The 206,335-nt window shown below is 42.4% G+C and overlaps 5 protein-coding genes across 10 annotated transcripts in view; 4 read left to right on the top strand and 1 right to left on the bottom strand.

Annotated features, from left to right (window-relative positions):
• Positions 1-7,421: 7,421 nt before the first annotated feature.
• Positions 7,422-92,230, top strand: cpt1a2b (carnitine palmitoyltransferase 1A2b). The gene is made up of 19 exons (XM_033644705.2): positions 7,422-7,576; positions 20,932-21,074; positions 24,611-24,750; positions 33,929-34,106; positions 34,386-34,487; positions 34,631-34,768; positions 37,719-37,796; positions 37,921-38,028; positions 39,231-39,318; positions 39,484-39,679; positions 52,353-52,541; positions 56,464-56,569; positions 60,097-60,213; positions 77,928-78,092; positions 78,640-78,768; positions 78,948-79,103; positions 79,204-79,317; positions 82,027-82,119; positions 86,771-92,230. Exons 2-19 carry the CDS (start codon positions 20,934-20,936, stop codon positions 86,897-86,899), a joined length of 2,367 nt encoding a protein of 788 aa, XP_033500596.1. The 5' UTR covers positions 7,422-7,576; positions 20,932-20,933; the 3' UTR covers positions 86,900-92,230.
• Positions 92,231-94,582: 2,352 nt separating this feature from the next.
• LOC117268863 (uncharacterized) lies at positions 94,583-126,936 on the top strand. 3 transcript variants are annotated; one of them, XM_078161197.1, is made up of 15 exons: positions 94,591-94,749; positions 105,683-105,746; positions 105,879-105,944; positions 107,797-107,847; positions 107,939-108,022; positions 108,138-108,255; positions 109,563-109,577; positions 109,770-109,808; positions 111,445-111,699; positions 113,545-113,574; positions 115,945-115,965; positions 116,467-116,576; positions 116,718-116,777; positions 119,805-119,861; positions 121,256-126,936. In XM_078161197.1, the coding sequence occupies exons 2-15, from the start codon at positions 105,711-105,713 to the stop codon at positions 121,337-121,339; spliced, it is 1,026 nt and encodes a 341-aa protein (XP_078017323.1). In that variant the 5' UTR covers positions 94,591-94,749; positions 105,683-105,710; the 3' UTR covers positions 121,340-126,936. The 3 variants fall into 3 exon arrangements, with proteins under 3 accessions (XP_078017324.1, XP_078017323.1, XP_033501489.1); XM_033645598.2 differs by having other exon boundaries at positions 94,598-94,749; positions 108,141-108,255; XM_078161198.1 differs by lacking the exon at positions 111,445-111,699 and having other exon boundaries at positions 94,583-94,749.
• Positions 126,937-148,476: 21,540 nt separating this feature from the next.
• Positions 148,477-161,928, top strand: pih1d1 (PIH1 domain containing 1). The gene is made up of 11 exons (XM_033643970.2): positions 148,477-148,558; positions 150,942-151,024; positions 152,714-152,771; positions 152,898-153,086; positions 158,242-158,303; positions 159,996-160,077; positions 160,187-160,283; positions 160,489-160,515; positions 160,647-160,725; positions 161,108-161,251; positions 161,816-161,928. Exons 2-11 carry the CDS (start codon positions 150,944-150,946, stop codon positions 161,849-161,851), a joined length of 855 nt encoding a protein of 284 aa, XP_033499861.1. The 5' UTR covers positions 148,477-148,558; positions 150,942-150,943; the 3' UTR covers positions 161,852-161,928.
• A 17,239-nt stretch (positions 161,929-179,167) lies between these two features.
• Positions 179,168-194,083, top strand: tnnt1 (troponin T type 1 (skeletal, slow)). 3 transcript variants are annotated; one of them, XM_033643703.2, is made up of 11 exons: positions 179,168-179,199; positions 180,725-180,742; positions 184,953-184,974; positions 185,102-185,162; positions 186,382-186,498; positions 186,825-186,902; positions 188,106-188,219; positions 188,325-188,434; positions 190,227-190,317; positions 193,699-193,739; positions 193,860-194,083. In XM_033643703.2, the coding sequence occupies exons 5-11, from the start codon at positions 186,400-186,402 to the stop codon at positions 193,903-193,905; spliced, it is 579 nt and encodes a 192-aa protein (XP_033499594.2). In that variant the 5' UTR covers positions 179,168-179,199; positions 180,725-180,742; positions 184,953-184,974; positions 185,102-185,162; positions 186,382-186,399; the 3' UTR covers positions 193,906-194,083. The 3 variants fall into 3 exon arrangements, with proteins under 3 accessions (XP_033499594.2, XP_078017327.1, XP_078017326.1); XM_078161201.1 differs by lacking the exon at positions 179,168-179,199 and adding an exon at positions 183,360-183,380 and having other exon boundaries at positions 180,732-180,742; XM_078161200.1 differs by lacking the exons at positions 179,168-179,199; positions 180,725-180,742 and adding exons at positions 183,366-183,380; positions 184,598-184,618.
• A 1,617-nt stretch (positions 194,084-195,700) lies between these two features.
• The window catches only part of syt5a (synaptotagmin Va), a 20,117-nt gene continuing 9,482 nt past the window's right edge, over positions 195,701-206,335 (bottom strand). The window contains exons 2-10 of one of the 2 annotated variants that reach the window (XM_033643977.2): positions 204,797-204,960; positions 202,729-202,743; positions 202,164-202,345; positions 201,272-201,358; positions 200,923-201,090; positions 200,624-200,791; positions 200,396-200,513; positions 198,278-198,411; positions 195,701-198,185 (exon numbers count right to left, since the gene is read on the bottom strand). In XM_033643977.2, the coding sequence (XP_033499868.1) occupies positions 197,976-198,185; positions 198,278-198,411; positions 200,396-200,513; positions 200,624-200,791; positions 200,923-201,090; positions 201,272-201,358; positions 202,164-202,345; positions 202,729-202,743; positions 204,797-204,953 (1,239 nt within the window). In that variant the 5' untranslated portion in view covers positions 204,954-204,960 and the 3' untranslated portion in view covers positions 195,701-197,975. The remainder of the gene's footprint in view (positions 198,186-198,277; positions 198,412-200,395; positions 200,514-200,623; positions 200,792-200,922; positions 201,091-201,271; positions 201,359-202,163; positions 202,346-202,728; positions 202,744-204,796; positions 204,961-206,335) is intronic. The other variant, XM_033643978.2, reaches the window with a different exon arrangement.

Genomic DNA, 206,335 nt, shown 5'->3' with positions numbered 1-206,335 from the left:
TTTATTTTTCCATACCTTCGTTTTTTTTCTACACCGCTCCCGTCTGTCTGTCTGTCTGTCTGTCTGTTTCTTTATGTTCGCCACCAGCAGGGTCGCGGGCGGCGCCACCAATGTGAATGTCAGAAACTCTTTTGAAATTATTGCAAGAGTGTAAACATATTTTTGTTCCATATATTTATTGCAGATGTAATTATTTATTTATTTATTTATTTGCCATGTATTTGTTGAGAGTGTGATTTTTTATTTTCACGAATGGGAAAGCAGGCGATGGGTGAAGACGGGGAAATGTTACTTTCAAGATGTCTGACACGTCAGAGCAAACCAGCTGAACTCCTCTCCTCTCTCTTTTCTGAAAAACCTCCCAGCTCTACATCGTGTTTTTAACCCGGTTAGTTTGGTTTATTTAGCACCGCCGGCGACCACGGCTGTTCACATGTTTAGCTTCATGTGGAGGACTGTTGTGCGTTACCAGAGGGTGTTTATCAGCGCTGAGGTATTCGCTCCTTCAGGCGGTTGTTCGGTTTGTTTTGTTTAATGTTTTTATCGTCACCTGAGGCAAAAAGTGAGCAGGACGCTAAGCTGCTGAGTCTGTTACGTGACAGATCAAACACACAAACCAGGACATTTTGGCTACCAGGGTGAAACCCATGCACAAACTGACTTCCAATAGTCTCCTCACACTCTGCACCCTGAACTGAAACTGCTCAACACAAACGGAAACAAACGTTCACTTGCAGGTTTAACGGACAGTTTTTTTCCGTCTTTACTGGAAAACTGGAAAATGTGGTTAGTGATTGATTGATGACTCCGACATCCAATAATCTGTTTACACACATTAACATGAGGTTTGGGAATCATTCTTTGGGGAAACTTTTGCCTCAGTGGACGTAATCAAGACAGATTTTCAGTCTGTGCTGCTTTAACAGAAGATTTAAGTGTTGTTGTTTTTTCCCCTCTTGTGTAAGCAGAGGTTTCATGTCCCATCCATGTGCTCACAGTCGGGCCCCTTAGGAGGACCCAGCAGTGAGGCCCCACACGCATCGGACAGGTCAGAGGTCAGGGCGGTTTAAAGTTACACACGTACATGAAGGAGTGTTATGTCACTGGCTTTTTTTAAACACAGGGTCAGAGTCAAGCTCACGACGTGTAGGAGGAGCGAGGCGAGTTAAGGAACGGGAGGAGGACAGAAAGGTTTCGCTCTGCTCTGAGCATCCAGATCCATTCAAAGACACAACGGGACCCTCGGCACATTTACAGCCGCTCCCAAAACTCTCCTATTGAAAGAAGTCTCACCCCTCCCTCCCTCCCTCCCTCATTCCTCCATCCACCCATTCACTGCACATTTTCTACACCTCCCCCCATTCCTCCTCTTTGTATCCCAATTCACGCCCGTCCTCGTCCCCACCGCACATATCTCACCCCCCATATAACCACCACCCCCTCCCCGTATACATTTTCTACACTGTATCCTTCACAGCAGAAGCTGTATACGTCTGTATACACTGTATGCCTGTCTCTGTCTCCATTGTATGCCATCCATATCTATGTAGCGTTCACTATCTTTTATCGACACTGTAGTCACCGTACCGCTCTTCCTCTCACCATTATTGCTCATTCTTCTTCTGCAGTTAGAATTGTACCACTATAATCTCTTGTCTCCCGCCCCGCCCCGCCCGGGCCCGCCGCACCCCACCCACCCGTATGACCGCCACCCCCCGAATCTTGTGAACCTCCGCTCCACATGGTAGGAGGAGGAATTCGTGACGTCAGAACATTAAAAAAAAAAAAAACAACTGGAGGGAGGAGGAGGTGTGTGGGGGAGGGTGGGTCGAGAAAAACATGATTAATGATGATGATGACGACAACGACGAAGAGAAATGTCTGTAGTATAATTACAAAAAAGGAAAAGTGCACTATTATGACAATGATTATTATTGCCTGTGAGAAATACCGACCAATAAACAACAACGGAAATATGTGTGTCTGTTTGTCGTCTGTCTCACTCATGAGATGTTTCCTGGCATGAACACAAAGTTACTGTCATAGTTCTCCTGGTTCATATAAAAACCTCGACTGCAGAGCCGGAGCGACTGCTGAGGACACTTCTGGACACACTGGATCAAACCGGGAGCAACACATCTCCACTTCCAACACTGCACAAAAATGAAGCCAAAATATCCCTGACATCTTGTGCTGGTGACATCATTTGGAGCCAGAGCTTGGGCAGTAGCCATCTCTGCAACATCAAGTGTCCGCCCACACACCCATCCAACCAATCGCAAACAGCGCCACTGAACGTGAGTGCTGATTGGCTCACAGCTGTCAATCATGTCGTCAGATCCTCTTTTTATAGCATCAACTAACTGATTGAAACCAAACTTATCTGAAGAACGAACACTTGAACAAACGTCAGGGATCAGCTGCACAAAACACCTTAAGTTTTCTTCTTAAAGGGATAGTGCACCCAAAAATGAAAATTCAGCCATTATCTACTCACCCATATGCCGAGGGAGGCTCAGGTGAAGTTTTAGAGTCCTCACATCACTTGCAGAGATCCAAGGGGAGAGGAGGTAGCAACACAACTCCACCTAATGGAGGCTGACGGCGCCCCAGATTCAAACGTCCAAAAACACATCATTGAAACCACAAAATATCTCCATACTGCTCGTCCGTAGTGATCCAAGTGTCCTGAAGCCCCGACATAAAAAGTTGTTTGGAAAAACCTCATTTGAACTCTGTTTTTAGCCTCATTGTAGCCTGTAGCTCTGACTGCCTCTCTGGGCACCACGCTCACGTGTGCACGCTTGAAGCACTTGAATTAAATCACTACGGACGAGCAGTATGGAGATATTTTGTGGTTTCAATGATGTGTTTTTGGACGTTTGAATCTGGGGCGCCGTCAGCCTCCATTAGGTGGAGTTGTGTTGCTACCTCCTCTCCCCTTGGATCTCTGCAAGTGATGTGAGGACTCTAAAACTTCACCTGAGCCTCCCTCGGCATATGGGTGAGTAGATAATGGCTGAGTTTACATTTTTGGGTGCACTATGCCTTTAAGTCTGACACTTAAGGCTTAATTTCTTCTTAGCTGAGGGATGTATGCAGTTGCATAGAATCCCTTTAAACAATGGTTTCCAGCTGGTGGGTCGTGGTCCAAAAGTTGGTCGTGGGCCCATTCGGAGGGGAACACAAGTGACTCACATATGTGTCAAGTTTGTAAAAAAAAAAAAAAAACACTTAATTTTTAAGTACAGTAAGTTTCAAGCACAGAGCTTTTATTTTGAAGTGCCGTCTTCTGCTGTAGAGTGAGTGACTAACAGACAGCTACTTGACAGAGACAGGCCAAATGCAAGTGTGACACTGAATATGTTAAACTGTGTGGACCTCAAACTGATGACTAAGGAGAAATCTGGACCAGTTGGGAACCACTGCCTTAAAACGATTCCTTAGTTAAGGAAAAACACTAACTCATTTACTGTGTTGATTTTACAGCGGGAAAAGTTTCCATGGAGATTGTTTGTTTGCTTGGACTCACACTGTGACGCCTGTTATCATCTCACAAAGAAAAGAAGAAAAGAAAACCAGACAGAGGAATACAATCAGAGAAAGAACAAACTACGAAGTAAACACTGTAGGAAGAAGCAACGGAAATGAATTCAGTCAAATCTAAAGTTTAAAATCAAAATCATCAGGTTGTCCTGGTCACAGAACACTCTTCTCAGGGTGTGTGGGGTCATGTTGCAGTTAAGATAAAGTCCCAGGTACCTTAAGTGTTTTGTTTTTTTATCTTCCTTTGGTTACCAAGGTGTTTTGTGCAACAGTTGAGGGATTCCTTAAGTCTAAGAGCAAGACAAGGAGAACACTATAAATACTTAAGTTAAGATTTTAAGGCAAAACCTTGTGGAGAAGGAGAATTTTATTTTGAGGAAACCTTAACTAGGACCTTAAGGAAAATACTAACTTAAGGTGTTTTGTGCAACAGTTGAGGGATTCCTTAAGTCTAAGAGCAAGACAAGGAGAACACTATAAATAATTAAGTGAAGATTTTAAGGCAAAACCTTGTGGAGAAGGAGAATTTTATTTTGAGGAAACCTTAACTAGGACCTTAAGGGAAATCTTAAGGTGTTTTGTGCAACAGTTGAGGGATTCCTTAAGTATGAGAACAAGACAAGGAGAACACTATAAATACTTAAGTGAAGATTGTAAGGCAAAACCTTAAGGAGAATTTTATTTTGAGGAAACCTTAACTAGGACCTTAAGGAAAATCTTAACTTAAGGTTTTTTGTACAACCAGCCTCTGGGTGATAAAAACGACCTAAAACGACAGTAACCATCATCGGGAAAAATGTATGTGACGTGCACTTTGAGTTTTCAGTCTGGCCCATGTCCCATCAGCCCACTCTCTCTCTCTCTCTCTCTCTCTCTATGGGCCCCTCACCTCGGCCCCTGTGCGACCGCCCTGCCTGCACTGTCCATATTTACGCCCCTGTCTTTAACATAGCATGGCTTCCTCTCTCCTTAGGTAACCTTTCCCTCTCTGTTGACTGACTCGTCCTCTGTCATGAAATCTGTTCAAACATGCCAACGACCAGAATTTAACTTGCAAGCAGGTCGGCTGACTTCATTCCCCAGCTTCCTGTTTTCACTTTGAGCTTCTGCTGAGCGTCAAAAATATTCAGACGTTCATTATTCTGATATCAGAGTGACACATGAGCTGCTGAGAGACATCGAGGCGTCGGATCTAGATCATCATGTATGAAGAGAAAATGTTCAGAATGAATAATGTTGAAGAAGTAAATGAAATGTATAAACTTAACGGTGTGTGGTCAAAAACCTTGTTAAGGGAGTTCAGGTCACGCTGGTTACGCCTGACTTCAGTTCACCACTCTAAAATCCATCCTAAGAGATCAAGTGCAGCTATCGTCATCATGACTATTCTCTGACAGACTTATTTCAGTGTTCTGGGAGGTTCCTCTCGTTTGGAAAACACGTAGGTGAAGGGATAAGAGCAGATGAAACATGCTGAGGCCTGTAATGACTTCCTGTTGTGTTCTGTGTCTGTTATAAATAAATCTTTATGTTTATTAAACATTATTTTCTGAGACCTGATCAGACCCTGAACCCTGAGGCCTCATGAGGTCAGAGCAGGACAGCTTCATATCCTCCATGTGTTGGGAGGCGGGTTTCCATGGTTGTAGTTTCCTGCAGAGAGAATAAAAAATGAAGAGGTCTCACTCTGACTCTAAAAGTGTGTCCTTACATAAGCTGTTTCATACAGTGAGAGGTGTTGATGGAAACTCAGTGGGACAAACTGAATTTTTTACCAGACAAAATGTAGCGCCGATGAATTTAACCTACAGTGAAGTTGTTGTAAAAAAAATAAATTTATATACTATATATTTATATATATATATATATATATATAGGTGTATATATATATATATATATGTGTATATATATATATATATATATATGGGCTGTCAATCGACTGAAATATTTAGTTTGCGATAAATCACAGATTAATCACACATTTTTATTTGTTCTATATGAACCTTAAAGGGATATTTTTTAAAAGTTTTAATACTCTTATCAACTTCACATTTGTAAAGGTTAACTTAAGTCACCACTGGAGCACATCGAGCTGCTTAAAGAAACAGGTGATGTTAATTCACATCGACAGTAAATGCAAATAACTTTGGTCTTGTTGGGAGCCATGCAGCCGAGCTTTGAAGCTGAGCCTTCATTTCTGCTCACTGAGGTTTGTTCCTGCCATCCACTTCCTGATTTCCCAAACTACAGGGTGGGCCGAGGGTCATAATTACAGAATGTACTTAAAAATAGTGGTGTTTAAGGGAATTTGTGTGAACTTGTTGTTAATACGACTGACCGTAGCCACTCTGTGTGTGCACGTGCCGCACTTGATGTGACATTCAGTAAAGCAGATTTCTACTTTAATCTCTCGTCTGTTTGTTTTTTTCTGTCAGTTTTGGTTTTACAAGCAGGTTAAACTTTGCACATGTGCCATTATTTGCACCTATATATTCACACAGCGACAGTTCAGCCCCCTGTCTTTGAAATCTAAAGTTATATGGAACAAATCTGGAAAGAATTGACTGCTTTCAGTTTCTGGGAGTGAACTTTGACCCCAGACTGAAGCCCTTTTTAAACAGGAGCTGTGCAAATTTGCAGGAAAGTCCAATCAGTGTTTTTTCAGCATTGGCAGTATAAAAACAAAATCAGGGAGTGCAGCAAAATGCCGCCTACCTACTTTTGTTTATACAGAATGTGCCTTTTTCGGGGCAATGGGGGGCGTGAGCAAGTAACAAAACGTGTAGCTCAGCGTGTGACGTAAACAGTGACGTGGGAGGGAAGCCGCGGCTGGTCAGTCCTTCGGCGATTCTCTCGTAAGTCGGCCCGTTCTTCACCGTCCCCGTCATCTGACGGTTAATGGCCTCTTCGTTTGCGAGGACAAGGAGGGCGCGCAATTCCTTGTCTCCCCAGTTGCTCATCTTTACAGTGTCTGTCAGGTTTGTGTTTCCCTCTTGCTACTAGCTGCTCGCTAATTCCTGCTATCAGCTGTTTCCTGTTTATCCACCGCCAGTGGCTCGCACGTGCAGCGTCATCAACAGCCCCTCCCACAAGTCATCAACAGCCCCTCCTGTTGCAGAAGGCCGCCTCAGTCTGTTTAAACTAAAAGGGTTCCTCCAATATGTCTACCCTACGAGGCGGAAAATTGCGCACCTTGGATCAACTCGCCAGTCCAGCTCTGTGTGTCTAAACGCTCGCAAAACGGCCCAACATTCGTGGAAAATCTGGCAGTGTAAAAGGGGCCCCAAACTCCCAGGCCTCTGGTGGAGGACCCCAGCCTGAGGGTGACACAGACTCCACCCTGAGAGGGTGAGAGGGTGACTTATATTCTTTAATGTCTTGCTTTTCCTGTCACTTTTGTTTTTACAAGCAGGGACAACAAACTGAAATCATTAAGAGGTGTTTTAGTGGCCCCCCTGCTGTAACTCTGGGGGCCCCTATAGGGGTCGCAGACCTCCTGTTGAGGACCCAGGATTTACATTGTTTTCTGTTAATGTTCTTTTTATGTGCTGTTAAATAATGTTGTGTAATAATGCCGTCAACACAATCAAATATCTAAAAAGAATATGATAATATTGTTTTGGTGTATTTTTGTTTAAAAATCCTTTGTTTGTTTTCTGCTGTTGAATATCAAACTCGTTGTGTTTGTTCCTCGTGTCAATAAAAGAAAAACTCGATTCTGAATGGCGGTTAGGTTTCCAAGCTGGTAACCACTGCGCATGCGTCGTCACTTTTACTTTTGCCGCCTACATTTACACAGCCACAGCTCAGCCCCCTGTGTTTCTCCCCTCAGAGTGAGTCCTCCTCTCAGACAGAGACGATCTGTGTCCGCTGGCGGCAGTGATTGCTGTGAGTGAGTGTGTTTGTGTGTGTGAGCTCAGCTCGGTGCAGCAGCAGCAGCAGAAGAAGAAGAAGAAGAAGAAGAAGGGAGGGGTGCACAGTCTGCACACAGACGTTTCTGGATCAACCGAGAAGCTTCAAACATCTTGAGGTACATTTATAATCTGATGAAATCTGATCTCATCGAGCCGCTGCACAACTTTACCTCTTTATACGTCACGGTAATGTGTGTGTGTGTGTGTGTGTGTGTGTGTGTTCGCTTTGTGCATGGTGGGGTCGGGAGATGTTGCCGAGCATGAATGGACCACTGTGTGTGTGTGTGTGTGTGTGTGTGTGTGTGTGTGTTACAGTAGGCTGTGTGCAGAGATGCTAACACACACTGGAGTTTCACACTGTGTGAGTGTGTGTTTGTTGTGTGTTTCCACCCACCCACACACACACACACACACACACACACTGAAACATGGTGATGATGATGATGATGATGATGATGATGAAGAGCTCTGAAACTATTTCCTCAATGGAAACTGGTGAACTGGTTTGAGCTCCACGTGACTGGTGAAGGCACTTGTTGAGGGACTGTTGGTTATTAATGAGGAGGAGGAGGGTGTGTTTATAAGTTACTGTCCCTGAGTCTCCACCCAAATGTCTTAGGTTTTAAAGACTCACTCTGTGATGTTGATTTTGTGCCAGCGCTTTATTTTGAGCCACATTTTAAACAAGATGAAAATTAAAGTGATTTTAATGAAGCATCTCTGTTTTAAACTCAGATTAGTTTCTGTCTCACATGATGTGTCCACGGACTGTAGGAAATCCAACAGTTTCTGGCTGTGATAAGTGTAGAAAAACAAAACATGCGGCAGATTTGGAAGTCGTGTTTTCCTAGAAAATCTGCAAAAATCTTTTTAAATCAATTATGTCACAGATTAATATTTAATATTTGGTATTAACAACAGTGAATGTACGTACTTTTTTTACTTTGATAAAAATGGTAAATCTATTATCTTAGCATAGCTTCCTTTACCATAAAAGGACAAACAACCATAAGAGAGCAAAAAATATACTTGCAATATTATGTCAGTATATATATTTATATATATATAGATATATATAACTTTAATTAAATTAAATCCAACATATACAGAACAGGCCAAAAGTTTGGACACACCTTCTCATTCAATGCGTTTTCTTTATTTTAATGACTATTTACATTGTAGATTCTCACTGAAGGCATCAAAACTATGAATGAACACATGTGGAGTTATGTACTTAACAAAAAAAGGTGAAATAACTGAAAACATGTTTTATATTCTAGTTTCTTCAAAATAGCCACCCTTTGCTCTGATTACTGCTTTGCACACTCTTGGCATTCTCTCCATGAGCTTCAAGAGGTAGTCACCTGAAATGGTTTCCACTTCACAGGTGTGCCTTATCAGGGTTAATTAGTGGAATTTCTTGCTTTATCAATGGGGTTGGGACCATCAGTTGTGTTGTGCAGAAGTCAGGTTAATACACAGCCGACAGCCCTATTGGACAACTGTTAAAATTCATATTATGGCAAGAACCAATCAGCTAACTAAAGAAAAACGAGTGGCCATCATTACTTTAAGAAATGAAGGTCAGTCAGTCCGGAAAATTGCAAAAACTTTAAATGTGTCCCCAAGTGGAGTCGCAAAAACCATCAAGCGCTACAACCAAACTGGCACACATGAGGACCGACCCAGGAAAGGAAGACCAAGAGTCACCTCTGCTTCTGAGGATAAGTTCATCCGAGTCACCAGCCTCAGAAATGGCAAGTTAACAGCAGCTCAGATCAGAGACCAGATGAATGCCACACAGAGTTCTAGCAGCAGACCCATCTCTAGAACAACTGTTAAGAGGAGACTGCGCCAATCAGGCCTTCATGGTCAAATAGCTGCTAGGAAACCACTGCTAAGGAGAGGCAACAAGCAGAAGAGATTTGTTTGGGCCAAGAAACACAAGGAATGGACATTAGACCAGTGGAAATCTGTGCTTTGGTCTGATGAGTCCAAATTTGAGATCTTTGGTTCCAACCGCCGTGTCTTTGTGAGACGCAGAAAAGGTGAACGGATGGATTCCACATGCCTGGTTCCCACTGTGAAGCATGGAGGAGGAGGTGTGATGGTGTGGGGGTGTTTTGCTGGTGACACTGTTGGGGATTTATTCAAAATTGAAGGCACACTGAACCAGCATGGCTACCACAGCATCCTGCAGCGACATGCCATCCCATCCGGTTTGCGTTTAGTTGGACGATCATTTATTTTTCAACAGGACAATGACCCCAAACACACCTCCAGGCTGTGTAAGGGCTATTTGACCAAGAAGGAGAGTGATGGAGTGCTGCGGCAGATGACCTGGCCTCCACAGTCACCGGACCTGAACCCAATCCAGATGGTTTGGGGTGAGCTGGACCGCAGAGTGAAGGCAAAGGGGCCAACAAGTGCTAAACACCTCTGGGAACTCCTTCAAGACTGTTGGAAAACCATTTCAGGTGACTACCTCTTGAAGCTCATGGAGAGAATGCCAAGAGTGTGCAAAGCAGTAATCAGAGCAAAGGGTGGCTATTTTGAAGAAACTAGAATATAAAACATGTTTTCAGTTATTTCACCTTTTTTTGTTAAGTACATAACTCCACATGTGTTCATTCATAGTTTTGATGCCTTCAGTGAGAATCTACAATGTAAATAGTCATGAAAATAAAGAAAACGCATTGAATGAGAAGGTGTGTCCAAACTTTTGGCCTGTACTGTATATATATATATATATGTTGGATTTAATTTAATTAAAGTTGCAGCAGTTTACCAGATTCACGATGGAGTTCTCAACAGGCCTAAAACATTACAACCTGAACTGAACTGACCCCTGTGAGTCAAAACTAAAGGTCCTGACACACCAAGCCGACGGTCAGTCGTCGACCAAAGTCGGGCCGTCTGTGAGCGTCTGTCGGCCTAGTTTTTGCGGTGTGTCTCGCACCGTCGGCACTTTGGCGTCTGCGGCTTTTCAGCCGATCGAGCATGTTGAATCGGCGGCGGAGCTTGTCGGTGAGAGAGATCACTCTGATTGGCTGTTCAGGTTTTATTTCCTCGCCCCTGTAGCGAGTGAATCTGCCTGTAGTGAAACCGGGGCTAACCGGTGCTTCCTCCTCAGGCTCCACTTCACTCAGCTGCCCCACAGACCCGCTGCTTCTTCATACTTTGACCTGAATAACAAACCGGAGCTAGCTGGGAGCGGCTAGCGGAGCGTTAGCCGCAGCATGACCGGAGGGAAGCACAGCCAGTTAGCCTCCGCTAGTCTCTGAGCTAGCCCCGGCTCTCCGTTTGGATCCAACCGGAGCACCGAGCCCTGGTTTGTTATTCAGGTTAAAGTGGGAAGAAGCAGCGGGTTTATCGGGCAGCTGAGTGAAGTGGAGCCTGCGGAGGAAACACCGGGACCGTCTGGATGTAATAGTCCGTGGAGGTGCTGCGGTGCTCGGCTGCACAGATAGGAAACCCCTCGGCTGACAGGATGTACCACTCTGTCACTCCGCTCTCTCTCACGCAGGCGCAGAACGTACGTGCTACTTGGCCGTCGGATGTAGTCCGTGTAGTGTGTTCAAATGCAACTGACACAGGGTGACGTGAGGCGACGTAGACGACGCAACGGTTGGCTTTCGTTGCCGCAAGTTCTTTGATGTTGGTTTGGTGTGTCCGCTCCTGTAAACCCGGTCCATCTGAGATCACAGCATAAAATACTGAACCTGAGACCGACCAAACAAACATGGTTCCAAGTTTCAATTATAGTAGAAAAACTTTTGTTTTCATTCCTTTTAAGGATCGTTCTGACTCGTGCTAATAATAATTCTGTAATACCGTGAAACTGTGATAAATCTACTGTAAAATAAATACAAAACACAACCATTTAAATTTGTACACCCCTCCCCGAAACCAAAATACAAACACACAAGTCTCTACCCAATCCTCAAAAAAATAAAACAATAAATAAATTTAAAACAGTTTTCTTTTGTTTGTTGCTGACGTAAGCGTTTGTCACATATGATGTGTATAAAGAAATTTTTAAAATCCAACAAAAATGTCTGTTTTTACAGTTTCTGTCTGTGAAAAATAGTTTAATTTTGGTGAATTTTAAAGAAAACATGTTTGCTTATCTTCAGTATGTAAACAAAATACAACTGGACAAAGAATCTCAACTTTATTTTAGTCATTTTTAAACCAAAAGAAAAGGCTTTAAACACAAACTTCCAATAAAGATGGTTCCAAGTTTCCATTATAGTAACAAAACTTTTATTTAATCTTCTGTTTTTGTTCCTTTAATGGTCACTCTGACTGATGTTAATAATAATTCTGTAATGATGTGAAACTGCCATAAATCTGCGGTAAAATAAATCCAACCATTTAAATGTGTGTGTCCCTCCCCTGAACCAAAATAAAAAACCTCAGTCCCTACCCAGTGCTCAAAACATTATTTAACATGCCTCCCTCTTTTTGCACCACCTCCTCCACCCTCACAAATAACCAACAGTCCCTAACGTCACTCTGTGTGTTGTTACTTACAGTTAAAGCTCAGTAACTCACTGAAGGAGAGACGTCAACGTATATATTCATGTCAGAGCATTTTCTAATAACGGCTCTACACGCTGAAATAGAAATATAATGCTGGTGAGACAGAGTTTAAGAAAGCAAACAAACAAAGTGGTGAAGGAGCCAAAATGATTTCAGTTTAACCTCGACTAAAAACTCTACAGGCAGTTTATTCTTCATCACACTGAGCTTTAGTTAAACTTTAATATGTGAATATGTTGTGTGTACAAGTCCATGCACTTTGTTTCTTCCTGCCACCATCGTGTCCTCGTGCTGAAGCTGTCTGAGTGAATGAGTGAGTGAGTGAGTGAGTGAGTGAGTGAGTGAGTGAGTGAGTGAGTTCATACCTGCTGTTCCACTCCTGCAGGAAAAACCAGTTTGACAACACGTCCTGCCAGTTTATTATCAAACACTAATTTGTAGCTTCACTAGATTCAACTAAATGACTTTTGTTAGCTTTATATGTAGCTGGGTTAATGACCTGTTTATGTCGTGAATTGAATTACTGCTGCATTTGTTCACGTTTATCAGCTCAGTCTTTATGTGTTCTGGCTGCTTACTCGCACAGTGATTAAAATCCAGAGCACATGTTTCAGCAGAACGAGATCTAGTGGCGTCTAGCAGTGAGGATTGCAGATTGTAACCAGCTGAAACTGTGAATTCCCTCAGTGTTCATTGTTCAGGAGGTTTTAACCTGGAGCCGAATTATCCTCAGAGGTCTCCTCCTCTGCAGAGCAAACAGAGCCGCTGATTTAAACCAGTAAAAACGCTGAATAAAGCAGTTCATGTTATAAATCAGTGTTTCTGTAATGATGTTTGGCTTGTCAGAGACGGGCTGTTCTCCCGGCACCTGCTGACATGTGCTCACCTTTTCCTCTGATACCTTAAAGGGACAGTTCAGATTTTTTGAAGTGAGGTTTTATGGGGAACTTATTCGTAGTCAGAGTGTCACATATGGTCGATGTCAGTCGGCACACCATCAGGAGTCTGATGTGGAGGCTCAGCAACAAAACTGATGTCAGCCACTTAGTAATCAGTATCAGTTTAAGTGTGCACTACAGTAAGAGTATTCCCCCCCGCTTTACATTTCCGTCACACGGCCTGCTCCTTTAAATGCTTCACTTCAGTTTTTTGCTTTTTGAGGGACATTTCTCACCAAGTTGCTCAGTGCCTTCTCCCCATGTCTTCAAAAGATTACACCAATTTGCTCAAAGGTTTAAATACTTGCCAAACATGCCGGTGTTTCGTGGCGAACTCTGCAGACACAGACAAGGACCCACTCCCTGTGTGGGTATAAACTAAAGCCTGACTATCCTATATTGATATGTTAGCCAATATGTACGTATGTTATGCAGTTATCCCTCAAATACGATTATCAGACACCCGTGACAAAGATGTGTGATGTAAGCAGAATATTTAACTTTATTATCAAAGATGACACCAGCGCACTGAAACCGTGAATAAACTACTGCTGCATTATGTTCTGTTAAAAATAAACTTTTCATATCAGTGCTCATTGGACAGCATATGCACTGTTACCAATGTATCTGTGATTGGACAATATTGATAAGATATCTGAAAAAATGTTGATAAAATGTTAAAAAAAAAAATTATTCAAATGTCGAAAATATCAATTAAATGTCAGATAAATATTAATAAAATGTCTGAAAAACATAATTAAAATTTTTGAAAAAAAATGTTAATTAAATGTCCGAAAAAAGTTAAGAAAATGTAAAAAAATATATATATATATATATTAAATTAAATTTTTGAAAAAATGTTAATGAAATGTTACTAAAACGTCTGAAAAATGTTATCAAAATTTCAGAAAATATTAATAAAATGTCAGATAAATATTAATAAAATGTCTGAAAAACATAATTAAAATGTCCGAAAAATATTATTCAAATGTTGGAAAAAATGTTAATTAAATGTCCAAAAAAAGGTTAAGAAAATGTAAAAAAAAACAAAACATAAATAAATAAAAATTTTTGAAAAAATATTACTAAAATGTCTAAAAACGTTATTAAAATGTCAGAAAAATATTAATAAAATGTTACAAAATATTAATAAAATGTCAGATAAATATTATTAAAATGTCCGAAAAAATATCATTAAAACGTCTGAGAAAAAATTAAAGTTTAGAAAATGAAAAAAAAAAATTATTAAAATTTCCAGAAAAACTAATGAAATGAAATGTCTGAAAAATGTTGATAAAATATACAAAAAATATTATTAAAACATCTGAAAAATATTATTAAAATGTGTGAAAAGAAATTATTAAAATGTCTGTAAAAAAGTTGGTAAAATATGAAATATATTGGTTGAGCTGTAACATAAATGGCTCATTCTAAGGTAAGGAAAACACAACAATTCGTATTTTCTGGTGATTATACAGGATAGAAAACAGAGTTATTATATCATATGATATTTCATATCCCCCTTAAATCCAACACACTGGACCTTTAAGCGAACATATCAGTATTGTTTTTCCATAGTAAAGAGTTAAAGTAGAAATAATCAAGTGATTCTTTTTCAGTGATGTTAAATCACTGCTGGTTGTGTTTCTATCTGTTCTATAGGAGACACTGCTGTTGGGTTGTTTATCAGCTTCTCCTTGGAGACACAATATTTGCAGCCTAAATAATGAGCCTGTTACCACAGCAACAGTTGGATTTAGATTAGACACTCCTCCTGTGTCACCGACACATTTCAGTCACAGAACGAATCAAACATGTAACGTAGAGGCTGCAGGAATCAGTCAGCTGCATTAACAGTCGACTCAGCTGAAGCTCTCTGAGAGATAACGTTACAAACACTCAGTCTGTCATCAGTCTGTTAATAAATGTTTTGGGTCAGACATGATCTCACTTTATTTATCCTCCTAACAAACATTAAACAAACCTGACATGAGTCAGAAAACACCAACATACACACCTGTATCTGTTCATACCTGCTGCTGCTCTGCAGTCAGCTGCAGCTTCTGCAGAAACTCTTCTAATCATCTGGATGGAAACAGTTTGTCTGCTGCAGGATAACACACTTGTCGTGACTCTTTTTCTTACTCCAAACAAAGATGGTGGCCGAAAATGACTTGTATTCTCGCTCACTTTGTGCACCATGAACCAAAATGGCCGATTTTATCATGTTACATATTGATGCTGTTTTTCCACCAGTTTATTTTTTTCACACCAAATAATGTCTTAATATTTGGTGTGCACAAAAAACAGATGTCATTTCTGGCCACCTGAGTCAGAAATCCAGCCATGACTTCAGAAACTATTTATAAATGGCGTGCAGTGGACTGTAGATCTTTAAAAGTGTCTTTGAGGCTGTGTTGAATTCGTGGATGAAAATGACCTTTTTTCCATGACAAAAACGAGACGATGACGAGCTATAAATAGATCTCGATAATAAAAACTGAGATGAAATCTGTTTCATTTTCGTTGAAAAGATGAAAATGTTAGATGGACTATCAGACATTGAAAACCACGAACAGCCGTGTTTGTAATTATCTTTAAATGCTGGATGAGCGACAGGCTGGTAAACTCCAGTAAATAGTCTGCACCAGGATGTTTGGGTTGGTGCGAGTTGTGAGCTGTAATTCAGCAGTAAATAATCAGCTGTGTGTGTCTGACTGGATGGTGGAGATGCTGAATGGATCTGTGGAGTTTGTTAGTTGCAGCGGTGGCTGTTAGCAGCTAGCTCCACTTGTTAGCTGCTGGTGTTGCTGCAAACTAAACTTTCATCTCTGTCAGAGAAAACTGATCTGAGTTCAGACTGTTTACTTACAGCACAGCTACACTCACAGATAACTGAGCCTCCTACCTGCCTGTCAAACACCATCAACCCACAAACCTTCTCCAGTCCGGACTGAGTGGAGTCCTGCAGGGTGAAGCTGTGAAGGCTGCGAGCGGAGCTAGCTGCTAACAGCCACCGCTGCAGCTAACAAACTCCACAAATCCATTCAGCATCTCCACCATCCAGTCAGACACACACGGCTGATTATTTACTGCTGAGTTACAGCTCACAACTTGCACCAACCCAAACATCCTGGTGCAGACTATTTACTGGAGTTTACCAGCCTGTCGCTCATCAGGCATCTGAAGATCATTACAAGCACAACTGTTCTCGGTTTTTGACGTCTTTTGAGTCAGCCTCACTGTATCAGTTTAAAGATTAAAAACATGTAGAAAACATAATGACGGAAAGTCGGCTAAAACGTTTCGTATTTGTCGACTGCGAAGGATAAAACTGACTAAAATGCAACTTAAACATTTTTGTCACAAGTCTGAGACTAAAACCAAAATAGCTGTCACAGTTCACACTGCTGTGAGGATTCTGGAAACACCTTGAGAGCAATAGAAAGTGTTGTAAATGACATCTGGGGTTTAAAAATATCTCCAGGTGTATATTTTTAGGAGAAGCAGACACTCAGCTGTGTGACTGACTGGTATGTGATGGCCATGATGAAGATGAGAGACACAAACTGGAGCTACATTCTGACGAGATGTGTCATGATATTTAGTGACAGTTGCAGTGAGCAGGCAAAGCACCAGGCTGAAACTTGACTGGTGGCGGAGGCATACAGCTGTGGGGCGGCGATTGTAGCTCTGAGTGTGACTGTAAATCATCCAGAGATCCTCCTGAACGCACGAACGTTTCGTCCATCTCAGCATCATCAGCTGCACGAGTGTGAGCTAGTTAGCATGCCCACACTCTTCCTCCCACTTTCACTCTCTTTTCTGTCTCTGTCTTTTTCAGTCGTCTCTCTGTCTGTCCTTCATTCACTAACACACACACACACACACACACACGCTACCAGCTGTATGAAATATCTGTGGGAAGTGCAGATATGCAGCAGTCCGTTAGTTGGCCTGTCGGAGAGAAGGGGGAGAGATGACGGAGGTCTGCACACACACACACACACACAACCTCACACTGAGCTTACATGCTGACCTACTTTCTACTTGGCTGTAACTGTATAGATGTCATGTCATCGTCTGCCGTGTGCCACTGCCAGGCCTCGTTTATATGTTCACATACGACAGCTGTGCGTTTGTGTGTCTGTTAACAGAGCGGGACGTCTCAGCTCTCAGATCTTTTTCCTGACACGTTTGTTTCTGCCCAGTCGTCATTTGTCTGTTTGTCTAGTAAAAGTCAGCGGCGCAGCGGTGACGAAAAGTTTGTTTTAGCTGGCAGCCCGGTGTCTACGCCCTGAATCAGTAACGCAGGAAGTAAAGGAGCAAAGGAATTCAAAAACAAACCAAGGCCTGTCACATCACTGTCCAATCAGTGACTGATTGGTGAGGCTACATCCTGTCTGTCTGTCTGTCTGCTGCTGAAGGCTGAATGATAAATGCTACTGCACAAATTTCCTCAAGCAAAATTAGACATTTAAGGTTTCAGAAGGCTGCAGGAAATATCATGAGTGTTCAGGACGTGTGATAACATCGACATGCCTGTTAAGTGATGTTACGGCAGCGATCTGAGTAAAATATGACCGTCTGGAAAAAACCTTCAGTCACTCCAAGTATGAAAACACCCGAAGATAAAGACGAAGACTCAGCTTAATAGTTCTGCAAAGAGAAATACACACCTGTCTGAAAAATCTTAGATTTTATTCTAGAGATAAATATGGTATGTGGTTTGCTCTATGCAGTAGCTTGATCTAAAATATTTTTAACCCAGAATCATGTTAATGTCATGCAGCAGTGTGAGGCTGTTGTGTCAGTTGACTGTGCTGCAGGAGGCTGTTTGATCCTGTTTGATTCGTGATTTGATTTCCGTGTTCTTGTTAACACGATATCTCAAGAACACATTGACGGATTAGCTTCAAATTTGGCACAAACGTCCACTTGGACTCAATGATGAACGGATTGGAGTTAGGTGGTCAAAGGTCACTGTGACCTTGAGTTTGTCTCATTCTTATGCAGTGGTGGGCAGCAGCGTCACTATGAGTAAGAGGACAGTATGAAGGACGAGAGGAGACAGAGACATACTAGTCGCGTTTCCATCACAGTTTTGCGCAAAATAAATGCGTTATTTCTAAAGTTTCAACAAAGTACAATTGCAACTTGCAGGTGTTTCCATTAAAAGGTGTTTTGCGTATGAGTCGTAGTTCTCGTAAAATCTCGTCCCGCGAGACTCCACTTTGTTTGCGGAAGTAAGATGGATATTTCAAATCTCTTGCGAGCTGGAACAATCATCTCGGTTGCTTAAGTTGTACCAATACCAGTATCGGAAATGCCTCTGATACTGCCTAAAATGTGGTATCGGTATCAGCGAGTACAGCCTATGACTAATCTGATATCACGTAATGCCTCACGTCATTACGCATACGCACGCTACAGGCAAACGAAACGGAAACAGAGCGGAGTTTAAAAAACATTCTACTGTAGCCTTTAAAATGTCTTTTTTACCAAATTGTGTGGCTGCACTTTAACCTGTGTCTTGATCTGTGTCAACACTGGATAACAATAATTAAAAAAGTTTTACGGCATTCATTCTACTATTATGTATTTATTTCTTAATATTTTACACACAGTTTTAGGAGTTGAGACATACAACAATTCATATCCCATCCATTTTTTATTTTACGCGCTGGTATCGGAATCGGTACTCAGTTTCGGCAGATACCAAAGGTTCAGGAATCGGAATCGGTATTGGGAAGGAAAAAGTGGTATCGATACATCTCTATCGGTTGCCACTGCTGCCGTTGCAGTAGTCTACAACTGAAGACGAAAAGAGCGAGTGGTATTCCAAAGGCAAAGTCCTTATGTGTGGCAGCGACCACGGATAAAGGATTTCTGGGAGAGGATCATGAACCAGGAATTCACAGAGGAATTGAATGTCCGGTGACGTATATTTGCGAAAAAGTGTTTCCATTACACTTTTGCGATATACTTCTATATCGACACGTCTGAAAAACCACCTCATGAGAGCGTAAAAACTTTTTCTCGATATTTGAGAGTTTTTTCGAAATGTAGGTGTTTCCATCACCAGTTTTTTATTGCGATATTTAAGTTTTGCGCATTTCTCGGGTTAATGGAAATGCACTTATGTGTGATGTCACGTGTTATCTGCAGGACATGTTCATGTTTACCCAAAAAAGAAAACTTTTCCTTTAGTTCTGTTATTTTTATTGTTTATATTACTGTCTTTTATTTGCAGTGTTTTTTGTTTTTTTTTAGCAATGATTTTTATTTTAGAATTCTGTTTTTGAGTCAGTGACGGAGCCAGAGAGCCGACTGAAAGAGGCCGAGACAGAGACATGTGTTAAAGAGAAAGAGGAGAGAGAAAGAGAGGCAGCAACAGGCCGACTAATGATGTCACGTTATTGGAGGATACGATCAAATGTCACAAAGTCTTCAAAACAAAAAAAAAAGACTAAAGTATGAGTTATTGAGTTACTTTAGCCATTTTCTCGTAGCTTAACTCACTACATTTTCCAAGTAGCTGTTCTTGTGAATGCATTATCTTGAAAAAATCTTGATGGATTTTCTTCAAATGTGGCACAAACGTCACTTGGACCCAACAATGAACTGATTAGATTTTGGTGGTTGGGCAGTAGTGGCAGTCTAACTGATGAAATACTTTCTCAGTAGCGTGGTGGTGATGTCACTACTTTCTGAGTCAGAGAGCTTTTCAGTAGTGAAGTTGATTTATTGACAGTCGTGGTGTAGCGTCCACAGAAGCTCTTTTTCCCAGAAAAAGCTCTGAAGTGCAGCGGACTGTTTTTCTGCGAAGGTCAGGATAATAAAACTGAGGATTTTGGTCACTGTGACCTTGTGTCCGTCTCATTCTGCCTCTCAAGAAGGCCTTCAAGGAATTTACTGAAATTCAGCACAAACGTTGACTTGAATTTGATGGTCATAGGTCACTGTGACCTCACAGTCTTCCCAGTTAGTTCACTGAATCCACTCGTTAGTGACACACATTCTCTCCATGCTGTTTAGCTGCAGGTATGAAGCCAGAGCTCGTTGCTCATAAGTGATAAATAATTCATCATGTCAGACTGACGCTGATGGTTGCTCAACAACTGACTGTCCTCAGGCAAATACTCTTTACTGACTGCACGCAGCTCTGAGTTTCCTGAAATGAACCCACAAAGCCACAAAGAGGAACCACTTTCCATCAGTGTCATCATTACCTCTGCACAGTGCGCTCGCCTCGCTGCTCTAACAGTCAGTCAGTCACAGATACAGAGCAGGAATCTGTCCTGATAACCTCTGTCAACCAGCTGACAGTCAGCAGTGTGAAGACATGTTCATATTCACTCTGTAAGGTGCACCTGATACTTCCTGGATACACGCTAAATGAATGATTTTTGGACAGAAGCAGATTTAAAACGACCAAAAAATAAAGTTGTAAGTCTTCTGATTAAACCTTCTGTGTAACACGTTGCAGCGTGAGCAGCTCTCACTCAGTATTCTGGGTGCTGCAGCTCGATCCAGTGACACAACAACATTCCTCTGACACATTAAATTACTCAAGTATTGTCACACAGAGCGTTCATACAAGAGAGACACAGCAAACACACTGCGCTGCCTGCAGCCTCAGAAACTCACTCTTCCACACTGTTTGTGCCACAAAACAAATTCTATACAGGTTAATAAATCCTGTTTGTAATCAGACGTACTCTCTGCCACAGTCCCAGTGAAGTGAGGAATATTTTAAAGCTGTACGTTTGTAGGACTCAACTATCAGCTGTCTTTCTCCAGAGTTACGCACTGTCCCTTTAAGTCATGAAACACACACACATTAAAAAGGAAAAATATTCTGGTACATTCCGCAGCGATGAGTCGTATGTAGACGTTACTGTCTTAAGTCTAATAAATTATTTATAATTGATTAATATAAGGTGTGATGTTGGTGTTTACATTTTTGGTCACTTGTGTTTCCATAGCGATGGCGGAGGCCCATCAGGCGGTGGCGTTCCAGTTCACCATAACTCCAGAGGGGATCGACCTGCAGCTGTCCTATCAGGCCCTGAACCAGATCTACCTGTCCGGAGTCCGATCCTGGAAGAAGCGAGTCAGCCGCATGAGGGTGAGGAGACGACTGTGTGTGTCTGTGTGTGTGTGTGCATCTGTATATTTAGGCCCAATCCCAATACCCCCCCTTGTCCACTACCTCTTAGCCCTTGGCCCTACCCCTTAAGCCTGATTTATGGTCCTGCGTTAAATCAACGACGTCGCTACGTCGTAGGGTACGTGGCTACGCAGAAGGCTCGCCGTAGCCCCCGGCGTAGCCTGACGTGCACCTCCCCAAAAATGTAACTACACGTCGAGGCGACACAGACCCAGCGCAGACCGAGAGGGCTGTGATTGGTTTGCTTGGTAGCAACGCATTTCCGGTTCCGTATTTCCAGATTGCGCCATCTCCGCCATCTTTAAACATCTTCTGTTGCGATGTAGATGTTGCAGTATTAAGGCCCATTTATGCTCAATGTTCAATACGGATACGGACGGAGCCGTCTGTCCGTGCTCCGTGTTCATTTCTCTGTGACCGGAAAAGTCGGAAGCTAAACAAAGAATCAACTAGAGACGACGATAACCATTCAGGAAAGGAACGCAGCCTCCTACCGCTCTGGCGGTGAATTGCACCGCGACGAAATGGAGTGATGGAGAATTTCGAAGGGTTCACGACGGCGTCACGGCAACGACGTAGGTACGTCGTAGGTACACCGCAGGACAATAAATCAGGCTTTAGCCCTTGTCCACTACCTCTTAGCCCTTGGCCCTACCTCTTAGCCCTTGGCCCTACCTCTTAGTCCTTGGCCCTACCTCTTAGCCCTTGGCCCTACCTCTTAGTCCTTGGCCCTACCTCTTAGCCCTTGGCCTTAGTCCTTGGCCCTACCTCTTAGCCCTTGGCCTTAGTCCTTGGCCCTACCTCTTAGCCCTTGGCCCTACCTCTTAGTCCTTGGCCCTACCTCTTAGCCCTTGGCCCTACCTCTTAGTCCTTGGCCCTACCTCTTAGTCCTTGGCCCTACCTCTTAGCCCTTGGCCCTACCTCTTAGTCCTTGGCCCTACCTCTTAGCCCTTGGCCCTACCTCTTAGTCCTTGGCCCTACCTCTTAGTCCTTGGCCACTACCCCTTGGCCCTGAAAATGAAGCAACGAGGGGTGGGGGTAGAAATCTTTCCCTAGGAATTGGGACACCACTCACTACGTCATCGTGTCAGTTACGTTCACGCATACGTAACCATTTTAAACAGGAAGCTGCGAGCCATCGACAATTCCAACCGGCATCTACAATGGAGTCTCAACGTTAGCTATGTATGAACTTTTTTCCCCGTCTCTTGCTCAGTGGTAGCCATGGCGATGTCTACCCCTCTCTGGCAAGTCAGCATCTGAAATCCCTCGCTCTGAAGGGCTAGTTTCATCGTTATGCCCCCTACCCCTGCACGCAAAAAGGAACTGGGACACCACTACCCCTCGCAGGAATGCGCAAATGTAGGGGTAGGGCTAAGGGGGGGTATTGGGACGGGCCCTTAACATGTATGCTGTCACCACTGAGGTAATGTTTTTACCGTAACAGTTTCATTTATCATAAGAAGTCTCTATGTTTAGGATTTCCTTAATTGGACCACTCTATAGTGTCAATCAATCAATCATCAGATTTTATTTATGCATTAACCAGATGTGAGGTCTGATAATTGGGTTTGAGCTGATGCAGTCAGAGCAGTGAGAGGAGGTGTGGGTTATGCTGAGTCATGGTTCCCAGACATGATTATTAGCTTGTGCATATGGTGTTGAAATAATCAAAAAAATGAGTTCCTGACAAGGAAAATTCACTTCAACACCTTCTCAAATCAGAACAGCAACTCGGAAAGTTGGCAAGAATTTTGGTACGACTTGCCATCTTTGACGTCATACATGCAGAAACGTGGGGGATAAAAGTAAATGTTTGGTTGATGGAAAGAAATTCATGTATTACATATAAATTTCTTGCTCACATGTAATTTATAAGCTCTGTGAGTCTGCTGGCCTGTTCAGGATGTTCTCTGCCTTCTGCCTAGTGTCAGCTGGGAAAGGCTTCAGCCCCCCTGTGACTCTGCACCAGCAGAGGCGGTTCCAGATAATGAGTAGATTAATGAATGAATGTAAGGATGCAGGATTTTTTGCTGATATCTGATACGCTAAGTGCCCAGAAGCCAGGAAGCTGGCCGTGGAGTTCTGCGGGCGGCAGTTTGCGGTGCTTCTGCCCACTTTCTGAGCTCCGTTGTCTCCACCCACAGAGCTCCATGGTTGGCTTCTGACTTCAGGGTGCTTTGCAGTGCTTCCTACTCCTGTCCCAAAATGTGGCACTGATTTAACATCGAATTACATCGGTACTCTGCAGCACTGATGTAATTCTGTTGGTACCCGACCCTGCCCTCACGCCACCTGACTGAACTCCTGAGCTTCAGCCTGATTGGTACTGCACATGTGTGACTCTCAACAGAGATGAGGAAGAGGCAAAATACTCACTTCTCTACTTCATCATCAGCTGCAGGAAAAAATAATGTGTTTGTTTATTTATTTTTTTACCATATGCCCAGTTTGGCAAGCGAGTTGCAGGATGTACTGGCCTCGGGCGATCCTTATTGTTGAGCCCTTCATCTTCTTTGCAGCGTTCATGTTGTTTCCATATTACAACTTAAAATATTATGAACAAACCGAAGTCGGAAGAACGATTTCCCAACTCAGGAAATAGGGCTATTCGAGGTGCACTTGAACGCAGCATAAATGACAGGATAGATTCATCTTAAAACACTTTTGCAAAGTTGAAAAAACAAACAGCTGTCTGTGGTGCAAACATATAGATATTTTTTACCAGCTTAGACATTTTACAAATGTTTGGTAATTCCTGCCCCTCTTCAAGTCCCAGATTTATCACAGAGGATTTTACAACCTGTACAACATGTAACCTGTGCTCTGCTTCCACCTGAGGAGGAGGTGAGTCAGGATGTTATTTGTGTGCGGCCTCATCACCGGCTGTAAATTCCCCTCAGTATAGGTTAGGAGTGAAGAGCCTCCTCTGATATGCACTGACTTGAATCTCTGGCCCTGCTGGGTGACAGAGACTCAGCTGGTCATACGTGCAGTGAGTGTCTTAGAAACAAGTTTCCTTCTTCACTTGTCCAGGTAGACTGTGCAGGTGAGTGCTGTGATGACAGGCGACGCTCAGACTCACAGAAATGTTTGTTTTCTTGAGTAAAGATCTGAAGGTTTACAGAGATAATAATGTAGCATATTTACCTTTTGGGGAATGTTCTGTATGTGAGGACAGCTGTTTAAACATGTTGGGTTTGAACAATGACCTCACTGTACACACACACACACACACACACACACACACACACAAACACATGCACTGTAACTTTTATAACTGTAACTAGTGGATAAGAATATGTATGTGATGCACTCACACACATTTTGGAAAGACACTTAAATATATGTGGGATTAAATGTAAAGGAAGTGTCAGTGATTTAAATGTTTGCTGTGAACCTAAATAACCTCTCAGCTGTGTTTCCTCGGTGTTAAAGAGCAGAACATGTTCCACTGATCCTGGTGCCTTTTGTTTCTTCTTCTGTGGTAACAGAACAGCGTGATTAAAGGAGTGTACCCAGCCAGCCCTTCCTCCTGGCTCTTTGTCGTCATAGCGATCCTGGCCACCATGTACATGCGCTCGGATCCCAGCATGGGGCTCATCACCAAGATACAGCAGCACCTGCCACTAAGGTACACACACACACACACACACACACACACACACAAACATGCTTCCTCTCTTTACCTTCTCAAAGGGACAGGTTATGTTTTACTGATCCACAGTCAGTGTGTGACCTACAGTAGGTGGGGTTCAGCTCGCCGGAGAAGTTTGGAGAAGCACACACAGAAACTAAGCATATACACTCACCAGCCACTTTATTAGGTACACCTGTTCAACTGCTTGTTAACGGAAAAAGCTAATCAGCCAATCAGGTGTCAGCAGCTCATTAACATTTAGTCATGTAGACATGGTGAAGACGAGCTGCTGAAGTTCAAACGGAGCATCAGAGTGATGAAGAAAGGTGATTTAAGTGACTTTGAACGTGGCATGGTTGTTGGTGCCAGACGGGCTGGTCTGAGTATTTACTGGGATTTTCAGCACAACCATCTCTAGGGTTTACAGAGGATGGTCCCAAAAAGAGCAAATATCCAGTGAGCCAAAATGCCTTGTTGATGCCAGAGGTCAGAGGAGAATGGCCAGACTGGTTCAAGATGATAGAAAGGCAACAGGAAGTCAAATAAGCACTGGTTCCAACCAAGGTGTGCAGAAGAGCATCTCTGAAGCAACAACACCTTGTCCAACCTTGAAGCAGATGGGCTACAGCAGCAGAAGACCACACCAGGTGCCACTCCTGTCAGCTAACAACAGGAAACTGAGGCTACAATTCACCAAAACTGGACAATAGAAGATTGGAAAAACCACATTCAGATGGAAGCATGGATCCATCCTGCCTTGTATCAACGCTTCAGGCTGCTGCTGGTGGTGTAATGGTGTGGGGGAGATTTTCTTAGTACCAACTGAGCATGGTTTAAACACCACAGCCTACCTGAGTATTGTTGCTGAGCGTGTCCATCCCTTTATGACCACAGTGTACCCATCTTCTGATGGCTACTTCCAGCAGGATAACGCACCATGTCACAAAGCTCACATCATCTCAAACATGACAATGAGTTCACTGTACTCCAATGGCCTCCACAGTCACCAGATCTCAGTCCAATAGAGCACCTTTGGGATGTGCTGGAACGGGAGATTCTCATCATGGATCAACTGTGTGAGTTCATCATGTGTCAGATGTTATTTCTAACTGTGCAAACAGACCTGAGTTTGTTTAAAATGGAAAACACCCTCGGGTTCTTTGGTTAGCTCATTGTATAAATTCAAACTTTATAAACTGGCTGATAATTTTGACATTTTGTGAAGTTCACATTCTCAAAAGTTTTCACAGCGATGACGCCATCTGCCTCTGTGACATTCAAACGTCATGACGCTGTGATGGTGCAGATGAGATGTGAGAAACATTAACGTTCACTCTTTACATCTATTCAAGTCAAGCCAAACTTTATTTGTAGAGCACATTTGTAAACAACTGCAGTTGACTTAAGTGCTGAACAACCAAAAAATAGCCAAACAGATAAATACAAGAGCAAACAGTTAGAGGCGCGAGACTGGAGAACTAGCACCGCCACTAACCATCAGCTAGTCGTGCGCAAGTTGCTATGTAAACACAGCACGCCTGCAGGCTAACTGACCACAGTGAGAAATGATGCTATAAAAGTGGAGTAAAATACGTCTTTTCAAGTCAGTTTTGCATGTTGCAGCTTCAGGGCACTTGGATTACGACAGACGAGCCGTTTTTGAAATGCATTAGTGGAGTTTTATTACATTGTCAAAATGTGGGTTCCGTGTAGAGATGTACCGATACCACTTTTTCCTTCCCGATACCGATTCCGATACCAGCGTGTAAAATAAAAAAGGATGGGATATGAATTGTTGTATGTCTCAACTCATAAAACTCTGTGTAAAATATTAAGAAATAAATACATAATAGTAGAATGAATGCCATAAAACTTTTATTATTATTATTATTACTATTATCCAGTGTTGACACAGATCAAGACACAGCTTAAAGTGCAGCCAGAAAATTTGGTAAAAAGACATTTTAAAGGCTACAGTAGAATGCTTTTTAAATGCTCCGTTTCCGTTTCGTTTGCCTGTAGCGTGCGTATGCGTAATGACGTGAGGCATTACGTGATATCGGATTGGTCGTAGGCTGTACTCGCTGATACCGATACCACATTTTGGGCAGTATCGGAGGCATTTCTGATACTGGTATCGGTATCAGTACAACTCTAGTTCCATGCATTCCAGCTACACTTCCAGCACAAGTGTAGCTGTTATTCCAGCTAGCTGTTATCCTCTGATCCCCCGAATGAGTTTTGTGGATTAAAAAACTACACTGGACTTCTTGTCGGCATGAGGGTCAGTAAGTACTATCTGTATTTTCACTCTAAGGTGGCCATTTCCTTTACCTCCACAAAGTGGTCGCTATTCTTCCTTGGGTCCACTCAGAAACCATTAAAAATACATCAATTTAAAATCACGCAGCATCAGTGAGACGATAACACTGAATATCAGTCCAAAATGAAGACAAAAAGAAGGAGTAAAAAACAAACTGTACCAAATAAAGTAGAGCTGCCAAAACAAACTGCACATGTGATTTAACAATTTTAGTTTTAGTGACTTCTTGAAGGAATATCTATTATTAATCTGTATAATGCTGGCAGGGAGCACATTCCAGGCTGAGACTCCTCTATAAAGAACAGTTCTCATCATAAAATTTGAAATCTTGGCGTGCTACATCTGCATACCAAATAAGTGCGTCCCTATGTGAAAGTTAAAGGTGGGGGCTTTTAGGGGGCGCTACTAAGCCAATTTGTCACACCCAAACTTAAAACCAGTGTCAGATATCTATTTTCAGCACTCCTGACAAGTGTGCAAAGTTTCATGGGTGTTCGAGGATCCCAAGTGTCCCAAAAATGCGCTCAGAGACGTCAAATAAAAATCATGCTAATAATTCCTTCAATTCCAGTAGGACCCTTGTGACCACCTGCAGTCGCTGCTCAGATGACTCTCAGCTGGTAAATCATCAGATTTTTTAAACTTCCACATCAGAAATCCAGTACTGGTTGATGTAATGTTGAGACGCTGCCAGCTGAAAGTGAGCACGCCAGTTTAAAGTTGAGAAACGAGAAGTGAACAATCTCAACAAACGGCACTTCTTCTTCCTGTCAGCACATCACACTGAGTCATCCTGTAGTAGAGAGGGTGTGGTGCCAAATCATGACCTCTGCCCTACTTCACTGACTGCAGTTTAATATACACACACAACACTGCTGAGTCACTGTCTGCCTCACACAGACACGCACCTACCTGTCACATTCCAGCCTGGTGTCATCCATCCTGAGATGAGTGGGTGTAAATGTGAAAACGATAAGAAACAAACAGGATGATGGAGACTGTAAACACTGACATGCCCTGCTGGAGGTGCAGCTCCAGGTCAAAGGTCACAACTAGTCATGTGACTTTCCTCAAGATGCATCGATGGTGAAATTCAGGGCCAATACAGATGTTTGAAATCACATTTTTGTTCTGGTTTTGTTGTCATTTCCTCCCCTCTTGTTCCCGGGAAACAAAGAAATCGTCATAATGAGACAATAACTGAACTGTTTTAAAATCATTCAGTCCTTCATTACACTGCCTCTGAATGAGCACAGATTCAATAATACACATGAAACGACCTCTATATAACCTTCTGTCACATGAAACAAATATCTTTAAAAATAGCTGCTTCACATAAAAATCCTTTCTTCAGACATGATCGTAACATATGTACATCAGTGTGAGGGTACTGAAAGAAACCAACATGGGGGCTTCTCTTGATGGATATTTGGACGTCTCAGCACATCATACAGCACTTGGGATTCACCAGAGGACCCATGATACCATATTATTGTGATACTTAGAACTCGGAAAGCTCTTATTGTCAATGTACAAGTACATCGAAACCTGGTCAGTGCGATTAATGCAAGTAAAAAGACAAATGAAGACAGACAACAAGCTCTTCTTCACAGTTATGAAACTAAAATAGATACTATAAAATGATGTCCATGCACAATGGGATAGATTTTGCTCTTAAAAGACATGTATTGCTCTTTATGATAATGATAAACTTTATTTATATATCACCTTTCATACATGAAATGCAGCACAAAGGTCTTTACAATGAGGGCAGTATAAACACAGTGCTTCACATGGAAACAGACAGACTGGACATGAAATAAAGCAATTCAATATAAAAGGACATTTAAAACCGTTTAAAACATGGATGAACTGATTCATAAAATCATAGCGTTGTAAAACGATAAATCATAAAAAAAAGTTAGATTTTAAAAGAGTTTCAGACCTGTGTGAGGACAACACAGTCTCATCTGACCTCAGAAAAAAGAACAGCGTCAGTGTTTGTTGGACCCATCCACCATCCCTCCCGCCCACCCTACTTGGATTTTCGCCACTTTAACATTCGTTCTTGTCCCGCCGCGTTTCCCCCTGATGCCACAGAGCACAGTTAAACTATAAAGGCGACCGGCTGTGTATCACAGCAACGTTAAAGGACGGCTTTTAATGTCGGTGTCTGATGCTGCGAGTCACTGCCCGAGGGCCAGATTTTGACGGCATCAGAGTGAGACCGGGTTGATCAGGAAAGTCAGAGCGAGTTATCAGCCCTTTTTAAACAGGAGTTGTGCAAATTTGCAGGAAAGTCCAATCAGTGTTTTTTCAGCATTGGCAGTATAAAAACAAAATCGGGGAGTGCAGCAAAATGCCGCCTACCTACTTTTGTTTATACAGAATGTGCCTTTTTCGGGGCAATGGGGGGCGTGAGCAAGTAACAAAACGTGTAGCTCAGCGTGTGACGTAAACAGTGACGTGGGAGGGAAGCCACGGCTGGTCAGTCCCTCAGTGATTCTCTCATAAGTCGGCCCGTTCTTCACCGTCCCCGTCATCTGACGGTTAATGGCCTCTTCGTTTGCGAGGACAAGGAGGGCGCGCAATTCCTTGTCTCCCCAGTTGCTCATCTTTACAGTGTCTGTCAGGTTTGTGTTTCCCTCTTGCTACTAGCTGCTCGCTAATTCCTGCTATCAGCTGTTTCCTGTTTATCCACCGCCAGTGGCTCGCACGTGCAGCGTCATCAACAGCTCCTCCCACAAGTCATCAACAGCTCCTCCCACAAGTCATCAACAGCCCCTCCTGTTGCGGAAGGCCGCCTCGGTCTGTTTAAACTAAAAGGGTTCCACCAATATGTCTACACTACGAGGCGGAAAATTGGGCACCTCGGATCAACTGACCAATCCGGCTCTGTGTGTCTAAACGCTCGCAGCTTGCCGACAAAACGGCCCAACATTCGCTGAATATCTGGCAGTGTGAAAGGGGCCAAAGTCTAAAGTGAACAGATGCGTTTTTAGCTTTCTTTTAAAAATATTTAGTGAGCAGCTTCTCTGATATCTATAGGTAGTGTGTAACTTTGGGGCGTCACTGACGACGGCTGCATCCCTGATCATCTTCCAGTAAACCAGCCCATGTAGGGCTTTGTATACAAGGAGGAGGAGCTTAACATCAATTCTGCATGTAACAGGAAGTCAGTGCAGAGCAGCTCAGACTGGTCTGATGTGGTTCATAGCCGAGCTGCAGAGTTTTGAATGAGTCTGTCAGTGGTGTTTTTGGGAGGCCGGTAAAAACTGCATTACAGTTGTCGGGTTGGCTTGAAATAAAGGCATGAATCATTTTCTTTGCACCTTAATATAAAGTATAGGATGTTGCATTTAGATGTTGAGAGTTAAAGGTTAAAGTGCTCAGCAGATGCTGGTAAAAAAAACTGTTCTTGAGCCTGTTTGTCCGGCTGTTGATGCACCTGCAGCGCCACGCAGAGGGCAGCAGGTTGAACAGGTGGTGTCCAGGGTGAGAATGGTCTCTGATGGTTTTCCTGGCTCTGCAGAGGCACCATGAGCCTGAGATGTCTTCCAGGGAGGGCAGAGGGCAGGGTTGTTGTGACCCTCTGCAGAGCTCTCCTGTCAGCCGCTGAGCAGCCGGCGCCATACACCCACACACTCAGTGGTCACAAGGTCACCTGCAGCTTCTCCTCCAGTCTGCTCTTACAGAGGACTCTTAAAGTGCAGGCGCTGCTGGACCTTCCTCATCACTGCTGATGTGTCGGCAGACCAGGAGAGGTCCTCTGAGGTGTGTGTTCCCACGAGTTTACAGGTGGAAACCCTCAGTACACAGTCACCGCTCATGTAGAGAGGAGCAGGGTCGTCTCTGTGCCTTCTGAAGTCCATAACTATCTCCTTGGTTCCGCTCGTGTTGAGTGCCAGGTTATTTTTGGAGCACCACTCAGACAACTTCTGGACGTTGTCTCTGTGGGTCGACTCGTCTGCTGTGGTTGTGTCTCCATCACAGTGATGTTATCTGCAGATAATATATGTGTAGGAGTGGATGGGAGCGCAGTCGTAGGTGTAACAGGCATGAAATATATGCAATAATATATATTGTGATTTATTACCTTTTTCCAGCTGCAGATTATTTCACCAAAGGAAAACTGAGTCGACATCAGTTTTGCCTCCTGAGATAAAGTTTTCAGCCTGTTCATCAACTTTAATCATTTGTATTGCAGCACTGTGACACAGAGCAGACAGACTGACTAATACCGTCATAACACCTGCCACAGTTTGCTGCAGACACCTGACAGACTGTACTGTGGACACATTTAACACACCATGACTTCATACCACATGTTATTTTTATACTACATGTGTGTTTCCTTTTCCTGCCTGGTGTGACTCTGAAAAGTTCTCAGTGTGACCAGCAGGTGGTGCTGTTGCACTTTCATACTACTTCCTTGTGTTTCCTCACATGAGTGAGATGTAACAGGAGGATTTTGACACCCACATACATTTGATCCAGTTTTACTAACTGTTAACAGACGACTGCAGCTGCGTGTGTAGCTGGTTCTGATCTCCTCACTGTGTTCAGTGTGAATGATCTGCCCTCTGCTGGCGGTGCAGGTGCACACACACTGACAGATGACAGTAGCATCTGTGGGATGTGTTTGACAGCACACGCAGAGGTGCATGAATGTTTTATAGAGTATCATAAACTAATAAAACATGTGACATATTGCTGTTTTTATTGTTGGAGTTTTTGTTACCACACTCAGACCTCCTGTGCCTCAACACGTAGTTATACTTCAGGTCTTTATTTATAACCACCAGTTTCTCCTTTTCACATGTTCTTTAAGGACCTTCAGTCAGAAATAATTTGGTTTTCAAATGTTTTTGTTTGTTGTTTTGCTCCTGCAGCTCCAGCTGATATTAAACACGTCTGCAGAGGTGCTGAAGTTTAAAAACTGACGGATGAACTGTTGTTATGATGCAATTTCTTCAAATTTGGCACAAACATCCACCTGGACCGAAGAATAAACCGATGAGAATTTTGTGGTCACTGTGACCTCACAAAACATGTGTTTGGCCATAACTCAAGAATTCATCCACTAATTTTGACAAAACATGACCCAAATATCTAACAGGATGAAATAATGAAGGTCAAAAGGTCAAAGGTCAGCTTGACTGTGACATCATCACATTTTAACGTCATATCTCAGGAACAGAAGGGGAGACATTTGCTCAGATACTGAATTGGTGACTTTAATTTTGAAACTGTGCTGATTGTATAGATCTTCATGGATGGAAACCTCAGTGTTGTATCATAGATATCAGGACTTGCTTGAGTTTCTTGAAGACGTTTCATGTTTCATCCAAGAGGCTTCTTCAGTTTTCTTTCTTCTTCTAATTGACTGGTGCGGAGTCGAACACTTTAAACTCTGTGTGGGTGTGAGCCCTTACAGTAGGCCTGTTTCCACCACAGGAACTTCGGGGTAATTTTACGGGGACGTTGGTGCGTGTCTCCACTGCAGGAACCACCCCCGAAGGACAGAGTTCCATAACTTTTACAGGGGCTAAACAAGTCCCTGCCTCGGAGTAGGTACTCAGAACGGCCCCGAAAAACTCCTGGCTGGGGCTTGGGGTTTACTTGGTGCTGATTGGATATACTCAAGGCGGGATGTGACGTCAACAGAAAGCAACAAAATAGCCGGCATTTTTAAAACTCAGCAGACAAGGAGTTGCATTTTTAAAAGGAGCCGTAAGAAGAAAAGTAAGAAATGGAAGACAAATCGTACGACAAATGGACCGGCGCCCGGTCAAAAAATGGTCATGCAACGATTACGTCACATCCAGAGCCCGGTAACTTTACAGGAACCTTCCTCCTACTCCGCCCTCTCAGTGGAGACACGGCGGTTGAGAGGGCCGAGCGAGAGGACGTTCTGTAGTAGTTCCTGCCCCCCCAAATAGTACCAGGAACTTCTTCAGTGGAAACAGGCCTAGTGTCGTTGAGGTCACATGTGGATCGATGACCCACCGGGCCATCATGTGTGTCGTTAGGGTCAGATGGGTCGAGGTGTGAATGGGTGTGGAGTTGTCTGAGGAGGGATCCTGAGACTGCATTGTAGGTGGGTGAAAAGTGGTGTCGTAGGCCACCTCCTCTGTTTAACGATGGTGTGAAAGAAGCGTGAAAGACGAAGCCATCTACGCCACACTGGAACAGCGTCTTTCACACCATCTGTCTTCTCTGGCCAAGACGTGTACATTGAGAAAACTGTCAGAGAAACTTGACTGGTGCGAGGAGGCATACAACCATGGGGCAGTGATTTGTTCCCATTGAGGAGAGAGTGTGTGCTGCCACTGACACAAGAAGCACCGCCCCCAGCGTCTTCTTTCAGGGCACTTCGCCTTTTTTGTGCGGCAGCTCCGAGCACTTCTAGTTGAAAATCTCTGAACTTTTCAGAGAGGTGCTGATGATGTCACTGCCGCTCCTTTAGCTACTATCTGACTGTAGCTGTATGTCAGTCAGAAACTGAGTGTTTTTGCTGTTTTGCTTTTATCATCAGCCTGTTATTAACTGTGTACTCAAACCTCTGTTAATGTATTGTTACATTAGCCACCTCGCTAACAGTGTTAAGATATTGTTGTCATAGAAACAAAACACACGTGTAGGGCCCTGCTGCAGCTTTTCTTTCCCACAGTAACTCAAAGACAAAGAAACAGATGATTAATATCAAACGACTTGCCTGTGTAACCCTACAGTGTGTTCACATTAGCAATGTAAGGTTAAAAGCAATTAAACAAATTCTAAATCAAACCAACTGTGTGATGTGAATCGTTGAGGTGTAGTTGACCACGGTTCTGTTTCTCTCCGCAGCCTCCAGGGTCCGCTCAGCGCCCAGGGTCAGACCATGCTGTCAGCGCTGGTCTTCAGCACTCTGCTGTGGCTCTCGCTCATCCTCGCTCTGCGCTTCTGCCTCAAACTGCTCCTCTCTTACCACCAGTGGATGTTCGAGCAGCACGGCCGCATCTCCAACACCACGAAAGTCTGGGTGGTAAGTTTCCTCTCTGTGTCACAGCTCCACCTGGTGGACGCTCTGCAGAGGCTGTTTGGAGTCATGGAGACAAAATTAAACATGGAGTTCAGCGGCAGCTGTAACAGCAGGGTCTCTGACACCGTCACAGGACGCTTTAAAAATGTCTCTAAAGATGTCTCTGTGTGTCTCATGTCTGTGTGTGTCTCATGTCTCTGTGTGTCTCATGTCTGTGTGTGTCTCATGTCTGTGTGTGTCTCATGTCTGTGTGTGTCTCATGTCTCTGTGTGTCTGTCTCAGAGTCTGGTGAGGTTATTATCCAGCAGGAAGCCTCTCCTGTACAGCTATCAGACGTCTCTGCCTCACCTGCCTGTTCCCGCCATCAAGGACACGCTGAGCAGGGTGAGCACACACACACACACACACACACACACACACACACCTGTACACACCTGTCCTGAACACATGCTCAGACATACAGAACAGCTGTTGGTGCACTCTTGTGCATGTTTAACCTTTAACCTGACGTTCTGTTCGTGTCTCAGTACCTGCTGTCGGTGCGCCCCCTGCTGAAGGATCCAGACTTTAAACGAATGACTGAACTGGCCAATCAGTTTGAGTCGAACCTGGGAAACCGGCTGCAGCGCTACCTGAAGCTCAAAGCTCTGTGGGCCACCAACTACGTAAGTGTTCGCTGTTTGAGCTGCGGTGCCACACACAGCCGAGCTGAAACAATCAGTCCAGTGAGGAGTTAGTTGATCGACACGAAATTAATCTGCAATAATTATGACAGTCGATTAATGGTTTGGTCCCCAGAGTTTAGGCTGACGTGTCTCTGCCCTGGAATGTTAAAAAAAAGTATTGACCATATCGATATCAGGCTGCGAGGAAAGACACACCCTGGGTTCATCTCAGCACCTGATCTTGCACCCATGTTTCCCCTCACTTGCGTCTCTTCCTCACGTCTTGGCTCCGCCCTCATAAGAAACGGCAGAGAGATGCAAGGACAGAAGAAATGAGGAAATATACCTTTAGAGAAATTAGACGTCTTTTCCTCTGAAGCGTCACGTGAAGCACCGTCTGTCTCTGATGAGATGATTGAGACGTCCTACAAGGTGGCTCGGTTGATTCCAGGTCAGGTGACTGAGGACAGAGGAGTTGAGGAGGGATATTGGGATGAACTCCCAGTCACTCCGTCATGCTGCCTCCTGCAGCCGTTAACCCACAAAAAATAAGACAAACAAGCAGTGTCTTAATGCTCCTGTGCTGTTTGCAGGTATTTATTGAAGGGTTTCTATCTAAATGAATCTGCCTGCAAAAACAGCGCAGCTCACAGACATCAACACAAACAGCCACATGTAGTTACAGTGAAATTATTAGTGTCTTCAGAGAGTTGGTGGGAGCTGAAGCACACTGACAGACTGAGATATTAAATCCCAGTGGTGGTCCTAGCACATTTGGTGCCCCAGGCGAGCGCCGCCCCCTCTCTCACATGAAAATCAACTTTAAAAAAATCCCAAAAAGTCTTTTTACGATCTAAGAATCATGCATTTTACAGTAAACAACGACACATTAACTTCTTCAAACAGCTGATTTAATTCAAGTTTATCACCAAAAGCTACATTTTACAAGATTACCTTGAACACATCATGAGAACGATAGAATTTACTGCTTAGTGTTAACGATAACTAGCTGCTAACAGCTAACAGCTAACTTAACAAGCTCTCCTGCTGCTGATGTCATGTTCTTCCTCCCCACATCCACTCCTCTCAGTGGTGTCGTGGCTGTTGAGTCGCTGTGACATGATAGTGATACAGCGTGTTCACAGGTGTTGATGATGGCGCCCTTGGCGTTCACCTGTGCTGCCTCTGCTGCTGGCCGGCACTGTTACATCCTGAATATGGTTTCCTTCTGTGATGCAGATTTTTTTTTCATCTTTTCTTATCAGAAATACAAACATGTACAATAAAGAATAAAGATATCGGCAGGTCATAAACAAGGGTCTAAAAAAATATAAAATAAACATACAAAAAAAGAAATTTGAGAAACTTAAAAAAAAAAATCAAAATACAGCATCGAGAAAAATTAAGTAAGAAATTAGAAGTTTAGAGCTGAGATATCATCATCGACACTACACAGTGTGGTCTGATCTACAAATTCTGTCAGACAAATATTCTTTGTCTACAACAGTTAATAGTTTTAAATAAGCACTGAATAGATTTCTAGTTAAAGTCCATACATCAACTTTTTTTGCATTCATACAAAGCAGAGCTCCTGGACAGTTAATAATAATAATAATAATAATAATAATAATGATAATAATACATTTTATTTATAGAGCGCTTTTCAAAAACTCAAAGACACTTTACAGGCATAAAAAAATGCAGGGAAATTCAATCAAGAGTTCAAAACAGCAGACAAAAGAGGAAAAAAAATTACTGGTTGTAGACAAATAAGGGTGCTGACATTACAAAGTTAGGCGGATACAAGGGAAGAGCAAGAAGGAAGTAGGATGGATTAAATTTGTAAGTTAAATGCAGAACAGAACAGGTATGTTTTGAGTTGAGTTTTGAAGGAGGTGAAGTCTGTGCAGCCGCAGATGTGTTGTGGGAGGGAGTTCCAGAGGGTGGGGGCAGCAACAGAGAAAGCTCCCCTCAGGTGCGGCGCTTGGTCCTAGGTACGGTGAGGAGGTTGGCGTCAGAGGAGCGGAGGGTGCAGGAAGGGGTTATGTGGTCACAGGAGCGGGTGTGGGTGAGGAGGCGGGCAGCAGAGTTCTGGATATACTGAAGTTTATTGAGGAGATTGGAGGTTGTGCCGTAGAGGAAACTGTTGCAGTTGTCGATACGAGATGTAATAAAAGCATGAATGAGGGTTTCAGCTGCAGGGAAGGAGAGAGAGGGGCGGAGGTGGCGATGTTTTTGAGATGGTGGAATGCTGATTTGGTGACTTGCTTGATGTGCTGGTTGAAGGAGAGATTGCTGTCAAAGACGACTCCAAGGTTGCAGCAGTGGGGGGAGGGGGAGAGGGTGGAGTTGTCGATAGAGAGATGGAAGTCTTTGGCTGCCAGGCTGAGGGACTTTGGACCAATTATGAGTAAGTCTGATTTGTCGTAGTTGAGTTTGAGGAGATTTGTTTGCATCCAGTGTCTGATATCAGAGAGACAGTTTGAGAGGGTGGAGTAGGTCTGAGAGGTGATGGATTTGGTGGAGATGTAGAGCTGGATGTCGTCAGCGTAACAGTGGAAACGGAGGCCGTGATGACGGATGATCTGACCGAGGGGGAGGAGGTAGAGGATGAAGAGGAGAGGACCAGGTTAAAGAGCATGACTTGCAAAGACGAGATTATTTTTCTCTCATGTGCCAAATAGAAACTACAGGACCAGCTCTGCTTGCTATTGAAAGTTTTGCTGCAAAAAAAAAAAAAAAGACTCTCTGAATGTTTAATTTTTAATTAAAAAACTTTGGAACAGCACAGAACAAATGTTCCAGGGTCAAGTGAAGGTTGCAGAATTCATGCTGCTGTCAGCGTCACAAAATACATAAAAGAAATCCTTCAGTGTTCAGGAAGTGAATTGTTTTGTTTCGTCCAGTTTATTAGAGTGAAGACGTTTGATTTCCTCTTCCTGTGTTCTAGGTGAGCGACTGGTGGGAGGAGTACATCTACCTGAGGAGCCGAGGTCCCATCATGGTCAACAGTAACTACTACGGCATGGTAACTGATGTCTTCACTACAGCTGAGAAACCCTCTGACCTACATCTTGTTGTGTTGTTATAACCCTACATCTGCACGAGATGTGTTTGTTTTAGTCCTGATGTCTTGTGTGTGTGTATTCCAGGACTTCCTGTATGTGACTCCAACTCCAGTGCAGGCTGCCAGAGCAGGAAACACCATCACCGCTCTGCTGCTGTACCGCCGCAAGGTCAACCGGGAGGAACTGAAACCGGTAAGATCAAGTGGAATTGTTGAACTGTGCTCAGGTTTGGTTATTTATGTATTGTATTGTGGGAAGGATGGCGACTCTGCCAGAGGTCTGGAACAAGACAGTGTGTCTGTAATGTCTCCAACATCGAGCTGACTTCAACTCAGTGCAGAATAGTGCCTCACGACATCTCAGCTTTTTACCCATCGTCCAATGAGATGATCTGAGAGGCGGGGCTTCTGTGGTGGTCACAACAAGTTTACAGTTGGTGAACAATGGAGGAGAAACTGGTGGTAGTGGTTGCTGGATACCCAGAGCTATATGGCCTGATGATAAACAGCAGGTTGTCAAACTGCCCCTGAGTCATCCTAAAATCTGCCTGTAAATGTCCATGATGGAGGAGAAGCTCCTGGACCAACTGGTGGTACTCCCCATGATCCAGCCTCTTTTTTAGGGTCTCATGTACCCACACAGATCTCTGTTTATCTGCTGACAGCCTCTCACCCTCAACCAGAGCTACAGACAGCACCCTCTGCCTCAACATGGCAGCAGCTACACACTGATTACTGCAGGATACATAAACTGCAGATTGACTACATGGGAAGGTTAGGGTGAGGAGGTGATGGAGTGGTTGCCTAGTAACGATAAAAAGGCGCAGCAAGCGTTTTCTTACTAGTGGCATTCAGTTAAAGAAAAAAGAAGGCCGTTCAGTGCACCTCGCGTTTTGCAACGGGATTCTTTCACCCTGAGTTTTGTGACAACACAGAACGACATTCTTAGAGAACATTAGAGTGCAGCGCACTTTTGGTAAATTCAGCGTCCATCTCCTCACAGTCTGCAGCTGTCTGTTCTGTGTGTGCGCTGAAAAACAATCCGGTGTTCATACACAGTCCTGTCTGTGAGTGAGAAACAAACAAACTCAGACAGAGACAAACAACACTCTGCCGGATGCTCTCTGTCCTCCACGTCCTCGCCTGTGAGAAACAGAGCCGCACCATGATAACAAAACATGGGAGATGAATTCTGTCGTGCCATAATTCATTTCTATATGAATTTAGAATCATATTAAAAATTATACCGGTAAACCAGATGATATGGCACACGCTGATGTCCCGCTGTCATGTATGTGTTTAACTGTCGTCTCTTCTAGTCCAGAAAAATAACTGTGAATGTTAAAATAAAAAATAAATGTGAATAACAGATGTGTGTGTGTCTGTGTGTGTCAGAGTCGTGTCCCAGGCACCGTCATCCCTCTGTGTGCCGCTCAGTGTGAGAGGATGTTCAACACAACACGCACACCAGGAGCTGAGACAGGTAACACACACACACACACACACACACATATACAGCTGCACACACTTTACCGCTACAGATGAGTTTCAGTCGTATGAACTGCAGGTGGGATCCTGCAGATGTATCACCGCAGTAAAATGTATGATCAGAGCAGACGTCAGATAATGATCCTCCTCCGGTCCACAGATGTGCTCCAGCACTGGCAGGACAGTGAGTTTGTGGCGGTGTATCACAAAGGTCGTTATTTCCGCCTGTGGGTGTACCGGGCCGGCCGCCTGCTGTCTCCCAGAGAGATCGAGCACCAGATCCAGAAGATCCTGGACGACCCTTCACCCCCGCAGCCCGGGGAGGAGAAACTGGGAGCTCTGACTGCTGGAGACAGGTAGGAACAAAAGCAGCAGCCTTCCCTCTCTGTGGAACAGCCTCGTCCTGCTTTAGAAATGCGCTCAGTGAAAACAACCACGAAGTGATACAACAATGGCCGAGAGTCAGGGAGAAGGAGGCACTGAATTAGTCGTAAAGAAACCAGTCACTGTGTTCAGTTGTTCTGTACTGTATTTTAATGCATTTAATATAATATTAAATATCCATCACACGTGTCACTCAGTCAGGACTCGTCAGTTTCTCAGTGATAGAAAAAGGGTTGCTTAAGGAAAAAGGTTGGGGACTACTGATGTGTTCAAATATTTTTGCTTCAAATTTTGCCTCTATTTTACGTTTTATTCAACGTACAGTGGTTATAAAATGTCTCCACACCTCTGTTAAAATGCCAGGTTTTCGTGATTTAAAAAAGAAAAATCATTTCAAAACTTTTGTCACCTTTAATGTGACTCAGAACCTGAACAGTGCAGCTGAGAAACAAACAAACCTTTGAGGGGTGGAACATTGCGGTGGCGTGGACGTGGAAGAGTCTGATTAATAATTCCACTAACACAAACAAAATGATGCTCGGATAACAAATCAAAAATTTTGCGCGCGCGCTACAGAGAGCAGAGGTCGGGGAAACACTGACCTTGTAGCTGGATGGACCGCGCTCTGTTTTGGTAGATTTGCTGAAACATTCAACTTTGTTCATTTGCAGAATGAGAGAATTGAGGAGAGTGAAGCTCTTCTGGTGCAACAGATGCAAGTGCAGCTGGAAATGGTCTTGACTTAACCTTGACGTTACAGTTGAGGTCCAGGCAGCCGCACACACTTTTAAAATTTCAGATTTTTTTAAGAAGATCAATAAGCCAGGTTATGCCAAATGCACTCTTTGGCAGAAAGACACTAACTACGCCACTAGAGGGTGCATGCCCCGCCTCTTAAGCCTAGTTCACATTACACGATTTTCACCGCGATTTTGATGTCGCAGAGGATCTTGAGAGCCACCTTGGGTCGGAGGTGAGTCGGCAGATAGTCTGCCACGACTGACAAAGAGCATCAGCCAATGAGAGGCGGGATACATCCCACGTCAGCACGCAGGCGGACGGAAGACATGTGAGGAGGACAAGCCGCAGGGTTGCCAGGTCTGCTTATTAGCTGCGACTAAAGTGGAGTTGCTTATTCGGGCTTGCTCTCTAAACGTCATCTTCCTCTATATATATCCGTCTATTAAGTTATTTAAACACATGATAGTCGCTTCTTTTGGGCTTGTTTCCAGAGCCCTGGTTGCTTGTTTCTCTCCCAAGATCTGGCAACACTGACAAACCAGCAAGCAACAGCAACAATGGCGGCGTCCACAGGATCACGGGGAGCGCGTTGTGTTTGGACCCAGGATAATAAAGAATATCCATGCCTTTACCATGTGTCGTCTCCAAGTTTGGTGACGTCACCGCGTTATCTGGGGCTCTGTCGGCGAGGGCTCGGTGGAGAAATCTTGTGGTGTGCACACACAGGTCGTAACGCAGTTGGCGAGACTCCTGCTGACAGAAACACACGTCGCCAGGTATGAACACTCAAAAGATTACGATAGTCTCCACGACGCGAAATCAGGGTGAAAATGGTGTAATGTGAACTAGGCTTTAGTTTGAAACTGACATGTTATTTGTAGTGGGCCAGTCTACCTGCTTTGTTCAGTGTAAGGAGCATGAAGAAACGTGTAAAGATTTGGACCTCGTGCAACACGGTCATGATGGCTCAATGGAAGAAGATTAAAGTTTTGGAACGGCCCAGCCAGAGTCCAGACCTGAGACAACCAGTAAAAACATGCTTCAACCAAGTGTTAGTTTGACATTTTCCCCCTCAAAGACTTGTTTGTTTTTCAGCTGCATCGTTCAGGTTCTGAGTCACATTACAGGTGACAAAAGTTTTGACATGATCGATCTTGGTTTCATTTTTTACATCACAAAAAAACAGTTATTTTAAGGGCTTTAATTTTTCGGGGTTCTGCCGTACAACAGAATCGACCAGAACAAATAGGATCGACCTCGTCAACAGCAAATAGACCAAGTGTTTACCACAGAGCAACACTTGAACTGTGTGTGTGGTGACTGGATGAGTCATAATGATGTCATGGAGCCTGCACATGACTCCGATGATCACTGGGTGGCAGAAGAGTACACACACACACACACACACACACACACACAGTTTATCACAGTTTATTACACAGTTGATAATCCGTGGCAGCATACTTTATCTAATCCCTGCAGCAAACAAAAGTCAAGTGTTACAGTAAAGAGGCAGGAAGTTCAGATCATCACAGGAAGCACTCGGAGGTCTATTCAGTATTTGTCTCTGACACAATCTGTGTGTTTTTGATCCTGATGTGACACATACCCAGCATTCATACGTACACACACGTCTATGAAAATGCATCAATTATAAAAGAAAGGAAAGAGAAAAGACATAAGAACTGAAATCAATGAACCACAGCAGGAAAATTCTATAAAGAAGAACAGATTAAAGGCAGGTGATCTTACGTTATTAAGATATTTAGTGTTGTTCACCCTTTAAGTGAATATCAGGCTTGATGATATGAAGCAGGTGTCAGGGGACAGATTCCTACAGTAGGAAATAAGGTGCAGCCAGTGACTGTGAGAGCTTACTCTTCTCCAGGTCTGTTTCCAAAGAAGAAGCATTCTCCTGCGAGCTGTCATTTGAATGAAATGAAATTGAAATTTCATTTGCTTGTTCCAGCGAGACGATCTCAAAGAAGTGATTCCATATTTCAGCCATTTTTGGGCATGAGCAGGGCATGTATGAGATTACAGAGCATCTTTTATAGGAATCAGATCTCTCAGGGTTTATCCTTGACTGTGTGGATCTCTTGTAATACACCCTGTGCCAAATGTTGAATTGCATAAGCTGGAGTTTTGCCAAGGATTTTTTTTTCCTTTCAGTGCCTGTTCCCATGCTGTGTCTGAAAAAGACACTCCTAAGGCCCGGACCACGCAGGAAGCTTTGCAGCTGGAGGTGGCTGTTTGTAATAGTTAATGATGAGCATGAAGCTTTTTGCTCGCTGTTTTAAGTTGTGAGGCGCCTCCTGTTTCTGTGCTTTAAGTGCCTGGTGTTCTTGATAGATGCTCTGAACTCCTGGAGTTTAACCCTAATGCACTTTAGCACTTAAAGGGATAGTGTATCCAAAAATGAAAATTCTAGGGCTGTACCCAAACATTCGGATATTCGAATATTCGTTTCTGTGGGTAGGTATTTGTTATGAAAATTTGGTATTCGATATTCGTTTTTTTATTTACTTTTTTTCTTTCACATATTTTTTTGGTGCTAAATGTAGTCTTTATGTTGTTGGTAAATGTAGGTTATCAATAAAAATCAAAACTTTTAAATTGCATTGTTAAAAATGTGAAAATATAGTATCGCCTACCAACTGAGCTTGTGCGTACGGCACGCTTGAGCGCATCCGTCTGAGGCTGTGGATCAATGCCAAGTTTTACCACTTTATCACTATTCCCTCTAAATTGAAGCTGTTTTTTCGTTATCTTTTGAATTTAATATGAATTATGGAAACGTTTTTATCAACGTCTGTTTCCCCCATTTTGTACAATAAATTATTGTTTAAAGTTTCAACAAGTTTCTTTTGGAGTGCGTGACACAAGTGTGTTTTGAAAACGACCGCGGACTGTCACCTGCTCAACACATCAGTACCTTCGGATGCCATGACAGTAGGGGTGTAACGGTACACAAAAATCACGGTTCGGTACGTACCTCGGTACACAAGTCACGGTTCGTTTTTTTTTTTTCGGTACAGTAATGAAAAAAAATAGACAACTATTAAATATCTTTTACTTATTGGTAACCTTATTAAAACATACCACCACAGCAGTTAACTCTTTTTACACAATTTTTGAATGAAACAAATATATATATAAAATCCTGCTTTTTCACATTGTTTGAATGAAAATAGAAATATAAAAGTGAAAAATAAAATCCTGCTGTTTTTTTAACACAAATTTTTGAATGAAAAATATAAATATACATTTCTGCTTAAACAGTTTTACTCAATTAAAATAAAAAGTATAGTGCAGCTGGTCAGCTTTAAAGCCTGCTCAGATTCAGTTTTACTAGGAACTTACTTAGCTTTCCCACTTTGTTAAAGTGCAGTAAACAAAACATGCTTATATCTAAAGTACAGCTTAAACAATTTTACTCAACTCCAATGGCGTTGGTTATTTCTTTAGCGGAATGGTCAGGGAAACGCTCTTTCTTTTTAAACGACGACGATATCGTAGTTTGCACCAGATTGCTTTTTCTAGTCGTGCTGGTTAACGTTCAAACTCGGGTGGTGTCGCTTTAGATGCGTTAGCATGTTAGACGTGTTTCCAAGTACATACCCGACCGCTGTTCTGCAGTGTCGGCACACTGCTTTTGTCTTGTCAACTTGTTTATTTCCATCTTCGTATTTTACCCTGAAACCAAAGTGTTCCCAAACGGAGGACTTAAGGTTTGCGGGTGGGTCTTCAGGTTCGTCAGGCTCACTTGCCATGTTGTCAAAATGCGAGAATGCGCTGCACAAAGTGAAAGCGGAGATTTACGGTCGGACTCAGTCCGTCACTCAATTATGTCCGTCGGGGAACTAGATATTTTAAATGGTTCGGCTCGCAAAAACGGAATTAAAATAAAACAAAATAAAATAAAATAATATCCTGCGCCCAGTAATTCGGTACAGGGTCGTGCCGAACCGAAAGTCGCGTACCGAACGGTTCGACACAAATACATGTACCGTTACGGCCCTACATGACAGTAATAGCCAATAATGTCAAAATATCATTTATAGACCGATTTAACAGACGATCACTGCTGCCCGACCCGCAGGTCCATTTGCGGGTCCCGCGGGTTACGGGTTGACCCGCACATCACTACTCAGTCTATAAGGCTGTACACAACAGTAAGGCTATAGACATTATATTCTATTCAGTCCGGCAGAACCAGCAGCGCATCGGCTCTACAGTGCACGGCACTGCTGATTAACCATTTTATTGCAGCACAGAGTGTCTGCCAGCAACCAATTACTTGCAGAGGCTTCCTACAACTTGTTTCAGCGGTTCCGATTTAATCAGAAGACAAATTAAACAGGATGACTAGCCAATGTGAAAATCAAAAGAAAGCATAGAATAATGTACTGAAGGAGACTGTTGTGCCATCACATCTTTTTGTGGTTTGAGAGCAAAGATCCGTCGCTGCTGTGCAAAACCGAATGTTAAAAAATGGTATTCAGGACAGCCCTAGAAAATTCAGCCATTATCTACTCACCCATATGCCGAGGGAGGCTCAGGTGAAGTTTTAGAGTCCTCACATCACTTGCAGAGATCCAAGGGGAGAGGAGGTAGCAACACAACTCCACCTAATGGAGGCTGACGGCGCCCCAGATTCAAACGTCCAAAAACACATCATTGAAACCACAAAATATCTCCATACTGCTCGTCCGTAGTGATCCAAGTGTCCTGAAGCCCCGACATAAAAAGTTGTTTGGAAAAACCTCATTTGAACTCTGTTTTTAGCCTCATTGTAGCCTGTAGCTCTGACTGCCTCTCTGGGCACCGCGTCATGTGTGTGTGCTTGCATGCGAGACCAGCGAAAGCACGCGTGAGCGCGGTGTACAGAGAGGCAGTTAGAGCTACAGGCTATCCCCTCTCTGATTGGATCTCCGCAAGTGATGTGAGGACTCTAAAACTTCACTTGAGCCTCCCTCGGCATATGGGTGACTAGATAATGGCTGCATTTTCATTTTTGGGTGCACTATCCCTTTAATAATCCAAATTCCGATGGTCACTTAATTTCTGGTTTGTTATGAGTAACATGGTTTATTGTTTGTTAGTCTGCAGGGTTTCCCTGCCTGTCTAAGACAAAGGCGGGCCGCCTGGGTGATTTTGGCCGCCGCCTTGGTCAAAGCGTGTGTGAGTGTGTGTGTGTGCATGGGGGGCGTTCAGATGTAGCGTCTTTTGCGCGCACAAGCCCATTACTTTCAATGTAGACGCGCGTCACGCACGCTCACAACTTAAAGTGACGCTGTAGTGACGCGCATTTGGTGCGACGCGCTTGTTTTTCCGTCCGGCGCACAGCTCCACAGACCTGCTTCTCCCTCCAGTGTTGTGTCAGATCCCGGTTCCTCCTCGGGCTGTGTCTCTCCTACTGTTTCCCACGGAGCTCTGCCCCATTTGAAAGGCGAAGGAAGCCTGAATGTGGAAAGACGTCGCCTCCGAGATGTAGAATTTGTATTATAGAAGAGAAACACACATTTCAGGACCGCTGACTTGTATCATCAGAACAGACATGTCCTGTGATTTTCAGCCTCCTTTCATATTTAACAGAGGGGGGACAATACCTCACAGTAATATTCTCAGCTGTCAGGAATGAGCCACTGGCTATAATCCTGCATATTTACATGAAAGTGTGTATTAATATGTTCTGTCCCTGATTATTTCAAAAATAAATAAATCTACAAGTTGAAAAAACTTTAACTCACAGCGGAAAAGCGTCCCACAGCATCTCTTCTTTTATCATAATTTTTCCCATTGGTGGTACTCCCCATGATCCAGCCTCTTTTTTAGGGTCTCATGTACCCACACAGATCTCTGTTTATCTGCTGACAGCCTCTCACCCTCAACCAGAGCTACACACAGCACCCTCTGCCTCAACATGGCAGCAGCTACACACTGATTACTGCAGGATACATTAACAGTAGATTGATTACACGCGGCTTGAACAAGGGACTTCGTAGCGGCTCTGTAGCGCCATGTTTGTGTCAAACTCAACTCAACTGAACCAAACTTTATTTATAAAGCGCCTTTTATACAAACATGCAGCTCAAAGTGCTTCACATGACAAAACTGGAATGACACAGGCACAAGACAATAAAATATTAACAAAGCAAACCAACCAAAACAGAACAAACTAACTAAAAAAATGATTAAAACTCTGCAGAATAAAAAAAATATCTTTTTAATACACGTTTAAACAATAACCTTTGAAGTGTTAACATTTGTGCTTCTTCTATGTTATAAATAAAGGTTTTGAATGAAGGTAAAATCAGGTGGAAGCTTGTGACTGGGTGACAGCCCGGCGTTGAAGTTTCTCAGGAACATCTTTGAAAAGAGGAAAGAATATTTTGCTTCCAGTCTGATAGATTAACTGTCATAGTAATATTTAAGTCTCTGCCAGCTGCTCTTCACACGTTTAATGTTCATTATGCTGTGAAACACCTGATGAGTCAGAGGAAAAGAACAGAAACATGAGCAGAGAAATCAGGAAGAAACTGTTAACGGATGGAAAAGAAACTTCCCTCATAGAAATAGAAGCAGTGATTTGCTTGCAGGACTAAGACAACAAGTCAGTGTGTGGGTGTGTGTGGGTGTGCGCGGGTGTGCGCGGGTGTGTGTGGGTGTGTGTGGGTGTGTGTGGGTGTGTGTTTTCTGAGCCTGTGTTTGTGTGCTGATAGTCAGGGGAGATAAGGAAGCAGTTTCATTGTTTGGCAGATGAAAAGCAGTCGCACAGTGACGGACCACTTCCAGCTGATTTCAAGTTCTGATGTGATGATATAAAATTCACCTGATCAGTGACGCAGATCTTCAGAGCTGCCAGCCCGACATCTGTCACAGACAAAATAGAAACAAAAGCCAACAGGAAGTGATAAACCCAAGAATATGTAGCGACACGAAGAAAACACAAGCAGAGACCTTTAAAAACCAGAAATGTATGTACTTAAATCACAAGCTACAGAGCCGATATTAAGTCCCTTCTTCCTGCCTCCTTTGCTTTTTACACAGAACCAAACGACAGAGCTCCGGTGTGTGATTTAAGGCCCCGTTTATACGACAACGATTTCAACTGAAAACAGTAAACTTTAGTTGCGTTTTGGCCGGTCGTTTACACAACAGCAGCGCTTTGGGCGTCTGAAAACGCAACGTTTTGAGAACGGGTTCCAGAGTGCAAGTTTTTGGAAACGGCAGCGTCTCCATTGTCATGTAAACTTGCAATATGCAGTTCCTCTGAAAATGGAGACTTTTCGCACATGTGCATTACGGTTCCAGTCACTAGTCACGCCGACCGTCACAACAACAATGCCGAGCTCTGTTTGTGCTGCTCACCCTGTTGATTTGAAGTGAAGTGAAGATCTGTTACTGTAGCAACTCCACCTCGTCGTCCATCCAGACAAAGTTATCTGTGCATGCTTTCGCCATTGTGTCTTCTTTGTTTTGGTTTGTAATCACCGCGTTGTAGAGGAAGGCGCTTCAGCGCAGGCGCATGGCGTCACGCCGTGGTGTTGCTTTGCTTTGTTATTCAGGTTAAAGTGGGAAGAAGCAGCGGGTTTATTGGGCAGCTGAGTGAAGTGGAGCCTGCGGAGGAAACACCGGGACCGTCTGGATGTAATAGTCCGTGGAGGTGCTGCGGTGCTCGGCTGCACAGATAGGAAACCCCTCGGCTGACAGGATGTACCACTCTCTCACTCCGCTCTCTCTCACGCAGGCGCAGAACGTACGTGCTACTTGGCCGTCGGATGTAGTCCGTGTAGTGTGTTCAAATGCAACTGACACAGGGCGACGTAGACGACGTAGACGACGTAGACGACGCAACAGTTGGCTTTCGTTGCTGCTAGTTCTTTGATGTCGGTTTGATGTTTCTGCACCTTAACAGAACAGCGTTGGCCTCTAGTGTGACGTATAACATGAGCATCAGCAGCCCTCTGTAAACACTAACAATAGTATAACACGGCAACAACAATCATTTAGCGTCTCTGTTATATGGCGGCAGATTGTCCTCTGCTCGGAGAGTAAGGAGCTCCTGGACCTCATTGTTTTCACTGTTACATTTTTGGCTACTGTTTTTCCTTTTCGAGTTAGCTGCTAACTGCTGCTAGCTTCTTTGTAAATCTTACGTGTTGGGTCACGCACATGTTTTGTCCATGGTCCTGTGGCAGCTTAAAGGTGAGACAACTCTGTCCCCCCATTCTGCGATTGTACCTCAGAGCACTGCGAGGCGGCATAACAGTGTGAAAGCCCCACCTCTAAGATGCAGTGTAAAGAGAGCTCAGGAGACACAGAGCCAAAATACTGCAAATGTAATGCGGCGAAACACCACATGAGAGTAAATCTGGGGTTGTTTTTACTTTCACTTTCACCTGTAATGTCCAGTTTAGACCAAAGACTCACGATGAGATGAGTTGAAACAGGCGACTGCTGTCAATGCTCCGTTCTGCAATGTTCTAAAAATCTGCCGGTTCACACCAGGTCAGCGAGATGAGACAGTGTATCATCTTCATGCAACAGCTCTCTGTGCTTCCAGTCTGATTTCCAGTGACATCACATGTCGATGACAATCATTTACTATCTCTGTTACATGGCGGCTGATCTCTTCCTCTGTTCAGAGGGTAAGGAGCTCCTGGACCTCTTTGTTTTCCCAGTTTGTGGACATTTTCAGCCTTGAGTTAGCTGCTAACTGCTAACAGCTGCCTTTCAAATCTCTTGCACACATAACACGTCGACAAAACATGACACCGATGCAACCCATGATCCCGTCCTGTCAGCTGTCCCTTTTACACAGATGTCAAATCAGCGTTGTTACTACCTCTGCTGCTGCCTTAAAGGGGAGACAACTCCCAACTCCCATTGTTCGACTGTACCTTTTATACATAGCGACAAAGCGGAACTCATTCAGCGGCTCCTCTGGCAGCAGCACAGCGTCTCTCCCTCTCCTCTCTGATTCTGTCACAAACCTTTGGTGATGGAAACCTACGTGAATAAACTCCATATATGTGACTGTGTCAGGTTACAGCCTGATGATTAGAGATGATTTATATATATAGATCTCAGGGGACGTTTTTTAAATGTGTAATTAGTGGTAGATTTGATTTAGTTGAACTGTTAATATTGTGACAGAATCTGACTCTGAGTTACTGTTGTTGTTCACAAACTAAAGAAATGAGATCATTTTTCTTTAGTTTTATTAGATGACTCATTTTGTTGCAGTTCTATCGTCTTAAATTAATAATAAAATATTCTTTTACTAATTTGTTATATCATCAAGAATATTGTTATCACAAAAATACCCTGATATTATTTTAGGGCCATATCGCCCACCCCTACTGTCAACAGACTAGATTATTTTTATGTTGTTGATCACACACAGAGCACACAGTGTCTGTGGTGTGTGGTGATGCAAGATGCAGCTGCTGATTTAAAGAGAAATCACTGAAAATACAGAGATGTACTTGCTGTTTCGTTTTTACGAAATGTTCTGGTGGACAGACTGAGAGTCGTGTATGTGAGTGCATTTGGATGTCAACAGGAACAAAAACAGACGCACACTTATCACGTAGATCACCTCCCTCTACATCTGTATCAGATTAATTCACTGTGCTTTTGTTGGCATGACGTTTCATGTGTGTTGCCAAAGCACCATCACAGTTGAAGACAGTGGATCCACAAACAGTTAACGACAATGTGTTAATAAACAACAAACACATAGACAGAGATTAAAAACAGAATAGAATATGTGAAGTGAAGGAGTAAATAGAGTCAGAGTGTGATCTGTAAGGAGATGAACTCCAGCTGTCTCCCAGGCTGTGACATCACTGACGTATTTTGCTGCATCCTCGACACTGACACTATTTTCTCATTTTAGTCTGGTCAGTAGGGCTGCCAACGGCATAGAATTTTCCTAGTCGACCAATAGTCGTCATTTGGGGCTATTAGACGACTAATCGCCCACATGTTTACGATTTTAATGTAATTGTTAAATGATGTATTTTAGACAAGGCAACAGAGTTGAGTGGAAGGTGCAAGAAAGAATCTCACTATATAATGAGGAAAACTCTGTGTGAGTGTGTGTGTTCCACGTTTTTCTCCTCACTGACTTGGTCAATCCATGTGAAATTTGGCACAGTGGTAGAGGGTCATGGGAGGATGCCAATGAAGCAATATTACATCAATTGGCCAAAGGGGGGCGCTATAGCAACCCATTGAAATGTCAAACTTTGAATGGGCATATCTCATGCCCCGTATGTGGTAGAGACATGAAACTTTGCACAGAGATGCCTCTCCTCATGAGGAACACATTTGCCTCAAGAACCCATAACTTCCGCTTATAGAGATTTTCCACCATTTTGAATTTTTTGAAAAACACTTCAAATGGATCTCTTCCTAGGAAGTTTGAGCGATCTGCATGAAACTGGGTGAACATAATCTAGGGACCAATATCTAAAGTTCCCTCTTGGCAAAAGTTGGAAAACTTACTAAAACTGAGCTTCTATAAGGCAATGAATATTGCGGAGGGCGTGGCTCATCACATAAAGGTGTATAACATCTCAAGGGTTTCACCCATCACCACGCAACTTTGTAGGCATATGACCACACATAATCTGAGGGGACCCCTCCATTATTGAGCCCATCAAACAAAATGGGGGCGCTAGAGAGCTCATTTCTTATCTAGGCCTAACCGCCATATGGATTTTGACTAAACTTGGTAGATATGTAGAACAGGACGCCTCAAGGTGACTGGAGAAATTTAACTCTAATTGGCAACTGGGTGGCGCTATAACAACAGAAAAATGCTTCAAAATGGCTAAAATGCGACCGATCGCTGTGGCCCCCCCTGTGGACCAATGTTGGTGTTGTTTTCTAATGTTTGGTATGACTAAGTCATGGTATGGTATGCTGTACATAATCACAGAAACTGTCAGTGTGTCATTCTGTCAGTCAGTCATTCTGTCTGTCCCACGTTTTTCTACTCACTGACGTGGTCAATCTATGTGAAACTGCACATAGGCATTGAGGACTGGCATAGGTAGAAGGTGACAAAGCTACCAGTGGGTATGGACTAGTTGAATTAGAATTAATTGAATTAAATTAAATTATAATTTTAAAAAAATTAAAAAAAAAAAAAAGAAAATTAAAATGTCACAAAAAATGTCCTTCCACCACCATCAAACCTCCAAAGGATCCTCCTTGGGCGTCTTGAACTCCATGTAGGCTGCCACCTCATTTTCGGGCTGCAAAGTGTCATGGCTGGAGTCCTCCACGTCGGTGACCAATGTGACCACGGGGTCAAAGGTTACACTTGTGTCACTGACTTTCAAAATAAAAGCAACTTCAGCTGGATAATAGTGATTCAGATGTTAGAATATTACACATATACTGCACATCTTTTACCTTGTTTTATTCTGAAAAGGATATCTATATATTTCACTCTCACCTGCTGCCCGCCTGCGTGGAGTTCATTCTTACATGTGTATTCATATATATACATGTTTTTACCTGTTACACAGCTTTTTTGCAGGTTAACCTGGCAGTGCAGGCCCCTTAATTTCAAGTCTTCTCAGATTGTCTCTCCAATGGGATGAAAACATAATTTATGAGAACATGGCAGAGAGAGGATGAGGTGTCGTAATCAGCTCCTTTTTGATAAAAGGTCAAATAAATCTTGGATGTTCTGAGTTCAGTGTCTCCTCTGAATCATTACAGGACATCTGCAGTTTGCTCTGACACTCTGTCTGTGGCCTGAGGTGAACTTTGTTTAAATCAGATTACACATCTGTGTCTATGATGATATTGATCATGAGTTCAGTCAGTGTTTCACTGTGTGTGTGTGTGTGTGTGTGTGTGTGTCTGTCTCTCTCTCAGGGTTCCCTGGTCCCAGATGAGGAAGCAGTACTTCAGCTCTGGCATCAACAAGCGATCGCTGGATGCCATCGAGAGGGCGGCGTTCTTCGTAACCCTAGATGATGAAGAGCAGGGCATGAAGGGAGACGACCCAGCGGGGAACCTGGACCGCTATGCCAAGTCTCTGCTCCACGGGAAATGTTATGACAGGTGAGGAAAGAGACCACACCGGAGACTTGACAGAGGCAGCTGCAGTACATTATCTCAGGCTGGATTCAGATTGAGATGAATCACCACGGCGTCTGCTTTTGATTCCTAAAATAACAACTGAAGAAGTGTCTGATGTCATGCCAAGAAAAGATTTCACCAGTCATCCCAGATAATGAAAATGAAAGCCACACTGGCAGAGTCGACCCAGATGTCATTACAGAAGGATTCCCCTTAAACACCAGCGCAGAGTTGGGGATGGGACAGAGGGAGGAAAATAGAAGTAAAACCTTTGAGTCACTAATTTTAGCATTTAGTTTAGCAAACTCCGTAATTTTAAGGGCACTGGGGCTGCACCTAACAGTTATTAGGGTTCTAGAAGGGAGCACCCCTCACACAGTGAGTCTGATGCTGCTCAGCGTGCTCTACGAAAAACACACAAGAACCATGACTGGAACACGGAAAGTTTTCTGTAAGGAGAACATGACGGAGCACCTGGAGGAAACCCACGCTGACACGGGGAGAACATGCAAAGTCCACACAGAGTGGTTTCCCACCCTGGGGCTCAAACCAGGAACCCTCTTGCTGTGAGGCGACCGTGCTAACCACTGCAACACCGTGTCACCCTGAATCATACCCCGAAAGTGTTATTCAAATTGACTGATAGGGGGCGCTACAAATGCAAAAAAATATCCTATCCAGCTTTCAACTTTTAAAGGTCCATGCTGGCTTGAACCCCAAAATTGTTGCTTGCAGCTATTTGTCGATTAATCTAACAGTTATTTTTCAATAGGTCGACTGATCTAACAACTAATTTATTTCATAACTATTCATGTTTTATTACTGGATTAATATAACATTTAAAGCGACACTTACCTTTCTGGAAATTTTACGCTTTTCTTTATTTAGGTTAAAAAGCTATTAATAAGCTGATGGCACACTAAAATGTAAGTGAATTCCACCAGAGATCAAAAGTCATAATTTTACCATTATCATATGGTTCTAAGAAAACTCCGACCAATCATTGTGATTGGCCGAGCGTCCTGTCTTCCCCACGTGGAGGGGTCCGACAGACATAACTGCTCGCGTAACAGGGACGCTTATGGGTATAAACTTTTCTCCGTGACAATTTCAGACAAATGCAACCACCTCTTCCACCTCCAGCTGCTCCAACAGGGAAATCAGTTGGCAAAAGAAAGAATATAGGAGAAAAAGCTAACACTGAGAGAGAACTCGATGCTGCAAGAGCCAAAACTCGGGTCAACATCGGCTCTGCTTTCGAGCGATGGCGAAGACTGATGCAGCTTCATCCTGAGACAAAAAGGGACGAGATGGTCGCAGAGTTTCTGCTGGACTGGTATTTTTAGGTTGCCTCTAATGTAACATAGGCTGTAACGTTATATATGACAACACAGCACAGTTGCTAATGGCTAACGTTAGCCTACTGTAGCGTAGCCTCTGAAACATTAACGTTATCTTCCTTGTGCGTTTCCACTTACTAGTAACGTTAACGCTACTATCTAACGTTAGCACTGTGACCTTATTCTAAAACTCATCAGTCATCACTGACTCCGGTTGAGTTTTAAAACTCCGGGGTTGCATTTGTAACGTTACACTCGCTCCCCTTCTGTGTACTTACCGTTACCATGCCAACGCCGAAGTCTATCATAGATGTAATGAGGACGTAATAGAGGAGGCGGGAGTTGTGGATGTTCAAATTTTTTCTAAGTGCTGTGTGAAATGCAGGAAAGGTAAGAGTTGCTTTAGATAACCCCAAATACAAATGACAAAAACTTGGCACATGAATCTTTAAGTGGCCGCGGGCCCCGTTCTGCCGCCGTAGCCGGAGTACTGCGGTATGACGGTAACCACAAAAGCAGTACAGCGGCTCATGTTCACTGCGGTAAGTTACCGTCACCGCGAATGCCGCCCAGCCCTGCCTGTGACACATACATTCATTTAATCACCGTATATCACAGCAGTCATTTCATTGAACTGGAGAATCAGGATTTTTTCTTAGGTACTTGAAACTGAAATGATTGTAACGTGGATTTAGAGATCATTACTGGCAAATGTGTTTTTGCATCAGTGTGGGCCGAGGGAAGGAACATCATGGTCTGTAATGTTAGTTTAGGCTGTTTTCTGACTCGTGCGTGCCTGTAACAGTAAATAGAACATATAAAACAGCTGAATATCAAAGTTAGATGATGCATGTAGAATCATGTGGCGGTGGAGAAAGTTGAAGTGACTCCTACTAACAGAGACGCTCCCTGTGTTGATAACCCTGATGATATCATGCTTGGGTGGGGACAAAAAGTAAACAGGACGTTGCTTTCTGCTGCCAGATGCTTTGGAGTGCTGCAGTTGTTCTCCTGTGAGAAAGAGATGTCATTTTCACTCTGCAGGCGAGGTTTTCAGCTGCACCTCCTTCTGTAGAGGAATCCATGCTTTCACTGCATGCAGCCTACAGTATTGTGCCTCACTGGCGCTTGTTTTGCAAATGGATTAAGTCAGTGAATCGCCCCGCCCCTTAAGGCCTACAGGTTCATGTCAAATACACTGGTGGGGAGTCGGGGGGGCTGCCAGGTTTAGACAATAGGTGGAAGTGCTGTGAAATGCCCCGAAGCCTGAAAGCCACTCTGAAGCTCTGTGACCAGCAGCAGGGGAGCTGCTGAGTTCAACTTTAGACAGGAGGCACAAACAGTCACAGGAGCCAATACTGCCACTGCAGTACCGCAGCTCTGATCTGCTGGGATAGTTTCAACATGTGGTCTGTTTTCTTTTCTCTGTCATATTCGTAATAGGCCAATATCACTGTGAGACGAGCAGACACACACTCTGATAGGCCGAGACAGATGATAATCTCTATGTCGGATCAGAGAAGAGCCGAGGAGCAGGACCGTCTACGACACACTCCTGGAGCTTGTTCAAAAGCTACATTATTGTTATCACAGAAAAAAGTAAAGTACTGGTAAAAGATACTGTTGGGTACCAGTTCAAATGTGAACCAACCCTATGAGCATGACTTTCGCCTTGGGACAGGCATTTTAAGTCATTTTCATATTTGAGTGTTCCCTTTCAATTATCATAGAGTGAAATAAAGGGTGTGTTCCAACTACAGGGGGATCACACTCCTCAGCCTACCCGGTAAGGGTAGGCTGAGGAGTGTGGTAGGAGGCTAAGGGTAGGCCAACCCCAACCATGGGGTTGGTGGCCCCTTGCTAAGGGCCATCCAGTCCCTGTTCCGAAGGAGCATGAGTCTGGTTCAGGTGGCCGGCAGTAGGTCGGACCTGTTCCCGGTGAGAGCTGGACTCCACCAGGGCTGCCCTTTGTCACCGGTTCTGTTTATAACTTTCATGGACAGAATTTCTAGGCGCAGCCGAGGAGTGGAGGGGGTCAGGTTCGGTGACGGGAGGATCTCGTCCCTGCTATTTGCGGATGACGTGGTCCTTCTAGCTCCATCGAACAGTGACCTCCAGCTCTCGCTGGGATGGTTCACAGCTGAGTGTGAAGCGGCTGGGATGAGAATCAGCACCTCCAAGTCTGAGGCCATGGGTGGATTGCCCACTCCAGGTCGGGGGGGGGTCCTTCCTCAGGTGGAGGAGTTTAAGTATCTCGGGATCTTGTTCACGAGTGAGGGTAGGATGGAGCGGAAGATTGACAGGCGGATTGGGGCGGTGTCAGAGGTGATGCAGGCGCTTAACCAGTCCGTTGTGGTGAAGAGGGAGCTGAGCCATAAAGCAAAGCTCTTGATTTACCAGTCGATCTACGTTCCAACCCTCACCTATGGTCACGAGCTCTGGGCAGTGACTGAAAGAATGAGATCGCGAGTACAAGTACAATTAATTTCCTAAAATCTAAGCTCCTTTAAATGCAAGGTCATACTTTCTCACGTTTCCTCCATGTGTCCTCTCTCGCCCCTCAGGTGGTACGATAAATCCTTCTCCATTGTCATTTACAAGAATGGGAAGAGTGGACTGAACGCCGAGCACTCCTGGGCCGATGCACCGACCGTGGCTCACCTTTGGGAGGTGTGTGTGTGTGTGTGTGTGTGTGTGTGTGTTCATTGGCTTTTGTCTCACAAGTGTGTTTGAGCAGTTATCCATCACACTCTGTGACTCACAAGGGAAGAAAGTGAAAGAGTCGGTGCTGCTGGAGTCAGAGACCCATTTCCGAGAAGCGGCTGTGTAGAGGAGAAGTGCTGGATGAGAGAGCAGCACAAATGATTATTACTCTGCAGCTGCTTGACATCATGTTACCACCACGGCTACCACTGCTGCTGCACGACAGCATGAGGAATTCAGGGCCGGCTGATGTGGCTTAGAAACAGTATCTCAATTTTTTTAGGCAGTGCTGCGACGTACAAAACATATCTTGATATTTTCTTTGAATAACTGTTTGATTTAACCCTTTGATGATGAAATCTGAAATTAAATTTAGAGGGAGCACAGCTCGTATGTGACGTTTCAGAGGGCTCTTATTCTGAAAATACACATCAGAATGTCCTGTTATCGTCGAGTGAGACTCTGATGTGGTGCACTGTCATTCTGAAGGCAGATTGTTCTTCAGAAGTTTATTCTTTATCATTCAGTTTGACTAAATACTCACATAGTTGGAATCTCTGAAACACAGTTTGCAGGTGAGAGTTATTTTTTTTTTTAAAAATATCATTAATTTTATTTATCATTTAATATTTGTTCCTTTTGTTTTATTTATTTCAGTGTTTTTATTTATCATTAACTGACTGACTTATTGAATGAATCTAAACTTGCCGATCATGTTCAACAGAAAGTAACTTTTATTTTAAAATCAGTGCTGACACATTCAGAGCAGATTCATGGTGCTGCTACCGTCCACAGCAATTTTTTTTGTAGCTACAAATGCGCCTTTGAGGCAGCGATACCCGTGGCCATCATGTTTTCAGGTTTTTCGTACGTCTGTGTACGTACTAGACTAGATTACAGTTTTTTGGGCCGATACTGATTTCCGATTTGCAGAGTGTTTGGACGGCGGATTGCAATTTCATTTTTTTCAAACCACTTTACAGCACACAAGATATTGCAGTATTTTCTATCTTTGCTTTATTAGAATATTTTAACCAAGATACAGCCAGCTTTTCAATAATCATCTCAAACAAATGAACAAACAAACAAACAAACAGTGACACGGGTTAAGAAACATTTTCCTTTTTGCTCAAATATAACTTCAGGTACAGTATTAAAATAAATAAGTAAAAAAGGCATACATAAATAAAAACATAGATAAATAAAATAAGAATTCTTGGTTTATAGCATTTGTGGGTAATTTCTTGAATAAAAGTAAAAATATCTCCTGTGTAAAATTCACACAGGTCTTCAGGACGCGCCCGCCAGTAAACGTGCGGACACGCGCCTCGTCAGTTTCAAGCAGCACAGTGCAGCAGTGAGAGCTCCGCAGTTCACTTTAACAGTTTCTCCTTCTCTCTTTTCATGTGTGCATGTGAATGATTAAGGTGAGAAGCCGCCCATGTTTCACTACCTCACATCGCCCAAGCCGTGAGTTGCACATACGCATGTGTGTGCTGCTGATGTTACATGATGTCAATCATGCGGCGCGCCGGGAATTTGACCGCCGTTTTAAATCGGCATATTTTAGACTGACCGGCCGGTCGCAGGTCATGGCCGATCACGTGAAAACCAGCCCGATTCAGAGCACTGCTGATTAATCTGTGCAAGTCTAGTACGTACATATATCCCACACTCCTGAATGCGATAGCTGAAGAACGCCTTGAGGGATTTTTTTCAACTTTGGCACAAATGTCCACTTGGACTTACTGATGAACTAATGAGGATTTGGTCGTCAAAGGCCAAAGGTCACTGTGACCTCACAAAAACATGATTTTGGCCATAACTCATTTGATAATAATAAAAAACAGAAAAAATGCGACCAAACTGAACTGTATCGGACTGTTTGGTGGAAATGGGGCTTAAAAGGTGACCAAAAATGACAACCGCATTTTCAGTTTCAGCAGCCTAAAGCTGACGCCTTGTTTCCAGCCTGGAAACCACTTTTAGAAATTCGTGTTGAGCTCTGTGTTTGACTCATTGCCCAGCCCTGAAGTGAGTCATTGTTCCGTGATGCAGTAACTCCAAAACAGATCCCACAAGTAGATATTTGTTTGTTGGACACCTGACAGCGGCACTGAAAAGATTGTGTAACAGCTGCAGTTAAGAGGTCAAATATCTGCATAGTCCTGCAGGTGTTTGTTATTTCAACAATACAAAAAACAGGTGAATAAGATATAAATTGATAATATAATATTACTTTATATGGCACCTTTTGAAACAGTGGGACAATGTGATTCACACATACAAAATAATACATAAAAAAAACATCACTCAAAAAAAAGAAAAAGCAACAACAAACCACATCAATCAGTTACAGAAAGTCGGGCTTATAAAAGTGAGTTTTCATAGTGATGTAACAAAAGTTAGTGAGGTTGCAAGGCAGATTTTAACATTGAAATTGTTAAGTTTTGGGACCCTGACAGCTAAAGTACAGTGTCCCTTGCTTGTTAGTCTAGACTGAGACAGTGATGATTTTGTTGATAAAAACTATGATGACAATTTTTCATCAAACATTGGATTCAAAGATAACACTTAGATTTCTGGCATTGGACTGAACAGAAGGCGCAAAGAAATGTATCATTGAACACTGAAGTGTCCGGTGGCCCAAAGAATATTATTTCAGACTTTTTGTCATGGAGTCGGAGGAAGTTATTTGACATTCAGTACTTGATGTCCTTTAGAATATTTTTAAAAATAAGTCTGTTTGGGGATCCTGGTTTTGTAGACACATAGAGCTGAGTGTCATCAGCATGACAATGGAAAGAAATTTACAGAATAGAAGAGGACCTAATTCAGAGCCTTGTGGTACACCGCAGTGCATAATGGCAGTAGATGATGATAAGTTACCAAGAGTGACTGTAAACTGTCTGAGAGTTAGGAGATGAACCATTTGGGGAAAGTGTCTGCTCCTACAGTGTCCTACTGTGATCAACTGTTGTCAGATCGAGGCTGACACAACATCAGACAGATAATAAAAACAAGCACATAGATGCCTCATTGAATATTTGATGCAGAGAGCGCAGGCGGTGGTCTGCTGAGCGGTGGGATGAAGACAAGAGCTTTGATGACTCATTCTCTGGAGTACATATTTAGCATGTGTCCACTGTTGATGGCGTGGGTGCTCAGTTATGATGGAAAGACCACTGTGTGGGTGTGCTGAAGCGCTAATCGGATCGTGAAACTGTAGCTTAAATGCTACATTATCACACCCACTGCAGTGAAGCTCGTCTGTCTAGGTGGGAGTGGAATTTTCCTGAGGAACTTTTTCCATCAATAGCGAGCACCTACTGCTTCTTGAATTAGTCATTTATTCCATCATCAGTGGTTCAACATGTGAAGAGGCACGCACAGGAAATGTGTGCATGAATGTGTCTGTATGAGAAAGATACTTGAATGATTTTGTGTTGGTGTGTGTTTGGATGTTAATATGAACCTGTTTCCTATCCCTCCAGTTCACTCTGGCCACAGACGCCTTCCAGCTGGGCTACACTGAGGACGGACACTGTAAAGGCGACGTGGACCGCTCACTGCCCCACCCACAGAGACTGGCCTGGGACATTCCCACGGAGGTACACACACTCTGCGACGTGTCTGTTAAAACACTGAGCCCTCACGTCCACATGGACCCCGCACATGCAGTTGTGATCATATCGTTTTTCATATCACATGGGAGCGTTTTCATGCTCTTACCTGCACCTGCCTGTGCGAGCAGGCACACGTCTCAAGAGCTCTCAGGGCTGCCAGTGTTGTTGATTATGTCATGAAACCAACACGCTTGAACAGTGGAGTCGTAGAGTTGTGTGGAGTTATCCCCATTAGACCTTCTTATATACAGCTGTCATCAGACATGTTGTTATGAACATGTGTAAACCTTTACAGGTGGAGTCTGTGATTCCAGTCCAGCATGTTTTGTCAAATTCTATCTGTCTCTTCTGTGTGCACGGAAGAAAATCAGGTGTTCCAACACAGCCTTGGCTCTATCAGTGTGAAACAAATTGGCTTGGACTGAGCCATGACACTATGGTAGAACGTCATGCTCATGCACAGGACAGGGGAAAGACTGTGGGAAAAAGAGAAAGGCAGTTGGAGCGAGAGGAACGTAAAACATCTGTCAGTACATGCTGACATGCTGAAATCCATTTGTTTGATTGGTGACCCGCCTGCACTTCCTCTCACTGCACAAAAATGAAGCCAGAATATCTCAGATAAGGCTCCTGCCGTTTGGAGCCAGAGGCTGCGTGGTAGGGATCTCTGGGTTATCGAGTTCCAGCCCTGTCTGACCAATGACAAGCAGCACCATTGACGGCGGGCACACCAGCTGGCACACACTGCTGTCAATCATGACGTCAGACCTTCTTTTATAGCATCAAAAAATAATAATGAAAACCAAACCAAAAACAAACATCAGTGGTAAGAACTACTGAACATGAGGTGCCACACTTCCGGTATTTTTGTGACTTTTTTAGGAAAAGTTATTCAATAGTCAGTGTTTCATAATGAACATGAAATTGAATTTCCCGTTGAAGAAAAGTTTGTTTGCTGTTATAGTTTTTAGAAAGAAAATTGCAATTGTTGCACCTCTAACTGAGGAGCTGACTCTCCTGAGCCGTTAAAATTTATCTTGATTAAATGCATTGATATAAAGAGTTGGTAGCAGTTATAATAATGATACTTTTATCCTTTGAATGAGAAAACAAAAGCGTCTTTGCTCTCCTGGAGGATGATGAGCGACCGCTTCCTGCACAGAGAGCAATAACATTCCCACGTGCAGGTGTCAGAATACTAGTGAAAAACAAAGTCACATGAAGTTAAAAACACAACTATGGAAAACAATCAAATCAAATCCTTTCACTTACAGACGAGGTTGTTTTTATTCCAGTTTTACTTTCTAATTCATTTCTTATGTCATTATTGATAATGAGGTCAGATGTGCGCCCACAGATTACACATCCCAACAGTCTGAAGTTACTGTGGAACATATTTAACACCACATATACATGCACTGTATGTGGCGCTGAACTCTACAAAACACAATGTGTGATAAAGGCTGTAAAAGCAGTGTATGTAGAAATACAATAGTTTTTCTATTAATGATGCATTTATGAGTCTCATAGTTTTTGCAGATGTGTATTTTGGCTTCTTTCTTTAAGTTTGACTTGACGACCCGCACTGAGAAAAGTGTGAGTAGGAAGAATACAGGACTAACTCCTGTTATTGCCAGTAAGCCACACTAACTGGCACAAACTGGTCTACAGATCCTCAAAGTGCCACAGCTCAGTGTGTTGCTGCTGGTGTCTCCCATTGAAAACATGTGCTGTGAAAGAATCTCACTATATAATGAGGAAAACTCTGTCTGTGTGTGTTCCAGGTTTTTCTCCTCACTGACTTGGTCAATCCATGTGAAATTTGGCACAGTGGTAGAGGGTCATGGGAGGATGCCAATGAAGCAATATTACATCAATTGGCCAAAGGGGGGCGCTATAGCAACCCATTGAAATGTCAAACTTTGAATGGGCATATCTCATGCCCCGTATGTTGTAGAGACATGAAACTTTGCACAGAGATGCCTCTCCTCATGAGGAACACATTTGCCTCAAGAACCCATAACTTCCGCTTATATAGATTTTCCACCATTTTGAATTTTTTGAAAAACACTTCAAATGGATCTCTTCCTAGGAAGTTTGAGCGATCTGCATGAAACTGGGTGAACATAATCTAGGGACCAATATCTAAAGTTCCCTCTTGGCAAAAGTTGGAAAACTTACTAAAACTGAGCTTCTATAAGGCAATTAATATTGCGGAGGGCGTGGCTCATCACATAAAGGTGTATAACATCTCAAGGGTTTCACCCATCACCACGCAACTTTGTAGGCATATGACCACACATAATCTGAGGGGACCCCTCCATTATTGACCCCATCAAACAAAATGGGGGCGCTAGAGAGCTCATTTCTTATCTAGGCCTAACCGCCATATGGATTTTGACTAAACTTGGTAGATATGTAGAACAGGACGCCTCAAGGTGACTGGAGAAATTTAACTCTAATTGGCAACTGGGTGGCGCTATAACAACAGAAAAATGCTTCAAAATGGCTAAAATGCGACCGATCGCTGTGGCTCCCCCTGTGGACCAATGTTGGTGGTGTTTTCTAATGTTTGGTATGACTAAGTCATGGTATGGTATGCTGTACATAATCACGGAAACTGTCAGTGTGTCATTCTGTCAGTCAGTCATTCTGTCTGTCCCACGTTTTTCTACTCACTGACGTGGTCAATCTATGTGAAACTGCACATAGGCATTGAGGACTGGCATAGGTAGAAGGTGACAAAGCTACCAATGGCTATGGACTTGTTTATATGATTTGGAGAAGCAAACTCTTCCTGTGGCAAAGGTGCAAAGGCTTTTGCCTTTTAATCCTTTAAATGTTGACTTAGCCTTTTTTTTTTTTTTTTTTTTTTTTGACTCTACACTGCCAACAGCCGTGGCCAGAGACTTTATGGGTGTGTTCCAAATTGTCCTGTTTACTTCTAGTAGGTACTGCAGCTGACCTTAAAAAGTACCTACTGTTTTATGCACACAGTCAGGACTTCATCATAGTGCTCCCTGAACTTTGACTCTCTCTCTTATATCCGTTACCATGGAGATAATGCCGTTCACTGAGACAGAGGTCAACCTGCAGAGATCTGTGTTGTTATTTTGCAATAAGTAAAAACTGCACACATTGTAGATTCTGACATATTATATCCAGGATAATAAATAAAAAGAGGCTGAACATGTCTCTGTCTTTGTTATTTGATACTTATGCTCCTTTGTTGTTGGTTATATCATTACATTATATATTATTTTATTCAATCAAACAATTAATGTTGCTATTATTACTGCTGTCATTCATCATTGCGACTTCTGACAGTCAATGTGACACACCGTCTGCTGTGCAGATGAACAGCTGGTATTTTTGGCACGCTGCATTTGACAAACTCTGTACTGAGACATACTAAATTTTTCTGGCACACTCTCTAGTACGGTAGTTTGGGGATTTGAACGGTTGGCTGTCCGTCCGTTCATCTGTCCATCATATCCTTGTGAATGCGATATCTTAAGAATGCCTTCAGGGATTTGTTTTTCAAATTTGGCACAACCGTCCAGTTGGACTCAGCGATGGACTGATTAGATTTTGGTGGTTATATGTCAAAAGTCACCTTGCATCCTTCTCATTCTCATGAATACTTTATCTCAACAACACCTTCAGGGAGTTTCTTCGGATTTGGAGCAAACATTTACTTACTGTTTGTACTGAATTTGGTGATCATAGGTCAAAGGTAAAGGTCACTATGACCATTTCCATCTCAACGTGTGAAAGCAGTATCTAAAGAAGGCATTGAGGGAGTTTTCTCAAATTTGGCACAAACATCCACCGGGATTGAACGATGAACTGATTAGAATTGGGATGTCAAAGGTCACTGTGACCTCACAAAAGTCAAGAATTCATACGCTAACTCTGACAAAACGACTTAAAGGACATAACTGTCGTCATACACTTCTGCCCACAAAGGTCGGCACTGACCTCTGTGTTGATGTCCAGGTGCAGCACAAAGTTAGTGATTGCACGGACTGAGCATGCTCCACTTACAAATATAATCTCTGCTTCCACACTCCAGTCACTGCTGGGTTGGAATCACAGCCGCTGCTGCTGCAGTAAGGACAAATTCTTTGTGCATAGGGCGCCCCAACATCGACTCCTAAATACTTTTTCTCAGTATCTAAGTGTTAATAAATCAAATTGGCTGAATCTATGGACAAATGTTGAGTGTGTGCACATTTTAGGGCTGCTACTAATGATTATTTTCGTTGTCAATTTATAGAATGTCAGAAAATAGTGAAAAAATGTAGATCAGTGTTTCCACAAGCCCAAGATGACGTCCTCAAATGTCTTGTTTGGTCTACAACCCGAAGATATTCAGTTAATTGTCATAGAGGAGGAAAGAAACCAGAAGATATTCACATTTAGGAAGCGGGAATCTTTTCATAGCTGCACGCTGGTCGCCTTTCAGTGGAATTCTTTTACGTTACTCTTCTGTTTAAACAGAAAGAGCAGTTGTTGCATATGAACATATTTGCTCATGTGTACAGTGTAAAAAAAGTCTGTGGCTCCTCTCTAAGACAGGACCGTGCTCGACCCTGCTCTGTTATGAAACTGTTTTAAATCTTTGCTCATAACAACAAATCTGTGCACATCCCTGGCAACACGTAGCATGTTAAAATCTGTCTGGGTGTTAGTTTCCCTTTGACTTCATGAGAAACAATTGAAGGATTTGAGACTTCATTTAGACTTCTTCCTCTGGATTCACACACAAGGTGCGGCTCCTGTAAAAACACACAATGAGAGGTGCAGGCGTCCATAAGGAGGTCAGGTTTGATGACAATCAGACCACAGGCTGAGAAGATACAGTGCCCTCCAAAAGTATTGGAACAGTGAGTCCAATTCGTTTACTTTTGTTGTAGACTGAAAACATTTGGGTTTGACATCAAAAGATGAATATGAGACAAGAGATCATTATTTCAGCTTTCATTTCCAGGTATTTACATCTGGATCTGATACACAACTTAGAAGATAGCATTATTTGTAATGGAACACAACATTTTTAGGTGAGCAAAAGTATTGGAACATATAAACTTAAAATAGATTAAAGTGAATGAGACTTAATATTTAGTTGCAAATCCTTTGCTTTCAATAACTGCATCAAGCCTGTGACCCACTGACATCACCAAACTTTTGCATTCTTCTTTTGTGATGCTTTTCCAGGCTTTCACCGCAGTCTCTTTCAGCTGTTGTTTGTTTTGGGGGGTTACTCCCTTCAGTCTCCTCTTCAGCAGGTAAAATGCATGCTCTATTGGGTTTAAGTCTGGAGACTGACTTGGCCAGTCTAAAACCTTCCACTTCTTGCCCCTGATGAACTCCTTTGTTGTTTTGGCAGTGTGTTTTGGGTCGTTATCTTGCTGCATGATGAAGGATCTCCCAATCAGTTTGGTTGCATCTTTCTTTAAATTAGCAGACAAAATGTTTCTGTAGACTTCTGAGTTCATTTTGCTGCTGCCATCATGTGTTACATCATCAATGAAGATGAAAGAGCCCGTCCCAGAAGAAGCCATGCAAGCCCAAGCCATGACATTCCCTCCACCGTGTTTCACAGATGAGCTTGTATGTTTGGGATCATGAGCAGATCCTTTCTTTCTCCAAACTTTCGCCTTTCCATCACTTTGGAAAAAGTTAATCTTTGTCTCATCAGTCCATAAAACTTTTTCCCAGAATTTTTGAGGCTCATCTCTGTACCTTTTGGCAAATTCCAGCCTGGCCTTCCTATTCTTCTTGCTAATGAGTGGTTTGCATCTTCTGGTGTAGCCTCTGTACTTTTGTTCATGAAGTCTTCTGCGAACAGTAGATTGTGATACCTTCACTCCTGCCCTCTGGAGGTTGTTGCTGATGTCACTAACAGTTGTTTTAGGGTCTTTCTTTACAGCTCTCACAATGTTTCTGTCATCAACTGCTGATGTTTTCCTTGGTCTACCTGTTCGACGTCTGTTGCTTAGTACACCAGTGGTTTCTTTCTTCTTCAGGACATTCCAAATGGTTGTACTGGCTATGGCCAATGTTTGTGCAATGGCTCTGATTGATTGTCCATCTTCTCTCAGATTCACAATTGCTTCTTTTTCACCCATAGACAGCTCTCTGGTTTTCATGTTGGTTCCACCTCTAAATGCAGTCTGCACAGGCAAAACCTATCGTACCCAATCTGAAACTGAGCTCAGACATTCAGTGCTATTTATTGTTTGAATAATCAATGTAATTGGGAGACACCTGGGCAACAAAACACACCTGTCAGTCACATGTTCCAATACTTTTGCTCTCATGAAAAATGGGTGGGTTCAAACAAAAGGTGCTATCTTCTAAGTTGTGTATCAGATCCAGATGTAAATACCTGGAAATGAAAGCTGAAATGTTGATCTCTTGTCCCATATTCATCTTTTGATGTCAAACCCAAATATTTTCAGTCTACAACAAAAATAAAGGAATTGGCCTCACTGTTCCAATACTTTTGGAGGGCACTGTATTAAAGATTAATCTCTGACATTTAACCGACTGACAAACCAACTTAGAGTGAATCAGACTCACATCACATATCTCTGTACTGAACACTTCGTACTCTGAGTGCATGAAGTGTGTTCACACTGCATAGTGCAGGAAAATGTAGCGAATTACTGACACGCTCAAAACGATGACGGACACTTCTCACCCTCAGCGGTCGCCATCTTTGTGACTACGGTTAAAGTCACAAAGTAAATCTAGCTGACTACAACTTGTGGTGTAATTGTGGTTCATGTGTGCGCCGAAATAGCTGTCAGATGTTAGCGATAATGTCCACCGTCTGTTTGCATTTTGCTGTTTAAAAAGAAGATGGAGAAGAAGAGGCGGTTAAAGAAAGGCCATTGTCACTTGTTGATTTGAGATGATGCAGTTTGTGCACCAGGCAAAAAGTACGTAGTGCATAACGTACTACACTGAAGTGCACTAACAGATTAATGTGATTTAAGACACACTCAGTGATGATTTACATGTGATGCCCTCTTTTTTTTTGTGGTCAAAGCTGTGGTCCTCTGTATGTACCTCTTTTACATCACCATTGTGCAGCATCTGAGTCACTGCACACGATTCACTTTCACTTTGACTCGGCTGGTTTGGGCCGGTCCGAGATACCTTATCTCTTCCTGTAGTGCGGCTCACCTTCCTCTGACATCCTGGTTCAGAGAGTACTTTGGTTCTTTACCAGCTTTCAAAAGCTGCAGTAACAAACACAGGAAACTGCGTGTTTTGGTCATCGTCTCGAGGATGGAGTTTTTGGTGTAAAATATGGTGTAAAGTTGCAAAATTCCCGCTAATGTGATCATTTATTCCCCCCCAGATTATTTATTTTCCATTTTAACCTTTACCGAACAGCGATTCGATATAAAACAGGAGGAGAGTCGCTATATAACCCAAGCTCTCTCAACTTTTCAAGTATAATAAATGCACAATAGACACTCGCAACATGTCAGAAAACACATCTTTTTGTGACTTGTGTCACTGTTTGTATCTTTATCTATTTTCCACAAAGATCATTTTGGAGCCGACGTCTCGATGACATCATGTTATCAGCTGGAGGTGCAGCTGCCTCTCCCCCACAGGGCTGTAGGCTCCATAGGAGTGTTAAAATGTGTTTGTCTTGTTGTGTTATTGGGAGCCAGAATAGAAGGAGTCATGGCTCAAAACCAGCCGCCACTGCCCGTCAACAAAAACAAAGACAACTATGGTTAAATGTGATAAGACCAAAGGACTGGACGGAGGCCATCATCAAAAATGCTCACATGTGCAGCGCACACTTCATATCAGGTTAGGGAAAAAGTATTTCCTGTTGTAGGGATGAATAAGGTTATGTGTATTAAGGGTTATCATGTCCACCTCATCAGAAACTGGGGAGGGATTAAGAGGAATATTGGATTTCTCTGCAACGCTAACTTTTTAGCACATTAGCTAACGTTAGCTTCCATAGCAAAACAAACAAGTGTGGTCCTCCTTTGTAAGATTGGCTTCCTGTGACATCATCCATCCACTGAGTGAGAGCATACGGGTCGGCCAGTCTGGTCCCGTTGGTCAGTGTTTACTTATTCAAGTAACACTGGCGGTCCCGGAGAGTGAGTGACCTGACATGGTGCGTTGGTAAATTCAGTCTGACGCTCTACACTAAAATGAGAGCCCTGTTGGTGGAAGAAACGCAGCGTTATATTTCTACATGAATGAACCAACGGTTAAGTTAATCACACATTCACTCTGCTCGGCGCTCTGCTGCTACTGAAGTCGGATGTCAAGCAAGAAGACTTCACCGGTTAGTGTCCTGAGTTCAGTCAGTGGGAAACATGCTCCTGTCCCAGCTTAATTATGCAGTAATGCAGCATCAAACTCAGAGTGACTCATCATCCCAACCTTTTTGGAATTGGGGTTGTAATGTCCTGATGCAGCTTTTAGAATATGTATTAGGCCTAATGGTTTGTGTGCACTCAGAGCAGCTCGTGCATTATTCTGATGTCTGAATGATAAATTAATTAGTGATTATACACACACAGGAATTCGGTGGATGAAGTCAGCCAATTTGTCTGTGGGTTAAATTTCCTCAGAGTTGTTGTTGCCATGTTACAGAAGCAGAGAGGGGAAAACGCAGTGTGCTAATAGATTGATAGCTCAGAGACAGGATTGAATGGGTGAAATATAACTTACATAAGTACTTACATACGTAACTCTGTGCTGAAACACCTGCACCAACTTTCTGTACACTGGTTTGGTTTGGTTTGACTCAGCGCGTCAGCCCAGCTCAGCAGGGATTTATGTCTCCAGAACAACGGAGCTACCTGCTTGAATGTGTGTCTTTAACTGATGACGGCTTCTCTTGATGTAATGACATTTAAAAGCAGCAGGCTCATCATGTGCGAAGGCTACATCCTGCAGCCACAGGTTTGATTCTGACCTGAAGCCCTTTGCTGGATGTCATCATGTCTCTCAACCCCTTCACGTTACCACTGTCTGATGTAATAAGGGCCCAAAACATAATCTTTAAAAAGAAAAAAAATAGTAGGCATTTATGATCCAAAATCAATGTTGGCAACCAAGATAACATGTTTCCCCAACTTTAGCATTAAGCTAAATGTAGCAGTGACTGTAACTTAGAATAATGTCACTTTCTACTGTAAAAGCTTAAGAAAAGCAGACATGTTCCAGCACGAAATTAATGCAAAATCAATGCCTGTGTAGCTACATGTAGCAGTGACAGCTATGTAGATTAGCTGCACTTTGTACTGTAAAGAATCAACAATAAGAAACTCTAAACACAAGCAGACACGTTCCAAAAGGAATATGATTCAAAATCAACGTCAGCTTGGTTGCTGATGTTGATTTTGAATCATATTCCTGCAGTGACTGTGATGTAGAATGGCGTCACTTTCTACTGTAAAGAATCACCAATAAAATCTTCTAAACACAAGTGCACATGTTCCGTAAGGAAGATGATCTGAAATCAACGTCAGCAACCAAGATGATGTTTCCCTGATGTTAGCATGTAGCTACTTGAAGCAGTGACTGTAACTTAGAATAATGTCACTTTCTACTGTAAAAGCTTAAGAAAAGCAGAGATGTTCCAGCACGAAATTAATCCAAAATCAGTGCCTGTAATGAAGATGACATTTCCCTGACGTTAGCATGTAGCTACATGTAGCAGTGACAGCTATGTAGATTAGCTGCACTTACTGTACTGTAAAGAATCAACAATAAGAGCCTCTAAACACAAGCAGACATGTTCCAGCAGGAATATGATTTGAAATCACCGTCAGCAACCAAGCTGACGTTTCCCTAATGTTAGCCTGTAGCTACATGTAGCAGTGACTGTGATGTAGAATGGCGTCACTTTCTACTGTAAAGAATCACCAATGAAATCTTCTAAACACAAGTCCACATGTTCCGTAAGGAAGATAATCTGAAATCAACGTCAGCAACCAAGATGACGTTTCCCTGATGTTAGCCTGTAGCTACATGTAGCAGTGACTGAATCGTAGAATTGCTAATAACAGCTAATAATATAATAATAACAGCTTCTAAACACAAGCCGACATGCTCCAACAGGAATATAGTACAAAATCTATGTCTGTAACCAAGATGACATCATGTTTCCATGATGTTAACCTGTAGCTACATGTAGCAGTGACTGTGATGTAGAATGGCGTCACTTTCTAGGAATCACCAATAAAATCTTCTAAACACAAGTGCACATGTTCCGTAAGGAAGATGATCTGAAATTAACGTCAGCAACCAAGATGATGTTTCCCTGATGTTAGCCTGTAGCTACTTGAAGCAGTGACTGTAACTTAAAATAACATCACTTTCTACTTCACAAATCACAAATCAACTTCAGCAACTCCAGCAACCGTGGAGTTAGCATGTAGCTACATGTAGCAGTGACTGTAACGTAAACTAGCGTCACTTTCTACTGTAAATGATGACCAGTTAAAGCTTCTACACAAAGCAGACACGTTCCAGCAGAAACATGTTCAGAAATCAATGTCAGCGACCAAGATGACATGTTTCCCTGACGATAGCATGTAGCTACATGTAGCAGTGACTGTAATGTAAACACTTGCAGTAGCGTGCCTCGGGCAGACGAACATAGAAAGACATCCAACACACGATGACGTCAGCTTGGAGCCAAAGTAGAAAAAGATGTAAATTCAGATTCGGTCTGAAGCCTGAGGTTTTTACTGACGGGGATCACGTTTACTTTTTAGTTTTGCCTCATTATCTGAAACTCAGATATAGAGAGTGTGTGTGTGTGTGTGTGTGTGTGTGTGTGTGTGTGTGTGTGTGTGTGTTAAAAAAACAGTCGAAGAAGTTCCCATTCTTTCACAAAATGCTGAGAAAGAAATCGAAAATGCCTCCAAAGAGTGATGCAAGCCTTATACTATTTCCTGTTGTGGTGCCAAATTCTAAAACAATCACTCTCTCAGTTGTAGAGGAAGCTCAACCTGACAGGTAAGAGGCTTTCTGTTTGCTCCTGAATGAGCGCAGTCAGGTGAGTGTAAATGTTTATCAGATGTCAGCAATCAAATGATGTAACTAAGTAAACACACAGCACTCTGGTGCGGTCTGAACTGCAAGGTGGTTTTCTGTGGCAAAAGTCCCCCAGTTTGGCAGGTATTCAGTTGCTATCGTGGGCTCCGCTGAGGGGAAAGGATGGGAGTTTCCCTCAATGGACTGCATGTGATTGTTGGATTGTTTATTTCACATTCCAGACAGATGCTGAAAAGCAGTTAGAAGAGAACAGTCCATAAAAACGTCCATTAATACATGCAGCAGTGGGGCTTTTAAAGAGCACTGCTTTCACTTTCATTCAGAGTCAGTAAGTCACAAAAGTATTCACCCTCTTTAGTGTTTTTCCTGTTTTGTTGCATTACAACTTAGGGCTGGGCGACACGGATCAATCACGGATTGAACACTTTTATAAAAACAGACTGATTTAAAAAAAAAAGACAGGAATTTTGTTCCCTGTTTGAAAATAAACAGCTGCACAACATGTCAATGAAAAATGATATAAGATCAACAGCAGAGCGTTAACGTTCTGCACACAGCACTGGAGCTACAGACATTTAAAGGTTTGCAGCTCAGGACACTGAACTATAACATGACCATAAGAGGATCAGGTAGGTTTGAAACGATTAAAGATCTTTGTGGGCGGAGTTGAAAAGTTGTTTTCCATTTTTTAAACACATCTGTCGCTGTCACTGGGTGCGGTTACATGATGGCTTCTCATTCGGAATTAAATAAATCTGAATGAAATCATTTGGAATTAAAGTCTTTCCAGGTAGTTTACATGAGAAATATTCATTCTGAATGAGGGTTTACACAGAAATCAGTTTAATCGCCTGTAGACTAATGAACAGACAGATTAAACTGAGGAGCAGCTCTGTGTCTCTCTTAGGCGAAATTTATACTTCTGCATTGAATCAACGCCGTCCCCTACACCGTACCCTGAGGTGCACCTCCCCAGAAATGTAACTACACATCACAGTGACGCAGACCTCCTGTCTGTCTCTGTAAGCTGAAACCATTTCCCTCAGTGGAAACAAAGCTTTGATTTACTTTAATGTCACAGATAAGAAACAATAAATTGTGAAGACAGTAAAGCCCAACAACGAGATAATGATTCATAACACACCTCCAAATCAGAAGGTTTTGCCGTGGCCCTCACAGTCCCCCGACCTAAACATCATTATTAATCTGTGGATAGAGCTCAAAGAGCAGAGCATGAAGAAATCCTCCAAACAAGAACTGAAAGACTCTGAGCTGGAAACAAAAAGTCTTTAGAAGCTGTGATACAAAGGCGGACACTGCTGAGGACTGAGCATGCATACCAAACATTTGCCTCAGGCCCTTTACATTTTTTGTTTTTTGGTAACTGTAAAAGATTGAAATTAAAAAGTAATCTTGCTTAAAATGTTTTTTAAAAATCTATCATTTTTAACTTTTTGTATTTTGGAGATCAGGTTGTCTCTTATTTTTTTTCACCTACTGTTGAGTGTCGGTCCATTACAAAGAATCTCAATAGAAATCCTTTTTAAATTACAGGTTGTAGTGCAACAAAATGGTAGAAAACACCAAGAGGGATGAATACTTTTGCAAGGCGCTGTAGTTGAGGCAACCTGCCATAATATCAGATTGTAGATAATACAGAGCAGCAGTTTCTAAGTCTGACACTGTTCCCCCCCCTCGGGCAAATTCCACCATTTACCAGTATTTAAAGTGTTGAATTAACCGTTGGCAATTCTGACTTACAGAGTGCCCGTACATGTACCAACAGTTACAGGGGATTACTGTGATACTGAAGAAAACTTGAAACATGATGATCTTGTGGAAAGTCCTGGAGTTTCTCCTTCTGTGACTATAAAGCAGATTCACTGACAGTTAATTGGGGTGGACGAGTTGAGTTGATTCCAAGATAAAATTTGATGCAATGTGACACTGCACGGGTCCGTTTTTGAAAACCTGCACCCGCCCATACTCCTAAAGGTCAGTACCAGAACCGACCTGTTACCTGTCATCATGTCTCAGTCAAAGCCGCACCCTCCCCCATGATCAACCCCCCCAGGCTCCAGTCCCTCACATGAAGCTGGTTCTCCGTTCTTGAATTGGACGTCTCTTTGACTGGATGGTGAAAACATTCAATCACTGCCAGGTTAGGAAACATGTTAGCATGCTCCTTCCACCACCATCAAACCTCCAAAGGATCCCAACTCCATGTAGGCTGCCACCTCATCCTCGGGCTGCAGAGTTTCATGGCTGGAGTCCTCCACGTCGGTGACCAATGTGACCACGGGGTCAAAGGTTACACTGGTGTCACTGGCTTTCAAAATTAAATCAACTGCAGCTTGATAATAGTGATTTAGATTTCAGAAGTGGTGTCTGCAGTGATGCGGGCGCTGTGCAGGACTGTCGTGGTGAAGCTTTCGATTTCCTGGTCCATCTACGTCCCAACCCTCACCTATGGTCATGAGCTCTGGGTAGTGACCGAAACAAAGAGGTCGCAGATACAAGTGGCCTTAGAGAAAGGCTGAGGAGCTGGGACATCTGGAGGGAGCTCGAAGTAGAGCGGCTGCTCCTTCGCATCAGTTGAGGTGGTTCAGGCATCTGATCAGGATCCTCCTGGGCGCCTCCTGTTAGAGGGGTTCTGGGCATGTCCCACTGGTAGGAGGCCCCGGGGCAGACCCAGAATACACTGGAGGAATTATGTATCTCATCTGGTCTGGGAACACCTTGGGGTCCTCCAGGAGGAGCTGGAAAGCGTTGCCCGGTAGAGGGCTTTGTATGGCCTGCTGCCTCTGCGACATGGCTTTGGATAGGTGGTTGAAAATGTTTTATATGATTTTTTTTTGTTCTCACCTGTCTGCCCATATGTACTTCATTTTTACCCACAAACTTATATATAAACATATTTTTTACCAGCAGCTTTTAGTGGTTTACCTGTGGGTACCCAACTCTGATTTAAAGTCTTCTTAGCTTCTCTTTCTAGTGGGATGAAAACATAATTTATGAGAACATGACAGAGGGAGGACAATCAGCTCGAGTTCAATGCCTCGTCTGAATCATTAAAGGTCAGGGCAGTTGAGAAATGTGTTTTATTCATTTTTTTTATCAGATTACACATCTGTGTGTGTGTGTGTGTGTGTGTGTGTGTGTGTGTGTGTGTGTGCATGTTGTGAGTGTATGGAGTGATGATACTGACACTGGAAATATTTGAAAATATATATTTGTTTTCACCCGCTGCCCCGCCCACCTGTAGTTCTTTTTTACCCATGAATTTATATTACACATATTTTTGCTCGTTACACAGCTTTCTGGGGGGGTTACCTGTGGGGACCCGACCTCGTGCAGGACTCTGGCTCAAGGTTTCTTTGTCCTTCATCTCTCCCTTCGCCCTCAACTCTCACAGTTCTCGCAGCCTGCTGTCGTGTGACGTAAAGAAAATCTAGATTCTCTTCTTTGTTGTTTTGAACCCTCTGTGGGGATCAGACCGGTAAAGGTCATGTGAAGGACTTGCGGATGAATAAGGAAGTCCAACAGTCTGACAGTTGACTCTCAGTTCTCAGTTTGTGCTGAGGCAGGGGGACGCCCTGTGTTCATCAGCGACCTACGTCAGTCGTCTTTGTGCAGACTGTTGATGTGTCCGTCGCCTTCTGAATCCCAGAGCTGCTTCACATCTAAAAACAGTGTGTGTTCAGTTAATGATGTCTAAACCACATCGTGTGGTTGTTATATATCAGCAGTTAACAGATGATGAACGGAGAGCTGGAAAAAAACAACCTTTATTTCTTCATCAAGGCTTCTCAGCGATTATTGAGTCCAGCCATTACATTACGACAAAATTAAAACCCTCGTGCTTGCTGTCACAATTTTTCAGAAGTTTTCACTGAAAAAAAAACGTACAAACCAGTCAGAATACTAGCGCCTTCCTACGTGTCAAAACACATTTTCTGACCAGTTATTGGCGTTTTTATTTTTTTATTTTTTTGCAGCAGATATATAAAAAATAGTTTGTCAGCTACGTCAGACTCCAGTTTCTCTGTTTCTCTGCTTTATTGTTTATCGTACGGCACCTTCTAACTCGTTTCAAAAGGCGCTTTAAGGCCCAGGCACGCCAAACCTACGTCAGAGAACTAGAGGTGACGAAGGCCCCCTGCAGCACCGCCTAAAGGCCCTGACACACCAAGCTGACAGTCGGCCGTTGACCAAAGTCGGGCCGTCGGTGAGCGTCTGTCGGCCTAGATTTTGCGGTGTGTCCTGCACCGTCAGCACTTAGGCGTCGGCAGCATTTCAGCCGATTGAGCATGTTGAATCGGCGGCGGAGCTTGTCGGTGAGAGAGATCACTCTGATTGGCTGTTCAGGTTTTATTTCCTCGCCCCTGTAGCGAGTGAATCTGCCTGTAGTGAAACCGGGGCTAACCGGTGCTTCCTCCTCAGGCTCCACTTCACTCAGCTGCCCCACAGACCCGCTGCTTCTTCACACTTTAACCTGAATAACAAACCGGAGCTAGCTGGGAGCGGCTAGCGGAGCGTTAGCCGCAGCGTGACCGGAGGGAAGCACAGCCAGTTAGCCTCCGCTAGTCTCTGAGCTAGCCCTGGCTCTCCGTTTGGATCCAACCGGAGCACCGAGCCCTGGTTTGTTATTCAGGTTAAAGTGGGAAGAAGCAGCGGGTTTATCGGGCAGCTGAGTGAAGTGGAGCCTGCGGAGGAAACACCGGGACCGTCTGGATGTAATAGTCCGTGGAGGTGCTGCGGTGCTCGGCTGCACAGATAGGAAACCCCTCGGCTGACAGGATGTACCACTCTCTCTCACGCAGGCGCAGAACGTACGTGCTACTTGGCCGTCGGATGTAGTCCGTGTAGTGTGTTCAAATGCAACTGACACAGGGCGACGTGAGGCGACGTAGACGACGCTACAGTTGGCTTTCGTCGCCACTAGTTCTTTGATGTCGGTTTGGTGTGTCAGCACCTTAAAGTCGGCGTGTCTCGGCCAAAACAGTTGCACATGAACACACCTCAAAAACCAGCATGTACGTTCTGCACCGTTGTGAGAGGAAATCAGTTCCTCCACGTTGACGTGATCTAGTGATAAAAATACATTTATTTATCATGTTAATGCATTAAACCCTGTCAGTAAGTTAAATGTTGTACTTGATCCAATTTAAAGGTCAACCATTGACCTTTTTATGGCTTTGGGCCGAGGTCATCTGTACTACTCAGGCTCCTTCCTCTTCTTATCAGAAATATGACACTTTGTTATGATGGCCCAAAAGCAGGATTTAACTCACTGGGTCTCATTTTGGGTCGTGTGCGGTCAACCTGACGAATCTCAGAGCTGAACAGGAACAGGTTGTCTTTAAATGGCTTTTCCTGTTTCTTTTACTGTTTCCTGACTCCATTTTTTTTTTTTTTTTTAACCAATCTTTTGATCCGTCAAACAAACAAAAACACGAACCAAGTGAAATCTGTGTTGTTCTTGAACGCAGTCAGCGATTAATTGGAAAAGTATAAAGTGAGATTTCTAAGTTATTGACAAATTCTGTAGTCGTGTGTGTTTTTGGACATGTGAGTCACCGGTGACGTGCAGAGTGTGACAAACAGCAGCTTACACTTCACTCAGAAGTTCCTCAGAAAATCAGAGCGCACATTAAAGAGGTGATAACACAAATATGAGACACAAACACTGATCAGAGCGTCTGCAGCTCACATGTTTTTGTCCATAACTCAAGAGTTCATAAACTAGTTAGAAAAAGAGTTTCACACAAATGTCTAACAGGATGAAATAATGAAGGTCAAAAGGTCAAAGGTCAGCTTGACTGTGACATCATGTTTTAACGTCATATCTCAGGAACATCATATAACCACAGAGCGGGGATTCTTGTGTAATTTCATATTGTTTTATACTGTACGACAGTTTACACTACTTAAGTTTGTACCCCGTCTCTTCCCTTACGAATGTGTTCCTTGTTGCTAGATGTCGTGTGTTAATTGATTAGTTGACGTGACAACAGGACACATGAACACAGCAGGTTTTCACAGTCACTTAGTAAAAGGTGGGACGGTGCTCGCAGCTCTTTGCATGGACAACACTAACTTGCTCCTCTGTGCCTGAGCTGCGGTCCATACCCCAGCGTCGCTGCCTTCACTGATGTAAACGGCTCTATGTTCAGTACACACCTGCCAAAGTTAAGTTAAGTGCAGAAACCCACGCACATCCAGGCGGAGAAGCCTAGCTCACTTTGGAAGTGGAGAGCAAGACGATACCTTTTGTCCCAGGATTTTAACTTCTAAGATCTCTGTCTTACATAGTTTTTTAAACCTGATTTTTATGACTGCTTCTCTGTAATTACACACATGGCAAAAACATTTTTTACTGACAGAGAGGGAAAACAGGAGAAAAGGTTTCACACAGTAGTTTCATGCTCGGCTTGAGTCACCTGCACAGTGTCAGATTTCACCATCGTTTCCTTCCACTGCCTCCCAGCACAGTGTGTCAACACCGTGATGACTCGACTTCGTGCCAAAAATAACAAAGTTTACATGCAATGTCAGTGAAGGTCCAAATGATCACCTTTGTTCCACTTCTTCTTCTTCTTCTTCTTCTTCTTCTTCTTCTTCTGTGTGTGTGTCAGGTTCAGGCTCAGGTGAGCAGCTCTCTGGCTGTTGCTCAGGCGCTGGCGGACGACGTGGACTGTCACGTGTTTCCCTTCAGAGACTTTGGAAAAGGACGGATCAAGAAGCTGCGCATCAGCCCCGACGCTTTCATACAGATCGGCTTACAGCTGGCGTACTACAGGGTAACACACACACGCACACACACACTTCTTAAAGCATTTTGTAGCATCGGGCTGGTGGGCAGAGTCACACAACCAGGGGGCGATAGTTCTAGTTTCTGTCAGTGCTTCCTCCTCCTGCTGGATCGTTTCTGTCGTGACTGCAGTTTAATAAGTTAAAGATTCTGGACTGTGGACTGACTGGTTGGTTGAGTTCTGGTTATATTTAACGTTGTTACTGTTATTAAGTTTTGTGTAATGTCTTGTCCTTTGTCCAAACCAGGAAGTAGCCACCATGACTCAGTGTCAGGGCATATCAGAGTTTGAGTTTTTCTCTTGATGTGCTGCTGAGAAAGTTCAGACTCTGAAAAAGTTAAATGAAAAAAAAAAAAGATTTTCCTGGAAATATGTTTTATTCTTTGTGAAGTTACATTGGCTAATTTGCTTTTATCATTGTTGAGATATTTTGTGCAATCTTTCAGCATGATTCAAATAATAATATAATAATTGCACCTCTTTCCTCTTCTCCCTTCTTCCTCTCAAACTTCTCCTCCTCCTCTTCGTCCTCCAGGATCGTGGTGGTTTCTGTCTGACTTACGAGGCGTCGATGACGCGTCTGTTCAGGGAGGGCCGGACTGAGACTGTGAGATCCTGCTCCAACGAGAGCTGTGCCTTCGTCAAAGCTCTGGAGAACAAAGAGGTACTGATGGATATTTTAATTTGCTCTATTTCAAGTCTCATAAAACAGCATTTTAATGTCCGCACAGACTCCAGAACAAAACATTGTCAATGTGAAAGTGACTCAGACTGTGTGATCAAGAGTCTGTGTTGTGTTTGTGGTAAATTTAAAGTGTAAAGATTGTTGATGATGTTTGACAGGCAGAGGACCAGTGCAGGCGTCTCTTCCGACTGGCTTCAGAGAGACACCAGAACCTTTATCGCATGGCCATGACCGGAGCCGGCATCGACCGACACCTCTTCTGTCTGTACGTGGTGTCCAAATACCTGGGAGTGGACTCGCCCTTCCTCAAAGAGGTGAGCTTCTGCTTTGGTGCAGTGTCTCAGTGACGTCCACAGAATACGGTACGTGGTAGAGTACAATCTCTTTTTCCTCCCTGTCCTGCTCACTCTCCAGGTTTTGTCGGAGCCGTGGCGTCTCTCCACCAGTCAGACCCCGATTCAGCAGATAGAGCTGTTTGACCTGAAGAACCACCCTGACTTCATATCGCTGGGCGGAGGCTTTGGACCGGTGAGTGACACACACACTGTCCTGGAGTCGGAACTGCAGATGTGAACAAGATCATATAAACACACATAAGTACAGTGGGTGGTGTGTGAGGTGTTAAAGCAACGTTATGTAAGATTTGGTATTTCTGCAGTTTGGCGCCCCCACAGTTTCAGAGTGGAACAGCACTGTTGTAAATACAGACTTTATACAAGCAGCTGCAGCAACTTGAATTCAGACAGCACAGACTCCAGCACTGGGGATAAAACCCCGGACCATATGGACTCCAGATCGGCCAACTTTCTGTCAAATGTGTTTTATGCATTTTATTATTATTATTATTATTTATATTTTTGATCGTAATGTGCTCTTTCTCCTTTTTTCCTCCTAAGCATATAGTAGGTGGCACGGTGGTGCAGTGGTTAGCACTGTCACCTCACAGCAAGAGGGTTCCTGGTGCCTGAAATAATGCAGCATTTATGTGGTGGTCTGTCTGTGTGGAGTTTACATGTTCTCCCCGTGTCAGCGTGGGTTTCCTCCAGGTGCTCCAGCTTCCTCCCACAGTCCAAAGACATGCAGGTTAATTGGTGACTCTAAATTGTCCGTAGGTGTGAATGTGAGTGTGAATGGTTGTCTGTTTCTATAGCCCCTTTTACACTGCCAGATTTTTGGTGAATGTTCGGCCGTTTTGCCGGCAAGCTGCGAGCGTTTAGACACACAGAGCCGGATTGGCGAGTTGATCCAAGGTGTCCAATTTTCCGCCTCGTAGGGTAGACATATTGGAGGAACCCTTTTAGTTTAAACAGACTGAGGCGGCCTTCTGCAACGGGAGGGGCTGTTGAAGACTTGTGGGAGGGGCTGTTGATGACTTGTGGGAGGAGCTGTTGAAGACTTGTGGGAGGAGCTGTTGATGACTTGTGGGAGGAGCTGTTGAAGACTTGTGGGAGGAGCTGTTGATGACGCTGCACGTGCGAGCCACTGGCGGTGGATAAACAGGAAACAGCTGATAGCAGGAATTAGCGAGCAGCTAGTAGCAAGAGGGAAACACAAACCTGACAGACACTGTAAAGATGAGCAACTGGGGAGACAAGGAATTGCGCGCCCTCCTTGTCCTCGCAAACGAAGAGGCCATTAACCGTCAGATGATGGGGACGGTGAAGAACGGGCCGACTTACGAGAGAATCACCGAAGGACTGACCAGCCGCGGCTTCCCTCCCACGTCACTGTTTACGTCACACGCTGAGCTACACGTTTTGTTACTTGCTCACGCCCCCCATTGCCCCGAAAAAGGCACATTCTGTATAAACAAAAGTAGGTAGGCGGCATTTTGCTGCACTCCCCGATTTTGTTTTTATACTGCCAATGCTGAAAAAAGACTGATTGGGCTTTCCTGCAAATTTGCACAACTCCTGTTTAAAAAGGGCTTCTGTGTCAGCCCTGTGATAGTCTGGCAACCTGTGCAGGGTGAACCCTGCCTCTCAAGAGGATAAACAGTTACGGAAAATGAATGAATGAATTAACATATACTAATAAGTAATAACTGAGAAAACATAAACATGTACAATATGATAAAAATGAAAAAATGTTTATATTAACAAAGGAAAAATAAGAGGACAACCGTCACTCTTTCATCACAATGCCAATTGTTAGGTCACAGAAATAAGATAAGGACTGAGAGGAGCTCAAAATATGGAAGTTTGTCCATAAATGTGCATCTTCCTCTTTCTAGGTGAAGTGTATTCATAAGGGGCCACATCATTGCTGTGGGGACTTCTTTCTTCGCAATAATCAGACTGTGGGAAAAGGAAAAAACTGCTGAGTGCTTTCTGACATCATCAGACATTCCTAGAATAATAAGAAGTGGTTCCTCAGCATGGGGGTGTATGTTGGCTCAATCTGAGGTTTGTTTCCAGAGCTGCTGCTCACTCTCCTCCTCACAGAATGGTCTTCCAGTGGCAGCTATCAGATCAAACTGTACCAACCATGTTCTGCTATCTTGTGGGAAATAGGACCAAACAACGCTCCAAATGTACGCTGAAGTTTGGCCAGGGACAAAGGAACACTGCCTTTTTTCAAAATAGTGCCTTTGAATATTTCCGCAACTGAGGTCCATTAACAGTAACAGTTACCTCCCAGTGGGTGTGTGTGAGGGGCCCACTTTTCAAAATGTCATCTCCTCTGCCCGTATTTCCTACCGGCTGGTCTGAGGATGGGATATCACTACTATTATCGTTCAAATAAATATAAATGAATAACAAGAAAAACATCACAACACAACAGAATGAAAGTCACGAACATTTTGACTCTGCAGAGACAGGATTTTCTCCACTGCAAAAGAACTATAGAACATTTTTCAGCAGTTGCAGGAGGCGCTATAGAGGCACACATCTGTGTTACCTGACCTGAACTTCGCTCTGCAGAGGAAACTGACTGCATTAATAACTCTAATATTAAAGCATGAGCACAGCGCTTGGCGAGCTTGTGCTGCAGCTTGAAGATGATCATACTGGGCTGTTTTGGTGCCCCCTCTGGTGCTGGTGCCATACACACAGCCAGCAGCGTTGCTGTTTGTGTGTGCTGTAAAGCGTCCTGCCTTCTCAAGGTTTAACAGTGCAAAAACAGACGTGCAAGAGAGGCGCCGTTTTTCCTATTACACGTCAACGTACCGTCTAAATGATTTTATTGAAGTGTTGCTTTAAGGTTCATCTCACATGATGTCTGTGGTCATGTCAGGTGGCGGATGATGGCTACGGGGTTTCATACATCATCGTAGGCGAGGACATGATCAACTTCCACGTGTCGTCCAAACACTCCTGCAGTGAGACTGTGAGTAACACCTCTGTTTCTTCATCAGTGTCTGGAAACAACTGTCACTCATACAGGGAGGAATCCTCTCGTTCCTCTCGTTATACTAAAGTTTACTTTTCCTTATATGAACTGCACCTGTGTGACCGAGATGTTTCACTAACCCAGAGCATCACTGGAATCTGATCTGTATTCACTCCAGCTGGGACGCTGCACAAACATAAAGACCTGGGATCTCATTTATTAACACTGTGTAGGCACAAAACGAGGCCTGAAAGAGGTGTGCGACACTTCCCACACTGAAGTTGTGATCTATGAGGAAACATCAAGAAAGATGTTTGTGAAAATTTTGAAAACAGAAAATGGAGACGCAGATGGTGAGGTGGAAGTCTGGTTGTAGAAACTGCCACATATATTTTGGCACATGCCATTTTTAGCTTTTGTCTGCGTGGACATTTTTGGATCTTACGTACTGTTTTATAAATGAGTCCCCAGGTCTGTTTCTCAAGTGTGACCCAGACTCCCTGGCGTGTTTCCACCAACATTTGTTGACACGACTGGAAACATGCTGGGAAGTTCCAAACCAAGAGGCAAAACAAAGCCCCGAACTACTCTGCCTTAAAAGGACTTTGCTTTGGTGTGTTGGTGCATAAAAGAACGGACTGCACTATCAAGAAACATAAATATACAAAAGGAGAAAAATACAATATGAAGAATATAGTGAAAAATGAAAGATTACTGCAGTTTTAAAAGTGTCAGTTTGTGTGGATTGTGCAGAGGTTTACAGCACGGCGTATGAAAATGACATGCGGTATGAAGAGATACTGATTGAGTGTTAACGAACCACATGAAGACAGATGCAAAGCCGTTAATGTAACTTGTTCTCTCATGAATTTTCCACGGTACAGTTCTTAAGACATGACAATAGCCAAGTAAAACGTGGATTATTACTCATTGTTTATTATCTCTGGTTGGTAGAAAGCAGTTAGACGGGGCCATCTGGCCTCACAGGCATCAGGCAGGTTGTCGCGTCACTGTTCATTCATCCCTCAACCACAAAGCACATGACAGGAGAAACTGCAGCGCTTTGTTGTTTTCACTTCCCTCTTTACAGTCTCGTTTTCTACTGTGGAATCTGGTTTCATCATAGAGTGACACCGATAAACCAGCCGGGTTGGTATATCAGCTGGTATCAGCCTTTTGGAGAAATATTTGTATCGGGTGTTAAGGCAGTCAATAAGTTACAAGGAGCTGCTGCACAGAAAGACAAAATAAGTTTAATGCCATTTAGAAAAGTGACTCTATGAAACAGTCTGTCCTCCAGAGAGCAAAGCGAGGGTTGAACTACGGCCACAGTGCCACTATGGTCTGTTTACACTGCTGAAATGTGAACAGTTTTGATTTTTTTTTTTTTTTTTGTCAACAACCTTTTTTTCATGATGAAGACAAGACGATGACGAGCTAAAAATAGACCTTGATAATAAAAACTAAGACGAAATCTATGTTTCATGTTCGCTGACGAGACCTGATAAAAATGTTCATGGTGGACTATCGGACACTGAGAGCCGAGAACAGCCGTGCTTGTAATGATCTTCAGATGCCTGATGAGCAACAGGCTGGGAAACTCCAGTAAATAGTCTGCACCAGGATGTTTGGGTTGGTGCGAGTTGTGAGCTGTAATTCAGCAGTAAATAATCAGCCGTGTGTGTCTGACTGTGGATGGTGGAGCTGCTGAATGGATTTGTGGAGTTTGTTAGATGCAGTGGTGGCTGTTAGCAGCTAGCTCCGCTCGCAGCCTTCACAGCTTCACCCCGCAGGACTCCACTCAGTCTGGACTGGAGAAGGTTTGTGGGTTGATGGTGTTTGACAGGCAGGTAGGAGGCTCAGTTATCTGTGAGTGTAGCTGTGCTGTAAGTAAACAGTCTGAACTCAGATGAAAGTTTAGTTTGAATCACCAACTCTGTGAGAGGACACCAGTTTAAACCTCCAGACTAACATGTTGCACATGAAGAAACAAGTTATGTTTCTGCTTCTTAACAGTCACATGGATAAGTCAGAGTTTACAATGAACCTGGGGACAAATCCTAGTTGGCTCACATTAGTTATTTGTTGAGAGCATAAATAGAGAGATGTTGAGCTTTTCAGATGATGATCAGTGAGTGTGTGCTCGTAAATCAGCCTTTAAACCTGTCACACACTGCTGGAGACATGACACACACATTATCTTATACAACCTGTCACCTTGAGTCTGATTTATGATCCATGAATCAGCCTCACTGGGTCAGTTTAAAGATAAAAAACATAATGACTAAAAGTCGACTAAAACTATGACGAATAAAAATGACTAAAATGTGACTAAAACTAAAAAACATTTTCATCTCAAGACTAAATCTAAAATAGCTGTCAAAATTCCCCTGAATGTAAAGAAAAAGTCCTTTTTTAAATTTATTTTTATGTCGTCATATTTTTTCCTAAACTATCAACACAAAAATTCAAACAAACCTCTGAGAACATGACTATCACTAATAGCTACCGATATATGTAACTTCACGTAACATTAACGTTAGTTTGCTAACTACATTAGCCTAGCTAGCGAAGCCTGGTGAATTTGCAAGATTAATACAAGTTCTTTGCTGCTCAACATCACATTAACGTCATTAGTTACAGTTGTCTTGAATATTAAGGCGGTAGAGTTTACGTTAAGGTTATTGGTGGAGGTCGTGTAGCTTATTTAAAACAATGATCACATGCTCTTCTTAAGATGTAATACACTTATTTACATTGATGATACATATTTATTAACAGGATAAACCTAATGTGATCAGTCAGTTTATGACAGGCCTACTTGTACAGATGCATGGGCATGATGCAATGTGTTAAATATATGCTCAGTCAGCTGCTTTATTGATTAACAATAAGTGCAATAAGTCAATAAACTGCACAGATTAATACAGTGGAGTGTTTCAGGTATTTATTGATAAGGAAGAACAATAAACACACGTGATTTCCCACCATGGGTTCAAGCACTGAGGGTGGGGCCGAGCCTGGAGCTCCACAGAGAGACTCAGAAATCACAGATAAACATTTGATATCAAGGGATTCACAATATACACCAGGGTGTCTACAGGTCCTTAAAAAGTCTTAAAATCTCTTTAATTAAATTTTCTTAATTTAAGTCCTCAAAAAGTCTTAAAGGGATAGTGCACCCAAAAATGAAAATTCACCCATTATCTGCTCACCCTCATGCCGATGGAGGCTCACGTGAAGTTTTAAGGCCCTGACACACCAAGCTGACGGTTGGCCGTCGACCAAAGTTGGGCCGTCTGTGAGCGTCTGTCAGCCTAGTTTTTGCAATGTGTCCTGCACCGTCAGCACTTTGGCATCGGTGGCTTTTCGGCCGATTGAGCATGTTGAATCGCCGGCGGAGCTTGTCGGTGAGAGAGATCACTCTGATTGGCTGTTCAGGTTTTATTTCCTCGCCCCTGTAGCGAGTGAATCTGCCTGTAGTGAAACCGGGGCTAACCGGTGCTTCCTCCTCAGGCTCCACTTCACTCAGCTGCCCCACAGACCCGCTGCTTCTTCACACTTTAACCTGAATAACAAACCGGAGCTAGCTGGGAGCGGCTAGCGGAGCGTTAGCCGCAGCATGTCCGGAGGGAAGCACAGCCAGTTAGCCTCCGCTAGTCTCTGAGCTAGCCCCAGCTCTCCGTTTGGATCCAACCGGAGCACCGAGCCCTGGTTTGTTATTCAGGTTAAAGTGGGAAGAAGCAGCGGGTTTATCGGGCAGCTGAGTGAAGTGGAGCCTGAGGAGGAAACACCGGGACCGTCTGGATGTAATAGTCCGTGGAGGTGCTGCGGTGCTCGGCTGCACAGATAGGAAACCCCTCGGCTGACAGGATGTACCACTCTCTCACTCCGCTCTCTCTCACGCAGGCGCAGAACGTACGTGCTACTTGGCCGTCGGATGTAGTCCGTGTAGTGTGTTCAAATGCAACTGACACAGGGCGACGTGAGGCGACGTAGACGACGCAACAGTCGGCTTTCGTCGCCACTAGTTCTTTGATGTCGGTTTGGTGTGTCCGCACCTTTAGGCTTCAAAACACTTGCAGAGATCCAAGGGGAGAGGAGGTAGCAACACAACTCCACCTAATGGAGGCTGACGGCGCCCCAGATTCAAACGTCCAAAAACACATCATTGAAACCACAAAATATCTCCATACTGCTCGTCCGTAGTGATCCAAGTGTCCTGAAGCCCCGACATAAAAAGTTGTTTGGAAAAACCTCATTTGAACTCTGTTTTTAGCCTCATTGTAGCCTGTAGCTCTGACTGCCTCTCTGGGCACCGCGCTCACATGTGTGCTAATGTTTCCACCTGGTCTTGATACACAGTTAATGTCCTACTTGGTATGTGTTGGTCTGTATAAAAGTGTTTATATAGAAATGATATTGTCTGCAGATATATTACATTTTTTAAAGTCTCAGATATTCAAATCAGTATCAGCCTCAAACATTCAGTATCAGTAGGGTTATAAAACTTTACCCACTTCTCTATCTACATCCTGTTGTCTCAGTCTTCTTCCCTCTCTGTGGTTTCATTCTGTCCCACAATCATTTTCTATATTCTTCCCTTTTCAACTCTCTTCTTATTAATTCTCGACTTTCTCCACCTCAGGACTCCCACAGGTTCGGAGCTGAGATCAGTAAAGCTCTCCAAGACATCATGACTCTGCTGTCCGCTGACACCAAAACCTCCTTGACCTCTAAAGGCAGCGCTCAGCCTCAGACCAAGAAGCTCCTCTGAGCGAGATAGATGCAGCTCAACTGGTGGACGAACATTATCCTTGATGTAGAGACCATTAAGAACCCATTAACTAAAACCACAGCCCATTATGTGACCAACTAAAAGCATGAATTGAAACAGAAAGTGAAGCTCTCCAACCATTTTAATACACAACAATGAAATAAAAAACATTGTCATGATTTACTTTGATCCATTAAAAACATAGAGTTCAAAGCCGTCTCCGTGAAAACAGGAACTAACAGTATATTTGACTATATTTCTGTCTGTCGGAGAAGTTTAAGCTGCACAACGTGAGAATGCAAAATGCTTCCCTGCTTTCTCTGAGAATATGAAGCCTGTGAAGGTCGATTTTTAGTAAAGAGGGAAGGAAGTCTTTGAGCAAAGTAAGAGGCAGACAACGAGAGACAAATCTGTCCAACAATAGGAGGAAAGCATTGAGGGACCCTGAAACCTCAATTAAAGTGAAGGCGACATGAGACATAAAGGACTGTGGGAAGTGATGCTGTGCAGATCAGCCTCACTGACACTAATCACACAGTTTAGTATTCATGTTGAAGGTCACATCGAACATTTGGGAAAGCTTGAGGGAAAAATGGAGATGAAGCAGAGATCAATCTTAATGAAGGGAAAGAGTTACTGAGAGCAAAGTAGACACATTTTTTATTGTTGTTTAATTGAATGTATCAAATGGGACTAGAGTTACATTACTTTTAATTTGATTTAATGCCCCGTACATTTAGGTTCAATTTCATTCATTCAAGAAATAGTTTGAATTGAACTGAACTCAGATTTACAGGATTCAGATACATTATCTGATGACACAAATTATTTCTGCAGGAATGAGTCCTAAATCCCTGAAATGAGTCAGCATGTTTGCACCTCAGAGTCAATGAGTTTCTGGTTAGATGCCTGAAATAATGCAGTTTGCATGTTCTCCCCGTGTCAGTGTGGGTTTCCTCCGGGTGCTCCGGTTTCCTCCCACAGTCCAAAGATACGCAGGTTAATTGGTGACTCTAAATTGTCTGGCGACCTTTCCAGGGTGAAGTGCCACCCTTTGTAGCGACCTAGTTTGTCACTGCCGTTGTCAAGATTTGCTGCCATCACTGATCAATACCCGCTCACATTCACAGGGCTAATTGCTGTTTTTGTTGTTGTTTTGGTTTATATTTACTATTACATTATGTAAATATTGCAGATTCCAGCAGGCGGGACAAGTAATATTAGTACATCCAAAAACCCTGCACGCAATAGTCTCCCTTCCCCTCTCTCTGAGTCCCTCTCAAACACACAGACACCTTGGAGAGCGTTGCGGCACTCAGTCCTAATTAGAGCTGGGCGATTTGACTTAAAAACAACACCGCAATATTTTTAGGCTATATCACGATACACAATATATATCGCGATATTTTGAAATGTCTGTTAAAGGACTGTAACATTCACACAGTACAGTGACATTAAAGTTAACTAAAGTAAAGCCAGCCTCAGTGTCCGCCCTCTCAGGCTGTATGTTTCCCACAGCTGCGTCTTCAAGTGCCCCTCCGGCCCTTGTTTTGTGTCTCTCTAGGTTGTCATGACCCAGCAAGGGAGATTGAAAGGTTTCCTGCCGACCCTTTGACTTAAGCATCCTTAAAGGGGTGGTTTGGATATTTTCAAGTGGGGTTGTATGAGGCCACTTACACAAAGGAAGGGTATTAGCTGCAGTCTGTCGGTACACCCCCAATTTGGATGTACTGCTGTGGCGGGGGCAGCAGCAAAATGTATTTTAGGCAGCTAAAAAAAATCAATTTCAGTTTAAATGCATGCTAAATTTAGAATAGCCTGTTCAGACGGGGTTACTGAAACCGTTAGCTGTGCTCTCTTCAAAGCCACCAGACTCCACTGAGAAACACAGAAGCTGCTGGGCTACCGCTGCCTCAGTCAGTCAGTTTGTTTGAGTTATTGTGTGACTTTGTTGAATCCAAGCGAACAGGGGCCTTCAACAGGGGGTCTGTGAAACCTCGGGGGCCTCAGAGTTACTGTTTTTTCTTGTTTTAATAATGAAAATATGTCTAAAAATGCACATTAACACAAATCCAACACATTATTAGCAAAGATAAATCGGCCTATTTGGGGCTGGGTGCAGTTTAGTTTACAGTACATCGCACTAAATCCACTATCACCATATGAATCTGTCAACAATTATTATTTTAATAGCTTTATTATTGTATGCACCATGTTAAGGTATGTTTACATGTGGCACTTTGGGCCCAGTTAAATATGTATGTCAATTTTATATATGTAGTTTGGGGGTCCCTGTTTTTATCAAAGGAGTCTGGTGGCTTTTAAGAGAGCGTAGATCACGGCTTCAGTTCCCTGTCGCAGTAGGCTGTGTGACGGCAGGTGAAGTGGTGAAAATATTCTAAATATATTGTACATTTAAACTGATATTGTTTTTTAGAAGTGGCTAAATAGGTTTTGCTGCTGCCCCCATTCACAACAGTACATTACTCAGCCTCTGTGTCGGACTCCTGATCAGTACTTCACACAACCCCACTACAAAAAATCCAAACTATCCCTTTAAGATGACAAAGAAGAGCAGCAGGAAGTAATCAACATGAAAGGTCAAAGTTAGTGATCGAGATATGGATTTACAAATGGTACAAATACAGTCCACTTCGGTGCTCGAGGTACTTTCAGCCGGGGGATGAGATCAGCCCCCATTTCCTCCTCACTGTCTGTACTCACAATGACTCATTTCTGGTTTTAAAGCTATGGCATTTAACAAACACATTTGTGCCTGAATTCAACTGTTCATCCAGTAAAACAGTTTCAATGCAATTTTTGAATCAATGCAATTGTTAAGGGAAACCTTGTAACATTTATTGTTTAAAGGGCAACTTTGGTATTTTTCAACCTGGACCCCATTTTGCCATTTTCTTTGTGTCTGAGTGACTGATCGGAACATAGGTTTTGAGACTGGTGTGCTGCAGTGTAACCACTCTGTTCACAGCGTCAGTGTACGTCCACGAAAGTGTTTGTTTTGTCACTGACAGGCTCAGATTGTTATTCTGAGTATCTGACAACATTATGAAAGGATCCCTACAGAGATAGAGATTTTTGTTAGAGAGTAAGATCCTTTTTGTTTAACCAGAAACAGCCCTGAAATCACCATCACCAAACCCACCAGACTCCATTTAAATAAACGGTAATTGTATCAACATTATACAGACTTCATTCAGAGTCAACAGAAACTAAATAAAACTCACAGAAACCATCTTGGTTCATCTTTTCACTGTTGCAACAATCACCAACTCTGGTCTGGTTGAATTAACCTTAATTCACCCAGTTACATGTGAAAACATGCTGCCTCTATATGTGCTAAAATTAGTCTTTTTTTAAATGGAGTCTGGTTGGTTTGGTGATAGAGATTTCCTAGCTGTCTCTGGTGAAACAAAAAGGATCTTACTCTCTTAAAAAAAACCTCCCTCTAAAAATTGGTTTTAAAGAACTGTCGTTTCCATCCGTCAGACACAAACACGTGGGAAAACAGGCTCCGGCTGGAAAAACAAAAGTTTCCCTTTGATCTTATTCTCTGTGTGTTTTAACAAGAATATACTACAGTTTGTCAGTTAGTTACTGTTTGCCTTCAGGACGTGTTCCCATGTGCAGTGATGTAGTGGTAACAAGTTGAGTAAATGTGTAACAGATATTTTCACCACCAGATGTTTTATTGACTAATCAGAACAGAAACTTTGGTTAAACAGTGTCTGGAAGCTTCCACTACATCTCTGCTCATGATTCCTAACGACACTCTAACTTTAGAAAATCTCCTTTTAGAGATTGCTGGCTTAATATTTTAATAGACCGCAGTGGCTTCTGTTTCTCTCTCAGGTTCAACATTTGACAGCTCATTTCCCAAACTGTTGACGGCCAGAGCAGCGACTCGTTTTCTATGTCAGCCACAAGACACGCTTTGTAAAAGATTAAGTAAAGACAGTTTGTACAGCTGCAGCAATGTAATGCCAACAACTGCTCTACCTCTGTTCTCCTTTTTCATATTATCAATCATTTGTTATTTTAACACAGGAGTTTGGTGTGTAAAGGCCTTTATACTTTCGTTTAAAAAGTGTTTGTCGCAGTCGCATGAAAACATTTTAAAATCATTTTTAATTCCATACACACATGATGTTTCTGTAAATAACACAGAGTCCCTTGCTGTCTCTTGATAAGGGCTTCTTGTGACGTCGGTACCTTGAAAGGGATAGTGCACCCAAAACTGAAAATTCAGCCATTATCTACTCACCCATATGCCGAGGGAGGCTCAGGTGAAGTTTTAGAGTCCTCACATCACTTGCAGAGATCCAAGGGGAGAGGAGGTAGCAGCACAACTCCACCTAATGGAGGCTGACGGCGCCCCAGATTCAAACGTCCAAAAACACATAATTGAAACCACAAAATATCTCCATACTGCTCGTCCGTAGTGATCCAAGTGTCCTGAAGCCCCGACATAAAAAGTTGTTTGGAAAAACCTCATTTGAACTCTGTTTTTAGCCTCATTGTAGCCTGTAGCTCTGACTGCCTCTCTGGTGTGTCGTGTGTGCACTTGTGCGAGACCAGCGAAAGCATGTGAACACACATGAAGGTGGTGCCCATGTCTCACGGTCTCGCAAGTGATGTGAGGACTCTAAAACTTCACCTGAGCCTCCCTCGGCATATGGGTGAGTAGATAATGGCTGCATTTTCATTTTTGGGTGCACTATCCCTTTAAAATTTCTGTAGCTGCAGTTTTCAGAGCTTCAGTTCAGTACATGAAAGGTGAAACAGATGTTTGCATGTAACCCTATTTTCTGCCAGTTCTTCACATCCTGCCTCAGCCTGTCTGCCAGCTATCAGACCCACTCTGTGCCTCAGTCCTCTGCACACTATGTTATTAATATAAAACACCACGTGTTGGAATAAGTGTCCCGACAGTTTGGAAAATGAGCCCCTCATTTAAATAAGCAGCAGAACTAGCATTTAGCAGCAGGTTTAGGACAAAATGTTAGCATTAAGTTTTGCACTGTCTTTTCTTTCCTATTTGATATTGTTTATTTCTCTGTAATCTGCTGTTTTAACTCTTAATTAATCGTGATGCTTGAACATTTTTGATGAATTTGTGGGTGTTGTAGTTTTATTAAAATGATCTGATATACCATGTTTTCTGAAATGACACTCCAGACTTCTTATTGCTGTGTTTCTGTCAGTGGTTTTCATTATGAGGCTTATTTAAATGTCAGTTGTGGACTGCGTGATGAAGGCTTTTTACAGATGGTGATGGCAGTTTATGTGAAGTAAAAGAACTTACTGACCCTACAGTGCGTCTGTGTTTCTGTCTGTTTTTCATCTGTGAATTTGAGGAAAAATACAGATCCGCAGGCTGTTTGTGAAAAAGAACCCCCAGTTTTTCTCAGCAGACATTTTGCCTTCTAACAGGAGGACATGGTGACTGTGATGATGACTCAGCTCCACTAATCGTCTAATGAGGAGGAATGCAGCTATCATAATGGCTAGTGAAAACATCTGCTGTGAAAAATGTCTGGTTTATTAAAACAATACTTTATCACTCAGGATGGATTTGTTGAAGTTCTCTCCTGTATTTGCTTTTTGTGGCTGAGTTGTACAGAAAATAATAGTAAAATCCCAAAGGTGAGGACCTGAGTCAGTTCTGTTTATCAGACACATGGAGCTAGAGTCACTGTAGACTTTGAAATTAATCGTTTAAAAAGTAAAATGACAGTTTGTAAATCAATCACTCGACAATTTACGAAGACTGGCGAATGTTCTTGATGAATTGATGTAAACGGTGAAAATTAACGTTTGTGAGAATATTAGAATATTTCTGACGGGTTACACATGTCGCCTGAAATGTTGATTTTGTTACCCGTCAGTTTACTGCACTGCACACCACCCGAGTCTGGTGGTAGCTAGCTAGCGGAGCCACTCATTCAGCACTTACTGCTAGTAACACCATCCTGACCCAACAGCAATGCTGTGGAAACATTGTGCCCGCCCTCCGTTCTCCCCCCGGGTCGCATGAGCCTCAAGACCAGACACAACTCAGCCCTGAGCAGAGTGACCGTCTTCTACTGACCAATCAGACTGCAGTGTTCACAGCTCCACCTTTTAGTACCAGATCTGTGTGCTAGGTACCCCAACAGAGGGGGGACCAAACATGGGGACGCTAAGGAACGCTTCTGTTGGTACCATCCACAACTTTCACTGTGGAAACAGAAACAATGCACTGAACTGAACTGACTGCTTGGTGGAAACAGGGCTTAATTGTCTGACAGCATTATGGAAAGGATCCCTGTAGACATAGACCTTTTTGTTACAGATTAAAATCCTTTTTGTTTGACCAGAAACAGCCCCAAAATTGCTGTCATCAAACCAACCAGACTCCATTTAAAAAAAATTTAATTTTATCATTGTAAAATAGAGTGGAGTCTGGTTGGTTTGGCGATGGTGATTTTGGGGCTGTTTCTGGTTCAGTCACACTCAGGTTGGTTTGCCCCCTCAGTGCGGTTCATTTGTGCAGGTGTGAACACAGCAGAACAACCAGACTGAGACCTTCTTGAAGAGGTGGTCTCAGTCCGGTTCCAAAGGAACTCTGGTGCGGTTGGTTTGTGGTGAGAAGGTGTTCCGACCTGGATGTGAAGCAACTGCAGTCACATGACACATTGTTTGGGTTAAACATGAGCATGTTACAGTCCTGGAGGATTATTAATGTGCACCTCCTCCTGTACTGCCTTAATATGCACATTCAGCACATCCAATGCATCAAAACATTGTTTTCTAGTTGGAGCCGCGCCTCGTTTTCAAACTGTATGGTTTGACTAAAATGAACAATGACAGCAATATAGTCCACGATGAGCAGCGCTAAAATCAACCTGCGTAGTTGTCCCTCCATTGTGACATTAGAAAGTGTCACATTTATCTTGCAAGTGTACTCTTCTTCAACGTTTGCTTTACTTCCTGGATTTTTCCCACATGGAAATTCTGACCAATCAAGAGCAGCTTTCTCACACAAGGCATTTGATCTGGTCCTCTTGTAAATGCTGCCGTGAGAACACCAACCAACTCTAGGCAATTATACAACTTTGGAACAACATGAGTCCCTGATTCAGACCAGAGGAGACCACTCTAGGGCTGACAGCAGCCTCACTCTGTAGGGATCTTCTCCATAATGCTGACAGAAGCTCAGAATAACAATCTGAGCCTGTCTGTGCCAAAAACAAGTTGTTTTGTTGGATCCAAATTGATGGTGCTCAATTGCCCCAAGTGGAGACACTGTAGTCTGTTGTGCAGCTGCAGCAGTCTCAGTCTGTACTGGACCAGTTTTAAAAAAACGTTGTTCCCATTTGTCACTTAGACACAAAAATGTTTGAAAATAGGGTCCAGGTTAAAAAATACCAAAGTTCCACTTTAATTGTCCCTCCCACCCCTCCATACTCACCTTTGAACCAAAGTTCCGCCCCTGCACTTTATGTGTATGTATCTATATAGGCTACTCTAATCAATGCACAGGCCTGTTTTTGAATTGTTCCATGCTTCAGTTCAGGTGAGGTCCACATGCTCAGGTAACTGTGTGTTCGACAGACCTTTGCCACAGTTTCAGAGTCCTCTGCCCGGTTTCTTATAAAAGTCCATAAGAGGAGTTCGTTTTCAAGTTTCAAGTGCTGGCTTGGACCCAGCCCCTCGGCTGGAAATTCCGACGACGATGATGATGATGATGATGATGTGCCAGTGAAAAGGTGGAAAGTGAAAGTAAAGTTGACCAAATAGCATGGGACCTACCGCGGAGCAGCGCAGACTGACAGCAGCACCACAGCACGGTAAGATCGGATCACACTGTCCCTGTTTTATTCTGAGAGGGGTTTTATGAGTCTGACAAACATGTTGAGTTCAGGAACTCGTTGACTGGCGGCTGAGCGGATCAGGATAAAGCAGCTGCTGGAGGTGAAGCAGCTCACTGAGCAGCCTGTGTGTGGCTGAGGGGTCTGTGCAGGCTGCGGAGGGTTGAAGGCACGTAGACTGGACTCAAAGGCGTCACCATTTTATCTCCCATCTGAAGCCCAGAACGTTTTGACTATAAGTCCGAGTATAATATTAAATGCGAGCCTTTGACAGGCTCCACAGATGTGTTTAAATGTGCGTCAGCGTCGGTCGCACCGCAGCCTGTGTGAATAACGCATGCACACACTCTGTAATGTGTGTGTGAGTCGGGTCAGAGCAGGAATGCACCCACAGCACAGTGAACAATGAGAAATGTGAATCTGTGTAGGGATGCACGATATTGGATTTATGTTGCCGATATGCCGATATATGTGGCCGATACATCCACTTTTTTCCCCACTTAATTGTAGCGATTGTCTCCTCTGTGGTGGAGTTAACATCATAATATACATGCGTACTCTTACAGTGACGGCCCAGCAGATGGAGACATGAGATAGTTTTCAGTGTATGTAAAATTAATTCATTGTGCAAAGTAAGAAAAAGCATGTTCGTTTCGCAGCTCATTTTAATACCAGTATCGGCCGATTGCCGATTTTTTCACCAGTTAACTGTCGTGAGTCTCTTCTGCAGTGGAATTAACCAGTGTTGGACAGGCTACGTGGAAAATGTAGTGCGCTCAGTCAGTGGTTCTCAGATGGTGTGCCACAACGTGTGCCGGGGGATTTTGTGCTAACCACAGATTATGATCTCAATGTTCTACTGGGCCGATACAAAAAGTTATGAATTGAGTGTTTTTTATTTCGTTTTGACTTTTTAACCAGTATGTTGTGCGTATGTCTATCAGATAGATATTATATTGTATAAAATTTTATTATATATTTTTATTTTATTTTATTATTTTATTAAAACTTTATCATTACAATACTTTATTTAACATTAACTTTTATTATAGTAGAATTTTAACTTTATGATAACAGTACTTCATTTTACTTTATTATAATGGTGCTCTTTTTTAATTTTATTATAATAGTACTTTATTTACCTTTATTATGTTAATATTTTAACTTTACTACACCAATGCTTTATTTAACTTTATTATAACAATACTTCATTTAACTCTATTACAACAGCACTTTATTTAATTTTATTATCGATAGATGGGAAATTCTTGAAAACAGATGAAAATAAAATGTACGAGAATATAGGAATATAAAACGTATACAAAAATCAGTAGTACTAAAATTTAAAATATACAAGAGAAATATTCAGGACTAAAATAAAAATATCAAAAGTAAAAATAGAAGATCGATTACAGACACGACACGGTGAGAGGTGAAGGTAGAGGTTGTAAGAAATGTGCAGAATAGCTTCAAGTGTGCAGTTAATCATCAGCAGCAGTGTGAACAAATGGTTGTGACGTAACTGCAGAGCTTTGGAGGAGCGACTGCAGAGAGCTGTGAGTGCTTTGTGTCAGACGGACGTGAGGTGTTGGCCTGGAGAGGAATGATTTACTGTATCGGTCTTTGTTCTGTACCGTGCACTTACTGTTTTTATTATGTAAGGTATCCAGCAACCTGGTCACTGTACAAGGTAGCTACTCTGCTACTTTTTCTTTTATGAATGAACGAATGAACTTTATTTATATAGCACCTTTCATGCGCAGTTACAATTCAGCATCAGAGACAAACAGCAACGCAATAAAACCATACAATTATACGACAGTCATTCAAGAAGAAATGAGAATAATAAATTATCAATCAGTAATTAATCAAGTAATAAAAATACATTTACACCAACATATTAAGAATATTACAACAGACAGCTGCTAGGTATAGGCTCTGTTGAAAAGATATGTTTTGAGTCGTTGTTTAAAACTCCACTGAGCAGCAGGTCTGATTTTTAAAGGCGGGGTGTTCAGTGTTTTTTAGGCGTTGTAGCTAAAAGAAGCATCACCAGAGGTTTTTGTCGTGACATTAGGAGCAGTTAAAGAGCAGCTGTGGAGGATCTCAGGGTTCATGGAGTGACACAAGGTGATAGGGAGTCAATTATAAAGGAGGGGGCGGGGCCATTAGGAGCCTTAAAAACCAATAGAAGGATTTTAAAATCAATTCTAAAAGATTCTGGGAGTCAGTGAAGGTCACGTGAAACAGGACTTATATGGTCTCTATTATTAGTTTTTGTTAAAACTAAAAACTATGTTGTATACAGGACTAGAGATATTATAACTATACTTTATACAACAGTACTTTATTATAACGATATGTTATTTAATTTTATTATAAAAATGTTTTATTTAACTCTATTGTGACAGTAATTTATTTAACCTTATATAGCAATATTTTTCCTTTTTTTCATAAGTATTTTAACTTCATTATAACAATACTTTATTTAACTTTATTACAATAGTCCTTTATAGACTCCAAAAATACAAATTATTTAATGAATTACTGTTACAATAAAGTTAAAAAATATTGTTATAAAAAAGTTGAATAAAGTAGTTATAATGAAATTACAGTACTATTAAAATAATGTTAGAGCATTATATAATAAAGTTAAATAAAATATTGTCATAACTAGTTAAATAAAGCCAGTCTGTGACGCCAGGGATCGGCAGGCAGGGGCGGGGCCCCCAGGTCTGGCTCAGGGAGGAGGCCCCTGTGTCTCCATACCAGGCAAGGTACTCTACTCCCGAAAAGTCTGTTTCATCGAGGTCTTTGACTTGCTCTTAGTCTGGTCCCTCCCCCGGGACCACTTTGCCTTGGGAGACCCTACCAGGGACTGTTAGCCCCGGACAACACAGCTCCCAGGTTCACAGGGACACACAAACCCCTCCACCACGTTAATGTGGGTTCTCGGTGGGTGTTGGCCTCCGCCAAGGTTGTCCCTTGTCACCAATCCTGTTTGTGATCTTCATGGACAGGATCTTGAGGCGCAGCCGGGGGAGGAAGGGGTCCGGTTTGGGGACCTCAGAATTGCATCCCTGCTTTTCACAGATGATGTTGTTCTGTTGGCTCCATCACACCGTGACCTCCAGCATGACCTGGAGCGTTTTGCAGCCAAGTGTGAAGCAGTTAGGATGAGAGTCAGCACCTCCAAGTCTGAGGCCATGGCTCTCTGTCGGAAGCCGGTGGATTGTCCTCTCCAGGTTGGGGGAGAGTTACTGCCTCAAGCAAGGGAGTTCAAGTATCTCAGGGTCTTGTTCATGAGTGAGGGTAGAATGGAGCGTGAGATGGATCAGTTAGTCGTTGCAGCTTCTGCAGTGATGCGGGCGCTGCGCCGGTCCGTCGTGGTGAAGAGGGAGCTGAGCCAGAAAGCAAAGCTTTCGATTTACTGGTCCATCTCCGTCCCAACCCTCACCTATGGTCATGAGCTCTGGGTAGTGACTGAAAGAATGAGATCACAGATACAAGCGGTGGAAATGAGTTTCCTCTGTAGGGATATAGGATGAGGAGCTTGGAGTAGAGCCACCGCTCCTTCGCGTCTAAATGGTAAATGGAGCATAGCGCCTTTCTAGTCATCTAGTGACCACTCAAAGCGCTTTTTACACTACGAGTCACGTTCACCCATTCACACACACATTCATACACTGGTGGCCGAGGCTACCATACAAGGTGCCACCTGCTACTCAGTTTTAACACACTCGCACACCGATGGAACAGCCATCGGGAGCAATTTGGGGTTCAGTATCTTGTTCAAGGATACTTCGACATGCAGCCTGGAGGAGCCTGGGATCAAATCGCTGATCTTTCGATTGGTGGACGACCCGCTCTACCTCTGAGCCACAGCCGCCCCTCTGAACTGAAAGGGGTCAGTTGAGGTGGTTCGGGTATCTGACTAGGATCCTCCTGGGCGCCTCCTGCTGGAGGTGTCCCGGGCACGTCCCACTGGTAGGAGGCCCCGGGGCAGACCCAGAACACACTGGAGGGATTATATATCTCATCTGGCCTGGGAACACCTTGAGGTCCCCCAGGAGGAGCTGGAAAGTGTTGCAGTGTGTGTCTTAATGTTGCTTGCTGGGCTTTGTGGTGGTAATTTCAAAATGCCTGATGCAGATCTCTGATAGATCGAAACATTGCACGATTAAAACTCCTGGGAGCTTTTCACAGTGTGCGGATCTCCTGTCTGGTTCTCACTTTAGTTTGACTTTTTGATCCAGCACCTGCAAAAGTGTGTTGGATGTGTGTCCTCCACCCAGCTTATATACTGATAGTGCACATGAGTGATGACTGATTGTCCATAGTTGGTGTATGTGTGGTCTGATGCGAGCAGTGTTGGTTGTAAAGTCTGGCAGCAGCAGGAAGGACCTGTGGTATCTGTCCTTCAAACACTGCAGGTGAAGCAGCCTGTCACTGAAGGAGCTGCCCAGTGCTGTCAGAGTGTCCTGCATGGGGTAGGACGTGTTGTCCATGAGGGATAATAGCTTGCCTATCAGTCTGCTTTCTCCCACTACTTCCTCTCGGTCGAGGGAGCGTCCCAGGACAGATCTGGTCCTCTTATCTGTCCGAGTCTCTTCCTGTCAGCTGTCAACAACTGCTCCCTCAGCAGAACACTCCATAGAAGGTGGCTGAAGCCACAGAGTCAAATAGGGTCCTCAGGAGTGTCGATTACAGAATTTATCTAAATTTTAAATCAGTATCCTGGAAGCCAAACTTCTCCTTAATCTGCAAATGGCTTTGTGTTATCTGAAACTATAAGTTGGTGTATATCGATAAGATCATATCATGCCCAGTTTTTCTGCCTCTGCGCTGCGACAGCTGTGGCCACAGGCATCATGTGTTTGAGTTGTCTATCTGTACCTCATCCGTCTCACTCTAGTGAGCACGATGAAAGAATGCCTTGAGGGGATTGCATCAAATTTGGCACAAATGAACCGATCAGTTTTTGGTGGTCATAGGTCAAAGATCAAGGTTACTGTGACCTTGTCTAAATCATTCTTGTGAACACAATAAATTTCTTCAAATTTGGCACAAACGTTCACTTGGACTCAATGATGACTTGATTAGATTTTGGTGGTCAAAGATCAAGGTCAGTGTCACCTCATCTTTCTCATTCTTGTGAAGGCGATATGTCAGGAATACCTTGATGGAATTTCTTAGAATTTGGCACAAACGTCCACTTGGACTGAAGAATAAACTGATTATAATTTTGTGGTCAAAGGTCACTGTGACCTCGCGAAACATGTTTTTGGCCACAACTCAAGAATTCATACACTAATTGTGACCAAACTTGACACAAATGTTTAACAGGATAAAATAATGAGGGTCAAAAGGTCAAAGGTCAGCTTGACCGTGACATCATCATGTTTTAACGTCATATCTCAGGAACAGAAGGGGAGACATTTGGTCAGATACTGAATTGATGACTCTAATCTTGAACCTGTGCTGATTTTATAGATCTTCTGTGTGTGAAGCATCCATGTTCAGAAGGTGAAGTCGATGTTAAAGTTTGAACAGGTGGGTTTTGAGACGGGATCTGAAGGATGTTAGACTGTCAGACTGTCGGATGTGTCTGAGTAGGGAGTTCCAGAGGCTGGGGGCAGTGCAGCTGAAAGCACCCATGGTGCTGGGGCGTGAGGTGAGGACGGTCAGGAAACCAGCAGAGGAAGAGCACAGGAAGCAGGAGGGGGTGGGGGCTGGGTTGTGGAGGGCCTTGAAGGTGAGCAGAAGGTTTTTGCAATCAATTCTAGGGCCCGACCGATATGGATTTTTTGGGGCCGTTGCCGATTCCGATATTATGGAATAAAAAATCTGATAACCGATATATCGGCCAATTAAATTTTTATGTTTTTCAATTTAAAAAAAACCTGAAATACCTGCTTTTGATGGCTTAAATATAGTTCAAACACTCGTTACAAAGATATAAATTGAAGGAAGAACATTTTACTATTTTCAAATACTTTTATTATCAGAAATTGTGTGGAACAAGCAGCATATGAACAATTTGAACACAAATAAATCAAAAATATGATGTGCAAAAAGGCAGTAACCCTCTGGGGAATAAAATAATCATGCAAAGTCTACATGAATTAAGACATTCACATGTATGTTCACAGTACCAGAGTTCTTATTATTATTATTGCCAATTTAACAGAGGTAGGTTATAGTGCAAAAAGTAACACAAGGACATCATTTCTAAGTAAAACACCATATTCCCTGCATTTTATTAGTGATGAAAATATAAGTGTTAACATCGGCGTCAATCAGCCAACTTTTGGCCGATTGCCGATTATTCTTTAATGGCTATAATCGGCCGATTTAATTAGCCCTAATCAATTTGTCAGTGAACAGGGAGCCGGTGTTGAGAATGGGGGTGATGTGGTCGGATGATTTGGTGCGGGTGATGATCCAGGCAGCAGAGTTTGTACTTTTCCAAGTACAATTTACCATTTTATCCACACCCACTCTTCTCTGGCAACAAAAATAAAACTGTAGATTCCTGACATGTGAGATATCTCTAAAAAGAAGACAAGGGATTTGGCATTTGTATTGTGAATTGTGGTATCCCAGCTGAGGTTAGACGAGATAAAGTCTTGTCCTGCCTTGTCCTCTCACGTAGCAACACGACGGGACAGCACACGTACAGTCCGAGCAGTCAGAGCGTCGCACCAGGGACTGTTTGAAATGTCCTCAGTGGCGTTTGATGAACGGGCACAGAGTCGTGGTGATAATGAGGTGGAATGTCAAGTCCGTTTCCTCCAAAATCAGAGTTTACTCTTCTAGTTTTCCCTCCTGTGTTCTCAGTGTGTGCTGATGTTTTTGGCAGCAGATTCATGAAAGGGGAAGTTCAGCAAATCAATGATAAACTAGAGGGGACTCCTCATTGAGCAGGTGTGGTTATTGTTTGTGTGTTTAGTTCAGACTCTGACATCCCAAAGAATGCTTCAACAAAGTCTTTCTGTCCTGTAAGTGATTACATGGACAGGGTCGGGGATTAATGGAATACAAGTAACTGAATTATGTATTAGAAATACAAAATATGAGTTTAAATTGGTGGTATTCTGGATACAGTTAGTGTCTATGAAATAGATTACTTGAAGGGATTACTTTGTTTTGTTGTATTTGCTGCAACGGCATGAACTGAATGTGAACATCAGTTCGATTGCATTGTGTTTTTATGGGGAACGTTCCAACTGACCACGAGTGAAAAAGCGCTGCTGTTTTGAGCTGAACTTTTGTTGGACATCCTGCTTCTATTTATTATCGCTGCTCCCTTTGAACGCTCTGCAGTGGTCAAAGAACAGCTGACTCACGACGCTGAAATGACCTGTTATCTGTACGACACTCCCTCATTTCACAACACAAACCTAAAAAAGGTGTCAGCTGGCCAGAGGGAGATCCCGAGTAAACGGGAAGTTTAGAGACCGTTCTTTATTTATCAGAGGAGGGGGTGGCTGGGGTGTGACTTTTTTTTTTGATCCTCCCAAAGCCACAGATATTTTTCCTTGAGCCTCCCTGAGTGATTAAATTATATTAAATATATTAATTATATTATATTAAATTAGATTAAATTATTATAAATTAGTTGTTAGATTTTTAATTCACGACCGCTGGTTATTTCGTGGAAACAGTTTATTTTTGGCCAAATTTTATTTGAGACATAGAATAAAGTGATTTTGATGAAATATCACAATTTTAAGCACATTTTTAGTTTTGTTTTTTAATTTCGTTTATTTCTGGTTTTACAATTTCTGGCTTTGATAGATGGATGGAATTTTTGACTTTTGTTTGTTTGTTTTTGTGAAAACAAGGAAGGCATGTTTTCTTTTTAAATAGCTGTATTTTACTGTCGATTTTTTAAAGAAAACATGCATTTTTCAAACCCGAGCAGCTTTTTGAAGGCGTGTTTTCTTCTGATGTCTCTGCGGACAAAACATTTTCCACTTTCTCCTCCCCCACAGTGTTTCTACAGACACATGACAGATTAAAGGAAGATAAACAAACAGCGTGAGTGGTCAGACTGAATTCCCTGAAGCACTTCAGTCCATTTAGATTCCACGACATACTGAGTGCTGATTCCCTGTGTCGTGGGACATTCTCATCCTGGAGGAGAGCAGTCACTCTGTAGTTGCATCAGTGAGAGGATGATGTGAATCATCTGCTGTCAGTCAGATCTCAGCCTGTCAGAGCGTCGCCTCAGCAGAGCTCAGAGACATTTTTTGGTCGCACGGTTTCTCTTTGTAGTTTTGTTGTGTCTCTTTCTTGTCATTCGGTGACTCTTTGAAGTCATCTTGTGTCTTTTTAAGATATATTTGTGTCTTTTTTGGTCGTTTGTTATTTTGTAATTCCTTTGCATGTCTTTGCAGTCAGTAGAGTCTCAGCATCAGTTACAGTTACAACTGAGCTACAGCAGCACAGCAAGCAGCATTAGCAGTGTCCCAGTACATAGCATTAGCAGTCTCCTCAGCTGTATCCCGGCAGCAGCGTTAGCAGCAGAGAAGCCGGACTTGCTCGAACGGTCCGCTGGAAAACCGAAGATCAAGGACGCGGCGACGCAGCCCTGCCACGGCAGCCGCCCGTGGGCAAACAAATCAGTCTCCAGCGTGCCGCTGTCCAGCAACCTCGAATCTGTAGGGGAGGAGGGGCGGACACGACTCGCGGCAGTATTTTGAATTTGAGTGCAGTAACCGTTTTGGCCCAGTCTTACATACAGCGCCTTTAAAGGTAATTTTTTGTCTCTTTGAGGTATATTTGTGTCTTTTTGGTCATACATTTCCTTTTTGTAGTTTTTTGGGTCTCTTTCTTGTCATTCTGTGACTTTTTGAAGTCCTCTTGTGTCTTTTTAAGATATATTTGTGTCATTTTTGTTTCTCTATTTTTTGTAGTTCCTTTCCTCTTGTGTTTTGTTGTTGTGTCTCTTAAAGGTCAGTGTTTGTTAGGGCTCATTTATGCTCCCTTTATGTACAAAAATGTATACGTCCATTTCAAATGATGTTACCGTCACTGCCCACATACTTCCATGCACCCTTTACGTTGGCATGGATGTTAACCAATATATCCACCAGGAGGCAGCCCAGCGTCAAAAGTTTATGACAACAACAAACTCAAAAACAAACATGGCGACTGTGGAGGAGATATTGATAATGTACCTCTTGCATAAAAGACAAAAACAGAGGCAGCATTGTAGGAGGCGGTGGTCGGTGAGGCTGTTAAATACATCGCGACTGGAGGACGGAGAATTCTTTTCTCTAGTACTGCCGATGAGAGAAATTGAATTGTTATTTCTTCTTTGTGTCTCACTAGAGCTAAGCATCGGGTAGTGACAGCAACACTGCCCCCACGGTTCCTGGTGGTACTGCTCCGTTTGGCCCGTATCCACAAGCTTTATGGAAACGTGCAGAAATACGGACGAAATGAACGCAGAGCACGGACAGAAGGCTGCGTCCGTATCTGGAGCCATATTTAACGTTGAGCATGAATGAGCCCTTGGTTTTTAGTTTTAGTTTTTCTGTGTGTCTTCCACTGCTATGCTGATGACACCCAGCTCTATCTTCCAAACTCACCAATATCTTCAACTGCATCAATGAAATAAAGTCCTGGATGGCAGTAAACTTCCTTCAACTAAATGAAGCTAAATCTGAAATCATTCTCTGTGGCCCCTCTGACAACATCAACCTGATATCCAACAGTCGGTCCACTCTTATCAAACCTCATGTCAAGAACCGCGGTGTCATTTTCGATTCTGCACTCAAGTTTGATAAACAGGTCAACTCAGTAGTCAAAGCCAGTTTTTACTGACTTCTCACCATCGCAAAAATCAAACCATTCCTCAGTTTCGAGGACCTAGAAAAAGTCATCCATGCTTTCATTTCCACCTGCTTGGACTAATGCAACTCGCTTTACACTGGAATTAATCAGTCATTTCTCTCCCGTTTGCAAGTAGTACAAAACGCTGCAGCCAGACTTTTGACAGGTACCCGAAAGAAAGACCACATCACCCCCGTCCTAGCCTCTCTCCACTGGCTGCCAGTGCAGCACCGTGTTGATTTTAAACTTCTTTTATTCACATACAAAACGGAGTGGCCCCTTCCTACATGACAGAACTTTTAACCCCATACTCCACCTCCAGACCCCTCAGGTCGGCTGACCTCGGGCTGTTCCACGCACTAATTTTAAACTCAGGGGTGACCGTGCCTTTCTTGTTGTTTTGTGTCTCTTTGTAGTTATTTTGTGAGTCTTTGAGTCTTGTTGAGGTATATTTGTGTCGTTTTGTTTCTCTTTGTGGTTCCTCTACATGCCTCTATTGTTTTGTTGAGTCTCTTAAATGTCAACTTTTGCCTCTTTAAGGTAAACTTGTGTCTCTTTGGTTGACATACCCAAAATATTGCTCACATATGCAGTTCAGGAATATTTCCGGCGTGGGCTCATGTGTGAACGGGAGCAGGGATTTTGATTTGATTTGAGTTTCCCTCAAGACCTGCAAACATTTCAGGAAAAATGCTGGTTCAGCTGTGATGTGAGTGAAAGCAGTAACATTGCACGGACAAGCACATAAAGCGTCTCATCAGTCTGATTAAGGACGCTTTCACACAGTCAGACTCCACTGATGATGTATTTGAATCTAAGAGACATTAGACTTTTTGAATATTAAATACATCACAGGTACACTGACAGTGGCCACACACACATCCGTGTGTCCTGACCCGCTCTTCTTCCCCTTCCATTGAATTTTATGAATCATTCTTAAGTGTTGCATCACAGCCATTGACTAGAATTCCCCATCGATTCCAGCAGTGCCTGAAAGGGTGTTCCCAGTAACTTACTGGGAACTCTGTGTGAAAGAGGCTTAAAGATATTTCTGTTTCTTCTCTCCTAGCTTGAGTCTGGATGATCGCAGCGGCAGCATGACGGCATGGAAACACGCCCGTCTGTGTCTCTTTGTAAGTGCAGCATTCTGCTGAACTGCTTGTAGCTCCGACACAAGAGTGCTGAGTCACAGTGTAACTTATTATATATACGTGACAGCTTTGCCATCTCCAGACTACTTAATACTGTTCAATTTTATCTTCCAGGTTATCTTGAGTCTGATCAACCTGTCAAAAGAAGGCTGTGAGGATTATTTCACCGTGGAACGGATGGTATATGTTAATCTTTTCTTTTATTTACACCAGCAAAATGAAAAAAGTGAAGGCAATGAAGTATCTCCTGCTCCTGCTTTTCAGAGGTCTGAAACATTAAATACTGTTTGCCAATATGTCATCTTTGATAGGCAAGAACATGTCACCTTCTACACAGAGTGGCTTTAAAAGGACTGAAAAAGTGCAATACTGTCCGTTTATGACCAGTAACTTCCTGGTCACTGTTTGTTGTCAGCAAACAACTCAAACAGCAGTAAATAGTGTCATTCTTAGGGTCTTCAGCACACTGGTCCTCAACCAGGGAGTTCCCCCAATTAATTCACTACAGTAGTGAGTCCACTGTGAGTAAGAGTCATAAGAGTGACTCCTCTGATCACAGGTTTGCAGGACCATTTCACTCACACTGACATGTTTACTGGGATTTTAAAAGTCCAGTTTTATGCCTAGTTCACACTACACGACATCAGCCCGATGCAGCAGCGTACGTTGTCAGCATGGATCGTGAACGACAGCGAGTGTCGTACGTGATAATCCATTGTTTCATCTTGTGTAGTGTGTCATAGTAGACGACAACCGACACCACGTCCGGGACGCCTCACAACGTCCCCACAGAAAGTCTAACATGTTTGATTTCCTTTTTGTTTTCCACGACTGCTCCCGTCACAGCCGTCACTTTGACCAATAGGAACACAGAGCGATCTGCTACCGTGGAAACTGTAGGACAACAGCCCAGCCTTTTAGGTATTTCCCGTCGGGACGTTAGCACACAGAGTGAAAAGGAAACAGCAGAGGCACTTTATCAACCCACTGAGTACTGCCATTAGCATCAAGCTAGCAAAGATAGTGTCTGGGCCTTTACTCACCACAACTGCAGAGTCTCCCAGCTTCATTTCAAACACACTACATCATAGACACGCCGTTATTTATTAATCCCTCTGTAGTTTTATATTTTTACATTTGATCCGCTCCCGTTTGCCTTGATAAAGTTAATGCATCGCGCCGTCATTTCAAACTCAACACTTCCTGTATGTGTTTCAAATTAAAAGCCATTTTGATGTTGGTTGAAAGAATCCCTTCATTTCTAAATAGGCTTTTATTGTGAAACATTTGCAGGAACTTCCTGTGGAGGATTCAGTGACTTGCGTGTTTGCGTACAGTGCTTCAAATGAAGCTCCTGCCATCTGCTGACGCTTTTTAGGTGACTGCAACAGTATTTCAGCTGACACATGAACAGACACAGTGACTGGAATAATAGTAGTAATAATAAAAATAGGACAAGAATAACCTGATGACATCACACACGTCGTGAAAGACGACCAGGGATGATTGGAGTGGACCAACGTGTAGTCTGTCATGTCTGTCGGCCAAGTCATGGCGCAATTTTATGACTCCACAATCACGTAATGTGACATAGTGACTGTTAGAACAGACAGAAATATCATGTCGTGTGAATCAGACATTAGTCAGACTGACACAATAAATCCATTTTCTCTGATGTAATGGAAACATACTGAGTGTCACAGAAACTGTTCCGCAATGGATTTAAAGAACTTTTACTGCTGCAGTCTCCATGTCAGATAGAAATATATGTCCTGGGGTCATCTTGTCTGACTTCTTAATTTAACAGTTGATATATCATTAATTAAATTCTAATGTCTTATTATTAAGTCTTAATTTTCACTCTCTGAAACACAACGTAAACTATTGACAGTTGAGCCTCTGAAACCCTCTGTAGATGCTTCCTGCCTTTCTACTGCATTTCATTACAACTGGGAACATATCAGTTAGAAAAATGATAATCATGAAGTAATAATTAACAACTAATTATGTCTTCTGTTTGCCCACCTTTAAGAAAAAGTATCTGGACCACACTGTGTACCTCATAGAGACTGGTGAACTGAAGGTAACCTACAGAAACACTGATCAAAAATGATATGTTGAGATTAAATATATGTTAAAGCATATTGTTTAACGTGTGTGCTCTTTTAATGCAGGACACATTGGAGTGTACAGTGGAGAGACAGTGCATAGCCGGACACGAACCATACTGTCTATGGCTGGATCACTGCTATGACAGAGTGAGTGAACAACACCAACCTTTCATTGCTGTTGTTTTTGAAGTTGGTGTCAGGTTTGTTGTGACTTTTGTGAATGATTGTAAACTTCAGTGTCTCATTTTCTTCTCTTGTTAAGCAGAAGGATGTGCCAAAAACTGAGACTGAAAAGTGTAAAGGGAACCCTTCTGTGGGAATCAGTCACTATCACTTCGGGTGCTTGGTATCATACTACACATTATCCGAGCCTGTTGAAGGTACTGCTCCTACACATCCTGATCTTAAAATGAAAACCTGGGTCTGACGTCTGTTATTATTGTTCACATGTGCAGTAAAATCTCACCAAAGCACAAAACTAAACAGGAGACACTACAGGTGGAAACAGGTTTTTCATGCACAGCTCAGTTGTGGAATTTTGGCTGTTTTGCTTCCGTAGCGTCCAAAATACACACTGTGGTGTTCATTTTAGTTTGGAGTCTGTACCCACCAGTCTGAGGTTATGGACCTCGACTGGAGAGCTGTGGATTGCCCCCTCTGGGTTGGGAGAGAGTTACTGCCTCAAGCGAGGGAGTTCAAGTATCTCAGGATCTTGTTCACAAGTGAGGGTAGAATGGAGCTACGTCTACGTGCCAACCCTCACCTAGTCATGGTCATGAGCTCTGGGTAGTAACTGAAACAATGAGATCACAGATACAAGCGTCTGAAATGAGTTTCCTCTGTAGGGTGTCTGGGCTCAGCCTTAAGGTGTGGACACACCAAACCGACATCAAAGAACTAGCGGTGACGAAAGTCAACTGTTGCGTCGTCTACGTCGCCTCACGTCGCCCTGTGTCAGTTGCATTTGAACACACTACACGGACTACATCCGACGGCCAAGTAGCACGTACGTTCTGCGCCTGCGTGAGAGAGAGCGGAGTGAGAGAGTGGTACATCCTGTCAGCCGAGGGGTTTCCTATCTGTGCAGCCGAGCACCGCAGCACCTCCACGGACTATTACATCCAGACGGTCCCGGTGTTTCCTCCTCAGGCTCCACTTCACTCAGCTGCCCGATAAACCCGCTGCTTCTTCCCACTTTAACCTGAATAACAAACTAGGGCTCAGTGGTCCGGTTGGATCCAAACGGAGAGCCGGGGCTAGCTCAGAGACTAGCGGAGGCTAACTGGCTGTGCTTCCCTCCGGTCATGCTGCGGCTAACGCTCCGCTAGCCGCTCCCAGCTAGCTCCGGTTTGTTATTCAGGTTAAAGTGTGAAGAAGCAGCGGGTCTGTGGGGCAGCTGAGTGAAGTGGAGCCTGAGGAGGAAGCACCGGTTAGCCCCGGTTTCACTACAGGCAGATTCACTCGCTACAGGGGCGAGGAAATAAAACCTGAACAGCCAATCAGAGTGATCTCCTCACCGACAAGCTTTGCCGCCGATTCAACATGCTCAATCGGCTGAAAAGCCGCCGATGTCCACCTGTAGTGTCTTTTTGTGACCAAGTGTAATCATAGTCCTGTGTTTCCTAAATCTGATTTTAACATTTTGAAATTAATAATTTGTTTCTCTGTCTTTGTTTTTGGATCACAGGCTGTAAAAACTATGGTGAGTATCCACGCTGCATTGTGAGTGTTGGTGTGTGGTGTGTGTGTCTTTAATTACTGTTACTATGTCTGTCAGAGTGCTGGCACCATTTTTTATTTTTTTTATTTGTCTATTCGCTTTAATTGAACCGTATAATTTTGCTTTTATGAGGCTCACCTTTGTTGTTGTAACACTGATCTCATCTGTTTTTAGAGCGTGTCTGTGAGCTCCATAAAGAGAGACAGCCTGTTAGTAAGTCACACCTTTTGTTAAGCGTTGATTTTAAAGTGCATGTTGCAGTTGTGCATGTGAAATCCCAGAAATCACGCTTGCTGTTGCAGAACTGCAGTTCTCCATCTCCTCACTATTCACTAAGAGAACCATGGATGCAGGCGTAAACTTTGGTTTTTAGAGCTTCTGCCATTTTTGAGCGATTTGCACATTTTCACCTCATCAGTGCCACCTGCTTTGTCTTTACTTTGCCTTGGCGCCACCAACGGCAGGTATTATGTTTCGGGGTTGTCCGTCCCTCTATCCATCTGTCCATCTGTCTGCCCAGTCTTGAAAACGCAACATCTCAAGATGCCTTGAGGGAATTTCTTCAAATTTTGGCACAAAAATCCACTTCAACTCAGCGATTAACTGGTTATATTTTGGTGGTCATAGGTCGAATGTCAAGGTCATCGTTCTCATTTTTGCGGAAGCAATATCTTAAAAACACCATGTCAAATCAAGCACACATCCACTTGGACTCAACGATGAAGTGATTAGAATTTGGTGGTCAAAGGTCAAAGTCAGTGTGAACTTGCATCAGTCTCCGTCTCATTCTCGTGAATACAGTATCTCAAGAACATCTTGAGGGAATTTCTTCAAATTTGGCACAGACATCCTCTCAAACGATGATGATGAACCTATTTAAATTTGGTGGTCAAAGGCCAAGGTCACTGTAACCTTGTATCCATCTCATTCTCATGAACACGCTGACTACATTTTGCTGGTCATAGGTCATCTTTCTCATTCTTGTGAAAGCAAAACACCTTGAGAGTATTTTGTCAGATTTAGCACAAACATCCTCTTGGACTCAATGATGAACTAATAAGAATCTAGTGGTCAAAGGTCACTGTCACAAAGGTAATTTCTTCACATTTGGCACAAATGTCCACTTGAACCAGTGATGAAGTCGTTAGATTTCGAGGTCATCTTTCTCATTCTTGATAAAATAATGAAGGTCAAAAGGTCAAAGGTCAGCTTCACTGTGACACCATCATGTTTTAACGTCATATCTCAGGAACAGAAGGGGAGACATTTGGTCAGATACTGAATTGGTGACTCTAATCTTGAAACTGTGCTTATTGTATAGATCTTCTTTGCTGTTACTAATAACTAACTAACTCAGAGGCTAACGCTGTGATAGCAGCTCTGTGAGGCTAAAGTTGCTATCATCAGCGCGCTAGCATGCTTGCAGTGTAAATCATTACACGTTAGGCAGGTATAAAACAGAAGTCACCTTCTGCTGAACTTTAAAAAAGTCTCTAAAAGATTTACTAGTCTATTTTTATGGTATCCAGTTCTGGCTGAAATAAGTGCTGCGACACTGAAACCACGAAATAAAGATCATTATTTTAAGCAAAAGGAAGTTTGGAATCTCTGAGACCTGCACGACCACCAACAAATAGACCACATACAGTAACAGATTCAGGATATTTCAAATCCCTGTACTTTTAAATACCAACTTTAATTTGACCCATTTTTCCTCTACTGCTGCTAATATCACTAATGCCAACAGTATTTCTGCTTCCTCTTACTGACGCGTAAAACTCATTTTGCTTTTCTTGCCAACAAAGTCCCCTCTTGTAAGATTTTATTACTGACTGACTGCTTTCTGCAGTTTCTGAGGAGACAAAACCATCACAACGCCCACCACCAACAACAACAACAACAACAACAACAAAGGCAACACTGCCAGAAACAACAACAACAGCAGCACCAACAACACTGCCAGACACAACTAGAGCAACAACAACAGCAGCAGCACCAACAACAAGACTGCCAGACACAACTAGAGCAACAACAACAACTGCAACAACAACAACAACAGCCTTGTCACCAACAGTCACACAGAGCACAGTTAGCGGAAACAATGGTAAGCTATTTAAATGGCACTTTATATGGTTAGATGATCGCTACGGTTACCATGGCCACAGAGAATACTCCTTTATTGTTTACGGATTTTTGATGCTTCAGCACTGGCAACAGCCGCTTCAAATTTTCAGGTCGTTCATCTGTCGGTGCCATTCTTGCAATATCTCAAAAACATCCATCAATTTTCAACTGCTTATCCGAGGCGGAGTCGTGGTGGCAGCAGGCTGAGCAAAGCGTTCCGGACGTCCCTCCCCCAGCTCCATCCCAAGGTGATCCCAGGCCAGACGAACCATTCTTCCCTCAAGATCCCTCTTCGCCCAAATCGGATTCAGAATGTTGATAAAAACAGGAATTAGCAGTCTGAGTCCATCAACATCTCCACGACTTGTGCAACCATACACTTTTCCGTCTATGCCGGCATGTTCGCGCAGTTTACAAGTTGCTACATTTCCGATGTAAACAACAACATCGGTTTCCAGTGGATTTTCTTGTTCGTTTGTTTTTGGACATGGCAGTGCCGTTCTATGTCAGAAGACGTGTAACAGCGCCCCCCATTGAAGACACGGATTGCCGGAATATCTTGTCGTGTTAACTAGGGACGCACGATAAGATCGACACATCATTGGCATCGGCCCAACAGCTTTAAAATGAGCTATCAGAATCAGCCAACATGCTTTTGCATATTTCGCCCAATGAATGAATATTACATACACTGAAAAGTATTTCATGTCTCCATCTGCTGGTGGGCCGTCACCATAAGAGTATGTATGTATGATATGATGTTAATTCCACTACAGAAGAGACTTGATGATCACTGAAATTAGGTGGGGCATATATTGATATCAGTATCAGTTATTGGCCAAATGAGTTGTTACATATCAGCATATCAGCAAAAAATCCAATATCGTGCATCCCTAACGTTAACTTTCCCACATCCAATGAAGAGCAGAGAGTCTCTTCCTTCCTCTTCCTCTTCCTCTTCCTCTTATCTGTGGGATGCATCCTCTGTGGTGGACGAGACAACCCCAAACCAGGCTGAACAGGAACATGCTAAACGCTACAGCACGTTAACTCATAATAAACTGACCTCAGCATGCTAACCCGATCAAACCTTAAACAATAAATGACAGTTCAAGTGGCCATGGTACCAGAGTGATACTGCGCTCTGTAATGTCCCATTATAGACAATAACAGACTGCTGTGCATCGTCATGTTCTTTGACTCCATCTTATGGGTCGCCTCAGAGCGCATTATCACCACTCTGAAGATGTTATATTTATTATTTTATTGGTTGAGTGTCGTTTGAGTCGTTTCATGAAAAACAAGACGTGACTCCTTCTAATATATTGCTATTCTTTCACCTACCTATCAGCCCTTATGTACATCTAATTTGTGTTTTGGTTTGATTTGAAAAAACAAACAAAAAAAAACAACGATTTGACACTGTGAGGTTTGATATTTCCCTTCAGCATGTTGTCCTTACTGCTGTATGAGCATGTCCTGTAGCTGAAGCTGAGAGCATTTATGAATCCATGGTTGTCCAGTGATCGAAATAAAATGACACTAACAATCAATCACTTGCAGCTGCATGACTTTTACAGCTCGCGCTGAATGCAGCAAATGAAATGAACGATTCACTCAACCAGATCGCATGCTTGCTGTGATTTGTCATGTAATCATTCAAGGGTAAAAAATACAGTTTTCCTGTTTAGATGCTTTTGTATAAGAACCGTGCTTTGATATTTTGACTCTCTGATTTTCTGCATTTTTTAATAATACTAGTATCTTTTTTTGTTTCACACTGTGAGTTTGCATCGTACTGATATTTCTTTTAATCTCTCCATAGCCAATAATTCAAAGATTGTACATGAAGCAGGTAAGCTTTTTTGCTCTTGATTCAAATGTGTGTATTTGGCTCTAGTCTGAGTTTAGTCTGTAAAACATCATGAAATAGTGAAGTGTCTTTAAACTGCATGATTTGACCGACCAAAACTCAGATATTCAGTTTAAAAACTGACATAAAAACTGCCAGTCCTCACTCTAACCCCCTGAGAGTTTTTGTTTGGTATGAATTTTTAATTTGTCCCAGATATTTGGGATTAGTAGAGCCTGATAAGAATAAAAATGAAGCATTGTCTTTGAACAGCATGTAGTTTTGGACAAAAACAATGTCCTCATTTAGACACTGGGTTTATTTTCAGTCGTCACAAGTGTTATAAAGGCAGGGCAGCTGTGTTTGCTCTACAAACACAGCAATTCAAAGTGCTTTACAGAGCAATAAAATATAAAACACAATAAAGGATACAGATTTACAATTAAAAAACAACAACAATAAACTATTAAATGAACATTAAATTAATTAAGTAAATCATTTACAATTAAAAAAAGCAAAAGTGCAGACAAGAGGTGCAATGACAAAAATACAAATATAAAGTTGCAGTGCAGTTTAAAGTATTTGAGTAATGAGAGTTACAGTGCAGTGTAAGAAATAAATATTTGAATTAATAAAAGGCAGCGGCAAACATAAGTCTTCAACTTTGATTGAAAAGAAGCAGAGCTGCAGTTCTCTGTGAGTTAGTTCCAGATATAAAAACTAAATGCTGTTTCGTCCTGACTCTGTGGACACAGAGCAGACGTGTCCCTGAAGACGAGAGAGGTCTGGATGGTTCGTACTGTAGCTGCAGGTCAGAAACTGTTCAGTGCTTTATAAACCAGCAGTTGATTCTCTGACACACAGGAAGTCAGTGTAAAGACCTCAGAACTCTCTTGGTGTTGGTGAGGACTCGAGCGGCAGTTTTCTGAATCAGCTGTCTGACTCCGTCACAGTAGTCAGGTCTGCTGAAGATAACTGCAGAGAGAAGTTTTTCCTGCTCATGCTGAGACATGAGTGCTTTTATCCTTGAGATGTTCTGAAGGTGACAGCAGGCAGACTCTGTAACTGTCTTAATGTGGCTGTTAAAGTTCAGCTCCGAGTCCAAGACTGCACCAAGATTATAAAGAATAAATCTGTTTATTTCAAAGGCTGAAAAACATTGTGCAAAAACAAAATTACAAACAATGCAACATGTGTTCAGTGTTTTGTATCTTTGTCGGTCAGGGGTCAACGTTCAAGTCTTACCTCTTAACTTTTTACTTCATTGCCTGAACATGCCTGTGCAAAAACAAAATTGCAAATGATGCAACATATCAGACAGCCTTGTGAGGTTTGCATGAATTTTCCCTGCTCCATACTCCGAGCTAGGAATGTCCTTTATGTCTGCAGGAACAGTCGGTCACACTTGATTGTCCTGTGTGAAATGCTGTAGTTATACAATAATAAAGTCCCAATGTCCTCGAATGAGTACTTCCCAATAAACAGCATCTTACCTCGTTACTATTGTTTAGGTTGGTCAAATTTGTTGTCATATCAAACTACAAACATTCTCAAGCATAAATAAACAAGTTCCAATCATCAAATCTTATCAGGTTTTGGACCTTGTCCATTTTTGTGTCGGGGTCGGTTGCAGACTGACTTGGCAGAGATGGCTGCCATCTTGTTTTTACTAGATTAAGATGCTGATACACCAAACTGTGTCGAAGAGTGAAGTGGAGCCTGAGGAGGAAGCACCAGTTAGCCCCGGTTTCACTACAGGCAGATTCACTCGCTACAGGGGCGAGGAAATAAAACCTGAACAGCCAATCGGTGATCTCTCTCACCGACAAGCTCCGCCGCCGATTCAACATGCTCAATTGGCCGAAAAGCCGCCAACGCCGAAGTGCCGACGGTGCGGGACACACCGCAAAAACTAGGCCGACAGACGCTCACCGATGGCCCGACTTTGGTCGACGGCCGACCGTCAGCTTGGTGTGTCAGGGCCTTTAGAGGTTGTGCTCTTACTGCCACTAGATGGCACAAAAAGTGTCCACAAACGAGGACAACAGGTCTAAGTTAAGCTACATGAGGTATAAGGTGCAGCAATCCAAAAATGTACTGTCCACATATGAGGACGCAGGGCTGCAGGAGGTTAAGAATCCAAAATATGAATTTTTTTTGTCAGGAAATTATTCAAGCAATTTATTAATTATTTCATGTTGGCAGTTAATTTTCTTGTTTCATGTGATTATTTTTGAGTGGTTATAAGAGTGAATAATTTTATCGCTTCTTTACTAGACAAGAAAATATTAGATAGAACTTGTTTTTACTGCCTTTGTTGAGAAGTAAATAAAGAAATGATCACTGACATATTTATTTTTGATCTTTTCACAGGGAATGATAATACAAACACAGGTAAGTTTTTCCCTTCTTTAAAATCAGCTGATTTGGTTTGACAGAAATATTTCAGAGATCTGGAGCTGCTCCAGAATCACAAATATTATAATTAGTTGAGTTTAATCACATGGCTGGTTGGGACATATTTGTTTTTAGTAGTTTGAAGCTATTGTTTGTTAACTAAGCGCCGACTCAGTGCCAATACATAAAACAAAATTTGCAGGTTTATTGTCTTACTATAGACGTGTAGTTTATAATATTTATTTTCTCCAGTAAATAAAATCCACCAGCATCTGTGTGTTTTGTATCACGATGTGACATTAATTAGAAATGCCACATGGAAGCTACACATGGTGCTCTCATTAGCTCAGACAGGCTACAGTGAGTTTTAACAGTGAGTTCAATTTGTGAAATATGTTGCTGTATGCAAATGAAGAAAATCAATATTTTTTCAGTCACTGATGAAATGTTTTTTTTGTTAAAAATAATTGAAGTTGTCTCTGCTCTCTCTGTGACCAGACCCCCTCAAGATATTCTTAGGGATTTCTGTGATCTTCAATGTGATCGCAGTGCTGGGTGGTTTGTACATGCGCCGCCGGTGGACGCAGGACAGTAAACAGTGGGGGAACGTGAGTAAAATCATGTCTGATTGTTACGGTCCACACAGTAGTGTATTATCTGCCTAATATATATTCAAGAAACATTTACTGGGATTGTTGTACCAGTGTGCTGCTGCATCAAACTAATTTTAAGTGTCATTTATTTTTCAGATGTTAGTCCTTGAGTCGAATGGATACCCAACAGAAGTTCCACTAGCGACAGAGCCGAGGGTACGGCCACAGACGTTTTTTCATTCATTCATTCATTCATTTCCTGTAAATCCTGTTAGGGGTTGCTTATCTCAGCGGGGTTCACCCTGGACAGGTCACCAGACTATCACAGGGCTGACACAGAGAGACAGACAGCCATTCACACTCAGATTCACACCTACGGACAATTTAGAGTCACCAATTGACCTATGGCTATGGCAGGTGTCACAGTACACGGCATTTCACAGGAGGCAACTGATGATTTTTGGAGACATAACGATCAGATGTCATTGAGAAGTAACCAAAAGGGCCTAAACTACGCATTGGAGGGATATATTCATCATTTTATTGTTGAGAAGGTCGATGAAAAGCTTAAATTACAAGCCAAAATTTACAGGTCACAGTGTACGCTTGTGAACCGCATCTGGTTGCCGTCACCATCAAAGACAACAAGTTAAAGTGCCACTGAAGTTAAGGTTTTTGGCTCAGAATATGAGAAAAGGATAACGGCCTTTTTACCATCTTTACCAAGAGTGTCTCTCCGTTAGTTTGGTGCTACAGTATTTACACTGAATCATTCAGCATAACGTTTGCCAACCTTTGTTATCTCTGCCATTACAGATAAGTTAATGAAGCTAAGCTCCAGAAGTTAACGTTAGCTTAACTAGAGCCCTTTGGACAACAGCTAACAATGATGTACCATCACCAAAGTACAAAACTAGAACAAAATAGGCTAATGAACTCCCAGCAAACAAGGTGACATGATGAACAACGCAGCTAGGAGCTAACGTTAGGCTAACTTTAGCTAACGTTAGCTAGAGATGTTAAAGATAACTTTATATTTCTTTCCAGCAAAGTGACAATATGTTGCCTCAAACACAATGTTGACTTACCTTAGAACAGATGTAGACATCATTGTTAATCTTATTCACGTTGAGTTGATGTTGTGGTCTAACGTTACCACACAACTTTATCCAAAGGAGACACTTTTCTCGGTTGAGATGTGGTTTAAAGTGTAAAAAATACACCTGGTCGCCCAGCCTCTCAGGATACCTTGTGTCAGAGTTGCATGTACCCCATGCACACCGTTTGACCATTTTTAAACTTCAAATCTCAGAAAAAGCTCATAAAACCGAACAAAACTGACTTTCTGTAATGCATTTCAATGGACGTCCAGGCAGAGAATGTCCCAGTGTATGGGAATGGCTATACGCACTGTGATTGGCTCATCACATTTGAGGGCGGGGCTTAGCCATAGGTCAATTAACCTGCATGTCTTTGGACTGTGGGAGGAAGCCGGAGCACCTGGAGGAAACCCACGTTGACACGGGGAGAACATGCAGAATGCATTTTTTCACGTCTATTCATTCTGTTTAAACCCAGTAATTCTGCACAGTTGCAAGATTAGGCTACACTAATAATGTTAGTATTATAGGAGGTAAGTTTAAGTTAATTTTGCTTTTCATAGCCTGACACCCATTTATTGCTAATTAACCAATTCATTTTTAAGAAAAATTAGGCTAAATGGCGTGAAATACAGAAGGCCATTTGTTTTAGTCCATCGTTCCATTGGCTCAGTGAGCTTTAGATCCACATTTCAAAGCCCTGTCCATTTAGTCCACTGCCCACCTTTTAGTCTCCACCATTTAGCTAACGTTAGCCTTGGCTGCTCTGCCTCGTGCATCACCTGAATCAGATGGGAGCTAGCAAGTGTCACCGCTCATTCGATATTACTGCTGGTAACGTCGGCCTTGCAAAACCATGCTAGCCACCCTCCGATCTCCCCCCAGGTAGCTTAGTCTTCATTCCGTTAGCAGTGTTAACAATGTTAGCATCACTAGCTGTGCAGATGCTACTAGCGGCACTAATAGAGCTAACAGTAATGACATAGTTAATAATACTGAAGGAGGGCAGCGTTGCCAGGTGGGAAATGTAGGATTATCATACCAGAGACTCAAAATTATTGTATTTTAAGGGAAATTATCGTACATCCATCATAAAAATAACAATCCTACTGATGCGCTATAAACAAATATAGTCACTCTAGTTTTTACTTTTTTGGTTTACTTTTTTTCCATTTTCCTTGCTTCTGTTTTTCCTCTTCTTCGTCTGTTTTGAATCTCATTCTTGCTCGACTTCCTGAGGGGTCCTAGCGCCTCGTGGGGCGGGTACAGCTGACCATTCAGCCAATCGTGCTCATTGTTCAGAGACAAACGTCACCCGTATCTCACGCTAAGCAAAATGCGATTGGCTGGAAACATGTCACATGGGAACAGATGCCTTCAGGGCCCACAAAAAAACTCTGGCATACTGATTACAACCACACATTCATGAAATGGTCAAATTATCGTACATTTGGCCTTTTTTGGGGTTACTGATCGTACATCGTACAGAGGGCCAAATTATTGTACAAATACGATAATTATTGTACACCTGGCAACGCTGAAGGGGGGTTGTGGCTTAAAATTGAGCCGTTTACTGACTGAGTGTCCTAGGGAGAGATCGAAGGGTGGGCAGAATGTTTCCACAGCAACACTTTGAGTCAGGGCGGCATTAGATTATTAGCGGTAAATGCCAAATGAGCGGTGCCAATAGCTAGCTCCTACCAGACCTGGTTCGTGCACAGTAACGTTAACTCACTGTATTTCAGACATCACAGTATTCCTGACGCTTGACCTTTCGATGTAAATTAGTTAATTAAATACTTCCAGATCACAATCATTTTTCCTCCTTTTTATCTTTAACCTTGACCCATGCTGCACCCTCCCACCAAGTTCAAGGAAATTCGGACAGCAAACACAACCACAAAACACAACCTCCATGGCAAAGGTTAACACGACTCCATTTGAGGGCAGCACTAGAAACAGTCAGCCGTATGTTCCGAAAAAAGTAAAGCTAGTGATGTAATCCAAACTTGGTTTTGTTTTAGGGATTTGAACCCACAACCATTCAGCTACTGCTGCTAGCTTCAACAACATGTCACCTGCAATGAAACACGTTCATCAGACTTCAATTGATGTTTATGTTCAACACTTTCCTCTCTTTCAGTCAGAAACACCGCTGTCATCTGCAAACAGGGAGGAAGAGAACATCCACCTCATGACGGTAATTTTGAGTGTGATACCATTATATCTAAAACACTGTAAAACGACTTTTAAACACAACAATAGGGCCTTTGGATGATATTTTTATTTTCATACACAGACGTGACAGAGGCTTTTAAATGTGTTACACACACTTAAACATCCAGTAGACATCAGCATGAACATCTCTTAGGAGGTATTTTATTTTATTTTTTTGGCTGTTATCTGTCTGTCTGTCTGTCTGTCTGTCTGGGTCTGTAGCTGCTAGATGGACCTATCTGTCTGGACTTATCTCTGGCCTGGAAGGAGGCATTCAGGAGATTTGTCTGAGCTTGTTTGTGTTTTGTATGGATTGATGGGTTGATGAAATGATGAAATCCAAGTACACCACGAGTTGTGGCTGCAGAGCTGGATGTTATATCTCAGCAGGTTTGGCCTCAAGAGCGACTCTTTCACATCGAGTCCTTAGATTAAGTGTTAATCATCTCAGAAATATTCCTAACTGCAGGTTGAACTTTTGAATATTTTTGAATCCTTTGACATTTACTATAGACTCTATGTGGAAGTGAGTGGAGCGAACCCTAATGCTAGCTGCTAGTTTGGTTGGCACAGTCCATTTACAACAATCTTACAGTTAATGCATTGCATGTGCTGAATGTGCATATTAAGGCAGTACAGGAGGAGGTGCACATTAATAATCCTCCAGAACTGTAACATACTCATGTTTAACCCAAACAATGTGTCATGTGACTGCAGTTGCTTCACATCCAGGTCGGAACACCTTCTCACCACAAACCAACCGCACCAGAGTTCCTTTGGAACCAGACTGAGACCACCTCTTCAAGAAGGTCTCAGTCCGGTTGTTTTGGTGTGTTCACACCTGCCCAAACAAACCGCACTGAGGGGGCAAACCAACTTGAGTTTGACTGAATTGAACCAAACAGGGCAGGTGTGAAAAGTGCCTTCAGTGCATCAGATACATCAAAACATTGTTTTCTAGTTGGAGCCGCGCCTCGTTTTCAAACTGTATGGTTTGACTAAAATGGACAATGACAGCAATATAGTCCACGATGAGCAGCGCTAAAATCAACCTGCGTAGTTGTCCCTCCATTGTGACATTAGAAAGTGTCACATTTATCTTGCAAGTGTACTCTTCTTCAACGTTTGCTTTACTTCCTGGATTTTTCCCACATGGAAATTCTGACCAATCAAGAGCAGCTTTCTCACACAAGGCATTTGATCTGGTCCTCTTGTAAATGCTGCCGTGAGAACACGAACCAACTCTAGGCAATTAAACAACTTTGGAACAACATGAGTCCCTGATTCAGACCAAAGGAGACCACTCTAGGGCTGAGAGCAGCCTTACTGTCAATGGACAGGCTCTGATCTCTCTCTCTCTCTCTGTTTGTCTCATAGCCTCAGAACTGTCAGTCCATCATCACACATTCTGCTGATAGAGACAGTCATTGCTGTGCTGCTGGGGAGGAAAAGCACCTTTAAGGACCCTGCTCACAACATCGCCGCTGTATATTTTTGATGCAACACAGCTGTGGGATGTAAGTATGTGGGTGCCAGAAGGACCAGCTCTACACTCCTGGTAAAAGGACTGAAGGGGTGATTAACCCAGAGTGAGAGTAAACAAGCTGCAGCATGCCAGTCCTCTCAGCTGCTCTTCAGTCTCTAATCAAGATGGAGTATTGCCCTGGCAGCAGGTCAAAGGGAAATGAAGTGCAACGGGAATGTATGGAGTCACACTGACTGAGCTACTTGTTGTGACTAACTCCTGAAGAATTTGAGTCTCTCCTGTGACAAGTTTGTTTCTTTGCCATGCTTGCTTTCACTGGCTGAACAGAGACACAGAGGAAGTTCCAGCAGAGAGACTTTAAATACAGGAGTTTGTCTGCCACGGACAACAAAGAGGGCATTAGGGTAAAACACTTAAATGAAATATTTAATGTCAAACCCAAATGGTCTAATTGGTATTATGAAGCTGTCCTCCACTAAAAGAGATCTACACAGGTCTTTGTACAGCTTATTATAACTTATATTTATATTCATTGTTAGGGCGACAACCTCCAGTGGCTGTAGTAATAATGACGGGAACAAAGGATTCCCTCGCCTACCGGCGAGCCATGTTAAAGTGCAAAAATATACCGCCCACTCCACTGGTTAGCTAATGTTAGCCACCCAGGTCGGATGGGAGCTAGCTAGCAGTGTCATTCATTTGGCTATTACTGCACGGTGGCACTCTCCAGTTCCCCCCACCGAGGTCGCCCCAGTGAATAGACAGCTTCATTTTGAGCTGCAAAACCCCTTTAGCATTGTTAACTATGTTAGCAACATTAGCTGTGTTGACACTGCTAACAGTGCTAACAGCAGCTAACAAAGCTAAAGGGGGTTTGCAGCTTAAAATTGAGCTGCTTACTCACTGGGGCGACCTCAGTTGAGACCAGAGGGTGGGCACAATGTTTCCACAGCAATGCTGTTAGCCTTAGCTGCTCTGCACTGCACACTACCTGGGTCTGGTGGGAGCTAGCTAGCAGTGCTGCTCATTCACGATTACCACTGGTAACGCCGTTCGAGTGGCTGGACAGCATTGCTGCAGAAACATGGTGGCCACCTTCCAATTTCCCTCCAGGTAACTTCTGTTAGTAAGTGGTTTCATTTTGAACTGCAAACTCTTAGCATTGTTAGCTTCGTTAGCAGTGTTAGCATGGCTAGAGGTACTTAAACGGAGCTCATTATTCACAGGTGCGACCAGAGGTGAGAATGGAAGGCAGACAAAATATTTCCACAGCAATGGTTTTGGGGTGGGGCAGGATTAGAAGCGATAATAGCTGAATGATGAGCGGCACTGCTAGCTAGCTCCCACCAGATGTGGTTGGTATGCAGTGCAGTAAACTGAAGAGTAGCAAAGTTAACCTATAAACTGACATGTATAACCAGTCAAAAATATTCTTTGTGGTTAACGGATTAACGCTTAATTGTTAACATCTCTAATTGTGACGCAAATTTTTGCCTTGTGTTACTCGTCCATACGGCCGCTGGAGTGTTTTCTGGAGTATTTTGCAACTGGTGAATATTTACCCTCAACAGCTTAGCTAACTGTTGTGCTAACTAACAGGGGAAGGCAGCTAATGCTAACTTGCTAACTTGGTTCATAGGAGAAATCAATTGATGTGAACACAGCCAAAGATCAACTTAAATTAACGATACTCCAGGCATACTCCGCAAAACAGCTTTCACAAATATATTTAGAACTTATCATGTAGACGTACGGCTTCAAAACAAGTTTGTCCTCTGTTTTTTATTCTCTGTAATGTCAGGAGAATCTCTGCCAGATCTCAATGCTGATAGGCTTTCGTGACACAGCGTCACACAAATTTCTCACACGCAGTTGTATTTCAACATGCGTTACGTCATTCCTGTTTTGAGTGCACGTGCAAATTTGTGCCTATTCATGTGTTGAATTGATTTTGTATGTCAGGCATGTCCATTGTCTGGCCCTTGGCTTGACTTTCAGTTATACTATATGCCACCACACCTTATTGTTTGATTAACCAGTATTGGTTAATTAAACATTATCACTTTGCATTTTCTCCGTCATCAATCAATAGCAGGACTATGATACAGTTAGTAGACATGCATCAAGTAGGAATTGAGTTGGAGGATTTGTCGGTAAAGTTCTCACAGCTGTGTATAGCTGTTTAGTTGCTTCAACACTCATAAAATGTGACACCTGTTAAACTACTGGAACTATGTGTTTGTTATGACACATGATAAAACTATGATGTGACAAAAAGGCAACACTGGCAGCACCAACCAGGACAGGCAAGACCTGACTGGCCCGTCTTTATCTGACAGTATAGAGGGAGTCTATCAATGTGATAATAAAAAGTGTGCACGTCAAGTAAACTGCATGTGTTGTGAACAAAACAAACACCTGAGGCTTCTTAAGATTTTTAAATACCCAAGTTTTAGTTCCAGTTTTTTACTCAGTCATTTGCAGCTTTTTTGTAGCAAGTTGTTAAATGTGGGTTAGAAAGATGTTCATTTCTGTAGCAGTGACAAAGATCAGCAGATGAAGCTTTCCCAAAGAAGCTCTGGTATATTTTGGTAGCTCAGCTTGTTTTTTTCTCTTCTGCTAAAATGCTCTTCTGCTAAAAGCCAATTCCACAGCATCAAAACCAGTTTTTCATAAGCTGTGAAAACATAGAGATGTGAAAATGTATTTAAAACAATATTTTAGCTGCAGAGGTTCTCCCCACGTCAAGCTGCATATATAGAAATCCTAGAGTCTGTATTTAATATTGTAAATTCAGTAATGCATGCAGTACAGTCTGCTGACATGTTACAAATGGCTCTCAAACACATGCAGTCTAATATGAATTATGTACGTAACTGCATGTTGTGCCTTCTAAGAGCATTTCAGTGCCTAATCAGTCAGTTGATACCATAAAAATAACATTTCATAATCACAACATTATTTCATTTGTGTGAAGCCCATCTCATTATATTTGAATAACTTCAAACTTAGTCCTGCACTGCTTCTCTGCTGCTTTGTACAGCGTTTGTTCCATCCATGTTTGACCGCTCTGCGAGTCTGATGCTTTGCTTGTATATATTTTTTAAGCCATCCTTTTTATTTATGGTGCTTTAAAAAGAGCATCGTCACAATATGTGTGTGTGTATGATTGTGTTTTTATACACGTAGCTAGGAATAATGTACCTGTACAAACTGCCTAGTGTTGAATAATAATGTCCAGACTGAAGTGTGAGGAAGGTGAGGCTGAACTGCCCTGGAGGCAGAATTAATCTCATTGGTTGAGATGAATCTCAGTGGGTGGAGCCTATAGGTAATGAGTAACGTCACAAATTACTGATATAATTACTTTTTTTTCTGATTTATTTTTTTTTGTGGCCTTTTGCCTTTATTCAATCGGACAAATATAGCGCGAAAAGGGCAGAGAGGGGGGATGATGTGCTGAACCTGCAGCCGCTGTAGCAAGGACACATTCCCCACATATGGGGCGCCCACTCCACTAGATGAGCCAGTTGGCCACCCAGAATTACTTTATTTAAAAGTCACTTACATAAAAGTGTAAACAGACTTTTCAGCTTCTCCCTCTCTGGTGTTTCCAAGTGGTTTCAGTGTTAGCCCATTCGCAAAGATAACCTGAATGCTGTCTTTTTCCTGCAAAAAGATCGAGCAAATAATCTGACTAATATCTGGCTTTATATCAATATAAATAAATAAACCAATATAATATCAACAGTCACCTTTAAGAATTTCTGCAAAGAGTAGTATTCACCTAAATCAACAGGCCTATATTTGGGACAGGCCTTTAGTTCCTTTTATGCAAAAACTGTCAGCAAAGATCAGGAAATACAATCAAATTGTTTATTAACACCAGTATGAATATTGCATAAAAATTTGGCACCAGAAAATATATCAGCTATGAATCATTTATTTGGTCCAGCACATCCGAGAAAGAGAGAGTTACGGGACCTGGTGGACCGACACAACCCTACTTTATCCTGTTAAAACAATGGACTAAAGGAATAGAAATATCTCACAGGGTAATCAAGGAATGGACACATTATTTGAGGTAGCCAACAACCCAACAAGTTTTATACAACCGAAGAAGTTCTATGAAAAAAAAAAATGAACTGCTTAGCAACCAGACAAGGCCTCTGATTGAGACAGGCCTTTATTTGTCTAAATGTGTAGCCGTACTGGGCTTGTAAAAGGGACTGGGCGTTTAATTGGGACCAGGTTTTTAATTTAAGTTTTACAGTAGAGTCTGGATACGTGAGCAGACTATCCAAATAATGTCTATTAGGAAATTTGCGCTGATGTTTTCGAAGCTGCTGGCTGTGTGAGACCAGCTGGTTGGCATAATGTTACAAAAGAATATCAGCATTGTTTTTATCAATACTCTCACCACCAGCAAAAAAAAAAAAAAAAAAAGTTTGAATTTTAATAGAGATGATGGTGATGTTGTAAAACTAGTCACTATAACTAATGTGAAAGCAGGCTTTGCTATTGCTAGTGAGGTGGCTAGCTGCGCCAAAGTCTTGGTGTTAGTGTTTAGCAACAAGCTAACGTGAGCTACAGTGAGCTGTATGGAGGCAGTAACAGTAGTGTGTAACACTTCTACTTGAAACCACAGATTTCTATGGCAAAGAAATTGGGATTCTGTAAAAAAATTAATTAAATTAGCACCCAGCAATTGGGTTGTTAGCTCAGTCTGTGGACAGTGAGTGCCATTAGCATTCGTGTCAAGAGATTTTGCTTTGGTTCCTTGTAGCGGAGACATCTACAGAGACAATCCAGAGTAATTGAAAGAGTCCTTTTATGTAACTTCAGGCCATTTTTGCATATCTTTGTACTGATGGCAGACGGATGTGGTACCGTCAAATCATCTGATCGCAGCAGTATAGCCGCTGAATGTTCCCAGATTCATTGTTTACAACGCCAAACTAGCGCAGCAAGCGTTAAACCTAAAGAACAACAACAACAAGAGGGGGAAAATATTGTCGCCCTAATATCAACCACAACAAACAAAACTGGAACTAAATTTCACGTTGCTGGATTTTCAACACGGCATCTTCAATGATGTCACGTACGTTAAACAAACGTCAGAACGACGTCAGACTTTCTAACACACTGTGACCTTTTGGTAACTGTGGAGAGCTACCAATAGTTAATACGAAAAAGCAAAGCGCAGTCCTCTTCCTGTTTTAGTCGCGCCATGGTTGGCACACAGTGACAACGAGGCTTATAGGAATGCAATTTAAATGCCAGTGATGTCATTGTTTTACAGCCATTACACTGCACAATCAACATGTACTTCATAATGACAAGTTAAAGTAAAGTTGTCCTGTTATCTTCTTCTCTGAGCCTCCATCCACTGAGGTTTACTTCCTCCCTTGTAGTTGTTCCAAGAGGCCAGCCCTGCTTATCAGCAGTCATGTTATTGGTTAATGTTTGGGAAAGGAAGACTGTAAAATATTTATCATGTTGGCACATATTTCAGTGATAAAATAAGGTGTGCTGCGTTATGATGTGAATAATAAACAGAACATCTGAACTATGTCTGGTCTCTGCTCGTGTCATTAAACTTTGAAATGTGTTCTTACCGATACGCACTATGGAGAATTGTTATGTACGGAAAGATACTGCTGCCACGCTAGAAAAAAAACAACATGAGGTAATAACATAAATGTTTGTTGTTAAAATAAAATGTTTTTTATGTTCAAGATATTTTCAAGTTATAACGAGAAACTTTTATTGTTATAACAATTACTATGTATCTTGTTATATAACATGAAATCATTTACTGTTGTTACGAGAAACGTTGCAACTTGTAATATGATCACTTATGTTGTTATAACATAAAACATTTTGCGTTACAATGATAATTGTTATAATGTATAATGTTTCATGTTAAACTATGATCACTTATATTGTTATTACATGAAACGTTTCATCTTATAATGTGATCACATACTGATTTAACGTGAAATGTTTCACACTACAAAGTGAAATAAATTATTGTTATGTCGAGAACATCAAATGTTTTATGATATAACAATAATTTATTGTTGCATTGTAAAATGTTTCACGTTATAACATCACTTATTTTGTTATGACGTGAAACATTTCGGATTACAATATGATAATTTATTGTTATAACAAAGTGTTTCAGGTTATAATGTGATCACTTAATGTTTTACGTTATAATGATTATTGTTATGACGTGAAACATTTCACATTACGTGATAATTTATTGTAACATGAAATGTTTCATGTTACAATGTGAAATAATTTATGATTATAAAATATTTCACGTTATAACATGATCACTTATATTTTTATGACATGAAACATTTCATGAAACATGGAACATTTTATGTTATAACATGATCACTTATGTTGCTATAACATGTTTTACATTGCAACTTGATCATTTTTTGTTATAACGTAAAATGTTTAACGTTATAATGTGATTATTTATATTGTTCGTGAAACATTTTACGTGATATTCATTGTTTCCACATGAAACTCAGGTTTAACTAAGGAAACGATGTGCGGAGAGGGAGAAATTAGGGAATAAAGCTCATCAGCACAATTGGATTAGCTTCCACTTCATGCTGAGTTGACACGTGTTGAATTTTTTGTTAGTAACTACAAGCAGTAAACCAAAGCTGATCCAACCATACACCACATGAGTATATTTATATTTGTCTGAATAAATCTAAATCATAGATAAATAAATGTCTGCATGTACTCACAGTCAATGTATATACACCTATTGGGTGAGGTATTGTTTGTTTTTTAACAGTAGGAGTGGAAAAGACTCAAGTATGTAACAAAACCAGCATGTCAGTGTGTCTTATTTCACTGCGGACATTTGTGAGCAACTTCTATGAAACAGTTCTGTTTCATAGAAATCCTGCTGCTATACTTTTACTCATTTAAATATATGAGATTTACGGGGTTGCAGACTACAGAGGACACTATGGGCTGTGGTAAGATGAAATAACAAACTTGAGTGATGTTTAATTTGATGTGAAAATGTGAATGTTATTTCCTAGTACTATTTGCATGGCAAACAAATAGCTATAAACAAAGCGACAACGGATATTTATTATGAGCCTTACACTGACAATATTTGTTAATGAATTTTACGCTTTTGTCTTTTACTACCTGTCATCTCTTGTGTCATCTCTTGCAGCAACAGTAACTACAAACAGATCAGTCATGCATGTTTTGCCCCCTGAAAAATGTGACATTGACATTTTAGACACTGGAGGAACGATCAGTGATTTCATAGATGATAAAATAAAAGAGCGTAGTTCAGTGGTGAGTATCAGAGACATCGCCATGCTTAAGTTTTCCTAACTTTAAATCTCTGTGTAAGTGTTTAAAAGTAATGACAGATTTTGAAAACAAAATGTTGTTTTATTCATTTAGGACAATGACAAGCCATTCTGTCTGGCAAACCTAGACAGTATCCTCATGAGGCACCTCAGGTGGCTCGCTAACCTGCCTCGGGTCAAACCTTCTACACAGTGAAGTGCAACAACACAGCCGCAGTTTAGATGATGACTGTTTTGGACACTGGTTTCGACTGTGCTAGCAAGGTATATCACTGATCATCTACGCTGCAAATCATTTCCAGAACATTACAATATGTAATTGTAATATTTCACAATAAATTACAAGCTTTTACTGTGATATTTAACCATATTCAGAATTTTGTTGTGAAATTCATGCAGGTAAATATAGTAATTTTACAGAATCTGTTGAAGAAGAAGAAGTTGAGAAGGAAGACCAGGCTGGCCAAACTCCACTACAAAAACAAAGTGGAGGAAAAATTCACCACTGGCAATGCAAGGGAGGCATGGCAGGGACTTAATACCATGATGGGCAGAGCCCAGAATCCGGCCCTGATCCAATGCTCTGACCCCGCCACCTTTGCAGAGCAGCTGAACATTTACTACAGCAGGTTCGACATGCCACACCCCCAGAATGACTGGACCCTCATCAGCAGTAACTGTCCAACAATCACGGTGGATAAAAGGAAGGTTGCATCGATACTGGGCCGCATCAACCCTCACAAAGCCTCTGGCCCAGACAGGCTCAGGGGCAAGGTGCTGAGGGAATGCTCAGTTCAGCTGGGTGATGTCATCACTCAGCTATTGCAGCATCTCCTTGACTCCAGCTGTGTCCCACGGATGAAGAAGGAGTTCACACTTATACTGGTGCCAAAGAAATCTAATGCCAGGGAGATGAAGGACTTCAGACCAGTGGCACTCACATCCATACTTTGTAAGTGTATGGAGAGGGTGGTGAGTGATCACCTCACTGCTATGGTGGTGGACAGGCTTGACCCACTCCAGTTTGCCTATAAGGCAAAGCGTGGGGTGGAGGATGCCTGTTTGACTCTCCTGGACACGGTTTGCAGACACTTGGACTCCCCAAACCCTCACACACGGATTTTATTCATGGACTTTTCTTTCGCTTTTAACACAGTCAACACGGCTACCCTCTGCAACCGCCTTCTGGATCTACAAGTCAACCCAACCTTATCCTGTGGATAAAAGACTTCCTGCAGGACCGGCCTCAGCATGTGGTGGTAAATGGTTTTAAATCCAAGAACATGATTTTAAACACTGGTGTCCCCCAGGGCTGTGTTTTATCACCGATTTTATTTTCCATTTACACAAACAACATAACAAGCAATAACAGTGACATTTCCCTTTTTAACTATGTAGACGATATGGCCCTGGTGGCCCACATCAAGGACCACATGTCTCTGGCTGTCTACTATCAGCAGGTTAACACCCTGATGCTCTGGATCAAAGAGAGCTCTCTGGAGCTAAACATCTCCAAGACCAAGGAGCTGTGTTGTGGGGGGAGGCAAACATCTTCCCCCAAACCTCTCTTTGAACCTCTGAGGCTGAACGGGCAGGCAGTGGAACAGATGGAGGCCTTCCGATACCTGGGCACAGAGATTGATACCCGCCTGTCCTTCTCCCGCACACAGACGCTGTGTACAAGAAGGCTCAGCAAAGCCTGTTCCTGCTGAGGAAACTCAGGAGCTTCGACGTCAGAGAGGATATTTTAACAGCTGTCTACAAATCACTCATAGAATCTGTACTCACTTTTAATATCACTTCCTGGTTCACCTTCACCTCTGTTAAAGACAAATCAAAGTTTTCCCGGATCATTAATCAAGCAAGCAAAATAACTGGCAAAACTCAAAATCAATTATGTGCACTCCACACCCAAGCAGTTAAAAGGAAAGCCAACCTCATTACACAGGATCCCTATCTAAGAAAAACATCCACAAAAACTCATTCATACCCACTGCCATAAACATCTTAAATAAACAATGAACAATGGACAAAAATAACCCTGATGCACTATGTCACTTTACACATATCCACACCTTTTATCTTGTCTATTTTTACAGTTTTAATTTTATAATTGTTTTTAAGATCTATACACACTGTGTGTGCTTTCAGAATCTGTGTTGTGCGATTGTTTCTAATCAGTGTATTGTCTTGTCTTGTATGTGGAGCAACGTCGAAGAAGATTTTCTGTTACGACAGACAATAAAGTTTTCTGCATCTGAATCTGAATCTGAACTGTGAGATTACAGTGAAATACAGTAATTCTAAGGGAGCATATTGTTAAATCACAGTAATCAAATGTACATAAACTGTGAAGTTACAGTTAAATTCAGTAATTTACAGGAACATACTGTTATATCACAGTGATGTAATGGGCTTTAACTGTGAGGTTACAATTAAATATAGTACTTTTAAAGGAGCATACTGTTAAATCATGTGTGAAATCACAGTGTACAGCTGTACAACAATTTACTGTAAAAACTCTCCACCGCCATTTTGTAGCAAAAACGCCTAAAATGACATACCCAAATTAAAATGACTGTAGCTTCTGAACCGCTCTGACTACATGCATGCATGAGGTCTTGCCAGAAAGAAAACTCTTTCTTGTGAAAGTGTCAGAAACACTCTAGGTGATACAGAGACAGAGTAATGGGCCTCTGAATCAGTAAAAAATTGAAGATTTTGCCTAAAATAAAATAAAAAATGTGTTTCAGGATGAATAACTGTCTGTGGCTTCATCTGAGCAGGTAAATGACACTGTGGGGCTGTAGGCACACTATCAATGAACACTTGTTTCAAATTTGAAGAAGACTGCTCAAAGTATGACCATTCTACAGTGTTTTTACCATGAAAAGATCCAGGCGGAGCTCCAAATGACAAGTGGGTCACTCTGCTTCAAAACAGTACTGTCAGTGATCAAACAACACTCAGCCAGCTTCAAACATTGTACCTTATTGAAATCAGGTGTGATTATGATAGCTGATGTTGTTTATGACACAGAAACACCATAAAATATCAACAAATAAAGCCATATGAAACCTGAAAGTTATGATCCCACTTTCTAGACGGTGTATCTCAGCCAAAAATAGTGGTAGGAGTGAGACTCTTACCTTTTATAAACCAGCTAAGTCCCCGCTAACAGCTCCACATAAGATCACGAGTAATCCTTTAACTTTTCCCCTCAAAAAACGGCATGACATGACTTGTCACCACTCATAGTGATTTTGGACTCTGTGTGTTTAGGCTGCTCTGGTGCGAAATCCATAAGAAATAAAAGAAAAACGATGCTGGATTCAGGAAGCCAAGAGCTAACTGAATCCAGTGATACCAAACATCACATGGTTTGATGACGTAGTGCGCCTGTGAGATACCATTTAACAGAGGAGGAGGGGAACGCGGACGCCGGCGTCCAAGGGGAGTTAGAGAGGTAACTGTCCAGTCAAATATTTCACAGTGTAGCTCTGTTTTCTTTGCGATGGAGGAAAGTTGTTTCCCTCTCATTTTGCTCATCTGAAACAGGTTTCGATCTCACACAGGCTGAGATCCAGATGATGCTGTCCCTCTGAGTGACACCTGAGAAAATCATTCACGCACATTCAACCAAACTGATGTCACGCATCAGATATGCCTGTGCTCATGGAGTAGATATGATGACTTTTGATAATGAGGATGAACTCCGAAAGCCAAGTAAGTAAGCGTTTACTCCTTTGTTTAGTGGAGATTCTTGTTAATACTCTTGAATCTTTCCAGGCTGGTGCTCTGCATCGCAGTGGACGACTCCAAATCACTGGTGAGACTCAGTTCAAAGTTTGGAGCCAGACTGGAATCGGTCAGGAAGCTGCTGGAGCGTGCTGCAGAGCTCAACCTGGAGGTCATCGGGGTCAGCTTTCATGTAGGCAGCGGCTGCACTGGAAGTCTGGCGTTCAGGCGGGCCATAGCAGACCCTCGATGTGTCTTTGACATAGCAGTAAGTCGTCGGCATAGAACATTACTAAACTAACGTTTGCAAGTTAAGAGATTTTGCAGTTCTCCCTCCCAACTCCTCAAATATGGCAGGTTGGTCAGTGGCCCTACACTTCAAACTATGATGCTCGATGTTCACCTACAGCTTAGAGTTCGGTTTCCTGACAGCTTGGTGAATGAACCTGTTCATTACTGTCGCAGTATTACATCTGAGTTAGTTTATAGCCCAGTGTGTCTCATACATATGATGTAAGATACCATGTATCTCTGTAACAAAAGCCAGAAGACAGTGACCAGGCTGCCATATTTGATGCTCTGGGACCAAGTCACTCAAGTCCTTGCGTTAAACTTTAAGTTTCCCAAACAAGTCATAATGCGGTTTTCAGTAAAAGAAATAATGCTTCAATAAAAGCAATGCCAATATTAGATTTACAAAAATCATGAATGCTTAATAAAATCTGCATTTTTTTGTTAAAACAAGTTTGTTAAAAAGTTGCTTTGCTGTTAAGCTAACATTAGCTAAATATCAGCTTGCTGTTCGAAGTTAATATTAGCTTCAAGTTGTGTGTCGTCTGTAATCTTTGGCCGGAACATTTTGCATAATGCATTTGTATTTTTTGTATGTGTACTAAATCTCTGGACTTAGAAAGGGTTCAAATATTTTCAAGGAAAAAGGCTCATGTCCAAGTAAAGTCATGAGTTTTTAGTGTCAAAGTCCAAGTGGAGTTGCAAGTCTTTTTTGATTTTCTCAAGTCGAGTCTAAAGTCATCAAATTTGTTATTTAAATCTGACTGGAGTCCAAGTCATGTGACTGTCCACACCTCTGATAGCCATTGATCAAGTCCGTTGTGATGATTTCCAGTTTCAAAACAACAGTGGGGGCCAGACTAAATCTCAGTGAGGAACCCACTCATGAGTTACGACATAGGAAGTCACGTACAGGATATGCTTGAAGTTCAAGTGATAAGTTGTGAGAACAATGCTGCAAGGCAACAGCATCTAGAAGCCACTGAGGCTGACAACTGAGGGGAACTTATAAAGGAAATGCAAGGATATAATGACAAAGGAAAAAGATTAGGCTGTTTGGAATATCAACATTTTCCTCAGACATATTATGACAAAGAAAACCTGTCCGACTTAAAAAAAAAAAGGAACTTATAAGGCCTCCACCTTTTCTGTAATGTCAGCAACACTGTTGCAACTCAACCTCTGAGCTTTCAGAAAAATTTAACTTCTGAGGTCATGAATATCACAAGAGTTGGAGCGTTCACATGAACTCTTCCTGCTAACACAGTACACAAGGCTTCATTTGAAGGCAGCATAAAACTCCCTTCGCTCATTTTTGGGGAATTTTCTCCAGCCAGTCCTTTCATCATGTACAGCCTCATTAGAAAGTGGTTCTGATGTGTTTTTCAGGATTTGCTGGGCTTCCAGATAAGACTCCTCGACATTGGTGGAGGGTTTTCTGGGAGAGAGGACTTTCAGGTCAAATTTGAAGAGGTAAAATAAAGAAATGACACCTGAGACAGCCGCCTGTCTTCTGTCAGAAAATGTCCCGCTCTAGTTTGGAGAACGTGAGACAGTGTCTCCTGTCTTCTGTCAGAAAATGTCCCGCTCTAGTTTGGAGAACGTGAGACAGCGTCTCCTGTCCTCTGTCAGATAATGTCCCGCTCTAGTTTGGAGAACGTGAGACAGCGTCTCCTGTCTTCTGTCAGAAAATGTCCCGCTCTAGTTTGGAGGACGTGAGACAGTGTCTCCTGTCCTCTGTCCATAATGTCCTGCTTCCTCAGCTTTATGCTTCACTTCTCTGTAGAGCTTGGGTACGGCTGTGAGGGGGCGGAGTCACATACCTGGGTTCATGTGTTTTTAGCATGTAACAAAAGCCTTGTGTGATGGTAGTTGTGTCCAGCTCACTGTGTCCTGTGTTGGTTGATTTTTAGCGTTAGCTTGGCCGTCAGTGGCTAACGCTATCTCTGGATGGTGGCCTGTGAGGTGAGCCCTCATGTTCGTAGTATTCTCAGTGTGCTTGCAAATCTCGTGTCATATCCAAGTCCTTCTTTCCTTCTGTGTTAAAAAAACCAAAATCAGTCCCGACATTTGATTTTAACATGTATGATTTCTCACTCCGGTGCCTCCATCTTTGTTTTGATGAACTTTCTGTCAAATGCTGCTGACTGGGACGTCTGCTGGCCTCACCAGGAAAATAAACATCAGCAAAAGCAACTGATTTTATTGTTCTAATACCAAAAGTTGTAATTAATGATGTATATAATAAAAGAACAGTTCTCGTATCGATATAATATTGCCAAACAAAATACTGTGATACTATGCTGTATTGATTTTTCCCACCACTAATGTATTGTTTATTTGTTGTTATATTGTTTGTATCATATTTGTTCGGTTGATAACAGAGGTCAAGTACTCAAATCAATTTTATTATTATTATTATGGGTAAACTCATGCGGGCAATTGGCATGGGGCCATTATTGAACCCATAGATAATACCATATAGGGCCCATTTTATGAGCCCCACATGTGAATGTTGACCGGTAATGAACCTATTGAAGCTGTAGAGACAGTAAAATTACATTTGCCAGACACTTCATGCATTTCCTTGTGTCGTGGTGTAGCAAAAGTTACTGCTGATGTCATAAAGTCGACAATAAAGTAATTGTGCAGCTCATTTATCAGCTTGTGAAACTCTTCCTGCTGCATTGTGCTGCACGCCTCCTCTGAGTCGGGCTCTCAAACACAGCGGATAAACTGACCAAACACTGGCACTGGAATTAGGTGAGATGCCAACCTCACTTCTCAGAAGTGACGTATAGCACTGGCGCTTTGCTCTGGACTCACATTACCCTCTGTGACTTTTACAAGCACGTTGATTTCTCAACAGTTAAAGGGGCAAAAAGCGAAATTGTTTCACCGCTAGGTTTGCTGTTGTGCACTGCCTGTAGACCAAAACACATGAACGTACATGAACGCGCAGCCGGACTGGCTTGTGAACAAGGGGTCAAGGTCATGCTATACTCCAGATGAAATTACACCTCTAGTTCTTCACATAGCAATTTTTTAATTCCTTCAATTTAGAAATGATGAATTTCGCTTATTGTTCCTTTAAACAACTGTTGTGCCTTCTTCTCAATCCTGTTCGTGACGCCAAAATTGTTGTTTCTTAAATAGCGATGATGTGAAGGTGATGAAGGAGACTCCGATGACACCGTCTTGCTTGCATAAAGAAAAGGTTTTATTACAAGAAGTACAGCATCTATCAAGCATCTAGAATGCTTGGAGAGGGTTCGAAGCCAATATGAACTGCTCTGAAAAACAGCCCCAAATTACTCCCATTATATAGACTCGCTGTTTCTGTGAAATGTGAGACAAAGTGAAACAGACAACAGAGAGTCACCCTAGTTGGACTTCACCAAACCTTAACCCTGGGCCATAAATATCTTCTTGACCCTGACCATATATGCTTTTGACCCTGGGTCCCTTACTGGTCATCTGTTCAAAAACTTCAGAGCAAATGATACACTACACAACAAAAAGCAGTGTCACTACCTCGCGGGCTGTGAGCCAGGTCCAGCTGTCAGGATGTTTTCTGGAACACTAGGTCCACCATTATTTCCTGAAAGCCTTTTTGGTTGACACACACTAACTGCGACTCCTCCAGCTCAACATCAGCCAGTTAAAGGTCAAATTACAGCACTGACTTGATTCCATGTTCAGTGCTAGTGATGGGATTTCTCGTTCACTTGTGAGAGCCAGTTCTTTGGGGGGGGGGGGGGGGGGGGGGGTTGTTAGTGGGTTCAACGACAAATCGCATTGCTGATTTATTGCATCACATGCTCTTGATATTGTAACGTGGACCCAGAATAGACTCTGCAGATATAAAGTTTTGTGTAGCCATAGCAACGCCCTTTATAAACAACAAGCCTGTCAATACAAGCAAGTGCTAGCGGATAGTGGGTTAGCTTTAGTGATGTGACGTTCGCGAACGAGCCGAGTCTTTGAACCGGCTCTTTAAAGTGAACGAGTGAGCAGCTGCATTGTCTTTCTCCCTCACAAACTAGTCTCTCTCAACTTGTTACGGATCAAATAATCTGAAATTAATGGATACAGAGTAAATTAAAGCAAAAAACAAAGAAATTAGGAACTGGCTCATTCACTCTAAAGAGCCGGTTCACTCGTTCACTCTAAAGAGCTGGTTCAAAGACTCGGCTCATTCGCGAACGTCACATCACTATTCAGTGCTGCTGTGGGAATCACATCATGTTGGATCACGACCCACTCTAGCTTATTCTGATGTCGAAATATCACTATTCAGCGGTCCTCACATAGCTCTCCATAAAATGAAATTGTCACGTGCGACAAGACACAAAATTATTCCCCAGAATGTAAATTATTCTTTTAAATTTAGAGAACTTAAATTTGTTAGTCGGTCTCATAGATGAAAAAGCTCCAGTGTGCAGGATTAAATGGGATATATTGACAGAAGTGGAATATACTATAATAAGTATGTTTTCTTTAGTGTATAATTAAAGGGGAACTAATGTTTTTTCAACCTGGGCCCTATTTTCCAATCTACTTTTGTCTAAATGAGTGATAGGATGTTCAATATGTGACATGTCTCCAGTATGAAGCTAGGGCTGACCTGCCTGCAGCCTGTGAGCGCGCGATATATTAAATAATAGGACACTCAGACAGCGTCAAACAACGTCAAAATACGTCCACTAAAAGTGCATTTTTTTCACGCAGATTTCCAGGGTAGACATTTGTGGTCCCAAAAGTAAAAGTAAAATGGAGAAACAGCAGTTGGGTTTGTGTGAGACAATTAAAATAATTCTTTTACGATAATAGAATCTGTCAGGAGGACGTATCAAAGTGTCTGAAATCAAATCACCTTCATTCTTGTGCAAATAAAATATAAAAACACTTGTCAATGTCTTCTCTGCAGAAATACAAACATAATCATTTATTACTAACACAACAGGTCTGCACTGCTCATGAATTTCGTAATTTTCTCTTTCTTATACAAGTGCACAGTGCAGGTCCAGACAAAGGACATCTGTTTTATTCATTCACTGTTCCACTTGTGTCACTGGGTGTTGGAATGCACTCTGACAGCCATCATCATTTTAACAGTTAAAACTCTGTGAGTCAGCCTGATGATGAGGTTCAGTGAACATGATGAGATTAGAGCTTTGTAGATCACCTCAGGTTCACAAACAAACAAAATAACCCAAATGGGAGTGGAGAAAAAAATGCAGATGGGAGAGGTGGTGGATGGGCCCAACTGTCATGTTTCCAGCAGTGTGTGACAGGTTTAAGGGCTGATTTCTCTCTCTATTTATGCTCTCAACAAATAACTAATGTGAGCCAACTAGGATTTGTCCCCAGGTTCATTGTAAACTCTGACTTATCCATGTGACTGTTAAGAAGCAGAAACATAACTTGTTTCTTCATGTGCAACATGTTAGTCTGGAGGTTTAAACTGGTGTCCTCTCACAGAGTTGGTGATTCAAACTAAACTTTCATCTGAGTTCAGACTGTTTACTTACAGCACAGCTACACTCACAGATAACTGAGCCTCCTACCTGCCTGTCAAACACCATCAACCCACAAACCTTCTCCAGTCCAGACTGAGTGGAGTCCTGCGGGGTTAGCTAGCTAGCTGCTAACCCATATGGAAAAGAAATAGAAAAAACTTATAAGAAGTTCCATCACCTTCAGTTTATGTTTTATGTACTGTATTGTGCATCATATAAGACTTATATGATTTACTCTTGAAAGTGGCCACTTTTTTTTTTCATACAAGAAAATAAAAAGAATTACATAAGAATCATGTGTAATCTATGTATGTGGTATATAAGGAAAGTACATGTCAAAGTATGTTTTCCATACATGTTACATATAATTTTTGCAGTTTTTCCTATATGTCTGTTTTAAAGACATATGCTTTACATATATGAACAAATACCATTATATATATGTTTTCTGTATGTAAAGTCAATATATTTTGCAGGGGAATTATGTTTTATTTATATGCTTTATATAAGCTCATTAAAGGTAAAGTTCCACTGATTGTCACACACCTGAGTGTGTGAAATTTGTTCTCCACATTTGAATCATGTGGTGATCTAACCCCCAATTCCAACCCCTGATGTTAAGTGCCAAGCAGGGAGGCAATGAGTCCCATTTTTATAGTCTTCAGTATGACCCAGCCAGGGATCGAACCCACGACCTCCCAGTCTCAGGGCGGACACTCTACCACTAGGCCACTGAGTTGGTTATATGTCATTTAATAAAAACCAGTAGGCTATAAAAACATATATGAATATGTACCATTACATATAGTTTTTTTGTATGTTAAGGAACATAATGTCATGATAAACTATGTTTTCTTTATGTTTTTTCTATAAGAATTCTTAAATGTCAGCCTATGAAATTTGAAATAAGATTATAAAAAATACATACTTTATATATACGAATCTATACAGTCAGTTTCATATAAGTTTCTGTCATAAGAAACACATGACTCACATATGAAAGTGACAAGACTTAATTTGTCCCTTTACTACTGCAACTGGATCAAACTGTGTAACAAACTAGCAATGCACTAACTGCTTGGTCAGCTCCCAGAACAACTACTTTCTACCATTCAAATTACATAAATGCAGTCTATAAATGTTGTCTTTCAATACCTGTAATACTGAAAAAATGGCTGTTAGGCAAATTTTTAATTCAACGAACTTTACTCGCAAAACAAATTAGGCTTAGTCACTTATATTGACTAATATTTACCACTGCTGAACAATAATCATTTCACATGGAACAGTGTGTTTGTTTTCAACAATCTGAATACTGAAATTACACAACAAACAACAAACAGCAACAAAGCTCAATTTAAGGGGATGCTTTACTTTTGGCACGGAGCTCTGTGATCTTGGCATTGATTGTGATGCCAATGCTGGAGGGCTGGGTCCTACTAGGAATTTATTTACCTGGGTAAAAGAATTCCTGGTAATCGGTGTGGTCTGTGTTTCCACCGCACCTCAAAGTTCTGGAAAAGTTGATTCAAATCAGGCTGATGACATATGGGGGAGTGGTAAAAGAAACTGCACTACACCTCCAGTCCAGTAGGTGGCGGTAAGAAGAAGCTGAAGGCCAAACAAGCACAATGATGCCATAAATGGCAACCGACAAGCCCACATCATCATTTGTGTGACACAGTATGCCAGGATGGAGACTGCTCAAGTTGTTCTGTTGTTCCTCATGTTTTACTACATCGCATATAAAACCATGCGATCTGCACAGAAAAGACAACAGGCGTTATTTGCAAAGACAATTGCAAATGCTAGAAGAGAACGTCTTAAAAAAAGAAGACACATTTTATAAGCCGTTGAGGAGACAGACCGTGAGATGGGTGAGATAAGTTCGCACCATCAGCCACAAAGAAGACAATTACAATTAAAGGTATGAAGGAATCCAAACACAAATAAAAGTAGAGATTAATTGTGGACTAATTATCTTATTCTGGCACCTTTGTGTGGTTTAGATATGGGAGTACTATTGATTGCTTCGTGTTTCCACCTGCGTCTGGCATAATAAAGCAACGAATTTGTGGGAAACCGTAGTCCCAAACTTCACAGAGGCCCAGTGGATAAAGATTTATGAGTATCCAAGAACACTTTTCAATATCTCCGCCGTTGTCGTAGTCTAGAGCTGGAGAAAAGCGACTCAAACTACCACCTTTGTGTTCCTTTGTCTTGGAGGGTTGCCATAGCTCTGTGGAAACTGGCGACTAATTCAGAGTACAGGGGCATCTCTCATTTGTTTGGAGTCTGCGGTCGAGAGTGTACTTTTGGCTGCAGTTATATAGTTGCCCAGCAGTGGCAAATTCAAGGACATGGCAACATATTTTGAGAGAAGATGGGGCTGGCACAGTGTGTGGGTGCTACAGATGGATCCCACATCCCCATTTTCTGCCCAGAGGAGTATCATACCGAATACTAACGCAGGCTGTGGTGGATGGAATGTGACTCTTTAGGAATGTTTTTTTTGGAGCTGCAGGAAGCCTGCATGAGCGCTCTGCTTGTCTGGGTTGTGGGATCGTGTCGGCAGGGGTTTGCTGCAGCCTCTTGAAACAAAGAACATTTGTGATTTGAGGTGGTATCTTATCTCCTCTGTGATGCAGCCTATCTCTTGAAAAGCTGGCTGCTGAAACCTTTCACGAACAATGGCAGGCTGGCAACCCAGCAACTGACATACAACAGCAAGACAAGCAGAGCCAGAATAACCGTTGAACATGCATTTCAAAGACTGAAGGGCAGGTGGAGATGCCTATTAAAATGCAGTGACTGCAACCTTTACAAGGGTCTATGGTCTTAACATGTTGTGTTACAACCTGTGTGAAATGAATGGGGATGACTTCATTGAAGAATGGTGTGTCACTGTGCTGCAGCAGCCTGAGGGTGCTCTGTCTGCTACTGTGGAGGCAGAGGGGCTGCATGCACAACTCTCATGGAGTTTTTGAATATAACGGCATAACGTCTAGACCAATTTGGATTTTGAATATATCTGAACATTTCCTTTAAACACTTGTTTGCATGTTTGTAACCATGACCCCTTTTTGGAAAATAAAAACTGACATCTTCAAAGTGATTGTTTTATGCTAATTAAATCAGTTAACATTAGCGTTAACATTAACGGCCATTCTCAGCTTTCAATGTCCGATAGTCCCCCACTAACAGTTTAGTCTCATCTTGTCAACAAAAATGAAACACAGAGTCTTTGTTATAGAAAAAAGGTCATTGACGAAACATTTTTGTCAGTGAAATTAAAACTGAGCCTTTCATAAGAATGTCTTCGTGCGTCAACCCGGTGAATGACTGGTGGCTTGTCCAGGGTGCACCCTGCCCCTTGCCCTCAGTGGGATCTACTCCAGCCCTCTGCTGCAAACCCTGAGGGTAAAAGATGGACCATAGATGAAAGATGCACCACAGTAGTGCTGTTGTTTACTGTAAAAGGCTTCATTTCTCTGCCTCTCTGGACAACATAGCGTGACTTGCTGTACATCTGGGAATGTTTCATGTTTTGTGCAGAAGTTAAATTTTATTGCCCAATATCGTATTCATACTTGTACTCGTCGTCCTCCGCTTATCCGGGTCCGGGTCGCGGGGGCAGCAGCCTCAGCAGAGAAGCCCAGACAGTCCTCTCCCCAGCCACCTCCGTCAGCTCTTCCGAGGGAACCCCGAGGCGTTCCCAGGCCAGCTGGGCGATGTAGTCCCTCTAGTGTGTCCTGGGGCGGCCCCGAGGTCTCCTCTCGGTTGGACATGCCCGAAACACCTCCCAAGGGAGGCGTCCGGAAGGCATCCTTACCAGATGCCCGAACCACCTCAACTGGCTCCTCTCGATGTGGAGGAGCAGCGGCTCTACTCCGAGTCCCTCCCGGATGTCCGAGCTCCTCACCCTATCTCTAAGGCTGAGCCCAGCCACCCTGCGGAGGAAACTCATTTCGGCCGCTTGTACTCGCGATCTCGTTCTTTTGGTCACTACCCAGAGCTCGTGACCATAGGTGAGGGTTGGAACGTAGATCGACTGGTAAATCGAGAGCCTAGCTTTATGGCTCAGCTCCCTTTTCACCACAACGGACCAGTTAAGCGCCTGCATCACTGCTGACGCCGCCCCAATCCGCCTGTCAATCTGCCCAATATCACAAATCACAATTTACCTCAGAGGCTTTACAGCATACGACATCCCTCTGTCCTTAGGACCCTCACAGCGGATAAGGAAAAACTTTCAAAAAAAACCTTTAATGGGAAAAAGAATAGTAGAAACCTCATGAAGAGCAACTGAGGAGGGATCCCTCTTCCAGGACAGATGGTAATGACAGTAGCTACAACAGCATAAATTTTTGTAATATTATGCGAATAATTACGGGTATTGTGGTACAATATGTTGAAAGTATATATTAATATATGATAGAATATGTATGTGACAAGAATCATATGTGTATAATAACAGTAGAAGTATGACTAATGACTAATGATAACAGCAGCAGCAGGAGGCATCTGGCAGGACCACGGCAGCAGCACAACCACACACGTCACGCTGTCCAGGCACCGCTGCGATATGAGTTAATCTGAGAGACAGTGGAGCACAAAGCCCATATGGAAAAGAAATAGAAAAAACTTATAAGAAGTTCCATCACCTTCAGTTTATGTTTTATGTACTGTATTGTGCATCATATAAGACTTATATGATTTACTCTTGAAAGTGGCCACTTTTTTTTTTCATACAAGAAAATAAAAAGAATTACATAAGAATCATGTGTAATCTATGTATGTGGTATATAAGGAAAGTACATGTCAAAGTATGTTTTCCATACATGTTACATATAATTTTTGCAGTTTTTCCTATATGTCTGTTTTAAAGACATATGCTTTACATATATGAACAAATACCATTATATATATGTTTTCTGTATGTAAAGTCAATATATTTTGCAGGGGAATTATGTTTTATTTATATGCTTTATATAAGCTCATTAAAGGTAAAGTTCCACTGATTGTCACACACCTGAGTGTGTGAAATTTGTTCTCCACATTTGACTCATGTGGTGATCTAACCCCCAATTCCAACCCCTGATGTTAAGTGCCAAGCAGGGAGGCAATGAGTCCCATTTTTATAGTCTTCAGTATGACCCAGCCAGGGATCAAACCCACGACCTCCCAGTCTCAGGGCGGACACTCTACCACTAGGCCACTGAGCTGGTTATATGTCATTTAATAAAAACCAGTAGGCTATAAAAAACATATATGAATATGTACCATTACATATAGTTTTTTTGTATGTTAAGGAACATAATGTCATGATAAACTATGTTTTCTTTATGTTTTTATTCTATAAGAATTCTTAAATGTCAGCCTATGAAATTTGAAATAAGATTATTAAAAATACATACTTTATATATTCGAATCTATACAGTCAGTTTCATATAAGTTTCTGTCATAAGAAACACATGACTCACATATGAAAGTGACAAGATTTGTCAAATTTGTCCCTTTACTACTGCAATTGGATCAAACTGTGTAACAAACTAGCAATGCACTAACTGCTTGGTCAGCTCCCAGAACAACTACTTTCTACCATTCAAATTACATAAATGCAGTCTATAAATGTTGTCTTTCAATACCTGTAATACTGAAAAAATGGCTGTTAGGCAAATTTTTAATTCAACGAACTTTATTCGCAAAACAAATTAGGCTTAGTCACTTATATTGACTAATATTTACCACTGCTAAACAATAATCATTTCACATGGAACAGTGTGTTTGTTTTCAACAATCTACTAATGTACTGAAATTACACAACAAACAACAAACAGCAACAAAGCTCAATTTAAGGGGATGCTTTACTTTTGGCACGGAGCTCTGTGATCTTGGCATTGATTGTGATGCCAATGCTGGAGGGCTGGGTCCCTGCCACCTCTTAAGAGTTGCATCTACAGTATATATATATATATATATAACTGTTTCTACAAGAATGGGATGAATAGTCTTTCTTTTCTAGTCAATCTCTGCGTTACATTGAATACATTCGACAGGGAATATTTGCTGTGTTGATTTAATCATTTTTCCTAACTTATTGGATATAATTGCTCCTAAAATGTTAAACAGTATTACCCATGTAATAATTTTAGGAAAATTAATTAGTTTAGAGAGAAGAATATGATGCCTGGTTTTGCAAAAATGCTAAACTTAGCAACATTTTAACAGTCCTTTGTCATTACATGTTGAAAACCTGCTTTCAGTCAACTCATATGCTTTTCCCTTCAATTTTATTATCAGATTATGTTGTTTCATGTTTGTGGCACCACAAGTAAATCTTGTAAGTATTTTCTATAATACTTACAAGAGTGTTGTGGTGGGATAATATGGCACTATGAGCTCTCTAAGATATGACGGAGCTTGACCATTTAGAGCTTTATAAGTTAACAGTAGGATTTTAAATTCAATTCTGGATTTTACAGGGAGCCAGTGCAGAGAAGCTAAAACAGGAGAAATATGATCTCGTTTCTTAGTTCCTGTTAGTACACGTGCTGCTGCATTCTGAATTAGCTGGAGAGTTTTTAAGGACTTACTAGAGCTACCTGATAATAGAGAGTTACAGTAATCCAGCCTTGAGGTAACAAAAGCGTGGACCAATTTTTCTGCATCTTTTCGGGTCAGGATAGGCCTAATTTTCACAACATTACGCAGATGAAAGAACGCAGTCCGTGAAGTTTGTTTTATATGGGAGTTTTAAGACAAATCTTGATCAAATGTTACTCCGAGGTTTCTTACGGTAGTGCTAGAGGCCAGAGCAATGCCATCTAGAGAAAGAGTCTCTGAGTTGTTTGGGGCCAAGAACAATAACTCCAGTTTTGTCTGAATTTAACATCAGGAAATTGGAGCTATGGGAGGCACGGTGGTGTGGTGGTTAGCACTGTCGCCTCACAGCAAGAGGGATGCAGGTTCGATCCTGGGCGTGGGAGTCCTTCTGTGTGGAGTTTGCATGTTCTCCCCGTGTCAGCGTGGGTTCTCTCCGGGCACTTCCTCCCACAGTCCAAAGACATGCAGATTGGGGACTAGGTTAATTGATAACTCTAAATTGTCTGTAGGTGTGAATGGTTGTCTGTCTCTATGTGTCAGCCCTGCGATAGTCTGGCGACCTGTCCAGGGTGTACCCCGCCTCTCGCCCAATGTCAGCTGGGATAGGCTCCAGCCCTCCGGCGACCCTCAAGAGGATGAAGCGGTTAGAAGATGAAGATGCTCATCCAGGTTTTTATGTCTTTAAGGAATTTTTGAGGTTAAGTTAATTGATCTGTTTCTTTCGGCTTCATTGATAAATAAAACTGCGTATCATCCACATAAGAAGGGAAATTACTGAGTGATTTCTAATGATGTTACCCAAGGGAAGCATATATAGAGTAAATAGAATTGGTCTGAGTACAGAACCTTGTGGAACTCCAAAACAAACTTTAATACGTAAGGATGATTCATCATGAATGTGAACCAACTGAAATTGATTGGACAAAATAAGATTTAAACCAGCTTAGTGCAGAACCTTTTAGGCCAATTAAATGTTCCAGTCTCTGTAAATTTGATGGTCAATTGTCAAATGTGGCGCTAAGATCTAATAAAACAAGCAGGCCTGTTATAAAACTGAGTCTGCAACATGAGCACAATCCCATCAGTATTCTGGATCTGAATATTAAAGACTGAACTTCCACCTCTTAGAAAACCATAGGTCAGAATTCAACATTGCATTCATAGAGTTGATGATGAAAAATAACATCCTCTGTAGTCAGATACAAAGACACACATGTTGCCAAGATGTAACTCAGAGAGTCAAAGAGCTGCAGGGGTGATTGATTAAAAATCCAGAGGATGTTTGTCAGGCTCACAATAGAGCCTTATCGCTGAGGAATGCGTTCTGCCTGAAAATCAAAAAGACAGGGGCGGACACAAGAGCTGTATTTTGCCACACATTGCACATTGTTTGGGGTGATGTTTGAGGTAGCGACAGAATTAGACCAGCGAAAGCACGTGAAGACACCTGAACACGGTCTCGAGCAAGCGCGCACACGTGAATGCCGGTGTTGCTACCTCCTCTCCCCTTGGATCTCTGCAAGTGATGTGAGGACTCTAAAACTTCACCTGAGCCTCCCTCGGCATATGGGTGAGTAGATAATGGCTGAATTTTCATTTTTGGGTGCACTATCCCTTTAACTTCGCCCAGTACTCATTTTTACTGAATAAAGCTTGAACGCTTCACTGTATAAATCAATGCAACCTCTGTTAGCTGCTGGCTGCACCCACTGGCTGCTTTGAGGTAACGATAACTAGCTGCTAACTGCTAACAGCTAACTTAAAGAACTCTCCTCCTGCTGGTTTCATCTTCTTTCTCTCCACATCCACTCCTCTCACTAGTGTCGTGGTAGTTGAGTCGTTTTGACATGATATTGATAACGATACAGCGTGTTTCAGGGTTCACGTGATGCACATAACTCCACCCATCTCCCCTGGAGAGCAGGTAGAGTGTAACGAGCTGAGAAGGGAGGGGCCCCTTTATTATTTAGTAGGCTTTGCTCCATAGTTATGTTGTTGTGGCCTTATGTCATATTTCAAAATAACTGTAGTAACATTATTAGTAGAAAATAGCAAAAGATCAAAATGTTTTCCTTCTCTCATTTGTGGCGCCCCCTGTGGATGACAGCACACTTAGCATTCACCTATACTGCTTGTGCCACGGTCTGACGCTGACGGCACCAACTAAAGCACAATGTACATCTATCTATCTATCTATCTATCTATCTATCTAATACCAATTTAGGGGGGCACACACACGCTGTGTTTTTTGCACCCTCAAATTCATTGTTTACAATGTAGGCGCAAATCAGGCGTTCTCTAACGCATGCATTCCCGAGCGCCTTTTTTCAGGCCACAACGGCTGGGCACGTAAAAAATGCAAACAAAAGTACACTGTTCATTCCAGGCTTTAAGGACCTCCCATTTGAACCCCCCGTTATTCAGTCCCCCGACCAAGATGCCCTGCTTTCACTCACTATCAGTTAAAGAAGGACCCAGCTGAAGGCTCTTACAGTCTAAAGTGGAAAAGTACAGATGATGTCATGATTTCTGCTGGTGGGAGTGAGTGTGGTAATTTAGTTTGAGGGGGAATCCAAGGGGTGACAGTCACAGTGTTGCCAAAGTAAACAAAGAGAAGATGAAATCAAGCTGACTAGATCAACACCGGAGCACTGTGGATTGGGGAGTGAGCTGCTATTGGTAGGGAAACTCCAGGATGGGAAATGTCTGGAGTGTGGAGTGACGGAGACCGTGCAACATGTGATGCTCTGGAGCCAGCTGTACACAGAAGAAAGGAAGATCTTGTTTGACGTAGTGGCTCAGCTGTGGAGTAAAGACATACTCCCCAAGGACTCTGTTAAGGGGAGACCTACAAGAAAACACAAATTACCAGGAAAATTAGTTTTCTTCACACAGCAGGCCTATATCCCGGGATTTAGGCCAGCAGGAGCCAACTAATACTTTGTGCTTGTGCGGTGGTGTGTCTTTGTCACTCTGCAGTTACACCTCCACAACACTTGTAGGCGACGGATGTTGTGCTGTAAAGTTTAGCTGATTCAAAACACACAGTAAACACACATTAAACATGACTTAATAGCGACAACTGCAAACACAAGTACACAAATCAGCTTCACTATAACTCGCAACATTCACAGACAAACACTTGTCTTTATCTGGACACATTTTCCCCACAAATACAACATGCTAACGTTATTAGCACAAGCCTATGGCATTTTACATTGTATAAATTAGCCTAGCAGCTAGCAGACTTTTCCTCTACTCATATAAAGCCAAGGACAACAGCAACATTTAACAAAGGTAACGGTACAAAGTTCGGCTCCACTGACAAAACAACTGTTTTATACTACACAAACATGCTAATGTTTTTAGCACAAGCCTATGGCATTTTACATTGTATAAATTAGCCTAGCGACAAGCTGATATTTCCCCTGCTCATATGAAGCCAGGATAAATCCAGAAGTATAAATAAGATGTGATGACTAGTGTAAACAGAGCAGAATGCACCAAACGCGCCTGGTCTGCCATAAAAATATGATAGAAGAAAATGAGGGCTCTTCTTTTGTAAAAACTAATGGATAGTGCTTTTATTCTGAAGGTTCCGTATCGGAAGTGATGTAGCTGCGTTGAATACCGGCGCGGAAGCTCACATCACAACTCGGCAGCACCGGAGAAAAAGGTAAACATGATTTTATTTGCGTGTGAGTACATGATAAGGGACACACTGACCACACTGTGAACACAGCAGAGAGTTAAATGATCCAACATTTAAAACAAAGAGCGACGTCAGGCTGCTAGTTTGCGCTGCTAAGCTAAAGCTAAGCTAACGTCTCTGGACGCCAAAGCACGGACAAACACCTCACGAGACATGTTACCAAGACAACAGCCTCCACCAAACGGTAACCGGTAACGTTAGCTAACAGCTAACGTTAACGTGATTTGTTGCCATCGGTGAGCTTTGATAGAAAAGACCCTGTTAGCGTTATCCAGATACGGAGAAGCTAGTTAGCTTGCTGAGGCTAACATCTCCCCACAGGTGTCTGTTTATGTTGGTATATTGTAACTTTATAAAGGTACGTACTGTACGTATTTTCGCGCGTGCGTTTTTAAGAGAAACTCCTGTGATCCTTAAATGATTAAAACTGACCTTATAATTTAAACAGAGTGCCCTGTCTGGAAGAATAAAGTGATATTAGTTAACATCATGTTTACTGTCAGATTAATGCTCAGTTTTCTGAGTCCTAACTTTAACCCAGGGTGTCTTCAGCTTCTTAAAATGTCTCAAAATGTCTTAAACTTCTTGTCTTGAATTTGAATTTGTGAGATCTCAATAGCCACAAACCTTTTATTGAATTTCATTTATTCATCTTTTCATGTCTTTTGTCAGAATGAGTCAGATTCATCTGTGTGAAAGTTTCTAATGTCACAAATCTTTAAACCTCCCGCTGAACCTAACACTGTCTTTTTTACTTTACACTGCACTCACCTGTTGGCAGAAATGTAGATGAACCTAACCTCCCCCTAGTCACCATATTCTTACACAAAGCTCACCTCTGTGTGGGACCGTATGCACGACTCACCTTTATACTGACCTGCAGTGCTTTAATGAGAAAAAGGTGATTTGTCAAGAAAATCAGTCTGAAATATGGTTAGAAAAATATCAAAAAGCATTAGTGCATTAGATTTAAGTGACTGATACCTGTAGACACCTGGTCCGCTGGGTCCCAACCTGAGGGTCCCGACCCCCAGCGTGGGTTGACCTCCTTGATTTTAAGGGGTGTAAGAAAACTTTAAATACAGATATGTCATTTATTTCTGTGAACTAAATGAAACTGTTATTTCTAAAGTTTTTATGATCATTTTTGAAGATACAGGCCTAAACTTTAAAAACATTTCACAGGATGTTAAAGGGATAGTGCACCCAAAAATGAAAATTCAGCCATCATCTACTCACCCATATGCCGAGGGAGGCTCAGGTGAAGTTTTAGAGTCCTCACAACACTTGCAGAGATCCAAGGGGAGAGGAGGTAGCAACACAACTCCACCTAATGGAGGCTGACGGCGCCCCAGATTCAAACGTCCAAAAACACATAATTGAAACCACAAAATATCTCCATACTGCTCGTCCGTAGTGATCCAAGTGTCCTGAAGCCCCGACATAAAAAGTTGTTTGGAAAAACCTCATTTGAACTCTGTTTTTAGCCTCATTGTAGCCTGTAGCTCTGACTGCCTCTCTGTGCACCGCGCTCACGTGTGCGTGCTTGCGCAAGACCGTGAAACATGGGCACCGCCTTCATGTGTGTTCAAGTGCTTTCACTGGTTTGCGCACAAGCAGGTACCCTGATGAAGACGGTCTAGTTGAAACGTTGGTACTTGAATAAAAGAAAACATTTTTGCATCGAGTCTTGGAGTGTGCGCCTGACATCTTTTTTCAAATTTGCATATTTTCGTCAATGGTTAGCACCTCTCCAACCCTGTGTGTTTCTCTTTGCAAGTCAAATGACCCATAAAGGCAGGAAACTGTAATTGGAACTTGATGACAAGTAAAATAAAGTTGAGATTGACTGCTGCAACCCCTCTTGAAAACTTTTTTTAAATCTGCCTTTTGAAAACATCTAAAATGAAGGTTAGATTCTCCGTCTAGTTTTATTTTTTCAAAATCCTAAATAAGCACGTGTAAAAAAATTGAGTTTCCCCTCTGGGATTAATTAAGTATATTAAACTAAATGAAATTACAGGGTATGTTAACTGCCAAATTGTATATTACGGTACACCTAAAACCGGTACACCGCTGCAAGCCCAGTACAAATAACAATGTGTGCAAAAATAAAGGCTGTTCCATACAAAAGATTTTACATTTCTTTGACAAGAAATTAATAAATCAGTTTACATCAAATATCTATTCTGTTTTTGTTCCTCAGTTTGTTTATGTTTCATATTGTTCTATAAGGATGTTGTGTTTCTACCTTTTTACATTACAGGGAGTTATTTCATTCATTGTCATCAGTTGGCAAATTTTGTATTTTAAAGTTGGATTCATTGCCTTTTTTTATTTTTTGTAGCCATGACGACAGACTCCTCACTTCTTAACTCAGAGCTGGAGTTACAGCAGCAGGAGGAGCTGTACCAACAGCTGCTGTTACAGGTAATGTTGCTCTGTTGCTTCATTAATTTATAATCAACTGAACTGCATGAGATGTTCATATCCACATATGGAGGAGGTCCTCCTCCCCAGAGTCTGCCATGTTGTTCTACAGTAGCCCAGAATGGACAAATCAAACACTGGCCTTACAGAGTTTTTGTCTCAGCCACCGTAGTTCATCTGTGAGCTTCACGCATGGGAGAAGTTTCAGTTGGTTGGAATCTGTAACCTGACTGTTAGATGCCAATAAATCCAACACGCCTGACCTTTAAAGTGAGACTGTAGTTTTTGCTTTAAGGCCCTGACACACCAAGCCAACGGTCGACCGTCGACCAAAGTCATGCCGTCGGTGAGCGTCTGTCAGCCTAGTTTTTGCGGTGTGTCCCGCAACGTCGGCACTTCGGCGTCTGCGGCTTTTCGGCCGATTGAGCATGTTGAATCGGCGGCGGAGCTTGTCGGTGAGAGAGATCACTCTGATTGGCTGTTCAGGTTTTATGTTCTGACCCCTGTAGCGAGTGCATCTGCCTGTAGTGAAACCGGTGCTTCCTCCTCAGGCTCCACTTCACTCAGCTGCCCCACAGACCCGCTGCTTCTTCACACTTTAACCTGAATAACAACATACACAATAAAACTTGTTTTGGCTGCTTGTATCCATGATCTCATTCTTTTGGTCACTACCCAGAGCTCATGACCACAGATGAGGGTTGCGACGTAGATGTACCAGTAAATTGAAAGCTTCGCCCTCAGGCTCAGCTCCCTGTTCACCACGACAGTCTGGCACAGCACCTGCATCATGGACATACTTCAGTCAGTAAATGGATTCCCCTCCCGTGCTTGTACACTGGGACAAGGACAGCAGTCCAATTAAATTTCTTAGTCAAGTGAATGTGTGGGAACCCTGATGTAGGGAAATACATTTATTTGCCTTATGTTCATTCGTTTCAGTCTTTTAATCGAACAAGAAATGAATGAACATGTAATCAACCCCAAAACGTTAAACACAGCAGGTTTGTTTTATTTGTGATGGTGCACAAGATGAAAACCCTCTTTGGGGCGTTCTGTTACAGATTTATCTTTTAGCGCTGGATGGATGATCTACATGCTGAGCAGGAACGCCTGCTTTGTGGCTCTCCAGAGTCCATTTGGCCTGCCAATGGACTGTGTGCAGAATTCCTGACCATCCCTCATGTAAACAAGGAGGGACTGTGATGTGTTACAACAACAGCCACTGTGTTTTTTTCACATGTAAAGTTCAAGTACAAAGAAGCCCTTTGTACTTCATTAGCCATTTATTGACTTTTTAAGACATGAATGCATTTTTTGTTTAAGTCAGTTTTAAATTCAGGGAACCTTGTGCATCTTGTTTTTGTGGATCCAGTGAAGACACACTTTACAGGAAGAGAAGAGAAAAAAGAAGGTGACACCTTGCAATCAGCTCCACGTAGTAAAACCCTCCTCCACATAGATGACCTTACTGTGGCTCAACCGGCCACATCCTCAGCACATTAATGTTTATTCCTTTTTGTGTGTGTCACTTTGTCTTTCCTTTTCCACTTCATAAATGCTTCCTGCTTTATATAAACAGTGTGACACTCACGCATGTTTCTTCTGATGTAGTTTAATATGTATAAAACTTCCTGTTTGGGCTGCAAACCTCTGTGAACTTAAAGAGACTGCTGGTCATCTGTTTAGACAATGGGACAGATGCAGGCTGAAAATCCAGACTCCAAAGTTATACGGCCACAACCTGGTGAGTAGCTCCATGATACAAGTCATATTAAATCCTCACAGTGTCACAGCTTGTTCATGGATTTGATTTATTGCATATTTTTGTCTTTCTGTCCCGTCACATCCTGTCTCTTTCCCTCCGTCTCAGGCATGTGTGTGAAGACGCTCTCAGAGCCAGACAAGCAGAAAGTTTTCGTCAACATCTGCCAGTCCAACTCTGTCCCGCTGCCACCAGACCTCTCCAGAGACGAGCTTGTGGAGCTGCTCCAATCAGAAGATCCCAGCGGCTACAGAGTTCCCATGAGCCTCGGCGAGCCACACACAGAAGTAGACAACAGTATGTGACTAAAGCCGGGTATAAGTATGTACACTGCTGTTTAAAGTCTGTAATTTCTACCCTAGTGGTAGAGTGTCTGCCCTGAGACTGGGAGGTCATGGGTTCAATCCCCGGCCGGGGCATACCAAAAACTATAAAAATGGGACCCATTGCCTCCCTGCTTGGCACTCAGCATCAGGGGTTGGAATTGGGGGGTTAGATCACCACATGATTCCCAAGCGTGGCACTGCTGCTGCTCACCGCTCCCTCAGGGATGGGTCAAATGCGGAGAACAAATTTCACTCAGGTGTGTGACAATCAGTGGAACTTTAACTTTAACTTAACTTTAATCTGCTGCCACAAACTGTGACTGGGTCCAGTCAGATGTGTGTGAGGACTCTTTTATATATCTGTCCAGTCTTTGATGGTTTTAGGTTGTAAAGAGTCCAAATGGATGGAGAACAAAACGCTGTGCAGTGATTCAACGACACTGACATCTGAAAGAAATAAAGATCCCTCTGAGCAACAGTTAAATAAGAACAGAAGAAAGCTTAGCATCACAGTGTGTGCAGATTTAGGCCCTGATCGCACAGGAAGTGTTTTAGCAGCTGAAGCAGCTTTTTGTAATTGTTTTTAATGAGAATGAAGATTCTTGCTCGCTCGTTGTTGCGTTGCTACATGTTTCATGTTTCTGCGCTCTAAGCACCTGGCGTTTTTGCCGGAGCGCTCTGAACTCCTCAAATTGATAAAACTTCAACTCAGAGCGGAAAAACACCCCATGGCATTTCAGCTTTTTCCCTGATTGTCCAATGGTATGATTTGAGAGGCGGGGCTTCTGTGGTGGTCACGACAACAAGTTCACGGTTGGTAAACAATGGAGGAGAAACTGGTGGTAGTGGTTGCTGGATACCCAGAGCTATAGGTTGTCAAACTGCCCCTGAGTCATCCTAAAATCTGCCTGTAAACGTCCATGATGGAGGAGAAGCTCCTGGACCAACTGGTGGTACTCCCCATGATCCAGCCTCTTTTTTAGGGTCTCATGTACCCACACAGATCTCTGTTTATCTGCTGACAGCCTCTCACCCTCAACCAGAGCTACACACAGTACCCTCTGCCTCAACATGGCAGCAGCTACACACTGATTACTGCAGGATACACACAATAAATAAAAGGTAGATTGTTTACACAGAAAGGTTAGGGTAAGGAGGTGATGGTTGATTCAACCTGGACCTTATTTCCCTGTTTAAATTGGACAGAGAGATGTGAACAACACTTTCTGAAATTGTTCCAGTAGTGAGCAAGCGGGCAGCGGCTGGCAGCACACGGGGCAACTATTGAGTGTCACTGTGTGTCCATTAAAAGTGTTATTGTAATGAATATGGAAACAGTAGGATGAAAACCTTCACTGCCTTTTTCTTCTCTCTCCTCGTCCTCTCTTCATGCGTATACTCCGTCACAAATAAATACAGGCGATGATAGAATTCAAAGGCCTGAGCCACGTTGTTGAAGTCACGTCAGTAATCATCCATGGTATTGAAAATCTGTTTGATAACACTAAAACACATTTTCTATAAACTCCTCCGGTTGTTGTGCTCTGTACAAATCTCACTCATGTTTCCACTGTTGTTTTCCTGCAACAAGTGACATCTTGTGATATCTCAGGAGGAGACTTCAGCTTAATGAGGCAGTAACAAACAGAGCGGATCAAGTGAAAGTTAAAGAGACGCTTCAGACACTTAAAAAATAACCACTTTTAAATTCCTCCGTCATGTCACAAAGCTACTGTGTTGTATTTTTCTGTGATTAATTAGTCAAAATTAACATGTTATTATGACAGCCTTAGTTAAAAGTGATATTTGGGTTTATTTTATTTTTTTTAGTAGATATGTTTTAGTGGCTAAAATACATTTCACCGCGGTCTCGTCCACAGCAGCACATTGTGAAGCTTCTGTGCCGGCAGATTTGGTTTATCAAAGACACCGGCAAAGCCACACAGAACATGAAGTAAGCACAGAGGAAATGTTAGATATGTCGGACCATTGTGTTTAACTATATGTCTTTAAACTTTACAGATTCAACACGTCTGCTGATTGCACATATCTCTGAAAATGTGTTTTTGGTAGCTGAACGTACCACAGACGGACAAATCAAATCAACTAACATTCCTATACCTGATAAAATCATAAACATAAACCACCACACACTGAACTGAATTACTGTGATTTTATTAAGAGAGAACAACACATTTCGCCCGTGGCTTCTTCAGCTTCGCTCAACAGAATCACGCGAGCACTCACAGGTGTGCCAAATATACACGGGTCACATGACTTATCATCACAGTTATGTCACTTTTCTTTTTAAACATTTTTTCTTTCACATTCTTCAGAAACATTTTTGAAAAGATAATTTTCAAATTCTCCAAAAAGCAAAATAAATTTATTCAAAATCACATAGATAAAACAAATGAAGCAAGATTCATAAAGAGTGCAAGAGTCACAAGAATAATATGTGAGTTAACCTCATCCCATTACGTAAATGACTGAGATGAAGATTTTATAAAGGAAGCTAGACTGCAGGTCCTACTGCAGGGGGGTGACAGGGATGTGACTGTGGATCTACATTACCTGTCGATGAAGATATAAGTTAACATTCATACAGTCCCTCCAGAAAATCGCCATCTTGCGATCGCAATAATTAACACAAATTCATAGTAAGTCTGAAATATTTGCGGGGGCTTGCAGTTTTTCAAAAGTCCCACAATTTTTCCCATACAGTCTATGATTTTTCCACGTCTTAATGCATTTTCCGGCCGACCGGAAGTCATCGCACATGCAACGTCATTTGAAGCGTCATCAGACGCGTCATCAAATGCGCTAATGGCATTGTAGTATACATGACATGGGTCACGCGCCGGTGACGTCATAGGCGATAGAAACATGGGATTTTGACTGGCGGCAGAGCTCTTCACACACATAAAGTGTAATAAAAACAAATCAATTGAGTCTTTCCCCTTCGGATGAAATGGCCAGTCAGGCTACATGCTACGGAGAGAGTTTAAGAGGTCCTTCGGTACGACGAGAAAGTGAAAATGAAAGGCGTGTGCCCTTTTCACCTGCCACCCTCTGTGTAGACGAATGACCCTGTCAATTCATTCATTCATGTCCTGTTGAATATCTCATGTCATTGTTTAGATCAACTGACTTTAGCTAGCTAGCTAACGTTAGCCAACTAACCTGCGATGAAGTGCCTGCCACAGACGTAACGTTAGGTATAGTGACTGGCTGGATCTCACAGCTTTCCGTCTTTACCCTGCCGTTTGATGGCTGTGAGCCACAGATTTCTTCTTTCCTCATTCTTCACTCTCTCCGGGAGCAAAGAAAATCGCAATTCTGTTTTGTTTTTTTTGTTTTTTTAATTGTTTGCTGTGCAGTGAGCAATGCAGCAACTTTTTGGGATTATGAACTCCTAGTCGCGACTAGTGTCTCTCCCGGGTCAAGTTCAAAACTTTCACCCAAAAGGGGGCGTGGCCGTTGTTAAGGCAGTGAGTGACGTTGCGTTGAAGTCATCTTATAGATGTAGACAGATGCAATGCCATTAGCGCATTTGATGACGCTTCAAATGACGCTTCAAATGACGTTGCATGTACGATGACTTCCGGTCAGCCGCAAAATGCGGAAAGAACATCATTGTAGCTGACATGTTGTGTTACAGTCACATTGTCTGGTTTGAGAGCAACAATATTCACTTGGGATGTTTTGCAATGTTTCTGGAGTCCATGTTTTGAAACTAATTAAATAAAACTAAAGAAGAGAACTATAAAAAACGTTTGCAGCTATTTTGTAATATTCAGTATGATTATTACATGAGTTATTTTTTTGGAGGTAGTAGTCTAACAAAATCACATTTTTTTTCTCCTTTTGTCATTAGTCGCAATTTTTGTCATTTGCTGCAATTTCCTGCAAAAAATCACATAGAAATGCTGCAATTTTTATCACAAGTTTTGACAAAATTGGCCACAAATTCAAGGTTTTTTTGCTGCGAGGTCCTGAAGGGACTGATTATAACACAGAAAAGGACTGAACTCTTGTGTTTCATTAAGTCCACGTGGCTCAAGTGTTCAATTCATGGATCCAAAATTCTTAACTTCTTCAAAGTTGGTTGATCAAATTGCCAACTCTTGGGTTGGATTGGGTTGTACTCTTTCAACAGTTTTAACCCGAAGCAATGCAACTCTGACCTTTTGTCCTCATAAAAATGTGCATGCAGGCAGCATTCTTAATCAAGGATCCTTTCACATGAACACAGTGTGTCTGAGGACAGATGGAACAGATAAGATCCCTTGTCTTAATGTTTCCACAGAGTCAGTGTGCACAACTGTTCAAGTGTAATGATCTATAACCACGAAAAACAGCAATGATGGAGGTGTTCAGCAGGTCAGGGTGCACTTTGTTATGTTAGGGATGACACTTTCAGTACCTGCAGCTGTCACAGTGGTTTATGGCAGGAAATAAACATTGTCACACTGGAGTACGTGTTAAAGGCCTGTGGCTTCCCTGTTGAGGCCTGTGGGCTCAAATATGGTTCCAAACTCCTGGTGCAGTAAGTCATAGAGTCTTGTGTGGAGAAATTCCAGTTTATTCACAGCAGGCTTTGGCAGTCATGTTCCCAGAGGCACCCCAACCCTGCACACCAAGAGAACATGCCAAGCAAACTTACAGTGGTGTGCCAGAGATTGTGTCTCCAGCAGATTGTTTTCCCTGTTTATGCAACACTTGCATAAATCCAACGCTGCTCTGCTGGTCTGTGTGTCCTGGAAGATTTCAGTGTCCCAGATGAACGAGAGAGATCATCATCAAATCTAATTTATGCTTACTGAGCGTAAAAACGTTTTACAGGCAGGCTCAGTAAAGAATGACGTCATCAAGACCTGTGGATTTAAGGCAACGGTTACTTATACGTTATATTTCAAATAAAATGTGTTCCATCAATCATCTGAAAGTCGGACTAATACACTCAGATAATGTGACTGGGAGTTGAATTCCTCCTGCATGAGGCTGGAAATAGGACAGTTGTGTAAAGTGCGGTGGGGCGGCGTGTCCAGGAGCGCTGACGCGCATCTAGCTGCCGTCATGGTGTCCGAACAGATTGAATTCACGTGTCTGTCTCTGTGTTTCAGACTCTCAGGCCTGCACAGCGTATGATGTCGTCATCAACCAGGAGTTTTTCCAGAAGTGCCAGGTGTGTGTGTGTGTGTGTGTGTGCGTGCGTGTGTGTGTGTGCGTGCGTGTGTGTGTGTGTGTGTGTGCGTGTGCGTGTGCATATGTGGGCTTGCTTTGTCATCCATTCAAATATCTACTTTTGTAATTATTAAAAGGAAGAGAAAATAGTGAAGATGTTGTACCTGCTCTGGATGATGTGGGAAGGTTTATATTTCTGTATAATTAGTTAGTAATTAGAGTTAGTTCATTTAGTTTTAAAATTCATCACATCTGCCAGAATTTATTTATTACCTGACAAACTGGAGAAACCACTTGAGCACAAGCAAATAGCAATCATAGATGAATTGACTGTTTGATAAACCTCTTTCAGTTAGTCAGTTGTGAGTCCACACGTTTTTAGAAAATTATGTGAAATGTAAATTTATTTCTTTTCATTCAGAGGAAGTGTACGGTTTATGTCTTTAGCATTTTAGAAAATAAACTCAGGTGTGTATTTTATATTTTCTGCTCAAGTATTGATTGATGACATGTTTGTTCCTGTGAATCTTCTGTGCTGCGCTGATCTGACCAGCAGATGGTGTCACAGTGCCACAGTTATATCCTGTTCTGCCTCCAGTGAATACACTCACCGGCCACTTTATTAGGTACACCTGTTCAACTGCTCGTTAACACAAAAAGCTATTCAGCCAATCAGGTGTCAGCAGCTCATTAACATTTAGTCATGAAGACATGGTGAAGACGAGCTGCTGAAGTTCAAACGGAGCATCAGAATGATGAAGAAAGGTGATTGAAGTGACTTTGAACGTGGCATGGTTGTTGGTGCCAGACGGGATTTTCAGCACAACCATCTCTAGGGTTTACAGAGGATGGTCCCAAAAAGAGCAAATATCCAGTGAGCCAAAATGCCTTGTTGATGCCAGAGGTCAGAGGAGAATGGCCAGACTGGTTCAAGATGATAGAAAGGCAACAGGAAGTCAAATAAGCACTGGTTCCAACCAAGGTGTGCAGAAGAGCATCTCTGAAGCAACAACACCTTGTCCAACCTTGAAGCAGATGGGCTACAGCAGCAGAAGACCACACCAGGTGCCACTCCTGTCAGCTAACAACAGGAAACTGAGGCTACAATTCACCAAAACTGGACAATAGAAGATTGGAAAAACCACATTCAGATGGAAGCATGGATCCATCCTGCCTTGTATCAACGCTTCAGGCTGCTGCTGCTGGTGGTGTAATGGTGTGGGGGAGATTTTCTTAGTACCAACTGAGCATGGTTTAAACACCACAGCCTACCTGAGTATTGTTGCTGAGCGTGTCCATCCCTTTATGACCACAGTGTACCCATCTTCTGATGGCTACTTCCAGCAGGATAACGCACCATGTCACAAAGCTCACATCATGTCAAACATGACAATGAGTTCACTGTACTCCAATGGCCTCCACAGTCACCAGATCTCAGTCCAATAGAGCACCTTTGGGATGTGCTGGAACGGGAGATTCTCATCATGGATCAACTGTGTGATGTCATCATGTCAATATGGACCAAACTCTCTGAGGAATGTTTCCAGCACCTTGTTGAGTCTGTGACACCAAGAATTAAAAAGACCAGGTACTAGCAAGGTGTACCTAATAAAGTGGACACTGGGTGTAAATGCTCAGTGAACACAAACTGTCCTCACAGTGTGTAACAATATGAAATGTGTGTGTCTTACAGAAGGATCCTCTGTTCCAGCAGTTTGTAATTCTGGTGTCTTTGGAGGGTTTGGAGAATAAATACAATCTGGAGCTGAGCAGAGGTCAGTGTGTGTGTGTGTGTGTGTGTGTGTGTGTGTGTGTGTGTGTGTGTGTGTGATTAAATGAGTGTGTGGGGTGCAGATGATGAAATTGTTTTCTGTGTCTCTGCAGACTGGAAGGTGCTGAAGAACAGGAAGTTCTTGGGTTCTGTTAGCGAGCAAAACATCAGAACGAAGAGCCGACCGGTAATTCAAGAGCTGCAGCCTCAGTACGTCCCTCTGTCTGTCAGTCTGTCCCTCTGTCTGTCAGTCTGTCTCTCTGTCTGTCAGTCTGTCTCTCTGTCCGGATGGACTGCTAACAGTAAACAGCCTGTTGCAGAGTTCTTACAGAAATAGAGACACAGTGTGTTTCCCAGTGACATTATGATTTGTCTCAGTTGCTCATATCTCCCACTCTTCATGTTTCTCCTCCAGGGAGAGCTCCCCTGCGACAGCTCAAAGGTAAACCTCCTCTCTATCTGTCCCTCACATGTTTTATTGATGCAAAGAGCAGGTTGTCAGACGAGTCGTCTCTTTATCTGCCCCTTGTGTCTCATTTCTGCTCTGTCTGTTTTTAATCTCACCGTCTCCAGACCAGAGTTCACGTTGCTGGTGGAGCCCCCTGCTGGTGATCCTGAGTATCTCATTGCAGAGATAAAGCTACCTGGAGTGGTGAGATACATGATTCACGCAAACATTAACACTCTCCTGCCTCTCCTTTTCTCTCCTCTGCTCCATGTAAACGTGACTGTCCTGTACTGTGAGGCAGGATATAAACAGAAGAGGCCTAAAATCCAAAACACATAGGACAAAAAGGGCTCGGTGATGTGGACAAAAAACATCGTATATAGTCATTTTATCACCCCTGTGAGAATTTGCTCGGATAAGAGCACATCAACCAACATACCAAAAGGCCTCAGCCCTGCAGACGAGCTCCTAAATCATTTGATGTTGTCATGTTAAATGTTCTCACGTCACATCTGATATCAGCAGTGACACAGAGAGACAGTCAGTGTGTTTGAGTCTCAGCTGAATGAACGTGTCTCCTGTGCAGCCGTCGTCTCGCTCTCTGGTTCTGGACGTTGGAGAGGACCGACTGGTGCTGACGGCTCGGCCCTCGCTCTTCCATCTTGACGTCTTCCATCCCTTCCTCGTCGACCAGGAGAACAGTGTGGCTCAGTACAACAGAAGCACCCAGGTACAGAAAACACACATGCAGACAGTATGTACAACACACAGCTAAATGACACACACAATTTAACCTGCAAACAGAATAGGGCTGCAAAGATTAGTCGACTAATCCGCTATTAAAATAATTGGTGACTATTTTAGTAGTCGACTAATCGGTTTGAGTCATTTCTCATATAAAAGTACTATAAAGTACCTAAATACTCTTATTGCAGCTTCTTACGTTCAGATATTGGCAGCTTTACACACTCTCCCGTGATGGTGAACTCAAACCCTTTGGCGTGAGTACGAAACAAGACATTAGATGACATCATTTTGGGGTTTGGGCGAGACAGACCGACATTTTTCAACATTTTAACACATTTTTCAATAAAATAATCGAAGAAATAATCGACAGATTAGTCGACAATGAAAGTAATTGTTAGCTGCAGCCCTAAAACAGAACAGGTGAGTCACACAGTGACTATAATGACTATACATTTACATCACATCACATCGAAACACAGGTAAACAAGTACAATACACACACACACACACACACACTGTAAACTTTGTTCCTGTTTTCTTTCCTCAGATCCTTACAGTCACTATGCCCGTGGTGCCTTCATGAAACTACAGAAATAATGTAGAATTATTTATTTAATTGTTAAAAAAGGATGCTGAGATAATAAAGGTGTTTTTCATAAAGCCAGTTTTCTCTGTGTGTTTTAATTCATGACTTGAATCCCAGTTTAAACAGCTGCAAAGTCTGTCAGAAGTTTTTCTTTATGTAGGCACAAGTTTCCACGCACAGATTAGCTCTCGCACTACTGGTCTTGTCTGCTGACATCTGCAGCGATGCAGGCGCTGCACCAGACCGTCGTGGCGAAGAGGAAGCTGAGCCTGAAGGCAAGGCTTTGGATTTACTGGTCCATCTCCGTCCCAACCCTCACCTGTGGTCATGAGCTCTGGGTAGTGACTGAAAGAATGAGGTTGCAGATGCAAGCGGTGGAAATGAGTTTCCTCTGTAGGGTGTCTGGGCTCAGCCTTAGAGATAGGGGGAGGAGTCAGACATCTGGATGGAGCTTGGAGTAGAGCCGCTGCTCCTTCACGTTGAGGTGGTTCAACATCTGATCAGGATCCTCCTGAGCGCCTCCTGTTAGAGGTGTTCCAGGCACGTCCCACTGGTAGGAGGCCCCGGGGCAGACCCAGAACACACTGGAGGGATTATATATCTCATCTGGCCTGGGGACACCTCGGGGTCCTCCAGGAGGAGCTGGAAAGTGTTGATGAGGAGAGGGACGTCTGGGGTGCTTTGCTCAGCCCGCTGCCCCTGAGACCCAGCCCAGCATAAACAGATGAAAATGGATGTTTCTGTTCTTGTGATTGTGAAATAGGTGTTGGATGAATAATCAGGTAGCATCAGAACTGAAGAGGTCAGTGACGATGCTTTTAATCTCTGCAGTTAATCTTTCTGGGAACTTACTCAACTAACAGGCAGGGTTGACACTTAACAGTCAAATGTGAGGGTGAAAAACAGAAACTAGAAGGGCACTCGTGGAGCACAGACCTCCACTGAGGCTTAAGGCACAATCTCACAGTGTTAACGAAAGTGTAAAATAGTTTGTGCAACTGGCCTGTGATTCAGGTTCTTCTTCTTCCTTCTGACAAACAAACGAAGCCAGAAACAAAACCTCCACGGCTGATGAAAAAATGCTTCAAATGTCGTTTCAACAAATTTCATATCGTTAACAATTTTAACCCATCAGCACCAAACTTTCAAACACGCAGCTTGTTTTAATAAAACTGTTTTGTCCTTATCTTTGATGTGTTAATCACAAAATACAAAAGTAAAATGTTCTGATAACTTTGGCCACAAATCAAAGTCCCATACCAGGCTTGTTATTTTTCACAGCGTACCTTTCACTCCCACAGTGACAGCTGGAGGTTTCCCTTCATCTGTCGTCTAGTTGGCCTCTGACTGAAGCTCTGCTGAGTCTCAGTGATACTGGAGCTGTTGAGGGAGGGGGCAGTGTTTCTCTTTCATGTTCCACGCCCAGATTTTTCACCAGCGTCAGACGTCAGCTGCCAGAGTCAGCAGAGGTTCCACGTTTTCAGGGGCTCTGGAGTGTGTGTTTGCTTTATTACAAGTTGTAAAACGTCCTGAGAAAAGTCAGAATCAATCAACATAGTTGCTTTAAGTGCGAAGGTTTTCTTTCTAGATTATTTTTATGGCTTTTTTGCGTTTTATTGGAGAGGACAGGATGAGTGTGAAAGAGGGAACGACATACGGCAAGGGGCAATAGGTCAGAATCAAGCCCACAGCTGCTGCGGTGAAGGTGTAGCCTTTGTACATGGGACACCTGCTCGACCAGATGAGCTACTGGGTGCCACTGTAAGTTGTTTTTTTTAACTTAAGGACAGTAGTTTTATCCAGCAGCATGTTCTCATTCCAGGTAGTTAAATACTGACACTTAAAAGAGGCAACAGACAGGATTCAGGGTTTTTTTTTTTTTAGCTTGGCACCACCTAGTGTCAGTGGTGTTGTGTTGCACTGTCGCAACGACCAAATTGAGCGTGGGGATCAGAGATAATGAATAAAATGCAGGCTGTAAAGCCACCAGTATACAAAAAACAAATAGTAATGCAAATAACTATAGCAGAATGCACAGTACCAGTACAAACAGCTCACAGTAAATGATACCAATATGTACAGTATCAGTACAAACAACAGTAGACACAGTGGAATTATACCAATATGCACATGTAAACAGTCCCCATTCTAGAATAAACGCTACCGTATGGAAACCATGCGGCCGGTTGGAGCTCAAATTGAATGGGAAACAAAGTCCAGTGTTCACTTAGCTGGGCGTAACTTAGCTGGGCGATGTCCGTGGATAGCTGCCTCCGTGAGAAGAGAACAGAAGGAAGGGAGGGGGGTATCACTGTCCGAGGGCTGCCGTAGAATGGCAACCAGGATGTCAGCCGACCAACACTCGCTACCCGCTCCCTGGTTGCGGCGATTTGCGATGCTGGCCAGCTAGGAATGAACTAGCAGCCAGTACAGTACAGTCCTCTCTGGTCTAGCTAACATTTAGCCGTGTTACTTACTGATCCATTAGAAAGAAAGCTAGCTGGACATGGGTTTTGAAGCCTCTTTGGTCACGGAGCTCCCTCCATCTCTTGAACGCCTGACTGAGGTTTACTCTTGTTTTTCCTCTTCTTTTATCACTCTCCTTTTTGCTCTTCTTTGCCTCCTCACACAGAGGAGCTCCTTTTCTTTTGCTAGGCCGTTTTTCACTTGTCTCCAAACTTTGTCCGTCTGTTATTGTGCTCGTGACTCAACTATCTCATGCCCAACTCCTCATAAGGACCAGCTCCAGTCCCTGATTGGCTGACCGACCAGTTTCACAATACATGACGTGTTTCCTGCCATAAAGCAGATTTTTTCCGTGAAATTTCGCCCCCGGTGGCAGAAGCTTATTACAGAGATTGCAAGGCCACTATGTAACCTATGTAAATGCTGACAGTGTGATTTTACAGTGGACACTACCCTGTGCAACCCACATTATTTTCATCATGATATATTTAGGAGAAGATGCTGTCTGTTGCCTCTTTAATCACACCCCTCAGTGTGATAGTGACGGCAAAGGCACCCTTTAAACCCAGTTTCCACCAAACACTTTTGGTACAGTACCTTTGGAACCAACTGTAACCCTTCAGACATGGTACCTACACCCTGACGCCTTGTTTCCACCAAGCAGTCGGTTCAGTTCAGTTCACATTTCTTCATTTGTAAAGTTGTGGATGGTCCCAACAGAAGCGTTCCTTAGCGTCCCCATGTTTGGTCCCCCCTCTGTTGGGGTACCTAGCACACAGATCTGGTACTAAAAGGTGGAGCTAGAAACCCTGCAGTCTGATTGGTCAGTAGAGGACGGTCACTCTGGTTTTATGTAACCTCTGTTCATACATCAGTAAACTAGAATGAAAGAAAAAAATGACTTCATTCACTGGGCCGACTGCCGGCAACTTATAACACAGCGTCACTTTGACCAATAGGAACACAGAGCAATCTGCTGCCGTGGAAACTGAATGACAACAATACCCCAGCCTTTTAGACAGACGTTAGCACACAGAGTAAAAATGTAAATGTAGCCACTCTTTAGACTTTTCACAGTATCTTCACTTAAAGCAGCTCTTACCTTTCCTGCATTTCACACAGCACTTCGAAAAAATTTGACAACTCAAAATCGACAACTCCCGCCTCACTCCAAAGGCCTACTCCGTTTCGTCCTCATTACTAGGCGTTGGCATGGTAACATTAGATACACAGAAGAGGAGGGCGAGTGTAACGTTACAATCAAGTCAGTCAAACGCAACCCCGGAGTTTTAAAACTCAAGTGATGACTGATGAGTTTTAGAATAAGGTTACAGTGCTAACGTTAGATAGTAGCGCTAACGTTACTAGTAAGTGGAAACGCACAAGGAAGATAACGTTAATGTTTCAGAGGCTACGCTACAGTAGGCTAACGTTAGCTGTTAGCAACTGTGCTGTGTTGTCATATATAACGTTATATGTTATAGTAGAAGCAAACTAAACATAGCGTTACCTGTCCTGCACGATCAAACACAACCCCGGAGTTTTGAAACTTATCCAAGGTCAGTGAAGACTGATGAGTTTTTTAACATAACGTAAACGCTAACGTTAGATAGTACTGGTGACTGGCAACAAACAAGGAAGATAATACAGAGGCTAACGTTAGCCATTAGCAACTGTGCTGTGTTGTCATATATAACGTTATAGCCTATGTTACATTAGAGGCAAACTAAAAATACCAGTCCAGCAGAAACTCTGCGACCATCTCGTCCCTTTTTGTCTCAGGATGAAGCTGCATCAGTCGTCGCCATCGCTCGAAAGCAGAGCCGATGTTGACCCGAGGTTTGGCTCTTGCAGCATCGAGTTCTCTCTCAGTGTTAGCTTTTTCTCCTATATTCTTTCTTTTGCCAACTGATTTCCCTGTTGGAGCAGCTGGAGGCGGAAGAGGTGGTTGCATTTGTCTGAAATTGTTACGGAGAAGAGTTTATATCCACAAGCGTCCCTGTTACTAGCCTATTTGTTGTCTCAGTCGGAGGCCTCCACGTGGGGAAGACAGACAGGATGCTCGGCCAATTCAGACTGAATGCAATGATTGGTCGGAGTTTTCTTAGAACCATATGAGAATGGTATGATTATGAGTTTTTATCTCTGGTGGAATTCGCCTACATTTTAGTGTGCCATCAGCTTATTAATAGCTTTTTAACCTAAACAAAGAAAAGTGTAAAATTTCCAGAAAGGTAAGTGTCGCTTTAATATCTGTGACCTCAGATGTCAGCAGAGGAGCATTATAATTTAACACTTTAATTTAAGCAGCGTAGCAGCACAGTGACCTCCACAGCTTGAGGTCAGAACGCACGTAGCCAAAGCCGCGGTCAGTTTGTGATGTCATGTGGTTACTTGGTGCGAGGGCTGGAGCTGGTTCTGTGTAGTGGAAACGTCCCCTTTCATGGAAAAAGAGTCGCTCTTCTATTTCTGGATCTGTTGTGGTCATCCCTCTGTCTGCCGCTCCCCTCCCTCCACCCTCACTCCTCTTTTGTCTCTGTCTTCATCCTGTCGCTGAGCGTCCACATCTGTTCGTCTCGCTCCGCTCTCACGCTTCTCTCTCACACTTCGCTCAGTGCGGCACAGTGAGGAAGTGGGTGTGTCCAGACGTAGAGATGTCATTCATTTTTCTCAGACGCAGCTGACAGCTGGTCTGTTCACACTGACAGTGACGGTCATTTCCAAATGAAACATTCCTCACTGCGTCACAAGGAAAAATTAATGAGCAATTCTGGGTTCAGTCAAAACAAAGTCGAGATAAGTGAACTGTGATTCCCCAGAGCTCTGGTGATTTATAAAAACAGGTGATAATTTGTGAATACGATCTTCACAGCTTGTTCTGTTGCCCCAGACTGGTGATTAAATCAAGTGACGCTGTTTTAAAGGGAAACTTTGGTTTTTTTTCCATGTTTTGTGTCTAAGAAATTAATGAGAACAACTATTTTTGAAATCTGTCCAGTATTCAGTGAGCTGGCCAGGGGTCGCGTTAACCTGATATTCTCGGTCATTTGACCGGTTGCAATTACCACCCCTGCCCACTTGGCGGCGGAGTGAACAGTCAGTGGTTTAAGTGGCTGCCGTTTCACACTGCAGAGAAAAAGTCATTCATCTGCTTCATGTAGCGTTGTTGACATAACGGCCTGGACACACCAGATGTGTTAGTGCCGCAGAAGTCCTGCGAGTATACTTGCAGGCACTTGACTGTCCACACAGGCAGCACATTTCTCCTGCGCTCTCCGCGCCAGTTAAACATCGACTCCACTCGTCTGTTCCCGTCAGTACTCATTTTTTCACTTCAACAGGTCATTTTAAACATGTAAGTCCATATTTTAATCATTTTTTATAACCTAATAAGTTAATGACAATTTGTCATTGCACGTCCATGTATTGAGCGTGTTGGATTAACACTGAATGAATAGGGCATATTGTTCTGACCATTTTATTTATGTAGTCTGTAGGCTCAGTGACACAAAATTAAAATTGTAATGAAGTGATTATGGTATTGAAAAATGTGTTCGATTATGCACTGTTGTGTTATTTTAAATTATAAAATAATAAATAAAATTAAAATGACTGGTAAAAATACATTATGACCGGATTTTTACAACCCTGTCGGTCAAAATGACCAGCGTCGAAAAAGTCTAGCGCAACCTCTGGAGCCAGCAGCAACGAAACAGGCTGCAGTGTAAGCACACGGGACACATTCACACAGTCACGTCCACTAACAGTGTTTGTTTTGGTTTTTTCGGCTCAGATTGGTATCCTAAGTGACAACATTATGGAAAGGATCCCTAAATGGAGTCTGGTGGGTTTGGTGATGGTGATTTCAGGGCTGTTTCTGGTTAAACAAAAAGGATCTTACTCTCTAACAAAAAGCTCTATCTCTGTAGGGATCCACTCCATCCTTAGCGAACATTAAAATTACATTGCAGCCTGTTTCGCTCTGCCAGCTGCAGCGTTCTCTCAAGACTGGACCAAATTATTTTCCCACTGATCACTTAGATACAAAGACATGGGAGAACAGGGTCCAGGTTGTAAAATGCTGATGTTACCCGAACAATATTTGTTCCTGATTGCGTTGAAAATGCATTTTAGAGGAATAGTTACAACATTTTTGGAAATATGCTTATTCATTTTTTTGGCCAAGAGTTAGATGAAAAGATTGACACTACTGTCAGATGTAACAGTAGTGTCAATCTTTTCATCTAACACCCTGTCCTAACTGTCTGCGAGCGATGCAACACAGCGCGATGCAGTTCGCCATTTTGATTATAACTTTTGCCCGCTTCTATTTCTATTCTGTCGCTTGCATTGGAAAATGCCGCAATGGACGAAGAACACCCGATTCACGAGGTTAGGTAAATGAAGAGTTACCTACAGGTTGAATCTGGCTGGAGAGGGATCACCAGGAAGAGGAACATTCATGGCTCTGCTGCTCCGTCTCCACAGACAGAGTGTCCAGAGTGCGCTCTGCCACTCTGAGAGTGCGCTGCTCTGGATAACCCAACGCTACATTCAGACAGCGCTCCCAATTTATCAACGCTCCAGTTTGTGTCAGAGTGCGCTCCCACACTCACAATGAGTGTTTCTGAACGCACCACTCACATCATCTTCCTCCATCGTCTAAAACAAGACAACACAACTTGTTAGCTAGCGCTAGCTAATGTCTGTGGCGAACTGTTTTGCCTCCAGCTAAGCCCCGCCCACCAAAAAACCATCATACTGTTTACTGACAGTAAAAGAGTCTATTTGATCCTATTTCATTTCATTTCATCCTCGTGTCCTGAACTAGTTCTGATTCTGTTTCCTCATCTCGTCTGACCCTCAGCCTCTTGTTGGGTCTTTGGCAGTTTTAATGAATTAAAGTATAATAATCAGTCTTTAACCAAACTGCTTCACCTCTGTGGCCTCTCCCCCCTCCACTCTCTCCTCTCCCTCCATCACTCCCTCCCTCTTTATTCTGTCATCCCCCCCTCTCCACCTGCCCTGTGGCACCCCTCCATTTGTCCTGTGAGGTCATCCCTCTGTTCTCCCTAATCCTGAGAGGTGCTCATCTTTCTGCCTCCGCTTAATCCACCCATGGCCCCCGGCCCTGACCACACACACACACACACACACACACACACACACACACACAGACTCAGTTATTCTTGTATTGTAACTCGGACACTCAGTAATTCTCACAGCATGCACACACACATTCAGACATCACACACACACACAGCACCCCTCCACCTCTCTGTATAAAACTGCGTCTGTCTCAACAAAAGTCATTCTGTCTGTCTGTCTGTCTCTGTCCCTCTGTCTGACTCTGGTGATACCACACCGTCGTGCAGGTACGTACATCTGTCTGTCTGTCCTTTATTATGTCCTCTGTAGGTGCTGTTCTCGTATAAAGACAGTATCATGAGATCATGTGCAGCCGTTGTTTTCTATTAATTTCACCAGACTGTCGTCCATCACAGTAACACTGTCTGCTGCATGTTTTCAGTTCTGTGGGTACTTTGAGAACTCCTCCTGACTCCGTCACGACACCCAGCAAAATAAACCCCTCAGAATTTCACCAAGCGTCACTGAACTTTTAGGATTTTCAACAAGGTGTGCTGAGCTTGATTTTGTGATTGCATATTTTGTCGTTAGAGAAGCAGACTGAAATCTTAGGTGTCGGAGCATCCCTGAATGCACCACGCAGGAGGAAAAGAAACACCTGTATAGTCATGAAAAAATATTGTCACCAAAATAAGTATATTAATTATCAATCTCAGGCAAGATTCAAGTGTCAACAAGCTCATTTAATTTTGTTGTGAAATGAATTGAAATCAGTGTCTACCTTGGACACAATCAGTCCAAAATATCAAACCACTGTTTTGGTCTCATAATCATGTTCATCCAATATATAGTCTATATATTTGTCAAAAATGTTTCCATTTGTCATCCCAATTGTCGGGTCCAGCATAGTGCAAAATGGGAACACTGTCTCCAAACTTTGGAAAATTGCAGCTTGGGCACCAATGGACTGAAAAGCAGTATGTTGTCTCGGATCCCGTCAAACTATTTGGATCACCCTGGGTCCTGATCTGAAGTAGCTGCTGTTTGAGCAGGAAGGGGCCGACAAAGAGGGGCCTGGTTTTCCCAACGTGAGAATGGGCAGGGCTGCCAGTTGTCACCGTAGCCCAAAGGGGGGGTTAGGGTTTCATCTGTAGCCCAAACACAGGATGAGGCCTAAGGCTCCGATCACACAGGAAGTGTTTTAGTAGCTGGAGGCGGCTTTTTGTAATTGTTTTTAATGAGAATGAAGCTTTTTGCTCGCAGTTTTTGTGTTGCTACGAGCCTCACGGTTCTGTGCTCTAGGCACCTGGTGTTTTTGCCGGAGCACTCTGAACTCCTCGAGTTGAAAAAACTTCAACCCAGAGTGGAAAAGCGCCCCACATCATCTCTGCTTTTTCCCCATTGTCCAATGGGATGATCTGAGAGGCGGGGCTTCTGTGGTTGTCACGACAAGTTTACAGGTGGTAAACAATGGAGGAGAAACTGGTGGTAGTGGTTGCTGGATACCCAGAGCTATACGACTTTACAAAGCACAGTTAGCACCATCTCAATAGAAAACAGCAGATAAGTGCAGTACTGTAAACGTCCATGATGGAGGAGAAGCTCCTGGACCAACTGGTGGTACTCCCCATGATCCAGCCTCTTTTTTAGGGTCTCATGTACCCACACAGATCTCTGTTTATCTGCTGACAGCCTCTCACCCTCAACCAGAGCTACAGACAGCACCCTCTGCCTCAACATGGCAGCAGCTACACACTGATTACTGCAGGATACATACAGTTATAAATGGCAGATTGATTACTCGGGAAGGTTAGGGTGAGGAGGAGATGGGGTGGTTGTCTGGCACTAGTGGCATTTAATTTGAACAAAAAGGCAGTGTTGTGAGCCTTGTTTCTTGCAACCTACAAAACGCTTTCTGTGTGATCAGGTGTAACACCACCCTGATGAAGCCCCTGATTGGCTGATTCTGCCAAACTATGTCCATATTTTTAGTTCATCATAGAAGCCAAAATCAATGACACCGCAGCATCTTTCTTAAGAGCTGTCTGACTCTGACAGCCAGTTAGGGTTTTGTGAGTAAGGTGTATAAATGTGTGTGTGTGTGTGTGTGTGTAGCCTACCACCCCTCACATTGATCCTTTGCCTCCATGTTCACTGCCAACCACATAAACACATGCTAACAGTCTGAGGTCAGGCCAGACAACTTTAGCACTTGGGGGAAAGTAGAGGCTAATAAACAGGTGTCTGCATACACTCATGTAATCTGTGCAGTTTGGTGTGTGTGTGTGTGTGTGTGTGTGTCGAACTAGTTCAGGTCAGTATCAGTTTACCTGTTTGTTTTTAGGTTATTCAGAAATAACTGGGCGTGGTCTTTTCATCCTGCCACACCTTTAAATTGATTTTTATGTCCATCAACATTGTGTCTATTTTCCCCAACAGTTCTAAGTGATAAAAAGACGTGACTCAACTTAAACCCAGGTCTGACTAACAGTTTCATTTACGCGGGCGGCTGCACACCTTTTTCTCTCTGCGCTCTAGAATCTATTATTACCCTACAATAGACTCTTTAACACTAATGAGGTATTGTTACACACCCGTTCTCCACCCCCCCGCACACACACACACGTTGTCCTTGGCTAAAATTAACCCCGGTAAAGCCCGAGCCTGTTGTCTGTTGGAACCTGACCCCTCTCCCAAATCCCCCAGTTCCCCGTCTCTCTCCATTTAGCTCCAAATGGGCGGTTTCCAACTGCTCCGATGGAGGTGTTGAAATGTTCATCCATTCGTCATTGCACCCCTCCGTCCTTTTCTCCATCCATCATGTAGTTATTCATAGGTCATACCTTTACATACCCTCTGAGTTAGGCTTCCCCTCTCTCTCTAACAGGACACTGACAGAGCCTTTGAGCAAGGCACTTAAATACAAGTAGTAGTTGTAATTATAATTCGGGCCTTATAACAATTTTTTTTTTTAGAAAGAATGCACATAAAAAAGAATAAATAACAATAAGGCATTAAAAGTAAAAAATAAATCAAAACAAAATACTGACTGAAAATGTGTTGGCTTAAGCTTTTTATACTTACCTATAGGCAACCCTTCCACCACTAGATTTAGACTTTACAAAATCAAAACTCAAACACACAAACAATAAAAAAGTTCCAATGTTTGATCAAACCTCAGTTTTATATTTCTTAATTCTTAATCCTTTGACACAGCGTCCCAGTTGACCAAGCAGGTCAAAAATGATAGTAGCTAGTAATGTTAACCTGACAGTGTTACATCAGACTTCTGGGACCAGGTGACCTAGTAGGTAGAAAATAGTAGCTAAAGTTAGCTAATGTTAACTGGTAATGTTAGCCTGATAGCCTTTCACCTGACCTCTGGGAACAGTTGACAAAGCAGATCAAAAATGATAGCTTGAGTTAGCTAACGTTAGCTAGTAATGTTAGCCTGACAGCGTTTAACCATACCTCTGGTAATGGTTGACCAAGCAAGTCAAAATTAGTAGCTAAAGTTAGCTAATATTAGCTAGTAATGTTAGCCTGACAGTGTTACATCAGACTTCTGGGAACAGGTGACCTAGTATGTAGAAAACAGTAGCTAAAGTTAGCTAATGTTAACTAGTAATGTTAGCCTGACAGCCTTTCACCTGACCTCTGGAAACAGTTGACCTAGTAGATAAAAAATAGTAGCTGAAGTTAGCTAACATTACCCAGTAATGTTAGGTGAAACTAGTAGCTAAAATTAGATAATGTTGCCTTGTAATGTTAGGTAGGCAATAGTAGCAAAAGTTAGCTAACATTAACTTATAATGTGAGGCAGAAAGTAGTAGCTAAACTCAGCTAACATTCCCCAATAATGTTAGGTAGAAAATAGTGGCTTAAGTTAGTTAACGTTGGCTAGTAACGCTAGCTTAATAGCTTATACCAGACCTCTGGCAACGGTTGACCTATTAGATAGAAAATATTAAAGTTAGCTAATATTACCCAATAATTTCAGGTAGACAATAGTCACTAAAGTTAGCTAATGTTAGGCTACAGCAAACGGTTAAACTCAAAAACTGAAAACAGTCGCTGCCTGGCTCTTTTCAGAGGTAACAAAATCCCCCCATCAGCCCCTCTAAAGATTTCTTAAAATATGTTATCTTGTTTGTTTCAACCTGAAACAACAGGCTGTGAACACAACATTAACATATTATCACCTTTTAAGTTTTGAGCTTGTGAGCAAACAGTTATGTATTTACACATCCAGTGCTAGCATTCATCTGGAGTTGAGTCTCAGTTCATCCTCTAAATACAAGTCCATTATTCTCTTTCTTTTAGCTCTGATTTTGGTCTCCACCACCGAGCACAGTCGCCATTAGCTGTTTGGTGCTGAGCAGGTGGAGTACAGTGGGTCTGTCTGCTGCACCCAATAACAACCCTATGAGAGTGAACCAAACAGTTTAGCTGCAGGCAGATAAACAATGTGCTGCAAGTCTCTAAAGCTCTGTAAAGCCGAGGGGAGCTGCAGATTCAGGTGATAATTCTCTGCTGATTCATCACTAAGAGCGACTACTCTCACACATTGTCATTTCATTCATTGGTATTACAGACACATTGATTATAACTGCTGTAATCAGTAGGAAAACAGAAGTTCAATTTAATTCATTTTTTATTCATGTCAAGCCCAATATTACAATTTACAGTTTGCCTCTGAGGGATTTACAGGGTAAAACATCCGCCTGTCCTTGGACCCTCACAGCAGATAAGGCAAAGACTCACCCCCCCAGAAACCCTGTACCAAGACACAACAACAACAACAACAACAACAACAACAACAAGAGGTTTTGCGGGGGGTTCATGAATCGGACTATTTATTGGTAGGGAGCATGTTTGGACAGAGCCCAGCTGTTTTCCCCTGTTTCAAGTCTTTATGCTAAGTTAAGCTAGCAAGCTGTTTGCAGTAGCTTCATATCAACTGTACAATATGGAGGGCCTGACAGGCAAAAAAAAGAAAAAAGAAAAATCATTTCAAGTCTAATTTAAATAATAGTGATGACAACTCAGGGATAAAAAGGTTCCCTTAAGAAAAAAAAGAAAAGCCAGGTGAGGATAAAGATTTGCCAGGACCATTTTTTTGAGTTGCTTTTTAAAAAAAAAAAAAAAAAAAAAGTCTATATTAAAACAGTTTTGCCAAATGATTTTTTTTTTTTTTTTTTTTTTTTTACCTTTTTTACAGATGAGGAAAAAAAGTATATTAGAAAATGTTTTCTTTGAACTTTGAAATGTCAAACTTTGAATGGGCATATCTCATGCCCCGTATGTCGTAGAGACATGAAACTTTGCACAGAGATGCCTCTCCTCATGAGGAACACATTTGCCTCAAGAACCCATAACTTCCGCTTATATAGATTTTCCGCCATTTTGAATTTTTTGAAAAACACTTCAAATGGATCTCTTCCTAGGAAGTTTGAGCGATCTGCATGAAACTGGGTGAACATAATCTAGGGACCAATATCTAAAGTTCCCTCTTGGCAAAAGTTGGAAAACTTACTAAAACTGAGCTTCTATAAGGCAATGAATATTGTGGAGGGCGTGGCTCATCACATAAAGGTGTATAACATCTCAAGGGTTTCACCCATCACCACGCAACTTTGTAGGCATATGACCACACATAATCTGAGGGGACCCCTCCATTATTGACCCAAACAACATCAAACAAAATGGGGGCGCTAGAGAGCTCATTTCTTATCTAGGCCTAACCGCCATATGGATTTTTACTAAACTTGGTAGATATGTAGAACAGGACGCCTCAAGGTAACTGGAGAAATTTAACTCTAATTGGCAACTGGGTGGCGCTATAACAACAGAAAAATGCTTCAAAATGGCTAAAATGCGACCGATCGCTGTGGCTCCCCCTGTGGACCAATGTTGGTGGTGTTTTCTAATGTTTGGTATGACTAAGTCATGGTATGGTATGCTGCTGCAACAAGGGCTAGCCGCACCTTTCCCATGTGAACTACCAGTGCGCCCCACTTTGAAGTCAATACAACATATAAACACTTTAACTATCTGCCTTTCAACGTGCTACCTCAACTACTAATGTACAGTTTTAGCCCACTAACTATCCCACTATTGGCAATGGTACTACTGTACTTTCAATAAAGCAATCGTACTATCAAATTCACAAACTCTCTGTCTGAATACATAGCTCTTCTTAATGGGTTCAGTTGACTATTTAATCTGCATTTTCCTATGACCTGTATCCCAAACACACACCATGTGAAACTGTACATGGGCAACTGTGCACTCAATGGGTATGGACTAGTAAAAAAATAATGATTAGAGAACTTAAAAAAATTGTCCCAGCATTTATTTATTTTTCTACCTGTTCTTATGTCATCAACACAAAGGGAAAAAATGACCAGACTTAGACAGTGGATTACCAGAATGTTTTTTCTCCCTTGCCTCTCAGGGCTTCCATATTCTGGGACTGGTATCAGTGTTTTCATTTGAATCAAGAAAGAGTCTCAAAGTGTATTTCCCAAAATGTTGAGCTATTTCGTAATTCAAATTTACTATTTTTTGCTGGTGCTTGAAAAAAATGAGGATTTCTTTTTAACAAGTAAGCCATTCTGAAATTAAAGGTAAAAGTTGTGAAGGGTAGAACTTGACCTCTTTGTGTATTAACAAAAAACAGAGTGAGGATCACTAACAGCAGATGGAATATTTGGGGACCTATTGATTGATTGCAGTTGAAAGGATTGTTGGTATCTGGCTATGCCAAGCTGCTGGGTCTGGCACGGAAATGGGCATGACAACAGACGGGGAGAAAGAAGGCCGAGCTTTAGACGGTAGTTACCACCTCGATAAATTCTTCCTGCTGACAGACGGACAGAGAGAGGAGAGGAGAGGTCACAACGCTGTGTCGAAGCCAAACTGATGACAGATTCCTTCAGTTTATCAGCCGCTTGTCAGTTTCTCAGTGAACATGTCAAACTGTGAAGCCAGTTGTTCAGATGGAGGAGTCAGCTTTTACTGCGCATTTTGAAATGCCTGTTATTTATTGTGACGAGTCGTTACAGACTCTCTCAGTGTTTCAAGATAAATCATCTCGTCTAATTTGTCGGAAACACCAGCACAGAGGGAGAAAGGGTGAGTGAGGACAAAAAGGGGAGAGACAGAGACGGGGGACAGAAACTTTATCTCTCCTGATCTTTCTGTGTTTAACCCTTGTCACATTCTCACCTGTTGACGCTTCATCAATCTCCCTGCGTCCCCCCTGCCAGGAAGGTGTCAGCACACACCCACTGCGTATGTCCGTCCCTGAGTGGTGGTTTAATATCAGGACAATGGCAGCTCAGAGGAACAATTTATAGCCAGTGTGCATTGTGTCTCTGTGTTTGTCCAACGTGATTAATCACAGGAGAATAGAGGCTGTGGTCACCTGTGATTTAGAGATGATGACTCACTCACGTACTTATGAACAGCCGGGCCTCCAAGCCTGCGTTTACCAACACCTGATATGGCTTTAAATCAACACATTCTCACTCTGACCTCGTTACATATCAACGTTTGGCTGTGGACTTCCATATACGACGTGCAAGGTACCCTGGGTGTGTTGGTTGCTGACGTTCTTGGACACCGTGTCAAATTCTCTTCTTTCAAGATACGCTTCCATTTTCACAGGAAATTTAGGGTTTACATACAGTCTCTTTCAAAATAGACGCACTATGACGGTACAACACCGTGAATTGACATGGTTAGGTTTAGGAAAAAAGAACAGGGTTTGGCTTTAGAATCTTACGGGAAGGGAACACCAGTCTCCTGGGTCAAAGTTGTTGGACCCATCCACCAGCCCTCCTACCCGCCTCACTTGAACTTCTGCGGCCTTAACTTTTGTTGTTGTCCAGCAGCCTCTCTCCATGACGTAAACAAGTGGCAGCTGGCCATGTACCACGCTGACGTGAAAGGACAGCTTTTTCATCGGGGTCTGACGCCGTAAGTCAGTGCCTAAGCGACACTTTTAGACGACTTCAGAGTGATACCGGGTTGTTAAATATGTTTAATCCAGGCAGTCAGTATCTTTTCTTTATATAATAATTACCAGCCAGGTGTAAACTTCATCTGATCATGCGGTTGCCTCTGTGTGTATAGGTGTGTGAGAGTTTTCTATCTGTCCACAGCTAATCTTGCAAACTACTGGACCAATAAGCCTAATATTTTGTGTAGACATTTATAACTATGCTCAGGGACACCGGTTTTAAAATCACTGCAATGACTCCCTGTGTGTTTCAGGATCGATTTTAAGGTTCTTTTATTAGTTTTGAAATGTCTTAACGGTCTTGGGCCATCTTATTTATCTGACCTGCTTTTATCATATCAACCCTCGCGGACCCTGAGGTCCTCCGGCACCGGCCTTTTAATCGTTCCAAAAGTCAGAACAAAAACCCACAGGGAGGCTGCATTCAGCCATTATGGCCCTCACTTATGGAACAGCCTGCCGGAGAACATCAGGACTGCAGAGACTGTTGATGTTTTTAAAAGGATTGATTGATTGATTGATTGATTTATGCTACATTTTTAATGTATGAAAAGTGCTATATAAATAGAGTTTGATTTGATTTGATATGTGGTTTAAGGGACTAACAATCATTGAAAAACCTGTTTTATTGACTTGTTTTATTCCGTCACTGGCTGCTGACACCTTACTCCTCTTAACTGGCCGGTGTGGGCCGCAAGTTTTCTGGAAATCGGCTAAAACAACAAATCTTAGCGTCAGTTTAAGGCCAAGTTTTGGCCTTTGTCGTGGCTCAAACACTGACATCTATCAAAAAGTTCAGTCTCATTTTGAACAGGGCTCTAGCTAACGTTAGCTACATAAATGTGAGCTTAAAGCCGCAGCCGTGGGTTAGCAGAAGGCTAAAGTATTACCAACATTTTCTGGTCGATATTGACGTGTGTTTTATAAAGTTTACTGTCAGACACTTTTTTTTTTGATCAGTTAATCTTCCTTTGTTTAGGTTGCTTTGCAGTGAATGCAGTTGTTGCCAATGCAGGATCAATAGAATTAGGAACTCCCAATAGGAGCACTCTCTCTCTGAAATGACCTGTGGTTGGTCATGATTTTTTAAAGCCTGAAAACAGAGACAAGAGGAGGTGCAGAAGTCTAGTCTTCTCCCAGAACACTTTAATCATAATATGCTCAGATTTTTTATGGGAGTTTTGCACAATGCTGCCAAAATTAAACTGCCTGCCTCAGCTTTAAATGACTAATCGGTTCATCACTACTTCAAACTGTGATCATGCCTGACGATTTTTCAACCACGTACGCAATTTGCCCAGTTAATCTAAAAACTTAATTATTACAGTATTTTATTATTGATTTTTTTTCTCCTCCTGACTTGGATTCTTGTACATGTTCATATTCTGCTGAATGTTCTTGATCTGACTGTCATGTGTTTCTCTTTATTGCAGCCATGTCAGACGTAGAAGAGGAGTACGAGTGAGTGAAGCATCATCTCTCACTGCTCGTCATTTGACATCTGTTTGTTTCAGTGTAAATCAGCAGTGATGTTAACTGATGAATATGTTTCTCTCTTCCTTTGGCTCGTCTCTCCAGGCAGCAGGGTGAGATCAGAAGCATGTGTCCACATTTGTGTCTCTTACAAACACAATAAACATCTATGAAACATACATGAAACTTTATTAATTTCTCTGGGTCTTTCTCCTCCCAGAAGCTGAAGAGGAGCAGGAGGAAGCTCCCGAGGAGCAGGAGGAGACTGAGCAGGCAGAGGAGGATGGAGTAGGTAAGGTCAGGAGGACGTATAGGACAGCTGCCTGACGTATGGAGATAAAATTGGTTTGGTGTTGAAAAGATTATACAAAAGACGTTAAGAGCAAGAAATTGAAAAGGTTGTGACTGTGATTAAGTGTTCATCTTTCCTTGCTGACCAAAGCTCTCGAAGCAACCCAGTCTCACTCCGAAGTCGTCAAAAACTTCCAGCATCAGACATTGACGAAAAAGCCATCCTTTCATGTCGGCACACTGCACAGCTGGTCACCGTTGTTTAACGGCATCCGGCAGCATCACGGGGGAAACATGGTGGGACAACAATATGAGTTAAGGTGGCGGAGGTCTGTGTAGAGTAGGTGGGAGGGGTGGTGGTTGGGTCCAAAAACCATGGACTTTCACCTGGGAGGCCAGTGTTTACTTCCTGTGAGATTATAAAGTCAAACCCTGTTCTTTGGGTTTTTCCTAAACGTAACCACGTGTGTTTGTTGTTGAAGTGAAAAAAACATCAATTTGAGGCCTTATAGCGACATAGTGCGTTTATATTTCCTGTGAAAACAGAAGTGTATTTTGAAAACAGACAATGCATGTAACAGGCTGAAGTTAACACGGCGTCCCAGAACGTCAACAACCAACACACCCAGGATACCTTGGACGTCATATGTGGACGTGGAAAGTCCATGACCAAACACTGATATGTGACGAGGTCGGAGTGAGGATGTGTTGCTCAAAGATCACAGCAATTGTTCCCTCTCTTCTTCATATCTGTTAGTTTCACTCGTTACGATTGTTATCAGTCCATTAAATGCCTGTTATCACTTGGTATCACCACCATGATAATGCTTTAGACGAGGCAAATTGCACCTACAGGCCAGAAGCTGCACATCTATCACGTCTTCATATGTTTTAGTTTGGTTATCATAGTGAAATGGTCACAGTTTGGTTGGATTTTGGAAAAGATCATGGTTTCAGTTTAAAAACCATGTTTGTCATGTAATTTAAGTTACTTATGCACGTCACTTAAGTTCAGTACGTTACACACGCAAACAATAAGGATTGACCGATTGTCCAGGGGAGTAAAATTCCATGTCGGGTTAGTTAATTTAGTCTGTTGAGAGTTCCACCTGCGTGCTACCAATTGGGCACTTGAAAGAAAATGGCGGCAGGTAAAGACAAAGTTTATCAGCTGAAGTGCAAGCAAGCATTTTATTTATCCTGGAAACAGGAGTTTTATGTGGTTGCATTAAAGGATGTGGGGGAAACTCCAACTATGTATTTTACAAATTGCCACAAGTTTTGAGAGCAAGGCAAACAAAATGGCGTCAATTTTTAAAGGTATGTCAAGTTTGCTAGAGTGCCATGATGAGAGCCAACAGCATCTCGCTGAAGAACAGCAGCTAAAGAACGCTGCCGACAACCCCATTTTTGATTACCAGTAATATTAATTTAAGGTAAGGTAAGGCTGTACTAACTCTGACCTGTCAACTTCCTCTTTATCCTGCTTTCCCATTGGCTGACGCTGTGCTGGTTGGTGGTATCAGAGCACCAAGAGTACCAAGGTAAGGCGACAGTCACATCATTCACACGTTTACATACCTTTTATGACCAGCCCTAAAACCCAGTGCAGGTGAAAGATGTATCTTATTCTAGATAAAGAAAAGAACCTGAGGCATATTTTATTTTAAATCACACCTGGACCACTATGAGACAATCTCAATATATTTTTTTACCTTCACAGTATATTAATAACAAATGTAAGTGATGAATTAAGTTGCCTTTACTTGTTAACTACTGTTTCACACTAATGATAAAACCATGAGCATATTTTCATTGCCTCTGATAGTGTTGTAAACATTTCACTGCTTTTCTCTGATGTTGCAGCCAGTGTTGTAAAGGTATAAACATCTGATATGTGATATTTCTATAGTCCTCTCTGCTTTAGAAGAAGTGTCTCATTCTATTTTGAATTATTTTCAAAGGATTTAAATCTGCAATTGACTTATTTTAAATACTAACAGTGAATCAAATGATCTTATGTAATGTAAAACAGATTTCTTGTGGTGATGAACCCACAGAGAGTTAGGCTGTCAACCAACTGCAATTCTCCTCAATAACATGGGGTGTTTTAGCTTCTTTTAGCTCACTGTTTTGATTTTGATAAACTCTACTTTCATGTTAGGAACAGACAAAGTTAGCATCAAAGTTAGCAACAGACAAATTAGCAACAACAAAGTTAGTGACAGACAAAGTTAGCAATACACTAAGTTAGCATCAAACAAAGTTAGTGTCAGACAAATGTAGCAACAAAGTTAGCTAGAGACAAATTAGCAACTTACAAAGTTAGTGACAGACAAATGTAGCAACAAAGTTAGCTAGAGACAAATTAGCAACAACAAAGTTAGCGACAGACAAAATTAGCAATACACTAAGTTAGCATCAAACAAAGTTAGTGACAGACAAATGTAGCAACAAAGTTAGCTAGAGACAAATTAGCAACAACAAAGTTAGCGACAGACAAAATTAGCAATACACTAAGTTAGCATCAAACAAAGTTAGTGACAGACAAATGTAGCGACAAAGTTAGCTAGAGACAAATTAGCAACTTACAAAGTTAGCATCAAACAAAGTTAGTGACAGACAAATGTAGCAACAAAGTTAGCATCACATCAATTATCAGCTTACAAAGTTAGCGACAAAGTTAGCAATACACTAAGTTAGCATCAAACAAAGTTAGTGACAGACAAATGTAGCGACAAAGTTAGCTAGAGACAAATTAGCAACTTACAAAGTTAGCAACAGACAAACTAGCATCAAACAAAGTTAGTGACAGACAGATGTAGCAACAAAGTTAGCTAGACAAATTAGCAACTTACAAAGTTATTGACAGACAAAGTCAGTATCAAACACATCAACAGACAAAGTTTGCGACAAAGTTAAAACCAGAGCACACATGTAAAATATATCTACAAATAATTGACTTGCAGTGGTTTTCTATGCACTCAGGACCATTAAGTTCTTGGTTTTGAAGGAGAGAAGGTGTGCCAGATGGCTAGATTGTGATTCTTTGGCCGTAACATTGAGGTTCAACCAATGAGATAAACTTTACCTCTGAGAAATGTTTCTATCAGTAAAACTCATTCTGCATGTACAAAAGTATCCAGACGTGCATTGTGAATACGTGCATATGATTATGAATGCTCGCAGAATGTTCCACAAAACTACGTTTCCCACAGCCAATGGTTTGGCTCTCATTGCATGATGGGAAATTAAGTTTAAAAGCAATAGTTAAACATTTTGTGAAATATGCTTCTTAGAGAGAGTTATACGAAAAGATTGATCCCACTCTCATGACTGGGTGCTTTCACACCTGCCCTGTTTGATTTGGTTCAGTCGAACTCAGGTTCGTTTGCCCCTTTTGATTCAGACCAAAGGAGACGACTCTAGGTCTGAAAGCAGCCTGCATTGTAAATATGAAGCCACAGCTAGTAGCTGGTTAGCGTAGCACAAATGCTGTAAACAGAGGAACACAGCTTGCTAGCTACCAGCACCTAAATTAATGAGCTTTAGCTGCTGGTAGACAGAAGTTTTCACCTTTGGACAGAGCCAGGCCAGCTGTTTCCAGTCTTTGTGCTAAGCTAAGCTAACCAGCTGCTGGCAGTTGCCTCATATTAGGCCTAACTGTAGGAGTGGCTTCAATCTTCTGATCTAACTCTCAGCAAGAAGACGAATCAGCATATTTTCCAAAATGTCTAACTATTTCTTTAAGCTTGCTGCCTGAGCAGTATCTGATATTAACTTGGGACTTCTTTTGATCATTCCCCCTCTTCCCTTCTTTTCTCCACATGTTTATTTTCTCTATCTTTGATTTGTCACTTTGTTTTTACTTTTTTATTTTTTCATTTTTGCCTTTCGATCATGTGGCGTGTAATTCCCTCCTTCCTTCCTTTGGTTCTTTACATCTTCATGTCTTCTTGATGTATTTCATTCTCATCTCAACTCTCTTTGCTACCTTCCTCCTTTCCCTCTTTCGTTCCTACATTTTCACTTGTTTTTTCCTGTTTTGCATTCCTCATGTACTTTTCCACCCATCATTATTGACTCTTACGTTGCTCCATGTGTTATTTTTGTCACCCTCCTTCCATCTTTCATCCTGTCTTCATGTGGCTGGTCCATCAGATCAAGACGCCCAGGAGGAAGGTGAGAAATAGTAGATGTGTGGTTCCCTGAAGGTTCCCAAAAAGGCACCTCAGTCCTGATTTTTTCCTCTTCTCAGCACCACGATGGCAAACAACGATGTTTATGTTTTACCTCAAATAATGAGCTAACATATTAAAATGATCAAAGTTGGGGACAGAAAAGGGAGTGGCAAACTGGTGAAGAGTGGTGCATTAAATATGAATAAGAAACAAACATATTTCTCAGGAATGGCCAAAATAAATCTAAAACAGGGGTCAATACTGGACTTACATCCATGACATGACCAGAAACACATCTCCAATAAATACTAATGTTGCTCTGTGTCCTCTTGCTGATATTTGGAGACACTTGTTCATGATCTCTAAATGTAAGATATAAATATTATAGTCAACTGTTGTGCAGCTTTGTTTTAAGATCATGTTTCAACTTTAAACGTTCAGTACAATTTTGACCCATTTCCACAGCTGCAACTGCGGTCAGTATTCTGACGTGTGATTATGCATATGCACAGATGTGAGTTTTAGTTCTTATAATACTTTCCAGAAGATTTAATCCTCAGTGATTAAAGTTGTACCATGTTTTAGAGCACATGCAAGGGTAAAATATATCTACAACTAATTGACTTGCAGTGGTTTTCTATGCATTCAGGACCATTAAGTTCGCCGTCTTGAAGGAGAGAAGGTGTGCCAGATGGCTAGATTGTGATTCTTTGGCCGTATCAGTGAGATTCAACCAAAATTTATATAAATAAATAAAAATATAAATATATATATATATAATTAATATATATTAATATATTAATTTATAAATAAATATATAAATTTCACCTCAAAGAAATGTTTCAATCTGTAATTCTCCAATCTGCATGTACAAAAGTAAAGTAAAGTAAATGCTGCCGTGAGAACACGAACCAACTCTAGGCAATTATACAACTTTGGAACAACATGAGTCCCTGATTCAGACCAAAGGAGACCACTCTAGGGCTGACAGCAGCTTAAATTATAAATACGAAGCCACAGCTAGCAGCTGGTTAGCGTTCCTTCCATACTCCCATCCTTTCTTCCTTGCTCCCTCTCCTCTTCCTTACCTTTTTCTATTCCCTTGCATTCCTCATGTACTTCTTCGCCCATCATTATTTACTCTTATGTTGCTCCATGTGTTATTTTTGTCACCCTCCTTCCATCTTTCATTCTGTCTTCATGTGCCTGGTCCATCAGATCAAGACGCCCAGGAGGAAGGTGAGAAATAGTAGATGTGTGGTTCCCTGAAGGTTCCCAAAAAGGCCCTGCAGTCCTGATTTTTCCCTCTTCTCAGCACCCTGTTGGCAAATGAAGACGTTTATGTTTTACCTCAAGTAATGAGCTAACATATTAAAATGATCGACAGCCACTGGACTCGACTTTTAACAGCAAAGCTTACACGTCCTCATTCCCACGCTTGCTGTGCTTTCAGTCACGTTAATAGCTTCATTAATGACCTTAAGATTTGTCCTTTCACGTGTTTGGGGGAAACATTTTTACCAGTATGATCATTTATATATTTTTTACTTGTCTTTCTCTTTTTCATCATTAGAGGAGGAGCGCCCCAAACCCAAGTATGTTCTTCCTTTTTTATCATGTTTGCATCCAGTAGTTATTTTTCTCTGTGTAAAAAATAATTTTCTTAATGTTATTTTTAATATTTCTAAATATTCTCTCAAAATTCTTCCTTTTGTTCTTCAGACCTCTGGTGCCTCAGCTGGCCCCTCCAAAGATTCCTGAGGGCGAGAGGGTGGATTTTGATGTGAGTCAGATCCATTTAATTTTCTAACTTTTTATTTACTTTGCAGCTGCGTCATAAATATAATCGAAACCACAACTGATAATGTTGTAGTTTGATAAAATACAGCTCAGTTATAAACCGAACAAAGTATTAATTCGAGATATCTATTTTTTTAGTTTGCCTGGTTCCGCTCATATCAGAGTGATTGTACACAAAGTGTTTTACACAGAGTAGTTTCTTCCTGCTCCATGATCAAATCTGGTGTTCCACAGGGAACACTACTTGGACCACTTTTGTTTTGTGTCTGGTTCTGGTATATTGAGAGCAAGTCTACCGGAGTCAAATTCCTCCTATGTATACACGTACTTGGCGAATAAAGCTGATGGTTTTAATGTTTTGGCCAATCAGTGTAGCTTCTTATAGGGATACAATTACACTGGAGCCTTTGCTGGAGCGGCACGATAGCTAACGTTAGCTTGTGAACTAAAAATAGTAAGTCTCTCTCTTGCATGCAGCATTACAGAAATACTAAACGTTAGTAATGTTATGTTGAATATGACATCGTCAATCCAAGAGTTACCTTTTATGGTGTCCAGCATGTCAGATTTTTGTCATCAGTCCTGACTCGGTGTATTTCCAGATAATATTACAGTAGACATCACATTTAATTTACACCTGAGGTATTTTGCTTGCATGAACACAGGGTTAACTTGCTCTGGGCAAGTTTTAATGTCGAGTTCTGTGACAGGAAAAATATGCCACCAGGTAGAATCCACTCAGTGCGCTGGGGCTCTAAGAAATCTAGAGATAATGTGCAGATTTTGTTTTACACCATCCATGAATCAGTTAGTTGAGGAGATGGTACAATTTCAGTTGACCAATCTTTTTTGGTTGGTTGCAGTCCTATTAAAATACCACAAGGATTATCATTGCTATGCTGACGACGCACAAATCTATCTTCCTGTAACGCCCACTCCCCTCTGACGCAGAAGAAGCAGGTCTTTGCACAAATAGCATTGCTAATAATTTCTATCCAAGAACTTAAATTAATTACAGGAACTGGGAGGCAATTAATTCTGTAAATTCAAACAATCTCACACAGGTATTTTTATCTGGATTTGTTCCAGACCTCCATCAGTTTTACATGAAGGCAGTGAACACACATGAATCCAAAGGGTGTATCAATAGTGAAATAATCAGACTCATTTGAGCCATAAATTCCCATTTTTTTCCCAAACAGGACATCCACAGGAAGCGTATGGAGAAGGACTTACTGGAGCTGCATACTCTGATTGATGTCCATTTTGAGCAGAGAAAGAAGGACGAGGAGGAACTCATCGGCCTCAAGGACCGAATCGTAAGTTTTCTCTGATACTTTCTGGTGAATGTGGAAATATGAATGGAACATTAAAGACATGATCAAGTGGAAACAGAAACTGAACAGCGACAGGAGAACATGGTTTTACTGCAGTGTCAAAAGTCTGATTGTTTCTTCACAGCAGTGGCAGAAAGTTTAAGTTGTTCCTAAATAATTAAACGTATTTGTCAGTTATCTTTGAAAGAGATAAGAAATGAGGTGATACAAAATCCCCTCTGTAATGTGGTCTATTTTTTAATCCAAATGTTGCTACATGTTTAATATATTGGATAATTTCATGGTTTCTTTGCTTTGGTGTCCTTCAGGAGCGCCGTCGGTCAGAGAGAGCAGAGATCCAGAGGGTTCGAGCAGAGAAGGAGAAGGACAGGCAGAACAGGATTGCGGTAACACACACACGCATTTATTACTCTGTCCACACTGTGATATACACTCACTGGGCCACTTTATTAGGTACACCTTGCTGGTACCAGGTTGGACCCCCTTTTTAATTCTTGGTGTCACAGACTCAACAAGGTGCTGGAAACATTCCTCAGAGATGTTGGTCCATATTGACATGATGACATCACACAGTTGATCCATGATGAGACTCTCCCGTTCCAACACATCCCAAAGGTGCTCTATTGGACTGAGACATGGTGACTGTGGAGACCATTGGAGTACAGTGAACTCATTGTCATGTTTGAGATGATGTGAGCTTTGTGACATGGTGCGTTATCCTGCTGGAAGTAGCCATCAGAAGATGGGTACACTGTGGTCATAAAGGGATGGACACGCTCAGCAACAATACTCAGGTAGGCTGTGGTGTTTAAACCATGCTCAGTTGGTACTAAGAAAATCTCCCCCACACCATTACACCACCAGCAGCAGCCTGAAGCGTTGATACAAGGCAGGATGGATCCATGCTTCCATCTGAATGTGGTTTTTCCAATCTTCTATTGTCCAGTTTTGGTGAATTGTAGCCTCAGTTTCCTGTTGTTAGCTGACAGGAGTGGCACCTGGTGTGGTCTTCTCCTGCTGTAGCCCATCTGCTTCAAGGTTGGACAAGGTGTTGTTGCTTCAGAGATGCTCTTCTGCACACCTTGGTTGGAACCAGTGCTTATTTGACTTCCTGTTGCCTTTCTATCATCTTGAACCAGTCTGGCCATTCTCCTCTGACCTCTGGCATCAACAAGGCATTTTGGCTCACTGGATATTTGCTCTTTTTGGGACCATCCTCTGTAAACCCTAGAGATGGCTGTGCTGAAAATCCCAGTAAATACTCAGACCAGCCCGTCTGGCACCAACAACCATGCCACGTTCAAAGTCACTTCAATCACCTTTCTTCATCATTCTGATGCTCCGTTTGAACTTCAGCAGCTCGTCTTCACCATGTCTACATGACTAAATGTTAATGAGCTGCTGCCATGTGATTGGCTGATTAGCTATTGCGTTAACGAGCAGTTGAACAGGTGTCCCTAATAAATTGGCTGGTGAGTGTGTAAGTAAAAGGCATATAAATCTGCTCAGTACAACACAGCGTAAAATCTCCCCTTCAGTTCAACATGTAACATTGCTCCTTCATCACCTCATTCTTCTTCATCTGGCAGGAGGAGCGTCACAGGAAAGAGGAGGAGGAAGCCAAGAGGAAGGCTGATGACGACCTCAAGAAGAAGAAAGTGCTGTCTGGCATGGGAGCGAACTTTGGAGGCTTCCTGGCGAAGGTCAGACAGCTGCTGTTACTCTCAGCAGAGATCATAATGATGATGATAATGATGATGATGATGATGATGATTATACAGAGGATGACTGTGTGTGTTGTGTCCCAGGCTGAGTCGAGGAAAGGCAAGCGTATGACAGGCAGAGAGATCAAGAAGAAGACGCTGATGGACAGACGGCAACCGCTAGGCATCGACAACATGAGGGAGGACGCCCTCAAGTGAGTCTCGTCTACCTGTTCTTCAGAAAGCTTCGCCACAGTCATAGAAACACAGAGTAGCTGTCATGAGCGTACCTTCTGAGATTTCAGCCTGCTGTTCCTTGGCTCAGTGGGTTCGCCCTGAACGACAGTCAGGAGCATCTGCTCTCTGAAGTTAACCTGGCGTTTATACACAACTGTGCAAACAACAGAATGATTAATTCACAGATCTCACATCATAAACTGAGTATGAACAACCTGGAACATGATTTAACTAATTCATTTATAGATTTAACTAATTAGGCTTAGCGTGGCGTCAGAGGCAAAGTCCGTCCCCCTCCAGTGTTTCCCCCATGGGACCTTATTTCTGACGAACAATTTGCACAGTAGTTAGTAGTTGGCAAGAGACAAATAATTTTTGCTGATAATTTTTTCGGCAGCACAGTGGTGCAGTGGTTAGCACTGTCGCCTCACAGCAAGCGAGTCCCTGGTTCAAACCTCGGGGTGGAGTTTGCATGTTCTCCCTGTGTCAGCGTGGGTTTCCTCCAGGTGCTCCAGCTTCCTCCCACAGTCCAAAGACATGCAGGTTAACTGGTGACTCTAAATTGTCCGTAGGTGTGAATGTGAGTGTGAATGGTTGTCTGTCTCTATGTGTCAGCCCTGTGATAGTCTGGTGACCTGTCCAGGGTGAACCCTGCCTCTCGCACAGTGTCAGCTGGGATAGGCTCCAGCCCCCCCGCGATCCCTAACAGGATAAGCAGTTACAGAAAGTCACGTTTGTCAATTAAAAGATAATTTTGTAAGTCAAAATAGTCATTGTTTGTCATAAAGAAAGTACACACCGAAAGTCGTGTCACTGGCGCCATAACTCTCTCTCTCTCTTGCGATGATAAGATACGATGTCTGTGTGTTTCGTACTGGGATTTACTCACACAAGCAAAAACAGGTCTTACTCTCTTTTTCATTTCCCGGCTGATGAAAACACCAGGAGTCCCTGAACAAAACACGTCTAAAGAAGAAGTGAAATGTGAAAGTAAAGGCCGTTTTGGTGTTTGTGACTTATATTTTGCTGGGGTCCATGTCGTTGGTCCGACAGCCCATTAGTCCGACGTCAAGTTGTTCCGATATGTGATTATACTAGGCTATACTGTATTTGTGTACCATAGAGGATCAGCAACGCAACAAAAGTAGGCTACTGGTCATACATACAAGTGTCATAGAGAGAAGAGAATGAAACACCATAACCTCCTGTTATTAACTCTGGGGTCTGGGTTGTGTGGGGAGCTCTCCGCGGTGCTGAACGGCTTCCAGCGGGCGTATTTCTGCCTTGATGGTGCGCCGCGACCGGCTCTGGGTCAGCTGGGAAAGGCTTGAGGCGAAGCAGGCTCACAGCTTATGTGTTTGCCACTTTCTTTTTCATTTTAACGCACACCATGATCTTTTCCTGACCCTAACCAAGTGGTTTTTGTGCCTAAACCTAACCAGACCTTAACCACAGGGCATCATGATGATTTCGGAACAACGGGACTTCGCAACAATGGGTTTAATATGATTGGAACAATGGGCTGTCGGACCAATGGGCTGTTCCCATTTTGCTGGACAAGATTGGTACAACAAACCTATATAAACTGCAACTACTCTGACTCCCAAAATCATCTTGTTTTTAAAAGATCTTTAAATCATTTCAAACAACACCCAATAGCCAATCATATCACCCGATTATAAACTAAACAACCTGACTTAGTAGCAGTTACAGCTAAATTAACAAATTAAAGCTAAAATGATTTCAAGCTTTTGTCTTTGTGTTTCCAAGGCAACGAGCACAGGAGATGTGGAATGTGATCTACCAGCTGGAGTCTGAGAAGTTTGATTACATGGAGCACATGAAACACCAGAAATATGAGGTACGGTTTGTTTTGCTATGGAAGCTAACGTTAGTTAATGTGCTAAAACGTTAGCGTTCCAGAGAAATCCAATATTCCTCTTAATCCCTCCCCAGTTTCTGATGAGGTGACAGGGCCGGACTGGGACAAAAATTCAGGCCGGGAGTCATACATCCACCCAGGCCACCCAATCCACACATTACACGCTCACACACGTGCACGTGCACACGGACACACATATGGGCTAAGTAATCACCAAAGCTCATTATTCCAGACTGACAGTCACACAACAAACACAACTGTAACAGCAACCCTACTCACAGTCCTCCAGTCCAGTGCTTTTCTCTTCCCTACCCTCACCAGATGTGCCCCTCAATAAACCAGGACTCCTATGAATGGGTATTATGCTGAACTAAACAACATGATTGTATTATTTTGTCAGCAAATCATTTTGATGTCAGCTTATCATAATCAATATGGCAACACATATTCAATGCAACTGTAAAATAAACAAGTAAAAATGTAACTCAGCAGCAACTTCAACTTATCTGATCTTATTTCAGTAACATTAGATAGATACTGAAAACTTTTGAACTTAGACAAGAGCCTGTCCTTAAGAGGGGTCCCCAAACTGTTTCAGCCTGCGCTGCAACCCACCTGTGGAGATATTTTTGACCCAGGAAGACCTACCAAATATTTTGTGCAGTGTGCAAAGGTGTGCAAAGGTGAAATAAGTAAAATGTTTCTATGTATTGGTCAGTAGTCATCAATATAGTATTCACTTTTTCAGTCTTCAAAGATACTGCAGTGATCAAATGAAAGACAAAGGCAGGTGAGATTAGTGAGATTTTAATTAAAACAATAAAACAATCACATGATTCTGTTTCAATTTGTGTTTCAAAGTTACAGCTGTAACCTACATGCACATTATAATATAGAAAATAAAGTGCTGTGACTTTTATTTAAAATAAAATAAACATAGCTTTAGCTAAACATAGCCTTAAAATAGTATCAAGTATGCATGCATCTTTTTCTCCATAAAAAGTGTTTAGTGTGGCGCCTGGACCTCTGCTGTTACCCACTCATGGGTTGGGACCCAAAAAGTCACCGCCTTAGAAGGTCAGCAGGTTGTGCATTTCAGCTATATAACCCTACATGCAAATGAAAATGCAGAAAACAGTGTTGTGACTGTTCTCACTTTGTGAAATAAAATAAATGAACTTAAGGGCCCAGTGTGTAATAATCAATGTAATTTGTGGCACAACAAACCTAGAGAAAAATTGAACCTAATATTTATGAATGTGTTCAAATAAGAATATAATCATTTAACTACTAAAATCGTTTTGCGTTTAACTACTTAGAATAAGCCTTGGCTTTTATTCATACATTCATACACCTGACCGCTTGCTTCCCAATTTTACACAATGAACCTTAAACCAAACATAGCCTTAAAGATAGCCAGCCACACACACACACACACACACACACACACACACACCGTAGTTACTGTTGCCATGGTCACACACACCATAGTTACTGTTGCCATGGTCACACACACCATAGTTACTGTTGCCGTGGTCACACACACCATAGTTACTGTTGCCATGGTCACACACTGTAGTTACTATTGTCATGGTCACACACATCATGGTAACTGTTGCCATGGTCACACATCATGGTTACTATTGCCATGGTCACACACCATGGTTACTGTTGCCAAGGACACACACACCATGGTTACTGTTGCCATGGTCACACACACCATAGTTACTGTTGCCATGGTCACACGCCGTAGTTACTGTTGCCATGGTCACACACACCATAGTTACTGTTGCTATGGTCACACACACCATAGTTACTGTTGCCATGGTCACACACTGTAGTTACTGTTGCTACGGTCACACACACCATGGTTACTGTTGCCATGGTCACACACTGTAGTTACTGTTGCTATGATCACACACCGTAGTTACTGTTGCTATGGTCACACACCGTAGTTACTGTTGCCATGGTCACACACTGTAGTTACTGTTGCTATGGTCACACACACCATAGTTACTGTTGCTATGGTCACACACACCATAGTTACTGTTGCCATGGTCACACACTGTAGTTACTGTTGCCATGGTCACACACACCATGGTTACTGTTGCCATGGTCACACACTGTAGTTACTGTTGCTATGATCACATACCGTAGTTACTGTTGCTATGGTCACACACACCGTAGTTACTGTTGCCATGGTCACACACGGTAGTTACTGTTGCCATGGTCACACACACCATAGTTACTGTTGCTATGGTCACACACACCATAGTTACTGTTGCTATGGTCACACACACACCATGGTTACTGTTGCCATGGTCACACACACCATAGTTACCGTTGCTATGGTCACACACCGTAGTTACTGTTGCCATGGTCACACACACCGTAGTCACTGTTGCTATGGTCACACACACCATAGTTACTGTTACTATGGTCACACACCGTAGTTACTGTTGCCATGGTCCGCACACTAGTTACTGTTGCCATCGTCACACACACCATAGTTGCTGTTGCCATGGTCACACACACCATAGTTACTGTTGCCATGGTCACACACACCGTAGTTACTATTGCCATGGTCACACACCATACTGTTGCTATGGTCACACACCATGGTTACTGTTGCCATGGTCACACACACCATGGTTACTGTTGCCATGGTCACACACCGTAGTTACTGTTGCCATGGTCACACACACCATGGTTACTGTTGCCATGGTCACACACACCGTAGTTACTGTTGCCATGGTCACACACACTGTAGTTACTGTTGCTATGGTCACACACACCATAGTTACTGTTGCTATGGTCACACACACCATAGTTACTGTTGCCATGGTCTCTCTCTCACACACACAGACACAGACACACGCGCACACACACACACACACACACACACACACACACACACACCAGTGTTTACTGTAATGGAAGCAATTCATTTGTCTTCAATCATACTTTAAGTGAATAGAAAATAAGTCACTCCTCTCTGCTGGCACAGTGATAATAATAAAATAACTGGAACCAAATGGACCCTTACGGGTTAATTTGGCTCTTATAGCTCATCATCAGTCATTTGTCTGGCCTCGGCTCGGTCCCCATCCTGAGAAGCAGGCCAGAGCAGACCACTTGTGGGCCAGGCCACTGGGGAACTTCCCGGTTCTCCTGTGGGCCAGTCCGGGCCTGTGAGGTGGACATGATAACCCTTAATACACATAATGTTATTCATCCCTACAACAGGAAATACTTTTTCCCTAACCTGATATGAAGTGTGCGCTGCACTTGAAATCTGGATCTTTTTCATCACGAGTTTTAATTTTGTATCTCTGAGTTTTGTTTGTTTCCCTCCTGCAGATCATCGTGCTGCTGAACAGAATCCAACATGCTCAGAAATTGTGAGTCTTTATTTTTATACTAAATATGATCGACTATGAATCTGCTGTTCATCTGTTTCTCCAGTCCTTGTTACATCCTTCCTTACTTCCCTCCTCTTTCCTCCTCTCTCCTTCCTGCAGTAAAAAGATCCATGGCAAAGGGAAGGTGGGCGGTCGCTGGAAGTAAAGGAGGGAAAACCTCCAAAAAACACAGAAATGGAGGCAGTATATGAACAGAGGAATCACATATTTCCTCTCCATGGTTTCTTAGTGTCAGGGCCGCTCTGTTGGCGTTTCCTGTGTGTGTGACAGATATTGACTCTTTCTTGATAAGATGTATTGATAATAAAACGACATGCACTCAGTTTGGAGTTGTCACTGTTACATTGTTATTGGATTATTTTGAAGTTGTGAACTTACAACCTTAAAAGCAAGGTCAACTAAATATTTTTTTTGTCTTGAAGTTGTCCCTAACGCAATTGTCAGTCATGTCAGTCGCTGCCTGTGAGCTGCAATCAAACTGTCAGACAGCGCTGATTCTGGTTTGATGTAAATGTCGGGTTCACACTACATGACATCAGCCCGATTATAGTCCGATGTGCCATCGTATAACGTCAGCTTGGATCGTTAACGACAGCGAGTGTCGTACATGATTCGAGCCGACACTGTATTCTCGGGTGGTGTTAGACATTGTCTTGACATTGAATTTTGGTCACCTGATGTCACAACCTACATTCAACCAAATATCAGTGTCTGGGTGTGCTCACCTTTATTTCTCAGATAACTTAAGATCCAGACGTTAGGAGGTTTTTACCAGGAGCCAAATTATCCACAGACGTCTCTTCCTCTCCAAACAAACAGACCAGCTGATTGAAACTGGTAAAAATACTGAATGTTTCATATTAAAAATCTGTTTTTCCAACACTGCCTGTCACGGAGGGGCCGCTTATTATGGTGGCCAAAATGCAAAAACGTGAAAATGCAAATGTCTCTATCTCGAGCCAGTGTTTGGTTTGTCCGTTCTGGGCTACTGTAGAAACATGGCGGTGTTAGTAGACGAGGACCTGCTCCCTATGTAAATATAAACAGTTCATTCTAACGTAACAAAAACACAACCGTTCTTCAGGTGATTATACACTGAAGAAAACATACTTATTATATTATATTCCATTTCTGCTAATATGTCCCTCTGAATCCTTCACACTGGAGCTCTAACGTAACGTCCACATCAGATAGAAAAATGGGCAAACGTGTGAAATAATGACAAATTAGACCTCATTTTGAAACATAACTTCCATCTTGTGACTTTACTGGATTGTTTTTCCAGTAGTTTATTGTGCTTTCAGTGTCGTTGGTGAACACGGTGTGTTTTTCCTTCTGTTTCTTCTTCTCTCCTGTCTGTGGTAATTATGTTTCCTGTCCGACCCCTCTAATTCCTGCCTCACATGTTTGGCTCACTGCGTGAGACAAGGACTAAAGAGGACACACTGTTAATCTGGTCTTTCACTCACTGCATCAAATCAGCACACACACACACACACACACACACACACACACACACCACTGACCTCGGTGAAATCAGATGTATCAGTAAGCGTTACGCTCCCTTTGGGCAGTGAGGACCTCAGTTTGTCCACAAAAAGCCTCCATGTTAATTACTGGATTAGTGGGACAAACAGTAACAGTGATCAGAGGGTGAAGGATTAGTTACTCTCTGAAAATTACAGTCAGCGGTTCAGTTCCTCTGACAACTCGTGTCACAGCACCACTGATCGTATTAAAACCCTGCCTGAAGCAGCAGGAATATTTTATGGTTTAGAGTTTTCTATTGAAAATGGTGAATCTAACTGGTTCTACTGGTGTGTGTGTACGTGTGTGTAACTTTCTGCTTGTGTGCAAAGAAGGGATATCATGTTCGCACATGAGGGTATTATAGCGTGTGTGTGTTCACATGTAAATCCATCCATCCGTCGAACCATCTGTCATCGTTTGGAAACGCTTTATTCATTCAGCTATTATTTACAATCACTTTGTGTGTATCGAAAGTGAAACCTCAATCAGTTTTACATTATCTTATGATATAACACACACACACACACACACACATAAACACACACACACACACCACAGCCCAGTCACCAGTGTGAAATGTTGGCACTCTACATTTCTGCAAACCACAGATAGGTTGCATTTGTCTGTTTCATATGTGTCACATGAATGTTTCTAAAGATTACATGTGTGTGAGCTGAGTGTCTCATCAGGAGGTGGAGGGGCTGGTGGATGCAGACATGTCCAGGTGTTTTTTGTGCCTAAACCTAACCACATGTTAACCACAGTGTTGCCACAACATAAAATTCTAGAATCTAGAATTACCGCCATGTGGTTGTATGACTCCGATTAGAGTCACCAATTCAGTATCTGAGCAAATGTCTCCCCTTCTGTTCCTGAGATATGACGTTAAAACATGATGATGTCACAGTCAAGCTGACCTTTGACCTTTTGACCTTCATTATTTTACCCTGTTAGACATTTGTGTCAAGTTTGGTCATAATTAGTGTATGAATTCTTGAGTTATGGCCAAAAACATGTTTTGTGAGGTCACAGTGACTTTGACCTTTGACCACCAAATTCCTATCAGTTCATTGTTGAACTGGACGTTTGTGCCAAATTTGAAGAAATTCCCTGAAGGTGTTCTTGAGATATCACATTCACGAGAATGGGACAGATGGACGGACGGACATATTGCCTCCAGTTATGGCATATACAACATAAAGACACATAAAGCTCAACATATCTGCTCCACATGAAGCGCACAAATATGACGTATCGGTGGTTTCAAGAAGCAAACAGTACCAGCATTCATTGTGGTGACTGGGCTGAACATCAGTGTTCACACTCACCAGACAAACAGCATCAACACTCACTCAAACACAAGCACAGAAGGAGACACAGAGACACAGAGCGAAACATGAAACTAAATCATTTCACAGGAAAATCAAGTTTAAATTGTTTGGAAGAAAAAGAGAGTGATCGGGTTTGACAAGAGGAAACATAAAGAAAAAAACATACAGACAAAGACACACTGCAGCTCTGCAGCAGCAGGTTCAAGTTACTCCAACACGAAGAATAGATTTTATACTTTTTATACAACAGTATCAAAATTACTGTGAAAACACGACAGTTGATCTGTGCTGGAGAAAAAGATCTTTTTAACCTTGAGACAGTCAGGACACTGATTACATGAGAGGGAGATGACCACCTTGTCTGCAAGATAAAGGTGGTCAGTGAAATACATATTAAAGGAGCACTCAAGTTAAGTTTACTCCTCAGGAGGAGATCGACTGACTCAGCCCATGAAAACAGTTAATAATGTCTCCTGTGAATGTGGAGGAGGTTTTTACACCCCCCTCCTTTTAAAAAAAATCTGTAAGTGTTGTATTTACACAAAGTTATAAAACTTTATGTAACTGCAACACTGATTCGCTGGAGTATATCTTTAATGTATTTAAAGGTGATTTATTTGTTTAGAAAGTCATAAATGAATTTAAAGCTGGAGTGCGGAACTTTTGTATATCGATGAACATCCATTACATCAAAGACCTGGCCGCAGGAGTACGCACAATGCTCACTGAAGGATAAATACAACAAATAAACAGTAGACTGATTACAAAGGAAGGTTACTGTAAGGTGGTGATGGGGTGGTTGCTTGGCAACAAAAAGACGCAGCAAGTGGTTTTTAATAGTGGCATCAAAAAAAAAAAGGCAGGCAGTGGAGTGCGCCTTGCAACCTGCAGAACACTAACTGTGTGATCAGGGCCTGATTATTATTGCCAGTGTTAGCTTTTGAATTGCCGGAAAGACGTAGACGCACGGCAGGAAATGCTCAGAGGCATCCAAGAAAAGTTTCAGGAGTGGATGTTCCAGATAAAAAATTAAACTTTTAAGGAAGGATTGAACGCAATAAAGCTGTGAAGTGAGCGATCCTGCAGGGATAGATTATAAGCACACAGTGACAATATTTGTGTAATAACCCTCACCGCCAGAGGGGGGAGACAAAAGTTCCACACTGCAGTTTTAAACAACAGAAAAGCACACATGCAATAATATAAATAGACCCCCAAATAAAATACAGAAAGTTATGTAGATACATATAAATAAAAGTTAGAGGTCATTTCATTAAACCAACAGCTGTTTGGTTTCAGATGAACGATACCCCTTCTATGCAGATGATGGTGTGCTGTGTACGTGTGAGTGTGTTTAGCGGATGGGGGCCTTCAGAGCAGCGTCCACCTCCTCCTCTGGCAGCAGCGTGTGCCACTGGGCCACCGGACGCCTGGGATTGGCCAACATGTCTGACCAGTGGCGCAGCCCGACGCCTGAGGCGCCGTAGCCAATCCAGCACTTGCCGATGGGGTCGTTGCTGCCCAGCTTGTCGTAGTCGTACACAGTGATCAGCACCTGGACTTTCTGTAGAGACAGCGGAGGAGGAGAAGCTACCGTTAGACCAGATTCTCCTGTGTGTTTATATTTCAGTCAGGCTGATAGGTGGAGGAACAAACCTGGATCTGAGAGAAGGGGATCTCGAAGCTGAAGCTCTCATTGAAGTACGGATTCAGAGTGTTCTGTTTGACCGACGTCTTCTTCTTCTTCAGTCGCTTCCCGTTGTGCTGCAGCACCACCTTTACAAAGGGATCTGAAAGAGAGAGGTTGTGTTCGATATTCTCATTGTGCGTCATCTTAAAGGACAGAGTCATAAAATTCTGTCATAATCTGGTATTACTTGCCATTTTAAATTTAGCTCCACCTGGCAGATAAACATTACAAGTGTTACATGCATGTCCTTCATCCTTAACCACATTACTCCTCTTTTTTTTCTATCTGTTGGGCTCCAGGTCTTCAGTAACATTAGTAATCAACAGGAAATTTTCTACGCTTCAGCTGTGGAGCTGCTGCTGCTGAACATGACTTCTCAATTTTTTACTATCTAAAATGGATCAAATCTTATTTCAATGAAGCTTTACATTGAAATAAACGGTGGTTGCCACCACTGCATTGTCTGTGTTTGACCAAATAATATACATTCTCTTCACTCTGGTACAATTGTAGTTCTTAGAATACCTATTCTAGGGACTTTTTTAGGTCCTATTTCAGAGTAAATACTCCCTTATATTGGCCTTCTAAGAACTATGACAGTTCCTAGTTCTTAAAGTGAGGACACAATGAAAATGGGCGTTCTCAGACTCAATACCAAAACACCCCTCGGTCCTACCACTTAGTTCTTACCCCTCTGTTTTGTGCGGGAATGTCTTAGGGTAGATTTTTCCCAATTGGTAAGTGTCAGGGCTACATGGCCCTCCAAACAGAGGTTTTTCGGAGGCACGCTCCAAACCGAGTGTTATAAGAGATCACTGGCAAGATGACGGCAAAAAAATAAAGCAATAAAAGAAACCCACAATGGATTTAAAAATTAGGATATAATGCTGGCGAGGACAGCCATCATGGTGAAATGGGTCAGGGACAACCCTCTCTCTGTTTCTTCGTGGTCTCTGAGGTTGTGACTCTGGAAAAATAGGACATTATATTCGTGGAAGGACTTATCTTTTTTCTGCAGAAGTGGAAGGAACTGTTGCTATCTCTTGGTCTTAAATGTAATCTGGACTTACATGGATAAAAATTGGATAAATGTCTGAATGGGGGACACACACAGTAATTACTTTAATTCACCTTATTGTGTCTCCTATTTTGCAAATGCAATTTGTTATTTCCTTGGGGCCAGTCCTGTAATGCTATGTAGCGTAATGATTTGTAAGCTTGATTCTTGGGAAAAAAATGTATTTTTAAAAAAATACAATAACCCTTCTTTTTTCTTAGTTTCATGTTGTTTTAATGTATTATGCTCCCATGTTTTTTATAACAAGCGTAACAAAAGAAATTGCTAGTATGTTGATGTCTCAGTAGCTCGCTAGCTAGCTAGCTAGCTAACGTTAAATTATTGCTTATTTGTCCCTGACAGTTCTGCATTTAACATATTTCCATGCCACCTGTTTGAGCGCATATGAGGCCTAAAATTTTACCAAAACCAGCAGAGATGTTGCTGCACTTGTTGCCGCTCCTCTAATATCAGAGCAGACTGGCAGGGTGGGAGCACTGGTTGCTAACATTAGCCTACTTAGCGGTGCTAGCGGCCTGTTAATGAAGCAGCGTTCTTTTTTATTTGATTACTTGTTTGATTTATTGATAGTGTAAAACTTAAGGACAATAATGTCAATGTCTGGCAACACTCTGCGCGTCTGTCTACGTAAACACCACCATTGACAACTACCGATGACCTATCAGGATTTTGAAGGATTAATTCATCCTTTTTCCTCAATAAGGTATCAACCACCACCTCTTGTAACTCTGTACAAGAGGCACTCAAAAATGAGAGGTAGTGGTAATAATAAGAAACAGGATTGGGCCTCGGTTGTTAGAACTATGAAAAAGTTCCTTCGCTCCAAAAATGCCTTTTATTAGCTTCATATGTCCTCGAACTTTTCAAAGTAGTCAAGTAGTCACACAGTGCATACGGTCCGTCTGAAATCAGTTGCAGAGATTAAATTTTTCAACGCACTTTCTGATCTGAACTTTCTGAATGGAAACAAGGTGTTGGGTCTTTGAGCATGTATTTGTGTGTTTACCTGACAGTCCTCCGACGTCCATCTTCTTCAGGTTCTTAGCCTCCATGATGTTAACCGTTAGCTTACCAGCCGTGGGGACATAACGAAGGGAAATGCAGATGTCACCGAGCTTCTCTTGCTGTCAGGGACATAACGTGTACAGGGGTGAGTCGTCCTTCTGCACAGTTCTGTCTTTGCTTGCCTTAAATTCATTATATGCTTCAGTCGACGTCCAAAGAAGTCTCTTACCTCCTCTTTCTCTCCTCCAACCAGATCCCTCCATTCATGTAACGGCTGTCCGAGGTCTATACTGTTCATGGGGATCTTGATCTCGCCGATGACATCATGTTTACCAAATCGATCAAAGTCAAACACCTGCAGCACCAGAGTCTGACCGCCCAGCTCATTGTAGGGGATCTGGAGAGGGATTGGATTAAAAAAAGGTTAACTCAAACATGCTTTAGATGCTTTGATGTTTATGAAGGACAGTTCCTAATAATATGATCAAACAATCTGATGTTCAACATGGTCTCCAGTATCGATCACACCTTAAAGGTGAAGGTCTCATTGAAGACGGGACAGAGGTTCTTGCGCTGGACTTTGGTCTCAAACTTCTTCTTCTTGTCCGGCAGCATGTAGACTTTGACGTAAGGATCTGAGGTCCCTCCCATGTCCATGGCTGCCAGGTCCTGAGCCTGAAGGATGCCGACTATCAGCTAGAAGAAGAAGGAAGGAAAGAAGTCAGAAAAAGAAGCTAGCTTTTCAGAATAAAAGCATCATGTTTGCTGAGTCCGTCTGTCGTTGAGATGATTTATTTCCTCCTCTCTGTGATTGGGAGGTTGGATCCTGGTGTGTGTGTGTGTGTGTGTGTGTGTGTGTGTGTGTGTGTGTGTATACCTGGTTATCAGTAAAGTTGTAGTCCAGTGTGAACTCCAGTTTTCCAAAGTTCTCCTTCTCCTCCTCCTCCTTCCCTTCTTCTCCCTCCTGGAAAACACACGGCATGGTTAGCCGTTAACAGACAGCTCACACACTTTGTGTTCAAGATCCTGTGATGTGCTGCAGGCTCCACAGAGCGCTGTGAGTCCTGCTCTGAGGCACATATGTTTAGTTTAAGGAGTGAAAGTGACATGACACAGAGTCAAGGTTTTAAATATTTTGCAGAGACCTCTCTTTGTCTCTTTGCAGCTGTTTTGCATCTCTTTGTTTTTAATTCATGTGTCGTGGTCATTTTATGTTTCTTGGTGTTGATCCTGAGCCTCCTTCTGGTTGGCACGTTTAAATGTGAGTGACATTTTGCAGGTGAAAGCCAGGTGGGCCCCCTGACACTTTGGGCCCCTGGGCCTGTGCCTAGCAGAGTGACGCTGCCACGACGAGCATGTGTTCCCAAGTTTTTCAGGGTGCGACAGCTGCAACCCCAAGCAAACCCCCAAGAGTTTAGAAACCTTAAAGGGTCTTTACAGAAGCATTTATTCTAGGAGCGTGCGTCCTCAGTTACATTTTTTGTATTCTTTTCTTGACGAGAGTTAGATTAGAAGATCGATACAGTCATATCTGTATATCTTATCTGACTCTCTGCAAGAAAGAGAACAAGGGTTAGGGTTTGTACTCACCATGATTTTTTTCAGTTTACACTATTAAACTTTAATTAAATTATTCGCATCCTCAGCTGTTAATTTTAGATTATCTGATTAAGTGAAACTTTACAAACTCTGCTTCCTGAGGTAAATCTGTGTAGTTGTAAACATTCAGCTACACTGGGAGCAGAACTATTGTGTGTCCTGTTTCTCACCTTCTTTTCATCTCCTTCCTCTCCTTCCTTGTCCTTCTTCCTGCGTCCTCGTCCTGCCTTTCTCTCACGGGCCTTCTTCGGCTTCTTGCCTTTGTTGAAGCACTTCTTGTAGATGCAGAATCCCATGCAGGCCACGAGGGCGAGGACCACGACCACGATGGCTCCCACCGCCCACATGGGCACTGGAGAGAGGAGGCAGAGGAAGGAGAGAGGAAGGTTGGTGCTGATGGGAAACAGCGGTGACACTGCCAGGTGACGGGTTAAATTCTTACTTCTGTGTCCACCCGTTGTCACTGTGTCAGAGTACATATATATACATATATATATACATATATATATATATATATATATATATATATATATATATATTTGTTTATTTTTAAACTGGTGAAGTTGTCTCCATAATACTTTCATAATTCTACACTCCTGTGTTGAACCTTTCTTGCAGGAGGCATTAAACCTCAACCGTCAGTACAGAGCTGTTTTTGTTTTCTTTACACATGTTTTTCTTTCAAACAGTGAATGAACGAATGAACGAATGTTGTAAAACAAGAGATGAACTTACTCTTGAGTTTATGATCTTGGAGCGCAGAGCAGAGTGGTCACATGAAGAAATGAGAGAGAGGACAGAATGAAGACATGAAAAACATGAGGTGACAGGATTGTGAGACGATGCTATGTGGGTAATAGACTGATGTGTGTGTCAGTGGGTCTAAAAATAATACAGCCTATTAAGTCTAAATGAGCATTCATTAATATGTTTTACCACAAGATGGCGACTCTGCAGGGCACTAACAGTGATTATCTGCTACTTTAATTTTGTAGAGCAGCAGTGAAAGCAAACAAATCTGTCCAGCCACGACAAAATTTTACTCTATTTTATTCCAAGATTTTTGCTCTTTTGGATTTGGCATCCATAGCTAACCAGCTGGGCCAGGGGTCGGCAACCTGTGGCTCCAGCGCCACATGTGGCCCTTTAGCTCCTCTCCAGTTGCTTTGATTAAAGAAAAATATATAGTAGAATACTAGGATTTCGACATAATTGTTTGCCTTCACAAACCAGTCAAGTTGCAGTTACAGTTTACATCCATGTCTGTCCAGACTCATAATGAAGCCATGACAGTTGATAATGTTTCAAACATGGATGTTGTTGCAAAGAAGCTGAATATTCTGAAATGGGGATGCTTCACACACATCTGTTACCCTGCAGCACAGAAGATCTATACAATCAGTATAGTCTTGAGGTGGACACCCAAGATTAGTGTCACAAATTCAGAATCTGTTCTGTCTCGGTCCGAGTTATTTTTTCAAACATTTCAATTTGTACAGTGTCGTGGGCCTGAAGAAATTCTGACATTCTCCAATTGTAACAATGTGAAACCTACAAAAACCCTGAGAAACATCCACCTGCAGAGCCACAAAGCCGCCATTTTAGACGTGCGCATTGGGCACGGGTATGTTTTAGATCATTGTTGTAAAAATGACGCAATTATGTTCAAATTTGTTTGTTCTGCAAAATTTCAACGAGGAGGTGTCAGGCAGTAGATTTATTATGCACATTTTAATTGCTGAAATGTTAAAATATATTTATACTAGTCCATACCCATTGAGTACAGCATACCATACCATGACTTAGTCATACCAAACATTAGAAAAAACCAACAACATTGGTCCACAGGGGGGGCCACAGCGATTGGTCGCATTTTAGCCATTTTGAAGCATTTTTCTGTTGTTATAGCGCCACCCAGTTGCCAATTAGAGTTAAATTTCTCCAGTCACCTTGAGGCGTCCTGTTCTACATATCTACCAAGTTTAGTAAAAATCCATATGGCGGTTAGGCCTAGATAAGAAATGAGCTCTCTAGCGCCCCCATTTTGTTTGATGGGGTCAATAATGGAGGGGTCCCCTCAGATTATGTGTGGTCATATGCCTACAAAGTTGCGTGGTGATGGGTGAAACCCTTGAGATGTTATACACCTTTATGTGATGAGCCACGCCCTCCGCAATATTCATTGCCTTATAGAAGCTCAGTTTTAGTAAGTTTTCCAACTTTTGCCAAGAGGGAACTTTAGATATTGGTCCCTAGATTATGTTCACCCAGTTTCATGCAGATCGCTCAAACTTCCTAGGAAGAGATCCATTTGAAGTGTTTTTCAAAAAATTCAAAATGGCGGAAAATCTATATAAGCGGAAGTTATGGGTTCTTGAGGCAAATGTGTTCCTCATGAGGAGAGGCATCTCTGTGCAAAGTTTCATGTCTCTACCACATACGGGGCATGAGATATGCCCATTCAAAGTTTGACATTTCAATGGGTTGCTATAGCGCCCCCCTTTGGCCAATTGATGTAATATTGCTTCATTGGCATCCTCCCATGACCCTCTACCACTGTGCCAAATTTCACATGGATTGACCAAGTCAGTGAGGAGAAAAACGTGGAACACACACACACACACACTCACACAGAGTTTTCATCATTATATAGTCAGATATATTCATATATTTTCAGGGTCCAACCTGTTTTAGTCTTTGAGAACACATGAAATCAAACTTAATGTGGTGTGCACGTGCATCAACAGATATGGGTTTAAGTATTTTGTGTATATTTTGTTTGTGTACTTGTGTGTGTTCTCACTCGGCAGGTGTGTGAGCTCATTGAAGAACTTGTTCTTCATGCTGGAGAACTGGTGGTTGGAGTGGTGCGACGGTGGTGGTGGAGGTTCCCTCTCCCTCTCCCCCTCCTCCTCCGCCGCCCTGCGGAGCCGTCCCCCGGCCACACTGACCAATCGCATCGCTGCTCTGCGAAATCAAAGAAGAGCAGACGACAAACAAAATCAATTTAAAGACATTTAAACCACCTTAAAACACTGAGGCTCCAGAGCAGCGACACATTTCCTCTCCTCAGATGTGTCCTTCGTTCAAACTTGATGCTGTTTGACCTTTCACCTGGTTTTAATCTCTTTAATCCTCTCACTCGCTTTGACCTCTCATCATTCATTCACTCTTCAGTCTCAAACACCTCACAGAGACGAAACTGTGTCCATCAATTACAAATGAGTTTGTTTCATTAAGGTTTTACTGAAGGAGAAGTAGAATCATGAGGTGAAAATCATCTGAGGAAAATACTAAGATCCTTTAGTTAAACCACAGAGTAAAAATACTCCATCAAATACGACTCTTTCATTTTAACAAATTTAACATTCATGCAGCATCTAAATCTCATCACTTGCTGACACAGTGGAGCTAATTTGTAAATGCAGCACAACTTCACAAGCTGGCTTATAAGCAAACTGTCTATCAAACAATCTTTCACTAGTCGGATAGCTTTTCAGCTAATGTTAACAGCCAGAGGAGCAGCGTTGGCAGATGGGAAATGTTGAAGTTTTGTACCAGAGGCTAAAAAATATTCATATTTTGAGGAAAATGATCGAACAGGAGTGCACATATACACATCTATTTTTTTTTTATCCAAAAATTGAGATGAAATGTAATTTTTTTTTCACGACAGTAGTTTCTCTAACACGACATATGACTACGAATCATAAGGAAATTATAATATTTCTTTTTTAAAAGATATTTCCTGGGGCTTATTGCCTTTATTTGATAGGACAGCTGTTGGAATCGAAGCCGCAGCCGCTGTGGTGAGGAGACAGCTTTTGTTGATGAGGTGCCAGCTCTACCAGATGAGCTAGTGGGCGCCCCACTTAATGATATTTCTGTTCTAAATAAACACAAAAATGACATTTTCAGCCTTTCTTCCTCTCCTTCATCCTTTCTCCAGTTGTCCTCCTCTTCCTATGTTCACCCCTGCTTCCCTTGTTGCCTCCTTCCTCCTCTCTTCCCTTTCCTTCCTCCCTGCTTCCCATCTGCAGCTCATTGCTTGCACATAATAATCTGGCTGACTTAATGACATTAAGGCTGGTGAGTGCACACACATACAGACATGCATGTACCCTCATCACTGGCCCTCGTAGACCATGTCCACAGAGGACATTTTGACTGCTCGTAGCAGGAGAGACACAGGTGACAGTGACAGTGAGCCAACATGAACAACACCAGGACCCTTAAAACTGAAGCAGCTAAATGGAATAAGGCCTCCAGTTATTTTATTAAGTTTATATTAAATATATAGTTTATTTTTTATAACGTTCAGATAGAGCGCTGAGTGTACCTC

The sequence above is a fragment of the Epinephelus lanceolatus genome, chromosome 18 (assembly GCF_041903045.1).
Source record: "Epinephelus lanceolatus isolate andai-2023 chromosome 18, ASM4190304v1, whole genome shotgun sequence".
NCBI lineage: Eukaryota > Metazoa > Chordata > Actinopteri > Perciformes > Serranidae > Epinephelus > Epinephelus lanceolatus.
Note: the sequence above shows the minus strand (reverse complement) of the source record. Positions and strands in the feature narration are given on the sequence as shown.

Excerpts from the sequence above, each read along its gene's own strand:
- cpt1a2b (XM_033644705.2), top strand. The coding sequence starts at position 20,934 with ATGGCGGAGGCCCATCAGGCGGTGGCGTTCCAGTTCACCATAACTCCA. Across the intron at positions 34,769-37,718 it reads CTCTGTGGGCCACCAACTAC|GTGAGCGACTGGTGGGAGGA; the intron begins GTAAGTGTTCGC and ends CCTGTGTTCTAG. Across the intron at positions 78,093-78,639 it reads TACAGCTGGCGTACTACAGG|GATCGTGGTGGTTTCTGTCT; the intron begins GTAACACACACA and ends TTCGTCCTCCAG.
- LOC117268863 (XM_078161197.1), top strand. The coding sequence starts at position 105,711 with ATGACGGCATGGAAACACGCCCGTCTGTGTCTCTTT. Across the intron at positions 111,700-113,544 it reads CACAGTTAGCGGAAACAATG|CCAATAATTCAAAGATTGTA; the intron begins GTAAGCTATTTA and ends ATCTCTCCATAG. Across the intron at positions 116,778-119,804 it reads CACTAGCGACAGAGCCGAGG|TCAGAAACACCGCTGTCATC; the intron begins GTACGGCCACAG and ends CCTCTCTTTCAG.
- pih1d1 (XM_033643970.2), top strand. The coding sequence starts at position 150,944 with ATGACGACAGACTCCTCACTTCTTAACTCAGAGCTGGAGTTACAGCAG. Across the intron at positions 160,078-160,186 it reads CAATCTGGAGCTGAGCAGAG|ACTGGAAGGTGCTGAAGAAC; the intron begins GTCAGTGTGTGT and ends GTGTCTCTGCAG. Across the intron at positions 161,252-161,815 it reads AGTACAACAGAAGCACCCAG|ATCCTTACAGTCACTATGCC; the intron begins GTACAGAAAACA and ends TTCTTTCCTCAG.
- tnnt1 (XM_033643703.2), top strand. The coding sequence starts at position 186,400 with ATGGAGAAGGACTTACTGGAGCTGCATACTCTGATTGATGTCCATTTT. Across the intron at positions 190,318-193,698 it reads TGAAACACCAGAAATATGAG|ATCATCGTGCTGCTGAACAG; the intron begins GTACGGTTTGTT and ends TCCCTCCTGCAG. Across the intron at positions 193,740-193,859 it reads ATCCAACATGCTCAGAAATT|TAAAAAGATCCATGGCAAAG; the intron begins GTGAGTCTTTAT and ends TCCTTCCTGCAG.